Source organism: Cavia porcellus, unplaced genomic scaffold, assembly GCF_034190915.1.
Source record: "Cavia porcellus strain 051 isolate PalLab524CR breed Dunkin Hartley unplaced genomic scaffold, mCavPor4.1 scaffold_15, whole genome shotgun sequence".
NCBI classification, from domain to species: domain Eukaryota; kingdom Metazoa; phylum Chordata; class Mammalia; order Rodentia; family Caviidae; genus Cavia; species Cavia porcellus.
Genome location: NW_026947498.1, coordinates 54,913,458 through 55,201,815, shown reverse-complemented (window position 1 = coordinate 55,201,815; position 288,358 = coordinate 54,913,458). Strand labels below are relative to the sequence as shown.

Below are 288,358 nucleotides of genomic sequence, written 5' to 3'. Positions count from 1 at the left end.
TTTTCAAGAATTAAAAAAATAATCTATATCCCTGGTATTCGGGGTGATTCTAAAGCACACACAAGGTCAGAAACCAGAGCTGCTCATAGTTCCTCTGTAAGATGCCATTCCCGTGGTTACCAGAAAATAGACAGACTGCATTCATATTCTATCTCATACCACAGACCATGTCTGTGCCATGGAGCCATGGCACATGGATTTCCATATATATATATCCAGGTTATTCCTTTGGATCATAAACTTCACGTTTCTATAACATACTATTAAGGAGTATTTTTTAAGGCACATAATATCAGAACTGATAACAACTCATTACAATAATTTTGGCACATATATAGATCTTATCATCATCATTTAATGTATATTATTCAGATCAGTGTACATGAGAACATGTAGTAAAAACATATCCAGAACTTGACTCTTTCCTGTACCAAAATATCACCTATTCTACCAGCCTCCTGAAGTCTGTTATTATCTCTTGTCTGGATTATTACAGGAAGTTCTCAAGTAGTTTCTGTTTCCAACATTGCCTCTCTGCAATCTACTGTCACTACAGCTCCCAGAGCAATCCAATTAAAGTACAAGACAGATGATGTTATTCAGAAACCTCCTATGGTTCCTATTCACACTCAAGATGAAGAGCAAGTTCTTGGAGTGGCTTCAGGGCTTCACATCCTCTGCCCCTTTCCTCTCTTCTTATCTTTTCCTCCTCCTCCACTGCTACTCTTGACCTCGTTCGCTCCACTTCAGCTTCTGCAGCCACTTTTCTCTTTGTGAAACACTCCAGGCACAAGTCCTGCTCGGGACGTGGCTCTTGCTATTCTCTCCGCCTGGGATGTTTTCCTCCAGACAGCAAAGTGGCTTTCACCTCCCTCAAATTTTTGCTCAGTCATCACGTCACCTTGTTAGTGAGGCCTTCCTTGACCACATATTTCATATTGCACTTTTTATCAAATGCCTTTTGTATCTGTTAATATGATCATATGGCTTTTCTCTTTCATTTTGTTGTTATGGTACGGTGTTTTATGACACAAGCACTGAAAATTAGGTATAAAAGTAATGCTTAAACTTAATAAAAGTCCATTCATAATAAGATGACAGTAACATCATAATGAACTAGGGAAAGATGAAAACTTTCTCTCTAAGAACTGGCGCAAGACATATATATTGAATTTCACCACTTTCATTCAACATGGTGCAGGAAGTTTTAGCAAGAGCAATTAAGCAATAGAAAGACATAAAAGACATCTATATTAGAAAGAAGTCAAGTTGTCACCGCTTGCAAAGGACATGATTTTTGTATATAGAAAACCCCAATGATTCCAGAAAAGCCTATCAGAATTAATAAATTCAGAAAAATCACAGGCTACAGAATTAAGACACCAGAAATCAGCATGCTAATACTGTATTCTTTGAAATAGAAATCAGTAAAGTAATCTTATTTACAATAGCTACAAAAATAATGAAACATAAAGAAAGGAAAAAAAACCCTCTGCAATGAAAATTATAAAACATTGATGAAAGAAGTTTAACACACAAATAAAAATAGGAAAAATACTTCACATTCATGAATGAGAAGAATTGATAAAATTTGTAAAACGTGTCACTAGTGTATATTTGCAGTACATGTGATTACATTCATTGTGGGGAGGTCTCTGCTGCTTCCTACTCTTGGTCCTTTTCTCATTTGCAAAAGAGCTACTTCCTCTCAATTTGTTTGCTTTTCCATCCCTTTTCCCATCCTACCTCCATCTCCTTCCCTCTCCCATTAAAAAAAAAACAAAACACCCTACTTCCTTTTATCTATCTTTATTTTGCTTATATTTGGGGGAATCACATATAAGAGAAACCATGCAATATTTAAGCTTGTGTGTCTGATTTATTTCACTTAATATTATGATCTCAAGGTGCTTTCATTTTATTTTTTCAAATGTTCATTTTATCCCAAGTGATCTATAGATTCTATCAAAATACCAATGACATTCTTTACAGACCTAAACAAAAGTTCAAAAATGTTTAAGGAACTATAAAATATCCTTAATAGTCAATGAGATCTTGAGCTAAAAGAACAAAACTAGAGGCATTACAGTATCTGACATCAAAAGATACAGCAAAGTACAGTAAATTAGTCCTTAGTTCTTGTTATCTTCTAGCCTAAATGTCATTGCTTATTGTATTTTTTATTTCATCATTGAAATGCAGATCCAAAGGCAAATATTTTGGCTGTTTAGTTTCTTAGTGTATCTTCAAAGCCTAGTATACAGTAGGCACTCAATAAGTATGTCAAATAGAGAAAATAGGAAACTTGCCAACAATTGTATACTCTCAAATGACAGAGCTAATACGTCTCTTCTTACTCACTCTGTAAGAATCTTAATTCTATGCCTCGTGTCCTTTCATTATGTCACAAGGCATAAAGGGAAAAACAATTTTTTTCTATTATGCTTCAAATTAATTTCCATGGAAGCTCGTATAACCAATTGATGCTACTACTTGAAAGTGCTTTTCAATTTGGCTTTTAAGTAGTTTCTCAATCACCCAAGAAAGTCATAACGTCTTCATATTATCATCCCAGAGGCTGTAGATCCTCTCCCCAAAATAACATTGATTTGTATTATTGTCACCTGACCTGGCTCCAAATGGTTTGTGGCCCATTTGAGAATTCACAATATAGTTTCAAAAATGGGATAATATGCCACCACTGAGGGCAAAATAGTTCTTCATATATGAACAGATTTTTTAAAATACTGGAAGATAGTCTCTTTAATAAACACTGCTGGAAAATTTTGCTCTCCATATGCCGAAAACTAAAATTAGACCCATGCCTATCACCATATACTAAACTAAAGTGTAAATGGAGCAAAGATCTGAATATTAAAACAGAAACACTAAATCTGTTGGAAGACAAAGTAGGTAGAAACCATGAAGACATAGGGATAGGTAGAGAATTCATGAATAAGAATCAAACCACATGGGAAATACTTTAAAGAATCAATAACTGAGATCATGTCCTATTAAAGAGTTTTTGCATGTCGAAAGAAATCTCCAGCATAGTCAAAATTGGGAAATTTTGACACAAATAGGGAAAAAATCTTAGTGAACTGTCCCTTAGAAAAAGGACTTCTGTCTAGAACATATAAAGAATTTTTTTTAAAAAAACCAGATCCTTGAAATTCAAAGATCCAATCCAAAAATGGGCATCTGAGATGAATACACAACTCTCAGATGAAGAAATACAAATGGCAAATAAATACATGAAAAGATGTTCAGCATCATTGGTCATTAGAGAAATGCAAATTAAAGCCACACTGAGATTCTGTCTCACTCCAGAAAGAATGGCCAGGACAAAGAAAACTACCAACAACAAATGCTGGAGAGGCTGCGGGGAAAAAGGGCCTCCTCCACTGTTGGTAGAAATGCAGACTGATGCAACCACTGTGGAGGTCAGTCTGGAAGTTCCTCAAAAAGCTGGGATTGGAGATCCCATTTGACCCAGCGATTCCACTTCTGGGCATATTCCCAGAAGAACTGAAAACATCATACCACAGTGATGTATGTGCACCCATGTTTATAGCAGCATTATTTGTAATAGCAAGATCCTGGAAACAATCCAAGTGTCCATCAACTGAGAAATGGATAAAAGAGATGTATTATTTTTCTACAATGGAGTAATACTCAGCTATGAAGATTGATCACATTGAGATATTTATAGGTAAATGGATACAACTTGAGACTATACTCAGAAGCAAAATAAATAAAACTCACATGTATAAATACCATATAGCCTCCCTAATGTAAGAAGTGGTAAGAGTGCATAAGATACAAAATACTCAATAATGCAATGAAAGGTTAATAGTCTGCTTCAAGGGGGAAAATAATATCTCAGGGAAAATGAGGAAAAGGAAAAAGGAAGGGAAAAGAAAAGATATCTAAAGTTATATAAACACACTTAGGATAGCTAAGATGATTGTGCTACAAAGCTGTAAGTCCTTGGAACGAAAAGTTAACATTCATAGTATTGGAATAATTGTGCACATTATTGTACGGTGATCTGAGGAACTTCTAGAAGATCATTATGTAAAATAACAACCTTGCTTACGCTCCTACCACCTTCTCTGGGAGGTCTAAATCGTCAGTGTTTTGGGCTCTTTGCTATTGCTGTTTATTTGTCTTTTTTGTTTCACTTTTTTCTAGTAATTTGTTTTGTTTAGGTTTGTTTTTCCCTCTAATATAGAGAGAATAGGCATACACATGTAGAAGTTCTCCTAAACAGTTTATGACAATTGCTTGTATGATGCACGAAGAAATGAACAGCTACTTTGAAGAACAAGAGACACTAAGGTACCCACTGCTGATTCTGTCGTGCTGTGAAATCCAGCAATACTATTATTCTTTGTTCAGAGTGATTTTAATCTGTCTTGTATTGTTTAATTTCAACATACATGAAGGTTTGGACAGCTATTTTGAGGAGAACAAGATGGCAGCCTTTGTTGATTTTTCTATTGTCTGCCTTTGAAGGCCTATAATGCCTTCATTATTCTGTTTTGATCAGTGTAATACTATTATGTTTTGTGTGCATTCATTGCGTGTGCAGATATGGACAACTATTTAGAGGAAAACAAGAGACAGTGTGAGAGCCAGTGATGATTTCCTGTTGTCTCGCTTTGAAATCTGTGTTACTTATATTGTTTTCTTCTGATCTGCTTTGTTCTGTTTTGTTCTGTTTAGTTTTACCCTCTTTAAAATAAAATATAAACAAATTTAAAATATTTTTAAAAAATACTTAATGTAAACTATTGCATAAAACGTTAAAAGATAGTACATTGATTTTTTTCCCAAATGTGACAAAGATTAATACATTTAACTCTAAAAGCTCAAATTTCTGAAAAAGACATCAATCCTCCAAAGATGAGGAAGTTATCAAAAAATAATTTGCAAGGAAGAAAATACAACAATTCTGGCATCGCGGAGAAGTCTTCAGGGTCACAGGGAATAGAGGAAAAAAGCAACACAAACTAAAATAAAACAGAAACAAGTTCACACCTTAGGTACAGAGTGACAAATAAAAGGATTCTTTGTGCTGGTTTTTTGGTTTTTCTGTAAGTTTAAAATTAGTTCAAAAAGTTAAATAAAAGAATGGATGCTGTACTCAGTTTCACTGATCTCTTCACCCCTAAATCAATAGCATACTCTCTTCATTTCTAGCATTTCAATAAGCTTGATATATGATATCCACTTTTTTTCTTCTTTGTGATATACTTGACTACTTCTGACCCTTGGTGTTTCTCTATAAAATGTAAAATCAGCTTTTCAATTGCCACAAAATCACTAGTAGAATTTTCTAATAGAATTTCTGTGAATTTATAGGTCAGTGTGGGGAGAGCAACAAAAGGCCCTGTAACAACAAAGTTCAGGGCATGCATGCCTCCCTCTGAGAAAGTTCCGTGGGCTTCGTTTCAGGTCTTCCATGCTGAATAGAGCTAGATCTGAGGACAACTGGGGTGCCCTAGATTTACTGTCTAGTCTATCTGGTGTGTTGTTGGGAGCCGCAGCCCCGAGCCCGGTCGCCTCACTTGGCGGACGTGAGGCCTGTAGTAAAGAGTAAAGCCTGAGGTAGATTACCCCTCCCATCGAGCACGTTAGTTTCCTGCTTACCGCGTAAGCAACCCGCTCAACAATATAGTCTGCCTGGCAACTGATGATGTTAGCCAATCAGCTTGCCTTGCTTACTTTAACATGATTGGACACTGTATCCGTATATATACTGGTGCCACCCCTGGGGGGGAAGAAGAAGCCCGGAAGTAGAAGCCCAGAAGGAGCCGCGGGGAGCGGACCAAAGGAGGCTTCGGCTGGGAGCGATCCCAGGGCAGGCTGTACGGAGAAGAAAAATAAAAGAAAAGGTTGTCCACTGCCAGACTTTGTCGTGTGTCCTTCCTGCCGGCCAGGAGCGACATCGACATTTGGAGGCCCGCACGGGGACTGATCACCCCCGAGACGTGACAGCGGACAACGCTCCAGTACAGAGCTGCGAGACAGGTGAGTTGGGGATAAGCCTGGGCTCTGGGTGGCGCGCACCTACAGGGCTTTTAGACTCCCCTCAGGCTCACGCGTAAGTGGCAGATTCCTTGGGCCTCACGCGGTGAGTAACATATTAAAAGATGGGAAACATGCTAGGTAGCAACACTAAGAGCGAGGGTGGTTGTGGAGAAAGCTCTCAAGAGCTTACAAAAGTACGCAGGGTATTTGAGCAGGCCCAGTCGGGGAGCTCCCGAGAGGGGCCCGTCAAGGGGAACAAAGATGCTAAGGAGAAGGACGGGGCTCTAGCCTCGGAGTCGTCTGACTCCGAGGACGAGGGAAAGTTGAATGGCAAGGAGGCCAAAGAGACCAGCTGTCAGGAGCCTAAGTCGCTCGATAAGGAGTCGCAGGGTTCTTTCCCAGTAATTCAGGGTACCACAGAGCCATTTGTTGACTTTGTGGCCCGAATGCAAGATGCTGCCGATAAGATATTTTCTGATCCGGGAGTGGCTCGACCGCTGGTAAGGCAGCTGATTTTTGAGCAATGTACAAAGGAGTGCAAGGCAGCGATAGCTCCTCATAAAAACAAGGACCTCAACGCCTGGATTAGGATATGTAGAGAGATAGGGGGGCCGCTCTCCAACTCGGGAGTGGCTGCTCTCCTGGCCGCGGCTGTACAGCAGAGGGGACCTCGCGGGTTAGAAGGGGAATGTAAGGCTAAAGGGTGTTTTGCCTGCGGGGAGCCAGGACACATTAAACGTCATTGCCCAAACAATGCAGATGCTAGGCCTCGCCCTAGGAATGAAGAACCATATGTTTGTGGGCGATGCAAGAGGGGATCACACAAAGCTGAGGAGTGTAGGTCGGTCTTTGATGCTCAGGGCAACCGTATTTGTGGACGAGATGTTAGAGGGCCAAAAAACGGCCAGAGGGGGCCCCCTTCGCAGGCGGGCCCCCGCCCCAGAGACAGGACAGCTCAGGATGGCAGCCTTCAACAAGGGCCACCCCTGGGTCAGCAGGTGTGGACCTCAGTGTCGCCTCCAGACTTATATTAGTGCCTGATATGGGTGTTCGAGTGGTTGAAACCACCTTTAAGGGACCGTTACCCGAAAATTCCGTGGGTCTGGTGATCGGGAGATCCTCCACGGCCCTTCGGGGTCTCATAGTAGTCCCGGGGGTCATAGACTCAGACTACACAGGACACATTAAAATTATGGTTCAATCTCTTGTGGGTACTATGGTAATCAATAAAGGAGACAAGATAGCGCAGCTCTTGCTGCTCCCCAGTCTCCACAAGAGATTCCCCTCAAAGCAGAAAATTAGAGAAAGTCAAGGTTTCGGTTCCTCAGGGGAAGTCTTCGAGGGACTCCATATAATACTTGATAAAAGGCCCATGCTCTCACTTAAGGTCAATGGCAAGAATATAACAGGGCTCCTAGACACAGGAGCTGACCGTTCCATTATCTCTAGAAAGGATTGGCCCTCCAACTGGCCCACCAACACTGCAGATAACACGCTGCAGGGCCTGGGGATGGTGTCAGCTCCTCAGGTTAGTGCTTCAACCCTGTTCTGGTGCGATGAGGAGGGTCATCAGGGCCATTTCCAACCATTTGTGTTGCAGTTGCCAGTGTCTCTATGGGGAAGGGACATCCTCACTCAGATGGATGTCACGCTTACGTCAAACTGCTCCCCCCAGGCTAAGGATATACTCAGGAACCAGGGATATACCCCCGGCAAAGGCTTGGGCAATGCCCTACAGGGTCGGACATCCCCAATACCAGTAGAGAACAAAAAAGGTAGGCAAGGGCTGGGTTTTTCTTAGGGGCCGCTGAAGAAGCTCTCCTACCCACTTCGATCAAAATCACCTGGAGGTCAAATGATCCGGTTTGGGTACCTCAGTGGCCCCTGCCTAAGGAGAAGCTATTAGCCTTGTCAGAAATAGTCAGTACACAACTTAGATTAGGACACATTAAGCCGTCAACCTCCCCATGGAACACCCCCATTTTTATAATTAAGAAAAAGTCTGGCAAATGGAGGCTGCTCCATGATCTAAGGGCGGTCAACGCGCAGATGCAGTCCCTGGGGGCGGTCCAGAGGGGGCTGCCAGCTCTCTCAGCCATCCCTCAGTCCTGGCCAGTTTATGTTATAGATCTTAGAGACTGTTTCTTCTCAATCCCCCTGCATCCAGAGGACACTCATAGGTTCGCCTTTACTTTACCCACCATTAACCAAGAAAGCCCTGATCTCAGATACGAGTGGATAACGCTGCCCCAAGGTATGGCCAACAGTCCCACTATGTGTCAGATTTACCTTGATTCCCTACTGGCCCCCCTACGGAAATCCTTTCCCAAGATAAGATGTGTGCATTACATGGACGACCTTTTGCTCAGCGGCAGGGACCCAGACATGCTAAATAATATGCTTGGCCAGTTGGTCGAGGCCCTGAGACAAGCTAATCTGCATGTTGCCCCCGACAAGATTCAGGGAGGAGAAATGGTGACCTACTTAGGCGCGAGAATCTCCCCTATGCTAGTCTCTCCACAGAAGGTCACCATTAGGACGGATGGCGTTAGGACCCTAAATGACATACAAAAGCTATTGGGAGACATTAATTGGATTAGGCCATATTTACATATACCAAATTCAGATCTCAAACCCCTGTTCGACCTTCTAAAGGGAGACCCAGATATAGCCTCCCACAGGAGGCTCACTCCTGAGGCAAGAGCTGCCTTACAGAGAGTAGAAAAAGCCTTAGGTGGGGCTACCTTACACAGAATTGAACCAGGGCGACCCTTTGATGTCTGTTTGCTACAGACTAGTCTACAGCCCACAGCGGTGATTTGGCAGAAAGGACCATTACTGTGGATACACCCTAAGGTCTCACCTGCAAAAGTCATAGAGCATTACCCGGAGGCAGTCGCTTCATTGGCCCTTGAAGCGCATGATAGAGCTGTCCAACATTTTGGCTCAGGACCACAAGCCATCCGAGTACCCTATACCGCCAGCCAGATCAAGACCCTGGCTGCCTGCATAGATACATGGGCCATTCTGAGATGTGTTTTCCATGGGGATATAAACAATCAATACCCTAAAGACCCTATCTTGTCATTTGTCACTCAGCACCCTATAATTTTTCCAAAGGTTACTGCCTCTGAGCCATTAGTCCCAGCAACTACAATATACACAGATGGCTCCAAGACGGGGATAGGCGCCTATGTGATCCTAGGCAAGCCCCCGGTTACCATACAATTTGAACCTGATCAGCCTCAGGTGGTGGAACTGCAGATCGTTAAAATGATTCTTGAACGGTTCTCAGAAGCCATTAATATTGTCTCCGATTCTAGGTATGTGGTCAATGCTATGCAAGTGCTTGAGACTGCCGGTTTAATTAGATCCACTTCCACAGTGGCTGGGCTGTTCCTGTCTATCCAGACATTGCTTCAGAACAGACACCATAAGGTCTTCACCACCCACATAAGAGCACATACATCCCTGCCGGGGCCCATGGCACAGGGGAATGCGGCTGCTGATACTGCCACTCGCCCGTTATGGATTTTTACCTTACTAACACCAATCGAGCGAGCCCGTGCCTTCCATGATAAGTTTCATGTCAATGCCAGGACACTAACAAACCATTTCCATGTTTCCAGAGCAGATGCACGAGATATCGTGCGACTATGTGACTCCTGTGCCACATACAAACCTGCCATACCGATGGGAGTAAACCCTCGAGGTTTGATCCCTGGTGATGTTTGGCAGATGGACATCACACATATACAGGAGTTTGGGACTCTTAAATATGTTCATGTTTCCACAGACACCTGTTCTCACGTCATATTCGCAACAACAGAAACAGGTGAAAAAGTGTCTAATGTGATCAATCATTACCTGGCGGCTTGGGCCGCATGGGGCAAACCAAAAATATTAAAAACTGATAATGGACCAGCCTATATAGGCAAAGCCTTCAATGAGTTCTGCAAAATGATGGAGGTTCAATTAAAACATGGTATCCCATACAATCCCCAAGGTCAAGGAATCATTGAGAGGGCTCATAGAAGCCTCAAAGAAATTTTACAAAAACAAAAAGGGGGAGTAGGCCAAGGCCTGGCCCCAAAGGCACGATTATCCATGGCACTATTCACACACAATTTTTTAAATTTAAATAATGATAATTGCTCCCCAGCCGTGGAGCACTGCAACCCTTCCCCCAACCATAAAGGGTGGGTGAAGTGGAAAGATGTCCTGACAGGACAATGGATGGGCCCGGATCCAGTGGTCAGCTGGAACCGAGGCGCGGTTTGTGTTTTCCCACAGGAATCGGGACGAGAACCACTGTGGGTACCGGAGAGACTGACACGGGCGACAAAGCCCTCGACTGAAGATCAGACCTGCCCTACCGGAGATCCATCACAGACCAACCAACAAGATGAATAGAAATAGCGGTAGCCTGAAATGGACAGGAAGATCCTCAGGCATATGCATGGCTCGCTCGCCTAGCCTACGACCGAGTCTAGGGGCGGTGAGCTTCCCACACTCCTCCTCTAAAAAATTATGACATAGCTGGGTAGGAGAGTCAATGACGGGTAAGAGCGTACTCCCCCGGTGCGACTCAACCTAAGCCAGGCCCTACCCCATCCTGCACGTAAGCCGCTGGACTGTTAGATGCTGCCCAGGTCTAAATTTCTCTCCGAGGGGATTTCTTTACGGAGAGGAAATGAGTGCAAGCTTGTGTGCATCCAGGTTCCGTCCAGTTTGTGCCTGGCCCTAGAAAAAGGACAAGGGCCTCAGGGCCTTGGCAGACCATGGGACGGCCGACCAGGGTCTAAGCCAAGGACCTACGGTGGGCCTACGCATAGGGCATAAGCCTCTGCACCCAGTCCAGGAAGGGCTACGATGCGCACATTTATAAAAAAAAATAAAAAAGGGGGAGATGTTGGGAGCCGCAGCCCCGAGCCCGGTCGCCTCACTTGGCGGACGTGAGGCCTGTAGTAAAGAGTAAAGCCTGAGGTAGATTACCCCTCCCATCGAGCACGTTAGTTTCCTGCTTACCGCGTAAGCAACCCGCTCAACAATATAGTCTGCCTGGCAACTGATGATGTTAGCCAATCAGCTTGCCTTGCTTACTTTAACATGATTGGACACTGTATCCGTATATATACTGGTGCCACCCCTGGGGGGGAAGAAGAAGCCCGGAAGTAGAAGCCCAGAAGGAGCCGCGGGGAGCGGACCAAAGGAGGCTTCGGCTGGGAGCGATCCCAGGGCAGGCTGTACGGAGAAGGAAAATAAAAGAAAAGGTTGTCCACTGCCAGACTTTGTCGTGTGTCCTTCCTGCCGGCCAGGAGCGACATCGACAGTGTGTAGCTTATTTTTCTGTTTGGAATACTCTCTTCTGATAAAATTGTAATGGAAAATAAAACTCTCCCTTTCTTCCAAAGTAAGTCCCTTTCAGCAGGTATGTAGATTCTGGTTTAGAATAAATTCATGATTCAGCTTCTATCAGCTTAGAAGCAAAGGTTAAGAATTAACTCCAAAATAGTAGTCAATAGCAGAAAAGTAACTCAAAATAATTTAAATAGGAGGGAAAAATGGATTCACTCACATGTCTTAAACATCTGGACACCAGAATACAGGGACTCAAAGTTTATTTTAGGACCCTAGTATCAAAGTAAGTGAGCAGGGCTTACATTACTCACTTTGGCCCGCACCTTGGAGGGTGTGGGTAGCCTTGCCATCCATCTCTTTGATTGGGTGGATACTGTGGCAGGGAGAAGGACACAGAAAGTGCCACCACCAGCAAGAATAGCTTAAGTCACTAACGTGTGAAGCCTCATTTCATACCACCTGTAGTGGCATTAACCATCTGTACTGGTGAGAGCCAATGGGGTGACAAAATAAGGCAAAGAACAGCTTTTTTAAAGAACCTTTTACTAAATTCCATAGAGTCAAAAACCTATAGAAGGTCACAAATATGAAACATCGTCTGAAGTGTAACCACGATCTAAAATACTTTCTGTTTTATGAAATCCTATTAAGAAACCCTTTTCCTGTTTATGATCACTCCTGCTTTATTGAGATATAACTGATTAAAAAAATTGTACACACTTGAGGTATACAGTACAATGATAAGTACTGTGAAATGGTTACAAAACCAACTGAACACATTCATCCATTACCTCACATTGTTATAAACACTATTCTCTTAGTAATTTTCAAGCATACAACACAGTATTATTAACTCTAGTTACTGTACTGTGTAACAGATCTTCAGGACACATTCACTCTATAACCGAAAGCTTATCTGCTGCCCAACAATTCCTCATCCCTGCACCCCACTCTCACCCTGCAATCACATTCTACTCTCTGCTTCTGTGAACCTAACTTTTATATTCCACATATAAATATGATCATGCAGTATTTGTCTTTTGGTGTCTAGCTTATTTTATTTAGCCTGATATTCTCCAGTTTTTTCCGGATAATCACATGTTGCAGAGTTTCCTTCTTTTTCAAAGATGAAATTCTATTTTATATATCCATTGAGTGATTCATGCTTATTTCTGTAAATACTATTTCCTACAGATATGATCCCCATAAGACTTGGGCACTCTTCCACTGCTGGCAGAAGAGTGTATTCCTAACAGAATTTTCTAGTAAGCAGTCTACCAAACATTAGATGTCCTCAGTTTCCATTCCCCACTTCAGTGACTGCTACTCTGGTTACAGATAGTCTCCTGGGAAGCTTTGAAAAACCCTATGTGCAAACTATAGCACAGACCAAATGAATCAGAAGCCTTAAGATTGAAACCCAGATATCAGCATTTTTTAAGCCTCCCATATGATTCCAATGTGCAGGCAAATCTGGGTACCACTGATCCAACTGATGGCAGCATATGCAGACCTTTCCTAAACAAGTCTTATTTCACCACTGAAGTGTTAAAACACCAAGGAATGAGATTTAATTGTAACCTCAGGAAGAACTGACAAGAAAGTAGTTCTGCTCGTTTTTGTTGGATTTAGGCAATGAATCTGAAGGAAGCCATTGATGGTCAGACCCAATCACTTATGCAATCCAAGGGATATTTAAAATTTTTTAAATGGTCATGTCAAAATTGAAATTTTTGCCTTTATGCTGAAATTTGAAAATTAAGAAAATATTGTAGAGCACTACCAGTCAGTTGCCACTAAGAAGCAGCTGGGAATATATTTTCCACTTTGCATGGTTTGGGCCACTATTTAAGAGGATAGATATAAAAATATAATAATGCAGATTATGAGAAGGTAAATCACATCTCCCCAAGACTCAGCATGAGTGTTAAGGACAAAAGGGGGTGCAGACACATCTCAGGGCTCCGTTTCTCCACCAATTCAAACTTAAAACTTTGAAAGGGAATCGATTCAATTTAATTCAATAAGCACAAACAATAGCGTCTGTAAAGAACATTTCAATTTTCAAAGAATGTTTACATTCATTTTATGTATAGTTTTACTTGAAACTGGGTGAATAATGGTGTCTCCTGATTCTTAACATACATGTGAAATTAGAGCTTAGATAATCTTAAGAGATCTTAGTTCATTAAGTTCCAAAATCGAGACTTGAATATATGCTTTTTATTCTAACTCAAATCATAACACACTGCACTTCTCTCCAAAGAAGTAGAACAGCTTGAGAAGAAAGTTGAAAAGTTGTAGTGAACAATGCAGCTAGAACCCTCAAGGACTTGATGGATACTATTCTGTATGTGCACAAGCCACCTTTGGCCACTCCTAGAAATATTTCATAGCAGTTATAATTGCCTGGCCTCTGTAAAGCAGAGTCTCAAACTCAGAATTAATTTGGCTGAGTGCTAAATGACCTATGCTACCACAAATTTATACTGTACATATCCAAAATTTGTGAAAAAAATACCTTGCTCAATTGGAGTTTGCTTTGAAATTTATGCGGTACAAAATTATTTACTAAGCATATAGAAAAATGGAAGTTGCTGATGATTAAGAGAAAATCAGTTCTATCTCAAGGCTACATAGCTATCTTGATTGACTCTTCTAAAGTCTATTTTTTCTTACTGAAAATAAATAGCTTAACACTAGACTCAGATATGCATTGTACACGACCAATTAACTTTTTAAATGGTTACAATCATTCTTCCAATGTTTATGCAATGGGCTGTTTATTTTTTTTATGCCATGGTCTCTTGTATTAAACGTATATTTTTCTATTCTGCTGAATAAATTTTTTTACATTGAACTAAATGTAACAATTTTGTGAATTTTTAGGCACAGATTTTGACAAGATCCCCCTGTGGAGATTTGAGAAATTCTAGAATGCTCAAAATATTAAATGTTTCAAACCAGACACAGTGGTGCACACTTATAATCCTGGCACTCAGGAGGCCGACACAGAAAGGAGTTTGAGCCCAGTCTGGGAGACAAAGTGAGCTTAACTCCAGCCTGAATGTATAGCAAGATGCTGTCCCAAAAAGACCAAAAAAAAAAGCCCTCTTTCTCTTAAGACAGTGTATTGATATGTCTTGGGAGGTAAACAAATTAGTGTATTAATTTTAAAAATATTTTCAATAATAAAGGACTATATAAAATATTTAATAATACAATTTAATAATCATTGATTTATGTTAAAATATAAAGGGAGCTTTCTCTTTAATTTAATCTGGTTTATCTTAATTGGCCTATGGCAGTAAAGTTTTGCTGCAAAAAAAAATCACTTCAATAACTGTAATTACCAGAAGAAATAAATCTAAAAACATAAATATTAACTAAAATTGAACTTGAAATAATTGTTGAAATTCCAGAACTTAATTTATGCCAGAATTTAAAACATCATGAAACCAGAGGTTAAATATCAAGTGAAAAAAATCCTTAAAAAAACAGAAAAAAGACAAGCAAACAAAGGAAAAGATGTATAAAGTTTGAAACACAATAAAAATATCTATTAAAAAATGTTAACCCTTTCCAGTAAGCAAAAAAATTATAAAATTGTCATAATAGACAAGACTTCAGGCTGGTTGAAGAAATTCCCCTCCATCCATCTGCCCTGTGTTAAATCTTGCTTCCACCTCTCTGACCACAGGAAGTTCCGGACCTCACAGGTATCACAACTGTGTTCCAAAGGGAAGGAAGAAGGCCGTAATGTGCATAATAGCTGAGTTGGTGGCATTAAAGGGTTTTCTTAAAAGCCTCATATAAAGACTTCTGTTCCATACCTTGGCCAGAATTGCGACATGTCATCACCCCACTAAAGGAAGGCTGGAAAATGTAAAAGTTTGGGGAGCACATTGCTTCTCTAAATAAATCAAATGGAAAGAAGAAGGGTACGCTAGATACTAGATTGGTAAATAATAATCTTTTCAACAATACTTATATAAATGGAATATATTAGGACTATGCTAGATCCAACAGAGCAACGCTAGTGAGATCTCCAAGATTTACTGTCAAAAGAAAAAGCTGTAGGATGAAACCTATCATAAATTGCCATTTCTGCATTCACAGGCATATAGACACAAAGAAATCAGTCAACCAACATAGAGAGAAAGCTGGGAAGGATACACATAATAATCCTAAAATTGACTAGTAGTGGGCATAAGAATTTGGAGGTTGTATTGTTATTTATAAATTCAATATACGGTGGATAGGAAGTTGTCCAAATACTCTTTTTTAAAAATTTTATTTAAGGAGAAAAAGAAAAAAAAAAGGTACAAGTTATACAGAATTTCAGAAAAAATAAACAGTAGATCACTAGTTAATAGATTACATATTGTTATCTTAGAAATAGTTGTTCAAGTTACAAAATTAAAGCATATAAAGTGGACTTGGTGAGAATGCAAACAGTTTTGTTAAATGATCCAACAAAACTCAGTAATATGGTTATCTATCTTATACACTTAAATATATATGTAATTATATCCTTTAGAGCACTTTTCCTTTCTTTTGTACAATGACAATTACATATTTTGGGCTTTATTACTCCCACAGTTCTTATTACTTTTTTTTGAAGAGAGTAAAACCAAATGCGACTTAACAGAACAGATCACTGCCCTAGTCACTGAGAATGCCATCAGCAGAAAGCCTCCAATGCCATCCCTTCTGCAGCTGCTGTAGATAGCTTCTCACCCAAGGCCACACTCCTGCTGGTAGGACTGAGGGGTCCACATGCAATAACTGATCAAAGGAAGAGTAGCGGGCACAGACCCTGTATCAGGAACCTATCCAAGAGTCCCAGTTGTCAGTCTCAAGAATGTTGTGAGAAAAATAAAAAACAGAGACAAGTATCATATTCCAACAATGCCTGGGAAGTCAATGTCCCTGGATCCAACTTCCTCTTCTCTCAAAACAGCCACCATTTATTTGATCTACACCTGATAGGTGGGGCCAGTGAAGGATTATAATTCATCCAAAAACTCTGACTCTAGAGAGTGTAGATAATCTTATGTTTGACTTATTTTGATCTAAGTATAATCCTGTGATGATTTAAGAAGGCATAGATGATCTTATGCTTGGGAGAGTAAATGGGAAATTCCAGATGGATGGTATCAACAATCCCAATCCTTCCTTTCATCCCACAGGGAAATATGGAAAATCAGTCATTGTGAATTTGTGGTCCCCAACAACCCTGCAGACTGATCGTCGAGGACTGTCTTGGTTACTTTTCTCTGGCTACTGAGACAAACTATCTGACATCCAAAAGTGAAGCAAGGGAAGGTTTATTTCCTACAGTTCTTGCAGTTTTCAGGCCGTACTCAGCTAGCTCCAAGGCAGGATGGTACTGTGAGGCAGCCATCCACGGCCACTGCAAACAGCAAGCGTGAACAGAGCAAAAGAAAGACATGCCTTCTTCCCGCCTTTACACTGTATGTGGGTTCTGCCCCTGGGCGGGTACGGCACTCGCATCACCAATCCTAGCACCAGACAACAAACAATCACAAACATCAGACTCAGCTATGACCATAACTGCATGAGGCTTAGGGAGGCCATCTGAACTCAAACCATAGCAAAGACCCTCCTGCTCAAATGGCCATTTTATTCCAGAACTATGCAGTGAGTTCAGCTGAGGGGGTCCAGACTGCACTTCAGCCAACTTCTCCCTCTGCCCTCCTTCCTTCCCTTTTCTTCCACAGCTGTGGGAAATCTCCATAATAAACATTCTGTACACTAAACTCGGTCTCAGAATCTGCTTCTCACAGAATCCAGCCTGTGACCATGATCTATTATAAGGTGCTATGCTTACTCCTAAAAAGCTAAGTGTTTTGCAAAATCATGCACTAAAACAGGTTTATGGGGAAGAAATAAGGTAAAGGCAAACAATTCAAAAACTGTGCAATAGTGTGAGAACAACACCAATAAATCAAAAAACATGGAGATGAAATACTAACCAAGAGATATTACTGACCAAAGAACATTACATTTTGAAGGAGTCGTACTATGTTATTCCAAATTTGAGTCAAAATATCATTCTTCTACTTGGCCTTTTTGGACAGTAATGCCTCTAACTTAAATTGTTATTCTCTTCTTATTTAATGTAAATGGTAGGGTTACTGGCTGTCCATCACCCAAATTAGTCTTACCTATTGCATCTTACCTTTTGTATCTCATCTAAATTCCAAGTATTGCCAATATGATGATATTAAGAGGTGGGATATTTAAGAGGTGAATTAGGCCATAAAGGCTGCTACCTCAGCAATGAGATGAAGCCTTGTACAAAATGGGATTTTCAGAAACTCCTACTGATTTTCTCTTCTGGCACTTCTCATGTAAGGATTAAGTAAGAATGCCTTTAGCAGACCTACTGCCTGTGTAGTGGACTCTAATAGCCAGCCTCCAGAACTGTAAAAGATTAAAGTTTCGCTCTTTATGAAGTCTATAATTTTTTGTAAAAACTCAAGAACAGACCAAGATACCCACTTTTCCTATATTCTTCATTCACTTGGAGAATAACTTTATACTAGGCAGAGTGAAGATTCCATTCTACTTGGCTTTACCAAAATTTTCTCTGGCATCCCATATTTCAAAACACAATTAAAGACAATAGTAACCTCGCAGATAAAATCAAATAATGATTGTAAAATTGGCAAGATCAGTGAATTCCACTTTCTGTGATGCCCTAGTAATCATTAGATTGTACTCCTGAAATGCCAATCTCATCAAATATCTTCCTATGCTCTCAATGCTTCCTTCAGTAGTATTTTAACTATAGGACAAAAATATTTAATACAGTAGAACCATATCAAGAACCAACCAGATGTAGATAAGAAGACATGTGTGTCTGCTTTGGGGATGCATTTTAGTTGAAACAGTTCTGACAACCAAGCACAAAGGCAGGGGACAGCCTGCCACTTTTCTCTGACTTGAAGCGACTACAGTCAGTTTCAAAGAGGATCATGGTTAGGCTGTTCTACTCTAGTGAGCAGTTTATTAGTTTGAGATGCTGTGAGAATTGAGCTATGACTCTAGTGGAAATTTTGCATAAGATGAAGAACATTCTTGTCTAGTCTTGACAGCTAGAGGACATTCACCGTGAATATTTTTAAGTGGGTTGGGTTTAAGAGTCCTTAAGTGGATTGGGCTGCATGTTTTTGTAGGTGCTTACTTTTATCTACTTATACTTTAAATGTATTTTGCTCTGAGATAATTTTCATTTTCTGTGGGGAATAGATTTCTGTTTTAGATGATGAGCAAAGTTCTGCTTTAACACTAACAGTCTTATATGCACAGGTGTCACAAAAAGTCAGTTTACATGAAAAGCCACCACTGTGGGATGCTGTGAAGATTGAGAAACGTGTATAATTCTCAGCTCACACAGTCTGGTGAGTAGGGAATGAAACATTATTTTTTCCATAGCTGAAGTTAAATTCTAGTTCGAGGTGTGACAGTTAATCTTGATTGTCAGATTGGTTGGCTTAAAAGAGACCTAAGCGATTAGTAAAACATACTTCTGTGTATATCTTTGTAGATCAGGGAAGCATCACCTCAAGGACTGTATCCAAGTGCTGATCTCTTTTTCTCTGGCTCTTTGCATCTTTCTGTTTCTCTAATGCCACACCTTATGCCACAATGTTTCCACCTTGGAGCAGTTGACCATGAACCAAAACCTCTGAAACCATGATCCAAAACAAACCTCTGCTCCTTTAACTTGTGGGTGTCAAGGATTTTGTCCATGCAACAGCACACTGACCAATCCATGTGTTTACCATTCCCCTGCCAATGCAAATGTCATTCAGTTCAAGGACTCTTTTACCAATCTTAAATTTTTCACTTTCTAAGGAACTTATTAAGTACCAGTATATGGACTTTAGAACCTGGTACTAGTTGCTATATATCCAGATGATTTCTGTTGTGCTCAGGGGTAATTATCAAAATATACTTTTGAAATGTCAAAAAATAAAATGGCATAGGCAAAGACAGTCAGAATGAATGTAATAAATAATTAGTTCAACAGATACTGAAGTATGGTTCTCAACTGTGGATTCACCCAAACTTCAACTGCATCTTGTATTCCCATTGAGAAACCTCTTCAAATTTTTATGCCCTATCCAAGTAATTCTCCAATGCATTACTTACACTGTGCTACCCCTATCTGTCACTCGTGTCTATGGAGGCTCTTGCATCTAGCTGCTCCTTAAAACATTGTAACATCATGGGCTTTACATTTTCCTTGATTCTACTCAAGAATCTGAGGTTGGAATGAGTGTCAGAATTAAAAGCTCTTCAATTTCCCACTCTTATGAAGATTTAAATTGAATTCATACCATGTTAAAGAAAAGAGTTAGAAATAAAACAGTCAGAGTACAGATAACCTTCAGAATTACACCCCAGTTTACATTCAACTTCATCCTCCTTCCCCAGTTTAAAGGAGATACTGTGAGCTGATATGTCCTATTTATTCTCAAAGCTGTTGTTTAAGATCAAAGTTATTGTGGCCTCAGTCCTTTACATTTTTTATTCCTTGACTTTTCACAATTGAGAATAATTTTCTTTCTTTCTTTCTTTCTGTTTTTTTTTTTTTTTTTTTTTTTTTGGTACCAAAAATCAAACTCACAACCTTGCACTTGCCAGGCAGGTGCTTACACTGCTGAGCTAAATCCCCAGCTCCAAGAATAGTTTTCTACTATTTTTTCATATTTAGCAAAGCAACAAATATTGTTACTAAAGCAGAGAATATTCAAAGCATAATTAATCAGGACACGGTGTATTTCAATATTTATACCATGCCTCTACAGGCACTTAACTCATCTCCCAAGCCTGTGCACAAAACATCTCAAGTGCAAAATGTGTTTTCCTCCTAGAAAGCCCACCGAGGCTTTGAATCACTATGTGAAGAACTTTCTGTTATAGTGGTTTGAATGCTTTCCTTGTACAACTTCCACAGGTACAGATTCATTTTCTGAGAATATTAAACTAAAGAGAAAATACCCTCCAGGATCCGCCAGATGTCTTCTTTTGTTCCTTACCTAAAAGACATAACTGCATACCAGTATACAGAATGAAAAGTTGACTCTTTGGAAACACATTGTTTCCTGTAGCTCTCCTGCCATCCAAAATGTGACCAATCAGTTCTTAATCAGTGTTATGGTTTAGATCTATAATATCTCCTAAAATATCTCATGTATTCAGAGGTAAGGGTTTTGGAAGTTGACTGGATCATGGACCACTATAGTTATCAATGAATCCATCCCTAATTAATATGTTGTTAAGAGATGGAGACTGGTTGGAAGAGTGTGTCTTTGGGTGTGTGGCTTTAGATGGTGCATCTCCCTCTCTGGCTCTTCTCTATCTCTGCTTTCTGGCTTCCATGAGGTGAGCACATTTCCTCCAGCATGTCCTCCCATTACGCTATTTTGTTTTAGAACCAGGTTATCCTGAAACATGAGCCAAATTAAACATTTCTCCTTTAGATTGTGGGTGTTGAATTCTTTGTCCTGTCCTAGTGACAGTGAAACTTATTACTGCAGTCTGAGGTTTATCTTCCAAAGAGGGCATTTGGGGTCAATCGTATATGTGTGAGGGAAGTAGTGTATGGGTCAGCCCAATTCAAAACTGCATGAGATCTTAGTACAAATCTCTACAGGCTCCATGAGCCTTGCTTTGCTCAGGTATCCAGCCTGAGCTCACATCACACTTTCCTGTGCTTTCTCTGAATACACTGCCCATCTTAAATTTCTCTTTGTCATGCTTCCTCTTGAGATAGGGTGTTTGCTCTGTATCCAGGCTCAGAAATGATTTTTCTTTGTCCAAAATTGCTTTCCTTCAAATTTTGCTTCAAATGATACGTCCTTGAGGAAGTTTCCCCAGTTTCTGTCACAAAATCCTCTCTTTTTCCAGATTCACACTGATTTGCACTGCTTCGTATGAGCACCTATTTCTCCCATTCTATCCTTAGGGCTTACAGGCAGCTGGCAATTGATAGACAGTGCACAAATAGTTATAGGATGTATGATTGACATGACTGCGTGTCTGTATAGAGAGGGAGACCCAAGCTCTCTTCCTCAGTGTGTCCTCCACTCTCCTCTCTCTCTTATTTTATTCCTATGTATTTCTTTCTCCTCCTTAATTATAATGCCTGCTTCCAGCAAGCCTTAGAATCATATAGATGTGTAAATGTGTGCAGCTTTATTTTTCTTCCCTAAGGCCAATTACAGCTCTGGTGGTGATTATCCTGAGGAGCCACCCAGAATTTATTTAATGAACAACATGAGTCTTTAGAGAAATAATGTTTTCCAGAACTGGGGCCAAAGATTGCAAAGATGGCTTCAAAACCAAACAACTATAAAAGAAATAATCTCAAAACTCAAGTGACATTTTTTGCAAAAGCCACATTTTCTGCTTTGTGTTAAATACAACATATTTTATGAATGTAATAGCATACCAATTAATGAAGGCATGGCAATTTGTTGTCCTATGCAAGAATATAGCATTTAAGTTGACTAGATGTTTTCAGAAGTTTATAGTCATAGACTGTTCTCTCAATTATGTTCTCCCACCAAAATGTAGCTATCTTCAGATGAGACATCATTATAGATGCTTTGTTATGCATCTTTCCTTCATACGTAGCTTCCTAGTTAACAAAAACATTATGAAATATATTTTTATTTTTCATGAAAAATTAGATATATTACTTTGAATGCTTAAACCAGATTTAAACAGATTCTTGATTAAACTTTTATAAATAGTGATTTTTTTAGTATAATTTCTTATCAACAACATATTTGGAAGAGCTATTATCAGGGAATATTATTTGCTCTGACCAGTTGCCTCTTTAGAAATATATTATAGATTTTTTTTTGGCACAATTAATTTGACCACTAAAAAGAAACAAAACAAAAAATCATAACATTTAAAACTGTAAAAGGATGCCAACTTGAAATGAGTTTACTATATAATCTGTCCAAATTTTATTTCCCATAACTACAATTTAGATTGGCAAAGTAAGATACATTTATAGAAACCTGACTTAAAGCTAAAAAAATCATAGTTTATTTGAAGCTGAGCAAAAACAAAATATTCCATTCAGGATGTAGACATTTTTTTATAGAATATATGTAAGAACCCTTATACAAATATGGACATAGAAAACTCTCAATTCAGTTACCACAAAATGAATCATATAATCATCATCCAACTCATTAATCATTTAAACCTTTTTCCAGTACTCTTCATTTAGAGGGACAACTTTTTTTGATGGTGTCTATTTTGCTCAACAAAATATATAAAACATATAAAATGAAGTTGGTTCAGTGATTTTGTTCAGTTATAATTTAAGAAGGTTATTATTGCAAACAAAGTAGTTGTTCAATGTACGATTTCTGATAGATTTTCCTAAAGAACTCTCTAAGGGCCAATCGTGATCCAATCATAAATTTTGAGAATCTAAATCTCAAAATCTTTATTGCTTCCTAATTTAGTATGAGGTGGGTTAGGACAAGTGGTCTAAATTAAGACTAGAAATAGGAGAGGATGCGGGACAGTAAAAAACAATAGAAAATCTAGAAGATAAGCAAAATAGTTGCATAGAAAATCTAAATTGCTGTTATTTACTCACAAAATCTTTTTCAAAAGTATAAAATTTGTGCATTACTGTTAAATTTCCAACACAATTAACAAATGGTAGAGAGTTCAATGAGCTGTTTTGAGTGACAAATTAATATCTATACAAATGAATAGGCTTGTACATTGCCCTATGTTCTAATTAAAAGTTAGGAAAATTTCTCTTTCATAAGACAAAGTTGGTCATTAAAAATTGTTTGGTTCCAGTTTTGAAAGTTGTTTTATACTTTATATTCTTTTATATGTTTCAACAAACTAGTGTTGCCATCATAGCTAGTACATCTTGTATACTAACTGAATAGCAATTTAGCTAAGGTCATATCAAGAGAGACAAAGAGGTCATATGACTTGTTTGATCACAAAACACTGAAAACAAGTACTATAGAAAATCAAGTATTTTCTTCATGCTTGACAGCATGACCTTTTTTTTTTTTGGCTGAAGAAGTCATAAAGTAGACCAAACTAATGACGTTGTTCCTCAAAGAAAAAGAAGTCTCAAATCAAATCCAAATTATATAAATTTGGGTACAAAGTTATTTTCCACAATTCCATTATTTCCATCTGAATTGATTCCAAGTAGGATTCTTTCTCCTTCGGCTTTAATCATTAACCATTACTCATGGGAACAGATGACAACAGAAACATCTACTTCCCGATAAAACCCTTAAAAACTGAAATATAGAGGGAAACACATTCTTTTGCCCATAGAGCTCCTACTGAGCTTCCTAGACTGCAAGATAAACCTAGGATGTTCTCTCTACTACAACAGCAGAACAAATGATGAGGACAGGGACAGAAAGAGTGATTCGCAAATTTATTATTTAATTCATAAAGTATCAATCACAGATGTTTGAATATCAGACTCTGGAATAGACAGTAAGGAAATTATTAAGAATAGACATGGAACAAGCCCTTTTGGAGTTTATAAGTTGGTAGGAGTAATTAATAAAATAAATTACAAATATAGAAGTGCAACTCTGGACAAGGACTATGAACAGAGCACAAGGCCAGTCAGTTCAGGGTTTCCAAACAACTGTATTTTGAGCACTGATTCAGTAGGTGAGAATTAGACTGTCCTGCTCCTCTTAGGGCACAACTGAGACCTGGGAAAACTTGTTTGTTTTTTTTTAATGAAGGATTTGTGACTAAATAGAAGCAAAAACACATGGCAGTATAATTATGTATAGATTTGTGATTATCTGGAAGAACAAATTTTGGAATGAAAAAATATTAATTTTATTTTTGACTATTAATATTAACATAATTTAAAGTTTGAAATCAGATAGGGTACCATTATTTTGTTTCTTTTTTCAGGCTGTCTTTCACGTGGTACCTGTTTGTTCTTAAAGTTCTTCTGAGATAATTATATATGTGCTTATAATTGTAAGAAAAATATAGAAACCCACTATCTAATTTCTCTTATGGTAACCTCTATCAAAGCTACAGCAAAACATCATGATAGATACTGTGTTGATATTGACATCAGTACAGTCAAGCTCCACCGAATTTCCAAAATTATCTCTTACCTCCTTCTTAGTCCCCAGTATTGACTAACCTGCTCTTTATTTCTATAATTTTATCATTTCAAGAATGTTATATAAACAGAATCATGCTATGTAGTAAACTTCTGGATTTAAACTATAAAACTAAGCATAATTCTCTAAGATTGAATTCAAACTTGCATGTTTCAGTAGGTGGTTCCTTCTTATTATGCAGTAGGACCCCATAATGGGTTATGGAACAGTTTTTTTTAATTCTCTACATAAAATCATTGAAACTCATAAAGACACTTGGATTTTCCTAGGTTTTGGAGATTTGTGAATAATGTCATATAAAAATAATGCATAGGTCTCGGTAAATGTCTAAGTGATTGCTGAGTGATGTGGTAATTCTGCGTTTAGTTTTCAAAGAAATTCCCATTATTTCCTAGAGAGGTTGTACTATTTTACATTCCCATCAGCAATGCAGGAGCGATCGACTTTATCCATATCTTTACTAACATTTGATATTGTCACTTTTCCTCATGTTGGCCATCCCTATGCACATGCAGTGTCATCTCCCTGTGATTTTTAATTTGGATTTCCTTAATGTATAATAATGCTGAATACTTTTTCAGGTGCTTGTTTGCCATTTGTTTTTCCTGTGCAGTAAAATGATTTTCACCTCTTTTGTCCATTTTTCAATTGTGAATTTTGAGTTGTTTGAGAATTGTTGAATTTTGAGTTATTTGTATATTTTAGGTATTAGGGTTTTGTCAAGTACATATTTTGAAAATATTTCCTTTCTTCTGCAGCTCGTCTGGCATCCTCTCAGTAGACTTCACAGACTTCACAGACTCAATAGACTTCATAGTGTTGTTGATAAAAATTAATTTATCATTTTCCCGTGCAGAGATAGTACTCTTAGTACCAAATTTAGGAAATTTTCCATTGAACCTAAATAGCAAATATTTTTCCCTTGTGTATTTTTCTCATCATTTTATAGTTTTATATTTACCATTTAACTTTATGGTATAGTTGATAGTTTGAGTTAATTATCATATAACTTATTAATTTAGGTCAAGGTTTGCTTGGTTTTTCTAACCTATTGTCTTATTGACCCCACAGTTGTATCTAAAAGCCATGTTTCTTTAATTAAATTATTTTTACAACTTTGTCAAAAATCATTTGAGTATATTTTTATATTTTATTGTTTCTGGTATAGATGTTCATCTTTCTGCCAGTTTACAATCTTGATTACTTTACCTCTACAATATGTATTGATATAACGTAAACTAATTTTTGCATTTTTTCAAAATTGTTTTAGGACTACTTAGCTACTTTGTCTTTCATAAAATTTAGAGTATACTTGTTTTTAAAATAAAATCTTGCAGGCATTTTGGTATTCTTCATGGATATGAGTGTAGGAACCTTATTAATATATCATAAATAGAATTCAGCAATGTATTAAAAAATTACACATCACCACCAATTGTGGTTTATTCTAGGAATTCAAGGCTGGTCTAATATTTGAAATCATTATAGTTTATATATTAAAAGTCCTAAGACAAAAAATATACACATCATATCAACCCATGCAAAGAAAATAGTTGACAAAATTCAATACATATCAAAGATACGAATGGCTTTGAATTTATCCTTTTTGAGTTTGACCAGTTTCTTAAGCATGAAAATCTGTGTCCTCTGTCACATTTGAAAAATTTCTAGCTATTATTTCTTTAAATACTTTTCGTCTTTATTCTACTCTTCATTTCCTCTCCCTTGACAACACCAGTGAGATGTGTTAGCTCCTCTGTTATGATCTCACAGATCCCTGACTCTGTTCTTTTTTTTTTTTTTTCCAGTCAATATTCTCTTTTTTCTCATTGGGTAAGTTTTTTATTGTTAATCTTTCGGGTCACTAATCTTCTTTTCTTCTGCATACCACTGTTGGGCCTCTCCACTGAGATGTTTATTGCTATATATTTTTAGCTCTAAAGTTTCCCTTTAGCTCTTCTTTATATGTTTTGTTTGCTCAAGTTTTCTAGTGTGTTTCAAGCATATTCATAATTTTTCATATGATTATCTTACGTCATTAATATGTTTCTATTATCTTAATGTTGACATTTATTGTCCTTTTTTATTCGCTTGAAATCATCCTGGTGCTTGTTATGATGACGATTTTTTATTCAGACCAGGACACTTCTATATTATGCTACGAGACTGCATTTAATTTGCCTTCCATTTTAACTGCTTTCCTCTGGCTAAGCTCTGAAAAACATAAGCGGGACACCTTCCTGTGACAACTTAGGTGAAGGTAGAGGTTGAAATTCTCCATGCAGCCTTCGAGGGCTCTAAGAATGGGTGAGAAGTCCTTGTTACTCTTTGGTTGTGTGGGAGTTTCTGCTCCACAAGCAGCCTCCAGTGACACTAGGTGAGGATGGTCTCATCATTACTGGAAGCCTCTGAGCATCCAGTGGGCCTCCTCTGATCCCTGGCCAGAAGGTGTGGGAAGGAGCCATGCACGGTGACGGGTGGACGTTCAGGTTCACCCTTTGATCCCCACTGGCCTCACAGGGGTAGATGGTGGGAACCGGCGACTGGCTGGAGTAGTGGTGGGGTGAAAGTCTCACCTCACTACTTGGCCTTGGCAGATGCCATGGTGGGGATTAAGGAAGGTGTCATTATAGCTTAGCCAGTGTGGCTATTCAAGATCTCTCATTGACCTTGTTTGCCTGCGTGAAAGTACAGTAACTGTTCTCAATGGTGTTTGACTGAAGTAAAGAAGTTATTGTCTAAAATTTAGTTTTCTGTCCTGCTAGCCTTTCCCTTTCCTAGTTCTTGGATTAGAGGTAGTAGGAATTTTGTTTTGTTTTGTTTTGTATTGTTTTGTTTTTGTCTGTGCTTATTGGAATTTTCAGATTGCTGGCTTCTTAAGTTCCAAATATGGCTAGAAATGAAATGAAATGAAATAAACAAGGAACTCACCATGCTTTGCTGTTTCTAGAGTTTCTAGTTTCCTAGCTGGTCTTCTGTCCACTTTTCAAGTCTTCTTATACATAATGCCCAGTACTCTAATTGTATGTAGCAGAAAGAATAAGGCAGATAGTTTTACTGTCTTCCTAGAGGCTGAAGTCAGTTCTGACTGGTACATTTTTGTTCAATACATGCCATTTCCTCAAGGTCAGTAAATAAATGAATAAATATTTCAGAAACATGGACACACTCAAATTATATATCTAGAATCTAAATACTTTTTACTTTTGTCATTGCTGCTAGCAACAAAACCACCACCCTTCTCTCACCTGAATTAGTGTGATAATGTTATGATGGTTCCGTACATAAGCCAGTGAGACATGGTTACAACTTTAGGCTTATCACTATTGAAAATCCTTCCAGGATACCTATGACCTTCAAAAGAAAAAAAACAATCCACACAGCAGCTCCTTCTCCACATATCCATCTCTTTGACCTTATTTTCTGCTATTTTTCTTCCCACTCTCACTGACATAGCTGTATGGTTTTTCTCATGTCAGGTTCATCCCTGCCTCAGGACCTTGCATTTGCTTGTTTCTTTCTCTAGGTATCCACATGGGTATCTCCTTTACATCCTGCAGATAATTGCTCAAGTACTACCTTCTCAGGCTTTCTAACTCCCACATTTAACACTAAATGATCGGTCACACCCTATGCACTTCACAGCAACTTCCATTTCTCATGTATCATATAATTTATGCATTTATTTTGTTTATTTTATTCCTCTCTCCCTTAAAATATAAACTCCTGCTTATTTGGGTATAGTATGTTCTTTACTGTTTTATGACTGTTTTGACAACATCAAGAACAGTAAGTACTTATTGAATTTATAGCAAGGGCTTCAACATATATCCACTGAGTGAATAAATGGCTTAAATATCTTTAAATACCCAGGGTTCATTGAGGCAGAAATATTTCATGACGCACTAAGACGTCTAGTAAAACCAAGACTGGTGGGGTAAGATGAGCTGTACTACATGTTCCTTTGGAAGCAATTATGAATAGATTCTTTTAAAGTTACATTAGTACATTTGTTTAAAAGTTTCTCTTCCTGTTTCCTTCTACCTTTCCCATTATAGACTCACTACCAACTACATGGCTTTGGCAATAATCTTTAGATATTTAAAAAGTGGACTCTGATCAGAGTGAATGAGCATCAGGCTTTGCCTTTACAAAATTCTTGTAACCTCACAACTCTCTTGGAGAATGAGGCAGGAAAATCATAAAGTCAAGCCCAGCCTGGGCAACTTAAGTGTCGTCAGAAAAGAAAATATTTTTTTAAAAGTCTGAGGATGTAGGTGAGTGCAAAGGTCTTGAATTTAGTCCTCAGTATCATCATCAAGTAAACAAAGTACACTGTCAAAGGGAACTAGATTCTTGTATAGTATACTAAACAACTATGGAGAACTATAAAAAGTTTTATAGATTTAAAAATTGTGATGGTGATGAATGTGTCAATTTGTGCAAGAAACGCACAACTGAACTGGCTCAGCACAGCTCTGGGTGTGGAAGACCCATCATAGGGAAGAGTCTCCAGAATGCTATAACGTAGAAATTAAGAAGTTAGGCTGGCTTCTGCGTCTTTGGAGGAGCCCGAGTCTTCTCCTTCACCTTGGATGTTGTCTCCTGGCTTCAGGCACAGACTCCTCAGCTTCCTGATACCGCCCGGAAGGGACTTTGCTCCCTAAGAAGTTAATAATCTACAGAAAAAAAGAATCTACAGAATAGGTATCTAATAGTTTGAATTCACTCAGCTTCTACTTTTTTTGGTGGAAGAAGATACCAGAAATCGAACTCAGTATTTGTGCTTGCCAGGTAGGTGCTGTGCTCAGCTTCTAATTTTGAAATGAATGTGAATTTTATTATAGAACAAGCTGAAGAATACTTTACTTAGAGATCAACATGTCAGAAAAGTGAGAAAATCCTTTGCTTTGAAGCATACTCTGGAGGGAACCTGTAAGACCCCTTTAAGAGTTTTTGGAGGTGGAAATTCCGTGTATCAAACATTATGGCTCCACTGCCGTGCGTTTCTAAGCTCCCTTGGAAGTGTATAAAAACACAGGGGCAATGTCAGACCAACTACTGACAAGCTTGACAGATAAGGGACATAGCTCACAACTGGTATGGATTTGAGATTTTTGGTAAAAATTCTGCTTTGGTGCCATTCATAGAAAACTTCCCAAAATGCCATGTATATTCATCCTACTTGTTTAATCTCTCATTTTTTATGTAAAGTGATAAATACATCCTAAAGTTCAATAACAGGAAATTTTCAAAACACAACAAAAATGCTGAGAAAAATAACATTAGACATATTTTCTTCCCCAGAAAATTTCAATTGCATCCCACAGCTGTTCATAATTATGTTGTTTGGTGATCTTTCCCCTGTATCTCCAGATATATGAAAAAAAATAAACCATGATAAAATTTACTAAAGCCCAAAGAAACAAGGCATGATTTAATGTAGGCAATATTTAATTTTCAACAAGTGGGATCAATTTCAAATTTCACCCGAGCGTTTTGTTTTCTTCGTATTTGTTTCTCTTTTCCTTATGGGACACAAAGTGATTTTTCAGGAAGCCTCTATTTATGATTCATTGCACACCTCCAAAAGTAGGATGAAACAGGTTTGACTTTTGTTGGTGACACATAAGCAGGTGCTATTCGGCAAAAAGCACATACAAATAGTTAAATTTTCTCATTCTTCTACTTCAAGGAACATTATTTTCTAATTGACTAAGCTTTTAATTCCCATGATTAGAGTACAACATTACCTAAATTGAAAGGAAGTAGATTAAATAGCAGCATATCTGAACTAGATGAATTATCTGCTGATGAGAATAGAATGGCAAGCAATTACCATGCTTTTTTATCTTTATTCGACCAATTATCTTTACTTGTTTAATTATTTTAGACAGAAAATGAGGCCAATAAAATTTTCAAGACAGAAGTTTGCATCATTTTATTGCAGCTAATGATAAACATCTGCCTAGTAAAATAACTAGGAAGGAATACCTACATCTAAAAAGTCAGTTTTATAGTATCATTTTGCTAATATTAAATGTACTTTACTGCCAGAGGCATCTCAACCATGGTGAATCTGGGGCAATTATTAATCAAAAGGCATGAAAGGTTTATGCCCTATATTTTTGCTTTCCCCATTCACTGTGACTATTACAACACCCTGGGGCTATAAATTTCTGAGAAATGAAAGGCCAAGTTGCTCAGCTTCCATCAATGGAGAAGAATCTCCTCCCCCCAAGAATTGCCACTAGTGAAGGACCTGAGATGTCTTGGATATAATGTAACATTGCCCAAGAGGAGGGTCTGGACTGAATCCAGATCTTCTTGAAATCACTGCTGTGACTCTTTTTACATAACTCTAGTGAGTAAAACTATGCCTACTAGATCGTAGGCAGACAAGTTGTGGCAAAAATAAATGCATGTAGGAATTAATTTCTTTTCTTTGCACACTGTAATACTCAGTTTTCCCTTCTGCTATCTTCCAGTAAAGAAAGATTTATTTTACATAAATACTTCAGTATAAAACTGGAGTTTGGAAAACTGAGAAGTCTTAAGCAAGCATGTACTATGATTGATTTCTGTAAGGAAGATCCTATCTATATGGGAGGTGTTCCTAAGTATACTGGATGGTCTAAATGCTAAGCTTGGCATATAGCATGTACCAACTACATGATCTTGCATAAATACTAGCCTCTTTCACTTGTAATTTGTTTTATAATATTCCAGTACAAGAAAGTTTGTATTACTTCATTTGTGTTAAATTAATTCTGGCATCATGTTTTAATTTGTCAAATTTGCATGAGACTCAATTATGAGTGTTTTAAGAGACCCCTCCACCTCCCTGGAGGTAGTTTTTATGTTGACCAGAAAATAACCACTATCTTTTGTTGTTGAGCTGGGCCTCACCAGAGTCCTCTCCAAGGTTCTGTTGCAGAGGTTTTTGACAAAGCTCCCAAAACATTTGTGCTTAACAGCCTTGATGGACATTTCACAGCCAACAGGCCAGGTGAGGTACCAAGTGCAGATGGGGGGCACAAATCTCCCCCTGATAGATACCCACTGATACCCATGGTCTGCCAAAGGTTGAAAAATCGATGTGTTTGCTCTTTGGTCTTTCCCATCTCACCCTTTCACTTGTCTGTCCAGTTACTTTTTCAGCTCTCAGCACTAACTTATTTTTTCTTTGCTATGTACAATTCAACCTCCAAACAAACAACTGAAGACAAGGAGATGTTGTGGTAAGAGGGTTAGAGGGTTAGGAGGGACTTGAAATATTTATTTTCAGCTTTGAGAACTTAATGTTATAAGCAAGCCACAGAGAAAAAGGAATCCAAGATCATAAGAGAAGCTCTTGCCTGCAGTTTGGGATAAGTGAGTAGAAATATCTTCAATCCTACCCTAGTAGCAACAGCCAAATGCTTGTATTTTAATAAATTATGTAGGTATATAAAATTTTATTACTGCTGAGACCTCAACTGTAAAGTGCTTCTAGTTTAGGGTTTCAATAACGGAGTCCCACTGGCCATAAAGAGATTTTTCATTGCACCATGGTCTTTCCCGTGACTCAAAGCGTAAACTTAAAGGGACAGCCTGGATGCTGACTCATGCTACAGGTACCAAAGATTCTAATTAAGAAGGAAAAATGTTCACTGATTAATTTTAAATCAGAAATAAAAGTGGCTACTGGACCAGTTACTTATTTGAACAGACCACTAAATTCATTCCCTATATACTGTTCTCATAAGAGATTAAAAGAGGACATCGCTTGATGGTCATGAAGTTAGACCAAAGCAAATCCAGTGGATTTCTTAGGGTTACACATTTAGGAAAAGGAAAGGGCAACCCAGAACCTGGAGCTATGTCAGGAAAGAGAGTACTACTCCCTCACGCTCCCCACTTAGTCTCTGGTGCTCATCTACCTGCTTTCTGTACTTTACAGTTGTAGTCTTCACCCATCTAGAGTTGATGGGAGGCAAGAACTGAGTTGTATTTTGTTTTGTTTTGGGTTTTTTTCTGTGTGGCTAAGCAATTATGCCAATACCGCTTATTTTACTGTTGTAATGTCACTATTGATCTGCAGCACTGCCCCACTAACCAACACCACTCTAGGTCTCTTTTAGGCTCTCTCCACCCTCTGCCAATAGTGGGCGTCCTCCTACATCTAAGGTGAGAAGGCCCTGTCCCCCTAACTTTGTTCTTTTCCTTTAGGTCATTTTGGCTGCTCTTGGCTCTCTGTGCTTCCACATAAGTTTATTTCCTCAATTTTTTACAGTTCGGATAGAAAACATATAGAATCATGTTGAATAGAAGCAATGGTAATACACTTCTCCCTCATGCTGTTGATTTCATGTTCACATTTATGTGTGTAGTCAGTTTTGTTTTGTTTATGGTTTTGTAGTTTTGAGGAGTCACTTTTTGCTCTTAAGAAAGCTACTTTTTAGGAATTAGTTTCCTTAAAAGCTTTTGTTTTATTTGTTTTTGATGAATAAATGTTGATTTTTCTTAATTGCGTTTTTTATCTCTTCAGATCTTTAGTGTGGTCAAGCATTGGATACCTAAAGAATGCAAATTTTAGACTAGTTTTACTAGTATCCTTTTTGTGATTTGTTTCTTTCTGTTTTTTTTTTTTTTTAATCAGTACCGGGGATCGAACTCACAACCACCTGCTTGCAAGGCAGGTGCTTATGCCGCTGAGCTAAATCCCCAGCCCCTGAGCAAGATTTTTAAACAGTTGAGTCAAGATCTTTTATAGTTTTCAGTTTTCTGTATCTTCTTGATTTACTTTTGACAATTTTCTAGGAAAAGGTATTTTTTTAGGAATTTATCCGTTTCATCTACTCATGCATTTTTGCATGAAGTTGTTAATAATTTTCTTTCTTAATCTTTGTAGTATTTGCCAGCATGACTTTGACCCTTATCTTCAATATTATTTGTAGATGGCCTCTATTCTCCACTCATCTACCTAGACAACATTTCTCAACCTTGACATTTTGGGTCATGGGATTCTTGGTTGTGGTGGATTTCTGTGCACTGTAGAATGGGTAGCACCATTCCTGCCCCTTACATACTAGATGACCCTAATTCTTCTAACAGATTGTGTCTCTAAGAAGAAAATGTCTGCAGACATTGCTAATTTTCCCCTGGGAAGAGAGATGAGGCATGTAATGTGCCAAGGGGTGATGGCAGCTGCCCGAGTTTCCAACCACTGATCTAGAAGTTTGGCAATAGGACCAGTGTTATTGAAAAATTAACTTTAGCACTGTTAATTATGTCTATTTAATTAGTCATTACTTTTTGTATATTTTTATATGTTGCATTTTCGGTGCTTATTTCCTAACTTTCAATTAGAGACATTCCATGCAACTGTTAAAGTCTACCTGGTTCCCAAGTGTCATTTAACTATTACCTACAGGTAAATGGTATTGTACATTGGTTTTAAATTTAATTTTTAATTTATGGGTTAGTTAGAAACATGTTTTCAAGGTTCCAAATCTAATAGGTTTTTAAGGTTTTATTTACCTTTAAAAATTGAGTTCTGATTTAAGGACTGTGTCCACATGGTTCTGACTCTTTTATGAATATTGAGTCTAATTTATGATTTAGATCATGGTCAAGAATATTTGTAAATACCTGATGCATTCTTCGGAATAGTATCCACTTGTTTAATAATCTATTATCTCAGTTCTTTTCAAACATTTTTTGTATCATGCCATACTAGCTTACGTGGTGAAGCTCTTTGTGGTCACATCATCTGATCTATGAGGCTGAGGACTCCCACACCATTTTTATCTATCCCTGTGCTAAAGGGAATTAAACCTGAACTGACTTCTAACACTTTAACAGAACAGCAAGTTATAAGCTTTGCATTGAATCAAACAATCATTAATCATATTTTATGAATATTCTCAACACTTATTAATGTCCATCAGTATGTTAAATATAGATCTTGGACCCTTAATTCAGCTAGAGTAAAGTGTACAGGATGAGGAAGATGGGTGGATAAATTTCCCCAAGTATTTGTGTTTGATTTCCTCTCTCAGAAACTCTTGGTACTGACGACATTGTTTAACTGGTAACAGGATGAATTGAATGGCTCTGTGTGTCACATCAGATGTAAAAATGCTCAGCAGAGGGAGAGAAACTGTTTCTTTCAGTTGCTCTGTTTACAATATTCCTAAACTTATTTTATCCTTCCTTGCTTTCTTTTCTTCATCTGGGGAAAGATTCAATTTCCCATAAAGCACATGGCTGAATGAGGCCATGAAGTAGAATCATAAACAAAATCAAGGTGTTCCTATCCAGAGAAAGCAAGCAGGCCTTTCTGCTGGATTAGCCAATACACTAGGAGACTAACTAGTGCAGGGTAAGACACACAGAGATATCTGTGGGAACAGGGTCTTAGAGTGTCATTTTCAAAAACTCAGCTCCTCACATTTTATATAATTCTTACTTTCACATTTTATTGTCTCCTTTGCTTCTTATAATAACTCTATAAGGTAGATTAAAATGTACTATTCTTGATAAATTACAAATTATAGACTCCTAAGCTTTTCATTAAAACAAGACACTGAGAAGTTGTAACCATAAGCTTTAACTTTTATCACTGTGCCAATGAGAAAAAAGTGCCCATGAGTCTTTTCTGGGGTGACCTACTAATCTTCTAAGTATTTGCATGCTTTAAAAACATTGAGGTGTCAATTATAATAATAGTACCAGGTAAAATAAGACAACCAACCAGAACTGCAGATTGCCCTGGGTTATTTTTGCAAAGCATGGCAACAGTCTTTACAGTCTTCAAAGTTTTAGAAAAATCTTTTCTTCCAATAACACTTCCGGGCACAAATTTATATTCACAGGGAGCAGACCAAGCTGGCAACCGTTATGAATATTCACACAGCTCTCCTTGTCGCACAAGAAGCAAGATTGGTAGTCTTGTGAGTATTCTTAACTGATTACCTTATCAAGTCAGACTGTTTGCATTTGTTTTATGATGCAGAAAGCTCTCTAATAATTTCAGGACAGAGGACATCTCTTCATCTCTCTTATACTTCTTTTGTTAATTGTGAAGACTTTCATTTTCTTTAAGGCCACGTTCAGCAACTCCACTACTTAGCATAAAAAGTGGAAAGCAGGCCCAAGGCTACATTTTTATTTTGCAAAAATGGCATGAGGCATGAATGAGATTCTACTCATTAATACTGATAGAAGGTGCACAGAGCATTGATCTCCCACGTTCTGATTTTGCAAATGACGGAGGTGCTATTGTCACAAAAGTGGCAAGGTTGACACGAACATATAAAAAAGGCATCAACAAGCACAGGAAAAGTATCTCTTTCGAGGATGTGCAAGGTTTAGAATTTGGAGGGTGGCAGCCCTTTGTCACTCCTGGCAAAAGAGTAAGTTTCCCTTTTTCCTAAGAGTGCTACAAGATGCTGTGGCTCTTCCTCCTCCTCCACAGCTAACTTGTGTATAGAGTTGAACTCTGCAAGCCATACATCGAGCATCTTTATTGGAATCTTGTCTTCTAGGTTATACTGACATTGGATGAATTAGACAGAAATGATAGTAAGTTGATAACTAAATGTCCAGTAAGTGATATTGCCTTCAATAATTTGATGGCAAAATTTAGTGAGTGAATGAAGTCTAAGTAATTGAAGATATATTTATTTAAAATATTTATTTAAAATATCTGCAAACATCTTACTGAGATTTTCTTCTTCTTCTTCTTCTTCTTCTTCTTTTTTTTTTTTTTTTTTTTTTTTTTTTTTTTGGTCTTTTTCCTTTTTATCAGTAACGGGGATCAAACCCATGACTGCCTGCTTGCAAGGCAGGCGCTTATGCCGCTGAGCTAGAGATTTTCTTCTAAGAGATCTTCTTAAAGTGCAATTTTTTGTCCTTTGGATTTCTTCTGAATATGTAAATATATCATTAATTGTCTATACATTTAATTTTCATTGTTATGTATAATATATTCTAAATTTAATGGAAATTAAATATTTTATGCATCTGTGCTAATTTTTAATATTTATCTTACAGAAGATTGCTTTTATTTCTAAGAAAATTCGATATGTTATGAATTAGTTTTGGTCCATGTAAAACATCAATATCTCTCAATTCTGCCAGCTTCTAATTTTTGTGTGGCATCAAGTTAGTCATTAGCAATTTTGTTTTCTTTGTCAGTAGGACTAGGGTGGCATGTGATCAAGTCAGTTATGTAAGTGAGCATTTACTGTCATGTCTTTTGCTTAGCTAGTTCTTAATAAACATTAGTTATCATTGGTATCTCATTAGTTTAATTAGTGATGGAGTCTTTAGCCTTATTCTGTTCCTTCTTGTGTTTTTTCTTAGTTTCTGTTCTATGTAATTGTGTCTCGCCTTCCAAGAATTCTATCTTATGGTATCCTCTGATATTCTCTTGCCTTTTTCCCTCAATGATTACTGTCCAGGCTATTGCATATAGATGGGCTCCCAAAATGAATTTATATTATTGACTTGGGTGCTTACACTCCGGCCAGGAATCCCTGATTTTCTAGATAGTGGCAGCTTTGAGTAAGTGGGATGTTTCCCTAAGAAGTTAAAGCAGTGACAGTGTGCTCCTGTTTAATTCCTATTTTTTTACCCTCTTTAAAATTTTTATTTTTTGTTTTTTTCTGTCTTAATGTAAATTTCCTGTTCTGTTAATCAAATGAAGACAAAATCTCCTCTATCAGCAATAAGCCACCTAATAAATGATAAAGGGAAATGAATCATTGTTTCTTGAGATCTAAGTTGAACTTTTAGAGGCTTTAAGACATTCTCAGACAAGCTCAAGATTTTGGATTTCACCTGTTTTCTAGTCATAAGCTTTCTCTTTAGTTTCTTCTAAATTTTTTGTCATTTGAAATGGGAAGGTTGAAATGATACTCTTGCTGGAGCATGATCCCAGAAAACTGCCAAAGAAAAGTAAACATATTTCTTCAGTCACTAGATGATGGCCAGTAATCCATAGCTTATTAACATTATAAAGTTCTACCTTACTGAGTTACATTAAATTGAACTAAAAAGGGCCTGGGGATTTAGCTCAGTGGCATAAGCGCCTGCCTTGTAAGCAGGCAGTCAGGAGTTGGATCCCTGATACCGATAAAAACAAAAAAGGCAAAGAAAAAAAAATTGAACTAAAAATACATTGCAGAATTTCATTAAAGAGCTATGAGTATCTTGGACTTCTGATTTGGATCAAGATGAAATAACATCTTGGCCTTAATTATCCATTTGGATATATTCTCCTACCTAAAGCAGCTAACATGTATGAAGCAATGGAACTCAAGATGCTGAATACCAGACAGTGAAGGACATTGACCCCTAAAAGTAAGAAATAAACAAGACGAACCTTTCTACTGCTGTAGTGTATGTTCAGAGAATGTTGCCAAGCCTTGGCACAGGTAGAGTGAGCCCAAGTGTAGCCCCTGCTCTCCAGACCTGAAGAGATGGAGTTACAGATCAAGAGAGGCAAAGAAGACAGAGCAGTAAATAGGATTATGCTTGCGTGAGAGAGGGGACTGCGGGGACACACAGAGGGCACCCCTCAGGTATTCAGCTGAAGACTAGTCAGTGCAAGAAAGAAAACTACCCAAACATGGGGAAAGACTCCTCTGAAAAAGGTAGCGAAGTAGTATTGTAGTTCACACAGTGGTGAGCATCGTGCCACTTTCAACAGTCGGAACGGAAAATCTTGTAATTCATTGTTACTGGTGTTAAGTACCAATAAGGGTCTTGCCTCAATGGTAGGCTAAAAAAATTGAATTGTATTACATAACTGGACACTGTTAAAGGTCAAAATTTTTGTAGAAATATGCAAATATCAACCACCTAAAAAATAAAATTCACAAATTTAGTAGAATTAAAGAAGCAGGAAAATAAAACCCTTAATGTGGAAATCAATCAGTTGAAAATCAAAATGACAGAAATGATACAATGCATTATAACATCATTCAAACTGTTGGTATAACTGTATTTTATATGTTCAAGAAGTTAAGAGGACAGATTAAGAATGTTTTATAAAGACATAAACGAGAGGATAAAGGACTCAGATTGAATTTATAGACACTAAAACTAAATTATCTGAGACTTAAATAATACCTCATCTGAGACTACCATAGATTAGTCATTTTAGAAAAGAAAAAATGGTGAATTTGAACATACAGCTATATACAGTTAAAATAAAAAAGATGGAAATAAAATAGATTCTAGAAATGTGGGATAATTTGCAAGTCACTAAGTAAAAAGGAGGCAGGTTACAGAAAATACATGTTTTAAAATATTGTTTATTTTTTCTGTTAGACAAAATTGTAAACACAGATCCAATAAAATAACCAAAGTCCTAATTTAGGGTATGCAAAACACACAAACCCACACACACACTCACACACACCACAAAGCACATTACAATAAAATTTAAACTAGTGGTAAGGAAAATTTTAAAACAATTAGAGAAAAATAATACATGACATACAAAGGGGCACAGATAAGTTTGATAATGGATGTTTCATTGTGTTCAGAAATCACACAAATGCAGTAGCGTCTTTATATTACTCAAGAAGACATTATTGCATGCAAGTGAAACATGATCAACTCAATTCTGAACTTTTTTCAACCAATGAAAATGTCATTGGCAAGTGAAAACAACCTTTTGCAGATGCACAAAATCTGAGGGAATTCATCACCACTTGACCTGAACTACAATAAATATATTAAAGAAGTCCTTGAACCATAAAGATGATTCTAGACAGAAATTTCCACTTAAACAAAGCATTGTAGAGTTATAAAACTTCTACCTACACAGATGAGTATGAGGACACTTTTTAGTATTATTTTAATCTAGATATTTGATTACTTTCAGGAAACAATAACTATATGTAAAGTATAAAATCCACAGCAAAAAGAAATACAAACACAACATTTAAAGGTTTACATATCAAACTAATGTCATTTGAATATAGACTGTAATCATAGTAAAGATATATTTTGTAAACTTTCATCAGTCTTTCTTTCTGAAAGGCAAAAAATAATAGACTTTTAAAAAAATAAGTTTGGAAAGCAATTTTGGTGTATTTTTTAAGAATTTAAATTGCATGCATATTTTGGTATAACTCTTGATCTTCAGAAATTTATCCAAAGACACAATATGAGCACCTTTTAATACAGAAATTCATTTTTTGTCATTGAATCTTAAGAAGAAATCAGACAAATATACACATGGAGAATCATTCCCATTACAGCATATTTGTAAATAAAACAAATTGTAAATAAGTTTAATATCTTTCAACATTATTTAAATATATTCTGATTTAGTTAACAATGAAATGTCATCCAGACATTAAAACTATGACATATTTTGATATAGCTGAAGAAGTATAAATAATCACACAATATATTGTTAAAGAAAATTTAAATTATATGTATAAAGAAATGTATCATAGATCTGCCCAGTAAAATAACTACAAGTACTTTTAGATAGTAGTAGCTTGTAGTAACTATATCTGGGTATGGAATTTCTAAGTTCTCTTCAGTTGCAAAAAAAGCTGGATTAATTTTATAGTGATTTTAAAACTAGTTAAGCAATTTTCATTTGGATAAAATATTTCTTAAGAAAATTATGCCACTTCTCTTAATGTATTTTAGTAAATTCTACATCTTTCAATCAGAAATTTCTTATAATGATGATGTGTTTCCATCGGTAAATTAGGAAGGAATTTTTTAGAAATCATTGGTTTTATTTTTTCTTTCAATATATTGAATATATTATTACAGAATATATTACAGAACATATTATATAATATATTACAGAATATATTATTTTTTAAATTTATCTTTCTACTACATATTATTGTAAAGTTCTGATTTTTTTTATAAAGCTTAACTTGCAAATTGGATTTTATTTTGCATTTACTATTTTGGTGCTTTTTAGATGAATTCATTAAACTAATTTTAATGGCATTACTTTTAGTGTGTATGGATGCTGTCTTTCAATAAGAGGTCAGACACCATCACACCAACACATGATCAGATCATCATCCTGCCAGGTTATTCTGTGTCACGTGGGGACCTTACTTTTTCAGTAATAGTCTCTCATAACAGCATTATCACAGAGCTAGACCATAGTCCTGCTAGTCCATAGTTTCTCTCTTGGCACGAATCAGCCCAAAGAGTCTGATGGGGTCATCATGAATGCTTTCCTCTATCGCTTGGCTTTCCGGTGAGAAACTCTCTACCAAATTGGTTTTAGCCGTGTTGGCATTCACTGCATACAGCACCTCATCTCTGTCCTTGTCTGAAGATTGAGGATTCTGTTTCCTGGGTTTTCTGCGCTTCCCCTTGAAGCTATGATCAAGTGAGGCATAGCACATCTGCGCTTCCGCTGTGACCTGAAAGAAAGGTCTGTTAATTTTTCACTGTTGCCCTGTTCCATAACTTTGGTGACTTCTAGAAATTTCCATGGCTTATGAAAATTATAGAAATTGTTTTCTGGTTTCAGCTGTCTTGTTTCATCAAATTTGTCAGAAGGAAGATGAAATGCAAACTGATAATCAACTTAGGTCTATGGCACCTTACTACCCCAGGACTCAATTCACAGCGCTCAGCCATCAGAGGCTGCAGCAGCCATCATCTAAGGATCCCAAAAGACTGCTCAGGCTGGTACAGATATTGGCATAATCCATGTGGTGCTGGTTTTTCAGGCATGCAAGATACAAGAGTTACGGGGTCATGGATGCTTCTACCCTGATTTCAGAAGGTCTTGGTGAGAAGACGTTATGCCCCCGAGAGAGCAATCTGTGAAGCTGTGAGGGTGAGAGAAACGTCTTAGGCAACGAGCAAAATGACCCCAAGGCAGAAGTTCATGAAGTTTGCAATCAGTAACATCATAGGAGTGGGGTTGCCCAAGCCCTTGGAGCACATATCTCAGCACAGATTGCCCTTGGTGTTAGACGTGGGACTACAGAATTCAGTGTCTGCTCTGCTAGATTTTAGTCCTGCTCTTGCTCCGTTACATTCTATCCCCGTTTCTTATTTTTGGAAGGGGAATGCTTATGCTGTGCCACTGTGTGTTGACAGTCTTTAATTTTCTATTTGTTTTTTACAGGGACTCACAGCTAAGCATATGCTTTGAGTCTCAGAGGAAGCTTTGGACTAACATTTGGCAATGCTGGACCTGGTAAGACCTTAGCAACTCTTAGAGATGGGCTAAACATATTTTTTTTTATAAAGAGATAAATATGAGCCCTGAGGAGGTCAGGTTTGAAAGAGTGTAGTTTAGATAGAAAAATGTCCACCAAAAGCCTCGTTTGTTCAGAAATGGGGTTTGGGAGAGGTTACTGGATAATGGGGATGTTATCCTCACCTGTGGATTAATTCACTGATAAATCCAGAACAGAATGAATTGTCAGAAGGTGGGGCCAAGTTGGCAGAAGCAGGTTACTGGGGTTGTGACCTGGAAGCAATATCTCCCTGCTTGACTCCTCCCTTCCCTCTCTGGTTGTTGGATGCAATAAGAGAAACAGCTTTCCTCCGCCTGACCCTTCCTCAGGGCCCTTCCTGCCTTGAAGCCAGCCCACGATAGCCAAAATAAACTTCTCCTTTAAATTGTCAGTATTAGGCATTGTGTCTCAGTGATGAAAAACTGACAAGGGAAATTGCACATACCTTTGATCCCAGCACTCTGGGAGGCTAAGGCAAGAAAACCATAAATCTAAGTCCAACCTGATCAATTTAGCAACCTAATAAAATCCTGTCTCAAAATTTAAAAATAAAGATATCTTAAGTCGTAACTCAGTGAGAAGACCCTGGGTTCAGTCTCCTCTATTGCAAAACAAATTCATTGATTGACTGACAGATAGATAGATGGATGGATAGACAGACAGATAGGTAAGTTTTAGACTGACTCTAACTTTCCTCCATCTTTAACTTTACAAACAGACCAAAACAAACAAAGAAATGTTAGCCAAGTTTGAAAGACACTGAAACATAAAGGCTCTTTTTTATGGTTTGTCCAGGCTTTATTCTATCATTTTTCCTTTGATAAATTCTCCCCTTTGGTGAAGTCTTCTTATGTAGCCCTGGAAAGACTGGCAATTAATAGTGCTCTACCTGACACCCAGCAAAAAACATAAGCACGTGACATAAGCTGGACCAAGCACCAGCTGCCTCCCAACCCTCTGGAAACAGAAAGTGGCTCAGGGATGACCATGTGACTTCACCAGAGCCAATTAGATGACAGCTTTAGCATACATAATAAGTATGATGTGTATTGTTTTCAAGGACATAATAGGCATTTTTTTCCTGGAGTTGAAAAGAAAAATAATCAGGGGCTTCCCAAATCAATTACTAAACCTCACGGATAGTGCCTGGAGTCTGATACTAGAATATTGATACTAGAATATTAAGAATGAAGGCAGCAAATTCATGAGAAGAAATGGAGAGCATCTCCAGACTCAATCAGCTCAGAAACAAGGTGCACCCTTAGATTTCTGTTTCAGTTATGGGAGGAAATAGTTTTGCTTATTCTAAACTAGCTTAGATTTGGTTTCTGTGTGTATTAGAAAGCATTCCAAATAATAAACATCTGGCCAACCCTTGATCAACTTGATCAAATACTGCAGAATTAAAAGATGTGGGCTCTGAGGAAGGACCACAAGTCACACATTTAGGAGTCACTTGAGCTTTCTGTAGTGCTGTCATGGGACACACAGAGCCCGGAGGAAAAAGCAGTGTATCTATGGAAAGAAATGGAAGCCGCAGAGGTCAGTGAGAATCAGAAATCAGAGGGAAAAGTGGGTTGAAGGTAAAGGGTATTTTTATGTTTTGGATTAAAAAATTGAGCTTCATACATATAGCTCGGCAAATAGTAATGACTCACATAATGAAAAACAGAAAATAAAAAGAAATTCAACGATTGAAGGTATAGGATCCTGAAAAAATTAGGAGAAATTATTAAAAGTGTAAGCAAGTATTTGACTTTGGAAAAGAGAGAGGCTCTCTCTGAGGTAGAAAGAAAGAGATTGTTTAGATATTTGGATATAAAGATAAAAAGAGCAAGTTCACAACTAAGCTCTTGAATTTTGCATAGTAAGCCCTCTTGTGGACTTATTTTATTTCTAGGTTTCCTGATTAACTCTTCCTCATTGATAGTAGACTGAAAAACTGAAATTACAGTCTCTGAACCCTACACATCATTTTCAAAGACTAAAGAGATTATTTACTTTTTTAAACACTTTCACCCATAGCTTTGTGAGTAATATTATAGATTCCTTATGCTTTTGTGTTGGACCAAAGTTACTAAGTATTATAGCAACAAGGTGAGTAGATCATGATTATTCTAATAAAACTGAACTGAGCATATATAAAGAGATTACTTCTAATACATAAAATTAAATTTATAAGAAGAATGTAATAGAATGAAAACTAATTTTCTGAGTAGTATCAGATCTTTGAATATATAATTTATAAAAGAACAGGCTTAAAGACATTATAAGGCTTTGCATAATTTCCACTTGAGTAAAAACCAAATGCAGTTCCAAAAAAGCTGGTCTGTAAAATTTCTGTGTACTGAGTAGAAATTTTTATTCAGAATTGTCAGTTGCAGTTAAAGTGTTGTGAATCTCTGCAATTTACATGGTGTGGTTCTTTGTTAACTTTTTTTTTTTCAGAGAAGTTTTCCCTTTTTGCATGGGTTTAGCAAATCATAGTGTACCATGAAGATTTTCATATTTTTCATCTAAATATATTTTGCAATTAATTGAATATCAGGTGACATATTAGGTAAATTTATAGTTCTCTCAAACCTCTTTATATCTTGGTTTCTTAACAATTTCAAGAAATCTGATTTCTTAGAGGATTCATGTACAGAAAAATTTCAAAAGTATTTTAATGGGAAGTTTCCCAGACGTAACCCATTTCAGATGACAGAATGTTTTCTATGAGATCTAAGTTTGGGTTCTTTCCCCTTACTTAGTACTCCAGTGGTATAGACAAGATTTTTGTCTTTCATTCCATATCTAAAATGGGAAAAATAATGTTGCCTCCCTCACAGAAATATAAGGAGATAATGCTTGGGAAGCACCCAATATGAAGCTGACACTGACCAACTGCTTAAGAAATGCTGTCCCTAATACTATTGCTTAGCAGCAGTGAGCATATAATTAAGGGGCCCGCTTGGGAAAGAAGAAAGACTATTTCAACTCCGATTTATGGCATCCCAGGAGCACATGAGCCAGGAATTTTGAACTGTATTTAATGAAATAGCATTACGATCGATGAAGTTGAACTGATTATGGCAGGCAAAAGAGAAACTTTCCATTCTTGGGTTTTCATATTTCTGCTTAGTTGTTTGTCCTGCCTGTCCTCACAAAAGGTGCATGCATATTTCACAATTTTATATCACAAGAGCTCAGCTGTAGAACTTGTATTAAAATTTATATGCATTTGCCTTTTAGAATAGAGCTACGATATTTTATATTCAGTTACATTATAACAAATCTTTCTCCTTCTCCCTCTCTCTGTCTCTCAACCTGTTTGTGAGCGTTACACATGTCACATATTAAGAAAAAGCTTAATTGATTATTTAAGAATAACCAAGCTTTTGCCCTCAAATTTCTTGCCCTTTTATTGATATATAACTTTGACTCTACATGTAATTTGAGTTGTGTTTACTGCTCTTTGAAATTCCCTATAAAGATCAGGTCCTAGAACTTGACTTTTTTAGGCTACAATATTTCTAACAGTTTACTTCAAATGTATATCAAAATGTACCATTCCTACACTCTGGAAATATACCCATGTACTTCAACATAGACCGAATTGGAGCTTTGGTATAGAAATCGAAACTCACCTGTGTAGAGGAAGCGACTTCTTGCGCATTATTGACAGATCTTTCTGGTCGGGCTTTCATTTGTTCATAGCAGTCTTCATCTATTGGGTCTGGAGATTTGTAAACATTGTGATTTACAATGGAAAAGTAAAAAACTTAGGCATGTTCCAAATAATGTGTAGTTCTAAGAATCCCTTATGACCATGTAACTAATCTTTTTGGTAGAGAAATTGATGAGGTTATGGAAAAATGAACTGTTACCTTCAGATTTGACACTGAAATCTTTTGTTCCACGGGATTAATAAGACAAAAAGAAGACTTTAGAATAAAGACTAAAGCATACTAAGTTTTTTATGCTTTTACGGGGTATAATAGTCTCATTTTAAACTTCCATTTAGAGCCCCCGAGTTACATGATATCTGTGTTCTTTGCTTTAGGTATGATAGCAAACAGTGCGTGGTGACATAAAGCACAATGTTAATATAACAGTGGTAACAACTTCATAATTTCTATGACTAAAAAGTCTTACCTGGAGGCATTTAAAACTCAACATTCTAAGTTTCAAAATTAAGGTTTAGGTTACAACTTTAGTGTCATCAATCAGTAACAGAACAGACCACCTAGACGAATTCAAGAGTCTCAAGGTATAAAATAGTGGTCCCAGCATGTGGCGCATGTAGTCTAAGAGCCAGCAGGCCTGTACTCCTCTCATCCTGTGGGGATACGCTGTTTGAATCATCCACACTTTGCTCCCCCCAGATAGGTCCCTAGATAGGCTCAGCTAGGATGATTAGTAATCTGGAAAAAATGTGGATTCAATTTGACCTCAAAGAGAAAAATATATAACAATAAAAGATACTTAAAATATCTTTTAACTATTTCTGACAAGCAATTTTTCCTTTCTGGAAAGAGAAATTGCCAGTTTGGTGTCTCCCAAATCATGGTGTATAGAAAATCTGCATCAGAGACATCTGTTAAGTTTTATAAGTAGCAGGTTCCAAAACTCAATCTGGGTCTGACAACTCAGTATAATCTCATTATTAAGTGGCAAATTCTTAACCGCCATTTAGGACATGTTAACACAAAATCTGTTTCTTTGCTTAGTAGATTTTTAAACCTAAGCATTTGGCAAAGTAAAAGGTAGGTAGACTTAACATATGAAAATTACAGTTATGCTACACTTCGAGCTGCCAGACTACTTAATATAAACCTTCAATGTTATGGGTGAGCACCACAATCCTGCAAAGCAAAAAGAGAGCAAATGACTTTAACAGCATCACCCTGAGGAGATGCAGAGTTTAGAGGGAAGTTTAAAATGCAAGGAAAGATACAATTAAACAAAATATTGAAACCTGTAAACTCACCATAAAGCTATCTTTAGGAAGATTCTATACTGTTTAATATGCAGATATTCATATAAATTTAATACATTTCATAAAATCTCTGTGTTTGAGACATGGAACACAACAAACATTTGGACTCCAGATTCTCTGTTTATGAGTTAGGTAAAGGCTTGTAAGGCAGGAGGGATAGTAGTTTGTCTCATTGGGGATCAGACAAGTTTTTCCTGTTTTGAAGAATTTAAACTGCTTTGTTGTTTAGGTTGTTGGATGGCTCAAGGTATATGGAATGGTAGGAATTGAACAGTGTTTGTTATTTAAGAACAAAAAATGTGGATAAACCACTCAGTGATGATTCAGCTCTCCTTCTCCACTTGCCATCAATTCAGCCCCAGGTTCTCAGCTTAAAAAGATCCAATTAGAAACAGGAAACGAGGAAAAGTGCTCATTGTTTCTGACTGTTCACTGTGGATTTGCTTTTGTATATGGGACACAAAGCACTGTCTGTTGCCTCATTTTCTGTTCCAGAAATAGCTTTATTTCATAGAATTCTTTGTGTGTCAGAATTCACGGTCACAGACTCTTCCTGTGGTCTCACTCCTGCTAGAATGACATGAAGATAATATAGAAAAGCAGGATGCTGGTTTACACTAAACATCATAATGAGATTTACAATAGGCAGCTTTGGAAGTAAGTCTTAAATAATACACTAAGCATACTTGAATTTACGTTTGTTACATATTTAAATATGATTGTGCTTCAAAAAACATTACTTAAAATGGAATTATTTAGCTTACTGATGAATTTAACTTATGGGAAAATAAAACTTACCTAGGATTACATTATCTAAATTACCATAAATTGGTGTATCTTCAATATCATATTCATCAGCCCTGTAACCAAAAAAAAAAAAATTCACTTGATTAGAGTCTACTTTATACAGAGTTTATAAACTAATATTTAGCTAAATTCAGTACTGAGATCTGACCATTGCATGTTCTTTTTCAGTCACAGCCAAGCAAGGCAAATGTGTTCAAGTAAATGAATGCAGATGTATATGTGCATGTACATATGTGTGCATGCATGTGTGTAAATTTAAATAGCTGGGTTTGGGATCTTCTTTTAGGAAAAGATTTTAGCAAATGATTTTTCAGCTGATTGTGTGTCAGATTTTACTTGTAGTGTGTTTCATGAAGTTTTCTTTTTAATTTAATTGTCACAAAAATTCCAGCGGGGCAGCACTATGGCATCCCCATGTTACAAATAAGTAATATGAGGTTCACATAAGTGATATAATTCACAGAAGACCATAAGACTGGTGACACCAGTAGGATTACAATAGATTGTGCTTTTAACACTGCACCCCCTTCTTATGTACCCATGATATCATTCTAAACAGGCCCTTAAAATTGTGGTTACTAAGTACATATTGCTGACTCAAGTTGGCAGATGCATTAAAATAACTAATTGCCCGTTTCATTCAGATGCTGGGTTAGGTGTTTTAGATGTTATATGGAAACCCAGGAAAATATTCTACAAAAACAATTTTATTATATTTATAATATTTACAAAGAGGAAGCCTGAGATTCAGATAATTTTATTTTCCTTGGTCTCGTGTGTAACATCAGCAATAAATACCAGTTATGAGAACTTTCCTTCACATCAGTGCTCATTTCAATCCCCAGTACAATCTTATGAGATGCAAATATTTACCCCTATTATATGCATAAGGTATTTGCAGCTCACAGAGGTTAAATTATACAAAGACACATAATCAGTAACCAGCTTTGCTGGGGTTGAAAGGGAAGGATGGTCATAAAGCCCTGGCTCAGTCCACATCATACAGATGTTATACAGAAGCTGACACAACTTAAAGGGTTAGGGAAGAGCTGGAGATTATCCAAAGGCCATTACTTTATACCTCTCAAGCCAAGAGAACTGACAAGAATAAATGACTATTATTTCTTGCTGTTTGATTAAGCTTCCTTCTTGCCTTATTTGAGTAATACTCTTATTAGAATAGATATCAAACTACTGTCATCAGAATTTCTTCCCAGCAATGCCATCCTAATACTGTCAATGGTCCTAGTAACCAGCTTTGACAATGGCAGTCTGGGAACAGGGCACATTAGGTGCTGAGAGAGGCATTTCATAAAACAGTATCAATTAGTTTTACTTTGAGATTATGTCACCATGAGCCGGACAGAATTATATTGACAGATAAAAAAACTATTATCTCAAAGCATGATACCTATACTTCTTCTCATTCTTCTGAAAGAAGCTAGAACATATGTAAACAATAGATGTATATCCTTAAAAAATAACAGTTCAAAAGATGCCTGAATGAAATGCTTTGAAGGGTGCAGCTACTAACAGTTAGTGTGTATTTTGCTTATCAGATAACAGTGGAACTCATCTATAACGCTTATTTCCATCCAATAATTTAATATACCTTAATATTGGGATATGTAGTGGTGTGTGTTCATGGATTCTCTGGCTATGCAGAGAATATTATACCAAAGGTGAAGAATTTTTAATAAGGGAATCCATCCATTTTCCTAGCCCACATAGCAGATAAAACCAGCAAATGATAAATCATGTCTAAAAAATGAATATCATTTCACTCTCCATGAATGAAAATAAGATGTGATTTATAATACAGTGCCCTGTGTCTACAGGCAGGTCTCAAGTGATTAATCTCTCAAATAAACTATTATTCAGGAACAGTTGGATAATGAGCGAATTAAAAAATGCATTTTTACTTAGCAATGCCAACTAGTTCTAGTTTATTACAGATATGTAATAAACTTTAACTACAAACACTTGGCAGTGTTTTATGTGAAAGATGACTGTAATTTTTTTAAAATAAATTTATAAATAAACCCATAGCTGAGAGGCTAAAATCTTTGCAATTTGGGCCTGGCCAGACTATCACAGTGAGCATACCTAACGGGCTCCTCTCACCAATAAGAACATTTGTTCACACACCCAAATTTAAAAGCATAGTAACTGTATCTTTTATTATGATCCAAAGTATGTCCTTTGCTTAGATTTTATCTAGTTTCTCTTTTTAAATTTTAATTATATTTTTTGTTGTGAAACCTTTTCTTCAAATTCTTCATGATCTGTGTGGATTTAAATAACTCAATTTAATTTAAAAATAATAACTTCTTCCTGGTTTCCTTTGGACTTCAATTTTCTAAGTTTCAATTGTTTTATTGATAAATCAAGAATAAGAATATTAAACTTGATCTCTATTATTCTTTTTGGTTTCAAAATTATCAGTATAAATATTAGGTTCTAACAGTCAAATAAAAATGACATTTCTGCGAAATTAAATAAAGTTGGTTTAAAGAGTAGAAAGTTGTCAGACTGGGGAAGGAGCAAGCCTAGGAATCTATCAGAGATTGGTTTTGGCAAATGTTAACTTGATTTGCTCAACAGGCATCTCTTTAAATAGGCAAAGTTCTGTTTGAGCTCCGTCAATATAGAAATGTTACGTATAGCCATGAAAGATTATGAAATTATTTAGGGGATAAGTACAAGCAGAGAAAAATGTCACTAGAGCAGCCCTGAGCACTCTGATGCTGAAGGTTCTGGACCCTACAGAGGAAAAGGAACAGTAGAGAGAAAGAATAGTGAAAAGTAATGCTGAACGAGAGGAGGCAGTGTCCCCAGTAGACAGTGCCAGTGTGTTAAATGCTACAGATGGGCCCAGTTAAGTGGAACTAAGATTTGGCCTCATGGAAATCATTGGTGACTTGGACAGGAGCTGAGTCAGTGAGACAGAGAGGACTGAAGAAGACTGAATGGGTTCAAGACAGAACAGGAGAGGAAATGGAGCATTTCCTGTTATGATTATTTGTGTATTAAAACAAACAGGAAGCTGGAAAGCTTGGAGGTATTTTGGGATCATGTGAGACAGCGCCCACGTAGGAGTCTTCATGTCAGTGAAAAACACTGATGAGTTCTATTGGCCTAAGATGCTCAATCCTGAGAACAGTAGGTCAAGAGGACAGTTAGGGTTAGTTATATATAGGGCACTACTTATTTTTCGTCAGATCGGCCCCTTTGCAGATCTAGACATCCAAGAAATCATAGAAGAGAAGCTGAGCAGAGATAACCTTGTGTGACTGAAGAGCCTCTAGCGACCCCAAGAGCGGACCATGAGAAGCTGATGGGAAGGTGTACCAACTTTTCTGTGAGAGACTGAAGTCTGAGGAGCCAAGACAACTTAGAGGAAGCATAATTCAGAGCAGCCTTTCCAAGTTAGGGTGAACAAGCTGTACACATGCAGGACTTTTCTTAAATCTTAATTTTCATCCAGTTTGCATGGCAATCAAATAATTTCTGTAAATAAACTATAGCATCATTGATATTTTTAGATGCTAAAAATAAATTTCACTCATGTTTAATCTCTTTCCCAATACAAATATACCACTGCAAGAATCGGATTAAAATTCTAACGTGTCTTGATCCCCAGTCCCTGGCATTATCCTACATTATCTTCCTTCCACAAATCAAAAGACAAGATTGTGTAGAACTGTACTTTAGGTGAAAAATAAATTGGACCAAGGGTCCATACCATAAAATGCTGTCTATTTGTTAGATTTAGATGCTATGCTACTCCTAAATTGATTGTAATTCTGATCTACTAGTACAGGAAGGGCAGGGATTTGAAGAAGCAAGCAGATAAACATCACAGAGAAATTTCTCTCCTCCCCAGCATAGCTTCTCACCTAAACAGATGTTACAGAGAGCATGATGGAGAGCTCAGTGTGAAGGAAGTGCCTTTCTTCTTCCTGATTGTAAGCCATTTTGGAACTGAAGAGTGACCTGTAACTCTAGCTGCACCTTGAAAAGCTAGATTTGTTTTCCCTTGCTCTGTTTTAAAGCTCTAAATTTAATGGCTGAAAATGTTTCATGTTTGTTCCTGGAGATTCAGCGTCCCTCTGCAAAACTGATTTTGGTTTTCAAACCACATAATCAAAAGAAACAAAAAAGAAGTACATGCAAAATCTGTAAATATGACTTTTTATAGGTAATCTGTACTTAGATTCAAATGTTGCATAAATGAAGATCTACTATGGTAGACAGTAAATGAACTATTCTTCATAGAGTGGATGTTCACTTTTGGAATTGGCTGCCAGTAAGTTTATCTTAAAGTTGTTCAGTACAGCAGTATTGTTGTTGTTCTTCTTGGTGAGTAATATTTATTGAATGAATGTTGTAAAAGAACCAGCTTCTTTTCCACATTTTCCTTAAATGTGTATTTTGCTTATGTTAAGATGGATATTTCACCAATGTTTCCTGCCAGGTCTTCCCATTCTAATCCCAAATGATCAAATTGGTTTTTTTGCTAAATGATCTAATAACAAAACTGCATCTTAAGTATCCTTGAAATGACAAGTATCAAATTAATCATCAAAGACATTAATGTCTTGTGTTTATAGGACCTTGTCTTGTTTACTGTAACAAAAAAGCGATCTGCAAATCATTCTTGACATGAAAATTACCTTGTGCTAAAGCATCCCATGTTAATAGTGGCCCTAAAAATAAAAATTGTGTGTGTGACAGCCTGTAGCCCAGATCTGAATTGTGCCAGAAACTTTTCACATAGAGAACATTTTTTTAAAAAGACCTTTTAGAGTTGAGCATGGTGGCACACACCTGTAATGCTGGCACTCAGGAGGCTGAGGCAGGAGGCTCACTGAGTTAGAGGCCGGCCTGCATTATATAGTGAGTTCAAGGCCAGTCCGCACTACATAATGACTACATAATGTCTCTAAACAACAAAAGACATAAAAAGGCCTTTTAGAGGCCAAAAAGGCATAAAATTTTCCAATCCAATTAGAAAGCTCTGAGTGTTACAAAGATTGTTCTGCCCGTCATTTCACAAGATCTTAAAGGGTACTCTAGAAAATGCTCTTTATTTGGATTGCTTTTTACTCCTGAAATGTAATCTTCAATATAATGACACACATTTGAGTTAGAATATACTATCTAAAAAATGAAATTTCTTTGCCATGATTTAGTCCATAAACATTCTTTTAAAACAAGTCATACTACAACTCTGGATTTCCATTAATACATTACAGAGAACCAGTCATACAGAGAAACTATAACTTAACACTATTTTAGATTATAGACTTACTGCTTCTCCTCAGTTATTGACATTACCCCTGTAAACAACAGTAGTGAGCATATTTGTATGTATGTGTATATGTGCATTTGTGTATACGTATCTTAAATTTTATAAATATTGCCAGATTTCTCCCTACTCTGGATTCTAAAAGTACAGCAAAATTTTAGATAAAACTGGGCTGTACTCTTAAATTATACATGGGTCATAACCTGGGAAATTTGTTTATGGAATTTTGTGGATGCCAAGTTTAGTCTCATTCCATTCTTCTCCCAGCTCTTTAATTGGCTGAGGATATGTTAATAACTAGGTTAGATAATAATCTTATACATTCTAACTTTCCAATGCATATAGAATTAATCAAAAATACTCTTTATTTTATTGTAACTCAAGTACAACAGCCATGAACTAAATTTATAGATAATATAGCATTTGTTACTTTCTCTTAAGGTTGAGAGCCATAATACCTGCCTCCATTTCAACATACCTGGGAATGTAGTCATCAGAGTATCTGTACATTTTATCTGAAAGATATTCAAAACATATAAATTTTTAAAATCTTTGGCATTCTTTTGTTAAATCTCCTGCAGTATTCTGAAGGGAGCTAAGTACCAATGTAAGGAAACATATTTGATCACACTCCTCAGGTCACCACTGGTTGGACTACAGAAATTATGGTTTGGGCATGGTTTGAATGTACCCCAAGAGCTTATGAGTTAAAGGTTGGTCTGCAGGATGACAGCGTTGAGAGGTGCTATGGAACCATTAAGAGGGGTGCTTAGTGGGAAGTTCTGGGGTCATCCAGTACGTTGCCCTCAGAGGGAATAGGTATTTTCTCAGGGCACCCCTTTTCTGTCTCTGCTGTGCGGATGGAGATGTGACTGTATACTGCACCTTGTGCTCCTTCCATTGATATTTGCCATGAGGTGAGGCAGCCATGGGAGGTTTTCTTTAACTTATTGGCAAGACAAATTTCTGCCATTTAACAAGTGAGCTGCCTTAGGTATTTTGTCGTAGTAACACAAAGCTGACTAATATAAGAGATAAAATCCTCTCCTGTATTGGGAAAATCAGATTCTCTTGGTTTTTTGAGATGGAAATGAACAGCCTCAAAATTACATAGAACCCAGATGCACAAATCACGTTATTCACAAGAAACACAAGGCAGTGAAAGCCGGAACCGTTCTTCCTGCCTCCTTTATGGTTCCTGTTCAACGTGGAGTTTTGAGTTCCATGAACCATTCAACATTCTTCTGTTAGTTTCCCCCTTTGCCTATGTTGAATAGTCTTTTTCTCTTTATATATTAAAAGAAAATCTAAGAGACAGTCTCCAACTATCATCTATCATCTATCTATCATCTATCTATCTATCTATCTGTCATCTCTCCTCAAAGTGTCAACATCTTTTAGCCTCTGAGAAACAATATTAAGTAAGTAGCTAAGTAGAGGTAATAATCTTAGGGAGAAGAGACAGAGGCAAGATTGGAACTCAGTCTCTACAATTAGTCAAAATGTTAGCATGGTTTTAAAAAGAAACACTTCTCTTTGATTTGCAAAAGTCAGACTGACCAGGAATGTAATGTATAACAATAAAAAGTTAAGTCCAAATCTCATTATGTAACCTACCATTGAACCTTTTGATAGCTCAAATCTAAACTACTTCTAGTTAAATATATATCTGTAAGATTTTTGAAAAATACAGCTTTAAGAATTTTCTGAGGTCTAGGTAAAAACTCATAGTGAGTTATTGAGATAAATATTAAGGATATAATTTTGATTATTAAAATTAACATGCATAAATCTGTGCTATCTATTCATAAATAAATTTTCTTTGAGATTGAGTGTATATATGTAGCATGATATTTATTCTATTTGAATTCTTATTCAACTGGCTTTAAATAAAATTAAAGCCGTGCAGAAGATATTCTTTAGAAATCAAGACCGCTTTTAACAAAACTTCTGACAATGACCCAGAGATAATAATAACTGATCTTTCAATTTTAACATATGAAAAACACAATTTTGGAAAGAAATTAACAATAACATTTTAAAATAATTAAGTCGCAAAACAACTATAAAGATTAATTTTAGTTCAACTAAAAATATTTTTAGTTCAACTCCAGGGAGCTTAACTGCTAACTAAACATTAATGGGAAATTTATGTCACATGTCAACATGTCTAAAAGAATCCTGGGAATGAGGGAAGTTTTCATGGAATATAGTTATAGTAAGTCGTGGAAACAAAGTGATGTTAATTCTGTCAGAAATGCACTTGTTCTAGCCCACAGGAAATTATCTATCATGAACTGCATATAATAGTTATAGTTATTTTCTTTCTTTTTTAAAAATTGTGTTTAAAGAGAAAAAAGCAAAACAGAAAAAAGAGCAGTAATAATAAAGAATTTCAAAAAAAGTAAGAAATCACTAGCTGATAATTACATATTGTCATCTTAGAAATAGCTGTTCAAGTTACAAAATTAAAGCATACAAAGTGGACATTCAAACAGTGAGACTACAAACAGTTCTTCTCAACAATCCAGCAAAAACTTAGTGATATGGTTATCTATCTTACACACTTAAACATACATGCAGTTATATCCTTTAGAGCACTTTCTTTTCCTCTCTTTTTTAGAATAGCAATTACACATTTTGGGTTTTCTCACTCCTACAGTTCTTATCACTTTTTACACTAGAGACACCATTTGATATTTATAAATATGATTCTTATTTATTTCACTTATGAGGATAGTTTCAAGTTGCTTCCATTTACCTATGAAGGCCTTGAAATCATCCTTTTTATAGCTAAGTAATATTCCATTGTATAAAAATGTCACAGCTTTTTCATCCACTTTGCAATTAATGGGCATCTTGGTTGTCTCCAAGATTTAGCTATTACAAATTGTGCTGCTATGAACATAGGTGCACATGTGATAAGACCTTTACAGTTTTTCTGGGAAAATACCCAGGAAGAGAATAGCTGGGTTGAATGGAACTTCCAATCCTTCTCTTCTGAGAAATCTCCATAGTGATTTCCATAGTGGCTGCACCAGTCTACACTCCCACCAACAGTGGAGCAGTGTAAAATGTACAGTTATTTTCAACTACTTTCAAATCAGTCTTGCGCATATGCATGCACACAAAGGCTGGGAAAAACCTAAAGGATCTAAGAGGTGTTTCACAGTAGATACAAGTTAATGGGGTTCTGGAAAAATCAGAAGAACTGATAAATGTAAATATATAAGTATATGAAACATTAGTTAATGTAGACCAGAAAATTGTAAACTGAAAAATGAAGAATGATATAAAGTATATTTTATTTTTTTCTGTTTGGAAGAAGGAGATGTTTATACTCAGGCCATCATTACTCAGATTTGTTTGGAATTAAAGTGCATGCATAAGAAATTAGTCAAATGGTAGCGTGATGTATCCTGAATTAGGCATCAGAAAATACTGGATTTGTTTCTAGCTTTGCAATGCATTTGCAATGAAACATGAAAATTATTTAAAACTGTGATTATCAGTTTGTTTACAAATAAGAATAATAATATCATGAAGCAGATATAGAAAATAAATAATTTCTGCAAAACCAATTATAAAATGCCAAAGTTATTTATTGATAGTATACATTATGAATCCATATCACGTAACAAGCTATAATTTAGTTGTGCTCATTTTAGTTGGGAAGTTTCCTCATCAAATGAGTTAACTGAAAATAAGATGATATTATGATATCTTAAAGTTAAAATATTTGCATATAAATTTTGAGCTAGAATGGAATCACTAAAATGTAAACTCTGGTAATAGAATTTTTACCAGATGAGTGTTGGTTTGGGAAAAAAAGAATCTGAAAACAAAAATGTTAATGTCACTGTTTAATAAGAAATAGTACATGTGGATTAAAAATATTTCCCCAAACCAACTAATATTTTTGTAACATAATATAGACTTTTTTAAATAGAAGTGCTTGCATATAAACATCAGTACCTGGAAAGTATAGCCATGTATGTGTACAAAGAGGAGAAATGTAATTGATATATTATCAGCAAAAAAAGAAAAATAATATCAAAAAGCTTTGTAGGAAAAAGTACTAAAGCAATGATATAAAGGACACAATATAATGAGTATGTGCTTAGATGGGAGAAAGGGAGACTAACAAAGTGGGAAGGAAGAAATTAAGTAAGAGGCAAATGAAACTATATATCAAGACCAACTGTATTGATAAGATGCCCAAAAGAGGACTTAGAACATTCAAGGGTACCATATTCCTTCCTCTTTCTAGAATCTGCAGTATAATCTGGAGCTGGGGCAATCAGCTTGGGTGACTTTGGTTTCACAGCTCCTCCTCAGAAGATTAGCAGCAGATGAACACTTCAAATGAAAAGCAGTAATAACAAATCCTTAAATTAGAGTTAAGAATGAAGATCAACATGCCCCAGCTCCTGAAAAGAGCTTGCTCTGCCACGAGTGCCCTTCGGTTTATTTAAAAATTAATGACACAATTTAAATGGCTCCTAGTTGTTTCAAGGATATTTAGCAGAATTAAAAACTGTGCTTTGCTATAAAGCAGCTAAGCGTGCATGATTGCATGAGAGAAGAGCTAGATGAGTTTTCATAATCCTCTCCTGTGATTCAGATGCAAAACTGTGGTCAGGTGCACAGTCAGAGTGTGTTATAAAATGTTCTTGTTTTTATGCTTTCCTCTTTTGAGTGTTCACTTTTCTGCACACAATACACTACAACCAGGAATTTAAAAAGCACTTTGTTTAAACTCTGTAATGGAATCTTTCTGATTTATTTTCAATGTGAAATATGAAAAATGTGCCACAATTTTCTACTGAGTTAGAGATACACTGATAGGACTTTGATGTATGCACAAATCATACTTTTGTTTATCCTTCTCAAGACAAAGAGGATGAGTTGGATAAAGAATATGCTTTGGAGTTAAAGAAAAGCCAATGCATTACTCTGAGAAAAGGAAATATAATCCTCCTAAAGAACAGATATGGACAAAAATCACATAAAAATGAAAGATTTATTTTGAGAAGAAGACAGAACTTCAAATCTTCAACTGAGCTGCTACAGAAAAACATAAAAAAAAGGCTTATCTTGTCTATCTGATTGAATGTGTAGATACCGCTGCTGGGATGGAGATTTTCTTTTGTAAGCTATTTAATACAGCAGTAAAACTTACTCAAGACTGTTGGCCAAGGTGGAGTCACACCTTGCAACTTTCTTAGCTACAAAGAATAGTACAAAGATGCAAACATAAAAAGTTCCATGAGGCTAGATGCAGGAGTATTGCATTCACAGTCTGCCTGAAAGAAAAGCTGCCACGTGTGACAGAATCTTCTCCAGTCTCTGTGTGAGGAAGGCAGAGGCCAGTCTTCAGGGCACCAGGACTGCTTGCAGAAGGCATCTCTAACCTGTCTAGAATCTCTGGATGAAAAAGAAAGCACTATGTATGCCTATGAAATGGAAAGGACGGCAGATTATTATCCATCCTTGGGAAAAGCTGTCAGAAGTAGTTGGGCAGATAGGAAACTGTTGCAGAGAGAAAGGGTTGTACGAGAAAAAACGGGCATCAAGGAATGCTGCACCAAGGCTAGTCTTGGGTTGACCCACAGTCAAGTGCAAGGACCAGGGTTGTACATGTCAAATAAGGAGTGCGTGTGAATGCTGAAAGGAAATAATTTGTAGTTAGCTAATGTTAAGAACCAACTTCACAGAAAGCTCACTGACATGGCCCTGAATATGGCTTACATAAACACAGCAGCTACTGCTAAAGCTCAAGGTGCTGTAAGATTTGTTAAATAGTACTGAGGACAAGGGCAAGAAATGGAGTAGGAACTGAAGCAGGGCATAGGCATGGTAAGAGCAGGGGACAGAGGGCAGAACTAATAGTCACTGAAACAACCAGTGTCAAAGCACAGTAGGATGCCATGCAGCCATGGGAGGCCCTTCAGATTTGTGGAAAGAAGGTAGCAAGCACCAGGGCCACCAGTCATGGGATTGGGCTGTGCATGTCCTACCAAGTCCCCAGAACTGTGCTAAGAATATATATATACACACACATACATATCTTACTATGTTTTAGTATTCATTATGAGTGAACTACTACACAAAGCGGTTTATAGGACAGCAAAAATGATATGAAGGTAACAAATGAATACATAAACCACAATTTACCAAACTACCCAAAATGAGAATTGTAGGATCTGTTCATGTTGAATGGTAGAAGACTGGTGTAACCAAAGCTTTCTGGGGCAGAAGGAATGTGGTGGTAAAATTAGGCTGTCTGATTCTTGACATATTAATAAAAGGTGGTTCTTAACATTCATATTCACCATAATTCAATGCAAGTGCAGGGCTGAAAAGTGACTAACAAATGAGTCAAATTTCTTAGACTGAATTTTCTTTGGACAATTGGGCTCCAGTTAAACACATCAATGCACTTGTTACCTGATTGCACACAAAAAAAAAAATCTTAGAAGAATTACCACTGAATTCAAAGGAAAAGAAAGTGCTAGCTCAGATGATTCTTATCTTGCTTTTCACTTAAATTATTTTATTCCTGTAGCTCTAAACTCATCTTGTTTTGTTAAGATGATGATATAATCTACAATTATAAAATATCTTATGAGAAAGTTAAAAAACAATCAGTTTAAACTATCATATAAGGTAAAGTGCTACTCAGCTAATTTTTGTATAAAAAGGAGGAAATTTTGTAAAAGGCATCCAGTAATGGGTCATTTACAAAATTCGTTTTTTGTAAATATACTGTGTTTGATTTTAAAATAGTTACTGAAAACAATGCTTGCCTGATTTTTCACTTCAGCTGCAGAACTGATATAATAGAGATTCTAAAAGAATGTCGGGTTGCTGACTGAGAACATTCATTAGCAGAGTCAAAGTATTCATCATTCTGATAAGAGAACAGGAAACATGGGCCCTTTACCCGGACTTTGCTGCTGTTGATGGGTATCTAACCTCAGCTATGTCACTTCATTGTGCCTCTCACTCTTCTATCTATAAATTTGCATGATAACAATTACTTTCTCTCCATATTTTATATTGTCATCATCAACACTTACGAAGCTTCTACTATGGAGTCAAGGACATTTGCTGCAATCTGACCATTTTTCTAAATGCAATTCATGCAATTTTTCTTGAACACATGTTTAACTTAATTTTCTTAGCTAAGTTTTATTTCATTTCTCAAAAGAGAATGCCTATAACCTTTTCTTTTTCTGTTACTTTGTGACTGCATACTTATCCTGCTCCAAAGAGTTACTTGACTCTAGAATACTAAGACCCTTGCTCAGAAGTAATTGTGTTTAGCTGGGCAAGGGTAGCATAGTTCTCAAATCCCAGGAGGCTGAAGTGAAAGGCTCTCAAATTTGAGAACAGCCTGGACAACTTAGCAAAAGCTTATCTCAAAATACAATTCTATAAAGGGCTGAAAATACAGCTCAGTGAGAGTGTGCTGGTCTAGCATGTGTGAGGTCCTGAATTCAATCATCAGTACAGCAAAAAAGAAAGAAATAGTTGAGCTTTCGTCCTTACATCTACCTGTCCACCTGCTCAACTTGTATCTACTAAACACCCAGGATACAAAAGTGGTGCCAGTTGCTGAGTTTCATGCTATTTTCATCATGTCACATGCAGGTTAAGGCCACCTGCCTAAAACTGCTGTCCAGCCTATTGAAAGTGAAAAGTTGGCATGGTGGATCCTCTCGGCCTGGCCTCTTAAACTTTGGAGTGTTGAAAACAGATTCACGGTTCAGCGCATTGCTTTGTGAGTTCTATTCTGAGTCCACTCCAGCCTGGGGACCTGTGCAGGCCTTGAATGAATTTGAGAAGACTCAGAAGGTGTAAAAGTTTAAAAAGCTATTTTTCACTTTTTTCATCATGCATCAGAAAGGACTTTTGCAGCTATATGATTCATGGGCTGTTCTATCAGAGGAGGAGAAGCACATTTACCAGGATAATCCCTTCTGACCCTGTACCAAAGGCAGCTAAAGAGACAAAGCTAAATTTGGAGATTTTTTTTCACATATCTACTATGATCATATTTTTAACTTAAGAGAAAACTTAGGGTGAAAAACAATCAAATGGATTTTTTTACAGATAAAATATCTTACTAGACATTCATAAGCATGTTTCCTTCTGTCAGTTTTCTAGTCACTTCACAGTCTCCAATCAGATTCCATGTAGTTATTTGTCAAAATGTCTTACCTTGTCTCTGCTTCTCTACATGGTGGGAAATGTTGAAGATCAGCGATATAATTAGAGCCAAACCCAGCAAGACTAGAAGTCCCCAGAGGAAAAAAGGGCATTCGGTGCTTCCTGGCAACAAAAATGAATATACCAGTGATACAGTAGCCAGCTCCTCATTTGTTTTGGTCACGTTAGTCCCACAATTAAAATCATTGCATTTATTCATCATGAAAAACAAGTCCTATGCCAGGACATTAATCAACATTGACAAACAAAGACATCTTACAGATTTTAAAGTCAGGGTTGGTGATAAAGTCCTCGTGGGCATTTTGCATGGGCAAAATGAAACAAGTTTCCTAAATTCTTAGTGCAGATGAAAGGAAAGATATTTTTAGTCCATTAAAAGGTGAGAAGACCTGACTGATTAGCAAAACTGGCTCAAAATTAAGAATATCTTAACTAGTAAGATCATAGTCTACTGTACTTTTTCATTTTAGCTTTACCTCAGACTAAAATTTATGGGTGTTTTCATTATTCACAGAAAACCACTTGTTTCTTTCCAAAATCCCATCAGTATAAGATACCGTATGTTGGGATAATAATTCTAGAATCATAGTAACCTGGTTTTGTTAGCCCCATGACTGAACAATAGAGTTTATTATGCTTCATTTTCCCCTGCAAAGGCCTCATCTGTCATTCCATTCCTGAGCCATAAAGACAGTTCTGTGGGCTGTGGCTTGTCATTCAGTCTTGATAACTTATAGCTGTCTACTCACACAGAGTCCATCAAAAATGCGTACAAACTTCAGAAAAACAAGAATGGTATGATGTTTTCTCAACAGAAGGTGTTACTCTCACATTGGGGACCACTAGAAGATGTTGCATATCAGAAAATCCCCACACCAGTGACCCTTAGAGAAATTGAAAATGCATGGAGAGATCTCAGTGACTGAGGTCACCCAAACAGTAGTTGGCCATACTAATAAATGTCTGGCCACTAAAGACCACCACTTTGAGCACCTCTAGCCATGCAGAGGCCAAAGATGACAAGTTTTAATCTCATAATGTTTCAGAGAATTTAGTATGAAAGCATTTGTACAAGTTTCTCTTCTCCTGAAGTGTGTATGCATTTTTTTTGGGGGGGGGGAGATTAAGTGACAACTAAGATAGTTTGCTTGACTTGATATATCTTAATAGTCATATCCCTCTTTGACACACGTGATAAGCTGATCTCAGGAAAGTAATCGTATTGTATTTATTTATTCAACCAATATCAATTAGACATATCTTTTTAATCAAAAACTATGGAATCAAAGATCAAGATGGAACAAAATAAAACAGTCTTTACCCTCAAGAAACTCTGTTTTCATGGGGTCGTAAAAGTTAAATATATAATTAGAAGTACGATGTGAAGACAACCACCACCAAGATCACCAAGATCGTATTTCTTCATAGTTCTGACTCCTTGTGTATAAGAATGTCTAAAATCAAAGACCACTTTATGCTTTTTCAATTAAATTACAATACCAGTATATTAAATATAGTGAATAAAACATATACTCTCTTAATGAGGTGGGGGAGATTAGCTTTGCTTCTCTAGTCTGTTTTTAAAATATCAATCGAAAGCTCTCTAAACCAAAATATTATGCTGCCCTCCATTGCTTATTTTCTGTATCTCACATTTAGCATGTGAATCGTGACCATTTTCTTCAGCTTCTCATTGATACTTCTGTGTTGGTTTATCTGTTCTTGGAGTTCCTTGTGTATTTGAGCTGGGCTCACTGACTTTTAAATGACCATAGGCAGGCATATGAACCATTAAGTATAGAAAATGTGTATTGTGTGATTCTTACATAGCTGTGTATACACGAATGCATATAATTTGCATACTGCTGATTACATGTATACATTGCTTTAACTTGAACCAGTTTGAATCTCTTTTGATACCAAATTATCTACTGCTTATTATTTCCTCTTTAATTTAGTACTGTGTTGTTTTTAAATGTTCAAAATACATTAAAGTCTACTTAGAATAGTGTTGTTTATGCATTTTATTCTGTAAACCCATAGAGTGTAGGCTTCATAAGCTTTTTCAAGAATTAATTAATACATAGAAAATGTTAGTTGATAATGGTAGTGAAATGTGATGCATTGTTTTCATTAGGAGAATTTGAGGAGGTTTAAACAGTCCTTTGATCTCTGAAAATTAATTTGATTAAAAGCATTATTTGTACAGGGTAAATGGTCTCATGAACACAATCCCACAAAATATTTATAAAAATAGTATTATGTAATAACTATTAACTATATTAAATATACTAGAAATTCTGTGCATCACATGATACTGAATACATTTCTAAAATTATTTGTTTTTAAACACTTTAGCAGTTACTTATATGCAGTTTAAGTGCTAATAAGAGATAAAACATTTTTAAAATTCCAAATGCCAAAATATAAAGTAACATGCAATACAGCATGTTATATTTATCTACAAAAACGTAAGTGGTCATATTATACCAATTAGTCTTTTTTTAAAATTACTGAGTTTGGGAAATTTTTATCATGATAGTGTGTTATTTTTAGTGGCTGCCTAAAGTTCTATAGTATTGTTGACATGTAATTCACCTGTTTTGCTAGGAAGTACATGAAAATTTTTTAAAACATTTTTCTTATTCAAGATTATTCAAAAAATATCACTGGGCATTTTGTGCACAGGAGGAGTTCATCTGTATAAGAGGTTGCTGGCGATAGAATTGCTGGACCAAAGGATACGTTGGGAGGCTTTTACAGTTTCAGAGATTGCTCCTCAGTCACTCTCCTCATCCGTACACCCCCACCATGGATAACAGTCCTTTCTACAAAGCTGATGTGACTATATTGCACAAGAGGAGGCCAGAAAACTGTCTCAGTTGATAGATGAGCCTAAGTTCCACAGGGGTAAAGGGACGATTTCTATTTTTAAAGACCTTTGTTCTTTTCTTCTTTGCATATATGTTACTTAAATACCCCGAATGCAGGAGATGTAGTTTAGGCTGGTTTGTTGTTATTGTTGTTGTTTGCTTTTGTTTTCTGAGATTTGTAACAATTTGAAAAGCTTATACGTGACCAACAAAACCCATAAATATTGAAAAACCAAGAAACAAGATATGAATCTAAGCCGGGCGTGGTGGCTCACGCCTGTAATCGCAGTACTCGGGATGCTGAGATGGGAGGATCCTTGTGAGTTCGAGACCCACCTAGGCCAGAAAGTGAGCTCAAGGCCAGCTTGAACTAAATAGTGAGACCCCGTCTCAAAACACCCACACACACAAAAAGATATGAATCTATAAAAGGTACATAGGTAAGGCTATTTTATACTACTACCATAAAAGACATACAAATCTACTATAAAAAGTTGAAATTTATCAAAACATGTGCACACAAATACATATAGGTCACCTAGCCAGCCATTTATGGTCGAGAAAATGTAAACACAGTAAAGACACAACCTGAAATCGTAACTGTATAAAATTACCCATAGTAATGCTACCTGCCACTTCTTGCTATGGTGGTGAGTCTGGGTATTACAAGTGTCTTTTTCTTCTCGCTCTCTCACTTTTTTTTTTTTTAAACCAGGGATCAAACTCATGCCCTTAGGCTTGCCAGCCAGGTGCTTAGGCTGCTGAACTAAATTTCTGACCCAGCATGTGTCCTTTTCAAATGCTTAGTGATGCCTTTGTGAGTCCATCTCTTCAGTAAACTGCAAATAGCAATAAAAAGTGGTTCCTGCCTATTTTTCACCTTATGTAACTTGTAGGATATACAAAATATGTATTGACCAACTGTCTTATCATTAAGGCTTCTGATCAACAACAGGATATTAGTAGTTAGGTTTTGGTGAAAGTCAGAAATTAGTGCAGATTTGTGACTGGGGTTGGTGCTTCTATCTCCTAGTTTCTCAAGGATCCACCCTGCTTCGCAACTTATTTTCCTCTGTTTAGAACTTGTTATGGCCAGGAATACAGGATTGATTCTATTATGCCAACTAGACTATTACTTACTTTTCCCTCAATGTCTACAGTGTTCTTTTCCTATGAGCCAAGCAAGCTTCCATTTTTTTTTTTTTTGGTTGCCCAATATTTCATTGTTTGGACTTGCATTAACTTATTTAAGCAATAATGTATGAATAAGTACTAAGGTGTTTCTATTTTTTAGTTACTATAATCAATATAGTGATGAATGTCTTTCTAGTGGAAACTATATATGTAGACTTTTTTAAGATTAAATTTTTGAAGATGGATTGCTAGATGAAAGGATGCACATAACTTGCAGGACTTTCATACCTTGATAATCCAAGGTTTTGAAATAAAATAATACATACGTACTTCTCAGGAGAGTCTGGTTCTGCTTTTATTCATTCAGCTGACGCTGGTTTTATGTTTACTGCTGCTTCCACTAATCCACACTACATTAACCACTACTTCTTCCCCCCTAATGTCTTCTTGTGTACTACACCCAAATCCTCCAGTCCCCCACCGTCTCTGGAGAAAGTTGCCCATTTTTAAATCTGTCTTTAGCCTGTAGTACAGGTTTTTAAAGGAAAAAGTACCTGATCTTGTATCTACCCTGAACATAGAGGTCATCACACTTTTCTGTATTATTATTGTAAACTACCCCCAAAACGTTATTTCAATTTCCTACCTTGAGAAATCTTTCATAAGTCTTGAGACTTATCTTTCACAACCTTTCAGTCATATATCATTCTCCAATCATTCTGAAGAAAATATTTACCGTATCTTGTTTCTATGTATCCATATAGTTACCTCCTTGCCTGAAATGCCTTTCCGTCAACCATCTAAAAAATAACTAGATATCCTTCAGGAGAACTTTCTCTTTGAAGAGTTCCCTCAGTCCTGCGTGGAACCTCCCATCCTTTCCTTTCCATTTTAAAATTATCACAGCAGTCCTTTATATATAAACCTTTCCAACTAAACTCTGAACTTCCCAAAAGGCAAAAACTATCTTACTTATCTTTTCATTCATGCTTCAGTTTCTTTGTTTGTGAAAGATCATAATAGTAAATTCCTATTGCTATGAATATTAAGACATGTATTGAAATTTTTAGAATAATATTGTTCTCTACTAGAAGATTCAATAAATGTTAGCTATGCTGTGATCTTTATTTTAATATCTCACTGCCATGAGATTCCTACTTATTTCTACAACATATTTGTCACAAAGTCACTGCTTACTAATATGTGTCAGCATAGTAACTGAAGAATAGAATGAAAATGGTAGTGTAATGGCTAAAGGCCAACAAAGAGATTTTCATCAAGAATAGCATGTAGACACATTCACAACCACAAAGTCTAGATAGGTCCACGACCTAAAAGAAAGACAAATTGAAGATTCTGTGATTTTTGTTCCCAGCACTGTTAAGGAAAAAGTACCTGCCTTCCAATAGCTGGGAAATAAGTTCCTGGAAAAAGAGAGTAATTCATTAGAACTCTGTGACTGTGGCAAAAATGTCCATCAACAGTGCCATAATTCTGTTTGCTTTACTTGTAATCTATATTTTCCAAGAACTTATATTTATTGTTTCTTAGGAAATTTGAACCAAGGAACTTGGTGCTAATAACTAGCCATTTAGTTAGACTTAAGAAAATATTCACTGCTACAAATGTAAAACTTTATTTTCTTTTGGGGGTTCGATTTAGTGTTAGTAAAATTTTTGGGTAAAATAATTTGCAAACTATTACTAAGTTGCCCTTGTAACTAATTCTGCTTTAAAAAATAGTCTATCTAGATTTATCGCATCAAATCTCTATGCCATCTATATATGTTGGAATCGTGACAATTCACTAATCATGTACCAAAGGTTGTAAAACTGATTTTGGAAAGTAACTTTAACCTGTTTGAGTGAAGGTGAAGGATCTACTCTTGAATGGAAGTAGAAGAGGCTTTGATAACTTTAAATATATCCCAGGTATGTTTCCAGACTTTCTTAAGAAAATGTCAACACTATCCATCTGGCTAACCATTAAAATATATGATCTATCCTAAAATGACAAATGATAGTAAAACTTTAGGCTTTCATAAAATAAAGCCTAAAATTCTCATTATTCTTTTTGTTTTTACATATTTTATTATATTATTGTTAAGAAAAATAAAATAAATTCTGAGAAAAAGCAATGGCCAGAGAATATTCAAAATTAAATTTGTTACTTATAAGGATACTGTATTAATCCTTTCTCATCACTAGAACACAATACTCAAAGGAAGAAAGGCTTATTTTGGTTCACAGTTTTAATGGATTCAGTCCATGATCAGTTCCAAGGCAGAAACTGCAGAATGGAAGGCCCTGGAAGAGGAAAGCTGGCATGAGGAAGCAGAGACAGGAGAAAGAAGGAGTCCACATCAAGAATACACCCTTACAGGTCAAGGCCCCTGTGACCAGCCTCTGACCAGGCCAGAAGACTAGCCATGGAACCAGTGGCTTAAGCCACTGATACGGAGTGGCCCCATGATCAACCACCTTTCCAAAGCCCCACTTCTGAACACTAGACCTCTGAGAACATTTTAGATGATCTAAACCATGGCATGCTATGGATTGGAACATATTATTGGATATAATTTGGTGGCTCAAGTACAAGCACTTGTGATTTTCCTCAAGAATTGGTATATTTTTACTTTTATGTCCATGTGAGCATTCTAATTCATCATTTCTCTTTGACACACAGTTTTCCTCAAGCAAATCTCTAGAGCACTACTATACTCATTTTTATGGCTGTGACCTTTGATCCTTATTTTCCTCTCTACCTGATTTATTTGGTTCCCTTTTCTTCAATTGTGTGTATTTCTAATATGCCTCTATCTGGGGGAGGGTCAAATAAATGTAAGACTACAGTGACAAATCCCTAGTATTTACCATCATCAGGAGAACTTGTAAGATCAATCCTACTTAACGTTTCTTTTCTTTCCATTTCCCACAGTATCTACTATTTCGTATATACTCAAACAATTGTGATTTGGGTAAATAAAATATAGTCCCATATGAGAAGGCATACTTCACGAAGAATGCAGGAAGCTCTAATCTCATTTTTAAAATTACTCTAAGTCTAGCTATAAATCATTCTATCATTTGACTAAATTATATTTCAAATAGAAACTTTGCTTTCTCCTTTCCAATTAAGGGAATAATTGAAATAGTTATGTTACCCTATTAACTGTTACAAGAAGACAATTTTGCTCTCAGCTACAAAGACACAACAAAATCAGTACCATAGACTCATATCTTACACTGAAATCTCTAAGAAAAATTCTTCTAATGTTCATGAAATATGTTGACATTATTAAAGCAAGAATTTAAAACACATTGTACATTCCTTTAAGGTTGTGCTTTATCATTTACTAACACAATAAATTTGTTTCATATAAATAATTGGAGATCTTTTAAAACATAGTTGAATTTCAGTATGCAAGAGATGGTTTAGGCATGTGAAGGGGTAGCTTAGCATGGTGTTGAATTTCCCTCCAATTTTAAAAGTCTATAATTCCTAACATTTCTGTTTTCCTAGATTTTTTTATCTTTAGTAGTATGAACTGAATTCTAAGTTGGATTTTCATTCGGAAGCCTTGTATTTCATATTCCTGGTATCTTTCACACTCTTTTGATTGCCAACAATAGGTACCTCCACTCTGAAAAGCAAAACACATCAGAAGAGTAGATATTGGTGTAAATTTTCAACAGATCTTTGTAACGGTTCTCACATAAACAAACAGGCATGCACACAGAAATTTAACACCTCTCTTCACTTAGTAATTCTCTGAACACAGTATCAACTTGTCTTTATTCCTGTGGGTATCTGCTTAGTTCAGACGGTGCCTCTCAGAATACTGAATGCAGAAAGTACTTAAAAATTCTTGCCCAACAAGAGCAATCTTCAGGGTTTCTAGTCATTAATTACAATTACTTTCATTTATATAGCTTTTATCAATTCAAAATGAACTCCCACACAATTTTAATATAGCTATTTACACTATTAAAAGCCAAAGGTCTTGAGAAATTATTAGTAGGGAAATGACAGAAAAATCATGATTTAAGTTTCTGTCTAGTTTTCAACTGCCAGGGGTTAATCAGAGTAAGTGTAACTACCAGACCTCTGACTCCCTTAAAGCCAATAGTAATTGTCAGGCACTCTATTTGAAATCCATAATTATTTGTGCTCTGGCATGAAATCTAGCTAAGCAAATGTAGTATCTTTCTGCTGGCAGTTTTTAGTTATGCAAAAGACTTGAAAATTTTAAAAAACATGTATATGATGCTTTATTGTCTCTATTTCACACTGGTTTTTTTACTATGTGCATGAGTTTACAGGATTTAGTGTATAGTACATAGTTTCTCTAAATGGATTCTTTTGGTTTATAAACTCTACCAAGCAGTGAACATCTATCTCTTTGTATTCCACAAATGTTATATTTATTTTAGGGACCCAGAAATTGTAGAGAAAATGACTGACATTATGGTACCCATGGTTCTACTTATTTTGTTTTAACATGGTGGTAGTTTGATGCTGAAAAATGTACATTCTAATGATTTGAGGTCTGTGGGACACACCAGCTCCACTTCCAACCACTAATACCAGGCTGTATCGTCTCCATCAATGAAAGTCATTCAAATCATAGATATTAGCTCAAGAGAGTGTTTTCAAATCAATTTCAGGCTTTAAAATAAATAACATACTATTCTAATGTAAAATTTGAAATCCACCAACCTTAGCTAAACATACACTACAAACAGAGGTTTGTGATGTAGGCCTCCGAGTAGGCTGTGATGGGGAGAAGGAAAATACACCAGCTTTGGAAGCCTCTTGTCCAACATCAAGAGCAAGAGACTGAGAGTGGTCACTTACAGTTATGTGACTGGCTGTGTGCAAATCCCTGAACTTCACTAAGCAATTACAAAACCAGAGTTCCTATCATCGCCTGTATGACATCAAGGCCACCTCTTTCTAATACAGCAGGATACTTAGTAATAAATACTTACTAAATTTAATTTTTAAAAATTCAAAATATGAAAATGAGAGAGAGGCTATATTTTAAGATAGTTTGTTAAGATTTCTCCAGGCTACATTCCTTGTGAACTTCAGAAATCCTATGAGGGTGCAAGTGCTGCCCAAATTCCTGCATAGATGGACATCTCTTTATCTGGACTTGTCACTGCATTATAAGCAGTTGTGTGCTTGACTTTCCCATTAGACAAGCACCTTGGAAAGACTCAGAAGACAGGATAGTTGTGGGAACTTCCATTTCACAAGATACTCTGTGTCTTTTAATGTTTCTAGAAGCCCTGCTTTGGAAGCCTCTTGTCCAACATCATGAGCAAGAGACTGAGAGTGGTCACTTACTTTTATGTGACTGGCTGTGTGCAAATCCCTGAACTTCACTAAGCAATTACAAAACAGAGAAATCTGAGTTATGAATGCTGGAGACATTCATCATATCCCTTCTAAATTTAGGGTTAATTGGTTGTGGAAATGACTTCATGCCGTAGTTCACTGCCATTATTAGCCTTCTCACATTTTCCAAGTTCCGCAACATCATCCACTCAAGGAAATTTCACCTAATCATGGTATATCCGATGCTTGCAGTACACTAGCCAAACTGGAACATTCTTTTGATTCTTTGCTCACCTGTGAACTAGGAAAGCAAAAGAGAAGCAGGAAAGTCGTACGATAGCCTATGACCCCTGTGCGATTCATTGATTGTAAGACCCATCACACAAATACTGGAAAAGAAATTCTCAAAAAAATATAAAATATAGTATCATCACTCTGTAATTGCCCCCATATGAATTGATATTAAAAATTCTATGAGCAGAATAGTAGCAAAGGATATAATAAGACAATTCACAAATGATAGAATTATAAACACTTTAAAAACACATGAAAATTCTTCATGCTCAACCTCATTATCATCAAAGTAAAGGATATTAAACAAAGGTCTAGTATGTAACACAAAAATTTTAAATGAAGCTTGTCTGTTAAAGACAAGTATTGTTAAAAAGAGAGTAAATTGGCATCACCCTTGGAAAAGTAATTTGCAATAATGAGGCTTAAAATGCTCACAATCAGTAATTCTAATTCTAAATATCTTTCCTAATTATCCACCGAAGAGACTAAAAAACTGTTCATTTTTTATTAGAATATTTAAAAACAGGATACAATGTCAATGTCCAACTATAAACTATTGATTAAGTAAACAGTAATTAATGCAACCAGTGTCATTTTGTATTCATTTAAAATGATTAAATAAAAGTTACAATAAAAGAAAAATAGTTATTTTATTATATGAATGAAAAAAGCTGACACATGACTGATGCACAAATTAATATTTCATTTATGAAAATAAAACTATGTAGAATGTACAGAAATAATAATTGGAAGGCAATAAAACATATTTTGTGTTTTTGAAGTGATAGGAAATATGTAAGGTATTTTTCCTTTTATGTGTATTTCACGGTTCTTCTACTTTACCTAACATGTGTTTTTTTTCCTTACAATCAAAAGATATTTGTTAATGAAAGTCAAAGTACATGAACAATGTGAGAGGATTAAAGCATCAATGTGGACTCAACAGCAAATCGAAGTAGATCTAACCTCAAGATCCATTGGACAAGCAATTAAATTTTCACTAAACTTTTCAAAACTGTCATTTCTGAATGTTACAGTTGGACTGATTGGACTCATAGTTCCACAGAAAAGACATAAATCACCACTTATCCTTAAAACTTCGATCTTAAATGTCAGAACAAACTGAGAAGAATCTTGATTTTTAAAGTTAGAACGCATTTACTCCTATCCTGTTTTATATCTTAAAGTAAACTAAAAAGGGCTAAGCATGGTCAACAAAAGCTTCCTCAAAAATAACAAGTACTTTGCATGGCACGGCTATCAATGAACACTTACAGCTTTATGTTACAAAGCACAGTCCACCTTCTTTTGGCTTTGAAGAGAAAACAGTCAATTTGCTCCCAATAGAGAATTTAAAATACTAATTATACCGAAGGTTATTTCACATTTAAAAAATAATTATGCTAGCTAAGTTACTCTTCAAATATTAAGTGTCTTTTAGTTACAACTTAGAAATTGTTAAGTAAATTTTTAGGACATAGATTAAAACAAAAAATTAAAAATACCACTTACCTGACATGCTTCTTTTCTTCCCCCAGAAAGCTCCTTACGTAGCCATAAAGCAAATGGATGGATTAAAAATGCTCCCCAAAACCACCCACCCAACTAATGTTGCTCTGTTACATTAGAAGCAACATGACTCTAAAATTGGTCTTTATCAGTGCCCCGGGTTTCTTTGTTGTTTCTTAAAATCTTTTGTGTGTAATTTGTTCAGTTACAAACAGGAAATGTGGTGATGGGGGTTTCTAGAGCTGAGATCTGAAACCAGTAGACTTACATTGTTATATAGCGTGGGAAGAAAAATCTCCCATGCTTCTACTGATATTTGAATTTTTATCAATAACCGAGTGTATCTTAAAAATAAATAATTAAACTAGAAGGCATCATTTCTACCTCTGGAGACATGTCTTCTCACAGGTTAATTCATACGAAAATAAAATAAGGAATAAGAAATACAAAGTAAGCAACTCCTCACCATGCTCAGCTGTTATGTTTTCTTTAAGACACGATAGTAAGAAAAGAAAGAATATTTTTGAGCATTTATTATGGACCAGGTGTTTTCTGGACATTTGCCACAAGGAGACAAGATGTGTGCATGATTTCCTGCCAGCCCTCACCTGAGTCAGCTGGAGTCTACACTGGAGCCACCTGGGGAACAAGCTCCACCACCAACCCAGCTAGAATTTCTGAAATGATGACATACATAAGTATTCTCTAAAATGCCTCATTTAACATCCTGGGCCTACCGAATTAGAATATTTGAGTTGGATCCTTAGAATATGCATTTTAACAAGTTCCTTCTCTTTCAAAAATGTTTAATTGATGTAATCTTTGTACACATTTATGGGATACTGTGTAGTTCAGTACAGTTATGCAGTATGTAAAGAGTAGATCATAGTGTTTAGAATTTCCATCCCCTCTGACATTTATCATTTCTATGTTTTGGGAAACTTTGAATTCTTCTAGCTATTTTGAAATATATCATAAATTGGTAGAGACTGCACTTACCCTACTGTGCTATAGGACAGTAGAACTAATTTTCCCTATCTAAATGTATTTTGGTACCTGTTTCTAATCTCTTGCTATCCTTCTTCCCTGTGACCTCTCTTATCCTCTAGCAGCCACTATTGTTATCCCACTCCTATAAAATCAACTCATTCTACAAATGAGTGCGCATGCTTTTTCCGTGTCTGATTTATGTCACTTAGCATGAAGTCATTCAGTGGCATCTGCAATGCAGCAAATGACAGGATTCTGTTTTTTAATGGCTGAAAATTTTACCTTGAGAGTATATGCCATCTGTTCTTTATCCATTCACCTGCTAATGAACACTTTGATTCCGTACCCTGGATTATTTTAATATATGTGATGAGTATGATGCTTTGAGAAACTCACACATTCAAAATTGATCTCAATGTTTATAACTCCACAACCCCAAACTGTACCTACCACATTGTAAGTATATGAAACATTCTTACAATGAAAGATAAGATGATGGCATACTCTGCTTCATTGCAGGAAACAACTCTTTACTAATCAAAATGCAATCCGCTCTATTCTTTGGATGGAGTTAGTTATGTACTAATAGATTTTCTACTCCATTCACTTTCCCAAGAATATTTCCTATAAATCATCGAGTCAGTCTATAAACATGACTTAGACCACAAGATTTCCTAGTGTAATCTTTGAAAATCACCTTCAAATGCATTGAATAGAATGCTAGTCCTTTAAAAAGCATAAAAAATAAGTGCTTCTAAAATAAGCACATTTGGAAAACTCATGTCATTCTTACCGTGTACAAGCATATTTGTATATTAAAGTTTAGTTAAGTAGTAAAAAGAAAAACCAAATAATCTTTCTCTGAAACTTTTCTAAATTTATTTCTCCAGAGAACTCTTTGTCTAATAGCCATCCATTAGCAGGGCAACAGGTTCCATGAAGCTATCCTAGATGCCCACAGACCAAGCCTTTTTGGAAGGTGCAGTCTCACTTTCACACAGGGACCAGAGGACAACAAAGAATCAGAAGATTCCATCCTACGATCTACAGACTTCTAAAGAATTGAATCCCAGATATCCAGGGAGGGTGGGTATTGGAGACATCAGTACAAAAGGAGAACCCAGCATGGGGAGGCCACGAGGAATTCTGCTTTGGTCCTGCCAGTAGGTGACTTGCAGGTGGGCAAAAGCACCAGGCTCAGGATATATATATAAGCTCCATAAGAGATGGTGGCATTGGCTAAGTAGATGCCAATTTACTGCTGGCACATAGAGGTGACGTAGGAGAGGCTATAAATCTCAGGGTTTAGAAATTTAAAAGCAAACGCTCCATTGTCAAAGAACAAAACATTGCAGAGAATGAAGAAGGAAGATGCTCGTATCCTGGCTGATTCATCAAGTGCAACTCCAGAAACAAAAATAACATTAGGCAGCTGGCTTTGAATGCAGACAAGGCCAACTCAGCAGAAATGATGCAGGCAAAAACGTAGGAATTCTGTAGTAGCCCAGGCAGTGTAACTATCAGGACAGCTCAGCTAAAAGAAAGGCTCAGACCAAACCTACATAGTAAAGTGGTTGCTGAAAGGATTCCTTGCCTCATATTTATGAATTATCATACATAAGTCTGTAGAGAAATAGAACAGCAATATCGGAGGAGACAGTGTTTGCTTCCTAACATCCTATAAGAGGTATGTATATCCAAAACACGATTAAAGTCTCCAAAATAGTAAAAACTTGGGCTAAGAAATTTAACCTATTTCACAAATTCTAATTACGTATTTTTGTTAAGTGATCTATATTACAATGTTTCCTGTTCCATTGGTTTATATATTCAGGAAACATAATAAGATTGTCCAAGGTCACACAGACAGTCTGTGCCTGTGCATTAGATAGCTTCACAGATATTTGAAATTTGTCAGAAAAAAAGATAGCATTTCATCAAATGATAGATGGCTGAGCACATGGAGACAATATTGGAATATTAAAGAGCCTATGGATAATAACTGTTATGAAATATTAGTGAGTGCATTCAGAGATTTGAATCATGGCTTTATGAGCCATCTTCAAAAAATAAATATGAGCCCTTTGTAGTACTTTTTAATGAGATGGGTTATCAAATGAGGTAGAAGATAGCTACCAAGCAGAAATATCCTGACAGGTTTGAAGCAGTTGAAAAACAGAAAGTCAAGGGGTGTGGCTATAATGTGTAGTGATCAAGAAATGAGAATTGGAAAGCCCCCCACATTTACTCTTTATTGTCAAAAGAAAATGAGAAATGTATCCGCATGACAGCTGTCATTCAGTGTTCCAGACTTAGAAAAATGGGTCACTGAATGTAAAAAGGGGCCCTGTTTTCTAGCCTCCTTTTTCACTAGTCATCAATCATGTTATAACCGATCTTTATCAGTACAATATATTTATGTATATCTTATAAATATATACACACATCTGAAGTCCAAGGAATTTCAAACTATGAAGAGAATGTACTATGTTTATTATTTTTTTTGCTTAAACTGTTTATAGGAATATGTAGTGCTTTTATCAGACTAAAAGATGTTTAGGAGTAAAATACCTTTGTTTTATAGAAACAATGTAATTTTTCTTTATTTTGGTAAATCATTCTTTAATCATACTGAAGACAGTACAAAGTAAGGAAAAAACTAAGAGAAAGGAAGGAGAGCAATCTTGTTCTTCTGTCTTAGTTACTTTTTACTCATCGCTGAGACAAAATACCTGATGCCCAAGTTGGGAAAGGAAAGGTTTATTTCTTACAGTTTTTGGAGGTTTCAGTCCACACTCAGTTGGCTCCAAGACAGGCGGGCATGGCTGGACCGCCATTCATGGCGGCTGCCAACAGCAAGCTCAAATCAGCAAAGAGAAAGACATACCTTCTTCCTGCCATTACATCACATCCTTGCTCCACCCCTATGTGGGTGGAGCACTGACACCATCAATCCAAGCACTATACAATGAACCATTGCAAATGAAAAATGCAAACTCATGAGACCTGGGGGACACAAACATAAACCATGACATCTTCTAATTATGCTGTTTTAAAATGTGAAATTATTCAAAATTAGTTACAGAGTTACAATTGTTTCTGATTAGTTTGTGTTGAGGATTCATATTTTCAGTGTTTAAACAAAAAATCTCCAGAAATATAGTTAGTCAGACAAACAAGCAATAGGAATGCCATGTAGATTTGGCATAAGATTTATAGATCTTTGTACTACATTTAGTGTGCCTTTTGAACCATAATTCTTGAAAAATTAAACATTAAAGTAAAAGAGCAGGGCAGGGGATTTAGCTCAGTGGCATAAGCACCTTCCTAGAAAGCATGAGGTCTAAAGTTTGATTCCTGGTACCAAACAAACAAACAAAAGAGCAAATAATAAAAATTCAGAATCACTAGAGAGAAATATCTCACAACAGACATAATCTATTTCTTACCCGTAAGAGGTTCCCAAGATTTTTGGAAGACAGACATCAACCACTTACCTCATCACACTCATCATGTGATACTCCAGAAAGAGTTAAAGTTAAAACATCTGAGAACTTTGTTCTTATCTAAAGTATAACTGGCTCAAACATGTAAGATCAGCTTATTTGCTGTAGCTTTAGACAATAATTCATCAATTTAAAAACAAAGGCAATGTTTCAGTACATCTAAAGTGCTAGTTCTTTGAGATCCCCCCAACATTGAAATGAATGCAATATTACAAAAAAAAAGAAAAAAAAGAAAGAAAGAAAGAAAGGGGCTGGGGATTTAGCTCAGCGGCATAAGCGCCTGCCTTGCAAGCAGGCAGTCCTGAGTTCGATCCCTGGTACCGATAAAAATGAAAAAGACAAAAAAAAAAAAAGAACTGAATACAATATTGCTTAACAATGAAGAATGTACGTATGTGCCACGTAAGAAATGTGAGTGGGAAAAATCACAGCATTATAAGATAATTTTAACTCTAGGTAAATGTAATTGATGAGCTACTAGAATGATATGATTTCCTATGAAAATGTGAATTACCAAAAGTGATCCATACCTAAACAGGAAAGCTTTCATGGACTTAAGAATATAATAAAGACCCCAGGGATATAGCTCAGGGGTATAGCACCTGCCTAGCAAGCATGTGGTCATAAGTTTAAGTCCAGTATCAAACAAAAAACCATCATAAATTTATACCCACTAAAAAGTGCCAACTTGGTATTACTTGAAATGGTGCTACTGTTTCAGCATTGAACATAATGCTAATTTAGTATAAGAGGTTAGATATTAGGTAGATAGGTAAAAATTTAATTTTAGAGATAATAGTTTATATTTAAAAATAGCTATTTCATCATGTTAAGGAAATAGCTTTCAAATCCTCTAATTCTATTTTTAATATAAATTATACAAATGACTTGTTTTTAAAGTCAAAAGGAAGAAGTGTTCATGTAATGTGATATGAAAAGGTCATAGGATCTCCCTTTTTAGAAAGTACCTGTAAAACTGGGAGTTGAGGTTGGCTAAAATAGCTATCTAGAAATTGATCCAAAGCAAACAACTGGCTTGGAAATGCTTATTCTCTGAAAGTTGCAGCTTTAGGTAAGAATGCGGTGGTCTCTAACTGCCTGACTTGGCTGCCCTTGTCTTCCTTTCCCCCTTTATCCTTCACCTTTCATCCTTGGTAGTTTCACGCAGATAACAAAACTCTACACGCTGCTGGCTAAAAGTTGTACTTACAATTTAGAATGAATGGGAAAAGGCTGCAGTTTTTCAAGTTTGAAGTTGACAATTTGGGGATGAATGGACCCTTAAATATGAGTTTAATGGTGAGATACAGCAGGGCTGACCACTCTCCACGCATGCTTCCTACCTGCTAAACTGTATCCATCATGGGGAAAATCCTAGAAGGTCCATGAAAAGTGAAAACACAGGTAGACTTGAGAATTGGCTACAATTGTAAGTGTGCTCCTCACTTGACACATAGATCAAGAGAAAATGGTGAGTCAATCCAAAAGATTTGAGGTCTTTGCCTGTGTCATCAGTTGACCACTCAATTATGCAGGCAAACAGGTTGCCCTGAAGAAGGAGGACTAATAAAGTTTAAGAAGTGTGCAAGCAAGTTCACAAAAGTTACTCAAATAGTAACATGAAAACACAACGGAAAATATAGCCTCAGAGGGAAAAATAGCACACAGTGATGCAAAAATAGATTATCTAAAATGGTCATTAGCTCTTCTACATTAGATGACTCGCAAAGAAACTGAAGATTATGACCCACACTCAATAAAAACAAATAATCAGTATATAATCAGTATATACCAACTCTGAGGAACCCAGTGCTGGACCTTTTAATGTAACTTTATAAATGTTTTTAAAAGAATTAAAGGGAAATGTTCAAAGAACTAAGAGAAAAAATGAAATGAAGTAATAGAAAAATCTCAGCAGGAAAACAGCATTCTGCTGGTACAAATTTGCTATATTTCACTACAGTTAAGAAAATACTAGCTTTAAGTGAATCAATGAGAATTAAAGATGGATATAGCCTAATCCTTAGAAGAACTAATAAAAAATGTTTAAAAGTAGCCAAAATATTGGCAGAGGATTTAAGAAGCACATATTTAAAACAAAAGAAGATAGTAGTGGAGAAATAAACAACAACAACAACAAACAAGACATGGGATATACAGAAAAACATGTAATAAAAGAATAGATATAAATTCAACAATATCAGTAATTATATTAAATATGTATGGTTGACCACTAATCCAAAGGCAGAGGTTGGACGTATAAAAAGCAAGTTTTACTATTGTCTACAAAAATATATTGGCTGCTTTCCTGTCCCTGGGCCAAAATACCCAACACACACCATTTAAAGAAGGAGAGGGTTAGTTGGGCTCATGTTTTCCTGGTTCCAAGGAAGAATTAGTGTGGTAAAAGTGTAAGGCAAAAGAAAACTGCTCCCCACAGCTGCAGGGAGCTGGGAGAGAGGGGTCAGGGGAGGAACACGGCCTCCAAACCTCCATCTCCAGTTCCGTGTCTCCTCCAAGCAGGCCCCATCTCCTGCTAGCATGTAGGGCTAGCAGGAGCTCAATGAATTAATCCAGTGATGAATATAGCACTCCCATAATCCAATCACATTACCAAGGCCCCACCTCTGCACCCATGAGACTTTCTGGGGTACATTAAACCTAACCAACTCTAACAATAAACCATGACAAAAAGAGGCATTTTAAATTCACAGGCGCAAAGAGGTGAGGGTAACTTGTGGGAAAATGGATGCATCTTGAGAGTATAACCTTAAATGAAACGAATCAGACACACAAGCTTAAATGTTATATGGTTTCTTTTATATGATAAACCCAAAGTATAAACAAAGAGCAAAATGAAAGATAGGTAATAGAAAGTAGAAAGATCTTCTTCACAGGAGAAAGAGAATAAGAAATAGGGGTGGGAAAGGATAAGAGAAAGGAATTAAGATGTACATATACCAACTCTCCACAAGGAATGCAAACATTATGTACTATAGACACATACTAAAAGAATAAAACATAGAATGACAAAAATAAGAGTCAAAAAAGATATGCATGCTTACAACAGCAATAATAGATTGGAATAGCTATATTAATATGAGATAAATAGATTTCAAGACAAAGAATATTACTAGAAATGATTGTGTTGCTGACATTTCCTGATGATAAAAGATTCACTACATCAGAAAATGTCACAGTTATAAGTATATGTGTATATAATACTGAAGCACAAAAAGAAAAGAAACCCTAACAGAATTTAAGGAAGAATAGAAGAGGTAACAGACCTAAGTGGGGACTTAACAACTCTTGTCTCAACAGTCAATAGATGTAGAAAGAAAACCAGTAAGAATATACAAGTCTTGAACGATGTTGTTATCTGATAAGATATCATGATGACATTTAAAGTGTACTGCATATAGCAGAAGCAAAATCCATGTTATTTTCAAGCATATGTAAAAAATCTTCAAAGTTTATGATAGTCCACAAAGCAAGTACTGAACAATTAGAATGATTTAAATGATAGTTTTTAAAAAAATTCATAATGAAATTTAATTGGAAGTCAACAAAGAGAGGTACTTAGGGAATCTCCAAATATTTCAAAATTCAATGATAGTCTTCTAAATAACTGATAAATAGAAGAAAGAAATCATATGGAAAATTGAAAAATACTTTAAATGAAAATTGTAGTGCAACATCATCATAATTTATGAGATGCAACTAAAACAATGGTTAGAGGAAAATTCAGAGTATAAAATGCTTACACAGTAAAGGAAAAGAAGTCTAATTTTTACCTTGATAAATAAGAGAGAAGTAAAACTCAAAATAAAAAAGATCAGTGCAGAAAACAGTGGTGTAAAAAGAGAAAAACAATAGAAAAAACTGATAGAAATAAAAGGTTTTTGGTAAAAAATTAACAAAATTGATAAGCATTAAATACAAACTCTATTAGTGTAGGGAAATATGAACAACTTTATTCCTACAAAATTAATATTTTTTTATCAATACTGGGGACAAAATTAATATTTAGATGAAATAAATTTCAAAAAGACACAAATTAGCAAAATTGATTTAGAAGCCATCAAAAACTGAAATAGACATATGCAAAATAGAAAATTATTTGTCTAGTGGGAAGAAGACTAAGTGCTGGAGGAAAGGAAAATGAAGGCCAGGGGAAGGACCAGTGAGAAGGGTAAGGATGTGTTTCAGGCATACACCAACTCCCCGTGATGAATGTGACAATTATGCCCTGCAAATGTGTTAATATAATAAAAATGTAAAAATAAGCAATTGAGCTAATAGGGAAAAATAAAGGAAGGAGGAGATTTCTGCAAGTGACTTTATTTTGTGAAATTCTATATTATTTGGACCTTTCACAATGAGCAAATACTCCTGAATTATTCATATGATAATAAAAATGTGTATCTGTGCCATCTTCATTTGCAAGGAATTCAGTTTAATAATAAACTCAGAGGACACATTAAACTTCACCCAGCACTGAATTTATTTAATAAGAAAGCACACAGGAAATACCCCAGCATACACAGCAGCTTTATAGGACTGACCTTGTTCTCCCCTTTTCTATTGTAGTGTTCATAGAAAGACAGACATATCTTATAGAAAGACCTACGTATGATATTGATATAGATATAGATATATAGACAGACATATCTCATAGAACATGCACAAGCTTAAGAAATGAAGCTATGCACACAGCCTCAACTCAGGGAACCATCAGCTCTTCGGTTCCTAATTGATCACACTGTGCTCTCAGATGCATGTATCTAGTCCCAATTTCCTGGGGCAGCTCTTCCTTACTGAGCATCCACAGTGAGGTGCATGATGGCTACGCATGAGCCTGCTCTTTGGGCACATTCTCTTTTCATATATATCTACTGTCATTAAATTCTTTTCATTAATGTCACAGATGAGATTCAACATCTATGCAGTCCTCTGTCTTTCCCAAAATTAGCTGGAAGGATAAAGAAGCAGCTGTTACCTATCTTCTGAAAGTTGGACAGACATCACTCAATGTCTATTAACAGGTATGAGTTGAGGGTTAAACTTCTCCTTGTTCTGCTAATTTTACAATGAGTAGTAATTGATTTTGAAAAATGAAGCTATTCACAAAAACATAAATATAAACAAAATCAAAGGTTTTATTCAGTTGGAGAAATGAACAATTGGTGCAAATGCAAATATTCATCACATTTACCAAGGTTGAGCAGACAGAATTTCATTGGCATGCCACAATCTTTAAAAATGACATTTTAACTTTAATTACTTAATTTTAAAAATATTCAAAATTCCAAATAAAATTTAAAACTAAAGTACTGATGGGAACACGTCTCAGGTACATTTAACTTCCTGCTTTAGTTTGGCAGCCAGGAGCGTTCTCCAGGAAGAAGATTCTGAGATAGAGACAAGAACACAGGAGGTTTGATAAGCAGACTCAAAGGATCAACAACCAGTCAAGTAAAAGAAAGCAGGATGGGGCATTACAAGCAGTCAAACTGCAATGAAGTGTCAACAGAATCTTCAAACTCAAGTGTTAAAAAAACAAGATTATGCCTCTATGCTGTGGTTAAAATAGTTGATATGTAGCATATGCTTGTATGTATGCCCTTAGCAAATTATATATTTTCAGTAAGTTTAAAAACACCAAAACCATACCCTCCTTCTAGTATTTCATATTGCATATTAGCATCATGGTGCTAATGATTAGCATTAAGATATTCTGTCCTAAATAAATTTATTTAAACAAATCGATGCTTATTAGGTATATTTGGTCAAAAGACTCCTCTTACAGTTTCACTCATCCACATGAAATGGATTAGCTAGTGTTCTAATGTATAGTTTATCAGCTCATTCCCCATTTTTGTGATTATATTCTGCAACGGTGCTTCTAAATGTGTTCAGTTTTAGTTGAATTAAATAAAATACCATAATGTGGTTACTATTTTCTTATGCCAAAAATAGACTACTCAAGAAAACAAACTAGGCCAGAAATATTGACAGGTTGATCTGTTTTAGGATGTGGTCAAAATGCTGCAGAGAAAGATGTTGTAGAACTTTTGTAGTGTTGTTTGCTGGTCACAGCTAACATCCTGTGTCTCTACAATAGCTATTTTTGTCTGAAACCAATACCCCTTGACTGCCATGCCAGTTTACTTATTGCCAGTACAAAAACAGAAGCATGGTGTGGAAGTATGCAACTTCCTCCACTGAAGAAGGAGGTCTTCTATTTTGACACAGAAAGTGATAGTTATGGATACTTTAACAAAGTTCTGATTTACATTTGGTGTATAGTCTCATAGTCTGACATCTATAAGCATATCATGATTTGTCAAGTTGGGCATTGGTGCATCTTTTCCAAAGTTAGTCTAGCATGGATGTCTGCATATTGTCTTGCTTCAATTGACCTGTTCTTTTAACATGTGGTCCCTTTACACTTGTAATTATTCAGCATGTCTTCTGCAAAGTGACACAGCATTTTGTACAGACCTGTCAAATAAACACTGAACTTTTGATTAGTTCTCTATGTTCCACAGCACTGTATCATGTTCCACAGATAACAGCACTATCATCACTAGTTTAAAGAGAACCTAAAACCCCATCTTGCTACTTTGGCGAATGTCTCACTGGTTTTCTTCATACCCTGATTTTAGAGAACATGCAGTATCATTTCATTCACACCATCTCTCTACTGCCCCCTCCAGGCCAAGAATGTTATTTCTTGCCCAGATTACTACAAATAGCCTACTACTTCCACACTGACGGATTTCATGATCCTTTCCCACACCATCTCCAGAACAATATTTTAAAAATAAAATTAGATTGCCACTCATTTGCTCAATGTGGATTCTCCACGTGCTTATGTTGCACTAAGAATAAAATCTCAATTACTATTAGTCCTCCATGTGGCCTAAATCCTAGCTGTGTGTGATGGTGCACACCTGTAATCCCACCACTTAGAATGTTGCTGCAGGAGGATTACTGAGAGTTTGAGGCCAATCTGTGCTACCTAATGCATTCAGTACCAGCTTGCTACACAGCAAGCAAAAATGTTTTGTTTCAAGCAAAAATGTCCATACGGTGTGTGTCCTTCATGCTTTTCCAGTCCCAACATTTAACAATTTTCCTTGTGCTTTGCATACTAGAGAAAGACACAGTAAACAAATTGATATCAATTCTACCTGATCATCTTTTTTTTTTTTTTTGGCGGTACCGGGGATCAAACTCATGACCTTGTGCTTGCCAGGCAGGTGCCTATGCCACTGAGCTAAATCTCTAGCCCAATCATCCATTTTTGTAAGTAAAATTTTGTTGGAACAAAGACTCATTGATTAAGCTATGTATCATCTATGAGTGTTTAGTGCCACAATAGCAGAGTTGAATAGCTGTAACACAATACTTGGCCTGAAAAGACTAAATTATTACAATCAAGTCTTTAAGTAAAAGTTGGCCAACCACTCCTTTAGGTCATTACTAGCTTCCATTTCCCTTCTGTAATCAAGATAAACTCCTTATTGCCTCTGGCTTTGAACTTTGTTTTCCTATGTAATTGTATATGGGGTACTCTTTTCCTCAGGTACACTCTACTCTATCATAATCCCCCAACCCCGCTCCCTGGATAGCGTACTAAATTAGAAATTTTCTGGATTTTGTTTACTGTCTAATTTTTTCCATAAGACTCTAGGCTCCAAGAGTTTTCTTCAGCACTCCTTTCCTGATGCCTGGGAAGTGGCTGACACAGTAAATGCTTACCAAATACTTGTTTATTAAATAGAGGTTACAGCCACTTTCCTGAATGGCTTAGCTTAGTTTCATTGCCAAAATAATTTTTCCATAGGAAGTACAGTGCTTTCCATACAAAACAACCCAGAATGCATGAAAAAATAATCTTCACTGCAGCTCCTCGAGGTTGTCATGTTGCTCACTGTATTCCTTCCTTCCTTCATTCATTCATTCAATAAACTTTTATGGACAGCCAAGTCTGAAAAGCCCAGGGCAAGACATGATAACAAGACAGTCCTTTTGTAAGAAGTATGAGTAGGATTATCATAATGGGACCAAGAGATTTCAGAAGTCAAAAGGAAGCCATTCTGAGATTTCCCCTAACCTATCACCCTACTTGTTCATAACCACTATTTCAAAGATTCAGTAAGAATGTTGCCGCTAAACTTGGGGCTAACACAGGCAACATTTGTCTCATCAGTCCCAGTAGAAACTGCAGTGCAGATCAGCTAAGAATGTTTAGACAGACTGAACTGACATATCCTATAGAGAAAGATGTAGTAGCTGGTGTTTCTTCCAGTGATTAAGTAATTGGTCAGCTATTAATGGAAGAACAGTCTAGGATGGAGGCCTTTTTGGAGCTTCGTGACATTGGACTTGGGCATGGCTCAGTAGTGGAGAGCTTCAAACATTTGTATCATCAGGTTTTGTGGAGCTATACAAAATATCATCAGAGAGCTAAAAAGAGAAGGGTGCTAAAAAGTGACAAAAGAGTCCAGAATGGGTAGCACATATCTGTAATTCAAGCACTCTTGGGGGTTAAAGCAGAAGAATATCAAATTCAAGCCCAGGCTGGGCAATTAGTTACTTAGGGAGACTCCATCTCAAAATAAAAATTTTAACAAGGATTGGAGCTATAGCTCAGCTGGACAGCTCTGTTTTAATCTGAAGCAAAAGACAGCAGAAAGAGAGCAAAGAACTTTCCTGCCCTGCAGGTATGGCAATTACTCTATTCACTACTCTGAAACATTTAATAAATTCATAAATTATTTCATATCAAGAGCTATAGCTCTTTGGATCCTACCTTATTTGTCTTCATAGCATTCAAATTGCCTAACTCACAAGTTTTCCCAAGATATTCTCTAAAATATTTGTTGAACTGAATAACAGGTATAATGAAAGTATTTTTCCTGATGACCTCACATGCAGAGTGCAACAAAAACACTTGCATGGTTTTTACCACAATAAGAAGGTGTTTAATGTTGATAAATGCTACATTAGCAGGCTAATCCCATCTATTTTTGAAAATTTTATTCTTTGCATGTGTACACAAATTTGCAATGGTAGCATTTAGTGATGGGCCTAAGTGCACGATAAGACACTTAAATAATTGTCAGCTTGTTTGGAAATGGTAAAGATGAATTTCAAGATATTAAGTAAACTATTATGTCATTCACCTATCCTTGAAGTCAGTTTCTCTACAAGGCGCAATAGATTTCCTGTGGGAAACAACCAGTGTAACTGGAACACAACTGTGTCTCCTCTTCCCACCACTGAGCCTTAGCTTGCAGAATGTCCAACCAAGCTCTGTAGAGTCAGCAGTTTTTTAAAGTTGATCATATTTAAGCATCTACATTCCTAGAAAACATGGGGGAGGGAAAAAAAGCATATAAATATTTATGTATCCAGTTAGCATTTGTTTGGATCTCAATGAAATACTTTGGTACATTGGTAGAAGCCCTTTTAATTTAAGCCTATCCTCACTAAGAGTATTGAATTATGTAAGAGATCTTTGCCTGCTTTCTTTTAAGTACCTGCACCTCCCTTACTAATTTAAACTGACAGGTACTTAAGCATATCGCTCTTACTTGTTATTGTACCTCTTTTATCAGTAAAGTCTGCGTGAGAAGTATCAAACTGTTAGCAGTCAGTGACTATACAAAGAACTCGAGACTGGCCTGTTATTACGCAGTAAAAGGAAAATTGGGTAGACAGGATCACAGTGTAAGAGTATCATTGTGCTCAGAAATCCAAATCCTCATTTCATACCTAAAAGCTGCCAGATTGAAATACTTAAAACTTTCCAGGCAAAAGAAAAGGCTCATAAATCATTCTGAGAATGGTGACCAAGAATAAATATTGGTATTTTACAGCTCATTCAAGAACTGCCATATTTTTGAACATTGAATTAATTATGTCTAAAAGAAAAATGAGCAACTAGTTTTAGTCAGGTAAGGAAATGCAGATAAATTTTTTAAATCTTAAAAATAGAACTACTAGCTCAATGTCAACTGAGCAATCGTGTTGCTGAAAAGAAATCAACATTGTTTATAAATAAAGCACATAAACTCACTGTTCCCTGAAACCTCACATGGCAAAGATCTAATGTGTTTATTAGTTCTATTCATATTTTTAAAATCTGGGTTTGAAGGAAATGTCATAGAAATTGTGGTTAAAGGCTTTTAAATTGCATTATGTAAGCTTCTTTGTGCAGAGACCATTTCTTCTGCATTCTAGTGATTTTCTATAATGCCTGAAGGGTTCCACGAGCACAGGGCATGTTGAGTGTGTATTCAGTTACAGAATGGAATTAGCACTAAATCAAACTGGTAAACCCAGACAATCCTAAATCACACAGAGACTGGCTCATGTTTTGCCCTTGAACATGCTAAAGAACTTCATTTTGCCACGAACTTTAAAATATTTATCCCTCAGTTTATTTTCTCCATTTTTTCTCTGCACCTTTTCCTATTCCAAGTCCTCATCCATGAATTCACACTGTGTCTAGTAATCATATCTCCTCAAGCTTCTCTTTATTTTGATGGTTTCTCAGATTTTCTTTTGTTTTGATGATCTTGGTATTTTTGAAGAGTAATGTTTCAGTGTTTTGAAAAATGTGACTCACTAGGGATTTTCCCAGTGTATTTGTCATGAGTGGACAGTGATTTTGTTTGGGGAAACAGGATAGTAAAAGCCAAGTGTCATTCACTACAGATTATATCAAAGATATGTATGATGTATATAACTTACAAAGAACTCTGTCGTTAATACGCTCATTAACTGTGTTGATACTGATTTTGGTTACTGTGTTGATACTGATTTTGGCTTAAAGTAGTTTGTACCAGTATTTCTTACTCAAAATTTATTCTTTGTTCTCTTCCTAAACACATTGTTTTATTTGAGGCAGCAGCCTAACTGTGGAAGCAAGGGACTCATATTCCACCTTCTTAAAAGCACGGTATTTACACGAGTGATTTGAAATTCATCTGCATGGAATATTTTCTACTTTCCATAAAAAAATTGACTCTTCAATATTGATATAGAGGAAAGAAACTCCCAAACTACTAAATGTCAGGTAGGAGTTCATATTTTCTAAAAAATCAAAGAATGAATTTTAGGAACAACGGAGGTTAGGAGCAGAACATATGTACTGAAAGAAGGCTTCTGTCTGAGAGACAGAAGGTGTCCCAAGTGGGTTGCTGACAACCCCACCTTCTCTAGGAATTTTTATAGAGCAAAACCAAGAGATGAGGCTGGTCCAGGGGAGAAAAATGCTAACTCACAAGGCAGCTGGGCATGAGGTGGGACAAAACTATGGGCAACCAATAAGACTACAGGTGTAGTTGCTCAGGTAAAATTGATTAATTCAGGATCCAATAGAGAAATGAGTCAAATAGCAAGCAGGAACAGGGCTCTTGCCTATAGAGGGTTGCATTAGCGGCTTTTTCTGGCTTCCTCAAGGTGATCCATGATACCCATTTAGAATAACAATCCCTGATGTTTATCTTTAGGGTGCGGTACATTTGTTTGGCTTTTTGACTTTAGATCTGGCCTGCCGCAGGAGGTGTCTGTTCCCCTCCGTAGTTGGAGAGCATCTGGTCTTCTGCAGTGGCTCCTTCAAGAGCCCCATCCTGTCTGATTGCCTATAATATTTCTAATTAACTTATCTGCTTGTAACAATGTGGTATGTCTGAGTGTCCTTTCAAAATATTTTTGTAATGCCTTGTGTTTTCTAGGATTCGTGTCTTGGTGTTTCATAGGTATTGGATGTGGTTTTTCCCCTAAGGAGTTCAGGTAAAAAGAGTTGAGCTCTTTAAGTTTTTCAGAAACTTGTCTCCAGCATAGCGGAGTTGAGGAGGTGAGACCTTTAACAGACAGAGCCTAATGGGATATTATTAGGTTACTGGGAACCCTGTCCTTGGGAGCCATTGACATAGTTCTTGTGGGACTCTTGTTAGTTCTTTTAAGAATGAATTGCTATCAAAGCCTGAGCCTGACTCCTGAATTTCTCCCTAGCTTCCTTCATACCATATGGTCTCTGCATTTTGATCATGCTCTCACAGTGAAGCAGTTCACCATGATGTGATGTGATTCAAGCAGAGAGCCTATACAAGAGATAGCATCAGGCTGCTTGAATTTTCTGCCTCCAAAGCTGCAATCCAAATAAACTGCTTTTCTTGGCAAATTAGTCAGCCTCAGGCATTTTATTATAGTAACAGAAAACATACTCATATACTGTCTTGTTAATTTTGAAGGTTCTTAGTGATATTGCTTCAAACATTTCTTTTATTCTTTTCTCTTTCTTTTTCTGATTTTCCAGTTATATACATGACAGCATTTGAAATTGTCTTACGGTTCTTGGACACTTGCTTTCTTTTTATTTTTTATTCTCTTTATCTTTCAGTTTGAAAATTTTGTATTGATCTATCATCAAGCACACAGATTTTTTTCTTTGGCCATGGCATCTTTCCATAATTTCATGTTGATTTTTTTCTTAGAATTTTGATCTATTTCATTATTCATCTGTTCTTATATATAGTCTACTTTTCCCACTAAAGTTCTTTCATAACATATTAATCATAATTATATTAAATTTCTCTCGGTTAATTCCAATATCAATATCATATCTGAGTCTAATGTGATGATTTGTCTTTTAAAACATTTTTCTTGCCTTTTGTTATTCATTGTTGAGAGCTAGTTATCTTGTCTGGTAATAGAAACTCAGTCCAATAGGCGAAAGCAGAATTTCTGTTCAAGGAATTCGGCTCTCTTTAATGTTTGTTGCAACTACAAAAGACAGACACCAAGTTTCTTCAATGTCCTTATCTTTTGTCTCTCGTTTTCACTTTGGGCTTCTTGAATACTCTCCCTTAAAGATAGCTTACGTTTGCAAGTCTTTCAACTCTTATTCACTGATACAGCTTTTTACCAGAATTCTGTTGGTACATTAGGTTTATGTGGAAGAGAGCATATTTTCATCTTTCAATTAAGTCTCAGCCTTTAAGTTTGTATTTTTTGGCTGTGATTTTCACAAGTGATTCTTTTTGTATAGTTTTCTGTCATGCTCACATTTGGTGAGAAGATAGATGAGGCCGGAGTGAGAGAGAGAAATGCCTCTCTGCCATGGTTCTGAGAAAAGTCTCTCTCCATGAGAAGTGAGGCTTTGCTATGTGTAGGATCCAAGCAAAACATTTCAGTACAGTTACTATTCCCTTCTTCCTACCAGAATCATAAAGGGAATCTTTCTCAGTTTTCCATCACAAAAACTTGTAAGGTTTTTTTGGAGGTAATGCCCATAACAGAAGGGAACATCCCTAAAACTGAGGCCCCTAGAAGTGACTTTCACATTAGTCCACAGGCTGCCTTTTCAGATTCACCAAAATTGCCATTTATGTACTTCTGTCAATTGCTTCCTTCCATGATAAGCAAATCTCAGTGTAACTGTTTGGAATTGGCTGCCTCTTCAGATTTCAGAGTGATGTTTTTCCCTGTACATTCAGTTCTGATAAATCTATATTTCAGTTTGCCCAACTTTTTGTTGTAAGGACAAGAGTGATAACCTCCAGGTTCTTTAAATGTCCTAGCTAAAACTCCTGCTGGTTGCCTTTTGCAGATAAAAATTTTATACTCCAAGCTCAAAAATAATTGTGTTTTCCTCCTTAGCAATACATCAAATGCAACTGATTTAAATTTTTATCGCTAGCAATAAAAAGGTCATAGAGCCATTTTATATATCATGCTGCATGTCTTGAATCAATGGTACTTCTTTTACTTTGCTGAGAACGTCTAGTTTTATACCAATCAGCCACAAATCTTAAATGTACAAATGGCCATAAATCACACTAAACAGATCCATTAAATATGTGTATATATATCTTCCTTATGCAGCATCTTTTACTATTTTATTATGAAATATGTATCCCAAAGAACATATAAAATACACATATGACTTAGGAAATAATTATAAAATCAATACATACATGATTATACATATTAAGAAACACAGCATTGCCAGTCAAGAACTTCTAATATACTATTAAATAGTTAAGAAAATATTGTTTATCCTTCAGTTCAGAGGAAAATTTCTATAGTTTGTCCATTAAATAAAATAGTTAAGTACTGAAGTATATATATTTTTATTATGTTAAGGAAGTAATTTTAATTCTTATTTTCCTGAGTATTTTTTGGTCAGGAGTCTATGTTCAATTTTTTCAAGGACTTTCTGTAAATATGAATATTATCAGAAGATTTTTCCACTAGACCCACTGGTAGATGAATTAAATGAATTCTCTAATACTAAACAAACTGAGAATAAATTTCACATGGTCACAATATGCCACTTATTAATATGGATTCAGTTTGTCAATATTTTCCCAATTTTTGATTTATTCAAAATGTGTTAGCATATAATTTTCATTTTTGTGTGTTAGCTTCATGAAGTTTTACTATATGTGATCAAGTATAAAATATAGACATTAGAATTATATGAGCTTCATGAAAAGAATTTGTAAGGATACTTTTGTTTTGTTTTGTTTTTTTCCTTTTTTGTATGCCTGACAATTTCAATATGTAGCATTGTGATCACCTGGTCTTTGAAAGTTGGCTCATGCTTTCCTGTGGAAGTACCTTGTCCTCATGCTTACTTTTGAACTAGTTCTTAGGTAATTTCTCCATTTTGTTTTTTAAAAATGTTCTCTTTAAGCCTTCTTTCTTAGCAGGGACAATTCTGGAAAATTATAATTTCCTAAGAATGGATTCATATGATCCAGATTTTCAAATGTGTTTGCACAGGAGATCCCATGGGCCTGACTGGGCCAAGCCTAGCCACCTCCATTTAGCAATGAAAGCTGACAGCACTCAAGGTGAGTTCCAGCACACTTGCACTCACTTGGGCAGAGCTCTGGATCATTGCTCCAAGCAGTTAGGACCCCACTCAACGTCCTGAAACACCCAAGGGCCTGACTGGGACAAGCCTAACCACATCCATTCAGCCCAGGGAGCTGAGGGCTAGCAAGGTGAGTTCCAGTGTGCTTGTGCTCTAGGAAAGATTTGGACCATTGCTTCCAGCAGTTAGGACCCTGCCCAGCATCCTAGACCACCAGAGGATACACAGAAGATCCCTGACTAGGCCACATCCAGTGACCTCCAATCAGTCCTGGGGAGCTGGGGGTGCATGAGGTCATTTACAGCACACCCATAAGAAGCTTTGGAACATCACTTGAAATCCAGAAATATAGGAAAATGACAAAATGAAAGACCAAAATGCAATCTCAAACCTACAGCTCATCCCAAGCAAGCCAAGGAGCCATGTACATAGAAGAAAATACAAGCCATATACCTGAAATGCCTGAAATGATAACAAGGGAAATAAAGAAACAACTCTGGGAATCTATAAAAGAACTCAAATCAGAAATAATCTTCCAGGTAAAAGAAGAAATGATAAATGTAATGAAAGAAATGCTAAGCTCATCTGAAGAAGACATAGTTAAAAAATTAGAGGAATATTGCAAAAAGATGAAAACCCTGAATGAACAATATAAGAAAAAAATGCATGAAGCAGATTCAAAAAGATATACAAGAAACCAAAAATTCCACTGAAGGTTGGTAAAACCACCTCAATGATAGTGAAGATAAAATTTCAGACCTCAAAGACAAGATTGTAGCTAGTGAACAGGAAAGGAAATATATTTTAAAAATAAGAAGGATCAGGAAATAACAATTCAACAGCTGCTGCAAAATGATGCAAAGAAAAATAACATAAGGTTGATAGGGATAAATGAAAAAGAAAGGGATAACACAAATGATATCAAGAGGCTATTTACAGAAGTAATAGCTGAAAATTTTCCAAACATGCGAATGGAAACTAAGATATGGATCAGTGAAGCACATAGAAAAATAGCCGTAACCAGAATAAAACTACACCCAGACATATAATAGACAATATCACAGAAATCCAACATAACAACAAAACATTAAAAACTGTTACAGAGAAGAAACAGGTCACTTATAAAGGAAAACTTATCAGAATCACAGCATACTTCTCAACACAAACAATGAGAACAAGAAGAGCATGGAGGGAAATATTTCAGATCCTAAAGGAAAGTAACTTCCAGCCCACAATGACATACCCTGAAAAACTGTCCTTCAAAATGAATGGAGAAATAAGACACTTCCATGATAAAGAACAGCTGAAGAATATTATGATCACCAAACCAACTCTGCAAATACTGAAAGACATTCTAGATAGACATAGGAAAAAATGACTAAGCCAGGGAGACAATTAAACAGAGTGAAAAGATAAAGAAGCAACAGCAGAAAGGCAATATGTCAAAAATAAACCAGTATATATCAGTTATAACCATTAATGTAAATGTCCTCAATTCACCTGTTAAAAGAAAAAGACTAGCAAAATGAATCAAGAAACAGTATCCAACCATATGCTGTCTACAAGAAACCAATCTAACCCAAAGGGAAACTCATAGACTGAAAGTCAAAGGATGGAAACAATACTTCATGAAATAAGAAACCCTCCAAAAAGCAGGGGTAGCTATTCTGTTGCAGATAATGTGAACTTCAAACCAACAATGATCCAAGGAGATAAAGAAGGTCACTACATACTAGTTAGAGGAAAACTTCAAGAGGAAGAAATAACAATCTTAAATATATATGTACCAAGCTTACATATATATAAGTAACTATATACATAGTTATATATAACTATGTTATATATAACTCATCAAAGATGAGCCCAGGCCCAGATGGATTCACTGCAGAATTCTACAAGAAGTTCAAAGAAGACTTAATGCCAACACTCCTCAAACTCTTCAATGAAATTGAAAGGGAAGCAATTATTCCTAACTCATTTCTGGAAGCAAGTATTACTCTAGTACCAAAATCTGAGAAAGACCCAACTAAAAAAGAGAACTACAGGCCAATCTCCCTAATGAACATAGATGCAAAAATTCTCAATACAATATTGGCAAACAGAATGCAACAAATCATCAAGAAGATTACACACCATGACCAAGTGGTACTCACCCCAGGATGCAGGGATGGTTCAACATACATAAATCAATAAATGTAACCCACCATATCAATAGAGCCAAAAATAAGAATCACATGATCATTTCTATAGATGCAGAAAAAGCTTTTGATAAGGTCTAACACTTATTCAGGATAAGAACCTTAGAGAATAGGAATAGGTGGTCTATATCTCAATATGATAAAGGCCATCTATGACAAACCACAGTAGCATCATATTAAATGTCCAAAAACTGAAAGCCTTTACCCTAAAATCAGGCACAAGACAAAGATGTCCCTTATCACCATTCCTGTTCAATACAGTGCTGGACATACTAGCCAGAGCAGCTAGAGAGAAATAAAAGGAGTAAGGATAGGAAAAGAAGAAGTTAAATTATCATTATTTGCAGATGATATGATACTCTACATAGAAGCCTCCCAAAATTCCATTGAAAGACCACTAGATATAATACATAAATTTAGTAATGTAGCTGGATACAAAGTCAACACTCAAAAATCGATAGCATTCCTATACATTAACAACAAAATCACTGAGAGAGAAATAATAGAGGCCACACCTTTCACAATAGCATGCAAAAAAAAAGAAATAGTTAGGAATCAATCTAATGAAATATGTAAAATCTATTCAGGGAAAATTATAATATCCCAAAAAAAGAAATCGAAGAGGACCTCAGAAAATGCAAAGACAGCCCTTGTTCATGGATAGGAAGAATAAATATTGTGAAAATGACCATTTTCCCAAAATTTTTATACAGATTTAATTCAATCCCTATCAAAATACCACTAGTAGACCTCAGAGTCTAGAGAAATCACTCCTAAAATTCATCTGGAACCAGAAGAGACCTAGAATAGCAAAGGCAATTCTAAGCAACAAAGGCAAGGCAGGAGGCATCATAATCCCTGACTTGAAGTTATACGACAAAGCTACTGTAATAAAATCAACATCGTACTGGAATAAAAACATACCTGAAGACCAATGGAATAGATTAGAAGATACAACTACAACTACAAAGACACTCAGCCAACTTATCTTTGATAAAAGGGTCAAACAAGCCCATTGGAAGAAAGATAGTCTCTTTAACAAATGGTGCTGGAAGAATTGACTCTCCATATGCTGAAAACTAAAACTAGACCCATGCCTATCACCATGTACCAAATTAAATGGATCAAAGATCTAAATATTAAAATAGAAGCTCTAAATCTGTTGGAAAACAAAGTAGGTAAAAATCTTGAAGACACAGGGTTAGGTAGAGAATTCATGAACAAGAATCGAACTGCATGGGAAATACTTCCCAGAATCAATAACTGGGATTATGTCTTATTAAAGAGTTTCTGCATATTGAAAGAAATCTCCAGCATAGCGAAAAGAAAACCCACAAATTGGGTAAAAATCTTAGTGAACTGTCCCTCTGACAAAGAACTTCTGTCTAGAACGTATAAAGATTTTTTTTAAAAAAAATCAGACCCCAAAATTCAAAGACCCATTCCAAAAATGGGCATCTGAGACAAAAGCACAGTTCTCAGGTGAAGAAATACAAATGGCAAATAAACACATGAGAAAATGTTCAGCATCATTAATCATTAGAGAAATGCAAGTTAATACCACACTGAGATTCCATCTCATTGCAGGAATAATGACCAGGATAAAGAAAACTACCAACAACAAATGCTAGAGAGGCTGCAGGGAAAAAGAAAGTTTTCTACATTGTTGGTAGGAGTGTAAATTGGTGCAACCACTGTGGAGGTCAGTCTGGAGATTCCTGCAAAAGCTGGGATTGGAAGTCTCATTTGATCCAGCTATTCCACTTCTGAGCATATTTCCAGAAGAACTGAGAACATCATACCACAGTGATATATGTGCATCCATGTTTATAGCAGCACAATCTGTAATAGCCAGAACTTGGAAACAACGTAAGTGTCCATAAACTTAGGAATGGTTAAAAAAGATGTGTTATTTTTATACAGTGGAGTACTACTCAGCTATGAGGAATGATCACATTGAGATATTTATAAGTAAATGGACACAACTTGAGACCATATTCATAAGTGAAATAAATCAAACTCACACGTGTAAATACTGTATAGTCTCCCTGGTGTTTGAAATGGTAAGAGTACATAAGATTTTATGGTAGTCATGGTTCCCCATTACATTGCTTTGAAGTCTTATAATGTTTTTACTCATTGGTTGGGATGGTTTTATTCAGTTTTGTTTGATTTTATTATGTGTGATGGTATAAACCGTTACTTTGAAGAAAACAAGACATCATAATAGCTATTGCTGATTTAATATCATCTTGCTCTGAAGTCCTACCATGCTTTTGTTCTTCTGTTTTCATTGGTTCTACCATGTTGTGTCTTTTTGGATTTTAATGTGTGTGATAGTATAAAGAAATTTTTAAGGAAAATGAGACATTATAGTAGCCATTGTTTATTATCGGTTATTTGGTTTTGAATGTCCTGTAATGCTTTCATTCTCTTGAATTGTTTTATACTATTTTCTTATGTTTGATACTATTGTATATGAAGATATGCTCAACTATTTCAAAGGAAAGAGACGTTACAGAAGCTACTGGTGATATATCAGACTCTTGTTGTGAAGTGCTGTGTTGCTTGCATTGTTGTATTCTGATTTTCTTTGTTCTGTTCTCTTTTGTTTTATTCTCTTTAAAGTACAATAAAAATAAAAAACAACTTAAAAAGGAGAAAGAGCTTACTTAATAAATAACAGCTGAAATCTATCGAAGCCTAAGAAGAAATTCAGACTAACAGAAGTTCAAAGTGTGTCAAGTAAGATTATTCCAAAGAAGTCCACACTAAATATATAATAATCCAATATTCAGAATCTAAGAAAAATAACAAAAATTTAAATAGCAAGATTAAAGCAATTTATCATATATAAGGGTAGATCCATAAAACTATCAAAGGTTTTCTCAGCGGTAATCTTGTAGTCTAGAAAGTAGTGAGATGTAATCATAAGTACTGAGGAGGAAAACAAATGCTCACCAATAATACTTTACCAGAAAAGCCTTTTTTTCAGAAATTAGGAAAAGTAAAGAGTTTCCCAGACAAATAAAAGCTTAGGAAGGTGGTCACCGCTAGGCATGCGATATGAGAAATGTTAAAAAGAAATTCTTCAAACTGAAATAGAAGGATAGTAAAAATCAATACAAATGCATATGAAAGAATGAAACTTACTGGTAAGATAAATATATATACACAAAGATAGATATTGTAATAATGTAATAGTGTTCCATAAATCACTTTTAAATGCAATACAACTTTAAAGCACAAAGCTATAACAGTAAGTTATATATATTTGATAATGGATACGCAACATAAAATACTGCATTATGTGTGTGAAGAGGGGGAAAATGGTAAGGTTTTTAATGTGAGTAAAGTTAAGCTGTTATCAAGTTAAGATAGACTGTTATAAGAAGTTTTATGTATGCCTCATGGTAAACACCAAGAAAATATTTGTAAAAATCCACCAGGCAGGTGAAAGAGTCAAAGCACATTACTACAGAAAAACCAAAAAACTCATAAATAAAGGCAGCAAAAGAAAAGCAGGTCAAACGAATTTTGAGAGACACAAAAATTAACAAAATGGCAGTAAGTCTTAACTTCTCAATAATTGCTTTAAATGACTTTATATTAAAAATTTCATTCAAAAGGTTTAGATTTACTGAACAGGTTAAAAAACAAGATCCAACTATATGTGATCTCCAAGGGACTGACTTTAGGATGAAAAGTATGCAAAAGTTGAAAATGAAAAGGGTGAAAAGAAGTGGCCAAAAAAGAGCAACATGAATTGACTTATGTTAGAAGCAAATGTTAAGTCCAAAATTGTCAGAAGAGATAGAGGCATTATATAATGATAAGAGGAACAAGAAATAAAGAAGTCATTATACAATGATAAAAGGAATAAATGTGTATATGACCAATACCATAGCACCTGAATACACAGGCACTGACAAACCTGAAAGGGTAAATGAATAGCAACACACTAACAAAACACCAGGACTTCACTCGGAATGGTGCCAAGACCATCTTTTCTAAAATAAATGTTTTTTAATATTCAACAAAAAAGAAGAAATATTTAGAAAACATCTGGAAACCAATGAAAACATAACATTTCAAAACATATGTGATATAGCAAAAACAAGAGCAGGAAGAAAGTTTTTAGCTACAAATGTCTCAAAAAGCAATTGATTCAATATACAACTTCAAATAATCAAAAAAAGTTAAACCAACCAAGTCCAAAGTTAGAGGAAAAAATAACAATAGAAAAGAATTGAAAAAGGATAATAGGAATAGAAAAGCAATAAAACTAATCCTTATTTTTGAAAATTTAAATAGAAACTGATAAAATCTTAGCTAGACTAAGAAAGACAAAAGCAGCAGTGAAAGAGGAGATATTATAACAGTTGTTACAAAAATAAAAAGAACCATAAGAATACATTTTGAAAATTTATACATCAACAAAACAGCTAATTTAGAGCCAATAACCCCCTAGAAACATACAATCTACCAAAACTAAATCATAAACAAATAGAAAAATTGAACAGATAAATACAAAATAAGATTGAATTAGTACTCAAAAATATTCTTTGCATTCCAAAGATAAATGGTATATAATCTTGGTGTGTTGTTGGAATTGATTTATTAGTGCTATATTGAAGACTTTTCGATCTATCTTTATGAATGCTCATTTTTATCAGGTACTCGTCTTTAATATCAGTGTGATGTTAGCCTGATCATACTGATATTATGAGATTGAAAGTATTTCCTTTAGTATATTTTGAAGTTTTCAATAACTATTGATATTATATTTTATTTGAATATTTGATTAATTCAACCATAAATCATCTGGTCCTGAGCTGTTCTTTATTGGAAGATTTTTACTACTTCAATCTTGTTATTTCTCTGTTCAGCTATTTCTTCTCGACTTTATCTTGATAGGGTGTATGGTTCTAGGAATGTATTCACTTCTAAATTATCTAAATTGTTGTCATAAAATTTTTTATAATCGTACCTTGGGAGCTTTTGTGGTTTTTTATACATCAATTATAGTATCACCACTTTGATTTCTTGTTTAATCTGCTTGAGTGTTGTCTTTGTCTCTGGGTCCAGATCAGAGTTTGCCAATTTTGCATATTTTTGTCAAAAGTTCAATTCAACTTTGTTGTTTTTTATAGTTGTACCATTCATGATTTTATTACTGTTCAAATTATCTATTATTTCTTTCCTTCTATTAACTTTGGGTTACTTTGTTCTCCTTGTTCTAGTTTTTTGAGGTATAAAGTTAAGTTAAAAAAGCAAATATAACCTTAATAGACCCATAAAAGTCAACTGAAGTCCAATATCCATTCATAATAAAGTAGGCATAAAAGTAAATCTGTCAGTGTAAGAAAGGCCATTCGTGAAAGGTCAACAGCTAAAAAAAATTAATGTGAAAAACTGAGAGCTTTTCCTCTAAGACTCAGGAAAAAATTAGAATTCCACCCTCACCACTACTATTTCACGTGATTGGGAAGTGTTAGCAAGGTAAGAAAAAGAAATGCTTTACATCGAAATAAGAAAGAAATAAAATTATTTTCTTTTAAATCACATGTTCTTATATGTAGAAAACTATGAGGACTTCACACGTGTGTGCACACGCATACACACACACACATACACACACACACACACACACACACACACACACACACACTGATGATGTGGGAGACTGGGACAGGAAAACCGTAAGTTTGAGTGTTGCCTGGGCAACTTAAGAAGATCCTCTATCAAAATAAAAAATAAGAAGGACAAGAGATGTACCCTAGTGATAACATGGTCCTGGATTTGAGTCCAATACCAGAAAATATTGATTAAAAATAAATGAAGCACAAATAAATGAACAAGTAGCCTATGCTCATAGGTTAGGAAAATCCTATCACTGAGATATCAATATTACCTAAAGTGTAAAACAGATTGAACACAGTTCCTCTGATAATACCTGTGCCGTATTTCACACACACACACACACACACACACAAACACACACACACACACACACACATGCACACACCAGAAAAAGACCCTAAAACATGTGTGGAATCTCAAGTAGGTAACACAATGTGACAGAAATAAAGCAAAATTAGAAGTATCATTCTTCCTGATTTCAGATTATATATCAAAGCTTTTAAATAAAATTTATAGTCCTGATATAAAAGTATGGTACTGGCATAAAATTAGACCAATGAAGTAGGCTAGAGAGACCAGAAATATACCCAGGCTTATACTGGTAACTAGTTTTTAAAATGGAAATGAAGAATATACCCTGGGGAAAAGAAAGTCTCTTCAATTAATGGTGATGTGAAATCTGGATAGCCATATTCAAATGAATAAAATTTGCCCTTTATTTTATACTGTATACCAAATTGAATTCAAAATTGATTAAAGACCTACATGCAAAACCTGCAACTGTAAAAGTCATAAATGAAAAACTCTTTGACATTAGTCTTGGTAAAGATATTTGGTATATGACACTAAAATCCCAGGTAACAAAAACAATCAAATACAAAGACATAAAATTAAAGAGCTTCTACACAGCAAGAGAAAACACAAAATAAAATATAAAGTATGGATTGAGACAAAATACTCTCTTCTGAGTATATATCCAAAGGAAATGAAATTGGGACCTTGAAGAGAGATATCTGTGCTTCTGTTTTCACTGCAGCATTATTCACCTTAGCTAAGATATGGAAACAAGCTAGGTGTCCATCAGTGGTATAAAAAAAATTTACCTTAAGAGTATAAAAAGCCTTGCATGAAAAGCCCATGATTAGTATGTCTAGAAGCCCTAGCCAGAACAAGTGAGGCAACAGGAAAAATAAAAGGCATATAATCTGGAAAGAACAAATTAAAATTATATTCTTTTTTACTGACAATATGATATTTATGATGGAAAAATTAAAAAGGAGTGGAGGGAAGGGGAAAAATTAAAATGTGCTGTGGACATTCATCAGTTCCCACAATGAATGCAATCATTATGCACTACAACCATGTATATTAAAAGTAAAGAACAGAGAAAAGAAAACCTTAACAACTGAATAAAAAACCTGTTAGAATTAATAAACAAACTTAACAAGGCTGGAGGATACAAAATAAACATAGAAAAATCAATTTTGTTGCTGTAGAATAAAAATAAACTATCCCTGTTGGGTGCAGGCGCTCAACATACCATACCCCAACCGGGACTAAGGACCACGCCAGCTTCCGCAATGCGCTACGTTCCTCTTTAAATTAGCCAACCCGTGCGCACCCCGCGCTCTACTCCGTACTCTGTGGCAACTCCTGATTGGCCACAGCTGGATATAGTAGCCAGAGCCTGCATCCCATTCCCGCCCTGCTTCCTTGTGGCAGCCTGTGATTGGTCACGGCCAAATATATAAACCAGAGCCCGCGTAAATAAACTAGCAGTTAACTGTCGTCCACAAAAGCGTCTCCTGTCTCCTGTTTCATTGGAGCTGCGCCGGTCAATCCCAAAAGGAAATTTTGAAATCAGTTCCACTTATAATTGCAGCATATGGGATAAAATGTTTAGAACTTTGGTAAACAGGGTGATTTATATACAGAAAACTGTAAATCACTGATGAAAGAAATTAAAGAAGACACATATAAATGAAAATACTTTTTATTCAGAGGTCAGAAAACAAATATTATTGGCATCTCAATACTACTCAAAGTAATCCACAGATTCAGTGCCATTCCTATCAAAATCTTGTGGAAGACATCTTGATTCTTTTTTTTTACAGAGATAGAAAGAAAGCCTAAGATTTATGTGTAACCAACTACAAATGATCCTGAAGAGCCAAGGCAATCTGGAGAGAAAAAAGCTGTAAACACATCACACTCCTAAATAAAAACAGATTTCAAAGTTAGAGTACTGAGAACAATATAATACTATGCTGGTATAAATGCAGACATATAGAACAATGGAGAATAATACAGATTACAGTAATCTGTGCATTAGTGGTCAAATGACTTTTGACAAGGGTGTGAGGAATACAGTTAGGAAAGGATGGCCAACAAATAGCATTGCAAAAACTGGATAACACACGTGTAAACAAGTCAAATCAGATCTTTACTCCATGCACAAAAATCAACTTGAAATAAATTAAAGCTTATGAAATAAACTTTCAAATTTGTGAATTTAAAACAAAACTTATGAAATAAAAATGGGTAAAAATCTTAATGACATTGATCTTGGCAATGGTCTTTTGGATATGATGCAAAAGGTACAAGCAAAATAAAATCAAAATTAGACAAAAGAGACTACATCAAATTAAGTTTCAGTTCAGCAGAAGAAATACAGCAGAATGAAAGGCAACCTAAAGTAGGGAGAACATACTTGCAATCCCTAGGCCTTATAGATTTCAAGGGACTAAGATCCTAAATATTACAGGGAACTTCTATAACTCAATAGCACAAAACCACATAGCCCAATTTTTAAAAGGGCAAGGACTTCAACAGAAATTTCTTCAAAGAATACCTGCAATGGGCCAATAGATGGATGAAAATGTGCTCAGTGTCACTAGTCATTAGGGAACTGCCAATCAAAACCTTAACATGATATTACTTCACACCTGTTAGGATGGCTATTGCTGTAGTCAGGGATTGTGCAGAGAACAATTAAAAACAGGACATGGAGTTTATAATATTAGTTTTATGATGGTCACCCAGAGTTAACACAAGAAAATGCAGGAAATCTATTAGCAACACCAAAGACATAGAATATTTAGTCAAGTCAATATTTAGCCTAAATCGCACAGCAATGTCCCACATGAGTCCAGATGAAAGCCCAGAACTCATGACAATGCCTCCCACGAGTCCAGCTGGAGGTCCAGAGCCCACAGAAAGGACTCAAGCCAGTCTCTTTTATGGATCCGTGCCGGGAAGGCCCAAAGGTCAGTGGCGGAAGCCAGAAAGTCTATGCCAGCAGGGTGAAGGAGCTGTGCTAGTGGGATGAGGGTTTTACCCTAGAGCTGAGAAGTCACACCCACAACAAGACCAGGGCTGTCCTGAAAAGCGCCACAGCCATCCTCAGCGACACAGAGGCCCTGAGCTCCTCCGATGATAAGCACAGTCGGGTACATGCCAGGAAGCAGTGTGACCGGTCCTGGAGACCAAGCAGCACACGTCTTCCTCTCCAGAGCCAGGAAGCGATGCTCGATGTGAGGACCAGAAGTTCTCCAGAACCAACAGCTCAGACAGCAACTTGTAGGAGAATCCACAATGCTTCCATGCCTCAGTACATCAACGCCACAGCTTCTCCTCCACGTCTCTATTTATGCTGGCAACTTTCCTTAGGTGGAGCATCTACACTCACTGCCTGCCGATGTATTCCAGCTGGCATTAAGTTGACCACCAGTTCTTAATCCATACCAGCTATTAACCAAAAAATAAAAGATAAAAAGTATTGTTGAGAATGTGGCAAACAAGAACTCTTGGTCCCAGTTTGTAGACATTTAAAGTGGTGTGGTCACTGTGTCACATTAAAATTACTGTTACCATGTGACCTAACCATCTCACTTCTGGGTTTGTATTCAATGAGACTGAACTCAGGATTTCAAAGAAACACCTGCATTCCCATGCTCTTGCAGCATTATTCACAGTAGCCAAAATGTGGAGACAATGTACATATCTGTCAGGGAATGAACAGAAAGAAATCGTGGAATCTTCACCTTTACAAGGAAGGAAAATGGGTGATAGATGACACATTGCATGGACCTGGAGGCCATTATGCTCAGTGTATGAATTAGTCACAAAAGAACAAATATCACAAGATTCAGATTATAATAGGATACCTAAAATGATGAAATTCACAGAAACAGAAAAGCGAAAGGTGGTGGCCAGAATTGAGGGAGGGGAAAATGAGTTATAAAGTTATAAAGTTGCAGTTACACAATATGAGTAAGTTCTAGATATCCACTGTCCCACATTGTCCACACAGTTAGCAATCTGTAATATGTGCTTAAAACCTTAAAAGCCCTGTGGAGAACATACTGCTCTCTTACTACAATAAGAAAATTTTTTAATAAAAATTACAAATATCAAAAAGAATAAGCTTTACTTTAAGTGGACTATTAAGTAACTGATTAAATTATTAAAAATGTTAAATGTTACCTTTTAGCTGTCAGAAGCAGACTGTGGCTCTAGGATAGAAATGGTTTATATATCTAATTGATTTTTAAATCTCACGTGGAGTGATTGGCTCATGTAATTATTGCTCAGGGCTTTTTCACATAAGCACAGCATTTTACTTTCATTTGCATTTCCAGGAAGTAAATTTATACTCAGAGTTAAGAATACAAATCTTGTTCCTGCCGTTAGATGGACACTTTCTGCTTCTCCCTTTGGGCTTTGGGCTAGATCCAATGTGTGTGCCCTGGTCAGATTCACAGCAGGCACCTCAAAACACAGTAACATATCTATCACAACCCTGAGCAATTTCAGGTTGTTTGGAATTTCTGTTGTTTTAATTATGTTTCTTGATTTCACCTTTATGCTTCACACATAACCTGAAATTCAAATGAATTTTTAAAGGCAATGTATTTCATGATTACCACAACTGATAAACAGACACTGATTTGTAAGTTTACAACTTCATTTATAAAAATAAATCCTTGCTTGTGGAAGCTGATACAGTTATGTACAAATGCGTAGAATCACTAAGACATTAAATATGCTATCTTGCTCATTCTTTCCTTAGACCACCTCCGGCCACAAAAACCAATGAAATTTGCATAATCTGTGCTTGCATCTATTGCAAATATTTTATGTTAACTTATAGTAATAAAAGCATATATCTCCCTAGCCCAAAACACAGGAGTATTTACTGCATATAATCTGGATTTTTTTTTTTTTAGAAAGGCTGGTTAACATGAAGAAGACCATACTCTGATTATTTTTATGATTTTTGTGATACAACAATTTTTATGATACAACAAGCAGGCTGGGGATTTAGCATACGCACCTGCCTTGCAAGTGTGTGGTCGTGAGTTCGATCCCTGGTACCGATAAAAAAGAAAAAGATACAACAAAGATTTCTAAATACTCAAATAAGCATGAACATGAAATAGGAGTATTTACCATAATTGTTTCAGAGCTTGTATTTAACTTTTGGGCTCCTGTGAGTGTGTGTCTCAGCTATAGAAGCATGGAAAATGATGGAACGAACCCTTCCCAGCGTTGTGAATGGGCCGTGCTCTAACTCTTCAGTTCCCTTCCCTCATCAGCTTGTCTCCCTCTGACTGCAATAAACCACCAAATTCTCTACCATTCCGCCACGTACACCATGTTCTTCCTTGCTTTTTTGCATATCCTCTGACTGGAAAATCTGAGGTGCCACCCTCCCTCCTGATTGCCCAGGTGAGCAACCAAGACTCAGCTCTGCTGTTACCCTTCTGAAAATTCCTCCAAAGAATTTTAAGACAGGTCTGCACAAGTCGACCCCCGTGAATCCTTCTTAAAAAAACAATGAATCAAAATACGCCCTCAGCTGCCTTCGCTATCAGGCTCCCCCGCGTTTCTTTTTCTCTTGCTTTCTACAGTATCTTGTAAAACTCTTCATGAAGAAAATTCCCTCTGTCACCACCATGATAAAATTGGGTGATCAGAAGCCTAAGTGGAGGTGCCCACATCCGTGGGCTGATTTAAGTGTAGAGTAACTGAAGCAGAAAGCTTTCTTCCCTCCTACTCACAGAGACTATTTGCTGCAGAAAAGATTCCAAAACTAAAGTGCTAACTGAGACCAGCAAGTCTTGAGGAGCTCGCTCCACCCACACCTCAGCCCCAAGCTGCTCTGGTGAAAGGGCAGGATCTAAGCCAAACACGTGCACCAGAGGCCACCTGCTGTGTTTGCTCAGGGCAGCTGTGCTCCACGCAGAGCCTGGCTTGTCCCTGGCTGCCACGGCACAGCTCCCAAGACGTGCGTGGGGCGGGCACACCTCAAACCACAGTGGCTTGTGAGGCAGAGGCAGCTCCGTGCTCGGCGGCTTATCAGGATGGTGTGCTTTAGTCAAGAGGAGGATAGCGCTTTACTTTGTTGTCAGGACTATATTTATCTTTCCTAGACAACCCAAGTCTTTAAATACCTTGAGTTCATTTCAGTCTCCGCTTGATTGTTTTTGATTTTTCTTTCTGATGTCGTTTCATTGGATGGCAAATGATAGCGCTCCAGATAAGGCAGCTATTTTGAGAAGACATTACATAACTTCAGTGACCATGGACCCGCTGTTGGATCCATGGGCCAGCTGTTCTAAAAACCTTAGCATGTAACAATCTTCTTGTTGCTGACCTTGCTTTATACTAATAAGGTGAGATGATCCTTCATTATCATACAATCAACTATCAACCCTGAGTGTTCACATCACAAGGCAGTATGCTAAATACTGGGGACATCTAGGTAAGAACATGACTGTTGCTCTTGTGGTCTGTCAGAAAGCAGGCATAGAAAGTGAGAGACAGTTCAAAGTGCAATTAAATTAGTAAGTCTACGACACACACGTATGTAAGATATCATGCTAACTGCTGTTGGGAACAGGGTGACACTGAGAAAATGGTATTTGACAAAGGACTTGCAAATGAGCAGGTAGGGAATCAGGGAAGGACCTTCTGGGCTAAGGGACAAAGAAGAGAGGGATCCGGAAGTGTGGTGCATGAGTTTTATTATAATGGATGCTAAATCATTTGAGTTACTTCTTAAAATCCCTTATATAATTATTATTGTTGTTACCATTTACTGCACTCTGATAGAACTGTTTTCTGCACTTCTAGTATCTTTTATTTCTATTCAAGGCTTAATTTTATGTATTTTAGTGCTATGTTAGTATCTAAAAGTTTGTTGCTATTTTATCTTCTTGATTATAGTTTATGAATATAAATTATTTCTCTTTGGTTTAGTGTTATTGGTTTAAATTACACATTGTCTAATTTTTAAAGTTACTTTCATTACATAGAAGTAGTTGTGTAATAAAGTAGCTAAGTTTGCTGTGACTGGACCTCAGTTTTCTGCCTGGACCTTGAGAAGAACCAAAAAATGTCTCTACTCACAATGGCCTTAAAGGTAGAAATCAATGAAACTTTGATTGAGATAAGAACTAGGGAAATAGAAAAATGGGGAGATGTTTAAATGTGCACCCAACAGATCCAAAAGAGCTAACAACATTTATTTTCTTTTGGATAATGTGCTGAAAACCAGATTCCCCACTCTACCACTTCAAGAATTAGGAAATGTGAGACTGTGATTTTGAACCATAGCCAAAGAAAAACTTAACACTTCCTAAACTTCCAGTGAATTACATTCTTTCTCAAAGGGGAAAATGTTTCTTTAGTAGAACTGTTTCACCATAGCACCAAAGTTGGGAAAACAGGGAGGAAGTCAGTGGTTGCACTTTGTTCCTAAACAGTGAGCTCCTTTATCATTTTGGTTAAGGCCTACTATACATAGGTGTAGGCCAGGGAGAAGTGAGATATGCTCTGTATTATTAAACTAAGCCAGAAACTAGGCTTATTTTTAATTCCTGATTTTAAAAATACTGGCTAGGAGGACAAGGAGCAGCCAACAGAGGGAGTCAGAGAGCAACGGACAGGCCAGAAACAAGCATGTAGCTGGAGAAGCCGAAAAGGAGGCCAGCGCTTCATCAAAGAGCACACAGGAAAGACACAGAGAGGGCACCACATTGATAGGTCAGCACTGGGTGTAAACATGCTGGCCCCCTTGACGTGTTTCTGTATTGCCCTGCCATCCTACATAATCAACATGAAGAATTGTCCCCAACAGTGAAGAACTGCACCCAGACCCAAAACCCAACTCTCCAGGACTTGGTGTCCATGATGATTTGGATTGGGACATGATGAGACATTCGGAGTAAGCGGATTCTCTGTATGAGAGGAAGGTAAAATGCTATGTTCTGATAGAAGATTGTGACAAATTTATTTCCTAAAGATATATGGCATAACATTTGCTCTTCCTCTTACTTTTCTGTAATGCGACCTGTCATTCCCTATCATTTTTCCTGTTTGAATCTGGTCTGATCTAATGACTTCCTCCATAAGTAGAAGGTGGGACAAGTGGTACTGTGCATTTCTGAGCTTAAGATGCAAGAAACTTTGCAACTGTCATATGGATTCTTAGAATACTTACTCTTCTGCAACCCTTTTGGCAAATCTAGCTACCACACTGATGGAAGCCAAGCTCATGAAGAAGGCCATGTAGTGTTCCTGTCAACAGCTATGTTCTCCCTCCCAGCCAATTGCCAGAAAGATGAGTCATCCTTGAGAACAGAGACTAGTTTGGCTTTCACATGTCAATGTGTGACTGCAATTATATGAACAACCCCGAAAGAGGATCCTCTCATGAGCCCACCCAACATTATCAAACCCTTAGAGGGAAGAGTAATTGTATCTGGTATTCTTACATAACCAAAATGTAATATTGCTCTGTGACCTAACAGATGGGAAACTGTTAACAAGTTCCATTTACTTCTCCTTTTCCTTCCTGACATTATAGATGCCAAAAATAAAAATATGCATTCTGCTTTTATATTTTGTTTCCCAGAAGCTTAATTTCCGCCATTCAGAGATTACTTTCACTAAGGTTTCTATTTAATGTTACATTCTTGCTCAATTTCTGTCTTTAAGAACTCATTGAAAAAAGTATCTATTTTAATAAATTCGTGCATCGTGCAGCTTTGCAAAACTCCATAACTGAGCCCCAGCAACTCACTTTCCAATGGTAGAAGTGGAAAGGTTGAAGTATAACTAGCTGGAATCAAAGTGAATGTATCTTTAAATTTCCTGTCGTAAATGCTGGAGAGGCTGTGGGGAAAAAGGAACCCTCCTGCACTGTTGGTGTGTGTGTAGACTGGTGCAACCACTGTGGAGGTCAGTTTGGAGATTCCTCAAAAAGCTGGGATTGGAAGTCCCATTTTTCCAGCTATTCCACTTCTAGGCATATTCTCAAAAGAACTGAAAACATCATACCACAGTCATATTTGTGCACCCATGTTTATAGCAGCACAATTTGTAATCGCCAGATCTTGGAAACAACCTAAGTGTCCATCAACTGAGGAATGGATAAAAAAGTTGTGGTATTTTTATACAATGGAGTACTACTCAGCTATAAAGAATGATCACATTGAGGTATTTATAAATAAATGGGCACAGCTTGAGACCATACTCATAAGTGAACTACATCAAACTCACAGGTATAAATACTGAATAGCTTCCCTAGTGTAAGAAATGATAAGAATACATAAAAATATGTGGTAATAATGAGTCCCCATTACATTGCTTTGAAGCCTTATAATGTTTTCATTCATTAACTGGAATGGTTTTATTCTGGGTTGTTTGATTTTATTGTCAGCAATGGTTTGAATAGCTATTTTGAAGAAAACAAGATGTCATAATAGCTAGTGTGATTTAATATCATTTTGTTTTGAAGTCCCATCAAGCTTTTGTTTTTCTGTCTCCATCGGTTTTATCATGTTGTATCTTATTGGATTTCATTATATGTGATAGTATAAACAAAATTTTTTATAGACAAAGAGATAATACAGAAACCATTGTTCATTTTCTGTTAGTTGGTTCTAAATATCCTATAGTACTTTCATTCTCTTGAATGGCTTTACACTGTCATGTTGTGTTTGATGCTATAGTATACGAAGTTATACTCAAATATTTCAAGGAAAGAGACACTATGGTAACTACTATTAAGTCGGGTTATCTTGTGGTGAAAAATGTTGCTTAAATTGTTCTGTTCTGACCTGTGTTGTTATGTTGTTATGTCCTCTTTTATCTTAATCTCCTTCTTTATTTTTTAGTTTTATTTTTATTAAATAAAAAAAGCAATATTCACATAGTATAAAGAAGATTATATGAATCTATATAAAAATATCTACATTAATTTGGGAAAGATTTTTTCACATGAATAAATATTCATTACCAAAAAATTTAAATTCCTGTCATAAATAACAAAATGATAAAAAATAATTTTTATACATGCAAGAAAGTATCAGCTACTAGCATGAGAGAGAGAGAAACAGAGACATTCTTCATTAAACTTCTAGTCAGTCCACACAATCATGAGTGTTGGGTAAAGATTCAGTTGATTAATGTAATTTGATAACCTTAGGGTTAGGGTTAGGGTTAGGGTTAGGGTTAGATATAACACACACACCCAGTTTGAGAAGAAAGGAAGCTTTTTTAGTGATTATGTTGATAAATAAAATACTTTTCTCATATACTAAAAATTCATGCTGACAAAATATTCAATACCATGTAGTGAGTTACAAATAGAATGTTTAAACAAGAGACAGAAAATTTGGAGTTTGAGATATAAAGGCACTCATGAGAAATACAGCAAAACTTGGTGCCTCCACTTTCCAGGATGTTTCTGAGCGTATGATCTAAATCAAAGTACTGCTTTCTGTATAACCCATAAAGCAAACTAGAGTAGTTGTCTCACTGTTCTTAATTATATTTGAAAATCCCTTTTTTATTTTTATAGCAACAAGCATAAATTGGGCAATATTGAAATGTTTCCTCAAGAAGTGATTGGCATTTTTAAATAGTAAAGCATATAACTTTTGCACCTCATGCAGTCTGGGTAGATTTCGTGTAGGTTTCCATATCAGAGATATCTTTGAGACTGTTTCCTTATTTAAAATGAGGACAAGGTCACATTTAGTGTGAAAAATTAATTGAAATACATAACATGCTATAAGCCTTGAACACTGAACCCTTCTCGCCAAGCTAAATTAGATGTCTCTGCCTTCCTCACCACTCGGAAATCTGTGAGTTGCATGTCCTTACAAGCTCACATGTTTCTCGAGGGTTAGGGTTAGGGTTAGGGTTAGGGTTAGGGTTAGGGTTAGGGTTAGGGTTAGAGTTAGGGTTAGGGTTAGGGTTAGGAGCTCTGTCTTATTTACCATCCTATCCTCTGTGCCTAGACATACAATGATTAAGTTCTATCTGAAAATTTAGCTCACCTCTCTGGATTCATATATTGTTTACTGCCATGCATATTTTATGGACCTTCTCTACCATCATGGGATGTTCTACTCAGCAATATTGCTCTATATTAAACATAACCAGGCATGACTTTTGACTAAGAAAAGAGTTTTTGTTTTTTTTTTTAACAGAACCATTGCAAGAATTGCATTTTCTGTTTAAAAGGTGAGAAACTCTTCCTGGAATGCTGCATATCTATCTTAATGTGTCTTATTTAAATGCAACTGTACAACATACAAGTCCTAGCTGTTTACCATAAGAAACAATCAAGTTTTCATTTTATGGTGAGTAGAGAATATTTTGCAAGATCTTCTAGGTAAAGGTAAATTGAGAGAGTTGCAGATAATCCTCTACAGACTCTAGTTTACATAATTTTAAATCAAAAAGAAATTTGGTTTCAAGCTTTGAGGTGCTTCTTTTCTTAAAAACAGTAATTTGTTTATTTGTTTGTTTGGTTTTTATCTTCCTAATTGAAAATTGCCAAGATACCTTCCAACAGGGGAAAGATATCTAGTCAGGTAAAAGAGGTATCAAAGTATTTTCTAAAAGAGGAAGCATGCACTGAAATTCATATTCATGTGTCTTGTTAATATTGATTCCTTTTAAGATGTCAGAAAAAGCCTGCCCCACAGCTAGAAGGATGTGAAATCACTTGAAAGTAAGCTGAAATCTTCTTCATTTTCTGAGTACACTGCTTGCAGAAAAGAGCTCCTGCTCACCATTGTTTGTCATACTGTATTTCAGCGTAAGGCTTCCCTGGTTGAAATTTAGAAGATGCTACATATTCACCATAAGTATTTCATTAGTGTGTCTCCTAAGCATTAAAATAGCAATAAAAGCAACAAATGAAACATTTTTCTAGTTTATTTTCTCATCCCAAGAGCTGCTGTTCCCCTGTTGACATAAATCATCTGCTAGTTATACTGTCTTGCTGCACTCAAAACAAATCTTTACATATCTTTATTGAAGTGTCTTATTAAACTTTTATCAGAATACATTGTGAATGATTTTCCATTTTTACTTTGAGTTGCTTCCCTGGATGCTTCAACTGATAGATAACAACTGCTAATTTTTGATACAAGTCAATGCTGGGTTGGACTTTGTCCTCCTGCTCAAAAAATTAATATGTTGAACCTCTAATTCATTCTAACTATGAGAGTGGATCTGAAGACAGGAATTATAGAAAGATAGTTAAGGTAAAGTGAGATCACTAGTGAATATGACAGGCACCGTCATAAGAAGATAAAGTTAAGACATCTCACAAGGGGAGATGGTGGGAAGACAGAGACAGCCATCAACAAACCTTAAAAGACATCAGCCCTGCCACATCTCAATTTTTTACCCTCCAGAACTGTGAGATAATATTTTTCTTAAACCGCTTTGTCTGTGGCTCTTTGCTATAGCAGCCAGACAAAACTAATACAATTAGACAGAACAAAGGTGTCAATCAATAGAAACAGAAGCCATTTTTGACTCGGGATTGAGACCTAGAATGAAACTAAATATGTGAGACTGAATTCAAAGTAGAAACTCAAAACCTGGAAGCAGACTGAGAAAATAACCTTGTCAATATTTTCCCTTCTCATGTATGTGCTCTCAGTCCTCTCCTCGGGATGATGAGAAAGCTTTTTAAGAAAACCTGCCTGGCAGAAGTACAGGAGCAGACAGCTAAATGTGAAAAGTCTGGTTTTAATGAGATGAGCCTGATGTCTCAGATGGAAAGGAAACTTTCAGGTTAGTGCAAGAACAGCAGAAGAAAAAAATGAAGCACGGATCAGCCTAATGGTTGTTATTTCCAACACTGAAAAAGAAAGTTTGCTTTTAAAATATCCAAAGTAAGCCATATGCAGGCACATTAAAAAGAACAGAGAATTAAATATTTAGACTCTCCTGTTATCTGAAAGTAAATTGTTGAGTTTTTATCAACAGTTTCTGGAAAGAATGTGTTTGAGTATGAGGTTAGCATTTCTTTCTGAATTTGAGTGTAATTTGTTAACTTTCTCATACATCAAGACAATACGATGGCATAACATTTTGCAACCTTATTTTTTAAACTAAACTAACCACCTGGATTTGTATCTTCATCCTTAATATAGGCCAGTTCAACCACAACAACCATCAGCCAGTGCCTGGCTTATGGATATCTGATTTAGAAGGAGACAATAAGGCAAACATATAACTTAGTAATACATATAATAATAATATTTATTAAATGCTATGCAAAACTACAATATTTTTGCCCACATGGTCCATTTAATCATTATCAGAGCCTTTAAGCTATTTATGACTGTTTGGAAAATGAAATTAGAGACTGGTGAAGAGAAGTAAACTCTTATTTCATGGGTAGGCTAGCAGGAATAAAACTATCTTCTGAAACAGAATCAAAGTTATTTGCGATCTAAGGATACTGCAGAGACTTTAGAACTGCATTGAAAAGCATGTTATAATTCATCAGCAAAAATGATATGGAACTCCAAGGTTAACAAGGAAGGGAAAATCAAGGAAAATACCTTCTTGTTCTTTTAGACATAGAGGGATTTTTTTTGTGTGTGTGAATTTGGTATGCTGGAAGGTTTATAGGAAAGACGAATGTACAGAAATATTAGACAAGTGAAAAGTTTTGCACCTCCCTTCACTACTTCCGAAGTCTGAGTCTTTACATCAGTGCAAGTTATAAGACTGCAGAGTCACTGCAGGAGGTTCCTGGGTCCACCTGTACCCTGAATAAACAAAAAGCACACTTAAGTGTGTTGTGGCCTTGAAAATAAAAGACTTCCTCCCACAAGAAGTGTGATACAGCAAGAGCCACAGCTGCAGTTTGGGGAATCCTCTGGGTTCCTGGAGCCCACGAGGCTGAGCAGGAGGGGAGACTGTGCAGACCCAGCCTTGGGAGACGACACCTTTTGTGGGCTGACTTTGGTCCAAGAATGCATTGATGCCTACACAATATGTTAGGATGCTGCTGCTAGTCTTCTCTCCCTCTCCTTTTCCAAGCACAGACCTGCCTCCCAACGTCACAGCTCACGCAGACTTCCTTGTCTTCTCTGTTTCCTTTCTCCAACGTGTCCCCTAGCAAAAATCCCTGTGTGTTTAGCCCCAATCTTGGCAGCTGTGATTCAGAAGACCCGAACTACGGCAAAGTATTTCACTATTGTTGCTGGTAAAATAAACACAAATATCAGTGTTGCTGAAATCCTGATCACTTTTTAACGTATTTATTATGACATCTTGAGCTGCTGCTCTTAAAAAAAAAAACTCCTCCACCGTCCCCGTCATCCATATCGACTGCAGTTTTAATCGAGATTACTGATCATTCCTAGCATCTCCTGGGGGTGTATTCTTGTTCCTTTCTATTTCATCTTCCATATGTTAGAGCCAGAAAATGTCTTCCAAAAGGAAATTTAAAAAAAATTTAGTACCAAGGATGGAACCCAGGACCTCTACGCTGAACTACAATCCCAGCCCTTCTTGTCTTTTGAGACACGGTTTTGTTAAGTCACTAAAGCGTGCATGTTAGGTTTGAGCTTGTATCTTCCTGCTTTAGCTCCCAAAGTGCTGCAATTATAGACATGAGTCACCATGTGCGTCAATCTTAATGCACAAAATATTTCTAACTCTTCAAGTGAGTGCATATTATTTGGTAGGGGAGAATTATTAAGTAATTTATTTCTTCTCATAGATTATGGACCCTCTTTTTCCATTCCTGGATTAAATCTCAGGCAGTTTCTACAGTTTTCAGAGTATTCTTGGAATCATCCAGTAAGTAAACTCTGACTCAGACTGAAAAAAAATGGGTTCTGTCTAGTAGTGCTCTAACCAGTCATAATATGTGTAAGTGAAATGTTTTCCCTCCTACCGTCTGGACTGAAGCTAATTGGCATTTGCTCTGTGAGAAGGCTGCCTTCTATGCTAGTTCTTCACATCAGACTGTTCAAATCATCTTCAAGTCTCAGTGTCAATTCCCCAGGGAAAAATCTCCTGCATTTCTTCACCCTGACCCCTAACGAGTGGTAGATATGTGGTTCTGTGAATTGTATAATTTTAAATGTTTTTCTCTTCTCTTATACTATAAGCTCTTTTCACTCAAATGAAACTTTCAGATGTCTTAAGAGTAAATTTACATTTTTTGTGGTTGTACAATGCCTGACCCCTTAATAGTCACTCAATAATATTTTGATAAGTTAATATGAAAAAATTAAATGATACTGAAGAATATGACAGATATCATGAAGGTATACGAGAAGATAAAAAGGAATTCTTTAAAAAGAAACTATTGTAACATCTGTTTTTGTTTCTTCAAATCAGAACACTAAGGCCAGTCATAGACTTTTAAATGATATTTCTCCTCATGAATAGAGATCTGAAGAAAAGAATTTACCGCAAAAAGTCTATAACAGGAATAATAGGAGCAGTATAAGAAATGTCAGGCGAATTTCCCTGTTTCTCAGGAACAAATCCTGGATTTCAAGAATAAACCATTTCTCAAAAAAAAAAGAAAGAAAAAGAAAAATAAGAAAGGAATGTATATCACCTGTACTCTTTCTAGGAAAATGGAGAAGAACACAAAAGTTAAGAGCCAAGAAATGCAAATCTGGAACAAGCATTTTCCTCTGAGATAAGGTAAGTCATGAGACAGAATGTACTAGGTAGGAATATTCTCTTGCCTGGGTTGAGGATCTACAGTCTTCAAGAGGACACAAAAGTCTAGAATTGAATGGGAGATACCCTATGGTTAAATGCTGTGAAACAATTTTATGTTTTTCAAAATATCATGCAGGCGGATCCTTTAGTCAAAATTTACAGCTTTTTCACTGCTAGAATTTCTTCCAATGTTCCAAGCCTTGTTTTCACACTTCCTTTATACCAGGGTCTGTTCTCTTCACTTCTTGGATTCTGATTCTAGGACCAAGGGTCATGCTTAGAATTTGAACTTGCTGGCCATCGGTGTGCAGAGGAGGAGCTGGGCAGATCTGGGGTGCCCTCATCAGCCTCTCTGTGTGTCTGGAGGACTCTGGATATCTCTGCCCAGACTGTTGGAGTTCCCCCAGGCTCCCAGGTGCAGTGAAGGGGAGAGGTGGGTTCGAGGCTTCCACATCAGCCTCCCTATTCTGGTTACACTTAGAGAACTGCTGAGCTCCCGACAGGTGGGCGGGCCCACACTATCAGCCTAGCCCAGCCTGTTTAACTGCCGCGCCTGGCCATCGGTGTGCAGGGGAGGAGCTGGGCAGATCTGGGGTGCCCTCATCGGCCTCTCTGTGTGTCTGGAGGACTGTGGATATCTCTGCAAGCAGGGAGGGACCACAGGTTCCTGAGGCACTGTGGCCTGTGGTGAGTACCCTAACCCAGCTGCGATTGAAGAACTGTGGAGCCTCCAAGGGGCAGGTGGGCGCACAGTGTCCCTGAGGCCCAGCTTGTCTGGAACTGCGGAGTTCTGAGCAGGCAGAGAGGGCCACTGGTTCTGTAGGCCCAATGGCTTGGGGTAGCGCGGTGCCAGAGTCTCAGTAGCTCCAAACATAGAAGGGGATTTTCAACAGATCCTGAGGAAGCTTTCAAATAACACTTGAAACACAGAAATATAGGAAAATGACAAAACGAAAGACCAAATTACAACCTCAAACCTCCAGCCCATCTCAAGAAACCCTAGGAGCAATGTATATAGAAGAAAATATATCCCATCCACCTCATATATCGGACACAATAGCTACTGAAATTGACAAGCAACTCCAGGAAGCTTTAAAGAAATTCAAACTCGAAATAATCTCCCAGATAAAAGAAGAAATGATAAAAGAAATGAAAGAGATTATAAATATATCTAAAGAAAACACAGATAAAAAATTGGAGGAACTAAACAAAAAGATAGAATCCCTAGACGAGCAATATAAGAAACAAACAGAATACATAATGCAGATGCACAGAGATATACAGGAAATAAAAAACTCCACTGAAAGTTGTAAAAACCGCCTTAATGGAAGTGAAGATAGAATTTCAGACCTTGAAGACAGGATTGCAGCTAGTGAACAGGAAAGGAAAGATCTTTTGAAAATAACAAGGAATCAGGAAACAACAATTCAACAACTGCAAGATGATGCAAAGAAGAATAACATAAGAATGATAGGGATTAATGAAAGAGAGGGAGACAACATGAAGGATGTCAGGAGGATATTTAGAGAAGTAATAGCTGAAAATTTCCCAAGCATGAGATCAGAAACTGACATCAGGATCAGTGAAGCATATAGAACTCCAAATAGTCATAACCAAAATAAAACTACACCCAGACATATAATAATCACCATCCCAGAAATCCAACACAAGAATAGATTATTAAAAGCTGTCAGAGAGAAAAGACAGATCACTTATAAAGGAAAACCTATCAGAATCACAGCAGACTTCTCAGCACAAACGATAAAGTCAAGAAGAACATGGAGTGAAATATTCCAGATCCTAAAGCAAAATGATTTCCAACCAACACTGATTTATCCTGCAAAACTATCATTCAAAATAGATGGTGAAATACGATACTTCCATGACAAAGAACAGCTGAAGAACTTCATGAACACCAAACCAACCCTGCAAAAAATATTGAAAGACAGTTTAGATACACAAAGGAAAAAACCACTAAGCAAAGCAAATAATTAAACAGAACAGAAAGATAAAGATGCAACAGCAGAGAGATAACATTCCTACAATTAACCAGCATTTAACAGTAATAACCATTAATGTAAATGGTCTCAATGCACCAATCAAAAGAAACAGACTAGCAGAATGGATCAAGAAACAAAATCCAACCATATGCTGTTTACAGGAAACCCATCTAACCCAGAAGGATACTCACAGACTGAAAGTCAAAGGATGGAAAACAATTCTTCATGCAGCAGGAATCCAAAAAAAGGCAGGAGTAGCCATTCTGTTTGCAGACAATGTGAACTTTAAACCAACAATGACCATTAAGGACAAAGAAGGTCACTACATACTTGTAAGGGGAAAACTCCAAGAGGAAGAGATAACTATCTTAAATATATACGCACCAAACTCCAGAGCACCCAGTTATATAAAACAATTATTAACAGAAATGAAAACTCAAATTATCAGTAACACAATTGTAACAGGAGACCTTAATACACCACTGACACCAAGGGACAGATCAACCAGACAGGAAATGAGCAAAGAAATAACAGAACTGAATCACACCTGTGAACAAATGGGTTTGATAGACATATACAGAATGTTCCACCCAACAAGATCAGAATACACATTCTTCTCAGCAGTACATGGATCATTTTCTAAAATAGACCATATATTAGCTCACAGAACATATTTAAGCAAATGCAAAAGAGTTGAAATCATCCCTTGCATATTATCGGATCATAGCGCTCTGAAATTAGAAATTAATGATAAAAGATACTGCAAAAATTCTGCAAACACATGGAAACTGAATAACACACTCTTGAGCAATCAGTGGGTCACAGAAGAAATTAAAGAAGAAATTAAACAATACCTAAAAGAAAATGAAAATGCAGATACAACTTACCGGAATCTGTGGGATGCAATGAAAGCCATCCTGAGAGGAAAATTTATTGCACTGAGTTCCCACATCAGGAAAACAGAACGAATACAAATAAATAACTTGATGCTACATCTCAAACAGCTAGAAAAAGAAGAGCAAGTCAAGCCCAAAGCCAAAAGAAGAGAGGAAATTATAAAAATCAGAGCAGAAATCAATGCAATAGAGACTAAGAAAACAATCCAAAGAATCAACGAATCAAAGAGTTGGTTCTTTGAAAGAATAAATAAAATCGATAAGCCCCTAGCCAACCTTATTAAAAAAAGGGAAGAAAAAGCTCAAATTCATGCAATAAGAAATGAAAAAGGAGAAATCACTACAGACCCAATAGAAATACAGAGGATCATCAACACCTATTTCGAAAACCTCTACTCTCAAAAGTTTGATAACACAGAAGAAATAGACAGATTCTTAGAAGTATATGAAGCACCAAAGCTAGATCAAGAGGATGTAAAACTGTTGAATAACCCAATCTCTGCTAATGAAATTGAAAATGTAATTAAGTCCTTACCCACCAAGAAGAGCCCAGGCCCAGATGGATTCACTGCAGAATTCTACAAGAAATACAAAGAAGACCTAATGCCAACACTCCTCAAACTATTCAATGAAATTGAAAGGGAAGCAATCCTTCCTAAGTCATTCCTGGAAGCAAATATTACTCTAGTACCAAAACCTGAGAAAGACCCAACTATAAAAGAGAACTATAGACCAATCTCCCTAATGAACACAGATGCAAAAATCCTCAATAAAATATTGGCAAATAAGATCCAGCAAATCATCAAGAAGATTATACACCATGACCAAGTGGGATTCATCTCAGGAATGCAAGGATGGTTCAACATACACAAATCAATAAATGTAATCCACCATAGCAATAAAGCCAAAAATAAGAATCACATGATCATTTCTATAGATGCAGAAAAAGCCTTCGATAAGGTCCAACACTTATTCATGATAAGAACTTTACAGAAAATTGGAATAAATGGTCTTTACCTCAATATAATAAAGGCCATTTATGACAAACCAACAGCCAGCATCATACTAAAAGGCCAAAAATTGAAAGCCTTTACTTTAAAATCGGGCACAAGACAAGGATGTCCTTTATCACCACTCCTATTTAATATAGTACTGGAAGTACTAGCCAGAGCAATTAGGCAAGAAAGAGAAATAAAAGGGGTAAAGATAGGAAAATAAGAAGTTAAATTATCATTGTTTGCAGATGACATGATACTCTACATAGAAGACCCCCTAAACTCCATTGAAAGACTCTTAGATACAATAAATAAATTCAGTAATGTGGCTGGATACAAAATCAATACTCAGAAATCAATAGCATTCCTATACACAAACAACAAAATCACAGAGAGGGAAATAAGAGAAACTGGATTATTCACATTAGCAAGCAAAAAAATGAAATATTTAGGAATTACTCTTACAAAAGAAGTGAAAGACTTATACAGTGAAAATTATAATACACTGAAAAAGGAAATTGAAGATGATCTCAGAAAATGGAAAGACATCCCTTGCTCATGGATAGGAAGAACAAACATTGTGAAAATGGCCATTCTCCCAAAACTGTTATACAGATTCAATGCAATCCCAATAGAAATACCATCAACATACCTTATAGATCTAGAGAAATCACTCCTAAATTTCATCTGGAACCAGAAGAGACCTAGAATCGCAAAGGCAATTCTAAGCAGCAAAGACAAAACAGGAGGCATCACAATCCCTGACTTGAAGTTATACTACAAAGCAACAGTAGTAAAATCAACATGGTATTGGAATCAAAACAGAACCGAAGATCAATGGAATAGATTAGAAGATACAACCACAACTACAAACACACTCAACCACCTTATCTTTGATAAAGGAGCCAAGCAGGTTCACTGGAAGAACGACAGTCTCTTTAATAAATGGTGCTGGAAAAACTGGCTCTCCATTTGCCGAAAACTAAAGCTAGACCCATGTCTATCACCATGTACTAAATTAAAATCTAAATGGGTCAAAGATCTGAATATTAAAACAGAAACACTAAATCTATTGGAAGACAAATTAGGTAGAAACCTTGGAGACATAGGAGTAGGTAAAGAATTCATGAACAGGACTCAAACCGCACAAGAAATACTCCCCAGAATCAATAACTGGGACCACTTCTTATTACAAAGTTTCTGCATGTCAAAAGAAATCTCCAGCATAGTGAAAAGAAAACCCACAAACTGGGAAAAGATTTTAGTGAACTCTCTCTCAGACAAGGGCCTCTTGTCTAAAACATATAAAGAATTAAAGAAACTCAGACCTCCAAAATTCAAAGATCCAATCCAAAAATGGGCATCTGAGATGAATACGCAATTCTCAGATGAAGAAATGCAAATGGCAAATAAATACATGAAAAAATGCTCATCATCATTGGTCATTAGAGAAATGCAAATTAAAACCACACTGAGATACCATCTCACTCCTGAAAGAATGGCCAGGATCAAGAAAACCAACAACAAATGCTGGAGAGGCTGTGGGGAAAAAGGAACTCTCCTGCACTGCTGGTGGGAGTATAGACTGGTACAGCCTTTGTGGAGATCTGTCTGGAGATTTCTCAAAAAGTTGGGATTGGAAATCCCATTTATTCCAGCTATTCCACTTCTAGGCATATTCCCAGAAGAACTGAAAGCATCATACCACAGTGATATATGTGCACCTATGTTTATAGCAGCACAATTTGTAATCGCCAGATCTTGGAAACAACCCAAGTGTCCATCAACTGAGGAATGGATAAAAAAGTTGTGGTATTTCTATACAATGGAGTATTATTCAGCTATAAAGAAGGATCACATTGAGATATTTATCAATAAATGGGCGCAGCTTGAGACCATACTCATAAGTGAAATAAATCAATCTCGCATGTGTGAATACCGAATAGTTTCCCTAATGTAAGTAATGATTCAAATATATAAAAATATGTGGTAATCATGATTCCCCATTAGGTGGCCTTGAAGCCTTATAAAGTTTTCACTCATTAATTAGAAAGGCTTTATTCTGGGCTTCTTGATATGGAAATATTTGAAGCTAGAGTATATGAAGTTTTATCCAAATATTTCAAGGAAAAAGACAGACACTATGGTAACTACTATTAAGTCGGGTTATATGGCAGTGAAGTACTACGTTGCTGAAGCAGTCATGCTTTGACCTGTATTGTTATATTGTTATGTCCTGTTTTATCTCAATCTCCCCCTTATTCTTTTAAAAAAAATTTAGTCATTTCTTATATTTGTCTTAATTAAAGAAAAAATTTTAAAAATTAGGATATATAAATAGTAACCCTTTTTGATTTTCTATTAACTTGTTTTGAAGTCCTGTAATACTCCCACGATCTTGTTTTGACTGATTAGACTCTGTTCCATTCTGTATGATAGTATCAAGTTTGAGGATCTAGGCAACTACTTTGAAGGCAATAAGATTCACTAAGATGCCCATTCTGGTTTGACTATTGTCTTCTTTGGAAGTCCTGTAATGTTTACAATGCCTAAGTTTTATTGGTCTTGTTCTCTACTGTTTTGTCCAACTTTATAATATCTAATGAGATAGACAATTCTTTTTAAGGAAACAAGAGACAACGTTGATAACCATTGTTGATTACCTTGTACTCTGTTCTACACCAGGTGCTATGTCTATCCTTGGTTTTGACTGACAGCTCTGTTTTGCCATATTTGACAGTATTCTCTCCCCCCCAAAAAAGTAATAAGCACTAAGGAGTAATAAAATCCAAAATGTGTAAATTTTGTTGTAAAAAAGAGAGGGAAAAAAAAAAAGAAAAAGAGCTCTAACGGATATAACAGCAAGTGTGTTTGGGGTGTTAAATAGCTGACTATATCAATGTTTTTGGATCATTGAACACAGCTGTTTGTAGTCTCCCTGTTTGAATGTCCACCTTGTATTCTTTGATACTGTGATTTGAGCAACTATTTTCAAGATGATAATATGTAATCTATTAGCAGGTGATTCCTTACTGTTATGTTTTTTTTTTTTTGTAGTTCTGTATTACGTGTACCCTTACACCGCTTTGTTTTGTTTTGTGTTTTTCTCTTTTTCCTCTTAAATAAAAAAAAAAAGAATTTGAACTTAATGAAAAAAAAAAAAACACTCTCCAAAAGCAAAGTTTATAGTCAGCAGTTGAACCACATATTGTCCAGACCTCTAACGTTAGCACTGGACTTCCAGGCTGGACTCCACAAAGAACAGTTGTTGGGGTTCTATGCCAAAAAGAATGACAGCCCCAAAATATACTGGGCCCTTGGCAATTTGTGTAATTTATCATATTATTTTGCTGGCAGAAAAATAAAGTGAATGACAACTCAAAGGAACAAAAATTGGAGGCTGTCAAGACTAGGGAAAGTTCAGATATCATAGAGCTATGTGCCAAATTTGATGCCAAAGGGAATGCCGAGGTCACATCCCAGATGTCTTGCCTGGTGTCAGACAACTTCAGTAAGAGCCAATGGTTTAAACTGTTCCTTAATTCTGTGCCAGAAATGTTAACTCCAGAGAAGAAAGGTGGCAGTAAAAGGGAGAGATCTTTAGAACAGAGCTAACTACCAGATTCTAATTCACTGACACACTCCAAGGTTTGAGCATGTGACGATAGATCATGGTCTTTCTATGTGATAACACAGAACTGAAGCCTCATTCCCAGCTCAGGGCTTTTGGCCATGGCTCAGCATGAAAGAGACAGAATGCTAACAATGGAGACTGATTGGAGGGGAATGTGTCAGTGAGTGTAACACCCTGGAGGAGTACGCTGGAAGGAGAAGAACTGTGAAAAATTGAATATTGAAATGTGCAGTTGTCAGAGTTTGTTTCTCCAAACCCTGGATGCTCCTGCTTAGCTTTATAATAAATATCAATTACCCAGTAGGAGAGAAGAGAATCAGTGTTCATCACCAGACATCTGGTTTTGAAAACAGCTTTGCCAAGAAGAACACAACCTGTAAATCTAAATCTGCAACCTTTATTCTCCAGTTAAGAAGCAGCTTTGTACCCAGCAAAACATTCACTTTGCTATTTTATGTTTATATTTACACTATTGCGGAAAACATTTTGCCTGTATAGTCTGCCTGATTTCAATCGTTACGGCCAATGGCCCACTGAACAGGGAGCAACATCTCATCTCACCTTTGAGATTTCATTTATGTTTGCAGAAGTGAGACAACACCACACAAAACATAATGCAGTGGAGCAGAGAGACCAGGTCCTGCTGTAGCTCTGCCTACAAGATTATTCACTGTGACCTTAGTGAGCCGCAGTGATCATCACCTTAGGTAAGGCTTAGGCTGGTGACTGGAGAAAGATGACTTAGAATTAGATGATCTCCAACACCTGGAAACTCTTAATACCTGATGGTGAACTCAGGCTGACACCTGAGATGACTTGTGAGCCTCCTCTTCAAGTTTTCATTACCCTAGGATGTGTGCATTGTTAAAGGATAGCACATTGCAAAGTAATTTTGGAAATTTGCCCATATAGACTTTGCGGGAGGGTACACAGGACTTTGAATTTCTTCATTTCTATGGGAAAAAAATAAAATTTTAAGACTATTTTTTAAAAATGGGCTGGGGATTGGCTCAGCAATGTAAGTGCCTGCCTGATGAGAGTGAGGTTGTACATTCAATACCAGGTACAAAAGAAAAAAAAATTACCAAAATAATAGAAGACTCTGCCTCTCCTCTTTCTCAGGATATCCCACTGAGCAAGAAACCCTGAATGTTCCCAAGTCACCCACTCCATAGTCCTAACAGGGTGATGGATCCAAGAACTCTGTTGAGAGCTGTACAGAATTCTGTTTTGAGCAGTGTGTGGATATTTCAGCAAAGCTGTACTTTTCAGTGAAAATTATACAGAAACATACTTGCTACCTATTTACTGTGTTTTGCTGACTGTTGAAATCTCATCATTCTATCTTGCAAATGAACTATGCTGCAACGGTTAGCCATTACTTTTAAACCTTTGAAGTAGAAACTCCATGGAAGATAACCATAGCCGGCCTCTGGTTTTCTTTTTTAATGTTATGTAAAGTAATGTTATGCTGCTCTTCCAGTTATCTGTTTCTGTGTAAGAATCCACTCCAAAACCTGACTTTAAACAACAGTGTTTATTATTTCCCACAATTCTGGGACAGCTTCTCTCCTGGTCTCCCCCTGACTCTTACAATGCTACATTCAGAGGAAACAGTGCCTGGCTGAAAGATCCAGGAGACTTTCACTCAGATGCCTGGAAGGTGGTCCTGGAGGGGTCTCTGTTTAGCGTCTCATCTTCCTGTAGGCTACATTAGGATTCTTACATAGTAGTTTTTTTTTTAATTTTTGATTTAAATAAAGACTAAATAAAACAGAAAATAGGTAGAAATAATACATACATTCAGAGAAAAAAAACAGTAAGAAATCACTAGTTGATGTTTACATATTGTCGTTTTACAAATAGTTGTTCAAGGCACAAAAATGGAACATGTAAAGTGGGAATTCAAACAGCAAGACTGCAAAGAGTTCTGTTCAACTGTCCAACAAAAACTTAGTAACATGGTTGTCAATCCTATACACTTAAACATACATGCAGTTATCCACATCATCATTTATGTTTAGATTAAGCAAACTAAAGCAGGATAAAATTATCCTGAACAAAGAATAACAGTATTGTTGGATTTCACATCATGACACTTCGTGATCAGCACTGGGTAATGTAATGTCTTTTTTTAAAATTTAATTTAAAGAAAGACTAAACAAAACAGAAAATGGGTAGAAATAATACACAATTTCAAAGAAAAAATGAACAGTAAGAAATCATTAGTTGATGATTACAGATTGTCTTCTTACAAATAGTTATTCAAGATACTAAAGTGGAGCATATAGAGTGGGAATTTAAACAGTGAGACTGCAACCAGTTCTGTTCAACTATCCAGCAAAAATTTAGAAATATGCTTATCAAAAATACACTTAAACATACATGCAGTTATCCATATCTTGAATTATATTGAGATTGAACAAACCCAAGCAGGCTAATATCACTCTGAACAAAGAATAATACTATTGCTGGGTGTCACATTATGACACTCCAGGATCAGCAATGGGTACTTTAGTATCTCTTTTCCTTCAAAGTATCTGTTCATTTCATCATGTGTCATAAGATCAGTTCTCATAAACTACTTATAGGTTCTACACATGCATGAATCTTAACATGTATTCCTATTCTTTCTATATTAGAGGGAGAAACAAAACAAAGCAAGGCAAAACAAAACATATTCCTATAAACACATGAAATGAAATAAACATATAAAATTGTTGTACAAAGAGTTCTACCATAGTTCCTGTGTTATCTCTTGTTATCTCCAATAGAATTGACTATATCATCAGACATAGTATAATTGGATATTATATTATGCATAACAGTGCATAACTTATTAATAAAAACACAACTTTGCATATAGTATAGAACTTCAAAAACTGGCAGTTATCAAACCAGAATGTATATCATAGAGTCTTGTAATCTTCAGTGTAGTTGCCTATACTCTCAGACTTGATACTATCAATCATATCAGTTTTGAATAAAATCTGCTCTGCCTCATTTCTGTTATGCTCTTTTTTTGCCATCAATTGTCTGCTTATCTTCTTCATTATGTTTTCTGTTCCATGCATTAAGGCCTCTCTGCCACTGTTCCTGGAATCCTAGTACTTTTTTCTCTCTCTAGAATGCCCTGCAGTATTCTCTGTAGAGTTGGATTGGTGGTTGCGAATTTCCCAAGTTCCTCTTTGTCTTGGAAGCATCTTATTTCTCCATTAATTTCTAGAGATAGTTTAGCAGTTATATAAATCTGGGATGGGGGTTATTTTCTTCAGGGCTTGGAATATTTCACTCCAGGCTCTTCTTGACTTGATGGTTTGTGTTGAGAAGTCTGCTGTTATTCTGATGGGACTTACTCTATAGGTTATCTGTGTCTTGTCTCTAACAGCTTTTAATATTCTGTTCTTATATTGAATTTCTGAGATCTTGATTATTATATGCCTGGGTGTAGTTCTGTTTTGGTTGTAGGTGGCTGGAGTTCTGTATGCCTCATATATCAGAATATCATTTCCTTTTCCTATGTTTGGGAAGTTTTCCTTAATTATTTCTGTGAATAACCTTTGTAGCTCCTTTGTTTGTACCCCTGCTTCTTCATTCACATTCTTTATTCTCAAGTTATAGATCCTCTTGTCTTCTTCTAGCCTTTGTATTGTTACTGCTTGTTTCCTTGCTATTTTTAAAAAGTTTTCCCTTTCATACTCCCACATTGCGAACTTGTTCTCCAGTTTGGATAATCCTTAGTTTCTTTCAAGCTGATTTGCCATCTTTCCATAGAGTTTTTAATTTCCTGGTGATCTCTTTGAATAAGCTTCATGTATTCTATATTTTGTTTATATTCTTCATCAAATGGTTCTCTCCTTTGTTTGAGTTCCTCCCTTCTTCCATCTGTGACTGCTTGAGGGATGCTTAGTATCTCTTTTATTAATTTTCTTATATCTTGCTTTATTTGGCTAAATATCTCACTTTTGAACTCGTCTATGAGGTCCCAAATATATCTCTTTATGTCCACTGGTGCCGTTTCTGATATTGCATGTTTGCTGTTCTCATTCTCCTTTGTATTTACCTGTCCTGGGTCAATGTTCTCAGGGTTGGGACCTGGGGACTTTTTGTTGTTGCTTCCTCTTCCCATCTTATTTGTTTCTTCCAGGAAGCCCCAGTTTCTTTCTTTGTTCATTACAATTCTTCTGAAGCACCCTGGCTAGATGACCCTTCACACTGCTGTGTGCTAGTGAGTTGCAGATAGGGACATCACATGCTGGCCCCTCCCCCTCCGGATCAGTCAAGCTGCTGTGGCCTGCACTGTATTACTTTGCACTGGCTCCCTTTCAGATCAGTGGCAGCAGCGGGGGCAGGGGTGGGGGCAGGGGCGAGGGCGGCAAGGGTGGGGACAGGGGTGGGGGCAGAGGAGAGGGACGCAGAGTCGTTCCTCTCCTCCAGCCTCCAGTGGGCCCACGGCAACAGGTCTCGCCAGTGGTCCAGAGGGAATGGAGGTGGCGGTGCAGGAATCAGTCAAACTGCTGTGGCCTACACTGTCAGTCAAACTTCTGGGGTTTCACTGGGTTAGTGTCTATATAATATCAGAACAGCACTTCATGGTGATGAAATGGAAGCTTCGCTTCTAATAGTCTATCTTCAAAAGTTGTGCAATTTAATTTACCTCTACTCTTTGGTCAAAGTCAGTCACAAGGCCAGAACAGATCCAGAATTCTGACTAGGTTCAGGATCCATCTCCTGATAGGAAAAGCAGCAGAGGTAAAGGGCACACATGTAGAAACTGGAGGACTGGCTGTAGTCATCTAACATAGATGCCTCTTACATTAGGAAAAGTCAAATGTTTTCACTGCAAAAAAATAGAATGAGTTAATAATTATAAACAAATAAAAAATTTCCCTAGTTCTACTATACAAGAGAATTCTATTAACACTAGTAATCTAATAAAAATATAATAACAGTATAATAATACTATAATTATAAGAATAATAATAAAATAATAATACTGTATATACTCCCAGAATATTTGAAGTATCTTTAAACCTGAACAAACATGTAGATAGATAGATAGATAGATAGATACATGATTCTGTGCATAACCCAATATTGCCTAAGCATTTTTTCTCATAATATAGCTGCTTGATAATGCATACATCGAATGTGCCATATTTTGACTATTTGATTTTATAACTAGTATAATAATAGTGTAAAAATCTTGATACAAATTCTTGTGCCTATCTCTGATTATTTTAGATTTAAGCCCATAAAATAGAATTGCTGAGTCAAAAGAAATCTATATTTCAAAACCCCAAGATATTATGCCAAATGGCCACACATAAAAAAGTTATCTGTTTTTTTCTCACATGGGAAATATAATAAATCAGTTTTCTCCTTTTCCTTAGCCCTGGTGAATATGAAAGGTGAAAACTGACATTTTTATTTATCTTAATTTGCATATCATTGCCAATGATGTTGCTATTCCTTTCATTTTCATCAACCGTCTGTGTTCTGTCGCTCATTCCGTGTTTCCCTTTCTTCTGGAAATATGCACGGTAGAAAATGGGGGGAAATATCCATGGAAAGCTTTTTTCTTAAAGGCCACTCAGTTAGGTTGTCTCTTTTTCATGTTGACAAGTAGTAAACATAAAGGTTAAGGCCTTAAAATGGCAACAAAAATTATGCCTCACTAGACAGAAAGACCAGAAATGGTAGGTCAGTAAGAAAGGGAAGAGAGAGGGGGGAAAGGAGCAAAAGAAGAAGGAAGAGAAGCAGGAGGAGGAGGTTAGGAAGAGGAGAAGAACAGGGGGAGAAGGGAGGGGGAGGGGAGAAATAGAGCACAAACTGAGAAGAAAGAAGAAGAAAAAAGAAAGAAAGGAGACGTGTGCTGAAGACAACAGACGGATAAAGGTGGGAGTGAAAATCAAGTTTATCATCACACAGATTAGAAAGTCTTGGGAGCTAATGTTGACTGGAGACCTATAAAGGATCTGGAAGGGAAAACACACAGTCTGGGGACCAAAAAGATTGGGCAACCCATTCCTGCATCAGGAGACTTCAGGGTTGACCCTTTGCAACTCAAGTTCAAAGTTTGTCTGTGATACAAATGGAAAAAGGTCCAAATTACTTATTGTGTAACTCAACAGCATGAGACATCCTATGTTGGACTGCAAGTGGATGCAGAAGAGAACTAAAAAGAGAAAATAAATTCTTAGATAAACATTCACTTGCCTTGTGTCAAACACTGTGGAGATGCTGGAGAGATACAGAAGAATTGAGAAATGATTCTTGCTCCCAAACAACTTTAATCTAGAGATAGTACCAGACATCAGGAAAAATAAACAATCAGGCAGGGAAGATACACATGCTGGTGCCTGACCATGAAGGTTGTGTGTGCCCACAATAAAAATTCAAACTCCATAAATTTTAAATTGTGTGGCATGAAGCTTGTCTCACTGTAAAGCATGGAGGAGCTGATGTGACTCTTTCAATAAATAATTCAACAAGTGCCCCGTCTTCTAGAACCACCCACTTCCATTTGCTTTCACATCAGGCCCCATATCAAGGAGATTCCATTCTCGGTCACATGCTTTGCCAGAACTCATCTTTCTCAGGGCAGCTGATCCCTGATGCTGCCCAGTTCAGACTTCCTCTTCTCTTATGGTGCCTTATCTGGGTTCTTAGCGCTGTGTTGTGTTAGAAGACCTCAAACAAGACATCACAGTTCTCAAACTTGGAGTTCAAAGTATCATGTTAGTACTAAAACTCTGATTCTAAGGATTGTAAAAGTTTGAACTTCAAGGTGACTGTTTTAAAATTTTCATCCCTTTCTTCTTGGAACCTCTTTGGCCATTTTATAGACACTTTCACAAAAGCTTCATATGCCAGGCATCACAAGAACAGAGTAAATCAAAATGTATTCTAACCAGGTATGGTGGGGCACACCTGGAGTCTCAGCACTGTGGGAGGTTGAAGCAGGAGGATAACAAATTCAAGCAGAGGCTGGACAATTTAACAACTAGTGAGATACTGTCTCAAAGTAAACATAAAAATAAATGTAACTTAGTGGCAAGGCCTTTTTTTAATCTCTACTACTGCCAAAAAAAAAAAAAATCAGATATTTTCCAATCCCATTTTCTATATGTATGGATTCAAAGAAAGTTGATTTGCCAATTAGGTCAGATTCAATGACTATGACAAGAACGAGCCAGTGTGTAGAATCAAAAACACTATCAACAGGAAACTTTGTAAGTGAACAAATACACGAAGAGCAACAATCAAAAATCTGGGCTCTGAAAGACATATTTATTAATAATGTATGTGCTTACTCTAAATGCCTTGCCCAGATACTATGTAGTATAATAATAATTGTCATATATATGTATATATTTATAAAAGCTCTATCTTTCATTGCTATGTATCAGTGGCATATATATAGTCTCCCAGGTTGTCCTGGATAAATTCAGCTCTTTTCTTACAGGTTTAATGAATCAAAGGGCAGGCAGCTCCTACACTGCCTGAGTTATGATGAACACCATTCATCCCTCCCCCAGACCACTTGACAGATGAATGGAAGCTTTTTCAGAAGTCACTGACTTGACAAATGGCTGAGAGTCCACTCATAAGAGTATGGCAAAAGTGATGCTACCAAAAGAATTTCAGTAGCCTGCTGCATTTTATCCCCTGTTCTTGGCCATGGACCAGTTTCAAAGGTTTGTCTTTTCTCACAGAAACTCCTATCAGTCTCTGGTTGAATCGATCCTCTTCCTGAGTCAGAACCCTGGATTCCTTCTTTTAATCCATGTGCAGACAGACAGAAAGACAGGTGTGGAGGAAGCACTGAGCTAAGGGTGAGTGCCATGATGCATGATCATTGGGTGAATCTGTTAATGCAGATTTCATGTTCCCTTTATTTTGTTTAGTTTTATTTTATTTATTGATTGGTTGGTTGATTGATACTGGAACTCCAACTCAGAACCTCACGCTTTCCAGGCAGGCCCTGTGCTGCTGAGCTATCTCCCTGGCCCTGATGACCGCTTTAACCTCCTTCAGTGAAATGGGGAAATCCATGTGCTTGTGGCTCCTCTGGCTTCCACCACTTTCATTCATTCTTTTAGGGTTTTTTTTTCTCTATTTTCTCATACTGCAAACACTTTTCTGTCACTAGCTTCCTTTTGACGTCCTTTTAATCATTCTCCACCTAGTGTTTCTATTTCCCGTCTCTGCTTTTATCACCAGTTAATAGTGAAATCTATTAGCCGAGCAATACCACAATTAGCTCTACCTGAATACTGCTGAGAACATAACTCTTACCTTTATTAGACATTTTCTGAATTCTACAAAGCAAGAACAATGGATGAATCAATTCCTTCAGCCACTCTGGGGCACTCTTTTTGGCCACTGGAATGTAATTTTAACAGATTTGCACCTGACTGAAACCTTGGAGAGTAAGAACCTTTATGTTTCATAGCTAATTAAAAGCATCAACTCATCAAGTTTTATAGGCCCATTTCTCCACCTGTCTGATGGTGTTGAACTCTGCAGTCTTAATCGGGTTTTATACAGCCCTTGAGCAGATTCCATCATTAATGTTAAGGGGCATTTTTTTCTCTCTTCAAGAGAATCCACGAGGCTAATCTCTTATTCAGGAGTGGCCCAGCCTCTCATTTGAATGAGAATACACATTCAGCCTCTCACACTTTTATTTAGCAACTCTTTGATTCAGCATGGATTATCTAAAGCAGAAACAAGATTAATTTTTGTTGAATATCAAAAATGATCAGCATTTCAATGCCTCATAATAGAGTAACTGCAGTCTAGCCAAGAACAACTTGGAAACTTTTTTCTTGGTCTCTTTAAGAAATTAAGCCTATATGTAAAGATATGGACAACTATTTCAAAGAGAACGAGAAACATTATGGCAGCCATTGTTGACTTCCCCATTGTCTTGAAGACTTAAAAAGCCTCCATCATCCTGTTCTGATTAGTTTAGTACTTTAATGTTCAGTATGCATTCACTGTGTGTGAAGATGTGGACAACTGTTTGGAAGAAAACAAGAGACAATATGATAGACAGTGAAGATCTCCAGTGGTCTTGCTTTGAAATCAGTGTTTCTTAAAATTGTTTTCTTATGATCTGTTTTGTTCTGTTTAATTTTACCCTCTTTAAAATAAAAAAAGAAATTAAGCTTAAATATCCAAATGTAGTTTATAAACTGTACATGTACAATAGCACATTATGTTCACTATAAAACATGTACAAAAATAGAAAATATTAAAGAATGAAAAATAAAAATAGAAGCCTGACATTTACTTTTCATAACCCAAGGGATTGTCTTGTACACCTTTAGAGTTCTATATTTCATATTGAAGATCTCTGCTCCCACATGTAAGGGAACTCCCGTCTTCCATTCTCCTTGTATAAGATTTTTGAACCTTTGCCAGAAATGATGAAATGGAACTTCTAGAAAAATAGTGACTGATCCCAAAATATGTCCTTATATCAAAAGCAGAGACTCCCAAGGGTGGGAGTGCTGGCAAGATGCAGGTATGTGATCTGTAATGATTTAAAAGCAATGATAAAACTGAGTAAAAGTTAATCTGATTTTTATTATCACTATGCAAGGTGATTCTAAATAATATCAATGGTGAAGTATTCCTTTCCTTCCAGATATATTTATTAATCTAAGTTCTATACAAGTGTCATTATTACCATTGAGTTTTTATATAGATTATTAATACATATCTGTTACTTATCCTTGCATAACCACTGGATTCCACATGAAAGTTAATTCAGAAAATTTCTAGTTTATAAACATAAAAAGTACTTACCTACTCAGTATCAGCTACACAGCTTTATTTGTAAAGAAAATTCCTAGAAATTTAGAATCTTCAAGTGTGCTTCTCAAATGTATTCTTGCATGTATTTAAGCAGTACATTATAATGTTAGTTCAGTGATTACAAAAACAAATAGAGCTTAAATTATATCAGTTTGATTATTCTGTGCAATTATATGCATTTGTTTAAAATTAAACTTGAAATAATGCAAATAAAAAGGTACAATATTTGCATTTAGTAAATACTGTGTCATTGTATTTGGTAAGTTTAGTCCACGTGTATTTGATATGTATTCCAATGATATTATTAAAACTGAATTTTGTCCTTTTTGATGGATAATTTTTTGCTTTACAACTAGAGAATGAATCATGAATAATGATCTTTATTAATTATTGCATAATTATTACTGAGAAGAATTTTGTCATTTACAAGATAGAGGTGTTAAAAATTACCTCTTTTCAGTTTCAGATATGGGACTATGTCCCTACCAAAGCATTGTGGGGAGGCAGTGGTCACCATTCCTGTGGTTCAGGCTCAATTTAACCAAGGGCATCCTTGTGGAATCCTGTTCTCTCTCTTTGCCATTTCAACAGATGAACTACTGAATGCAATTTAGTTCATATTTCTATATCTATGTCCTTCTAGGCATCACTTTCTAGATTCTTATCTTCTTTTCCTGATTCACTGAAAATAAAATGTTCCTGTTTTTCTAATAGACAAGAACACCTTTTGGTAGATTTGCCTGTGTGCTGATTCCTCTCAGTTTTGTATTTCTGATCTTCACTTTTTCCTCAGCCTCAAATTTATATACTCAACTCTTTAGGCTACAGCTCCATCCGCATGTGTAAATGGCATACTAAATTGACCATGATCAAATACAATTTAGCATTTCCTCTGCATCTTCTGTGCCTTCAGGGAACTTCCTTTAAGTAAATAATATTGCTCTTCAGTATGTGGTTCAGAACAAAACCAAGGTTCACTTTCTCCTCAGTCAATCTTATGGTGGCTTGACCTGTGCTGTATAATCCAGATTCAACAGTCCTCACTTCTGAAACGCTCATGCAAGATAAGAACCCTGAAAAGGTCTGCCGCTGCCTCCTGATTTCCTTATTGCCTGCTTCACACTGCCATAGTGAACTTACAAAACATAAGTTGTTGCATGTCATGTCTGAACAAAACACTTAGTTTCCCGTGAAAGGAACAACAAAGCGTAAAGCTTTTCACTGGTTTATAAACCCCGTAATCTTGTCCTGGTGGTATTTGGTATTTCTGACCTTTTTTCTGGTTCCTCTACCCGCTAATCACTTCCATCCACACCCTCTCTGTTGATGCTCCTTCACTGCCAGTTAGCGAGCGCTCTTTGGCTTAACTCAGGCAGAAGCTGTGAATGTGCAAAGTGCTCTCAGCCTACTACCAAACTCCACTGAAGAACGAAGAACAGTGGATGCTGTCAACTGGGACAGTTGGCCACCAGCTTCTGCCACTGCCATTCTTGTCAGCTTCTGCTCTCCACATGTGAGACTTTGTTGGGAGACTCTGTGATCTCTACCACTGCCAGCTGCCTCTGTGGGACACCAGCACATGCTAGGCTGTGATGATCAGCTCTGCAGGTCGCTGGTCTCTGCTGCCGCCAGCCACTGTCATTTGGTGTTGGTTTGTGCCCAAAACTGTTGGGAGACACTGCCAGGTGCCGGTCCTCACTAGTTGTTGGTCTCTGGATCTCTTTAGAGCTGACAACTTCTAGTATTTCTTGCCCTTGCTTTTGAGTCCACTACTTTGTCCACACGACTCTAATTGGTGCAAGGGCAGGCCTGTGATTAGGCCAGAGGGCAGTGATGTCTGGGATAGCAGCAGCTGGCCTGGGGGTAAGTCAGTGAGGTGCCACACAAGCTGTTTGGTTGGTAACTATTGTATTTCTTGGGGAAATGACAGGGCTGAAACCAGGGTACCTTCAGAAGGGATAGCTGTGTTCATTAGAGTTCCATTTTATTGAGGCTTGGGGTATTAATGGACTCAAATCCCTTCTGCCTTGACATGAGCTACATTGGAGTAACTCTTCTTCAGGCAGCAGTAGCAGCATTTGAAGTGCTAGGAGTAAGACAGGAGCACCACAGCTGACAACCAAGCTGCCCTTCTGTCTGAGCAGCCTGAGGAAGGTGGCCACTAACCCACCGAGGCAAGCCATGGAGGGATGCAAGGGCTAGTAAGGGAAAGTGAGATCTGAGGCTACAAGGGATAGCCAAACTGGGGCCTCTTCAACCCGCATGGAGAACAAGAGAAGAGTCAGGTGCTTCCTCTCTGTCTCACTTTAATACACCCACAATCTCCCTGCCTTGGACACTTCACACTTATTCTACACTTAGTCTGGAATATTCGTCCTACATTTTCTTACAACTAACCTCCCCACTTCTCTAGGTCATTGCTGCCTTTTCTGAGATGCATTTCCTGAAGACTCTTACATGCAATAGTACAACAGCACCACCTATTGTCTTGCTTTAATTTATTTTTCTTTAGAAAATTATTCAATATTTGATATATATTATAGATTTGTCCATTGTGTCTAATTACCTCCCACTTTAAAATGCAATCTGAACAAGGCAAGGATCTTCTGTCCACTGATGATTCACCAGAGATAGAATCGGTGTGGAAAAGCTCTACAAACAGTAATTGATTTAACAAGTGAATTAATCTACCAACTTCTATAGCAAATTGAAATCTGTGCTCTTTCTTATTTTGCATTTCTCATCTCTTTTATTAACTTTTATCTAGTAATTGAGAAGGCAGCTTTTCCTTTTTGCTGGTATCCTTGCATCTCATTATAAATTTGCCTGAAAGACAAGTAGAAGAAATAGAGCTATTTGTTGGAGGTCATCTCTGGAAAGGAACCAAATGCCTGGCCACAGAAGTAGTGTAGCCTTCTCCAGCTTTGACTGCCTCCAGAACTGGTCACCCAACAGCCTTTCTCTTATCCTTCATCTTGCCTTTCTTGATTTATTCATGATGGCTATTTGCACATCCTAGACAATGAATAGAATACTTTTTCTTTTTGTGGTTTTATAGCAGTCTTCAATCTCTCATTCACTATTCCAAAATTTAAGAGTCAGAAAACTGAGAATATTTTCCCTAGGTCTGATGCTAACTGATTTGGTAGAAAACTTGTGAAATTTTTCATAATGATTGTTACTCCATGTTACTACTGATACATTTTGCAGTGCACATACGAATGTGTTTGATGACACAGTGTTTCTCTAGATCTCCTTGGTGGCATAACATAAAATACACAATTTGCACTGCTTTGCTTTCTAAAACCTGCAATCTTCTGAGTTCTGAAACATCTGGATCCAGAAATCTCTAATTATGGATTGTGGAAACCTACTTGCTTTCCTGTCTGGCAAGAGAAATCAAAGACCCACAACTTACAAATGAAAGACAAAAGAGAGTCTTTTCTAAGGAAAAAAAAATGCACTTCCAAAATGAAAAGCCAAGGCTCCAAAGAGAACAGCCTTGCCTGCCTGAGTCTGTCCCTCCACTCAGTGTCTGGGCTGAGGGTGTGATCCTTGCCACCCAAGACCATGAAGTGACAGGATCAAAAGCTAAGTTGAGTATGATGGAAAAAAGGAAAAGATAAGCCTATTAATAAGCTCATTGACCCCTAAAAGGAAAAGATAAAGATATTAATAAATGCATTGACCCCCAAAAGAACCCTGGCATGTACCACGCTTCTTCTTAAGCAAATAATAAACTTCCTTAAAAGTTTTTCAGCCAGTGTCAGGCAGCTTTTCTGTTAATTTTTCTACAACCAAGTACAGAGGGACAATAAAATGGAATCTGGACATATGTTACATAGAAGCTTCACTCAGCAAATCACAAAGCAGCCACTTCTTGATGGAGTGTCAGACAAGAGACTTTCAGTATGCAGCAGGCAAACAAAGGCCCAGGTGCTTGCATTACCAAGTTGTCCAGAGGAGAATGGGGAACAGAAAGGTGGTAGAGTCCAGGTGGTCCAATTGTTGTTTATCATGAACACATTAAATTTTACCATGTTCATAGGTGGTACCCCAGTTGACCTAGTACTTGAAAATTTGTTCAACGTGTGTGTGTATGTGTGTGTGTGTGTGTGTGTGTGTGTGTGTGTGTGTGTGTGTGATACATTAAGGAAGCACAGATCAATACTGTAGTGTATTAATATATCCTTGCCTAGCTAGTCCTTGCAAACTTCTTTAACTTCTTGGTGAGTTTGCTCTTCAGGAACTCTCTCCTCTTCTCCAAGCAGCTTTAAAGAGATCAGTACAGAATACATGCTGTCTTGAGACTATCCATGTTCTTTTCTCTTTTCCCCCACAAACACACTAGAGCTCAGATATCTCAGCTTCCTTCCATTTTTCTTCCCAGCTCCAGGACACTGATTCATGTAGTTAAGTCTATGTTTCGCCACCTCACCTTCATCTTGGCCAGATAATGATCCAGGGTGTATTCGGTCTTCCTTAGACTCCTTGCTGGATAACAAGAACACAGAAGCTCTCCGGGTCTAGGTAATTGACAGAAAAGTGGGAAAATGAGAGGTTCACTCTTGCTATGTCCTCAGTCCTAAATCCTAAATTCCCTCTGTGCCATCCCTAGATTTCAAGCTCCATATAGACCACCCATGCCCAGTCTTCTGCCTGCGGCTTCCTCCACATGATGTTGTGAGTCAGATGCCCCATGGCTCTCCATCCTTAGTACGTCTACTTTTCTCTAGTTCAGGTTTATATTACCCTCATGCTGAGCCGTAATTCTCAGAGATCCCTTACAAGTTCTCACTTCCATTAAGGATTCCACTGAAGGATTTGGGGTGTCTGCCCCTTCTTTTTATTCCTTCACCTCGTGCCGCAATATGCCAGTCCTTGTTCTCCAGTTGTGCTGCCCTGCTAATGGCATTCATCTCTTTCCCAATCTAGCCCTCTGTGTTAGTGTAGGGGGAGAAAGGGGGAAGCAAAGAGATGAATTTTTCATCAATTTGAAGAAATTAAAACTCAAATCCCAAGCCTTGCCATTGCATGGGTTTTCCTTATATCCCTGCAAATTCATTTAATAACTTTTATATTTCTTCTGGCAAAAGACTCTGAAAATTGAATTATCTTCAGGCAACACAAAGTGTAGCTCCATCACAGAATTTCACAGGAATGAAAGATGGCCAGGAGTGGGCCTCCCCTCTCAAAATCCAGGGGTTCTGATGTCTGATTCTCACATGCCCACACAGCATGGTACTCACTAATTGTTCTTGGGGCCATGGCTATGGTTCATGGGTTGTCCACCAGGGAAACACATGCCACTGCCAGTGCAGTGTGATAGATTGGTCACTGCCACTGCTCCACCTGGCCTGAGAAGGAGAAGGCTGGGAACCCAAGCCTTCTTAAGCAAATAATAAACTTCCTTAGAAGTTTAAAGATAAAGATTATAATAAAACTATGCTGCCAACCAGAAAACCTAATCGTTACCATCTTGATTCTTGGATAATAAAGACAAATTTTACATCTCTCTGTGTTTCTGTCTTTGGTATTATTTCCTCTAGCTTGGAATCCCACTAGCCAGAAGTGTTCAGTTTCTCAGTGATGACATCTCAGTATGTTTGGGAAGGCTGAGAAGTTAGGAAAGATACAAAAAGAATGGGAAAAATAGACTGACAGCCCTCCAACCCCACTTCTCTCATTAACAAAATGCCATATATCTATTGGTTGGCATGAGGTACAGAGAGATAAAATAATATATTCTATGGCTTCACCAGTTAGAACAGGGCCTCCAAGTCAAGTAAATAAGATGTTCCAGGGTGTAGGCAGGCAATGGTAGCTTTAAAAGAATTAACTCCCAGGTTTTCAACCTGTATTTGCACTCTTTCCTAAACTTAAGTGTTTGAGATGTGTTTTGATGACAATTACTTCTTTCACCATTGCTTTTCTCCCAGATTACACACATAAACACACACACAAGCACACGCACATGCACACATACACACAAGCACACACACACACACAGCTCTTATTTGTTATTGAATCTTATCACAGTTTATCATCCTGCAGAAAGCCAAACCAAGGAATGATTTGAAATATTGTTGCTAAAGTTTAATGTTGAGTGTATGGATGATCCCTGAATGGGTTAAAAAAAAACAAGCTGGAAAGTTTTCAGGGTCTGACTATCACATTAAAAGAGAATATTACCCAAGTGTCAATTCTTTGACTATCAAAAATTTTAATAATAAATTTTGGTGTGGTTATTAATGGTTCAAGAAAAATTCAGTAATTATTTTCTCTATCTACTTAATTATAAGGAGTAGGTATCTCAAAGCTGACAACTATAAAAAAGTAGGAGTATTTTAAAATTTAGCTCATCTAGTAAACTGTGTATTCAAATTTCTTACGATAGATTAAAAAAATTCCATCTCTCTCATAAGTGATATATTTCAGGTTGGGGATATAGCTCAGTGGTAGATCACTTCCCTAGCATTTGTGAGGCCTTGGCTTAAATCTCTAGCACTAACAAAATTAAATGTGTCACTAAAACACACAGAGTTTATTAATTACTTAACAAAATGTGTTATAAATGTTCTGTTCAGTTGTATGCTATGAATCATCATAATTATAGCAGCTAGGGTGAGACTCTTAAAATATAATGAAGTATAGCAATTTCCTGTTCAAATTACTCTACGGCCTCTAATGTATGAAAATAAAATCTCTAGGGTTTATCAACACTGTCCAAATCCTACATCCTCTGATCATCTCCTTGGTTTCTGACCTCATTTTTGTGTTTGTTCATTCCATCCTGGCCACATTTGTGTCTTCTACGTTATATCCTTTGCCACCCCAGAACTTCCTACTCCACGTTTCCCACACAGTGAGTGACCCATTTCCCACACACAAGGCCATTCTTCAATATGCTTTCAGAGAAGGTGTCCTATAATGCTATCTTTCCTGTTTGCATTCACTTTTTTCCCTTAATGCCTTTCAGTGTTGATTTAATAATATATACTTATTTGTTTATTAAAGTGCTAACTTGGAACATGTAATCCCTGAAAGATAAGACCTGGTCTGATTTTTACATAATTAAGTCCCTAGTGCATACAATAGTGCCTAAAACTGTGGAGGAGCTATAATGAACAAATGAATTATTTTAATATCAAGCCCAATTCTGAGTCCAAATTAGCTTCTTTTTAAAAAAATATTCTATCCTTCTTGTTTTGCATCAATCCTGGTCGTTAATAAATAGACTTTTTTTTTTTTACCAGGGGTCCCTGAACACGTTCTCAAGGTGTCTGTAGGAGAAATTACTGTTCATCAGAGAGCATGAGAAAGAAAAACCAAAAGATGAATGTAGACTCTAGGGTTATCAATGGCATGAGCAGAACTCAAAATTTATAACTCTTGTTGACATTGTTAGTTGCTCACTTAGTTGGCAATTTTCCATTTCTCGGTATTAACAGAAACCTGATTTCATTCAAGGTAGTATGGTTTCCAGTCCTGAAGGTAAATTGTTGTTTAAACCAAAAATGGAGCTCCTTCTTCTCTTTGCCATTGTCTTTCCTGGACATCTTTCATGGATGGAGTTGCATGAGACAGAGGGTCACCCAAATCAGGTCAGAGGAAAACTCTGCTTAAAACTTCTGGGAAAGACATTGCTGACTAACTTTAAAAAAAAGAGAAAAATTATTCATTATCTTTGTTTCTTGAGCTATTGGTATGATGATATCTGGAGCTCTCCATAGCTACAAAATTAGTTCAATCATCTTGTGAGCTGTTAGGCAAAACTTTAAAGATGAGGAAACAGTAACTAGAAAAGAATATAGGTTTGTATTCATATTATCCCATCCATGGAAATCTCTGGAGTTGCCTAACCGTATTTCTTTAAAAATAAATAGTAGGGATTCTTATATTCATTCATTTAAAAAAACATTTATTAAGTCTCATGTACAATGGGCTTTGGGATGCATTTGTGGCCCAATAGAGACAGGTTACTTTTATTCTAATTCCAAGTCTTCCCGTTGAAATTTTTATTATTTTGTGATGGACAAAATTAGTCAAGGTTGGTGTCACATTTTTTTGTGCAGATGAAAACTGAAGCCCTTACACCACACATTTTCTATCTTACACCCACTATAACAGTGAACAAATGCCCATAATGAGAGATGTCTTCAAATCTGGCAAATCCTGGAAAGTAGCTACAAGAGGCTGCTGATAAGAAAGGAGAGGGGAGAGAGAAAAAGGCAAGAAGACTTTCCAATGCAGAGGACCAGAGCAAATGCGGTCTTGAGACACACCCTGGAGACTGTCGCTGGCTCTATCTGAAGGCTGATTCCTCCCAAACTGCCTTAGGTATAAAACACTATCAGAATGTTTGTTGGCAGAAGGCAGAGAATGCCCTTAGGACACACCATGAGGGATTAAAAGTACCAGGCTTCTCACCACAGCAGCCTCCTGCCAACCTTGCTGGTGAGTCTGGTGCTTAGCTGTCTTCCTTGTCATCTTTGTGTGTCAGGACAAAGTGAGAACTAAAATGGGACCTAGGCTCATTGCTTATAATATGAGGAAAATTTGAAATGAAATTAGAAGGCATTTAGGCAAATGTAGGTACTAACTTGTCAGAGAGTTCAGGGTTTCAGTCTGACTCACTCTCAGGATCAAACGTTCTGATTATATTTCTTTGTACAACAGTTCTTCTGTAGGATTTGGATAATTTCCCCAAGCAGTAACTCTGGACCTGGAATGGGACCTTGGGCTGATGTCAAAGGAGAGTCCTCTAAGCTGTACTAACTTGTGGCTTCTTGCGAAACACAACCTGCAACAGAGAACAGGATCTTTTATCCTTGAAGAGCGGACATTAACAAGAAAGTAACAGGTTCAAAGGCAAGTGGCAATTCTATCCAGTGTCCCCCAGATGGGTCATTAAGTGATTCCTCTCTAGGGAATCATGTCCCAGGATAAGGACATCAACTCTTTTCTCTCAAGATTCTTATAAGTTAATGTGGGATTGGCTTATTTATCTTCAAGATTTAGTGAAAAATACTTTTATCTAATGATGAGTATCTCCAATGTTCTTTATTCCTGGTCTTATATAGCCCAATATGACATTATGTTTTATTCATGGTACTGTTTAAGTTGAAATGTATTCCTGTCATTATTCTGAACTTCTAACTTTATGGGAAAATATGATAGCAATAATCTATAGGGGGGAGAAAGACATACCCAATATGTTAACGACCACTTTATCCTTATTATAAAAATGCCTAAAACACTCTGAACAAAAGAGAACAAAGCAAAACTTTCAGAAACCTATACATTATTCAGTAATGTTTGCTAAATTACTAACCTTGGATGAGTTTAGGAAGGTAGACCATCATGAAGGAAAACAGTAAGAAAAGCAAACTAAAGCTTCACTGTGTGGATATTTGTCTGCATGTCCATGTTTGTGTTAGTTGCCCATCATCTTTATTAAGTGCTAAATACTTTCCACACAAGCTTTAAGTGTTCCCCTTCAGATACTCTGAGCAGCGTACTTCCCCTCTTGTGACACTTAAATAGTGATTCTCAACCAGAGAATCTGAAGAGACCCAGACACATTTTCAGTTGTCATACCTGGGGGTGCAGATACCACAATGATTCTGTCATTGAGTGAGTATAGATAGACAACACAAGCTCAAAATAGCCTACAACACACAGAAGAGACCTCACAGCAGAGAATCATGTCACACAAAATGTCAGTAGAGCTATGGATAAGAAACTCTTCGCTAGAATCTGTGTTTCTGTCATACATAAAGGACCCTATTTCTCATTCAGAATCAAGAGTGGGTATGGGAATTAGCAAAGGTAAAAAATATATATTATCTGTCTAAGGACCTCTATCTTTAGGCCAACTTAAATTTATCAACATAAATATATTTCTATTTTCTAATTTTTACAAGAGCTACTTGTGCCTAAATCAAGGTAGCATGGTAAAGGAGAATCTTGAACTCTCCTAGTAACTGATATTAATATTTTTCCCTCCCATACTAGCAATTAGGAGAATAATTCTTACATATGCTGTAATTGACCAATCGATAGGTGTCTGGTAATATTTTGAGTGTCAGAGTTCCAGTTCTGTGGAAACCATAAAACTGATCCTAAGAGACTAATATTTTAGCTACAAGTATATTTTATAGGCCTGTATGCAGTGTTTTTACTTGTGCACTCTTTGGACATCTGAAGGCAGATTATTCTGTATCTTTATGCAACAGAAACATAATGGGGACCATAACAGAGACCAACGATAATCTAGTGAACAACCACCAGGGCCTTATTTTTTAGCTGTCATATATACTATTTTTGCCATATCAAGCATTGTTTCAGTTAAATAAGTCTTTTCTTAGTTAGGTTGAGGTAAGATTAAAGAAATAAAAGTAGGTAAAAAAAGAGGCAAGGAAAATAATAACTTTAAAAAAGTTGTACTTTTAAAAACATTGCAGACTGAAACTTCCAAGACACAGTCACAATTACCCAAGGCTATGCATACTGGCATCTCCTAAATTAATATGCACTTCTTTTCTTCCAGACCCATCACACCCAAAGTTCCTTTAGGATACTGTAAACACATGGAATTGTTTAGATGAGAAAGTAAAGAGCAGACAGCTGATCCTAAAATAAAAGAAGTGGCTGGAAAAATTCAAAGAATGTTTAAATTATCCATAAAAAGAAAAATTGGGCTCATACATGTAAGATGGGCTCTTATCCCTCTGGGAGTGAGTCACCTTTTCCACAGGTTTCTACAACCTCAAGAGAAATATACATGGTCCCAGTTCTAGGTGAAATTGCCTATCTCTGAAGGGCTCACACTCTGTTTCTTTATGTCTTGGTTACTCTTCTCTCATTGCTTAGACAAAATACTTGATGCCCAAAATGAAGGAAGGAAAGGTTTATTTAGCTTACAGTTTTTGGAGGTTTCAGTCCACAGTTAGTTGGCTTCTAGGCAGGATGGCATGGCTAAAGGGAAGCCATTTAAGGAGCCACAAGCAACAAGAGCAAACAGGGTTTAAAAAGGGAAAAACATGCCTCCTTCCCTCCCCTATATTGTATGCTGACCACCAGCCCCTGGATTTGTACAGCAATCACACCACCAATCCCAATGCTAGACAGCAAACCAATCACAAATTCTAAATTTAGCCATTTCCATGACTGCATGAGGTCTTGGGGGGACACCCAGACACAAACCATAACACTTTGAGTGTGTGCTTTTAAAATTGTGCCTAATAAATAGTCCTGAAAATTCTGTAATGGGTGTTGTTGAACCACCAAATGAATTCTATAGGTAGAGTGGATTTAGTTTTGCCATCTCTGCCTTAAGATAGCTTGGATCCTGTCTACTGGCAAGATGTGAGAGATTTTTATTTTTCCTTATGGGCATCCCAGAAGGAAATATTATAGCTCACCTATATGAGAAAAAATATGTTTGACACAGCCATGGATATAAGCCCTTAGGGTATACACTGGAGGTAGAAGGGAAGCTCTTAATTATGAGTAGAAGCTCCTGTAAGACTCTGAATAGATAGAAAAGACAACAGGAAAATAGTTCTACCACTCCATAGTGACTATCTTTGCTTAAGCAATGGAGCAAATTTGCGCAAATAATGGTATAATTTGAGGAAACCTAAAATAACCCCTTGTCTCCAAGTACCCTTGTCTTTTTCACATAACTACTAACATTAGATTAAAGGTGTTTGAAAGGTGAAGATGATCAAAAATCTCTGAGCCTTCATACATACATCCATAGGAAGAGTCCCACTTTGAAACTTTCTCAACAGCGTGGTTGTATAATGAAAAGAATAATAGAAACTAAATTTTTAAAAAAGTATCAGGTTTATTTGTCTGTTGGCATCGCCTCTGGAGCTCAGCCTCACAGTGGGAAGGTAGGGAGAGAGCAGAGGAAGAGTGTTCTGTGTTTGACATATTTCTCGGACACGGTGTCATAGCTGAGGAGGAAGGGATTTTCCCAAATAACAGAGGGATGAGGGTATGTTTGAAAGGGTCAAAAAGGTTTGAGAGAATAAGAATGAGAATTGTGAAAAGGACCTGAAATGGAATGTACTTCAACAAAAAGGGTAAGTTTCCCCTCCCCACAGACAGAGAGTTGATTCTTATCAAGAAAAGTTACTGTGCACCTGCTTGGCAAGTGCGAGGTCCTGAGTTCTATTTCTGATACCAAAAAAAAAAAAGTTATTGTGAATGAGACTCAGTGACCTCACTAATTATGGAAAGAAGAAACTTTCTGAGAAAAGAAACTTGTGGACCTCATTTCTAACAGCTGCCAGTATTCAACAGGCAAGCAAAAGCCTTCTGCAAAGGAAGGGCTAAATGCAACAGTTAATCATATGCTTATCTTACATTGGCCAAAAGTCCTAGAATTTAAGATAAATAAGAAGAACAGATGATTAATCAATTCAATGGACAGTAACACTTTGACTGCTTTTAGTTGTGTAAAAGTCCATAGCTCCAGAGAAAAATGCATATTGGTAAGTTATATCGGATATGATTTTCTGTAATTAGAATTGTTATCCTCAAAAGTAAAGTTGAAACCATCATCCCTGATCATTTAATATATCTGTTTAAATTGCATAAAAACACACATATAATTTAGGAAGACATTTAAAAAGGATTTACTGATGTGAAAATATTTTTAAAATATTTAACCAACAGATTTTTCTTCCTAGTAGTAATCCTACTTTTCCTGCCATTTTCTCAGTCTACAGAATTATTTTTAGACGTCAGTGTAAAAGCTGACTCTTTTGAATATCTAAATATAAAATAGTGTTTAAAAATCAGGACTCTTCCCTTAAAGATACTGAAAGGGGCTAAATTAGCTTAGTTGATAGGCAAAGGACAGAAACCTAACCTTAAAATAGAGAAACAGATTCTAAGGTTTCAAAGGATGTTCTTAAGCAAAACATTTTCGATTAATATTTTTTTAAAAAATACAATACATTAGACCTCTGTTTTTCTCCTATAAAATGGACTATGCCTTCATCTTAAAATGAGTAATTATCATTTTTCCAGTGGGTGGGCCACTGCTTTTCTCCTATAAACCAAAACCAAACAATATATACATTCACAAATTTCACAGAGTTCCACGCCAAAAAAAAAAATACATAAATATTACTAGTTCCAGACTATAAAGTTCCTTTTGAAGGTAGTGTGTACTCTGAATTATACACAATAAGCTTTTTTATGCCTCTCCAAAGAAATCAGAAGGTTTTTGAAAGAGAACATTAGAAAAAATTTTCCTTCATAAAGACAACTGATCTTGAGTCTTATCAAAAGCCAACCTCTGGTCTGCCATGGGAAAGCCAGGTATTATTCATATAGTTTGAGAGATTCTTCTTTCAATTGTGTGATCTGGACATCAGAAGTGTCATCTTCTTAACCCTAATCTTAACCTTGACTCAGTAGAACCACAGGTCAACAACCTTGCACTGGGTAGAACTGAAGAATAGGTTAGAGTCTGTGAAGGCTGTTCTTAAGGAGAGAGAAGTTGTGAGAGTTCTGGTTGTGTATTACTCTCAAATCTTTTATGATGCTTTCTCTTCTCATTTTGCGCTGTGTTTCTGATCTTCCATCTAATGGCCATGCTTCATGAATTCCTTACTTTTGAGTCTGTAGTATTATCAGTAGAGAATTCAGCTATTATCAGATAATTTTTTTTCAACCACTCAAACAGAAGAACAGAGGTCCAATTGCTATTGCTAAAATATTTCATATCAGAGAATTTTTGATTCTCCAAAAGAATAAAAAGAGATTTAGTTCTGTGGAGATGGAATTTATTTAGTGCATTTCCATCCCTGAAGCCACATTTATGTCCTTCTCACAGGCAAAATACATTCATATTTCTTTCATCTCAAAACCTCCAAAATTGTCTTAACTTGTTCCAGTTTCAACTCAAAATTCTAGCCCAAAGTTTCATCTAAATATCATCTAAGTCAGGTATGAGTGATAAGGTACAATTAATTGTGAGACATTTCTCTCCAGCTGTAAACCTGTGGAACTAAAGTTTATGTGTATGTTGCAAAAATACAATGAAAGGATAGAAATGAGATAAATATACACATTCCGAAGAAAGAACTGGAAAATAAGAAACTTGTAACAGATTCCAAGTAATTTCAAAACCGTAACGCTAGAATGTCTTCTTTGGCCCTTTGCTTAAATATTGCCTCAGCCAACTATCTAATTTCATCACCTGAAAATTCTACAAAACACTGGGACACAAACATAGCTGAATCAAGTATTTTGCCAGTTGTTCTTTTTTTCCTGCAAAAAGGATGTTTTTTCTCCATTGCTCAATAACATGTTCCTCATCTTTGTCTAAGACCTCATAAGAGTAACATTTACCATGCATGGTTCTATTAACATGCTTTTCAGAATTACTTAGGTGTATTCTCAAGTGATAGAAGTTTTCATTTTGGGTTTGGATTTCAACATATGAATTTGTGGAAGGGATATCACAGTCAGTCCATTTTGAGACAAAAGCTGTAATAATTCAAAAGAATGCATGACCAAGAAATATCATAAGTTAAAAAAAACCAAACAAACAAAACTGAAATCGGCCAAAGAAAAATGACTTAGTACATATAGGGACTCATCTATTTGAAGGACAAGGGATTTTTCATTGAAACTGAAGAGATGACTGGAAATGACACATTTCCAAGGGCTATAGGAAAAGAACTTCAAATGAAAGATCTACATCTAGAGAAACCATCTGTCTAGAATGAAGGGGAAATGGGGCTATTTTTCAGATAAGGTACACTAAAAGAGTATGAGAACCAGAACTACCCTAAAGAAAGATCTTCAAGCAGAAAAGAGGTTAAATAAATAAATAAATGAAGGAACTTTAAATATCAGGAAAAAAGTGGAAAAAGTAAAAACAGTTGACAAATAACACAGATTAACCTCCCTATAAATCATGTTTAGTGAATAAACAAAAGATACACCATCTGATTTAACAATTACATTTTATAAAAGAGAAGATAAAGAGATCTGACTATACGCAGGTAAGATTTCTCATCTCACTGAAAGTGGTAAAACATTGATATCAGAAGACTGATAAATCATTCATATATAAATACACACACACATCAAGCAATTAATAAAATAAAACCATAGAAAGTAATTTACAAGTCCAGGATGGCCGGGGTAGCAGTTGGTTCTGGAGCTCAGCTCTTGTCCTCGGAGCAGTGACTCAGGGAAGTGCTGCTGCTCACGGGCTCAGTAAGGCATGCACTGTGTACTGTGATGCCTGCACTCCAGAGGGAGAAGGACCAGCAGGAAGTGTTTAGCCTGCAGTTATGAATGGCACAAAAGCCATAAATTATTTGATCTCTAGACAAAAACAAATTTTCATTTTGATTGTGAAAACAGCAAGTTTAAGATCTTTGAATGCAAATTATTTTCTGACAAAAGTTCTGATAATAAATATAAAGACAACCTTTTTTTGCGTTTTTTCACATTTGCAAGAAACATTATCCTGATCCTCAAGATGAGGTTCCAGATGAGATGACCCAGTTTGTATCTATGAAGGCTGGTTCAATTACAGAAGGCATCTTGGTGCCATTCCCCTCAGTGTGGGAATTTCCAAGAAATGCTGTGTCAAATGTGTGTTAAATGTTGCTCTTTCTTTGAGCTTATGCTGCACAATTAGCAGTGACCAAAATATCTGCTAACGATGATGGACTGGTGCTGAAAGTTGATGAAATAGGTGATGGAAAGTTATTTATGCTGAAAACACAAATCAAGATAGCATCCTCCAAAAGAATGTTCTAGAACACAGAAAGGATACTGATAAGGAAATTAAAGCAGAGCAAGTACCAGCTCAAGTTCTTAATCTGATCTGCAGACAGTGATTAAGAATCAAAAGCTGGAGCACAGCATCATAATCTAGCTACAAATTTCAGGAGCTCACAGCTAAACAATTTGTGACAGAGGATATTGCCACCTATTGGCCTATTTAATTGGTGTAGCAAGTTATGCACCCACCAAGACTATGAAAATACGTGGAGAGCTAGGTGTCCTACTCCTGACAGATAAATATGACACCATTTTGGTTTAGGTGCATAAAGGCAAGATCCAGGAGGTAGCTGAGAAGCAGGACCCTTTGATGGATATCCTTGACAGCATGCAGAGAGGTCAGCAAGTAGAGCTCATTTGTGAACAAGATGACTCCAAGACTGGACTTAAAGACTAGCTGCAGAGATTTGTTAATAAAGTCACAATTGTTAAGAGGAAGAACATTGAGCAGTTCTTTTAAGATTTTAAGTCAAAAAAAAGAAGAATGAATGGGATGTACTATTTTTGCAGCTAAGTGAAGTAGGGAGCTTTCTCACTCAGACCAATGAAAGTCTCTCTTACTCTTCCATGATTAAAAGAGTTTTATCTCGCATTGGGTCCTTCTACCATCCTCCCATGTGGAGAGAGGCCTCCTTCTCTGGGTCTCCTGCTTCTTTCTTTCTCCTTCACTACCGTAGCCACAGTGATGATGCTGATCTTGCAGCCAGCATCTTTCTTTAACTTAGCTATATGTAGCACATTCCACAGACTTAGCTCTCCTGCGCCAGAGTTTTCTGTTCATAAGCTTTAAGAAATCTGATTTTGTTTTGAGGAAGGTAGTTGCTTTCTTATAAAATGATTTTGTCCTTTAACTTCTGAATACATGTCTTTTGCTACAGAGCTGTTGTCTTCCAGGACCTCTTTAAGTGTCAAAGAAGGCTCACTTCTTATCAGCCAGAGCTCTTCATGTCCCCACCCCATTATCTTGTGCCTTTTGTCTGCCTCCACAGCCTCCACAGCCTGGCCTGCCTTTTTCCCACCTGACTGTTGTCTAGATTTGGTCCTGGTTTACTAGAGTTTAAGAATTTGGAGTAGCCAAGACTGATGGTTTTACGATCTGAATGTCTGTCGCAGAAAGGGAGATTGATAATAGGGTTGAGGAAGCAAAGCTTTGTTACAAATTTTACTAATAAAGTGAAATTTTTATTCACAAATTTACTGGCACTCAAATATTAGAATTTTAGTACTGTCACATTTATAGAGCTTCCTGGGAGTTATGGTTTGGATCTCGCTGTCTTCCAAAAACATAAGTAGTTGTAGGGCTTTTGTGGAGGTAGCTGATCTAGAGTATGTGATGATGAGATTAGGGGGGGTGTGGCTAGCAATATTAGTTTATTGATTGGTTTGGCATAGTTTTGGCTAGGATTAAGGATGTGAGTATTATGCCTACTGTAGCATGGATAGTTTGCATGTAGGGACAGAAAAAGTCTTGTCTCACATGTTGTTTTTGTTATCTTTTCCCTACCATGAACTGTTTTTGTGAAGCCACGGATTATGGATTAAAACCCCCCAAAACAATGAGCTAAATAAATCTTTAAAAAAATCTTTAAGAATCAAACATTTTGTCTCCACAATGAGAAAAATAACTAAGACAGAATTTGGGAAGTGGGATCACCAAGGAAGTGGGATCACTACTGTGACTATATTTGACTATGTGGTTCAGGAGCCTTTGGGACTGGCTTAAAGAAAGAGTTTGGGAAGGTTTGGAGAAGGTGGCTAAAAAAGTAGAGCTGGAATTCCTTAGCTGTTCTGTATGGGATACTCTGTTGACAGCTCAGAAGAACAGAAAACTGATAAAGACCAGGCTCAAGAAGATTCTGCCGGGAAGAAGGACTGCATTGACTTCTGGATTCCAGATGATGTGTGTTATGGCTTTTCGGAACATTTGTCTGTATTGCTTGTGTCCAGAGACTTTGCCTGAGACTGAGATTAAAGGTGGTGGACTAATGAATCTTGTAGAAGAAATTTCAAGGCAATCAAATGGTGAGGCAGTGGCATGGATACTATAAGGAACTTTTAGCCAGCTCTGTGTTGAGAATCAAGAGCAAAGAGCCCAGCAGAATTAGCTAAAACACTGTGAGTTTGACCAGAAAGGACGCTCCTAGAAAGCTGTGGACTACAAAGATTAACCAGATCAGGACTTGATTGATAAGAAGGAACAAGAGAATAGAAAAAATGGCCTGTGAGCATCTGAAGAAGCAGCAGGACTCCATTCCTTTCAGCCTCAGACTACCAAAGTGAAAGACTTTGCTTTAAGAAGAAAGCCCACAATCACTATGTTCCAGAATGACTGTGGCTGGGAAAATTGTTTCTTGGGATTTGATTCATAGATACTTGACCCCTACAATCAAGAGACAAAGAAGCCTGGTTACTGCTCCAGCTGATGGCATACCTTGGCATTATCCACACAGTGCTGGTCTTAGGTGCATGCAGAATGCAAGAATTGTGGGATCAGGAAGGCTTCTACCCCAGTTTCAGAAGAAGCTTGGAAGTTAGGCAGTGTGTCTCTGATAAGGTAGTGTGTGAAGCTGTGAGTGTGAAGCTGAAGGTGCAGTGGAGACCTCAGAAGTTTAGAAAAGTCTGGAATGTGCATCATCTGAGGAAAACTGCAAGAAGGGAATAAAATGGGCCCCAGAAAGAATCCATGGGAGGTACAACCACCAGCAATGCCTTAAGATTGGAGCCACCCAAGCTTTTTGAGTTCATATCTTGCCACAGCTTACCTTGGATGCTGCACATGGAACTACAGGGTCCTATTGGATTTGGGACTTATTTGATTCCACTGTTTTATATCTCGCTATTTATACCTTTTAAAATGTTAATGTTTATCTTGTGTCATTATACGTTAGAAGTGTTTAACTTTCTTTTCATTTGTATAAGGACTGGTAGTTAAGAATTAGCTTTAAATCTCAGAAGAGAATTTAGACTTAGACTTTTCAGCAATATTGAACATGTTAAGAGGTTGAGAACTCTCAGATAGAGTGCCAAATGCCTTTTATATGAAGGAATTTACATGAGTTTTGGGGGGTCCAGAGATGGAATATAAGAGTTTGGATCTAGATGGCCCACCTATGCAGTCATAAGGCTTTTTCAGAGGTGACTGAATCTAGAGTGTGTGGTGCTGGGATTAAGGCTGTGAGATTTGTAAATCAGTCCCTTGATTGCATTGACATATTTTTAGCTAGGAGTAAGATTGTGAGTGCTACACTGGCCCCAGGGTGGGGAGCCTGCATAAAGCCTATGGGACAGAAAGTTCAACCTTGAACTGCTCCCCTCTGTGAAGCCACTCTGCCTTGGAGTTAGGCAATTATGGATTAAAACCTCTACAAACTGTGAGCTATAAAGATTTCCTCCTTTAATTTTGGATGTCAGGTATTTTGTCTCAGCAATGAGAAAAGTAAGTAAGACATTATGAAAGTCTGTCAGTACACCATCCCCTTTTTATGACCTACAAAATGACCACTTAATCACCCCTGTGAAATCTTGGTAGTTTACAAAGAGCTCTGAATTTCACATGTTATCAGGGAGATTCATAAACATATTTAAAGTGGGCCTATTTTGATGTTGTTCTGATGTGAAAATGTTGTTAGAACCAATAAATTATCTTTCCCCTTGAATCTGTGCTGATGACAAAAGATACTGACTTAGCTATTTGTCATTATCACAGAGCAGTGACTAGCCTGCTTTGGAAGAGATAAACTCTATAGAAGATTCCAAACAAGGCTCTGGGATTCATAAATGATGAGTTTTTATATATAAATCTAACATCTATAGTCATTTTTGATGACTGAGATTATCTGAAGATACTCATGGAATGTTATTTGAAACTCTGCTTTTTAGGGTAAGCCCCTTCAGTTGTTAGCAAATCTCTTTCAAACCCTTCAATCTGTCTAGAAAATACTTTATGGTAAATATAAAGCCATCTGTTCTTTCTCAAAGAAACCTCAGTCATCTGTAAAGTAGGAATAATAGTAATACAGACTTCATAGGGCTGTTAAAAATGAAATGGATTAATGGACAAGAATTGTAAGTATGTGTAAGGTATCAAATAATATTAGTTTTAATTGCTATGTAATTGAAATATATTTTATACAGATCTTCCAAAGTATTAATTAAAGGCCCAGTAACTAGTGAGTGCTCATTGGTATTATTTATCTCTAAAGCTGACATTTCAAACACGTTGCTGTGTCATTGGTGTTAATCTTTTCTTTCTTGTCTATACCAAATCACTTTTCTACTGCAAACAGCCACGAATCTGACAGAATAAGGCGTTCATCACAAGTAAAGAGGCCTTGGGGCTGGGGATTTGGCTCAGCGGCATAAGCGCCTGCCTTGCAAGCAGGCAGTCGTGGGTTCGATCCCCAGTACCAATAGAAAGGAAAAAGACAAAAAAAAAAAAAAAAAAAAAAAAAAAAAAAAACCCCAAAAAATAAAGAACAAGTAAAGCGGCCTAGGAAGAGAGAAGGTAGGGAGCTGTGCCAACAATCTGTCTGTTCATCATCCCCCAAGTGATAAAGAAGACATTTGTGAAGCATTAACTTACGGGCCTAGAATTCTACATTGCATCACCCATAAATCTAAGCTCCCCTCAAGTAGGACTGATACCTGAGTGTGAAAGCTGAAGAATAATGGTGCTATTTATCTGCTTCAGCCCGTGTATGGCAGTCATCCGAGGATTAACACTGACAGTGAAGACGACTGAAGAAGCAGTGACCACTCTGAATCAGTTCTAGGTATTCTCATGACAATCTCTGATGTATAACTCACATGGGAAATTCTTTGGTCACAGTTTGTTTTAGTGGCTGTATGTGGTTTTAAAGGATGATATTTCTTTTTTTCTCCTGAGGGAAGCAACTGTGATTAGCAGGAGTTTTTTTTAATTCCTCACTGGAAACTAGTTTCTTTATCTTTCTATCTCCAAATATTTAATATTCTATGGTAGTTTAAATTTAAGTTCTATAGCATTAGAGGAAAATCAGAATTGAGAGTTAGTGTTGATTAAAATGAATTTTTTCTTATTTTAAACTTCCTAAGGGGATTGAGATGTTGTTGTTTAATCACTTGTTCTTCTAAGAAGGAACAATTTAGATCCTAATGATGTTAAAAATATAAAAAACAAAATTAAACCAGCAAAAACCATCTAATGTAACTCAGATAAAAGAGTATGCACCAAATCACCTATTAAAGAAATGCCTCAGTAGAGAAAATATTATTTCCTTGAAAAAACAAGATCAACCACAGCATATAACAAATACTTTCCTGATGTTCTGATTATAAAGGAGGCTAAACAGTCAGTGATGACACAAGGACTCTAAAACAAGAAATCTGGAAATATGCCTAATTTTTGCTATATTCAACAGCAACCATCTAGGAGACTTCTATAAGAGGTTCCACCCCGATAGGGATGAAAAACTCTAGTACAAACTCGTCATAAACTTGACTTTCCACAAGCAAGTGTATATAGATGGTTTGCCACCCCTTGATCCACCGTTTTAGGTACAATGGATGGAAGAAGCAACAGAGTAAAGCTTGCTTTTCTACAACTATAGAAAATCTATGTGGAGAACTATAATCAGCCAAAGGCAGTAAGTGAAAGTTGATAATCAAAAGCAAGTTCAGATATTGCTCTTATATCTGAACTTTTTAAATGCTATTGGAAAAATTGGCTTTCCACATGCCAAAGACTAAAATTAGACCCATGTCTATCACCATGCACTAAACAAAATCCAAAATGGATCAAGGATCCAAATATTAAAACAGAAGCCCTAAATATGCTGAAAGACAAGGTAGGTAGGAATCTTGGGGAATTCTCTGGTAGGCAGAGAATTCATGAACAAAACGCAAGCCACATGGGAAATACTTCAAAGAGTCAATAACTGGGATCTCATATTACTAAAAAGTTTTTGAACCTCAAAAGAAATCACCCACAATGTGGAAAGAAAACTCATAGAATGGGAAAGAATTTCAGCCAACAGTCACTCAGAGAAAGGACTTATATTGAAAACATACAAAGAATTGAAAAACATCAAACTCACCAAATTCAAAGACCCTCTCCAAAAATGGGCATCTGAGATGAACACACATTCCTCAGGTCAAAATATACAAATGGCAAATAAATACATAAAGAAATGCCCACAATCACTGGGCATTTGAGAAATAAAAATTAAAACAACATTGAGATTTCATCTCCCCCCGAAAGAATAGCTGCCATCAAGCAATTAAATGATAACAAATGCTGGCGAGGCTGCAGGATCAAAGGAACACTTCTCCACTGTTAGTGGGAGTATAGACTGCTGCAACCACTATGGAAATCAGTATGGAGATCTCTCAACAAACTGGGATTGGAAGTTCCATTTAATCCAGCTATTCTCCTCTTGGGTATTTTTTCCAGAAAAATTGAAAATCAGCAATTTTATGTCTATAAATCTCTTGAGGAAACAAGAGATTTGTACAAGAGTTTTAAAATATTAACAAGACTGCTCCTTATTATTACTTAAAATAGTAAAAATATAAATGCATGTATACATTAATAAATTATCTAGGTAAAATAATAACAGATATAAAATTGAGTATCATGCAACCACTACAAATAAAGATTGATATTAAATTATTTTACACCAACCTTGGTATCTTTGGGTTACAGAATTTGTGGTGATTATAAATTTAGCTCTTTCATTATCTGTTTGTGAAATTTTCTAAAGTGGTTCATCTCAAAATCACTTTAATGAACTGCTGTGAGGATGAGAAACAATTTAAATTGGGCAGCTTTCTAGTGCCTCTGACATATCTGTCGTATTCTTATCAAAGATGGTGTTGTAGGCATTTGGGCCCAATTTCAAGAGATAATTGAATCTCAGGCTTATGCTTCGAATATTAGTGTTTCTATTATTCCTTTAAAATATTTTCCAAAGTATTTATGAAGAGTTTCCATTTTGTTGTGAAAATTGAAATAGTCCTTGTGACTTTTGTTTCACAGAAAACGAAAATTCTTAACTCTTAGATATTTCAGGCATTTTGCAATCAGGTTTTAAGTAAGCAAACAAGAAAGATGACCGTGTGCCTTAATGACTCAGAACTAAATGCTTCCTTTAATCTTTTTTTTTTTCATGTTCCTCTACTCAGAAATCACCACCAAAAAGCTTCCACAGCCAATGCGAGGATGAAAAAACATCTAAATGTTATAAAAAGCCTTTGAAAGTTATTGGCAGTTTGTCTTAAAATTCTAATTATGAATGTTAAGGCTGAGTATGGTGGCATATGTTGGTTATTCCAGTATGCTGGAAGCCTAAGGCAAAAAGGTTACAGGTTTGAATCCACCTAGACAACTTAGTGAGAACCTGTCACAAAAGTATGGAGGGGCACAGGGGATGTGGTTGAACGGAAAGTGCTAGATTTCAATCCCCATTACAAGAAAGGAAAGGAGGACAGGAAGGAAGAAGGAAGGAAGGAAGGAAGGAAGGAAGGAAGGAAGGAAGGGAGAGAGAGAGAGAGAGAGAGAGAGAGAGAGAGAGAGAGAGAGAGAGAGAGAAAGAAAAGAAAGAAAGAGAAAGAGAAGAATGAGTTTAAGAAATTATAGATTTCTGTGTAATATGTGAAACATATAAAGAAATGAGTTATCTTTTTATATGATATTATAAAATACTAGCAGGTCATGGAACACCCTTATCTTGCCTTGACCTAATTTTATTCAATATCTAAAGACAAATTAAGGAGGAACATTATTTCTGTAGCTATTAAGGATTATTAAGAAGGGTTGATTGTGTTTCTTGATAAAATTTCCAAATAATTTGTCTTCCCCACCAGCTCTCTGTTTCATACAGTTACCTCCTTTTCTTTCTCATAACACCTGTCTAGCCTTCTCTTAACTTGCCTTCCACTTGAAACTTTTTTTTTCTCTGAGATTTCCATCAAAAGAGGTCAGATAAACACGGTAGTGTAGCATAACTATCAGTCAGCCATCATGTTTGCACCAGTCTCCGCCCTCTCTACAACCTAAAAACAGTCTGGTATTGACATTTTTTACTTCAATAAAACATGCTGACTTCTAAAGAAGAACTAGAGCCACCTCCCCAAAACAAATTGAAATAAAAGCATGTAAATATACCATCTTTCCAGAAAATCACCATGATATTTTTAAATGCATCTTCCCAATGTAGTACACATATACACAAAAGCTTTTAAGCTTGTGTCATAATGAAACGGTTTTCTAATGTATTACTTTTTAACTTAATGTCCAATCAATTTTTTTTCATATTGTTCAAAACAATGTGACTTTATTTTTCCATTGGAATTTAACAAAATATTTCTTTAGAGGGACTACGTACAATCCTGTTTTAGTCAATAGGACCCAGATGAGAACAAGTTAATGACAACTCAGTTCACAAAACAAAAAAGTACAAATCAGACAAATGTTAAAAGGGGGTGGGCATGGTGTCACAGAGAGAAATACCATGAAGTTAAACCAGAAGATGGAGAAGTTTCCCAAGAAAGTAACTTGACCTAGTAACAAGGATGTAGATACTCCAATGTCTAGATGTACCTAGAGACGTTACCTGCTCATAATGGAGGTCTCTTCACATAGCTAGTCTGCCAGGTATTCATACCTAGTTTAATACCATGCTTTACAACTTCTGTTAGCCATCTGAATGTGCACAGGTTTGCTTTGTGGCTTTCAATCAAGAGAAGCCTTGTTTATCTAACAGGTGTTTTCTAGGCTACCAGTCTGTGATAAAAATGACTTGTACAGTGGAGACTATTTTTCTGTTCGTTTTGCCATTTCGTAGCTGTATGCTTCAGTCACTGCAGGCAAATTTGCCTATGTTCTAACTCTTGCTATTCAAGAGACCTTGGGCAAAGTATCTGTACCTCTCTAAGCTTTTTTCCTAATCTTTAAAATGGGGGTATATATTCTCCCTCTATAAATCTGTTACAAGGATCAAATAAGAAAATTCATGTGATGTCTGGGTAACATTATTTATATATTCTACTGAACATGGTTAAGAGAGAAGTAGAAACTTGGTATCTCATGCAGCTTCCTCATATTCCTAAGTGCTCAGATGTTTCCTGTCATCAGTGTGGTGTTCAGATTGTTACTAGCAGTTCTGAAATGTGGGTGTCACCTAACGTCTTTTGTCACACTATAGATCACCCTTTTGCCTGAAGGTTTCCCTTTCTTGTCTACTGCTCCATGTTATTACGCCTTCTGTCTGCACACTTTCAACTCATTCTTTTCATCTCACACCAGCCAACCACCTCAGGATAAAGCACTATTTTTCAAATCAAGAAATTCTCAGAATCTTCCTCCAAAAGCCATCTTCTGTGCTATGTATCTCCTTTGTTCTCTCCATTATCTACCAGTAGAATCTAGACCTATTCTTTTTCTTTTCCGTTTCTGTTTTGTAGGGTATCCTGTTTACATGATGTATTTTCTTCTGTCTACTGAATGTTCATGTTTGATCTGATATTTAGGCAGAAAAGATAAATGAAAAAAGTGTAATATTCAGCACAGAAGAACATTCTGGCTCTCAGTTGTACTGGAAAGCCCAGTCTGGGGAGTATATTTTACAATTCAAGCTGTTAAGAGTAAATGTTTTCTTGTTTTGATGTAGGAACTTAGGAGAGCACAAAAATGGTTTTTAAAAAATGTGTTTTTTTTTTGATTAATGGGAAACATGGGACTTAAAGAATTGTTTTCCTATTACTGGCTGTGTGACTATTTCTGAGGTAGAATCCAAACTACTGAGTATTTGAGCCATGGTTTCCTGTCTACAATGAATAAACAAACCTTCCAAGATGGCAGAAATTCCATGGGAACTACAATAGTTGTGAACGTGACTTTCAAAGGTCAAAAGTTTTGGAAAACTTGATTATTGCGAGTCTCTCTATTACAAACATCACAGATATTTGGTAAACAAAAACATTATCATTAAATTTATTTTATTCCTGTTGTGAACCATCTCTAGGAAATTTTAAAATTTACTCCTTTTATTTCATTCTTGAAGATAAGAATGAATAATATTTGACACTTTCATTCCATCAGTGGATGGAAGAGAGTTTTATCTAATATTTCCTTTGAATCTTTCAAGCCATAACATTAGTACTTCTGACCCTGTGCCTCTACCGATTAGTTCTGGACCCAGGAAGCAGCTGATGGGCACAGTTGCTAAGAATTGTAGGGTAATCTGTAAAACTGGCACCTTATGGACATGTACTCACCTGCAGATGCTTTTGTGATAACACTAGAATGCCGTACAAAAAGCGTGGGCTTTGACGTTAAACCAACCTAGGTTCTTAGATAATCTTCATTTTAGTTTTCTTTATTTAAGATGTGAATAGTAATTCTTACCTTGCAGAATGTTTTTAAGACTAATTAAGGCAAATAAGTTATATAACAGGAGATGAAAAACTATTTCCTTTCTTCTGTCTGCGTGTCCTCTCTTCTCTCTTCAGGCTGTTGCTTTGTTGGCTCAAGCTAAGTTCACAGCCATCTTGCTCTAGGTCATGGAAGCACTAAATTCAAATGTTTGAGGGTTCCACTTGGGAGAATTCTGCTCTACAATATGATTTCCTTCACATGATGCTAATTGCCTGGTCATGGATACATAAAAAAGTGAATTCAAATCTGTGTCGTGACAAATGCATATGCATTAAGTATGCACCTAATTATCATAGAACGGCAATTACAATTTTTCCCAGAAAGAAATGCTTCTGATTTACATATGTGTGGCTGATGCATAAAATAGAATTTATAAATCACTATGTCATCACCACACAAAAAAATACCCTCTAGCCATATTAAAAAGAGACTGTGACAAGGGGCCTATCAAACTGAATGCAAAGGCCATAAAACATCATTTCATTTGACGTAAAACTGATATATTATGTGATAATGCTTCAAGTAGAACCCAAGACCCCATTCATCACACAGGCTGCTCCATGCTAGGTTCTGAGCCGTGTGTTAATGAAACCGTCACACTCCACTCACACTGCAGATTGCAGTCCCTAATCAGCACTGGGGACCTACACACCAGAAAATGTTCCTGTTGAAAATATGATTCTTTCACTAATGAAGTTTTCTGGGAGAAAGTTATACCAGCACAGAGGTCACACGGCCTCTTTGGGGAGACAATGTCCTCCATGGTTCTCCATAAGGGAAGAATGTCAGACTCATCAGGCTAGTTTATAAAAAAGTGCAGGGACATGGGCCTCATTTCAGGGAAGGGAAAAAGACCCAGGAATCTTCAGTTTTAAAAAGATCGCTATATCACACACCTGAAATTTCTAAAATGATGGCAACTGAAGTAAAGAAACAACTTAGTGCTTGTGCTGTTTGATTTACTTAGCATGACTGTGTCTGGTGGTCTGACCATATATTTAGAGGATAACAATTTGCGTTACGTAACTATCATTGATTTCATCTTGTTTTTGAACTCCAATTTTGTTCCCATTGTTTCATTTTATTGTTTTGTTTTATTCTTTTTAAAATAAAAAAAATTTAAAAAGGTCTCTAGTTAAGTCTGATTTTCTCTGTGGTTTAGCTTTTCTAGTCAAGATTATTGTCTCAGGACCCACGACATCAGAATCAGCTGGGAGTGTATTAGAACTGCAGAATCTCAGACCTCAGTGCATACATGCAGAATCAGAATCTGAATTTTAGCAGGATCCCCAGTAATAAAATCTGAGCAGCTGCCTTGACCCCATATTAACATCTCTTGGGAAGATTTTAAAGCCTAGTGCCCAGCTGGTATTTTACCAATTATATCCAAATCTCCAGAGGTGGAACCCAAGCATCAGTTTTTTGTGTTCTTTTCTAATATCCCCTTGTGTTTCTAGCATGTAGTCAAACCTGAGACCCACTACCTGAGTGTCATTTACAGTCTACACCTGAAGCTTCTGCTGGAGTTTCATGATGGGAGTATCACAATCAATGGCTTAAAGCAAACACTTCAAACAATAGCAGAAAGAAGATAATCATGTCTATTGTGTTCCTCCTTCATGTCAGGTGCTATGATTTGGGATGTTGAGTGGTTCTAAAATGTCTGTATGTAAAGATTTAGTCTTTATTGTAACAATATTGGGTGGTGCTATGAATTTTTATGAGGTAGTGACTTAAGGGAATCTTTAGGGCATGTCCCCAAAGGAGATTGTGTCACCTCAGTCTTTCGTTTTTCTACTTCTTGACTGGAGATATGACTATCCTGATCCTACATGCACACTCACTATAATATGCATCCACTGCTCTTACCAAAATTGAGCCAGGTTTATTAGTAGAAAAATAGAGTTGTTTAGATCCAACCAACATGGTAGCAGTATTGTGTGGCAATTTGTCTTTGGATCTTTGCTCCATTTGAGTAATGCAGCCTCAGGGTGATCAGAGTGCTATGTGAATTTAGTGCTCATTTTTTATTGCCATATAAAATATTGAGCCCATTAAACTTTTATTTTTATTTTGAGACAAGGTCTTGCTAAAGTTGCTAAGTTGCTCAGGTGGGGCTCCAACTTGGGATCCTCCAGTCTCAATCTCCCAGATTGCTGTGATAACAGGTATGGCCCACCACGTCCAGTTTAGTGTTCACTTTTAAAGTAACTGGAGATATAACTAAAACACAAACTACACATAAAGTATATAATTTCATAAGTTTTGATATATGCATGCATTCATGAAACTATCACCACAACCAAGACAATGAAGGTATTTCTCACTTATCCCAAAATTATTCTTTGTGTTTCTTTGCAATAACTCATTCTTCCCTGTCCAGGAACCCTTTTCGTTCTTGGGCAACCACTGATCGCTCTGTTAATACAGATAGGCTTGCATTTTCTAGAATTTTATACAAATCCAACCATAGAGTTTATACTTTTTATCCTTCTTCAAATCAACATAACTGAGATTCATCCAAATTGTTACATGTAGGAAACGTTCTTTTTTATTGTTTGTACACTTACATACGGAAAAAGGTTTAGTGTATCCAGTCTAAGAATGGTAAATAATCCTTTCAAGTATATTTATGTACAAGATTTTATGGCCATAGGTTTTATCTCTTTAAATAAAAACCTTAAGAGAAAAGGTTGTGTCATATGGAAGATGTGAAGAAAATTCTCAAACTGTTATCTTACTTTAAGAAATGTGAAGAGGTATTCCAATCTTGGGTAATGATCATATTGCATCAGCAGCCATCAACATTAAGACCTTGCAACAGCAAAAAGGTCACAACTCAGATTAAAACTAAACTCAATCATTAGCATTTTTAGCAATAAAGTATTTAAATTTAAGGTATATACATTCCATACTTAAATTAGTGCAAATGTAGCTTTTATATATTCTGGGTATAAGCAGATATAGAACACTATGGCAGCAATGACTCAATTAGAATACACTTACGAAAAATATACTGGATTATCAGGATTAAATATCATATTTCCATATTAATTGATTCACAGGGCTGAATGGAAGAAGCTTTTGGGGTGCTGAATTAGATATTTGACTTGGTTATAAATGACAGCAATAGAAAGGTCATACTTCATGAGTTTATTGATCAGCCAGATGACCAGTATGACTCAGACTTGAAATCATTCACATGTCCGTGACAGGTATGTACCATATCCCATATCCCTGCGATAATTATGGACGTAATCTCTTTTTCTTCTGTCAGTTTTTAATGGGGCTTTACTACTACATGTGCCCAAATTGAGTCACACTATAACTCCCTGGAAATTAGTCTTTTTTATCACTAATGTAGCTATGTCAAACTTATTTAATGCTTAATAAAATTTTCCATACTTTAATCTGAACATTTCCATATTTGTGCATTAAAGATATTTCCCTTCAAAATAAAAAATAGTGATTCTGCTTGTTTGGTTGTGTGTTGTTTAGTAATCAGAACTGGCAATTCTGGTCTTTGAGAATTTCAGTTCATTGTTACTTAATATAACTTAATATATTTATATTTAAATGTGATTTTACTCTGCTTTATATTTACATTTTGTGTGCTGTTCCTCTTATTTCTTGGCTCTTTTGGTTTAATCAAATAGTTTCATCACTGTATTTTTCTAGTCACTTGATACTAGTATGTTCTCTTTTAGTAGTTTCAGGCAGTTTCTTTACAGTGTTTGTGGGGGTGTCTATTTAGTAAATAATTTTAGTACATAAGGAATGCAAAAACTACACTATTTTAACTTATTTTTAACTCCTATATCTTTTATTGTATGTATAATTTCAACATTTATTTTAAATCTTTTAAGAGACTGTTTTAAACATTCTGTATTAATATAGAAAGCTTTTTCCTTTGGGTGCTCTTTATTCTTCTTGCACTAATACACTTCATTTGAGACCATTTTTCTTCTGCTGAAGAATTTCCAAGTATTTTTTAATGTGAGTCTAGGGGCAATAAGTTCCATTTACATTTGTCTGACAGGCACTGATTCACACTTGGTTTTCTGGGATAAATTTACTGGAAATAGAATTCTTAATTGGTAGTTATTATCTTCTAGCATTTAAATACACAATGACATTATCTTTTGGCTTTTTTCTTGTGAAAAATCAGCTTCAAGTTTTACGTAGCTCCTTTAGAGCCTGGAAAACTTTATGATGCCTCATTTTCCCAGCAGTTTCTCTAGGACATGTTGGGGTAAACTGCTGATTAACAGTCACTTCTTTAAATGCAACTTGTTTGAATAGCTTCTGCAGATATTTTGTCAGTTTTTTAAAAAAAAAATCTTAGTATATGTTCACATAAAACTCTGACCTTTTGCTTTCCTTTTTGTGAGTTCACTTATGTGTGCTAATATTTTCACTTTTATATATTACTGCATGATCCATTTTTTAAGCATCAGTTTCAATATATTTTGCTAATATTTTCCTATTTACTTATCCTTTCACTAATATACTGTTAAATTCATCTAGTGTAATTAGTATTACTGTACTTAAATTTTTTAAAAAAATTAGTTTAATATGTCACATCTAGAGTTAATACCCTATTTAGAACATCTCTTGTGATTTTGTTATCTATTGTTTCTGTTTTCAGTAATTTTAGTCTCACTTATTATTTACTTGGTAAGGCTTTTTAATTAATACCATATATCATGCATATGAAATGTAGAAACCTCTGGCTTATGTTTAGCTATCTCCAGTGACATTTGCCTTTACTCAGTAGACTGGCCTTTGGCTGGCTTGTCCTTAGCTCAGGAAATACCAGGTTCTCCGTGGAATATCTGCCATTTGTTAGTCCTGCATTCCAAATTTATCTCCAGAACCATGATAATGCCCAAATCTCAGCTTAGATTTTCAGCCCTAGTAAATCTTTTCTGTTTGACTTCCAATTTGGCTGGCACATGGACAGTTTAGAAAAATGCATGAAGAATGTTAGTCCCACTTCTCTGTGGTTGTCTCTGGAACAACAATATCTTAGGTTCAGGGTTACCATCCTAGTCATGAGCCCTCATTTTTTGTTCCCTTTGTAATAACAATATTTACTTATATAATATGTAGTTTATTTCTATTATTCATGCCCTGAGTTTTAAATGTACAAATGTCTTGAGAAAAGAAACAAAGTAACCTTAAGTATAAAGTTCTTCTCAGTGCACACACAATCTTTATCAAGTTTGGCTTCAAAACACATGCTTATCTTAGTTATTTTTTAATAGTTAAATCAGATGTTTTGGTTTGTCTCAATTAAAGGATTACTACTATACCCAGGTTTGTCACAAAACATAGAAGCAGAAAATTTCAAATGTATTTTTCTTTTTTAGAATTTATTGATCACTTATAAAACCCTAGATTTTAACTGTTTACAAATTTAAAATACCATGTATACACCATGAATGTCAGTATTTATTAAATATTTTATATGGTCTTCTACAGACAACAATAAAAAATAATTCTCTACATGACACTTGTGTTTCAAGTCATAGCCCTTGCCTAAAATGGTTAGTCTGTATTGTTATGTAAGCTTCATTAAATCCCAAAGCTCACTCTTATTCAACAAATATTTATTGAATACCTATTAAATGCCAGTGTTTTAGGCAACAGATACCAGTGAATGAGACAGGCAAGATTCCTCTTGACATGTATCTTACATTATGAGAAAGATGATAAAAAAAATCAACCAAATTTTAAATAACAGGAAAATAGTACCTATGACATGGAAGGTGAAATTTGACAGGAGAACCGAAGAAAGAAAGTGTGAAACATAAAGTATAATAGGTGCTCCAGGTGGAAAGCATGTAATGTAGGATCTTAAAATGATCGAGAGAAGAAAGATCTATCTTCATGTTCCCATTTTCTATACGGGATTCTACTTGTCCCATTCTGCATTGACCGAACTCCTATTTACTTGTTGCTTGTGACTCACTGGGTATGGAATTATGTTGAGTTATCTTTACAAGTTAAGATGTTTGTTTTTCAGTTAGACTCAACTCCTTCAGGTCAGGGAATATGAGCTATGTTTCTTAGTGTACACAAAGACAAAAGCAGTATTCTCAGAAGCAAGTATTACATAAACTTTCATTCATGAGCAAGTTCATAAATCTGATAAAGTGATCCACAATGTTGTCATAATTTCAAAGAGTATGCAAAAGGTAGAATTAGAAAAAGAATAATGAGTCTTGCTTTAACAAGTATATGCAATAAATCTTTCTAAATTTCTATTTTAGGTTTTTTTGTACTGATGTTACTGTATTGATAATTTTTTTAAACAATCTACAATTCTTAACTGAAATGGAAACACTTCATCTTTAGTTGTTGATGCATGGCTTTCATCACAGGCCTTTGAAATTAAAATAAAAATTTTCTTGGATTAAAATAATGCTGAACTTTATAAATCTATCTTGAAATTAGTCCTTCATTTTGTCATAAAACAGTTTCAAGAAAAAAAAAAAAACAATGGCTCCCACACTACTATGCTAGTTTCCTATACAAACCGCTATTTTCTTTGAGCTGAAAAAGCACTCTGACAGAGAGATTGATTATCATTAATACACTGCAGGTGTATTGTACTGTTGAAATCATAGAAATGGTTATATAATTTCCTGGTTTTAAAAAATGATACAGCCTTGGGAAGGAAGAGGTTCTAAACCAGCAGCAACATGCTTGAAATTGAAAGGTAAAAACATCTATCTGGTCTTTTTCTTTCAAAATGTTCATTAAAAACCTTAATGTAAGAATGCTGTAAATTGTGCCGGGAATTTAGATCAGCGGTGTGAGCATCTGCCTGGCAAGTACGAGGACGTGAATTTGATCACCAGTGCCAAAAACAAACAATAAAAAAGAAAAAAATTAATGCTGTAAGTTTGGCTTTATTCTAGCTATAATGCTTCTTCATTATAAAAATATTTGAGTCTTGTTTTGCTTTTGTCTTTACCCAAAGACACAACTGAAGAATTTTCAAGTAGTCAGTTTTATCCTTTTTTTTTTTGAAAAGACAATAGGGGGGTATGAAGAGAATATACTAATTGAACATCAGGACTCTAGTTTAAAATCACCACCACTTAATAATTATATGATCTGAGTAAATCACATCTTTTATATCTCTGTCTCCCAAATAGAGCTACGTCTTTCCTAGAAACCTTCAAAACCTTTACGATCATTAGTTGTTCCATACTGCCAAGCAATACTCATGATTAAAGATTATGTAGTTCAAATATATTAACTGATCAAATGTATGTGTGACATCTTTTAAGCTTACTGTCAAATACTCTAGGGCCTTGTGAAACCAGAAGTATGGCTATATATTCTGTTCTTCCTTATTTGAATAAGGGAAGCTGGAAATAAAAAATATTTTCAAGGATTTTTATCAACAAGAAGTAAACTTACACACATTGGATGATGAATGAGAAGTTTGAAATTTATTTTTATTTTTTGAAGGGGAGAGGGGAAGACTGAGGGCTGGGGTTTGAACCCAAACCTTATACTGGTGGCAAGTGCTCTATCACTGTGCTTTGGGAAAGAAGTGTGCTGTATCGATGCTGACTTACCCTCATTTGCTACTCTGGGAAAGAATAATAAATGTTTATTCCAGTAACCATCAGGCAAACCATTTTTTCTCTACTTTCCAGAAAGGGGACAGGCCAAGAAAAGTGAAACTAATTTGTTTATGATCACACAATATGCTAGATATGGAATTCAAAAATTCAAAACTAGATCTATCTGAGAAAGCCATTTTAACTAGTGGTTTCTAAAATTTAATGTTCATCGGAATACCTATGGCACTGGCTCCAAAGGCAACTTTCCATAAGGCCTCCTGGAACACACATTTTTATAAACGCATCATGTAACCATGAAAGTGGTCCAGGATCTTATACTTAAGAAAGAAGCCTGTGAGCTCTACTGAGAAACAACTTCTAATCTACACCTCCAGGTACTGAAAGTTTCCTACTCAAGACAATCAGAAAACACGTATCTTCATGACTAATTAGTATTTGTCACTTTTAATCTTGCTAAAAACCATTTTATCTGAGAGGCATATAGTTATTGTGTTTAAGAGCATTGTTAAATTTCAATCTGGTTAAAAAAAAAGAAGAAAGAAGAAAGAAGAAAGAAGAGGAAGAGGAAGAGGAAGAAGAAGAAGAAGAAGAAGAAGAAGAAGAAGAAGAAGAAGAAGAAGAAGAAAGAAAGAAAGAAAGAAAGAAAGAAAGAAAGAAAGAAAGAAAGAAAAGAAAAGAAAAACAGCACTTTTCCTGAACTAACCAGAAGATAAAATGCATCATCCAAACAGGGATACTCTAGAGTGAAAGGTACTTTGCATAATTACATCAAGACAACAGACACTAATTTGAATCATTTCAAGCAAATCATAGAAAGGAAAAGTCAATCAAACTTCTTCCTTGTGTCCTACCATTATTATGCATTTGTATATACTCATTACCACCTACTTAATACAAAACAAACACCGGGTTTACCATATGCTTAATTGGAATCCCGTTATCTTCTGCTCCTGCAGAACTAGATAAGAATACTGTCCTATTATGTTCTCACTAACCACTAACTATTGTGTTAAGTCTAGCCTCTTCCTTGGAGCTAAGCCTGGCAGATCAGCACTTTACAGAAACTTGCAAAGACACATATGACTTGGTATAGCCACCAACTAGCCACATGACTTAGGCCACGACATATTTGTAAAATGAGAGGACACATTAGAAGATCATGAAGGGGTCAGACGAGCTTTGGCATTCTATGATTCCAAGACATCCTTAGTATTTAATATGGCTACATGACTCACTTCGTCTTGGTACTCTTTCAAATTGCTCTTTCTTTTCTCAGAACAGAAGAAAAAAATTTAAGCACAATTAAACAGAAATACACATTTGAAGTACAGATTTAAAGTAGTTTCTGGTTTATCTAAGATGAAATACACAGATAAAATATTCACTAAATTAAGAGATATTTATTCTTTCCACATGAGAATGAAATTCTCATGTTAAAAAGATGAACTAAGAAATGAGTTGTAAACAAGAACTAAGTTTTACAAAGTAACCTCCTACATGATCACGACCTTCATGTGCCAGACACAGTAACCATACTGAAGACCCTGTAAGTTATTAGGTCTGGAATTTAGATATATTCTTGGCATTTTACATACTAGGTGATTAACATTTTTTGGATATTTTCTGTCATATTATCCAGCTTATTATCATTTTAGAAAAAAAATCTTTAGTAAATAACTACAGAAATAAAAGTTTTAAAATAGAGACTTAAAGTAACTTCAAAATACAATTACCCTGAAATACGTAATAAAACATTTTCTGTGTCAGAAAAAAATTATTTCACTAGGTAACTGAATTACTTTAATACAACCCTTAGAGCACTTACACAATACCATTTCCAAAATAATTTTTGACCTCTAAAAATTAAAGTTCTCAGTGACAAGCTTACATACACAATTGTAATGTGTATAAACTTTGTCACAAGAAGAAACTACATACAATTTTTCCTTTGCAAGAAAATGAAAGTAAAATTAGAAACTTTTAAAGCAGAAAAAAAATCTCTTCAAAATGCAAATTGATTAAGGCTCAAAGAACATGTTTATAAATAAACATACAATTTTAACTATTTACCTCAGCAAATAACTTGTATATAGAGCGTCTCTCATTTCTATTACCTCCTGACTTCTGATTCTGGGAGTGTGTATTCTGCACCTACTATGTAAGATGTTGGGAACATAAATGTCTTGTACTATGATAAAAGACATTTAAGAACCAACTTTTGAGGGAAAGACAAGTCTTATTCCTTTTCCTAATTTATATGGTATAAATACTTCGCCTATACCAGATTTCAAGTCACCAATAATTTGATAAGTGGCTTGCAAACTTCCTTAACCAATCATTCTTCCTGAGCCGTTATTACAAGCCAGCTCTGACACACTGCTAAGTGGTCTCCATCATCAAGTAATTCATTAATTTATGTATGAGCATGTATTTTAGAGGACAGAAAATACAGAAGATGAAATACAATTTAAGTAATTCAACTATATTTTAATGACTAATTTTAAAAGTTGAAAGGAACATTAAAATATGTGGATTTTTTCTACTTCTCTACACTTTCAGATTTTCTCCTAAATTTATTTCAAAAAATTAAAATGCACTATACCGAGAGAAATGAAAAGGTGAGTAGAATAAGGAAGAAAAACAGGGGAAAAAAAAGAAATCTACAGAGGAAAAAAGCTCACTAAGAGCAAATACACTGTAATTATTAAAATTGTATCTTCTTAAGCCCCTTCAGTTTAACTCATACAAGTCCCTTAGACCTGTCTTCTGTCTTGACCTATTTGGCTGCCACTTGATACAATTAGCTTCTTTACCACAATACTGAAGAGCATACTGCTTTACACTCCTCACACAACCAGCTCATAAGAAGAGGCAAAAATACATGCTGGGATCTGACAACTACACTTGCTTCGCAGAGCTGTTCACTTTGAGTCAGTCCTTGGGCAACTGTTGGCTGGTGTGATCAGGGAGTTCTTCTGGTAGCAAAACATGGAGTCTACAGGTTGGGCATGTCCCTTGTTGCATCAACCATGGCCTAATGCACTGGGAGGAAAGAGAGTCAAGTTAGTTTCTCACACTTAGCCAGCAGCAGCAGCAGTCTCTCTGTGTATCAAGGTTAGCAACCAACATGGTACCTTCTCTGTGGTGTGCTGAGCATTATAATTGATAATGTTAAAACTGTATGTTAGTTTATTCTTTTAAGTTTCACCCTTTAATTCCAGTTTTCAGGAGGTACAGCAATTCTTCCTCAGAAGAAAATTGGGCAAACTTGCTATAGTCTCTGTCTGGTTTATTTTATTATATATTGCCTTCATTAGTAAGCCAGAACAACTCAGAATTCAACATACAAAGGTTACCAATACCTTGCAGAAAACGTTTACGGTGCTCTGAATTTAAAACACCTGGATGACACATAAACTCAAACTGTCATCTATAATAAAAATGGGAGAGATATTTGATTATAAACTAGCCACTTGCTAAGTCATTTTTCTGAGTACTAACTCTTCAAAAACAAACTGTTTTAATGTGTATAAATAATAGAAAGCAGGTCAAATGAGTTTAAGAATAGGCACTATATATGAAGCCCACTAACTTGAACCCTAAAAAGGAACCTAAGTGAATTATGTGCTCTCTGTTCAATGGGTAGTGACACAGAATAAAGAGTCTTATTAAACATTTATAAACTGTTGAGACTTTAAAAACTTCAAATGAGAAAGCCAAGCTGCTGTCTTTCTTGGAGATCTTTAAAATTAGACATTTTATGTATATGTCTACACATCAAAGCAGATATAATAAATCATTCTTTACTGTACATCATATCTTTGAAATGATGATTTACAAAAATAGGTAAAATGATTTGACTATTGTTCACTTTCCTGAGATTTTCTGTGGAACATTATCGTTTCCTGTGTCAAAATATATCTCTCCACCATGGACTTGGGTCATATATTGTATTGTCAATAGAAATTACACAGCATCAATACTAGGAATCAATCCACATAAATGCTAAGAATAAAGAAGGATATATCTGCCTTGCATTTTCCTAACATTAAAATTTAATCCTGAGCAAATACAGGAGCTTGGGCAGACTGCTAAGATAAGTCTCATGCATTACCATACAAGGAAATCATCATTACGTATAGATAAAGGACACTATGTAGAAGCTATAACAAGTTAAGGTAAAGTGGCATTACTGCAATGCTAGTTCTGCTACTAAACCGTTACGTCAGTCAATCAACACTTCCCCAGGTCTTTTCAAGGAAACTGCCTACTGTATACTCTTTAAATCTCAATAACGCCCCCTTTTACTGTAAGGTATATATAAATCTAAGAAATAACAGTACAAGCACTGCTACATAATGGGGAAAATTTTTAAATGTTTGTATGATATCTAAAAGTGAAGCACAGAGTTACACAGAGTGGAATCTGTGACATGCCATTGAATAATGATGCATGTCTGATTTTCAGTAAGGTATTTAGCTGGTTAATGATAAAATATTCATAGGACAAATTTGAAGAGTTACCTGTGAGTGGAATTTGTGAGCACAAGGCAAAACTGAGAGGTTTTCTGGAGACAAATTCTCATGACAGATCACACAAGGCTCTTCTTCTTCCTCTTCATCCTAGAGAGAATCATACATGTTAAATGTAGTCTATTTGCCCCTCTCAAATTGAAATGTATTCAGAGTCAACAGTTTTACCACGATATTGGCTCCTTCCCACGTGGCAGAACCTTGAGAACTGAGAGGCCTCCAGGTTGATTTGGGGGACTCAGGAGCACTGGGCTGTGATGAAGAATGGCTAGGTGAAACACAATTATCATTTGGCACTGATTTTTCTTGACTCTGAAAATAAAAACATTATATTCAGTTTTCAGAATGAGTTTAAAACAGAATAAACTGATATAATTGTATACAATGAGGTGCTGTAAGAATTAACAAAAAATTAAAATTAAAAATAAGACTTAGTTCCATGAGATATCTTGAAACAAAATGTTGGCAGTAGTTAGACCCAAGTAAGACAAAAATAATTTCATGTGTTTTTTAAACTAAAATAAATACTATTGGAAAAATGTCATTTAAAATCATTAAAAATAAACCAGAGAAAACTTCAAGGTAACAAGTTATTTATTTATTGGATATAGATTTGTAATACATAATAATTACATTCATCTAGGGGAATCAGTACTTATAACTATTTCACTTAATCACTTTTTTTTTTTTTTTTTTTTTTTTTTGGTTCCAGGGATCAAAATCACAACCTCACGCTTACCAGCCAAGTGCCTGAGCTGCTGGGCTAAATCCCCAGCGTCTTACACATTTTACGTCCCTTCTCCTTTCCTGCCCACCCCTCTCCTCACACTATCAGACCTCCTTCCTATCTGCACAAAGACTACTCCTGTTTTACAATCACCTGTCTTTTATTTTGTTTTTCAATTATTTGTATTTTGGTTCCTCAAGAGAAATCATGTAATGTTTAACTATCTGTGTCTGATTTGTTTCACTTAGCAGTATGGACTTAAGATGTATTCATTTTCCTACAAATGACTCAAATGTATCCTATTCAGCCATAAATGGGGTGGGGGTCAATTCTATTCTATGTATTTCAAAAAGACTTTCATATCATTTGTCAAGGTGAAGTTGAAATTATTCACTGTTAATCAATGATCTAATATGATTAGAGGTTATTGATTTTCTTAACATGTTATATATATAATGAAACCATGTAACTAAAAAGTGGAGCTAATACAGTTTTTTGTTGTGATTTTTTACCTGAGATTTCTTGGGCTCAATAAATTGCGAAATCTTGTAAATAATTTCATCACATGTCAGTCCAGATAAAGACTTCCCATGAGCTTCCTTCAATTTTCGTAAGAAATCTGTGAGCTCCTTTCTGGAAGAGATCAGGAAAAAGATGTGCTCATTTTCCCTATTGCCTTATGGAGGCACCCTCCAAATGAGATACAAAATCTTATCACACAATAGGTATATAACATGTCAACAGAGGAGACTCTAGGCCTTTCATCTAAAAATGTTTACAGGTCCATCTGCATTATCTGAAATCAAAATTAAAATTACTAATTGGGTTAATAATGATGCTTAAACATATTCATGAGTGATAAAATTAAATATCTTTCTTTTTACCAAAAGAGAGAGTTTGATTTTGAGAACTCACTATATAAATACTGAGTTTACTTATTTTTGCCTAGAAGTGAAGATGAACATATTTCTTTTTTAATGATTTTGATACTGGTTTCTTCTTTTTCAGAGTTGACAGTTTTTGGTAAAACTTATAGAAAACGAAGAGTAAATAAAAACACAAAGCAAAGATTAGACACTTCATTATATGATAAGCACCTACAATGATTTTAATAAACATGTGCACTCTCAATTTCCAAAGTCCACTGAACTAGAGCCTGCATCTACGTTTTTGATAGGATGGAGGAAGAGATATTTTCCCATACCAAATGAAGTGTCATGTCATTAGCCTTTGCCTATCTGTTCAAAAAAATTTTAGAAAAGATTTGTTTTTTCATTTTCATTTGATTACTATGAAATTTACTGAACCACAATCTAATTCTTTTTTTTTTTTTTTTTTTTTTTTTTTTTTTTTGGCTTTTTCGTTTTTATCGGTACCGGGGATCGAACTCACGACTGCCTGCTTCCAAGGCAGGTGCTTATGCCGCTGAGCTAAACCTCCAGCCCCCACAATCTAATTCTTATAGCAGCAGTAAAGACATACACAGTCTAATCCTAACAGCAATTCTTTATTATATATACTGTTGCTATTAGGATTAGGTCTTCAAATGAAAATACTAGTGAAAATAAGAATTATTCCTTTGTATACAAAAGTAGAGATTAAAGAAAAACAAAAACAAAAAACTTTATTTGTATAGCAGTAAAATTAAGTATCTTTCTACCAAAATCAGACTCTGAAAAATATGGTTAATTTATGGTTTCTTGCATTTAACTGTGTACTTTAAAAAAGAAATTATAAGGAACCTCAGTAAGATTAAGGAATAGAAAACAAAAACCTGATATTTTTAGTTCATGTAGCATAGAATCAATTTAAAATTTACTCTGGAAATAAGTTATTAAAGTAGCTAATGGCAATAAAATTGAGTAAATCCATAACTATTTGTACTTTTAGTAAGAGGACAAACCTAAATTTAAAAAGTTATTTTTTTCATGATTTAAAACTAACAATAGTAGTTAAAAAATTTACCATTTGTATAGAATATTATTACTTCCTGGTAAATTCTATTTTCCTTACCAAGACCACAATAATATTTGTACATTTTTCTTACGCTATGCTTCTCTGAAATGTTTCATTGCCGTAATTATTGCAATGGAACCTCTGTCATACGATTTATAACGTGTTAGGTACCTGGTCTGTTGTGGAAAAGCAGTTTTTAGCTTGTCTGTAATCCTCTCCCAATTCATCATGGAAAGATCAGTTCCCAGACCTGTACTAAGAGGCACGGTCTCTCCCACAGGTGTTGGCAAAGTCCAGGCTATGCCAGTCATCTGAAAGGTGGAGAGAAATGTAACTCGTAAGTTTCAACTATAAGCAATGTACTATGCCATTGTAACATTCCCATACCTCAGAAAACGAGACGAATGAAGAAGAACAATATAGACAATCCCATTTCCTTTTCTAGGTTTGTTTATTCCCCTTAACTAATGCAATAATATTTTTAATTTGTTGTGATTATTTTATTGTAAAAGTAAGGTATATTGCACAGTAATTACAAACACATAAAGAAATACATAAATTGTGCATATTGCTGTATTTTTTATAGTAGTGAAAAGCTCAATCTGAGCTTCATAAATAAGGGGATGACTATATAAATTATGGTACATCTAAGAAGTTGTTTAAAATAGACATGCACACCCATCTGGGTATCATCTGTTCACAAAAATGTTTGGATGTGAAAGGTATAGTACTTATGACTTATGTAATATCAAAAGTTTTAAGTGTATATATGAAAATGGTGTGCAAGTTATATGACAAATTTTTAAAGAATGGTTTCTTCTAGAGATTCAATTACAGGGCAATTCTGCCTTATAACATATATTGCTGTATTTGCATTTTTTCATAATTGTCATATATACTTTTATAATTAGAAAAATATTAACATTACAATTTTCAATAACTAAACATAAAAATGCTATTAAAATTGGTCTACCACATGTCTCCTGAATGTTACAGACATAATAAGGAAGTTGAAGTGACACATCTGTGCTACGAAACCAGGGAAATTTTCCCCATATTTTATAGCAATTCCTTCTTAAGGCCTTTAAGATTCTAAGTAATTAAGTAATTAATATCAATAAGTGAAGTAAGTAATTAATATCAATATGTGAATTTTTTAGAGTGTTAATCTGAATACTAACGTAATTCTATGTGTAACATCTTTTACCTAAAGCTCTATGGGTTATGAAAAATTAACAAATTTAATAGTCAATAAAATGACTTGCACAAAGCCTTGTAAGACAGAGCTTCAAAATATTTCCTAGAAATCAGATTTGCCTCAGTAGCAAAGTTTTCCTCTATTGTAAGAAAATAATTTTATTAGAAAGTGAAAGTATTTTAATGTTTTCAATATAATTTCTTTTTAAAACCAAATGACATGAGAAACACTGCAATACAGTAATAAAAAAATGTAGTATATTTTTAAGATGTTGAGGCTTATAAATGTTTGTTTATAGATAGGCAGCTTCTATGAAAATAGAGTCCACCTGCCTCTCTCTAGTGCATATCTGAAAAAGAGATATATGTAATTAACTGCCTAAAATGCAACTATAAGAATGTCAAGATTAGGTTTTTGTTTTCACTGATTATATCTAACATCATTCTTTTTTTTTTCAGTACCAGGAATTGAACTCAGGAGGACTTTGTGCTTGCCAGGTAAGCGCTTATGCCAATGAGCTATGTATCTCCAGACCCCTTTTAACAATATGCTTACAAAAGAAAATTTCTCTTATAATAAAAAAGTTTATCTTGTCCTGAACTAAAAATAATAATTCTAGTCATTGTAAATTTCTTTATTCCTTCTTCAGGCTTAGATAAGACTTGTCTGGCTATTTGTAGCTAGGAACATTTATAATTTTAGGATTTATGTTCCAAAGTGATTCTACTTATATTGTTCATATAGTTGAAAGACAATGTGTCCTACTCTGTATGTGTGTGTATGTAAATAAATTTTTTTCTTTAACTTTGTGGCATAATTTAGTTTCTTGTAACTTGATTTTTTTTTCGTTTTTTTTTTTTTTTTTTTTTTGTACTAGGAATTGAACTCACGACCTAGCACTTGCTAGGCAAGTGCTTAATGCCACAGAGCTAAATCCCCAGCAATTCTTGTAACTTGGATTTTTTTCTTTTCAGTCTACCTAACAACTACACTAAAAAAAAAACTATTAAAAATATCAACCTGTTACATAAGTAAAATTAACTGTAAAGACCTAATATAAACATCTATTTCTGCATCCAAAAATTAGTATTAGTTAATAAAGAAGTAATATATAGTACACTGTGAATATTTTCTTCCATAGATAATGTTCAATTCTCAATCAGTTATCATCACCACCACCAAGATCACAATCATATAAAACAATCAGAACGAAGGTATTGTATTAGGAGCCCAGAGTAGCGCTAGAGAATTAGTTCTTTTCTGTTCTACCAAGAAAAGATCTTACCAGGGGAGGTCTAGGTTGGCCTGTTGTAGAGATGACTGCAGGGCAAATTGCAGGCATTTGAGGAACAGTAAGTATGGGTCTAAAGAATGAGTCTTTCACAATTGGTCTTCCCAAATACTGCTGCATCTATAATCAGGAAGGTAAAACATAAAAATAAACAAGAAATTCATAAACATTTGTATATTCATACATGCAATGACTGAAATTTATATAGCAATATAAGAGGTAAAACAGTGATTTGGAATCCATATACGAAGCTCAATTGAAGCAGTGTGTGATGGTTTGGATATTAAACAATGCCCATGTACTGAGGCCTGGCCCCCAGCCTGTGGTGGTATTGAAAGGTAACAGAACCTTTCAGGATGGTACCTAGTAGAAAGAGCTTAGTCACTAGGGCAATATCCTTGAAATGGATATTGAGACTGTTGACTCCTTCTCTCTCTTTGCTTTTCAGCTACAATAAGGTAAGCAACCTCCTGACCAAGGATGGGCTGTTTTGACACAAGCCCAAAAGCAACAGAGTCAAGTGACCACAGACACAAACCAAAATAAACCTTTTTACTTTCAAGTTATTTATCTCGGGTATTTTGCCACAGTGCCAGAAAGCTTACTAACAATATGTCAGAACATTAAATATATGAATATCTGAAAAACAAAGGGCAGTGAAATATTTTGATAAAAGCACTGAAAAGCAGAAAAAGAGAACTGGATTTTATTTTCACTTTCTCTCTACTTTGCTATGTAGCCTTAGATGGCAAATCCCTAGTCTATAAAATGACTGAATTGGGTTGGGTGATATTTAACACCCCTCTCCCACAGATATAATAATACTATGCTAAGAAAATTCTTACTGACTTCCATAGATACTGTTCAATTCTCATTCAGTTATTATCACCACCATCAAGATCACAATCATATAAAACAATCAAAACAAAGGTATTATACCATGTTGGTAGGTAATATTGATACTCAGAAATTTCATAAAAAGTCTCTAAGCTATTCTTAAAAATATTGAATTCTCTATTATGCATTGAAGGTACTACTTAGTGGAATCAATTTTATGTTTAGATTCAAGAAGAACAGAAAAATGAAGCAGGGTAGACCGTGAGAGATAAATTCTCCTGCAATGACTCATAGATATGTTTGTGGGTATTGCTGTACTTCCTAGGGGTTTGTGGAAATCTGAACCTTCTTATAAACTGTCACACCCTGTTGACTAAACAAAAGAAACACATTTATTAAGCATTTACCATGTGAAGGACTACCATCAAGATAAAGCACTTGGCAGAAGTTCAATACCATTTTTTTATTAAAAAAAATAACAACAACATTAGTATGGATCTAAGTATTGATCCTAAAACTGGTAGGTGAAAATGGAGAACTTTGTAATGAATAGACTGAATCAGCATTTGATTCTTAATATCACTAAAGGACAAACACTACATGTCTTAAAGCTAGGAAAAGATATTTTGAGAACACTAAGGAAATATATTCAAAATAGATATTAGATATTAAAGTTATGTATAATTTTCTTAGATAACATAATAGCGGTGCGACTGTGTTCAGAAAGAGTTTCTCATCTTTTAAGATATAACCTAGTGCCAGGGACTTAGCTCAATGGCACAAACGCCTGCCTGGCAAGCAAGAGGTGGTGAGTTCAATCCCTGTTATCAAAAAAAATGGATGAGATCATGATGTATTGGGTTTGCTTTAACATATTCCAGTGGAGAAGAAAATGGGATGATATAAAACAAGATGGTCAAAATACTAATGTGTTGCAGCTGGGTCTTGAGTTTGCAGAGGTTCATTACACTATTTTCCTTTTTTTTTTTTTTTTTGTACTGGGAATTAAACTCATGACCTAGCACTTTCCAAGCAGGTGACTATGACCATTACATCATTTTTATGTATGTTTTAAATTTTCATAATATAAAGCTTTTAAAGAATAAATGGCGGTTACTGAGCCAACAGTTCTATTATCTTTGACAATCGGTATTATCTAACACTTCTTTGAGAATTAAATAGTCAGAGTACAAGAATCAAGATTTAATAAAATCCACAAAAGTACTGAATTAACCTTGGAGAAGTCCACATTATCCCTGACCTCTCAGGTTAGGTCTCTGTACATTCATTATATTATAAACCATTCTATAGAACACTTGAGCCTCTGAGTCACATGGAACTTTAGTGAACAGATCACCTGTAATAATATTCTAATTAGAAGATGGTAAACTAAAGTCCAAGACAGTTGATTTTCCTAAGACCAGCATATTTCTGCACAGAAGCAGGACCTAACATAAGTCCTCTCGTGTATTCCCATGGTATAACACCACTTCAGTTTATAGCAAGTAACACTGTAACATTTCTAGCATTTGTTCTCCCTAACTATTCAATTCTTGCTCAATGGTCACTGGTGCTTATACTTTAGTACTACTAAAGTTTGGTCAAGATCAGCAGAGACTCAGTAGGAAGCACAAAAGATACATATATCTATATCTATATCTATCTATCTATTGATAGATACATATATCCCTCCAACTGAGGCTTATGAATGTTCACAGAGCCTAAATGCCTGTGGGTTTTGCCCTTAACTAAATCTAGGTAAACAATATAAGTTAAAGTAACCTCCAGTGGTATAAAGGCATAAAGGGCCTTGAGGTCAAGGTTTGACTCCATTTTTTAAATTGTAGATGCCTTTGAAATACACACAGTGTAACTCCAAACAATTCACATAATTTTTAAATTCTTTGTTACACTCAACCAAAAGTAGAAATAACATTTTCAGAGTTCTACTATAATCATGAGTGCTAATACCAAAACTTATCTGCTCCCAAATATCTTACACCTTCCTTTTCCAACATTCAGATCTGACATGGTAAAAAAAAAAAAAAAATAACACCTAATGATACCATTTAAAAATTCTTTTGGAAACTTGTGTTAAGTTACCTGGGTTAAGATATTATGTTTCCCATAAGGGTAATAAACAATATACATGAGAGACCACTATACCTGACTAAATCCACTGGTCTTTAATAAAGATTAGAGAAGGGGAATAAGTGGAAGCTGTCCTTGCTGTTGAAAATAGACTAGATTTAAAGGAAAAAGGAAAGTGTAAGGGTGAAGTGGAGAGGAAATCTTCAGGAAGTGCCTCCTAGGGTGCTAAGCTGCACTGCTTCAGTTACATAGTGGTACTAAGAGCACAGTGGGAATTTTGAGCATTCAGCAGTTAACTTCTATAATATAGATGGGATTAAGAAAATAAATGAGGAATCCTACTCTTTAGATATCAAATGCATCACTAAAACCCAGTGACAGAAGCTATTGTATCAGTCGCAGTTGATTCAGCCACTAATCATATTACCTGATGACTACCACCTGCCAATTATATTAGCAAGTAAAGATATGATTGCAACTGGTACTCACAACATGTGCCTATTCTATTTAGAATACAGGTGAAACACACCATATATTCAGTATTTTAAAACCTTACCATTTTACTAAAATGCAGATGGCAATTTTCTAAACTGTCAGGTTTCTTACCAATATCTCAGGACTGGGCGGTGGTGGAGGAAGCTGGACTGGAGGCAAGCTACTCAAGGGAAATCCTTGCTTCACCTTGTTGATTTGTTCATTGTACTGTGTCTGGAAGAAGAAGAGAAAAGAATATCTTAGAGCATAATCAACTTTAAACAGTACACAGGAATACTTTATTTGTTTGAAACAACACAACACAGAAGAGTGGCACTCGACCTACTGAGACAGATCACTATCCACACATGGAAATATCTGTATTTTTTAGAAGCGTTTGTTGATCAACAAGAAATAATGACACATAATTCACAGTTCTTTATGATAAAAACTCCTGAAAGTCTAACACCACATTTTCAACATTTTTGGCACTGTGCCCATCTCACTTTACTGTGCTATTTAATCAACAACACACAAGAGCTAGAAAACAAAGTCCTATAAAACAAAACATTTAGAAAATTTCCCACAGAAGACACATGTTTGGAAGAAATAAGGATAAAGAACAAGGACAGTTCTTCTGAGACTCACACTTAAATAAGTACCAGAAATCTTAAGCAACACTAAAGACTGAGTAAAGAAGGGGCTGGGAAAAAAAGTCAAAACCATCAAGAAAGAAGCAAGACAAGTCTGCAGTACTTTGGAACAGTCTTTACCACAGACCATTGCATTTCTGCATATGGTATTATGAAGTCATACAACACTTAAAATTACGTAGTAACATTATATATCAAAAGATTCTAAAGTCAAGTAAATAAATAACCAGAGGGTCACTTCTTTCGATTACCTTCAGTATGGTTCTTACTCAACTGAACCAATAATTATGAATTACTCTGCATTATGGAATAATTACATAAAAAGTTAAGGCTGAAAATTAGTAGAAGACTAATTGATCTTTCTTTTTAATTCTGTAAACACATTATTATTCAGACTAGATATGACATTTTTTATCATGGTGGAGTTAGCTTTGGAATTCTAGAAAACTAGATGAAGCACAATTCTTGAGTTCACCACTTAATGGACAACGGATCTAAACAGTCACATGTGTGAACCTAGGATGCCATCTACATCAACTACCTGAAAGTAATTTCAAATTAGAGGCATAAACTTTGATAACTAGAATGAATAAAACATGTTCTTCCCTAAGTTTTCCTGATTGCTTTTAACGTTAGATGTCTACTTTAATTAAATAGAACCCATAACATTCAGCTTATTTGCTCTAAATATACTTAAAGACTTACCCTGAGGAATGCAATCTTGTTTCTAACATCTGCCACAATAGCATTCCAACTATCTACTGCAGCCTTTAACTGAAGTGACTCCAGGTTGCTAGTGTATGAAAAGGAGATACAAAATAAGCTTTTCTTCTCATAATATACTTATGTTTCCAAAATTTTCCATTATTTTCCCTAACACACATATAAATAAAACAATAAAGTTACCGCTATCACCAACAATAAACTCAAATAGAGTCAAAGATACATAGCAGGGCTCGTTAATAAAAATAATAAAAACTCCAGGAATCCATAAAGACTCTTTTTTCAAGAAAAAAAATACAATTTGGGCTTCCATAATACCAAGGTTTTTTTCTATCTTCATATATATATAAAACATTTTCACATATATTTATAATAACATTTTATATATATTTATTACATCTTCATAATATATATAGCTATCTGTCTGGAATATCTATCTCAAAAAAAAGAGGGAAGCAGAGAAAGGCAAACAGGAAAAATCCGTTAGACATCCAATGCAGGGGTAGTCTAAAAAATGTTAACCTATCTTGGATGTAGTTCTTGAATTACATTTATATTAACTCTGACATAAAAGAGCCACAGTTGGCCTATCTGGTTTCACTGTGATTTGTTTAAAGATACTGCCTCTGAAAAATCAAACTAGAAACAAGTACCTCCTTTGTGAGGCCAAATGAGACAAAACACTCCCTTTGTACGGCGACATATAAACTGTATAAACACAGCAGCCTCATCCAACATATAATCACATCCAATACCTAATCAATGTATGAACAACTTTGAGGTCTTTAGGATCTATCATTTTTAGAAGAGACTTTACGTGGTCAAAAGCTCTTTTCAAAAGTCTGTTGTAACACTGTCATATCTGTATAACCCAGCTCAAGAATTTTAAAAGACCAGAACAAGTTATTTAAAATCATCTCATAAAAAGAAACTTAATATTTTACTTTTAAACTGTTCCCTTTCTCTTTCTAGCAAGAAAGATTTTCATCACAACAGCACTTAACTTCGATGTGTATCTATATATGCTATGAATCTTGTTTAAACATCATTCTGATTCATCAGAATTAAAAGAATAATCATTAAAATGACCATCATTATGAAAATGGATGCCTTGATCCCAGAGATTCAAATTTGTTTTTAATTTTGAAGTAGAGCCCATTAGATTACAAATGTATGGAAAATTTCATACAACTTGTTCAAAATTTGAAAATTATTCATATAGCATAGTAGGAAACTCCCTTTAACATGTTATTATAGGTAATAATAATGATTTTTCCCTCAGTGTTTCACAAAAGTAATTAAATCAAGCATTAGAAGGAAAAACAATTAGAAAGATATTTCCAGTAAGAATTCCCCTTTGTTTCTAAATATATGGTCTCTGTGCATGTTGCTACCTGAGACTTCTGATATATTTCACTGTGGAAGGAGGGAAAGTCTTTCAGGAGCTATTGTTATACTCACTTTCTCAGCACTTCATCAGAAGGAAAAAGGTACAAACGCCAAAGTGACTAAAGTAACTTCTGACATATTAAAAAAACAAAAAGGGACCACATTGCGCCATATATAAAATGCATCGTGGGATATGTTTAGCCTTGTTGGTATTTGCGAATCTCAAGATCAGTATGTATTAAGCAGGTGGGAAAAATTACCTTGCTGCCATGTGAGTCACCCTAGCAAGCTGACTGAGACATTCTTTTTCAGTTTGTTCTAGATGAAGCAATCCAAAATCTCTACGACACTGTAAGAAATACACCTGTAGATTTTTAAGAAAAGCAAGTTAAAGGTATCCTTGGCAGTGAACATTTTCTTCCCAAGTATATTTTAAGTTTTATACGTCAAATGTATTTTAGTTATTTTTCAGTCTGTCCCAACAAAACTTTGAATTTGGACCATTAAAAATACATTATGAAAGCTTTTCAATCATATAATTTTAATTCTCATATTCAGTGATCACTGGATTAGTAAACATTCCAGAATATTGTTTTTCAAACTTGTACACATACTGCAATCATATTAAAAAGGGAAAAAATGATGACTTATAATTCAATTGACAATGGGTATAGCCTGTGCATTAAAATTTAATACTGGTAGCTTTCAGGAGCTATTAAACTAATATGTAGCAAAGTTTGAGAACATACTAAAAAAGTCCTGGTATCTATTGTTTTCTCTTGATGAATAAGTCAGAAATTCAGAACACATAGAAAGATATAGTACAGTCCAAATAGGTCTTAGAAATTATTTGGTCTAATATTCATTTCTCCCCATATCAAGAATCCTTTCCAAATCATTACTGATGTACAACTATTTTTCCTCTTTGGGGAGTGGCTGAAGCTGGAGATTAATCACACGTGACAGGCTAAGGCAAGGCAGCCCTGAGAATACATTGAGTCCGAAGCAAACCATGTAAACAAGCAGCTCTAGCTCCCAGAATGAAGGTGAGCCAGGCAAGTGAGTTGCTAGGCAGAGTGTGTAAAGCCTCGAGTGGTACTTTTTCTCCTATCAGGAAAGACGGCTCTACCTGACCTCAGCTTTCTGAGTTCCAATTCTTGTCTTTATTTCTTCATCTTCCACTGCCTTCCCCCCAGGAATTTTAAGAGCTGTGGTAGGCAAGGCAGACCTGGTTTCTTTTTTATTACTAATCACTCAATCACTAAAAGTTGTATTACCAGACAGCATTAAATGTTAGAAAATTCTCTAAACTTAATAATGAAGCAGAAAGATGCTTGAACAAAAAAATCAATAAAAACAAAGAATACAAAGGATTTTTTTAAGGCAATGAGGGTATTTCTTTAGTTAAAGCTAGTACTTCAAAATTATTTCCATGGATATTTCATTCAGATATTAGTCACTGGTTATTGAATTCTGTAATTCAACTATTTTTCTAAAGAACAAAATCTAACAGTGACATAGGTGAAAAAAGTTTATAATGCTTTTAATATCACAGATTCTTCAAAAACATTAATTATATTTTATATCAAGTTTGTTATCTATAAATATAATACATTACACAAAATACAGATCACATTCTTTTGGGAAACCCCATCTGTGTGGTGCTCTACACTAACTTAGAAAAAAATCAGGTTACTTTCTACAGGCCTGAAAACTGTTTTGTTTTTCACATTGCGTTATATGATGAATATGTATTATTGGAAGATCTAATATAGAAAATAGCAGAGAAAGGAAATACTATACAGAAATGAAAATTTGGCTTAGTGACCTTGCTTTAAGAGAATTTTTTCAAGGTGTCTACATTTGTTTGACATACTGCAACAACCAGTTGGAGTCATTGAAGGAAAGTGATGTAAGGTCATAAACACTGAAGCATTTATATATAATATGCTAACAAATTAAAAAAAAGCACAAGAGTCTGAGTTCTTGGCTTGCTTTGAGATGTTTAATTTTTATTAAACACCAAGTTTTTCCCCCCAATTCTTTAATATGATACTAGTATAAAACTAAAACTTCTTTCCTTAATCTCAACCACAACTTATTTTTATACCTCAGCTGTTATAGCTCTGCTGGTTTCTGCATTCAGTTTGTTCAAGTAGGTTTTAACTGTGCTTTCCAGATTATGCTTCTCCATTTCCCACTGAGATCTGAAATATATTATCATTAAAGAGTAAGCAACATTATTTTTCATCTTATTATGAAGAAATAGATACTTACCAGATACCAAAATGGCTGGTGCCTTAATCTGAACTTTGTAGCTTCCAGGAAATACATTTATGTTGTTCATAAGCTACCTAGTCCATGGTATTTTGATATAACAGCCCAAACTAAGACAGAAGTTACTTGCCTATCCCTCAGTTTCACCTAATGTAAAAGTGCAGAATGTTGTATTATCTTTAAAAAGAGTTGTGAAAATTCATTCAGACAATATAAAACTCTTTTCCTTGATATCTAAATAGGAAATGAATGTTAGCTATTACCTTTTAAAATAGATTTTACATTAAGTTTCTGTATGCCTTTTTGCATCACAACCACCACCACCACAAAGGTTTTCATTATCTTTGTTATAGAGTCAAACATTAAAATATTTTTTATTGGTTATGTCAGTGTTCCCATTTTAAATCTCAGAACAAGAGCCAAATCCTACAGCTTGAGAGGGAAAGAGAGAGTGACAGTGGCTAAGGACATGGTTTATACAGGAAATAATGAAAAGTGGTGCCTATTAACAAGAGGTTTTTTCTCTGCATAACCTTTCTCAGCTTCCTGCACTCGAATCCCAGAATTCACTAGCATATAAGCCAAATTCTGTCTTTAACGACAACAAATAACTGAACATACATTATAATAAAGAATATAATAAAAATCATTTTCAATGTTGTATTATTAGAAATAGCCAGATGTTTGAGGAACTAATACTGGCAAGAAGCTTGACTATAATATATGATAAATACTATTCAGGCTTAAATCTATTAAGGAGGAACAAAATCATAAAATACCCCAAGATATATATTAACACAAGAGGAATTATTATGCCACTGAATGTTGTATAAAATTTGCATGAAATAAACTGGACTTCATCAAAAAAACTGTGCTTTAAAAGACCATCAAGAAAATGAAAGCACAACTCACATATAATGGAAAAATATAAAAGGAAAAGAATATTAAAAAAGCACTTACAAATGATGTATAAATAATGTTCATAAGTTTACTCATGACAGACAAAAAAGCATGAAAAAGTTAAATGTCTGTCAAACTAATAAAAAGATGAAACATAACAGAAAACAAGAATGAGTGCTAATATATGTCACAACATACAGGGTAAAAAATCTATTCTAAAAATAAGTAGTCCTGATAACTGCATACCCGTGTAGATATACAATGAAGTACACACATCACCAAGGTGAATTTTCTGCTATATGAGTTAGATCTCAAAAAAACTGTTAAAAAAATTACCCACAGCAAACAACAGGTAAATAAGAATAAAATCCAGTTTCAGAAAGTAGTCATACCTAGTTGTGCTGACTGGGGTAAAGAAACAAGAACTCTCAAGTTCTGGTCGCCGACAATAGTTTGCTGTGTGACTATAATTCTGCTGTTTTAATTTCTGAGCAACTTTCAGGGCCAGAACTAAAGTGAGCATACCTCTCAATTTCGCAGGGACACTTTCACTTTACACCTATTACCCAGTGTAATTATTGTTACTGCTCAATACCATCTTCAAAAGTGGCGCGTTAGGATAATAAATTGCATGGCTTCCTTGACCAGTGAAATACAAACTCTACCATTTACCCACCAATAAAGAAGCTAAGTTTGTACCTTTTCATGGAAAGCTGTTCTTTAAGGTTCTTAATTTCATTATCTTTAGCATGGACTTGACGCTGTAATCTATGGAAATGAGAAAACTGGTCACAGAATGTTAGAAACACATTTCCAATTAACACAGAATAGTCCTATCTGTAATTGCGGATGGGACCAACTATCTTTAATTTGGAAAACAAATCATGGACAAAGAGTAATTTGATTCCCATACTTGTTCCCTTTGATATTTACCTATTTCTTATGTTTCATTTACTGACTACCCAAAGAAAGGAAAACTAAATTTCAACTCAGTAAATTAAAAGCCCAAGAAAAATATTATCATATTGAGTCCCAATGACTTGAAAAACTGATTTCAGTTTTTTTCTCCTTTAGTTTATCTACTATAAAAATGAAATGGTATTGAGAACTTTAATGTCCATAAAGAGATATTATATGTCAAGTCATGCAAAGAAGTATCAAAGCCTACAGGTCTGAAAGGAACTAGACCTCAAAGATAAAAGTGATGCTGTGTGTAAATAATAATATTAATTAAAATATAAACCAACTTTTTTCTGGTACCAGGGCCTCACACATTAGGTAGGCAAGTGTTCCCATACCATATGAAGAACTTAATATCAAAATTATATTTCTCATCCAATCTGATAAGCTGAGACTGCGGGACACATAGGAATTTTAGTTAATACAAAACTACTAAGTGGAGAATTCTAGAAATAAACAATTCATAAGCTTTATATTATACAGCATTCTGAGTAGCATGATGAAATCCTGTGCTTTCCTGCTCTGTCCTGTGTGGGACATGGGCAAATCACCCCTTTTTCTAGGGTATCCACACTGTGTATACTATTCACTCATTAGTTATTTCACAGCTAACTAAGTTATCTGATCTACTGCTCTTGTGTCACAAGACTTGTCTTCAAGTAACCCTTATTTTACCTAATAGTGACCCCACGATATCATAGTAGTCATGCTAGAAGTTATACTGAAGTATAACTATCACCTATCATTGTTCTATTTTATTAATTGTTACTATTAATATCTTACTGTTCCTAATTTATAAATTGAATTTTATCACATGTATATATGTGTAAGAAAAATCAGCACCTAAAGGGTTCAGTTGCTGAGGGTCTTGGGACCTTTGAGTATGGAGGACTACTATATTTCTCTCTTTTTACTTTCAAGATTTTTGTCTTTTATTTTTAGAAATCTAATTATAATGTATATTGGCAAGACTCTTTAGTTTTTATAAGTTAGGGTTCAACTAGTCTCTTAAATTTGTAAATTTATGTATTTTATCAAACCTGTACAATTTTTAGTCATTCTTTTGAACACTTATTTTGAGTGTATATCCTTTCTTTTCATTCTTCTCCTAGAAGTCTAAGAACATTAGCTCTTTTGTTATTGTCCCATATGTACTTGTGATCTGTCTTTTCCATTCAATCTGTTATCTCTTTGATCTTCAGATTAAGTAAATTCTATACATTGGTCCCTAAATTCACTGATTTAATCTTGTCATCTCTACATCCAATAGTTTTAAATTTTAGGTATTCTATTTGTTAGTTTTATAGCTTCCATTCTTTATTACAATTTACTACTATAACCTAAAATTTTATAGATTTTCATTTTCTCAAATAAATTCAACTTTATTGAAGCATTTTTGTGATGCTGCAGTACAATCTGTCAAATAATTCATTCAAGTAAAATGTTCTGAATCATTTTAACGTTATTTGTTAGTCTTCATATTTTCTTGGCTTTTGGTATGATGAGTATTTTCTACTATAACCTACATATTTTGGATGACCCTGGGTTCTATTTAATTTTCCTATTTTAAACTGAGAATGCTGCTGTGGTACAATGTAAAAGTCCAGTGGGTATGTGATTTCACCTTTACACTTGGCTCTATGAATAACATCCTAGCAAAAGTGAGCTCTGAATCATAGTACAGGGAGCTACAGTGTGGAAGTTCCAACGAAAGTGTGACACTAACTCAGAGTGCCTTCTGCTTATAAGCAGAGTATAAGATCAACTGCCTGCTAGGGTCTGCTGACACCAGAAAAGAAAGCAAAGGACTGTTCCCTTGTTCTTATTAACTCGGAGTGGAGGCAGATGCTCCTTGTTTTGCCCCTCTGGCATCATCCAAGGAAAGAGGAAAATGGGAAGCCAGTTAGTCCCAGGGCAAAGACTTAGCTCTCCATGAGGGGCAGATGGTAGGCATGAAGTCTAGTATTGATTAGTTCTGTATTGATTAGTTCTGCCTGGCACTGACGTGTTAAGTCTTACTGATGCAGGATAGAAGCAGTGGCTCAGTTGCTAGCAAGACCATACTAGCACAGGAATGACCAACCGCTGCCTGGGTTCAAGACTATGAACCAAAATAGTAACAGTAATAATAATAATGACAATATTATTATTGCCTTCTTGATCCTGCTGAAAACGTATCACTCACCAGGGGACTAAATTATTGCCTCCTATTTCTGTCAGGTGTGTGAATAGATCATACACTTCCTAGGGACACTATAGGGCCCACTGAGGTTTGGCTAGAGTAGGGTGAGTACTGTCAAAAAGGTTTTCTATTGTTAACTTTCCTTTTCTTGATCCTTTGGCTAGAGAGAACATCTTGGATTATTTTTCCCTTGTTTAGAGGCTTCCTCAGGACCCTGTTTGGGATACATATTTGAGGCAATAAAGAAACTTACTGCCATTTCATTCCTCAAATTTCATTGTTTAATATATCATGTTTTCTTCTCCATTTCAGTGCCCAAACTCACTGACAAAAACTCAATATTTAGGCCCTGATGTAGCATTATATGTCAAGACTGGTAGGTCATTCTTCTACCTTTTACAGTGTTCCTGTGTTTATTTATGGTACCATGTCTAGGATGTTAAAGTTGTAAGAACAGGAGCTGTGAATAACGAGAATACTACATCTTGGTAAAACCAACAGTCCCCTTGCTATATGTAATTTTAATTCCCATAGGTTAATCTATTATTATGGCTAGGGTCCAAAATGTCACTCAAAAGACTTATGGTATTAAAGGCTTCATACATATTTGTGACTGTTCACTACTGAATGCTCCTGTGTGAAAATGTATATATTCCTTAACAAAGTCTGTATGGGGCCTTAAGCATATCAGGGTACATAAGCCTGCTCTCAGGATTGAGGAGGGATATCTTCAGATGGCAAAGGAGAAAGGCAGCTCATTCACAATCACAGAATTTACTTTTTTGATCTCTAATGCTATATATTTCTAGATTAATTGACATATATCAGGCTATAGAGAAAGTTTTGAATCCAAATACAGATAAGCATCATAGTTTGCTCATTTCCTCATGTCTTCATTTCCTTCTGACCTCAGGGGATCTAACTACAGCAGGAGCAATTCTAAAGGTATCTTCAACTGAATTACATTGCCGAGACTGTGGCATATAGTATTTTGTAAAAATCTTTTCATGTTTGACATATATGCAAGAAAATTTACGACATAAGTGGCTTCCAAATATTTGTCCAATTTTGTGTGATATATCTAATATAATTGAACTCTAATCTACAACATTCTCTAGTTTTTACCTATTCTTCCTATTAGTATTCTAGAAACTGCAGTGGATTTTAAGTGAAATTTCATGGATATATGATAGCACTGTTTATTAACATGTGTTACAAAACTACACTCTATAGCAAATCATTCCTGTAAGGAAGTGATTAGCATAAAAGGAATAAAGCAGGTCACTCATTTCTCTCTGTGAAGTTAGTCACAATTTCTCGTTTTTGGCATTTAATACTGAAAGTGGTAAGAGAGAATGAAATCAATGGAGATGGAAAGAATCTCCCTGAACTGATATGTTTTCTGTCTCGCAGGGTTAGAACATGGCTTTTGGCTGATCAATATAAAAAAAGCATTTAACTAATACCATGGGTGTCTTTGACAAATGTACTTATATGCTGTGAAGAAACAGACAAACATTGATTCTATTTTTGCAAATTAACAGTCATGACCTAAAAGTTAATTATCCTTTTCATGTAATTCTATTACCTTCACACTTGTTCAGGCGATACACGAAAAGCCTGATATATAGAGACAGTGAGCAGCTGAGTACTTCTCAGTGCACGAGGTAAGGCAAAAATAGGGATGGTCTACAAGCAAGTGAAAATGCTCTGGAATTTCCACTGTGGCGTTGCACTGCCACCTAGTGGCTACACAGGGATGATCTTTTACACATAATAGACAAGGCCAATCCAGAACTGCCCCTTTTTCAAAAATTTTATACTTACTTGGAAACTTTATTGATTCCAAAAGCCACTTGCTGGTTAAGAGATGCTATTACTTTTTCTTTCTTTTTAATTTGCATTTGATTTTCTTGCCACCGAAATGTCGCAGTTTTCAACTGCTTTTTGAAATTCTGACCAACATAAAATATTTCAGTTATTTCTGTTCAAGTCGGGACAGAAACTAAAACAAACAACAAACAAACTGGGTTCCTTTAAAAATGAAAATATTAAATTTAATATTTGATATACTTCTTACTTCCACGATATCTAATGGCAAAAGTACTTACCTCACACTGATAGTGAAGTTTATAAAGCTGCTGTTGATGAGCAAGCCTTTCCTTTTCAGTTTCTTGATAGTCTGCTGCTACCTTACCGGCTGAGCCCTATTAAGCAAATAAAACATGCATGTCTCATTGTGCTCCTAAAAACACTAATATATAGTTATTGTAGAGGCTTTAAAGCTAACTCCTACTAATAGCTACTATTTCCTAATTAGATAAGCCCACTTTCCCCCGATTACAGCATTCACCAAGCAACACCTTAAATTCTTTGTTCCTGGTGCTAAAACTAGGTAACACTACTTGCGTGCTTCCTCTTTTTAAGTATTTTCTTTGTAATGATTTTATTATAAGAAGTGTATAAGACAGCATTCATTATTCAAATCTGAAAATGTTAAAACAAGTAAGTAATTCGCCCAAGGTCACACAAATAGTAACTCAAGCAGTCTCAATTGCATGTATTTGATCACTGCACTGAATATTTAACTTTGCTATTAAACTTTTCCAGTAGATTGCAAATAACTGAAAATAGGCATCATGTCTTAGCATAGCTCTTGATACCAGGTAGGTATTAAATGTTTTAAAGTAAATAAATATTTGAAATTACCTGTGACATTTTAATTCTAATTTTCAGTTCTTACCATTCTCCTGGATATTGAATAATAATCAGTGGTCATAATTTCAGTCAAATTGTACATATGCTACAATTACATGAATGTTGTACTGTCAATCATGGACATACTTTTACTAACTGTGCTCTTTAGACAGTGAACATCTCTATATAATATACACCATTATATTTAAATCCAAAGCAGGCTACCATTGAATTCTCATGATTCAGTTAAATGAGTTTTATTATTCTCATTTGCTTTATTTAATTAAATGCTGTCATAAATTTATTATTCATATACCTTTTTACATATAGGTACATCATTTCAAGCAATGACTACCACAAAAAGAGCCAGGAAAAACTGTCATATATTAACATTTCATAGACTTTTCAAAATAACCAGATTTAATAAAAATAAATGTTTTATAAAACTATTTTTCTCATGATATTTTATCAACTATAGGATATGATAGTTTTTTTTGTTTTGTCTTGTTTTGTTTTTTCTTGTGGTGCTCAAAAATCTTTTACAAAGAATGAATTTGTAATCATTTTTGCCCAGTAGTTAAAAACCAAAAAATAGTGTGAAAAGCAATGTAAAAACTGTATAGTCTCTAAGATTTTTTGTCATCCTTCAACAATCCTTTCTGCCTTTTCTATCAACAAAAGCATAAACCACTGAACTTTTCAAAAATTATGTTAAGCCTCTGAGAAAAAGGTAGCAACTATCTCTGAAGAGAAAGGCAAGTGTGTGTGCTCTTCAGTCATGCTTACCTGTTCTATCATGTCCAGAATATGCAGTTCATCAAGGCTGTAGAACTTGTCTTCAGTTGCAGAATCTTCCTGAATATCACTTGCATCATCCTTCATAAATCTACCCACTGTGTGTGGATTTGTTTGTTCTTTCTTCAACTGCTCTTCCTTTTCTCTGATATAGGAACTACAGTGGTGACATGATTGATGTGATATTTTTTATACAGTGCTTTTAGCTTAAGTTATTGCTTTACAAAGTAGTACTGTATTAGTCTCATAAGATGCTCAGCATTAGAAGGGTCCTTGGTCAAAGAAACTGTCCACTGAAACTGTCCAAAGAAACTGTCCTTTGTTTTGAGCATTCAAAATGAATAGTAGCAAATTTCATACAGCACTTGATAGAGCTATTTAACTGTCTATCCCAGTGCGTTCAAGAATTGAGACCACAGAGCTCATTTTTCAAATTGAAACTATTAACATCAGTTACTTTGAGGAACAATATTTTGAGAAATACTGCCACTCATTTTCACCTCATTATTTACACACACACACACACACACACACACACACACACACACACTCCATATTCTTGCTGGGTAAGTTTAATTAGAATTAGTGTATTGGTCTAATATAAATTTAAATAGAATGTTGTACATAAAAATATAAAGTAGATTGTAAAATGAAGGCTTCTTCTGTAACAAGACTTAAAAAACTACAGTAACAACAGATTTCACTAGATGCCATTAAAAATACTGTATATAAAATGGCAATCAAACAATTTTTATACTTAGGTCTAAACTTTAAAAGCATGCTAACACCCTTTTAGTTGGCCTATAATATAACTAAATTTCTGATCTCACTGAATGGTGACAAAAATCAGTATTTTTATATATATAATATGATATAAATAACTTTTATTACTGGAAACTCTAGGATACACTTACTTTTCAGGACACTGACATCTAAAACACTGATAGCTAATGTCTGGGGAGTACTTCATAAAACACTATAAATAGCCACTATTGTTCAGATATTATAGAATGATCTAGCAATTTGTAAAGTTTAATGAAATCAACTCTTTGTAAATCACTGGTTCTCAGATTCAATTACTTTTCTAAATTACCTAAGGAGCCTTAACAAAAGTAAACATTTCGAGGCATCTTTCTACAAGTGAAAACGTATAGATGAATTTGTACTTTTGAAAAGTTATCCCAAGTTATTCTTAAAATTTTAAGTACAATAATAGCAAGTAGGATAATACATGAAAATGTTTGTATTTCAAGAGATATAAACTGAAGCATGAAAATATAAAATTACAAGTAAGTTTGGAGCTAAAAATACTTAGAGAACAAAATATCACAGAAATATAAAACAAATGTGCAATGCAGTAATAATCATTAAATTGGAATGATAAGCATATACACTATTGTCCTTAATTGTGCATGTATTTGAAAATTCTCACTTAAAGACAAAGCTTACTAGCTGATTTGATCATCTTCCAAATTTGGATGTATAATGTAAGAAAAATAATGAATGACATTGATTCAGTATTACTATTTTATGGCATGTAGAGATAGCCAAATGGGAGAAAAACTACTGCTCCAATGACTCAAACTTTTGTCAAGGAAAGTGAAAACACATTTGGATTGATTTACCATTTTATGTATTGTCTACCACAAGTGGTAGCCTTAAAGTTAACATAATATGTTCTTGCTGTCATTTTAAAGACAGCCTAATTTATGTTCTTAAAATTCTCTAAAGTTACTAACACTGAGTTACTAACTTCTGATGAGAACGATACCTTCATTAGATTGTGTGCTGTTTTCACTGTTTAAAATGCTGTCATTGGTTATATGGCTAGACAATACATCTCACAGTGATCTTTTGACATTAAAACATTTCTATTAAATATTCAACATTAACTTTCAAGAAATGAGATTTAAAAACTCTAACCTCTTCCATAAAGGAATTTCTAGGAAATAATAACAAACTATACTTTAAAGTTAAGTTTCTGTCTAGATTTGGCTAACATAATGTAGACTATAAAAGAACTTGACTTAGTCCTTAAAGGAAGCCTTGAGCATTAGATAACTTGAATATCTGCATAAGTTTAAAAAACCAGTAAAAGACTATTCTCTCAAAAGAAATAGTTTAACTTTTTGCAATGTTCTATAAAACTGTAGCAACTTATTGACAAAGAACTATTTTTCTTAGTGAGAATACTTCCCAAAAGACTATACTATAGGAAAGCATACATTAAAATACTAAAAAAACCATAACAATTAAATTAATACTTACACTTTTTCTTCTTTTGAGTCCTTACTCTGAAAAATAGCATCAAGAATTAATAATCTATGTTAACTATATTAACACAACATAGTGGTACATCTGTATTTATCTGTCAATGTTTACAAAACATTTTTATCACAATCAAATAAATATCTTTCATATTATATTATGTATTTACTTACTTACCTTTAATTATGAGCAGAAAACTGAAATAAGGATTCGATGAGGTATCTATATGGTGTGTGATGAAGTGCGGTTGTGGTGTTTCCATTCCTATTTATTATATTACCCTTTTAAAAATGGAATTTGTGAACTACAAATTAATTTTATAATCTACTTCTAAGTAATTGCACGTAACTTGAAAATCACTGATTTGAGATAATAAAGATGGATACTGAGTTAAGTTTTTACATACTGATAATATTTGGAACAGAGTATATATATCTCCCACTTATTCCTACACTAACTAGAAAAATGTTTAGAAACTCATATAAAGGAAAATTGGATTGAAACATTAAGAATTGTACATATTGGAAGGAGGTCTTCAAAATTCCTAAATTTTATGTTCATTAAAGTAAAACTACAGAAAGGTAGTATCAATGACAAAGCACATTAAATAACGTACTAATTTTTACCATTTCTTGGTTACAAGAAACTTCAGGGTTTATTCTACAGGGAAAAAAATCACTATAAATACAAACAATGTTTTTCTAGATTATTATGTTTCAGGTTACTGCCATGTTCAATGCTCAGGACCAATTTGATTTTATGATTTAGAATTACCAACTCTTACTCTGGTTCCAGTGTACTTAAATATCTGAGTTGAAAAGACATTTGAGTGTTTACAGTGAACATATTTTGTAGATAATGATTATTTCTCAAACTGTATTAGTTCTTCCCATGATAACTTCATGTCAGTCCATAGGAACCTCTCTGAAAAGCATCTCTGCAAGCTCTTCATTGTTGAGATGGCACCCAAATTGAAGGTCTGGATTTGTTTCCTTTTGTTTCTTTTCTTTTCCCTAACATTTCATCACAAGAACCTTTTATTCTTTTGCCCATTCTAACCCTGGGTGGAAGACAGAAGGATCTAATTAACCCCCATTTAGGCTACGTATAGTTTGGACATATTAGAAGCTAAATAAATACTAAATATCTTACTAAAGAAGGGAAACATGTAGATATATAGTCCCTATACATATGATTTAAAAGCTGTCTATACTTCTATTTTCTATATACATTTTACTTTTTTTCATATTCTTCCAGATTCTTGATAGGTATTTTTAAGGACTATTGTTAGGTAGATATGTTACAAAAAATAATTAATAGGGTACACAATGGAAAAAAATCTCAGAATGTTAAAGAAACAAAAAGCTCCTATTTTAATATTAGTACATATAGATTTTTCAGTGGTGTTTACACTGATTTTTTTATTTAAAGAAAGACTAAACAAAACAGTAAATGGGTAGATATAATACATACATTCAAAGAAAAAGAAACAGTAATAAATCAGTAGTTGATATTTACATATTGTCCTCTTACAAATAATTGTTCAAGATACAAAAGTGGAACATATAAGTGGGAATTCAACAGCGAGATTGCAAATAGTTCTATTCAACTATCCAGCAAAAACTTAGTAATATCGTTATCTATCCTATACACTTAAGCATATATGCAGATCCATATCTTCATTTATATTAAGATTAAACAACAGAAGCAGACTAAAATCATTCTGGACAAAGAATAATAGTACTGCCGGATTTCACATCATGACACTCTGGGATCAGCACTGGGTACTACAGTGTCTTTCTTCATTCAAAGTGTTTGTGCATTTCATCATGTGTTGTAAGATCAGTTCTTGTAAACTGTTCGTAGGTTCTATGCATGCATGAGTCTTAACATGTATTTGTATCCTTGATATTACAGGGGGAAATAAAACCAAGTAGGACAGAACAGAACATATTCCTATAGATACATAAAATGAAAAAGACATGTAAAACCGCTGTACAAGGAGTTATACCATGGTTTCTGTGTTATTTCTTGTTATCTTCAATAGAAGTGGCTATATCATCAGATATAGTATAATTGAATATATCAGTATATAACAGTATTGATAGAAGCACTACTTTGTAGATAGTGTTAAACTGCAAAAAACAGGTACAGTAAACAAACCAGAATGGGTATTGTAGTGAATCTTGTCATTTTTAATATAGTTGTCTATACTCTCAAACTTGATACTATCAATTATAACAGTTTTGAATAAAATCTATCAATAACAAACACCAATCAAACAAACCAGATTTAACTAAGATCAGTCATGATATAACAGTATAGGTTAAACAGGTCTCCAGATTAAGTTAATAGGAAATTAAAGATGATTGCTGTGCTATATTCTGACATTTTTAGGATGGCTGTCTGTGCCCTCAGATCTAGTGCTTGTAGACAAACTGGTACAGAATAAGTTCTATCTAAGCAGAGTGGTGCGGGTAATATGGGTTTTGATTCCTGATACACTATTAATAATTTATCTTCTGCTGTCTTTTTAAAGACTATTTCTCCCCTTTCACTCCCCCAGGGAATACTGTACATTTTTTGGTCTCACCAACACCCTCAGTTTTAAATTGGGGGGGGGGCAACCTGCTATTTACCTAAGTGGTTCCAAACCTTCTCCCTCCTGGACTTGATCTCTAGTTGTATTCCTTTACCTATTAAAGCCTGTCTTTCCCACCTATCCTCAATTACTAGTCTAGTTGCCCCTATCACTCTCTGGTTCCCTGTCACATACAGCATTGTTTTCTCATATTTGATTTTCTGTCCATAAACCCTTTTTCAGGTTAATTATATTTCCTATAAAGAGCATCTTGGTGGACCCTACCTCCTGATCTACTCTGCCTGTGATTCTCTTTTTTTAAAAAAATTTAGTGTATCAAGGCCATCTATATTAGAGATTATAGCCAATCTTGTCTGCCTCATTTCTGTTGTGCTCTTTTTCTGCCATTAGTTGTCTGTCTTCTTCATTTCACTTTCTGCTCCATTCATTGAGGCCTCTCTGCCACTGTTCCTGGAATCCTGGTACTTTTCTTTCTCTTTACAATGTCCTGCAGTATTCTCTGTAGAGTTGGATTGGAGGCCGTGAATTCCCCTAGTTCCTCCTTGTCTTAGAAGCATCTTGTTTCTCCACAAATTTCTAGAGATAGTTTTGCTTAATCTGGGCTGGAGGTTATTTTCTTTCAAGGCTTGGAATACTTCACTCCAGGCTCGTTTTGATTTGATAGTTTGTGTTGATAAGTCTGCTGTAATTCTCATAAGCTTTCCCTTGTAAGTAATTTGTTTCTTGTCTCTGGCAGCTTTTAATATTCTGTTTTTATATTGGATTTCTGTGATCTTATTATTTGCCTGGGTATAGATCTGTTTTGGTTGTAGGTGGCTGGAGTTCTGTATGCTTCATACATTTGAGTATCACTTCCTTTTCCTATGTTTGGGGTGTTTTCCTTACTTCTGTGAATAGCCTTTGTAGTTCCTTTGTTTGTACCCCTACTTGTTCATTCACATTCTTTTTTCTTAAGTTGTAGATCCTCTTGTCATCTTCTAGCCTTTGTATTGTTACTGCTTGTTTTCTTGTTATTTTTAAGAAATTTTTCCTTTCATGATTCCACAATGCAAACCTGTCCTCCAGTTTGGATAATCCACCCTTAAGTTTCTTCCAAGCAGTTTTGCCAGCTTTCAATGGAGTTTTAGTTTCCTGGTAATCTCTTTGAACCTGCTTCATGTACTCTATGTTTTCTTTATATTCTTCATCAAACAATTCTCCCCTTTTGTTGTGTTCCTCCATTCTTCCATTTGTGTCTTCTTGAGAGGTGCTTAGCATTTCTTTTATTAATCTATTTATATCATGCTTTACTTGGTTAAATATTTCACTTTTGAACTTGTCTATGAGGTCCTGAATATATCTTTTTATGTCCACTGGTGGCATGTCTGGTATTGCATGTTGCTGTCCTCAGTCTCCTCTGTATTTACCTTTCCTGGATCAATATTCTCAGGGTTGGGGGCTGGGAACTTTTTCTTGTTGCTTCCTCTTCTCATATTTTTTGTTTCGTCCATACATGTGTATATAGAAGGCCTCAGTTTCTTTCTTTGTTGGTTATGATTCTTCTTCTGAAGCACGCTAGTTAGATGGCCCTGCCCACTGCAGGGTGCTGTTGAGGTGCAAACAAGGGCAGGGTATGCTAGCCCCTCCCCCTCCAGGTTAGTCAACCTGTTGAAGCCTTCACTGCTTAGTATATGCCACCAGGTGTAGGAAATTGGTTTGGGATAACCTATTGGATCTCAGCCAGGGGTGTGACCCAGGCCAAGCACTCCCCACCAATCCCGTTCAGGAAGGGAGCAAACTGAAGTCACTGCTGCCCCTTGTTCTTGCCAGTTGCCTGGTCCCAAAATGTCCTCTGTTGGAGCCCCCTTCTTTGTGGGATGCTTTTATTCTCATCATTCACTGCAGGTTGACGCAGGGTCCCTGCCAGCTCAGCCCTCCATTCAGCTCGCCAACCCCCAATCTCAGTGTGACTGCACATCCAGTGAGTTGAAGCAGCATTATTTTGGATGGCTCCATAGGGCGCTGCAGCAAGGGCATCACTGAGCCTTTCACTGTTCCCAACAGTAGCACTGGGACTGTATGTTTGATTGGTTCTTCCCATCTTAGTTTCTTTCTGGATCGAGAATATTCATCTCCTCTGTTTGGGACTCCCCAGGCTGTGTTATTTTGAAATCTAAGTTGACTATCTCAGGGAGCCTCTGTAGCCTGCTGTTATCTATCCTCCATCTTTACTGGAACTCGTTTACACTTATTTTTAGCTGTGCCGTTATCTGTTTAATTTCAATTTGATAGTTCCATTTAATTAAAGTTGAGAATTTAGACATAACTGTATTTTAATCTTTTGAACGCAAGGAAGAGATGCTTTATATCCTTGAACTTTCCTTTCTAATTGAAAGTCATGAATTTACTTGTCAAATTGTAGTATTCAGACCTGGAACTTACTAGTATTTTGCAAAAATATAAAAGTCACTAATTTTGATGAACTATATTATGTTTTTATCTGATAATAACTGTTTAAAAGAAAAATTCCCATGTCTTTAAATATAAAATGTAATTTTCAAATAAGTTTTGACTGAAATAAGGTATAATAAATGATTAGGAAAAAATGATGACAGATTTTTATCAGATTAGACAATAAGTTATTTTGATCTCACTAAGTATTTTGCAAATTCGATTTTATTGTTTCATTAATGCTTAACATTTGTACACTCTTCCAAATGACTAATAATGTGGTCGTATCAAATTATAGGTGGGAAAACTACAATCAATTAGTTTATAATAAGAGATCTTAATTTTATATAATCTTGATTTACTTATAACATTTAAATATGTTTGACTAAAAATTTAACATTTTTTCTATACAAAGTTTGCATAGTGTAACGATTAGCCATAGGCTTGATTAAAAAAATAGTTTGTCGCTTATATTTCTTAAAGCAGCTAAGAGACTTTTTGATAAGGTTATGCTCTCAATAATGATTTGTTCATTTTGCAGCTGGCAAATACTAAGAAATAACTGATGAAAGAAGCATTTTTTGTCCATTTTTGAGTACATTAGTATATTGCTGGAAGACTTTCAGAAATGAAAAAAATCAAGATTTATTAAGGTATTAAAAAATGTTTCTCAATATGGAAATCTGACAAAAAATCTGTTATTAAAACAATGAGCAGGCATTTAAAAAATTACAATAGTATAGAAAAATTAATGAAATTTCTAAGTGACTAATTCAGTATACATATTTATATATTCAAATGTATAAATTAGGAATTAGAGACCTGCATATTTAAACCACTCTAGATGGCTTGCAGTACTCATGAGGCTAAGGCAGGAGGATTGTGGCAATATTGAAACCAGTTCAAAATCCGCATAGTAAGACCATGTCTCAAAAAGACAAAAAAAAAAAAAATCTATATACCACAGTCATATATTCATTTAAGCTATTCAATCTTTTTTACTTTGTGTCTTTCTGGAGAAATTTAAATTCTAACAATGAGTACATAATTAAACTCAAATGTTATAATCAGATATTCTTCTATTATAATATTTATATGTACTCTTACCTTTTTAGTCTTCATTTTTTTCTTTTTCTTCGGCTTACTTTTTGCCTAATAGATAAGAAAGAAATCATATGTTAATATACAATTCAAGCTATATAATGAGTGGTTTGTAAAGTGTTTTTCCTAAAGACTAATATCTTTTGTCTTCTGGAACTATAGGTCATATATCTTTCTAGATTTTATGAAAAAATTAATTTTTATTTTTTATCTTAGTTTTCTGCCTTTGAAAAATCAGACATATAAAGAACCAGCAATACTATCAATAAGTAGGCTAAGGAAAAATGTTGAAGAGTATTTACTTACACACATGCACATGAGTAACAAAAGGAGGTGGGAAGTTTTGAAAGAACAACATTTTCATGTCCACCATGAAAGATTAAGCTCAAGAAGAAATGAGGGCCTTTATAGTAACTGTTGCCACTTACGGGTAACAAATGTGGAGATTTCATCCTAAATGATTTAATTCTACCTCTATGCAAGTGGCACTGAAATTTCCCAGTTTTCTCTTTTCCTCTCCTCTATTCCTTACTATACTTTCTTTCTACTACCCTCCCACATCTACTTCTATTAGGATGAAGAAATAGTCTCAGAAACTCAGCATAATGCCTGGTTCATAGTAAGTGTTCAATGCATGTTGGTGAGAGAAATGGTTACAGAAGGAAAGACTATGGAAGAAAATAGTAAAGAAAGAAATATTCTAATTCGAGTTCTGGGGAAAGCCCATAATAAGGATTATATAAAATCATCTGAGATGCTTTAATGCAACAACTAAAGGCCCAGAGTAAGTTTTTAAAATTCAACTATTAATGAAAGCTTATACTTCTTGGAGATCTTTAATAGATTCTGTTGAAGATTCACTGGGTATAGAGGCTCCATCTTTATTCATTTCTGCTAACTGTATTTCAGAGTTTGATTTCACATTTATATTGTATTCCATAAGTGGTGGACTTAGGTCTTCTTCCTCATTCTGTAACTCTTCTAGTTCAATACCTAAACATTAAAGACAAAATACTGAAAATCTGGATGCAAGAAATTTCAAGACTATTATCATAATTATAAATGTTTGCATATATATATATATATATATATATATATATATATATATATAATTTTACTGTTTCCAATTTGTAGATGAAAACACGGTAGCCATTTATCAATGGCCAAATAACAGGTAAATAGAGTATTCTGGAACTAATCAACATGAACCAAAACACTATGTTGTTATTAGATACTCTAGAATTTATATAGATTCTAAATACTAGGCTTTTGAGTCTTGACATTAATTATGTAATGAGCTATATTTTAGCACATAAATATAAAAAAAATCAGGAAAAGCCAAATTAACTTTCTTTCTTTTTTGCTTAAGAAAATCACCAGCTCTCAATTACATGACTTCTTGGACACTATATTCTTTGATAATGCCCCAGAGACTCAGTTTCAAAATTTCATCATGAGTGGTCCAACATTTAACTACAAACAAACTCATGGTGCTGTTTCCTTAACAATAATTTTAATTGTGGATTGTAAATTACCTTTAAAAAAGCACATTGGTGGAAATTAAATATCCCTATTTGGTGGTATACACCAGGAGTCCCAGCTACTAGGAAGGCTAAAGCATGAGACCCTCTCAAGCTCAAGAGTCTAAGGCTAGCCTGGGCATCATAGTGAGACCCTATCTCAATCAATCAGCAAATCCATCATTGGAAATTTAAAAAAAACAGCAACTCATATCTAGCAAAAATGTATAGCTATAAACAACATATTGCTAGACATATAAAGCTTTCCATGCTAAATAGGACATATGAACAGGTAAAGAAAGCAGGTAGGCATTTTTACCTGCTAAAGTGGCCTTTTAGTAAAACGTTAGATCATCATCCATAGGTAAACCTGGGTCATGTATGTACTAAATACTATGTTATTCTATTAATATCTTAAGTAGACTCTAGACAGTAGACACTCTAGCACTCAGACAGCATCTAAATAGTATGATGTTTTAAAGTTTTGACACTGACCCTATTAACTGTAACTATTATTATCTGGGGATATAAATTTGAAATATAAAGAAAGGGAAGAGCTAAATGACCAAGGCAAAGTAAGTTTATATAGATTCATACCAGTAGTAATTTGACCAAGCTTTTAACAAAAAGGTTAAAATTTATTATACAGTTTATCTGACCAAGTGTAAATCTCAATCAATATCCCTTAGGAATCCCAAGTTACAAAATGACTTAAGTATTTTGTTATTAAATGTACTTACGTTGACTGCCTGTTATTGACTGTAGAGCAATTCCTATGGTATACAAAGAAAAAGTTTAGATGTACAATTACAAATTCAACCAATAAATGTCTGATATGGTTTAAGAAAAGCCATATTTTTACCCAGCACCAATATATTTTATATTTAACTATAAACATAACAAATTTAACTCATCTGTTATAACATAAATATTACAAGTTGTTGTAGCTTGTATCTAGACATCCCACCAAAGCCTCATGAAGTAATGAAGGATGCTTCTCAGAGACGGCTGAATTTAGAGTGCATGGTACTGGAAGCAAGGGTGCACGATTACTAATCAGTCCACTAATTGATCTGGCACTCAACATAAGCTGTGTAGCCTAGAAAGACAATAAACGGGCAAAAAGAAGCTACCATTGTGGTTTGGGGCTTGTTAACTGCTTTACTGCCTTCTCCCTGTCACGAACTGTTACTCCTCGGTGATGTCCCTTTGCCATGCCACCTTACACTTGGAACTAAGAAATGAAACCTCTACAAACTGTGAGCCAAGATAAACCTTTCTTCCTTGAACAATGGGCTTTGAGTTATTTCAGCAATGAGAAAAATAACTAACACACAAGCCCCCATAGTAAAAGAAAACAGACAAAAGTTTAATAGCTCAAGACAGGCATGGTGACTTATGCCTACAACTCTAGCACTGGCTAAGGCATGAGAACATCTGGAAAATTTAGTGAGAATGTGTTTAAAAATAAATAAATAAATAAATAAACACACAGAGTACCTGTATTTCATGGTTTTAGGCATCCCTACTTTTGGAGAAGTGATACAACTTTTACATTTAAAAATCTTTTAACAATTATTCTACAAAAATACAAATGTCTCAGTAGGATAAAAGAAATTCTCTTGAATGCATTTTGTCTATGAATTTCTCCTACTTTAGCATAACTGATGATAAAATTTTTAGTTCTTTGCATCATAATGTATTTTTGTTTGTATATCTTTGTTCTTGTTTTTTTATGAAGCATCTTTATTCATCTTCTTCACCTAGCTGAACTCTACATTTCATTAAGAAATGTGCTTTCATTAAATGTACAGTATTTTCCTTAAATACTATATTTTCGAGAAAGCTTTTTCAGATTTCCTTAAGTTAGGATTTCCAAAGTATTCTAGAAACATCTCTAGCACTATTACTTATACTTACCTTCTTGATAATCTAACCTCCCCCAATAAAGGAATTCACTGAATTCTCTGCCAATTACATTGTGCATGGCACAGGTACAGGACCAGACAATAATGGCTTACTGGCTGAAGTACAGAATTATTTCATACCTTGTTGATAGCAGGATAGCATTCTTTGGATGATTTCTGGTACTGGTATGCCTAGGTAGATGGATAGCTGATGGTAATCAAGGGAAATATTCTCAATGGGATTCTCCTTCACTTTGTCAATATCTTCTTGCTTCATCCCAAGACGCAGAAGAATATCTGAAACTTTTTTCCAAATTGAATTGAATTGTAACTCTGTGAGACCATTCATCAAAATCTCACTAAGGAGGATATCCCTGTATTTGCACAGTCTCAGAATGTCTGCAGACTTAGAGAGGTCAGAAGATGGTGGTTCCATATTCCAGCCTTTTTTGGGTGCAGGGAATACATTCAAATGTTTTATGAGAGCTAATAGGAGGCATAAGTCAAACTGTTTGGACTGTGGTAATTCCTTGTTTGGGGGATAAAGCAGATGCCATGATCCACCCAAAGGGTGATCGGTCCAAAGGTGGTTGTAGTAGGATTCCAGTACATTCTTGTGGATGAGTAGTTCTTTTTTCAAAAGAGGGGGTGGCATAGCCTCATCAAATATTTGCCGGACAATATCAGTACCAGAAATAATAATTATATGAAGCAGATGATAGAAATAATTATAATCAAGTTTGAAGATAGGCATTTCATCTGAAAATGAATTTTGAGAAGTCAAGATATTCCACATTAATGCTCTTTTTCTATGTGGTTTTACATTCTAAGATTCTGTAGGACAGGAATTATTCCAAAACAATGAAGTATAGGATAGTGCTTTGCCACACCTACTCCTCAATAAGCATGCTGTTTTCTGCCTGTCTGCTAAGATATCTAAACCAAAACAGTATATTCCTAAGCAAAAGTACCACAGAGACTATTTTCCATCAGAATCCTTTCAACCACCCAAGGTTCTGTTCAAGTAGATGAGCTTGGCAACCCAAATGACATCAAAGTCTAAGCCAAAATTTCAAGAATGGTAACTGCCAATGTTTTATTATAGTTTACTTTAAACAACTGCATTTTATCTTAATCAGTATTATCCAACAGATTTTTCTGTGACAAAGTTGTTTTATATTTGCATTGTCCATTACTCACTGAATACTGGAAATGTTGCTTGTCTGACTGATGAGCTGTATGTTAAATTTTACTTCATTTAAATTAATTTCAATTTGAATGGTCACATATATTTAGTGGCTACCATATGTCAAAACAATGTAAAATGATCTAATGCCTTGCCACTCAAAGTGCGGTCTTTAGACCAACAGGATCAGCATCCCCTTTGGAACTGTTAGGAATATCAGGTCCCACTCCAGACTTACTGAATTTGCACCTACATGCTAACAAAATAGACAGATGATTCAATACACATTCAGAGTTTGAGAAGCACTGATTTAATACAATCCCTTACTGCTTCAGATGAATTTAATGATTAAGTAGGTATTTAATCAATGAAATGGAATAAGGCACGATATTAAACTATTTGATATTCTCCTCAACACCAAAGTACTTCCAGAAGAGGAAAGTGGACTGAGGAGAAATAGATACTAATAAGAATTTTTATATGGTGGTATCTGGTATTTGTATGGGTATCAAAATACATTTATAGCATGCAATTTTTACTATTTTACCCTTTATTATCTTGTGTTTAGAGATTTTTTGATTGATATTTTTGCTTAGTATACTGGCTATAACATTGTGGAGGTGAACAAAACTAAAAACCAAATGATTCAATGGGCTCTCTCTAGTTTACCAAATATAGAGCTGGCATAAGGGATAGCCATTCTCCCTAGCAAGGAATGCCACCAAACTATTCTTCCATAAGAACAAGGTCTGTAATGTCTCCAAGTGTAGGATACAGCATTTCCTAGCACTTCTAAGTAGTTGGCACATAAGTTTAGACCACTTGGTTTCAAACTTCAAATGTTCATTTTTGGCATATTAGGGTACTCAATGCTTGCTCTATTGAAAAGGAATGCAACAAGGGCAGCGAGACTGAAGGAAACCTCTGACGGGGCATACCTTACTATGTAGTCACACCCATGCAGCAGACCTAAAGTACCTCCACATAGTTTGCAAAAGGAATATGAGATCCACACACTTGTCTGCAAGATCAAGCCTATGCCAAAGTGTTGCTTAGTGGTGTAAGTTTTAAGTTCAGTGCATGACAAACAGTAGGTGATAAAAGGATTGTTAACAGCCTGGCACTTTACAAGCAAAGTAAAACACGTTAACATAATTGTCAACAGGACTCATACAAAAATAAAATAATACCTTTTGTATTAAATTTTAAACTGATCTTCGGTCTTATATCAGTATCAGCTGTTTTCAGAGACATCAACTTCTTATAACTGCAAGTGGGAAAAAAGTTAAGAGTGAACTAATGCCAAAAATAAGTAAAGATTTGTAGTACAAACATGGCTAACTCAATATTTTTTTCCTAGTGGGAATAATTCAAGACCAAAGAAGAAAAATGAAAGAACAAATATAAAAATACCAACAATGACAACCCCATATTGTTATTTTTCCTGCAATAAAGATTTAAGGATTACTACTATGTTTCATATAGAAAGAATCACATGACAAGCTTAGTTAAAAGGCTGCGTGGTAGCAGAACAGAAGCAACAACAAAAATAATGATTTGTATTATTTAAAAAAATACAAAAAGTAGCAAACCCGGAACTCTTTTCCCCTCTTTTGCCTCACAAATTTTTGGCCATAATTATTCTAAGAAGACACAATTTAATACGGAATGATTTTTAAAAACAAAGAAACTGATATAATAGCAATAAAAACAATTAGAAAACAGAGAGGAAATAAATAGCAAATTTTACTAAGTAGACTATAACTAGGTAAACCTTACCATTAAATGGATGAAAAAAATGCTTTGTGGCTTGGCTTTGAAATCACCTCTCATACAGAAGACAAAAGAAAATAAAAACATAACTACACTAGGATGGAAGCTTAATGAGGACAGGAATTTTGGTGTTGGCTGTAGTTATTTGTTATTATTAACTGATCTTATCTCCATCACCACTATAACACTGCCAATCTCCACCAGCATCGGGCATAACAAATTTTAACAATATAATTTTAACAATTGGCTAAGACAGTAAGTAAAAGAAATTTTCCTAGAGTGCTGATAAAAAGTATACATTGGTAAAGCAACTGTAGAAAACTGGCAAAACCTAGTAAAACTGAAAATAAGTTGATTAACAATTTCAATTCTAGGTATAAATGCTGAAAAATGTCTCCTTTTAGTACTATCGTTAAAGACTACTGTTAGAAATAAACTAAAAAGCAGATTAAAAAAACAAGGCAGTAGATTTAAATCTAACCACGTAAATAATAGAAAAGTTATATGGAATAAAATCCTCCATTTAAAGGCAAAGATTATCAAGTTAGATATAAGAAAAAGCAAGATATATGCTATCTACAAAAACTACTCTTTAAATACACTAAGTCGAAGTATGCAAAAGAGTAAACAGTTTAAATGATAACCAGAAATATGTTGATTTTAAAAATGTAAACTGCAGGGGCTGGGGATTTAGCTCAGCAGCATAAGTGCCTGCCTTGCAAGCAGGCGGTCGTGAGTTCGATCACTAGTACCAATAAAAAGAAAAAAAAAATGTAAACTGCAGTGACTATATTAGTATCAGAGAGAATCTGAAAGTATGAAGAAATACAAATGACCAAAAAGTATACGAAAGAATGTTCAACATCTCTAATCATTAGAGAAATACAAATTTAAACAATGCTGAATTCTGTTCTACTCCAGAAACAATGGCTATCATCAAGAAATCAAATATTAACAAATACTGGCAAGGTTGTGGAAAAAAAAATGAATCCGCTATATTGTTGGTGGGGACATAACTAGTATGACAACTATGGAAATCAGTATGGAGATTTATAAAAATACTACAAATTCTATTTGACCCAGCAATTCCCATCACAGTATCTTCCCATGAGTATTAAAGACATATTACAGTAATACATATATGTCCATGTTTATAGCCACACAATTCACTAAAAGGTAAATCTTAAAAGCAGCTTATATGCCTAGCAACAGACAAATGGATAAAGAAAATGTTCTATTTATATACAACTGAGTACTATTTTTCCATAAAGAAAAAGAAATCATTTGTAGGAATGAATCATGTACAAATGAATCATTTGTAGGAAATGGGTATACCTTGAGACTTAATGCTAAGTGAAATAAATCAGATACAAGCTTAAATATCACATGCTTCTCTCATATGCAAAATGCAAAATATAAATTAAGAGCAAAGTAAAAGGTAACAGGAAATAGAGAGACAAATCTTTTGCAAATGGGAATGGAACCAAGAGATGGACAGAAGGGAAAGGAGAGGGCACAAGAGGATGAAAAAAGAATTGAGATGTATTATGTACAAGTACCAACTCCCCATGAGAAATGTGATTCTTATTACAGCAAATATGTACCAACAAAAAAATAAAAACTCAAGAAAAAAATAAACTAGTTAAAATGTAAAATGCAGCTGCTACATTAATATCAGAGAGACTTGACAGAGGAATATTACTAAGGAAAATAAGAATATTATATAAAGATATAAGGGTCAATTCACCAAGAAAATATAACCCTAAATGTATGTAGAAGCTACTAAAACAGTTGCAAAATACACAAACAGGTAACAGACAAACACAAAATAGATTGTGCACCAGATTTTAACATTTTCCTCTCAGTAACTGAAAGAAAAATTAAACAGAAAATTAGTATTGATATAGGACACTGAAACAAGATTACAAACTAACTTCTGCAATATATATGGACACTTCAAACAAAAGTAGAATAAGATGTTTTTCAAAAATCATCAAAATATAAAATATTATGCATCACATAGCAAAATGACAAATTATAAAGGATTATAGTACTTGAAAAAGATATTGTGTAATCACAGGAATTAAATTAGGGATAAATATCTGAGAAGACAGCTGAAATGTTCGTAAACATTTCACAATTCAGCAACACAATTCCAAGTAACCCTGGGTACGTACACACACACACACACACACACACACACACACACACACAGACACCTAGATAGGAAAACACTTTCAATGTAATAAAAAAATATTTACATATAGCAAAATGTATGGGATATATTTAAAACAACAGCTTATGGGAAAACAGTTTGTAAAGAACAGACTTCAAACCAATAGTAAAAGCTTTCATCTTCATACAAACAAATTAAATGCAAAGCAAGTAGAAACAAATAAATAACAAAGAGCAGAAATCAATGGAATTACAAATGAAAAATCAGTGAAATTTTAAAAGCTGATTCTTTAGTAAGAGCAGCAAAACTGAATAAATCTCTGATAAGAATGGAAAAAGGAAAAAGAGCAATACAAATTCCAAGTACCAGGAATAAACATGGTGATGTCATGCAAATCTAAGGATTGTTTGGCTGAAGAAGTCAGAAAATTGAAGTTGGAGACATATGACCACTGAAGAGATGGGAGAATCCTACAAGGGAAAGACAGACAAGAAATCTCTAAATTCTTTCAAGCTCCATTTCTTGTCAGAACACCTGTACCACAAAACTGTGAAATAGATTAAAAATAGGTAGCTAGATTGAGGCTAGAGCTACTATCTCCTAAAAACAGAATTGACAACTCACATTCAACCAGGTTAACTACTGATTAAAACAAAAGTAAATTATACATTCCATTGGAGAATAATGAAATTTATAATCTCTACAATTACTGTATATTTATGGGTACGAACTATGTGTCAGGCATGATGATACATGCAAAATAAAGCGCTTGTTCTCATGAAGATTATAGAAAATGAAAAAGCCAAGGTACAATAAAGTTAGTAAATTTTAACCTGAAAGAATATATGATAAAAACATCTACTTTCATTAAGGAAGGCTTTTCAGATGCTTTAACTAGTTAAACGCAAAGGAGCAGACTGATTCATGCAAGGCCTGTAAAACAGAACAGTTTTACTTTTGGTTAAGAATCCGGACATTTTATGAGATGACACAATGAAGAAATTAAAGAAGCTTAGTATAGATAGTGTAGACTATATAACTAAAAGAAGCTTGGCATGTGGTAAAAGCAAGAGATGACACTATTAAATTCAGTGGGTTTCAAGATAACTGAAGATTGACAGCACGGAATCTTGGTTTTAAGAGCAGCGTGAAACTTACGAAAGACTTTCAAGCACAAAAGTGATATATTTTAATTTTTATTTAAGAAAAGTCCTGCTGACAGCTATGTTAGTGAAAGACTAGTGAAATGCAAGGCTACAGACATGTAAGAGTTATAGGGCAATGTTGCAAAGAAGATCAAGGGTTCAGTTTTAGACATGCTGAATTATTTCATAAAGATAAAGGTAGAAATATTCAGGATGCAGAAAGATGCACAGGTCAAAGCTTTAACAGAGAGATCTGTGCTACATTCAGATTTTGACTCCATTAAGGGAAAACTGAGGTCTTAGCTATACATGCATTATCCTTGTGTAGACAGAAAATTATACATATTTATACTTTAAACAGAAGGAAAAAATCAGTGGTTTAAAATAACTTCTTATATCAAAACTTCTAATTTTAATTATAACACTACATCTCCCTGACTTCCCAGCTTAAAATCTGTCTCTGTGTGTGTGTGTTATTTACCACTAAAGTTTTCTCATCTAAGAAACAGAAAGATTCCCATTGTGAGGCAAGTTTAGAGGCCCGAATAAAATTTGAAGGATAAGACAAAGTCTTCGTGAAAACCTAACTTAAACAACAACTTTAAGACAAGTATGTTTTGTTTTTAACAAAGGACCTTTTACATGTAAGAGAAAAATACTCACCTTTTTTTGTCCTTTGCTTTAAAATACAAATGTTTAAACTAGTCGGAATAGAGAGAGGAAAAAATGGCAGGAGATTCAGTATGATTTTTCATACTGAAATCTAAACATCTAATACTTCCATACAATTTAGCAGTGTTCTAAGAACAACTAAAATATATATATATATATATATATATATATATATATATATATATCCATGAAATAGTAACACAATATTTTATTTCAAGCTTACCTTGCTCCTAAATTTTCAATGGCTACATATTCATCCTTTCTCACAACTTCAAACTGCAAGTGATGAAAAAAAGCCCTAAAGTAAATTTCCAAGATTCTTTAATGTGATCTTTTAGTCTTTACATTTAAAAAGAGACAATAATAAATCCATAGTGAATATAAAACAAAACAGAATGGTTAGCAACATATAATCTTTTTAAAAATAACAAAGCAAAGTACCTTTAAAACACTGTTCTACTTTACAGTACAATAAGATTTAAATACCACAATTTGAAATACAAAAATAGAATTAAAGATTAAGTAAAATTCATTTCTACTTGTAAGTCTGGCTTATAGTAATCTGAAAATTCAACATGATACTTCATTAATTATAATCTATAGATATACTCATAGGAAGATATTTATAGACTAAAATAGTTTCAGAACTTCTAAAATTACTTTTAATGTTATGTGGCACAGAAATAAATAATCCTTGGCTCATGATAATCTTATCGGTAAATTCAGGTCAAATTTAATTATTTCTCTATGTCACTATTCTTAAATTTTCTTATTCTTAAAGATCACTTTTCATTAATCATAGGAATAGAAAGATCAGAGGAGCTAATCTACCTCAAGGAATATATGGCTAGGATCTTATTATTAATCTTTTCAAATCTGTTTCAAGACAAAAATTCTACTCCAGTGAAGGTAAACAAGAAAAGTAAGAAAAAGATACTTACCAAAATTTTAACAATTCCAGGTATATCGCATTGTAGCATCCTTACCATGTCACCTGTGCATTCTTCCTTCAAACACTTTTTGCCACTAAAACTCTAAAGTTATTAATAGAAAAACAATAAAAAGATAATTCACTAAAGTACAAATTTGAGTGCACATAGTTAGAGCAGATGCTGCTATACGGCAAAATGAAAGCTATTGCTAAACATGTGAGTTAGCTGTTCATAGGTTGTCCATGTCCTATATCAATGACTGTCTTCTCTGATCATTTCTAGTTCAAAATCTTTAAGGAGCTATATTACAGGCTAAAATATATTTGCTGCTCCATGAAAAACAACTTTATGTAGATGTACTAATTAAGCAAACATTTAAAAATATTGAAACTGGATACTTGAGGATTCCAGAGAATAAGTGAGGATTCTAGAGAAAAAGAGAAGTCTTTTCTCTGGTTCTGACTTTGCTATTTCGTTTGGTTAAGTTATTTGTGTTTCTTTTATTTCTCCTTCTAACGATGACTGACATTCACTGCCATGACAATGAAAGAAACTATAAAGTATTTCATGGTATTTTAAAAAATGATAATGCCTGTTGTTTTTACAGTTTGCAGTGCTAGCTTATGTGCTTTATCTGTTTATACTTAACAATAAATCTACAAAAGTTTATCTTATCCTCACTTTAGAACAGAAAAAGTTACACTTAGTTACAAGTTAAATTACAAGTTAAATGTAATAAAATTAGTAAGTGGCTTCTACCAACTCTGCATCCAATGATCTTTCTATTATATCACAATGGCTTTATAAAGTTTTTCTGTTTTTTCACAGAGCAAACCTTATAGGACCAAAAGTAACAGACTCAATTTATCATAATTAGCTCACTAAAGATTAATGAATATAGAATGAATTTTGGGTTTCCACTTCACTTCAGTGGTAAATAACTTACAATATAAATAAATCCAAATACGGAAATGAAAGTTTTTCCTTATTCTCACTGTTAAAATAAAAATTATTCTTAAAATTATGCAATTAACCTTTTTGTATGGTTATTAAGCAATTCTACTTTTTGGTTGTATATCCTTCATGGGCATATATGCAACACTATTTCTATCCTTGAGGATTAACTTCTAGAGGGAAGAGAACAAATTGACACAAATCACTAAGAAAAGCAACTAGCAAAACACCCTCTGTAAAGAGCTGTTTAGTAAATGATAATGATGAATGAGTATGGGAGTATGGTGCTTACATTAGAGAGAATAAAGAAAGAAAAAAGGAGAAGGAAAACAAAATGGGAACAGAAAAAATGAAAAAGAAGATGGCATAAAGAAAAGAGAAGAAGAAATGCTATAGTAAAGTTTGAGAAAGAAAAACAAATATAATACCTGATCATTTTCACCTGGATATTTTAAATTCTTGAATTTTTTCCAACAAATTTTGTGGAAATAAACACAGCAACTTTTACTGCACATTAACTGAAAAAAACCCTTTGAGGGAGGAAAGTAAGATGTTGATAATGAAAATAGCAAAGTAGATACAGAAAATATTACTTCACCTCATTTCTAAAACTGTAACTGAAAAGTTTTACACAGAATTCAAAATTTACCAGCAGAGATTAAGATCACCAAAGAACTTTACATCTTTAAAAACTGAAAAATTATGACAGTTTTAAAAAAGCATTGATTTTACTACAAAATAGTAGAAACTAAACCAATGTTATCTATAGAGGAATATATGTGTACTCCTCTTCACCTTCATTTTTACGTTCCTCTTTTCCGCCAGTTCCACTCCACAGCATTACTCTTTGAATTTGCTGTCATCCATCACCCACAGCTCTTATTTGTTCATTTGGTAACAGCACCTGAGTACTGTGTTACCTCAGGAGATGGACTTTTTGTATTTCCTATTCTAAACATCCTGGGAAACATACCGATTTCCTTTTAATAGGAATTCTGCTTAGATTATAAAACTCTACCTGCCTAGGACTCTATGCTGCAACTGTTTATTGGACTGGATCCCTGCATTGGCTTAGGACCACATTAGTAGGTCATCTAAACCAAACAGAAGTGCCTGGCCCTGATCACTGTACCTCACACGGTCAACGTACTGGTCTTCCATCCTAATGAACAGATCTTGGCTGTGTCTCTCTCCATCTTTCCTAACTACTGTACTACATTAGGCCTTGCAACTGAGGTTTCAATTATCTTTTAAAGTGAGGTCTAATTTTTACTGATGTCCACATCTTATTCCACCTTGTGATTTCACAGTCTTGTTCTAACTGATTCAGAGAAATTTATTAGAAGTGCTCTAATTGTTGGATTTCTTTATATCAAAACTCTCTCTCTCTCAACCACTCTCTCACAAAGACTCATGGAAGAGATAATACTCAGATAATTACTGAGGAGCACAATCTCTGTTCTTAAAGAAATGCTACTATTCTCAACCTCTAATATTTCTAACTATAAACAAATTTTAGATTACTTTTGCTGTATAATAATAGGTATAATAGTTATAAATTTCAAAGTACATACTATAAAAACCTTCTAAAACCAATTCATTCTTTTATTGACTCAGAATATATCTCAGAGATAGTCAAAAAACTTCCCAATTGTAGAGCCACTATAATTAAATTAACTACTTTTAATTTGATAATTACATTTAAAAAATAATTAACTGGTAATTATACTACCTTATAATTTGTGTTCTTTAAAATATCCGCTTCACAAGATCGCTCACAATCTAGGTAACTACAAATGGTCTGTTTCATTATATTACTTTCAGTTGTCTTGATAAAATTATTGAGGAGATCCTAAATTTTAAAAGAAAAAGAATTTTCATGAATTAGTAAAAATTAAAATAATATTTCTAATGTTTATTGTAAGTAGTATGTCCATACAATGTCCCTTTTTGAAGAATCTGTATACATATTTTTTAAAAGACAGTAATAGAATAAATACATTTCCCTCATTCAAAGTAATTAATATATAGCAAGTCTCTAAACTAGAAATACTAAATTTCTGACTGAATGATACAAAATAAAGAAAAGAGAGATGCATATGTTTGAAACTGTATTTCACCATCTTAACCTATACCATAACACTTGGGCATGTTCCTATTAAGAATTACTTGACACAAACACACACACACACACACACACACACACACACACACACACACACCAGAATCAGCTTCTAGGATACTACATTGGTATCTACAGTGGTATAACACATCATTCAGTATTGCAAATTGTTATTTGCAATAACAGGCAAAGGTACAGTATAGAAATACATTTCCTTTATTAATTTTTAAAAAATGTTTCATTAATATACATTTGCAGTACATAATGTTTACCTAATTTGTGTGGAGTTGGTGCATGTACATAATACATTGTAATTTTTTATCAGCCCCTATCTCTTCCTTTTCCCCCTCCCTTCATCTCTTGAACTACTTCCAATGCCAATAATTACAACTTGAAACATAATTTCACATTTAAAATGCTGATTAAATATTAGTGAAACACCGGTGTTTAGGCAGCATCTTTAATATTTATTCTTAGGTCACACTGAATTTCTGATAGAATTATTTTTAGTATTTTAAATGCATATGGCATGACAAATAATCATCTATAGATTATTTCATACATATCAGTACACACAGAAAAAGTTGAGAAAATCTATCAGAAGGCTGAACAAATAAAAAGATTAAAAATACAAAAGAAATAACACTAAAGAATCAGTCCAGTATGCAAAGAATCTGACAATAAGCACTGAAAAAAGAAAAGAAGAAATTAAGAAGTAGTAAGCACATAAATCAAGAAATTATATCAGAATAGAGAACAAGTTCTGAACATTGTTGGTACAAAGAATTTGCCTTTAAAACTCGTAGAACAAAAGTAGAAAACAAATCACATGTAAAGTTTTGAAAATCAGAGTAACATCAGATTTCCTTAAAATAGTAAACACTGAGACAAAGGATAACAGAAAATACTTTTAGAAATTATTGTCAACTCACAATGCGCAGGCAAAATATAGATGAAATGTGACAAAAGTAAATGACTTTAAGCTTGCAAAAGAATTTACATCCCAAACAAGCACTCTTTTATGGGAAGCTGCTCAAGTAGTTGCACCACTAAAACAAGAGAGCTAACCTAAAGAGAGGAAAATTTGAATTCTAAGAAATACAGAGTTCTACATAATAGAAAAGTAATGAGCACTTTCATGGTGAGGTCAATTTAATAAGAATTTAACCTACTGATAAAATATGAGAGTAACTGTGTGTGTGTGTGTGTGTGTGTGTGTGTGTGTGTGGGCGCATAGGTATATAAAAGTGTATGTGTATTAAATGGAAAGTCCAGATAATACCTGAAGTGAAAAAAATCTTAGAATACCAGTTTTTTTGAAAAATAGGTAAATAAACAAAAAAAGATGTTTTAGAAGAATTGGATTTACTTCTAGGTATTAGAGATGACAGAGAAGAAACTTAATTTTTAAGACCTTTAAAAATGCTTTTTTCTTTTTTCTTTTTTAAGCCTGGTGTGGTGGCACACACCTGTAATCCCAGCAATTGGCAGACTAAAGCAAGAGAATCCTTGTGAGTTCTAGACCAGCCTGGCTACAAAGTGACCTCAAGGCCAGCTTGAACTGTACGTTGAGACGTTGTCTCAAAAAAGCCAAAAGAAATGCTTTTTCTTTTTTTTCTGGCAAACTTCATACTTTGCAAAATAAACATTCATTGCAAGAGCTAAGAAAAGAGAAGAGTATTTTACCAGGAAGGCAGGCAGGGATAGAAGTTCAATACCTAAAAAGCTATAATAAGTCAAAGTTAAAAGTCATATGATTATCTCAACAATATCAAAAACAATCTGTACAGTTTATTTATTATAGTCTACTGCATCAAATTATTTTACCATAATTGGAATTTGTTAATTTCTCTTTTAGTTTTGTCAATTTTGTCGTACAAGTTGAGGACCTGTTATGAGAACTACATAAATTTTGAGTTGTCATAGACCAGAATAAATAAATTTTGCATTTTTATGAAATATTCTTTTTTATTTTGAGGAATGGTTTGGGGTAAAAGTCAGTTAAAATATGAATATACTTATATACTTAAGTCAGTTTAAATATAAAATATAAATATAAAAAGATTTTATCCAAACATTAACTTTAAACAACCTGATATAGCTATGTTCATATTAATTAAACTTACATAGCTTTGAAAAAAATTACCCAAAAGATAAAGAACACCAAAAAGTATGGGGAAATGACACTCATATTTTCTTAATATAAACCGGTACAATTTTTCTGAGGGACCATGTAGAAATATAAGTAGGTAAACACCCATTTCAAAATTCCACCCTTATAAATTCATTTTAATGGAATGATGTGAAAAATATGCAAAGATCACTTAATCAATTAAAGAATAAAAAACTAATATTTAAGATAAACTAAATATTCAACTGGAAAGACTGCGTTAAAGTATAGTTATATGAGGTACTATGTAAAAATAATGTTCTATAATAATCTAATTACTGGCAATTAAAACTACTATATATTTCCAGACCACAAATGCAAATATTTAGCATTAAATCAATTTAGAAAAATACAAGGTATTGAGTTTTTGTACCTGTAAGTTTGTGTGGGAAGACACAAATGAAAATGTTAGCCAGGACTGGTGACACATGCCTATAATCCCAGCACTCTAGAAGGCTGAGGCAGGAGAACAGAAAGTTCAAAACCAGCCTGAACAGCTAAGCAAGACTGTGTCTTAAAATAAAAAATTTTTTTAAAAAAGGCTGGGGATGTAGCTCTGTGCAAATGCCCTGGCTTCAATACCAGTGCCACAAAAAAAGAAAGAAAGAAAAAGGAAGCCAAGGTAAAGAAAAAGAGAATAGAATAGAATAGAATAGAAAAGAGAATAGAATAGAATAGAATAGAAAAGAAATAAACATAAAAAGAAAAGTAAAAAGAAAAAGGCTAATAATTGCTTCTCCATTTGAACAAATATGTATAAATTTTACTTTTATCTTTGGGCATCGTTTGCCAAATTTTATGAACAAAGCATTGACTGTTTACAAGTTAATATAATAATGGTAAATATAAGTTTAAAAATCACTATTACATTTGACCCTAACCATATAAAGTACCAGACTAGCATGGATATTAATCATTTCATCTTGCTTACTACAACACTTTTCTTACGTGTTGAATCATACATTGCACCCTAGGTAATAAAAGCTCAAGTGTTTTTCTATGAAAAGCAAATTTCCAATAACAGAAAGTGCTTCGTCCAGAATATTATGTAGTTGGCTTAAATGATACTTTATCAAAGATGATTCTGATAGGTTACAGATAAAGTTATTTCTTACTTTAAAAGTTGTTGGTAAGTCTTCATCTTCTGTAGGATCTATGTCAAACCAATGATCATTTATATCTCCTATTTCTTGTAAACTTTTATGAAATTCTAGCAGCCCTCCATTATATCTGTAAGGCATTTTAAAATACAGTTAGACTGAAGGGTACTCTAACAATGTACACTTTACCAATGAAGTAACAAGTAACCCCTTTTGTGTTAAGTAGAGTGGTGATAACCTCTGGCATGCCATACAAATATAAATACTAGAACTGTCACCTATGGTAGATTGAGATGACATATAGATGGAAGGCAGGCAATAAATTATGTAGTAACTCAATGCTAAATAAAACGGGGGCCACTTTAATGAAAGGATTGGTAGAATTAGTTGGCTTTTGTTAACTGTCTTGGAGGTGTTGAAGAAAGAGAATGAGAGTTACATGTCAACCAACTATTGATTCAGGTCACACTGTGAAAACAAGATGTAATCATAAAGCCTCATTAAGTAGAGTCTATGTGAAAATATCATCAGAAATGCATGTATCAGAAGATGCTTTTCTTCTTCATCATCTTTCAATGTCCTGTTACTGCCTTCAGAAAAGTATGTCTAAGTTCAGATAAAGGAGAGTCCAAGTAAGAAAACAAAGTCTCTGCCTAGGAAAAAAAATTGTTCGCTGTAAGATTTGCAGAGCCTACTTGTATATACATAGGCAGAAACACGCATCAGAATATTAAAAGTATAAATCAATGGGCAAAAACAAAGTTGAATAATGAAGTGTATATTAATAGGAAACAATTTTCACAGAATTCAAGATACACATTCCTAAAAAAGAGACCAAATGAAGCCAGTCTTACCACACTGCCAAAAATACTACTAAAATTTTGGATAAAGATGTGGCATTTTTATACAAAGGAATACTATTAGCTATAAAGAAGGATAAACTCAAGGCTTTTATAGGTAAATGGATGCATAAGTGCAATAAATCAGACTCACATATGTAAACATCGTATTATCTCCCTAGCATAAAAAACTGAAAGAGTAAATAAGAAGCAAAATCTACAATAGATATCGTGAAAGGGAAAGAAACTGTTCAAGAGGAAAGAACAACTAGAATGGGGGAAAGGAGAAAGGAAGGGAAAAGAATATATATATATATATATATATATATATAAGATAGTTAAGATAATTATACTACTAACTTATCTTCTTTGAAAAGAATGCTTTGTGCTTATGTTGATCAATTTTGTTTTGTTTTGTTTTTTGATACTGGGAATTGACCTCAGGACCTCACACTTGCCAGGCATGTGCTGTGTTGCCTAGCTATATCCCTAGCCCAATTTGTACTGAGGATTGAACTCAAGACCTCAAGCTTGCCAGATAGGTGCTTGTGCCACTGAGCTAAACCCCCAGCATGTTTTATCAATTTTGTATACCTGTAACTTCTAATCTGATGAACCACTTTGAAGGTAACAATAGGCAATATATTTACCATTGTTGATTTCCTATTAATCTTGTTATGAAATTCTCTACTATTGTTCTTACTCTTTAAATAATAATAATAATAATGGTCCATACTAATTGGGGTAGAAATGCTTGGGGTAGTAATTTCTTGGCAGAGTAAAAATGAGTCAGAAGACTCACAAAAGTAAGATTTTAGAATGAACTTACTGCATAATGACATAGAAATTGGCCTGCAAAGCGGCTCAGGAATAAGAGGAAAGGGGTAGTATGCATGAGGCCCATAGTTCAATCCCCAGCACCACAAAGAACAAACAACATAGAGCTCATCACTAGACAATGTAGACAATGTTCCTGGGAAGGCTCACAGAACTCTTCATTTGCTAGAACAATAAGAAATACAGAGCAATAATACCAATGGCTGAGAATCTCAGTAATGGGTTGTCTTCTAGAGGACAGGGATGCTATCATACAACTGTGTTTTCTAGTGTCAGTGATCTAGAAAATTAATTCTTTCCCATGCCTATACATAAACAGATAAACATAAAAGTTTACATAAAAACCATAAATAGTTGTAAGAAAGGACAGCAGTAAACAACCTTTGTCCTGTCTCATGCTATGTTAATTCTCCTACTCTCTCACAATACAGACTGAAGAAATTCTGATTATTTAGCATTTTGTAAAGCATGTTAGCCCACTAAATGTGTGGCTTCATATTAATCAGACCTAGCAAATGGGAAGACTTTTAAGTATCTTTGTGGAAAAAAAAAAAAAAAAAAGAAAGGCATGCCACAGACACAGGAGATAAACAAACAAAAAAACTATCATACAGGTGACATTTTTAGGTATAATTTGGCGCAGCAGTAACAATTTATAGGGATTTGCTCAAGTAAACACTGATTCATTCTGTAAATCTCACTAAACCACTATTTCTTGAGGGAGAGTTCTGATTTTTAAAGTTAGGCCAGAGCTCTAATAAAGGCTTATATTGTTCACTGTATATTCCCTCATAGATCTTTAGCATTTACATTTCATAACTGAGTATTTTATGAATGATTACTTTATTAAAGTCTATATCCTTCACCATACAATGTGCTACATGAGGATAAGAACTATTCCCCCATCACCTAGCACAGTTTCTGGACTGTGATACATGGTTAGCAAATAAAATCAATGATAATGCTACAAAGACTAAGGATTTCCATTTAGGAAGTAAACAGATAATCTATGTAACTGTACAGTTTCACTTTCTTAAAATACAAAATAACCAATATTCCTCAGACTCAGCATTTGGACCCTTTCAGCCCTTTATAAACAAATTTAAACCTTAAAACTCTATCCTAAGACACTGGTGATAATATTAAAAATTATAACCATCATTCATTTATTAAGTACTACTTATTTTATGTTCCAGTTACTGTTAACCACCTATAAGGGGTAAAATACTATTGGTACCATTCTAGAGATTAAAAACATAAAGGTTAACAACATGAATTTTCATAGGTGAAGTGGAAGATAATGTATATGGACCCAGGTCTGTCAGACTCCAAAGCCCATGGTCATAATGTCAATGCTAGGATGCCTCGTATTGCCACAGTCTTTTAAGTTTTCTATTTAGTATTTTTAAGTGTATTAAAGAAATTATCTATAGGAAAAGATAAAAAAGAACAAAACAATGTACAAGCATAAATATCATGATCCCTTGTATACTATTAAATTTTATTCTCACTTTACAATGCTGAAAGTTGACACTAAAGATCTACCTAATTAAATGAAACCCTTACTTCTTTTGAGCACATCGAAGTAAGCCACGTCCAAAATAGACTAAAGACATAAAGTTTTCACAAATTTCATTTTCTTGGATCACCATCTTCATCACCAGAAATTTATTCTCTGCTTCTGTATAATCCTGCAATAACATAAACAATAACATAAACTGGGTTGATATGAAAAACATTTATTTCTTTTACAATAAAAAACTGTTTCCCAAACTGGAGAAATAAAGACAACTTTAAGAGTGATTTTTTCACATCTCTTAGTACTTCTGTATGCAATCACAAAGATAGATAATCTACTTAGTACCTAAAATATCTATCTATAAACAGAAGTGCAACATCAGCATTCAAAGTGAAAAATTATTGTAATTTTTATATATAAAAGAGACAAATATTACTTGCCAAAATAGGGGCTTTGTGAATGTCTAGAGCACAATTCTTTGTAATTCTTTATAATTTCTTCTAATTGCACCACAGGTTTTCCTAATTTTTCAAATAGGAAATAAACAACTTCCTTTAAATTTTTGGCATTATAGGTTGAATCCAGGACCTTTACATAGTAAAGTGTAACAACATTTCCAGTATTTTTTAAAATTTGGAGACAGGGTCACATTATGTTGGTAAGTTTTAGAAGTTGGGCCCAAACTTGAGAGCCCCCTGCCTCAGTCTTCCAGAGTGCTGGCATCATAAAGTGTGTACCACTGATTCCAGCTGAGAAATGCCTTCTTGACTGAAGACATAGTTTCTTTGGGGGAAGCACATCTTTATCATAAGCAATGCAGAAATAAAACTCCATATCAATTGTAATAGATGCTTCAGTCATAATGAAATAGGAATAATGGCATTGGTTTCTCTGGAAAAAAATTAAAATGCTGGATGACCCTGTTTAAAAATATTTTCAAGTACATCACATTAAATAATAAATTGTATTGCATGAAATTACTTAAGACAGAAATGTTTTCATTTTCACTGTTATTAACTCTACTTTGTAACAAGTCACAATCATATATTTAATTTATAAAACCAAGTAAAGGGTACAGATTTGGAAGCAGAAAGAGCAAAGAAATGTCAAGGTTACAAAGAAAAGAAAGAAACACAAATATCAGAAAAAGAAACAAGCCAGGCATGGTGGCACATGCCTATAATCCCAGTACTTGGGAGGCTCAGGGAGGAGGATTGCTGCAAGTTCAAGACCAGCCTGGGCTACAAAGTGAGCTCAAGGGCAGGCAGAACTACAGAGCAAAGTCATGTCTAAAAGACACACACACATGCAAAAAAAAAAAAAAGATAAAATTGAAACTTTAGACATTTTCTACCTAGTTATCGGACTTTTATATGCACCTCACTTTTTTTTAAAGATATTATTCATGTTTTGTAAAAGGATACGATTAAGAGAGAGATTAATCTACATCAGAAAATAAATTGAGACAAAGTTTTATAGATCATTTTGTATTTTACACATATAATAAGCATTTAGAAAATGAAAAAGATGTTTGAAATAATGTTAAAATAACTGAATCTGTAACTTAACATCAAGATCTTCCTATGTATTTTTATTTTATTGTATTCATTTATTTTTGGTACCAGGGATTGAACTCATGACCTTGCACTTGCCAGGCAGATGCTTATGCCACTGAGCTAAACCTCTGGCCCATATTTTACAATGTCATTTTAAAGTTTTTTTTTTTTTTTTTTTTTTTGGTACTAGGGATCAAACTCATGACCTCACACTTGATGGGCAGGAGCTGTGCCGCTAAGCTGTATCCCTGCCTGTATTTTTAGTTTAATAATATAATATTTGACATAATTACAATGCAAATACATGATAGAAAATTCCATGAATGGACTCAATGTTCTAGAATTTTTATTTTAAATCATTATTTTAACCTGCTAAAATGAAGTCAATGTATGTATACAGATTTATAATGGGCCCCACACAAATACATACATACTTCTTTCTTCCCTCTTTCTGTGAGTGCTACTCCATACAAAAACAGTAATGTCAAATAATAACCAATATCAATTTGGTGTGCCTACAAAGAAAGAAAAATGTTAGATATACATAAAAGGAGCTACTTTTCAGTATAGCAAGCTTAATTAAATATCTTAGGTCTATTAAATAATTATATAGTAAAAATTATCATTATATTACCTATCATTTAGTATTTACTATAAATAATATTATGTATTCGATAATTTGATCCAAGAAGAGGGATTTGGTTTAAAGAAAATGAAAACAACTGAAATGAAAGCAAAATTTTGTTACATTAAACCTTCCAAAAATTGTCTCATTATATAGTATTTTAAGTTTGAGGAATACTTTCGATAATACATCAACAGAAAAATATCTACCACCTACCTTAAAAAATGCAATGATCTGTTATATCAAAATTCATTACTCTTCTCATATGGGTTTTGTCACAACAACATAAACATAAAACTTATCACTCTTACAATGAAAAATTAGAATGCATAGCTATTTCCATCACCTAAGTCTAAAGTATGCAAAATTAGAGATGGAAACATATTAAAGATTAAGAAAGATGGGGAGGGAGAGGAACAGTGGGTGTGACTACAAAGATATTTGGAAACTTGGATTTCAGAAATTTTCCACTATTAACTAGCCAATGAAGATAGTTCACTGTGCTACTTTGCAAACAACATGATTTATGTTAGTCACGGGAAATTCTATTGGGAATCTGAAATTTTAGCACATAGCAGGCAAAGAGTTTCTCTGAGATTCTGTTTTTCTAGCAAATCCTAATTTCTTTTGCTAATTCTATACTTACAGAAGATTCTGGCCATATTTTGTCATATGATCTATTTTCACTGAGATTGCTCCATATCATAAACAAGATTTTTCCAAAAGTACATAAGGATAGTAAATAGGCTATAAGCTTTCTATGTGTATTCATCTAACTGTATTCTTGCACGGAGAATACTTCTTATCACTAACAGTATACATTTCTGAGACAACACACTAGAGTTAGAAGTTGGGCTTCAAACTTAGTGGAGATAGATGTATGCTTCTTTTTTTTTTTTTTCCTCAGTGGACTAAATTTACAGATAAAAACTCCCTGTAGTGTCTAACTGGTTTTAACGTTGATATTCCCATATGTGCAGAGGCAGTATGATGTCATAGTTCATAGGCTGGACTCTGAAGCCAGGACTATTATTGGTGGTATACTCGCTCCATTACCTGCTACCAGGTAAATTTAGCAAATTATTTAACCTACATGTATCAATTTCCTAACGTATTAAATGAAAAAATAAGATTCAGTAGTCATGAAAAGTAAATGAGTCAATCTTTATAAGCACTTAGAAAAGTGGATATCACATAGTAAGCACTACCCAAGTATGAATTATGATTTTGTAACTTTGTAAAAAGCCAGATTCATATAACATAGTCCATGGCTTATACAATTCTAAATAACGCCATTTTTTTTTCAGAAGGTATAGAATTATAGCAATGCTATGAAAAGGCAAAAAAGTTCTGGAAATGTAAAGATGTAAGTAGAACATTTGTAACCTAGAGCCCTTATCCTTTCTTCCTACCTTATCCCAGATAGCAGAGCTTATTCCATGTACTAGAACCAAATGCTAACACAAATGTCATTGTCATCTACGTCTCAGCCCCAAAATCCCACTATTGTGTCCTGCAAGGCGGTCTTAAATGGAATTCAGGGAGAGAATAATCATGAGGATAAAGCACCAAGCAGGCTGCTTCAATCATAACTCCAATTCAGCCCACAAATGGTACTAAGATGGTAAGCTCTTCCATTTCCTAGTTTAAGATTATCTTTGAAGTAATGACTACTAAGTATAGAAAGGCTAAGCAATGGGTATTTGTTAATGTTTATTTTATACTGATTTATTTCACGATTGGAAATCTAGTCAGAAATAAATATAGGTATGCAGCATCCAAGAAGTTCTGGGGATAGTAAGCCTTAAACTTCTTTTTCTTTGTTTCATTTTTCGAATCCATCCAGAATCTCCACTGGAGCATCACATATCAATGTTTAGAACTCTAGTCCTGAGGGCACTAAAGAATTAGTTTTAATTACTTCTTTGTACACCATTATCTTATGGAATTTAATATTTTAGGCTTTAAGGTATCTGCATAGTTCTTTTTGAACATAACCCTAATTATTCTTCTATGCACATGTAATAGTTATTCTACTGATCTAACTATACAAAAAACTTTTTCTGTAGAACATGGTAGGGCATGCCTGTAATCCCAGCACTCAGGAGACTGACACAAGAGGATCACTGAGTTTGAGGCCAACCTGGACTACAAAGTGAGCTCAAGGCCAGCCTGAAATGCAGTGAAACCCTGTCTCAAAAAGTAAAAATAAAAAAATAAAAAAAAATTTAAAAAAAGAATTTTTTATTTACTTTATTGTACTGCCTTACTAGTTGTAATTTTTTTCTTCTTGCAGTACTGGAGATTGATTGCACAATCTAATGTATGCTAGGCAAATGGTCTACCATCCTTATCTCTCTCTCTCTCTCTCTCTCTCTCTCTCTCTCTCTCTCTCTGTCTCTCTCTCTCTTCCTCCCTCCCTCCATCCGTCTTTCTGTCTCTGTCTCTGTCTTTCTCTTTCTCTCTCTCTCTTATCTTGAGATAGACTCTTGCTAAATCCCAGGCTTGCTTGGGATCTGTGATCCTCCTGCTTCACCCCACTGAATAGCATGGATTAAAGGGTTTGAGTACCACACCCAACAGTGTTCTAATATTTTTCATAATTTTCTCCCTCAGATTGTTCCATTTATTTCTAAACTATTATTTGATCTTAGATAAATGTATTTTAAAAATTTTGTCTATGACAGATGTTCTGATTTTTTTCAAACATAGAAATATCAGAATAGAAGCTGATTAATAATTAGGAGAAATGGGAAGTTTTTTTCTTTATTATGTTGACAAATAAAAATTGTATATATTTACCACCTACATGTTTTGAAATCTGTGTACATTGTAGAATGATTAAATCAAGCCAATTAATGCATGTACTACATCATATAGCTATCATTTTTTTCTGTGGGGGAAAAATTACCCTCCTATCTAATTAGAATTCTGCATCCTTGGATTCAGATCTCAAACTCTACCTACCTCCCAGTTCCTTGTGACCACCAGTCTATATTTTACTTGTAAGAGTTCAATATTTTTAGATGAAATGTAATGCAGTATCTGTTTTTGTGCCTGGCTTATTTTTTGAAGTTCTTGAATCTCCATTTCTAAGTCAGAAACTCCATTTTTATAATTCAAGTTTCTTTATGATAGAAAAATCTGGTAAAGGGGACTACAATAAGTTCATTGAAGACATATAGTTGCATAAGAAAGTATAATGTACACTATAAAAAGTGTCAGGCAATAAATTTATATGTACTCTTCATTAAAGATAGGAAATACACAAATACCTCAAAATAAGCACACATTGCCACTGTCTTACTGAAAAATGCTACACAGGTCCATTACATAAAGCTTTCATAGAGAAAACACCTACAGTATAATTAGTAGCTTGAATGTTTCTAAGAGCTGTTTCCAGTTGTGTTATCAAAAAACGTAAAGTTAAAGCAGGAACGATTTCTTCCTCATTTTGGCTACTGGCTGCAACTTCTCTCTGTGGAAAAAAATTTAGTTAAAAATTTCTATACGTTACAACAAATGTCTACATATATTTATATTATACACATTAATGCATGCTCATTGTAGAACATTTAGAAAAGACAGATAAAAAAGATTTTCAAAAATCCACAACAGCCAGATGCATTGTTCTCATATTTTTCTAAAGTAGCATGATGAATCTCTTTGTGACTATTTCTTCAATGCACAAACAGCATTCAATAATAATAGTGGAAAACTTTCCAAACATATGAGAAAAATTAAACACAAAGATAAGAAAAGCATATAGAACTTTAACTAGCCATGATTTTTAAAAAACCCTCTTCATGACACATCATAGTCAAAATACCAGTTCAGCCTAGGGACAGAATCCGAAAAGCTATCACTGAAAAGCAACAAACCACTAATAAGATAAATCCATTAGAGTTACAGCAGACTTCTCAACACAGACTTTAAAGGTCAGAAGAGTTTGGAGAAAAGTGTTACACATCTTAGAAGAGAAAGCTTTTAACTTAGACTTATATGTCCTGCGAAAGCATCTTTCAAAAATGATGGAAAAATAAGCTATTTCTATGATAAAGAATACCTAGAGAAATTCATAACTATGAAACTTGCTTTAGAAAAAATAATCTCAAGATTGTCTCTCTATCTCTATCATTTTTGTTTTTTGGTATGGGGGATTGAATTCACAACCTTGCACTTGCCAGGCAGGTACTTGTGCCACTGAGCTAAATTCCCAGTTCAAGATCATCTTAATTGGCACAGAAATATACTTTTACAAAGTCCAACATCTAGTCAAAATAAAAACGTTGAAGAAATTAGGTTAAGAAGAACCTTATCTCTATCTGATAAAAGTCATTTATAAAGTATCTACTGCCATAATCATAATAAAGGGGGATTACTGAAAGCTTTTCATCTAAAATCAAGAACAAGAAGACAAGGATGCCCACCATCATCATCACTTTGGTCAATATAGTTCTTGAACCATTAGCCAGAAAAATCAAGAAATCAGGCGAGACAAAAAAATAAAAAGCATAAACAGTGCATAACTCAAAAGATATATTATGACAGTACCTGCATAGTCTGGAAGGAAAAATCTTCTTGTAAGAACTTTTTAATGTGAGGAACCACTCCTTTTGGTAGAGTATTGATTGCATTTAATAATTTCTTCACCTCTAATAGTAGGTTAACAGGGACAAGATCAGTAGGTATGTCCTTCTTCTGTTTGTCCTATAAAACATTCACCCATTAAAAAGTTAGTTTTATACATACCCTCATTTCTTCTACTACTAAAATTAGAAAAGTACTAAAAAAAGAACAAAGTTCCAACTGTACATGGGTCATTATGATAGAATCACAAAATATCAGTAAGAATGAAAAATTCTCTCTGTTCTCAAGAAATGTACATTATATGGATTATTCTATACAGTATGTTGCTTTTTACATTGACTCAGCTAATAAACCTATTAGAAATATGAAAATGAATATAGTTATGACTTTAGCAAAAAATATAATCTTTTCAATTGTCAATAGTAATAATAATCTTGCAAATTCAAAAATATATTTTTATAGATTTAATATGGTCAGTGCTAATGGTTAGTTAATAACTGTATGGGTAAGTCCTGCTGAACTGTCCATTAACATTAATTGTGAAGAACTGGTTGGAGAGATAAATGGAAAAAGAGCTTAGAACAAATAGATGACAACCTTCCTTCAACAGGTTGTATCTCAACAAGACACTTTGGGAATATGATTAAAAATAAAAAAATAGTTTAAGTTACAAAAATGTCCACTTGTGGATGAATCTGACTGTCAGATTTCCAACAGATCTAAAACTACCCAGGAAAGTGACTGGGTACCAATAAAGTCTGCTCAGGACTAATGCCTACCCTTTGCCCCTAGAAGGTTTGAACCTTACATTAATATTCATCCATTTCTATCAACATCTACCAACTACTACTGACATTGTATAGCATTCAAGGCATGAAGATTATATCTAACAATTTTTAAAATGTTAAGTTTACTAAATCTTTATGAAAAGCATATAGATAGGTATTCAACATACTACTTGTGCAATTTTTTTGTGGTCTTGAAATTTTTCCAAAAAGTTGTAATAAAATTTCATGAATTAGAAAGATCCTCAAAAAGAATAAGCATTCTACAGTTAGTGGAAAATCATGTAATACTAGTTATCAAATTTTTACATAAGCAAAATTTCAGGATTAATCTATCTCAACAGGAAATAGTACAAACTTCATGCTTGCTACTTACATCATATTACAGTTGTAAGTAGAATATTATTTTATTTATTAATGAGCATTGAACCCAGAGCCTTATACATTCTAAACAACTGCTCTGTCATTGAAGTACATCATAGCCTTCCCACTTTTTTCTTTTCTTGCATTTATTTATTTATTTTTATTTTTTGACAAGAGTCTCATTAAATTGTCCAAACTGCCAGGACCTTGCAATTCTCTTGACTGAGAAGCATGGGTTACAGGCATGTGCCAATGTGTTTGGTTTCAATTTTAAATTATGAAAGTTAGCTGTCAAAATATTTTTTGGATATACATAATGATCACATAAAATCTGACCGAAAAATTTTTGTTCTTCACCTGTTTTTACAAATTTGATTTAACATTTACACCATACTCAGAGCATACACTTCCCTGGCTTTTTATATTCCTAATTCTCTATCTAGAAATGTCTTTTCAGGATCTAGTAATCCTGGTTCTTCCTTCCACCCAACTGTACAACCCTATGTACATCTTTGTTACACTTTTCACAGTAATAAGTTCATGTAGGTCAACAATATGATGACTTTATTTTTATCCTACGTTAGTGACAACTTTGTGAAATGTTTAAGTGGACATCAATTACTATATAAAACTCTGTGGAAAAAACTATGTGAAGATACAGATTGCACTAACAAAATGACTGCTCATCAATATTTCATTGAATATGACATAGGAGATTCACAAAAAATTTTATTTTACCATTAACCATCTGGTAACAAAAGTTTATATTAATGTGTAATTCAGTTATTCCCTTTTATTCGCTTTACTATGCTAACAGTAAAGATAATAAAAATACAAAAATTAACTTCAGAAACAACTCAGTGAACTTTCCTAACCAGTATGGTTCTTTATGTATATGCTTTCTCTCCTGTGTGTGTGTTTGGAGTTTCATTTTGAATTTTCCCTTCAAAAGACAAGTGAGAGTGCCAGGAATGTTACTCAGTGGTAGAGCCCTTGCATGAGCTGATCACCAGCACTGCAAAAAAGGAAGAAAATAAAAGATTTCTTAAAACTGATTTTTGCCATCAGTCAGGCAAATCAATTCTATTTTCTATTCATTTTAACTTTCAGTAAGAGGAGAGAAATGCAGTTTAGAATGATAACCTTATAGAGTATCAATCATTCAAGAAAGATTTAATTATGATGATTTTACTTATTAAAGCAGGAAATGAACTCATTCAAAAACTTTTAACATAACTGAACTGATTAAAATCTCATCATATTTGCTATTATTAATAAAATTAAATTTCTCTTACCAGTTGAATGGTTGATTTTTCTGCTTTATTCTCAGTTTCCTCTTCAATCTGCTCCTCCACAGCAGGATCCCTATTTCAAATGAAAAAAAAAAATTATTAAAAGCATCTCTTCACAAAGATTATAAATGGTAATAGGAAAGAATCTGTAAGTGAAAGCTAAGGGCTACCACACTTGCAATTCTAGCACTTGGAAGTCAAGGTAAGAGAATCTGCAATTTGAGGCCAGACAGGACTGCAGAACTAGACCCTGTCACAAACAAAGGAATCTTAACTGAATTTATGTCTGAAACTTTAAGTGTGTATCAATGGTAGTATCTGTTCAGGGACTTTAGTTAAAAAAAGAAAATTATGTTAAATACCTACTGGACTAGGGTAGAGAAAATAGCAAGTTGATAAAAACACAAAAAATGCATAGCTTTTTAAAAGACAGGGTCTCATTATGTAACAGGGCTGCGAACTTACTATATAGCCCAGGGTAGCCTCAAACTCGCAATAGTCTCCTACTTCAGCTTACTGAGTACTGGGACTACAGGCATATGTCACCATGCCCAGCAAATCTATTCTTAACAAACACATTATGGATAAAAAATACTGGAGAAAAATGACTTTATTATATACAGGTAAAGACAGTCCTTGAAAAGGTCAATGTTTTGTGACTAATCTATCTTATCTACATCAAAGGTTAAGCAAAAGACCCATTTTATATAGATCATTTTAGGGATCATTTTGTTTAGGGATTTAAAATTGTCCAGCTTTCCAAAGCAATTTTTAAAATTGATGTACAGTTTTTAGAATGTATTAACTGTTTGAGTAACCAGGAACAGATTGAGGCTTTTTTCACATTGATTCAAAAATGTGAACAAAGGCAGTACTATATAATGAAATAAAAATTTTATGATTAAGTTTCCTTTTTACTGTCATATAGAAACTATAATACAGCATTATTTTATAGTCTAATAATTCTGTATAATAGCACATAAAAAGCTAAAACATGTCAACTGATTTATTCAGAACTGTACTTTACAAATACTATATTTAGATATTCATGTAACAGATAATCATTAACCATCTATTATGTATATATTAGCTGATTTTCTCAAGGCAAACTGAGAAAGATAAATGTTTTTCACATTTTCAGAATCCCAGTAAAAGTTTCAAAGAAAGATGATTTATATACACACAAAAATTTATAGAATGACTTTTGGTGATTTTAAAGTGTAATTATAAAGACAAAGTGTTCATTAATCCATTGTCTTTCTCCACTTGTAAGCTTCATTTCAAAAAGAAATGAGGAACATGCTTGTGTTATCAAGAAAAAAAATACTGCAGTAATTCCTGAAGCCTTTCAAAGTTAGTGTAAACTGTTTCCAAATGCATACTCTACTTACTAGTTCCATTTCATGATTTATTCCTTAACTCGTTTTCATTTCCAGATGTATATTAAAATCAGTTGTGAAGCTGATATTCAAATTGCAAATTGAGAGCTTCTCAACCAAGTATCTAGATTCCAGAACAAATTTTCATGTGTAACCCTAACTTCTGTCTTTTCACAAATTAAAGCTACCTCCTCAACAAGACAGTCAAAATCTTCCCCAAGAATTATTTTTCTTGCTGTTTCATCTTGCTTCCACACTCATCAAAATGTTTCTCATTCTTTAAATACCAGCATAAATATCACATTGTGAAAATTCAATCTCCAACATGTAACTACTGGTTCTTTCTATATGTAGCCATAACCTGTCTTTATACTTACTTTACTGATGTACTTATTTTCCCATTAAATTATAAACTCTAAATTTACAAATTTTGTCTTTGTTTTTATTCCTTAAGTATCAGAAATCAGTAAATTCTTGTGAAATATGGATCTTATAGCTTACTATATGAGACCACTCAAGGTGGAAGATCTCTGATACTAATTTATTGTTCAATATTATTGGGAAATGTACAAGCAGGCTGAACTTGTCCTAGCTAGAGGGCATAGCCTGCCATCTGGCCTACTCCCAAATAAAACCATTCATTAAAATCTTCTGTTACTTAAATTAACCTCTATAAAATGATGAGTACCTACTTCGCAGAATTGCTATGAAATTTATATGAATACTTCTAAAAGCATTAAAAACAATACCCCATACATAGTAAGTCCATGTAAGTACTTGTTAAAGCATTTCAGCAAGAATGTCCCAAGTACAAGATGTGGCACATTTTTCAATTCTTAGTTCTTACCCAGGATTATGGTGGCAAACCTATGGCATGCTGTGCCAGAGCCAGGTATTCATTAATGAAAGTTCTAAAAAGATTGTTATAACTGCTGAGGGTATAATTCCTAGAGAACTTTCATCAAATTAGATCTTAGCCAGTCTACATCTAATCAAAGATGTTAAACTGTCCTGAATCATCTGGGTATCTTAATCACATAAGTTTCCTAAGGTATTGTGGAAGTCAAGGGTCAAGTCTTCAGAGTATAACAAATCCAATTGGTTTGTGTCAACTCATCCCTTACCTCACAAAAAATTCTTCTGGAAGAGAATCCATGTTGTGTAAAGTTCCTTTACAAAAGTCTTCTTCCAATGCTTGCAAACTGACTTTTACTACTGCTAATTAAAGCTGTAAGGAAAGTAATGTTTTTAACAGGCGTGTATGAGCTTTGCTTTATTATCATTATAAAAATAGTACATAATCATTTTTTTTAAAACTGAAGAATGTTACTTCATCAAATATAATCACTGCCTATATTTTAATACTTATTTTCTCCAGGAATAGGTATATTTTTATCAATTTCTATTTAAATAGAAAATATTCTACTCTACCTTTTCACCATTTAATATATCAAAAGTATCTTTCACATTGTTTTACTCTAATAAGCATCCCTACTAGATGTACAACAGTCACTGGGATTCTTGGAACATTTTCTTAGAGATATTTCCCCATTTTCCATTACAATTAATTTCACAATAAACACTATTGTGAATAATCTTTTTCTATACTTAGGACTATTTTCTCACGATAAATACTTCGGTCACAGGGCAATACAGGAAGCCACTGACCTCTAGGGCACACAGCAAGTAACCACAGGCCTAGACTACTGCCAGCCCCACCCAGCTATATGATTTGTTACCACTTGGCATGGGTAGCACAGTGAATAGATTGAAGGACTAGATCCTGCATAAGGCCAATCCCCAGATAGGAGGTAAGCTAGGTGGACCAGCAACCTAAGAAAGTATAGACCTAGGCTGCAGCTTTAGGGAGTCCAGTGACACGCTTCCAAATTGACTGCTTGAGACAGCCACGAGACCTTCACAGAAAGGATGAAGGTTAGACATACACCCTGAGAAGTTTAAGCACAAAATGAAAAATGAAAAAAGCCCTGCCTTCTTTATTGAGAAAGCAGGCACAGTGTATGGTGACATGAAGGCCAATAGTCTACTTGAACACCCACTCTGTGGCCTACATCCAGCAGAGACTAGAGGGTTAACTGTTTTTCTTACCCACCAAAGTGATTTTGGACAGTAACTAGCATCCAGGTAAACAAACATGGACTCTGCATGGCACCTTATCAATCCACAGGTTGTGAAGCTGGGTGGAGAAAATTGTGATTTGCTGAATTACAAGGGTGCACATTCTGGAAAGAAATCACTCATTGAAAAACACCAGAATTTTCTTCAATCATTATTTACTGTTTTTTTCTTTCCTTTTGGTGGGGGGGTGTGTGCATGTGTTTTCTCTCATTTTTTTTAGTCACTTTTTAAAAAGTACTCCCTTTTAACTTTTCCCTTATCTTTACTGTATTTTGCTGTTTTCTTTCCCATTGTCATTCTTTTCTGTGACTGTTTTCCAATACTATTTCTTTTTACTCAATAGCCTCTATCTCACTTTTCCCTCTTCCTTCTCATCTCCCCTTTTTTTTCAGTTCTTTTGCATTCTTTAGATGCCCATCCCCTCTATTCTTACTGTGAAGGACTATGAATTTTTAGATAGTTAACTCTATGCTATTATCGATGAATACTGTAGTATAGGAGAGGTAAAGAAGTAAAGTTGTTTCATTAAATAGAGATTTGCTTTAGGTTAGTATTTGGTTTTAGTGTTAACACTGTAATTATAGATCTCTTTTCTATAGTTGAGGATGGTACGTTACTGGTTCTTAGGGTTATGTTAATATCCACTTGTTCTTTGATGCTATTATTATGGCTGATTTTATTACTATAACCAAGGTGAAGTAGGTGTTGCTACTAATTGATTTAATCTGGATGTCAATATCTGGACTGCCTTTGTATAATTAGTAACAATATACCCATCCCCAAAGACCTAGGTACCGGAACAAACACTATGCAGTCTCCCATCCTAAATAAATGTAAGTGGTTAGATCCTGGTACAGAGGCAAAGGGTACTAGTTAGTAATGCCCACAGGGCATCTCTGAAAGCAGACTTTAATTACAGATAACTTCATACCAGCAACGTAGCTTTCCATTATAATCAACTCAAATAATAAACAAAAGATGACAGTATAGAAGACAAGGCAACAAAATACCTCCAAAGACCCCAAGTCTTTCAAAGCTAACCCATGGGGAAATACAAGAAAGGCAATCGAAAAACCAGAAGCAATTACTCACAAAAATTTACAGGAGGGTTGAGGATATAGCTCAGTGGCACAAGTGACTGCCTGGCAAATACAAGGTCCTGAGTTTGATTTCTTGTACAAAAAAAAAAAAAAAAAAAAAGATGGGGGGACAAATCAACAAGGCAATGAGCAAGCTTAGACAAGATATACCTAAACATGTAATGGGCCTAGAAAGCAAAATGATCACAAATATACATAAGACACTAATAAAAAGCTAACTAAGCTAAACAAAATGATATAAAACATGAATGAGTAGCAAAGAAAAGAATTAAAGGAACACAAAAGGTACCAACAGAAATCCTGATTATTCTACTGAAAGTATGCACAGAAGTTGCACAATGTCAGGACAGAATGTCAAAGCCGGAAGACAGAACTGTTGTCAGTAATCAACTCATGAGAGATGTCTTAAAAACAAGAGAACATGAAAATGAATTCAACACTTGCTACGTTACACAAAGTCAAAAATTGGAAGAAAAAATTAAAAATACCACAAATGGCATATAAAATCTGTTTACTGAAATATTGGAGAACTTTCCAAATACAGAGTACAGATAAGTGAGACATTTAAAACTGAAATAAAATACATATAAAAAACACCTCTAGATTATACATCATAGTCAAAATTCTAGAAGTCCAACACAAGGACAGAATCCTAAAAACTTTCACTGAACAGCAATGAATTATAATGGCAAATGCATTGGAGTTACAGCAGACAGCGCTTAAAAGACAAAAGAGGTTAGCGGAGGATAAGCCCCAAAATAAAATAACTTCTAACTCATACTTTTATGTCCTGAAAAACTATCTTCCGAAATTGGAGAAATAATTTGCATGATAAAGAACAGCTAAAGTAATTCATGACCACGTAACCTGCATATAAAAAATTCTTAATAATATCCTAGGAGACTTGAAGCCAATAATACCAAAAAGCCTAACAGTATATCATGGAGGTATGCAGGGTTTGCACTTAAGCAACAGGTGGTGATTGTGGTGGGGATTTGGCAACAGGAAAATAATGTGATGACAGGAATAAGTCAATACTTTTCAGTGATAGCTCTCAATGTGAATGAATAGTCTTGATTCTCAATCAAAATAATACCATTCCCAAATAGCACCCAGAAAAATTACTTTGGAGTTAACCAAACCAAAGAAGTGAAATATCTGTTAAAACAAAACAAAACAAAACAAAAAAAAAAAACCGCAGTACTCTGAAAATCAAAGAGAACATCAGAAAATGTAAGGATATCTCGTTCCTGGATAGGTACAATCAATATTATCAAAGTGCCCATTTCCAAAATGTTATACAGATATAGTAAGATCCCAAACAACAGAATGACAGCATTCAACTGAAATTTTCTTTTTCCCTTTTTCCCAAAAAAGTTAATGGCATCATACTACAGTGATATACCCATATCCATGTTTACAGCAGCACAATTCACAAAAGTTGAATCTTGAAAGAGGCTGGTATGGCAATAAACAGAGAAATGGAAAAAGAAAATGTGCCATTTATATATAATGGAGGATGACTCTATCAAAAAGGGTAAACTCGTTACAGGAAATGGATACACCTTGAGACCATCATGTTAAATGAAAAACATCAGATACACATGCTTGAATAGTGAATGGTTTCTTTTATGTGAGAAACCACATTTAAAAATAAAAAGCAAAATAAAAGATAGCTAACAGGATTTACATAAATAGATACTCCTCAAATGCAAAGTGTATCAAGACATGGAGGGTAAGGATATAAGGATGAAAAAAGTATTTAAAACTGTTATGTACATGTATCAACTCCCCACATAGAATGCAATCATTGTATATTGCAAATATATACTAATAAAAAGTTTAAAATGACAAGTAAATGTCAGAAGTACAGTTTTGGTCCTTTTTGGTACATACTACTAAATGGCTTCCCAAAAGGTCTTTATTGTTACTTTCTATATGGGTCTATGAATACAAAATGAACACAATCTTAATAGTACTAATTATTTTATTTCCCTTAATCTAATACATTGCCACTTTGCCCCCAAAATTATGATTATATGGCTCCATAAAATAGGAAGCATCAGATGTGAAGAGCTTTTGCACACTTTGGCTCAAGTATCAATGGATCTTACAAATGCTTCCTGAAAAGAACAGGAAAAAAAAAATACTAAGGTAACACCAAAGAAACAAAGAGACTAGGGCATCTTTAATATGTATTTATTTTTTATAGCTCTATATTTCAAGTATAACTCTTCTAAAAGTAGTCTTATTTGATTAGCACTCCAGATCATAGACTCAATGATTTCTGCTAAGCTGGCTTTCCTTCCTGATTCGCCCCTATAAATTCTGGAATTGTAAGAACAAGCATATACAAAACTATTAATAAACTCTGGGCAAAGGAGAAATGATGAAGAAATAAAAAGAGATCAAAGGCATAAATAAAACAGATCTACATGGCCTGGCTGCCAACTATATAAAACTGCGTAACACTTTTCATTTGCAGCCACTAAAAATTTTCTTTATTTCTATTTATTTCAGTAATTAGGTAGCCAGTAGTTGGTATCTTTTTGTTTTGGAGGTAGTGGTGGTGGTACCAGGTATTGAACCCAGGGCTTTCACACTGAGCTACATCCTTGGCTTTTTTTTTTTTTTTTTTTTTTTTGTAACAGGACTTTGCTAAGTTGTTAAGTTGTCTAGGTTAGACTCAAATGTGGTCCTCCTGCCTCAGCCTCCTAGGCTATTGGGATTCCAGATTTCTACGCCATTCTCCAGTCCCAAATGGCATATTTAAAACACATTCAAATAAGATTCAGATTTTGCAGGTTCATTTCAAAAAGGCAATTCAACATAGCTAATTCAAAGTCAAGAAAATGTATTCCATAAAATCAACTAACAGCTTAGACATTACTTCATAACCACATCATGCAAAGGTAGCCTTTCTCTAAAGAAAACAATCCTCATTCCCAGAATATAAAAGCTGAGACATAGAGACTTCCCCCTCTCATAAGGTCTTCTTTGATCAATAACAGCTTGCATGGATTACAACAAAGCTGAAAGAGGAGGGAAACATTCTGGCTACAAGGTAGAGGACAGAAGACCTCCACTCCGCTATTCAGTAGTCAACTTAAAAAAATAAGTAAAAATAAACCAAACCAAAAAAAAGTGAAAATAAACCAAAAAATACATAGATTCAAAACTAACAGAGTTAAGAAAGGAAATGACTTTGTTTTTCAACTTGAGGTGAATCTGTATAACAAAAGGGATCCCAGGAGAAGATCATCAATTTCATCATTTCCTAGGAGCTGAGCAAGTATGTGGGGCAAAAACTGCCAACAGTGGCAGTGGAAGCATTCTACAACCTGTATTGAGGAGGAAGACCTAAGCACTTAGGAATGAAAATGAAGTTCTGAGCCTGAAATGTTTCTATTGTGTTTGTTAAATAATTCAAGGGTTCTTAATGTAGGAGGAAGAGGAAACCTTTAAAATTAGACTTAACATAGCAGTACAAGTGACTCCCTTAATATATTCATTTTAATAGATTTCCACTGTTACCTAGAAACAAAATGTACTCTGCTTTCCCAGAACTGAAAGTGCTTTTCTTGGTTCATCTATAGGCAATTCATGGCTGATTTATAGTATACTTTCATTCATCAACCAAATTTTTTATTTCCAAGCTACTTTTTACTCGTAGAGAAATAAGGCATAGCCGTATCTTGACAAAAACTTTTCTTTTGTACAGGGGATCAAACCAAGACCTCGTGTTTGCCAGGCAAGCACTTGTGCCATTAAGCTAAATCCTCGACCCTAAAACACCCTTTGCTCCCCCTAAATTCTCTGATCACACATTTTCCTTATTCATTGCAATTTATGCAAATTTTTAAGTTGAAAAATTGGTTTGCATTTTTAAAGCTGTTGTGTACATCAAAGTAGTCACAGTTCCTATTTGTAGTTTACTATTCATTTTAAACTGAATTGAGTTGAAAAACTTAATTGCCATGGAGCAGATCGTCCTGGAGAAAGAAAAATAAAATGATTATAAAATGCAGCATACTAAGAATTTTACCAGCAAATTCACATTTCAATGAGCAGGGATATATCTGATCAATTTTTATCCTTGTTAGCCATAAAACTTACAGATTATACAATGCCAGGAAGAAAATAATAGTATGAAAACTATAAAAAGATGGAATTTACATTTTTCACAATCCTATTATCTCAAAAACAAACTATTTGATGTTTTTCAGAAGAGGATTTTAGTTACTGACTTTTTAAATGCAAAATAAATCCAGGTTTTGCACAATTAGCACTATTGACATGAGGCTGGAAAAATCTTTGACACAAGTTTTCCTATATATTTTTAGAATGTTCAGCAGTGTCACTGATTTCCCCTCTCAGTCCTATTATGGCTACTAAAGACATTTGATACTTGTTATCCTGTGGGACACACAAATGCCTGAGTTGAAAACAACTGACTTGAGTTGAAAAGCTTAATTGCCATGGAGCAGACTGTTGTGGAGAAAGAAAAATGAAATGATTATAAAATACAGCATATTATAAACAACAAAATGTTTTATTTACAAAAATTGAAGTGACATACATTTAGATTTCTTTTAATGGTAAAAGTTAAGCTGTATATAACTGGTAAAGGGTGTAGAATATTTGAAGTTAGTCTAAAAGAATGTATTATTCTAAAATATATAACCCTGCTTTGAAACACACTAGCTATTACACCCTAAGTAAAATTAGTAAATATTCTCCACATATTTTATTAGAAAATAGGGATAACAGTTATCCCTAATTTTAGGGTGGAGTATTATATGTTCCTATCCTCAACATCTTCATTATCATCCTGCAACTGAGTTTACAGCAAAATTAGCTCAATTCTATAATCCTCTACTGTGATAGGGAAATGCTATTGTACAGATAAGATTTTTTTAAATGGGGTAAAGAATTACTTTCAAATATATGACACATAATACAAATGGCAGTTTAGTGTGCATTGTTGAAGACCCTGTGCTTTTCCATCAGCACGTCTTGTCAGTCTCTAAACTACAGCATATGCCCATCATATGAAATGTGCATCACCACAGATAAAAATTTTCATTGCCTTTCAGTCCTTTTAAAGTTTTGCCAGTATAGACAATACTGCATTAAAGAATCCATTCATTTATTCGCTCATTATGGTGCTAGAGAATAATGTAGCCTTTGCACTGAGCTTTCTTTTTCTTTTTGGGTTTTTTTGAGACACGATCTCACTGTGTAGTCTAGTCTACCCTTTGCCTTCTGTGAGTTTTAGTCACCATACTCAGCTGAAAAATCTTGAACATGTAACTTGATTATGGTATCTACTTTTAAAAGATTTACTATAACAACATTAAATTACACATACTCAAGTTCATGAGTCTGCAAACAAGTAGATTTTGATGCTGCTAATTATTACCTGTGTTGGACTTTACATAAAGAATTTTTAAAAATTTTATTAGATATGTAAGATGTTATGGTCACTCCAAGCATTGAAGAAAATACTATGATTATTTAAGAAAGTATAGACTCAATATTTGGGATAGGAATGTTTTTGGTATCAGCAACTGAACTCAGGACCTCACAAATGCAAGGTAGGTGCTTTGCCACTGAGCTATATCCCTGGCCCACCATGAGTTTCTTGCAACCAAAATTTGCTATATATCTGATTATGTCTGATATACAAATTGTAACAGTTACTATTGGTTTTTACAATGACAAGTTGGCTTTATCATTGAAGAGAGTCAAGTAACACCGACTCGATGTCTTATGAAACAGAAATTTTATTTCTCACTGTTCTGGATGCAGGAAGTCCAAAATCAAAATGACAGCATCGTCAGTCCTGCTGAAGGTCTTTTCCAGGGTTCCAAAGTGATGACTTTGGATTTCTTGCTGTGTTCCCATTTGTTGGAAAGTGAGAAGAAAATTCTCTTGGGTCTCTGTTACATTCATATCCATGAGGACTACATTCCCATAACCTAATTTACCTGGGGGATATTTACCATCACATTGGTAGTTAAAATTTCAACATATGAATTTGAGAGAGTGACAAATTCAATCCATAGCATGGGTGTTCTATGCTTCTACTACTCTCAAAGTCTTTATTTTTCATGTTAATAAGCTCCAAGTGGATTAAAAACATCGCCATCAGGTTAGACAAAAGTATCAAAAAAAATGCACAATTACTTTGCATTAGTAGTGTTAAGGAAAACAAAATATACTGATTATTTGGTTTTCTAATCTTCTCTTTTTTCCCATTTTTGTATTCATGTAACTTCCTAATAAGGACACAAAATAAATTTACCTAGACCAAAGTGGCCAAAATATTATTTGCCCCCAGCAGATAAATGTAATTTGATTACGTAAACTCCAGGATTGATAGTGATACTTAGAAAAATCTCTACAAAACTTATCAGAAATTTTGATCATTGATAATCTGAAGTTTTTTTAAAAAAATTCTTATTACTATTAGTGTATCAAGGCCATCTAATTCGTATTACTACTTTTTTTAAAAAAAATATTATTATTATCTGTCCAATAGCATTTAAAAGAGAATAAAACCAAATGAGAGAAAACAAAATGGGGTCAGTCAAAACAAAAAGATGAATATAGTACATGACTTAAAACCAAAATACAAGGTGATCAGCAATGGTTACCATGTCTTTTGTTATCTTTAATAGAATTGTCCATATCATCAGGCATAATAAAATTGAACAGTACAGAACAAAATCAATAAAAACAAAACATTGGAGACATTATAGGACTCCAAAAGAAGACAATAGTCAACCCAGAATGGGTATCATAGTGAATTTTATTGTCTTCAGAGTAGCTGCCTATACCCTCAGCCTTGATACCATCAAACAAAACAGATTCGAATAAAACCAGTCAAAACAAGACAGTGATCAAACAAAACAGATTCAAATAAAATCAGTCAAAACAAGACAGTGAAAGCAATACGGGGCTTTAAATTAAATTAATAGGAAACCAAAAATGGTTACCATAATACATTCTGCTATCTTTGGAACAGCTGTCCATGCCATCAAATCTAGTACAAGCAGACAATTGGAACAAAATATAACCAAAGAGTGATGAAAACTAATATGGGTTTCAAATCATGATACCTGATTAACAATGTCCACTGCCTTCCCTTTTTAGACAATTCCTCCCCTTTCACTTTCACAGGGTACACTGTACATTTTGTATCCCACTAACTCCTTTAGTTTTTAGATGAGAGGCAGCCCACTATTTACCTAAATGAGTCTGAACCTTTTTACCTCTGAGCATGACCTCAAGTTGTATACATTTATCTACAAGAGCCTCAAGGTTTTCCTTTCTTATAGCTGAGTAGTTCTCTATGGTATAAAAGTGTATGTCTTTCCAACCACTCTGCAGCTGATGGGCAAACTATCTCCTTTTATCTGGTTCCCTGTCACATAAAGCATTATTTCCTCATCTTTCAGTCCATAAACCCTCTTTCAATTAATTTCTTATAAGAGCATCTTGATGGATCCTATCACCTGATCCAGTTTCTTTTTATTATTGTATCAAGGCCATCTATGTTAATGATGATGGCCAACCGTCTCTGCTTCATCTCTGCCATGCTGCTTTTCTGCCGTTGGCTGTCTACATTTCCCCTTCATTCCTCTGTCTGCCTCATTCGGTGAGCCCCCTCTGCTGCTGTTCCTGAAACCATGGTCTTTTTTTCTCTCTCGCTAGACTGTTCTTCAGTATTTTTTGTAGGGTTGGATTGGTGGTCATGAACTTCCCCAGTTCCTCTTTGTCATGGAAGCATCTTGTTTCTCCATTAATTTTGAGAGAGAGTTTTGCATGGTACATCAATATGGGTTGGTTATTTTCTTTTAGGGCTTAGAATACTTTACTCCAAGCTTTTCTTGACTTGATGGCTTGTGTTGCTAAGTCTGTCATGATTCTGATGGGTTTTCCTTCATAGGTGATGTTTCTTTTCTCTGACAGCTTTTAATATTCTGTTCTTAAGTTGAATTTCTGGGATCTTGATTATTATGTCTGGGTGTAGATATATTTTAGTTATAACTGGCTGGAGTTCTATATGCCTCATATATCTGAGTATCATTTCCTTTTCCTGTATTTGGGAAGTTTTAATTATTTCTGTAAATAGCCTTTTGTATCTCATTTGTGTTTACCCCTGCTTCTACAATCACATTTTTTATTAAGCTATATAGATCCTCTTGTCATCTTCTAGCCTTTGTATGTTACTTCCTGGTTTCATGTTATTTAAGAGATCTTTCCTTTTGCAATCACACATTGCAAACCTGTCAAGGTTTGACAGTCTATCTTTAGTTTCTTTCAAGCAGATCTGCCAGCTTTCATTTTCTGGTAATCACTTTGAATCTGTTTCACGTATTCTAAATTTTTTTTTATATTCTTTATCAAAACTTTCCCTACTTTTTCTATGCTCCTCTATTCTTCCATGTGTGTCTTGAGAAGTGCTTAGCATTTCTTTTATTACTTTTTTTGTATCTTCCTTTACTTGTACTGCTTGGGTTGGAGGCTGGGAACTGCCTTTTTTCTTACTCTTGTGATGTTCTTGGTTTCTTCCATACAAGTGGGTAGTCAGGTCCATGGTATTCCTATACTGGTTATAATTACTCTGAAGCGCGCTGGCTTGGGATTGTTTTCTCCAATCTGCTAGTAACTACTAGAGTATAAAGAGGGGCGGGGCATGCTGGCCCCTCCATTTTGAGCTGGTCAACCACTGGGAGTCTTCCCCACATTAGTGTGTACCACGTGGTTGGGGCTGGTTAGGGATAGCTTTATGGAAACCTTGTCCTTGGCTACAAGATCGCACACAGGGGCAGCACTCAGTCCAAGGAATTCTCACCAATCTGTTCTGTACTAGGAGTGGCTGAATGAAGCTAGCTGTAGTTCTAGTTCCGGGCTTATCCTACCCAACTCCAAAATGGCACCCAGCCAATTGCCCACTCTTGTAGGAGGACTGATTCCCCCATACTCACTACTAGCCAGAGCAGTTCTCTGGTCTGCTGCTCCCCTCAGCAACCGCGTCCTCCTGCCAAGGCCCTCAGGCTTGCCAACCGCCAATTTAATAGTGAATGTGCGGCTCTGAATGCCAGTGGTGCTTTGCACACAGTGGGACCAGCTCCTGTGAGAGTGCATCTGGCTACCACCTTCTGTCCAAGTTTTTCTTTTTTTTTCACTTTAATTTCTTCCTGGGTCGAGAGGATCCATTTCTTTCCTTCTGGTCTTCTCCAGAATGCTATATTACAGCATCTGGGCTGTTTCTCTTAGAGAGGCTTTTTACTTTGCTGTTTATTGTTGCGCCATTTTTCCAGCTTCCAATGAAGTCTTGCACTTTGTAACAATCATTGTTGGTACTATCTAATATCGTAAGCCTTGAAATGAATACCATTAATTCCTTGTTATGTTACAAATCCGCCAGTATCTGCGTAAAGTAAAACTAGTACAGAAGCAAGTTTTTAATTCTAGTTAGCCAGTTACTTCTGAACTTACACAGGCAAATTTAATCTGCCTTAATTTGTTTTGAATATTGCATACACCTGCAATATGTATTAATAGCTTATAATTTTCCTGAAAAAAAAAAAAGAAGTACATTCAGGTATTAAACTAACCATTACTTTTCATACTCATGAGTAAGGAACCACTGGAAGAAGTATATGCTAACCCTAGGCACATTTCCCAAAAAGGGCTATGTTTGGCAATTTAAAAATATCACATTGCCATTACAATTAGAAAATAGTAATAAAAGAAATGGTTATGATAAAATATTACACAACTAGAGTGGACAACTCTTTTTTTCTGTATTGGTTCTTCCATTACCAACAACAAAGCCTACAGCATCCACTTTCAATTTATTTTATTTTACCCACCCTTGTATGAAAAATGGCTGCTCACTGTTATCTTAGACATACATTTGTAAGAAGGTGAGAAGCCAGGTTAAGCTTGTGGGTATGAAATTTTCTTTTAACAGAAAACTAACAAAGTGCATTAACTTTGGTTTTACTGAACATAAGATTTTCATTAAGCTTCTATGTGTCAGGCACTAGGCAAAGTACCTATGTACAATAAATAATATTACTGTGACATATCTCTGAAAGATAAATATTACTACAAACCATTTAAAACAGGGCTGAGAATGTTAGCCAGAATACTAGCCTACCATGAAGTCATAAGCTTGATCCTAGAAACAGGATCAAACAGACACACACACACACACAATTATAGAAACACACACACACACACACAATTATAGAAACACACACACACACACAATTATAAAGCTGAGACTGAAGAGATTTCTCATTACTTACTGATAAAATCAGTGAGAGCAGGAATTCATACCCCCAAATTTCAATAACTACAAAACGATATTCTTTCCTTCTCATTACTTGTAGTGGTATATTTGACTTTACTTAAGCATGGTGCCTAAGTATGAACTGGAATAGATGATATGCACAGACACAATCAGAAACAACACTACTTACAGAGTGCTCTTGATAGGCAAATTATGCTGCAAATATAATTAATCATATGTCAGCATTTTATAATAAATTAGAATATTAGTTTTTGCTAGGTTTTTTCAATTAAATAATTTAGAGTCATATGTCGTACTAAAATGAGTAATTCATCCTTATCCAAATGATCTCTCAAGATTAAAAACTTTTGGAAGTCTAAAGTTTTCTGATCACATACTCCTAAAACAGCAAAATATTTGAGAATACACTGGAAATACACGAGCATCATTCATTTATTAGCTATATTCAAGTATTACTACAATCAAACAAAAAATGAGATAAAATGTAAAAGTTTTAGTATTTGTTTCCATACCTCAACAAACATTCCACATATCCTCCAACGTGTGCATACACCACTCTGGACAACTCTGTCATAGAAAACAGCTTCACACTTAACACTGGAAACAGATTTCTATCCATTCCAAAAACTTGATAGTATCTATTTTTTGAAAGACCACAAATTTTAAAAGCTATTACAAAGGACCTTGCTCTATTATTCAACAACATGGAGTAGGCAGGTCTTCAACAAATAGTAATTACAATCAAATGTATGCCACTTCATCTTCTCTGGAAAAAATTCAAAACAATGGGTAACTTGAGTTAACATTTTGACTCTGAAACATTAAATTGTATGAGAAAATGGAGACAAAAGTCATTTATCCAAAATATTCTCAATTTGTACTTTTAGAGGTGAATTCAGTGAAATGCATGGAAAGGAAAATTACTTGAAAAGTGAGAAACTGAATTTTATGGTTTGATAAATCATTTAGTTGAGAAAAGAAACAGGAAAAATAATCCAGACTTGTGCGCCATCTTTAATGAAAGAGCTATCTTACAAATGCGTACCCTCATCACTGCATTGTGTGCAAACATTAAAGTGTACTTAAATGAAATTAGATGGTATAGGTCAATCATTAGACACAGGCTCATGATACAATAAAGTGACCTGACAAACAAAAAATGTGTACGTGTGCTGCAGACATCACACAACATATTAATTTTTTATATTCATATGTTGAAAAGTAGTAATAGTAAATACATAAACCTGTAACATTATCAAATATGAAATTTGTATAACTGTGCTATGCTTTCATGAGATGCTGCCAGTATCTCTTTTTACCACATCACAATCATGTGCCTAATGCAATGCGTGATGACATCACAATGGCTAGGATGTAACTGGGTAACAGGACTATATTTAGGCCAGTTATAATCTTATAGGACCGCCACCACCATACATATGCAATTTGTCACTGATCAAAATGTTGCATGGCATATGACTGTAATTGTAAATGGAGATTTATTTCTTTAGGTTTTTTGACTTTGTGATGAACACTTTTTTAAAAAATGAAGTTTATACTAATTATACTGTTTTTTACTATATAAAGTAGAAACTTATTAGTTTATTAATTACCTGCTTATTAGTATGTGAATAGTTGTAGCGACAGTGCAGAAACATCTAAATGACCCATATCTAGCACTCTGCCAATTTTCTAATATGGATTTTTGGCATTAAATTTTTGGTACGTGAAACAATGACATATAGAATGTACTTGCTGAACTCTGACTTTAGAGTTGGCTTATATATCCAGCAGAAAATGAGTTCTATAAAGTCAGGAAATTGTTTAAATTTGTGTGTTGGGGATTTTTATGTATGTGTATGCAGTGCCTGGACATAACCTAAGCATTCAACATTAAAGAACGATGTCACTCATTCTTCTACATAACTCAAGACCTCTGAAGGCATAAAGTGTTCAAATGCAAATTAAGGTTGCCTTCACTGTTGGACACAGTGGCCCAAGCAAATAATCCAAGGTGATTGTAAGGCTAAAGCAGGAAGACTGCAAATTCAAGTGCAATCTGGGCAAGATCCTGCCTCAAAGTATGATTTTAAAAGGATTAGGGGTGTGGTCCCATGATATGAGTGCTTCCTAGCATGTACAATCACCTGGGTTCTATCTGGGAAACAAAACACTTTTTTTGATAACCTAGCATCATCTTTTAGAAGTCAAAAGCTAATTCATATCTTCTTTAGAAAGAGCACCAAAAGGTCAAGATAGTGTTGAAGTTCAGCCTGGGCTACACAGTGAGTCATGGTCAGCCTAACTACACAGCAAAATCCTGTCTCAAAACACAAAACAAATTACAAAAAGGGATTTTATGTTACTTCTTGAAAAAAAAAAAAGAAATTAATATTTAACACTTTAAAATAATCTGTTTCTATAGCATTTTATATGTCTCTTAATAACGCCTATGTTGGTTTCCCAAAACACTCTAACCTCTGTGACATTCAGAAAATATTTCACGAAAGAATATTAGAATTTTAAATAATTTAAAATTTATTTACTGGTTAAATTATTGTACATATTTTTAAAGATGAAATGCTGATTCTCACTTTACTGTCTTAAAACTTTTGACATAAAATATGTATTTTTTTATAAAAATATAGCATGGAAATGTAATAAGCTTTCACAGTCTACAAAAGAATGAAAACAAAAATGTGTACCATGTCAAAAATGTGATGTCAAAAATAAAATACGTGATTCTGACATCAAAAACACCCAAAAATTAACAAAATGCAAGTTGGTTCTTGAAAAGCTGTCAGTCTCTAGACAGCCCTAAGGGGGAGAAAAAAGAAGAAAAATAACTTTAGAGTTAAAAAGGAATTTAAAACTCAAAGAATTAGTGGAATACTAAATACAACTTTGTATCAATAAAATTTTAAATCTAGAGTAACAGCATATTAAATTTTTTTCAAAATTAACTATAGAAAAAGTTATCAGAACTATACAAACATTAGAAATTTCAGAATTTGTTAAAGATCTACCACTGAATAAGCTATTAACTTTGTAAACCACTTGATTCCACCTACTAGATCAGATTATTCCTGATTCTCATTATGTTATGAGTAAAAATATAAACTTCTAAAATTCATTTTTCAAAAGTAACATATAAATCAAATTTCAAATGAGAATGAAGAAAAAAATTACTGAAAATTCTTAAGAACTGAGGTAGAAAATCTTGAATAAACTATTGGCAGATCAAAACCTACAGCTTAGCAGATACAGGTCTTATTACTACAGCCTGTGTTGTGGCACTGAACAAATTATTTCATCTTTCTCCTTCATGGTTTTCTCATTTGTAAAATGGTTATCATACTATCTATATCAGGGGATTGTTGTAAAGACTAAGTAGATGGCAAAGAGACTTTGTAACTGTGCTTCGCACATTAGCAAATGCTCAGTAACTGTAAGCTATTATCATCATCCCAAGAACAAAAAACCCAACATGTCTCACTGCATTATTTTAAAGGGGAAATAAAGTGTATGCGAACATACAATACTTTTTAGCAGTGGTTAAAATAATGGAGCATGGTGATGCAAGCTTCCAATTCCAGCACTGAGGTGGCTAAAGCAGGAGGATCCTACAAGTTTGAGGCCAGCTTGTACTACTGAGCAAGACCCCATCTCAAAAATAATTAAGTAAACAGGAATCTTCTAAACATCATAAAGAATGTTAGAAGCCAACTAAGTGTTAAAACACAAAAGAATTAAAATGTTATATATGTGTGCCAACTCCCAATATTTGAAAGAATCGTTATGTACTACAAATACATACTAATAAAAATTCTTTAAAACACTGGTCATTATCATTAATTTATTAAAGATGTTCAAAGTTTGTATGATTTTCCACATTGAGATTTCCATATTCCATTCCACTAGTGTAATAAAGACAGCTAATACTGAAAGAGATAAAACTATTATTTGCAGATGATATATAAACAGAAAGTCTAGAGGAATAAATAAACCTCTTGCAGAGTTTTGGCAAACAGCCTGGATTAAAGGTCACCAAAAGGTGATGGTGGTGGTGGTGGTGCAAACCTGTAATCCCAGAACACAAGAAATTGAGGCAGAAGGATTCTGCGAGTTCCATCCATGGCAGACTGGCTACAAAGTAAGTTCAAAGCTAGCCCGAACTGCATAGTGAAATCCTGTCTCAAGAAAGAAAAAAAAAAAAAAAAAAAAAAAAAAAAGTACCGAAAGTCACTATCTTTAATAACAAAATCTGACAGAAAAAAAAAAACCTCTTATGTAATAATGTAATAAAAAGTATTTTATGTCCGGGCTGGGGATTTAGCTCAGCGGCATAAGCTCCTGCCTTGCAAGCAGGCAGTCATGGGTTCGATCCTCGGTACCGATAAAAAGGAAAAAGACAAAAAAAAAAAAGTATATTATGTCTAGGAACAAACTTAATGAGAATGGTATAAAACTGTCAAACTATAAAATGTCCTGGAACATAAAATACTGTAAATATCACCTACCTCAGCATCTTATCTTAATCATACAAACTAGAAATGCAGAATCTCTTCTAGACTCATTCCTTACTTCATTCCTCCTCCTCACAGCCACTGTCAGCATGAGCTCACCTGACCTCATAAACTTTCTCAAAACTTTTCATTCTTTTTCAAATACTTAATTCTCCTAAATATCCTTCACAGACTCCAGCAAATGAATCTCCCTACTTCTACTCTTATCTCTCAAGAGTAATTAGTCTAATCACACCTGTACAATCAGGCCCCAGTTCAAACACACATCAGCACTACACCCCAGCTCAAAGCTAATCAAATCTTCAGGGATCTGGCCTCAGCCTCATCTTCAATATCTCTTCTCTCTTTTGCGGAACTATGAGGATGGTTATGTTTCTCAAATTAGGACATAGTAAGTATCACTGACTAAAGAAGCCAGAGCCTCTGACAGCCACAAAAGGTACATTTTACCATATATCAATTCTAGGTGAAAACTCTTTATTAAAGACACATTAAATAAAGAAAAAATGCTAAATTTCTGACTGCTTAAATTGCTAGACTCCAAAGAAAGATGGCACAGATGGCAGTTCTGAGCTAGGTGCTCAAAATGAAGATAATGCTGCACTTATCAAAATAGGTGAAAAGTTCAACACTACCAAATTACCACTTATCAACAATTGTAATTAGTAGTTATGTCAGAAAACTGTTACTTTTTTTCTTTTGCAGTAGTAAACAATAAATCCATGGTCTTCACACTGAGCTACATTCATTAGCTCATTTTTGTTTTGAAGGGGATCTCATTGGGCTTGAACTTGGAATGCTTCTTCCTCATCTCTAGAGCGCTGCCATCACATGCCTAGGCTACCACATCTCATTTCTGCCTGGATTGATTTCGTGTGATGGTTCATGTGGTTCCTTCTTGTTTCTGGCATACTGTCATACTCTCACTTTTAGGGCTTCGGTGGGTCCTTGTTATCCTAAAAAACTCTTCCCCTAGAGTATGGCTATTTTTCTCAACTCCTGAAAATATTTCAAATATTATTCTCAATTGAGAAGATGTATCCTGATGTTCCCATTTCCCTTCTTGATCTCCAACATTACTTTAGAAAAACTATTTTTTCTTCATATCATTTTCTTATTTACTTATAATTTCCCACTAGCATATTCTATACCAAATGGGATTCATTGAACCGCCAGTATCTAGAACAATGCCAAAAACTTTTCTCACTTACTGAATGCTATGAGAAAGACACAATTTTTAGATTTTACTTTATGAGACTATAACACTGAGAACTTCCCAAGATTTACAAATAACAGTTCTTTTGCTACAAAGGATATTAATGAATCTTTCTGCCTACATGTAGTCTTTTTACTATTTTATCTTCGATAGTTAGTACACCATGGATAGATGAATACACTAGGCACCCCCAAATTTTTACATCAATGTTTAAACTGGTTAAATTATTTTCAGTTAATTTTAAATTGATTTTAAAAATAAACCCAACCTTTAAAAAGTAGCGATGCAAAAATCACGTTCCTAGAATCGACAAAACGTGATTTGTAAATGACGTCAGTAAATGGACTTACACGCTATTTTTACAAATTTCCACAACTTGGTTTCTAAACCTTTATTCACCACCACATATTAAGCAAAAAGCTCACATTCAGCTACGAACTCACTTCACTATTTACACATGCATATGATTTTGGACCAAGAAACCAAACTAGTGCCATTTTCGTACCATCGGAATTTATAAACCAATCACAGCAGACCCAGACACCGTCGCTTACAGACGCTGCCTCTAAGGAGAACGCCCTCGGACCAGTACCGGGCCAGAAGCCGCCCTGGATAGCTTCTCCAGTAAAGTCTGACACGCTACTCAAAGGACAAGACTAACTCGCCCGACTCCAAACTACCACAGGTTTCCTTCGAGAAACACCCACGCGTGGGCACCAGAGGCGCGCGTAGCCCACAGGCCCCGCCCATGCCGCCTCAAAATCCAGCACCAAAATTCTCCTCCCAGAAGTCCTCACCGGGTCTAGACTAACAGGAAGTGCCCGCTTCTCTGGTAAAGGGTGACGCACAAAGGAAACCTAGCCCTCCGCGCGAGGGCCAGGCAGAAACCCGGCACAGCCCACGGACGAACATCGGCCCTTCCGCGCCTCAACCTCTTTCCCAGGTTGAGCCGCAATCGCGTTTCTCGCGAGACTCTGGTCTGCCTTTGCGGATCCCAGACCTAAACCTCGCAGCCTCTCAGCTCGCGGGGGAGGAGCGACACCGCTCCCGCCCGCTTCACGAACCCACGGAGCACCTCAACCCCCGCCCCACTCCGCAGGTCCGCCGTAGCAAACGCACAGGCGGTCTAGATACTTCCGGAACCCTACCGGAACCGGAAGTTGAAGGAGTTGTAGAAGGGGTGGGGTTGAAAAATCAAAAAAGCGCGGCGAAAGCTGGAGGCCAGGGCCGGAGCAGGGGCGGTGGTCCCTAGACGGGGCGGGCGCCTGTCCCCATGGACTCCACCGCCTGCTTGAAGTCTTTACTCGTAACCATCAGTCAGTACAAAGCCGTTAAGTCAGAGGCGAACGCCACTCAGCTTTTGCGGCACTTGGAGGTGAGGGGTTTCGGGATTCGGGACGAAGCGGGCCTTTCCCCTCTGTAATCGGTTCCCTGCGAGGCCGAGGAGCGGCGCCGCAGCCCGGGGAAGAAAGGGCAGCTCCTCGCCCGCTCCTCTGTCCCCTTCTGCGGGTGAAGACTAAGTGCGTTCAGCTGGCGGCGCGAGGGCAATCGGAGGCCTGGAGACCACAGAGGGAGTGTGGGATCCAGGCGGGGAAAGCTGGGCTTTCTTTCCGATAGGTGAACAAAGCTCGGAGCCGCTGTTTTCTCTTTGATTCTTGCTTTATGTTTGTATTTTGTTCTTTGGAAATCCAAGCCTTACCAGTTTTTTATACGATGTTTGCGCGACCGAGGTAGGGAAGAGTTAGCTTAAAACTTTTGCTCTTACTAGTTCATAATTTCAGTTTTTATTGGAACTAGCGTTGAACAGGAAGATGACATTTCAACTTCCATTGGATTAAGAGCAGCACCCTTGTTAAGGACTACTAAATCCTTTTTGTTCTCCAAAACATTGCTCACGTAGTTTAATACTGATTTACTTACATTTTTTTCTCTTAATCCTGACGGTTTTGTGTAAATTGTTGTTTCAGTCGAAATCTGCTTTTCATTTGTTATGTGTTCATGGAATTCAAAAATAACGTTAACCTCAGTTTAAGTTAAAAATTTAAGCACATTTAAAATTCATTTTAATTCATTGTCGCAGCTTTCCCTTTGTTAGTATAAAACTGAACAGAATTTTAAAATATATTACATTTGTCATATTGTATAATGAAATGCAAATGGAATATTAGCAGAATACTTTCATCATATGCAGTATTAGTATCAGCCTTTAGAGAAAATACTGTGTAATAAACATGTCCTTCGCTTGTTTATTGCTATTTCTCACAACGTTCGGTATTCATTTGCTAAATACTGTCTTTTTTTCATTCATTACCCCCAGAAAGACCCTGCAAACATAATAGTAAATCCTTAAGCTACTTTTCAATTAGGATAGAATATTTGGGACTGCAGGAGCCAAAAGCTTTAAGAATAAAGCATTTTAGAACTATTAATCTGAAACATAAACAAGTATCTTACAGATTTGAGTTCAGTGCTATTGTGAGGAAACGCAAAAGAAATTGGGGAATAAAAAGTCCAATCCAGTTGGACAAGGTGACGCATGTTTGTAATCCCAGCACTAGGGAGGCTGAGGCAGGAGAATGACCCTGAGTTCGAGGCCAGGCTGGGCAACACAGTGATACCCTGTCTCAAAAAAAAACAGTCAGAACCTTGAATGCTGTATTTCTAAACTTTCTGAAGTGTTTCAGAAAAGACTTTTACTATTAATGCTAAGATATAAAGAACACTGGCTTGAAGTTACTACTCCTAAGGACATCATGTTTTGTAATTTGGAGTATATGCAGAGTGCATAAACCACTAAATCTGAAGCAAAGAGCCTGGCAGCTTTTTTATTTAACATAACTATCTGGTGTAGAATCTTGATAACAGAACACTTCCAGGCCCCTTGTGATTTTTTCACTCTCCCAGAAAGTTCAGTGAGGAAACTTAACATAGGTATTTTTTTCAGTATGATCTATGAAATTCATTCAAGTCATACATGTACCAGTACTTCATTCTTTGTTATTTCATACAATTCCATCGTATAATTTACCATAGTTTATGTATAGTCTACTATGCCGTGTTTACATATAGGTAGATATGATGTAGGGGAAATAAATGTAACATCCAGACTGCCAAATGTCCTGATATACGGAGTTTGTGTTCCTCAGAATTGAAGAAGGGAAAGAGTAGAAAAATTTACTAGGAAATAAAAAATAAGTCTGAGACATAGGAGGGACCCTGAGTAGATTGCTGTGGACCCCATTTTTATAGAACAAAATCACGAGTGAGTACAAAAGGAAAAAACTGATCAACCAGTAAGATACAAGTGTAGCCATTTAGGTGATACTGATCCAGTGGAGAAGCAGATCAGGTAGCAAGTACACCTGGAAAGAACAAAGGCTTTCCTAGGAAGAGGTGAATCAGGGTTTTGGCTACCCACCAGGGTGAATGATGTTAGTATTTATTTATTATTTATCTCAGGCATATAAACCTGGTCATTTTGTCTGTATCTTGACACCTGGCCTTCAACAGATGCACCTTTGGCCACAGTTGTAATGTGTTTTCACCTCTCTTGAGTTTCTTGAAGGCCTAGCTTGACTGCCTGCCTGTAATATTTTTATTTGGCTTAGCTATCTGGTAGACAGACAGATTGGACATTTCTGGCTCTGAATGGAGTGATGAATATAATTTACAAACATTCATAATTTTTGATGGGTATATGCGGCACTTGGAGGTGAGGGGTTTCGGGATTCGGGACGAAATGGGCCTTTCCCCTCTGTAATCGGTTCCCGGCGAAGCCGAGGAGCGGCGCCGCTGCCCAGGAAAGAAAGGGCAGCTCCTAGCCCGCTCCGCTGTCCCCTTCTGCGGGTAAAGACTAAGTCTGCGTTCAGCTGGCGGCTGAATTTCTCTTACATACCTAGGAGAAAAATCATGGTCATAAAATACATAAATATATTCAGTTTTAGTTCAAACAGCTAAATTTTCCAAAACATTATAGTATTTTACCAGAAGATAATAGTTTATGAGATTTACCATCACTAATCCAATTCTTGGTGTTTTCACAGTTCTTAGTTTTTGCCATTTTGTGGAGCAATATTTGTACTTTTGATGGTGAGTGTCTTTGTGCAAACTTGTAAGAGCAACTTCTGAGGATGCAGAAATGAGTGTCATGTGAAAGGGATTATGCATTCTTCTGACATTCTGAGCCTTACATTGTCCTTGTAGACTTGTAAAACTTGAGGTTTATCTTTTTTATTGATAGCTGTTTCTTGATGGTTTTTACACCACTAATCTTGTGACTAGTGATTAAAAACATAGATTCAAGAACAAAGCTCATGGGTGTGAATATCAGTTGTTCCCTTGTGTCAACAGTACATTCCTCAATATACTTATCTGCAAAATAAAATTAATACCATCTGCCTTATAGAGTAATGAAGAAGAAAAGAGTTAGTATATCTAAATTACCTAATTCAATACCAGGGCCAGAATAAGTGCCATGTAAGTATTAGTTAAATTTTTACCTTGTATTCAGTAATTGTTACCTGTCGGACTATTGCGATTTAGGGCTAGTCCTGAGTGGAATCACATTTAAAACAGAAAATATCTTAATTTTCTGGAGAGTATATTTCCCAATAAATGCAAGAACTGTTCATTCAGAAGGTTCTCTACCCTAAAATAATTACTGTCAGTATTGTAACTTACAGACTTTTCCTTTAGTAATGTTAAAATACTCCTTGAGAGCAAATAATATAAAATTTATCAACAAAGCTTTAGACAAACTGATGTGGGTGAGATAATAAAAGACTCAAAAAAGAAAGATTATAAGGATGCTAAAGAAGTCTCCTTAAGTCTGATCTTTTGAAATATATAGGACAGATTTAGTCTAATTCTAAATTAACTAATGGCAAAATATCTATTGAAAAGATGCTTGTTTGTAGTACATTTGTAAAGCATTTTGAAATTTTTGCTTTCTGCCAACTGATTCTGGCTTTTAATCCCAACTTTATACCCTCATTTTATCTATCTCCCAGGTATAAGAAAGGAGTAAAAATACAATAAACAAAAATAAAAACTTTGAATGCCTATTTCTGCTACTTTAAAATTCTCTTTCAACTTTTCTTCTCTAGGATCTCTTAACATTAGAGCTCAGCTCTTATTTCTGAAAAGGAGCAGTTGTATAAGTAGCCTTGTGTTTATTTTCTATTCTCTTTCCATCAAAGTAGGTGGAACTCGTGAACTGTAATTTATTTACAAAATAAATATTGGTAATAAGGTGCAGGATTTTAGCCTGCTTCATGGCCTGTTTAGTGTGGAAGATAAATACTGCTTGATAGTGAAAAGTTTGTCAACCCGTGACTAGAAGCATAAACTAGTTGTAAGGTAGCTTAGGGGAATGTCTCCTGGACAAAATGAATTGAAACTGAAGTCTAAAACATTACTTCAGCTAGTGAAGCAGGGGTTAGAGAAAGCAAGTGTGAATCGTCTATGTTGTGAAAGAAAATGACAATGGCACTTGGAAAAACTTAAGTTTTTCATTTGCTTGCAATTTCATAGGTGATTTCTGGACAAAAGCTGACACGACTGTTTACATCAAATCAGATATTACCAAGTAAATGCCTGAGTTGCCTGGTAGAGCTACTTGAAGACCCAAACATAAGTGCTTCACTGATTTTAAGTGTTATCAATTTGCTGTCTCAACTAGGTAATGCATTTAGTTTCTCTTTTTCAGTATTTGGAAAATGTATGAATTTAATACGTTTTAAAAGTACAGATTTAGTTATCTCTTGGAGAACAATTCAGACTCAAATATTTCTTCATTGCAAAACCTTTCAGAGTTACTATGTTGTGAATCTCTTGAAGGCAGGATATACTTTTTTTTTTTTTTTTTTTCCCTTAAAGTAGACCAAGAAATTAAGCATATCTAAGTGTTTTCTGTTCTACAGAGAAAAATGCACTTTGGTAAATGCTGGGCTACTTTTGAATTGAAAAAAAAAAACAACTTATCTATACATAATGCCAATCAAATAAAACAACTGACACTTGTAGTTATAAAGAATCACTTTTCTGTGCTAGATTACACTGAATTCAGAACTAGGAATAAAAATACTGTTGTTGTTTTTTCTGTTATTTCCCTTTGTTTGGTTTTGAAATAAATGTTTATCTAATGATCATATACTCCATCCCCCTTTTATGAATAGGCTGGGAAATTGGGGTATGTTTTCTGTGTGTGAATATATAATTAAGATATATGTAGTATAAAAACTCCAGTAATCCACAGTATACATTGTCCATTGAGCAGTAGAATTTTCTTCAGTGATAGAAATGTTCTAGATCAGTGATCAATAGAGTTGCTATTTGCCACATAGAGCTTTTAAGTTTGAAGTGTAGGTTGTAAAGGAAGGAACTGAATCTTTAATTAATCTAACTTTAAATAGCCATATGTAGTGTTGTGGTTTACCAAAATAGCACAAATATAGAGTATAAAATGTGATAAGTCCCTACTTATTACCACCTTCTGTCTTCATCGTTTCTGCCTTTGAGAATAAAATATCACTTAATACTTGATATTTTTTTCTTTCCAGATCTTTTTCTATGTTACAACACATGATCTTAGATCATTCATTGGTTGTTTTTAATTCAAATGCTGTCGAGGAACACTAGATGTTTCTTCTGATATCAGTGTCTTTTTTAGTAGCTGCCTAGTACTATTTTTACACAGTATTAAAATTGATTCAGATATTGTCTTCATGATGGGCAATGATGTTTTCTTTTCTTGTTATGGTTTTTGTTTTTGTTTAATGGGATCTCACTGTGTCACTAGGCTATCTTAAATTTACTTGCTTCCCCTGTCAGTCTCCTGAGTGATTGATATTATAGATGCATGATAGCAAGTCTGGCTGACTTTTGTTCTTTGTGAAGTTTATGCTGTTAGACTCCATAGTGCAGTTAACATTATTATGGAATTTTGCCTAAATATTGGTGTATTTCTGTGTTGGACAGATTCCCCCCCAAATTTTCAAGTTCTATTAAAATTTGATAACCATTATGTGCACTAAATTGCTTTCTTTAAAGGCTCTACTACTATCTACTATTAAATTTCTGCCAGTGTTTTTATAAGAAAATGCAACTCATTTTCAACATTTAAATATAGTAGAAAAAATGTAAGTGATAATCTATTTTTAAATTGTATTTGTTCATAAATAGATTTTATACTTAAGAGGCTTTTAAAAGAAAACTTGAAGTGATAATATTTTAATTAAAAATTTTCTACAAATATGTAAACCTAGTTTTTTTTTATATTCCTCTCCATAGAAAAAAACATTTGAATTTCTCAATTGGAAGACTGATAAATAACTGTTTCATACTGTATTTTCTTTAATGACAAGATTATATAGAATGAATTCTAAATTATTTTCCTTTATTCATGAAGACCATATCTAAAATAATGTATTTTATGTGATTATATGTTAATTTACAGCTGTAGACAATGAAATCAGAGACTGTCTTCAGAATACATACAACCTGAACAGTGTGGTGGCAGGAGTGATCTGTCGCAGCAGTGCGTGCCATGGCGATTCAGTGCTTTTGCAGGTATATGGACCCATACAGGATCTTCTTACTTAACAACTGTTCTTTAGTCTCAGGTCAAAATTTAAGGTCTTTTATAAACTACTAAGTTATAATGTGTGTGAAAATAAAAGCAAGATTAAACAGAATCCTTATCTTTGAGGGTTAGTTGAATACAAATGTACTACTATGTAAATGTTTCTTAGAGAAGGGACTCTTAATAGGTCTGGCACCATTATTGAACAGAAGCATTTCTGCATTACAACTGCTTTGACTTATAAACACATATCTACATTTTGAAAGGTAAGCTCTTCATATTAAAATTACCACTCGAATTGGCATCTCGTGTCTATTGAGGAAACAGTCTACAAAAATTCAACTTAATTTTATAATATTTAGCATAGTATCAAAGCTCTTAAAGTTGCTACCTTTTATTGAGTCTAAATGGAAGTTTTGCACAGTGGCAGGGTCATAACCAATGAGGTTTATCCGAGGTGTGATTATTGTTAATTGAATCTAAAATGGAATCAATTGAAAGAAAGAAAAATGTCTCCAGTTAAACTGATACACAGTTTTAGAGATGATACTTGTGAAGTATCTCAAAATTAATTGATGCACCGTGTGTATTTCAGTTTGCATTGAAACTTGAAATTTAAGGCAAGTATGTGAACAAAGTTTATGATTATGTTAGTCAGATTTGTCTTAAATATCTGATGCAGTTCCTTTAGAAAGAGAAAAGGATTATTTAGGTCACAGTTTAAGAAATTCAAGGGCATAGCATCTGCGTCTTGGTTCCTTAAACCTGCAGCCATATCATGGCAGATAGCAATGATGGAAGCTATGTGCTGATCATTGAGCTATCTGTGATCCTGGTTGAACCAGGAACACAGAGCAAGAGTAGGGCCAGGCTTGCTTCTTTTATAACCTCCTCACAAGTACTATCAAAGATACCACATGAGAAGTGCTTAATGTTCCTAACAACCTGAAGACATTCACCCAGGCCACACCTGCAAAAAGGTCCACCAAGTCTCAGCCAGACTACTATGGGGATCAAATCTTTAATTACAGTGAACACTTGGGGACACAAACCACACCAATCAAATGTTCTGTTTGAGAAAGTGTGTGAAAATGTGTGAAATGAGACGTGAATCATAAGGTTCTTGCATGTATTTGAAAAGGAAAAAATAAAAAAGAATAATAAAATTTTGTTCTAACCTTTACCTCCTAAAATGAGACATACTCAAAATATGAATCAGACACACAAGTTAAATATTACCTGGTTTCTTATATGAGAATATAAATAATATAAGATAGATATAAATAATATAAATATATAAATAATATAAGGATATAAATAATATAAGATAGATAATGGGAAATACAACCTTTTACAAGTTGAAAGGAGAACAACAGATGGAGAGGAAAGGAAAGCAAAGGGAATGGAAAAATAAGGAATTTTTAAAAATGGAAACAGCTTTGGAAATGGGGAAGGGGACCAAGAGATAGAAGGAGCAGGAAAGGAGGAGGGGAGGGGGATGAGAAAAGCAGCAGGTGTTGTATACATGTAGCAGTTGCCCACAATAAATATAATCCTGTACTGCAAACATGTACTAATAAAAAATAAAGAATATTTGTAATTGGCTGTTCTTATATGTTTTTGTATGTTTTTATTGATACCCATATTCTTATTCTTAGTGTATTCAACTTCTACAGAAGTTAACATACAATGTCAAAATTTTCCATTCTGGTGCCAATATAAATGAATTAATTACATTCCTGATAGATCACATGTGAGTATGCAACTAAATATGTAACCAAATAATATATTGATATATTTTTATGCTAGGATTATATATCAACGTTCCTACTTTTTCTGACATTTTTTAACTGAGTAGGACTAATTTATATTTGTTCTTAAATTATCCTAGTAATAAATTTTGAAAATGAACTTTAATTTTACAACTGATATTTAGAAGTGGTTAAACTGGTTTTAGCAGAAAAAATAATAAAAGTGAATGTTGATGTTTATAGTTAATCTTGGTTTGAATAATATAATAATGTTTGCTTTGACAATTATTTCTAAATTTTTATGATGCAAGTGAGTAGGATACTTTGGTTCCAAGCATGAAATAATTGTTAGTACTATTTAGAACTTGACTGTCTCCACGTTAGAATTTTTTGCAGGGAGAAAGGAGTTTAGATGTATAATTTGCTATATCATTTTGACTAATTTTTTTTATAATTTCTCTTTAACAAAATCATAATATAAAACAACAGTCAATCTTCTGAAGATGAGTTAACAATGCCTTGTCTAGGATTATTGGCAAATCTTTGTCGGCAAAATCTTTCTGTTCAAACACATATAAAGACTTTGGTAAGCAGTTTATTATTATTATTATTATTATTAATGGATTTTGTTTTATGGTAAGTTCTGTGCTTGGGGAAATTTTACCAAATCTTTTTCTCTGAAAAGCATTTAATTTAAAACCATCCAGCTGATTCATAACATCTAATAAAGAGTCAAAGTAACCTGCCAATTTTGTGAAACATTCTTTCATGTATCTTAGCCTGAAGACTGTAAGTTAAAGCTTAATACAAATATTGACACCTGAGAGGTTTTTTTTTTTTTTTCTCTCTTAGCATCCCTTAATTTGTCACACTGAGTAACTCAAAGAGTGGTGATTTCTTGCATGCCCATAGAAGGCAGGTGTCTCCCTGACTGTCCCATTTACTTTCGTCTTGTGGTCCCATAATATTAATGGTGACTCTTCCAGGAAGATTAATAAGTGCCTACTGCCACTAAGGCGCTTAAATGAACTTAACCACTTTCAGAAATATTAAATCAACAATGCACTTATTGTTTAAATTGCTTTAAACACATTCAAGTGCTGAGTTTTTTGAGGCTCATCTTGAAGGAGGAGCTTATGTTGAGCCATGAAAGTGTTTAAAAAGGTTTATAGAAAAGAAAACTTTGTGTATGTACATGTATTTTAATTTCTGAATTGAAAATGCCTATTAAACATATAATAAATATTTACTTACAATTTCACATAAAATGTTTTTTACTAAGGTGATATTATCTAGCTATATTAATCAGCCATGTATCAGAGTCCTTATGTCACCCACACTATGAATGCTCTTAAGTTCAAGTAATAATCTGCAAAGGTTACAAAGTTAACTACTCCCTCAAAATGTATAACACGTGGCAGATTCTCTAATTTGCTACGTTTTCTTTTTTTTTCACCATAATGAAGAGAGTTCTTCATTATAGTTCCTTTAAAATGCTAAACAGCTTTGTTTGCAGTGTTTAACGTATTCTTTTTTTTTTTTCCTTTCTGCGTGTATCCCTTTTCAACTATTAAAATTGACGTTCAGATTTAGCATCTATAAATTATATATTTTAAGGCAACAAAACCTAGAAATTTGTTTCTCATCCATTTTGGGCACCTTTACCAATTTTTTTTCTCTACATCTTTGTTTCTAACAAATAATTGTTGACCTTACATTTATATCTTTTTGTCCCTTTAGACTATGTAGATTTTAAAAATCAGTCATTTCTTGAAAGCATATATAATGTTTAATAAAGTTTGCCCACTCTGTGTAACATAGGGTTTCAAACTGTTTGTTTTGTAGCTGATAATTTTTAATCTCATTTATTTTTAAACTTTTTTCCCTCAGAATAATGTGAAAACCTTTTATCGAACTCTTATAGCCTTCCTAGCCCATAGCAGTTTAACTGTGGTTGTGTTTGCACTTTCAATACTGTCCAGTTTGACGTTAAATGAAGAAGTAGGGGAAAAGGTAAGTTATGAGTTCTGTTATTTATAAAGTTAATTCTGAAGTTTATAGTCTCTGATAATTTAAACATCATTGGGAGTTTTTTCACATTTTAGGATGGGGTCAGCATAATTTTTTGTGTATGTAATACACCTTTTCTAATTGTTTTAAAGCTATTCCATGCACGAAACATTCATCAGACTTTTCAACTAATATTTAATATTCTCATAAATGGTGATGGTACTCTGACACGAAAATATTCAGTTGACTTACTGATGGATCTCCTTAAGAATCCTAAAATTGCTGATTATCTTACCAGGTATGTCTCACATTAGTAAATATAAGGACTTGTTTTTTTATAAACTAGTATGTGTTTTTGATAAATAAAATTACCTTAGGATTCTACAATTTTCACAGTAGATTTAATTGAAATACTATGTACTTACATTCTTTTGGTTTCCTGAACCGAAATATAAAAGTTGGAAAGTATGTGTTTGTGCCCTTGTTCATGGTTTACATCAGTAGTGTTGTGTCAGTCTCTAAATTACACACACTCTAACTAGGTTTAGTGGTACACTGATGGAATCTGCTACTTGGGAGGATGAAGTGGAAGGATTTTGAATTCAAACCACCCAGGGCACACAGTCCAGCCTGGCCAACATAGTAAGACCCTATCTCAAAAAATACAGACATCCATTTTAAAACCAATTTTAAATCTTGAGCAATTTTAAATCTTGCTTAACGAATATCTTTATTATAGGAACATTCATGTCAGTAAGTCTATGACTGTAAATTTTTGTAAATTTTTCTTAATGATATGTTTCCTTTGGTACATGCCTCTTTCATGTCACAATAAAAAGAAAATGCATATTTATGTCTCTGCTGTCTCAGTGTTTCATCTGATCATTTATATTTCAAGATTAGGTAGCAACTTTTCCAGAGCTCAGCATCTGAAGTTAAATTTTTCCAGTGCCTAAGCTTTACTGGAAAAATTAAGAAACTTTTGAAATTGCTTTAAAGAGTTAAATTGATCATTTATAAGTAAAAAGTGTATTATTCTCCTGCTTTGTCAGACACTGAAAGAATGGAGTTAACAGCAACATGATATAAAGATATTTCCTGATCTCTAAGAATCATAGAATTAAGTTTTTTTTGGTTTTGTTTTGTTTTGTTTTGTTTTTTTAGTACCAAGGATTGAACTCATGCTTTCAAGGCAAACGCTTGAGCCACTGAGCTAAATCCTGGCCAAGAATTAAGATTATTAATAATAAAAAAATCCCTAAACACTAGGGTAAAACCGGCTACCATATTGGGTAACTGATATTTTATAAAACCAAGAAGTATTTGCTTCGGTGAGAAATCCTTTTTCTTTCAGAGGTTTCCTCATTTTAATTGCCCTTTCTTTAAGAGTTGCCCAGTACCATGAGTATGTTGTGGCTAAGACAGTGCTTATTTAATAGCCTTGTGGCAACCTGCAAAACCTGGAGTTTTGAAATTTTTCTGGAAAGTGTCTAGAAGGTTCTACTAAGAGTAGAACCTAAATTCTGAATCTATTTCAGAGTCAAATTTAGTCTGAGTTCCTAATTAAAGTTGAATAAAACAAAACAGGTTAATTTGTGTCAACTTCCTAGCCAACTTCCTTTTCCATTTCCTATAATGACTCAAATATTTATTGTTTTTCCCTTGCTGTCTTTCATGCAGATGACTGGATATCTGTACTTTACACATAGGAAAAAACAAAATGTAGTCCCATCTGATTAGGCCACCATCATGTCTGTGTCCCTGAGAAAATTTGTTTTTATACCATTTTTTTCTGTTTCATTCATAAGCATCTTATTACTGTATGCAGTGTCTTGTTCTGTTCTACCGTCAGCACTTTTTGATTCCTTCAGTGCTCTCCATTCAGTCGACTGTCCCTCTTTTACTTATATGTACAACTTTTAAATTTTCTTTCAATTACATACTTCTTTTATTTTGTTTAGGGTTCAAAACATAACCAAATTTTCTTCCAAAGTCTGAACCCTTGAACCCCTGAGCCTTGTTTCTTCAAACTTACATTCCTTTGTCTTATCTTGTAAAAAGGACATCCAACTTACTATGAATGCTATTTTCTCTAGACTATTTCCTCTGAAAAGCTAAAATCCTTCCTTCATTTGTGTAATTTCTCTTTAAGGTTCAAGTATGGGAATCCTCCCCTAATGACATTTAAGCTGCAGAGTCTAGGTTCAATATCTGTTCTTTGTTTTGTTCATCCCATGTGTTCCTCCCTTACAGTATTGTACTTTGCATCATCTTTCATTATCGTATTTTGTGTTTCTGCCTCCATCCTTAGACTATGAGCTCTCAGAGAGTATCATTCTCCAAATGTAGAATACACGTGATATAGAACATAATTTTAGTAGTACTCTTACAGTTGTGTAATACGGTTCCTGCCCCTTATTTCTGTGTTTAAAGAGCCTAATTCAATGTTTGGGATATTTAGGTACTATATAGGTAAGTAACTGTATGATATGTTGTGATACTCCTTTCTCTTTAGAATTTTTACAGAGTGAACAAAGTTTTTTAAGGCATAAGACAGTTGAGTTACTACAACTTTCAGTGTTTTGTTTATTGCCACATGAGTCATTATATTTTAGTAAATGAAAAGGCCAATTTATGTATTGCTAGTACCAAGTCTAGATTTTAAGCAGAGATGATCCCTAACATGAATTAATGATTTTTTAACTTTACAGTAGTATAGAAGCTATATATATATCAGTAATAACTCCTTCAGATTTTGAAATTTGATCTTTTTCTAGGCTAGTAATATGTAAGATCATACAGTGTTGATACTTGGCAGTGACTGTAAGCTACAGCTTTTCATTTGATCACAAGAGTATCTGTGCTTTTAGTATGCTGTGTTGTTAAACTCCTGCTATTTGTTAGAACAGGTTGTACCATAATGACTGTTTGAAATAACAGTGTTTTCACCCTCAGTTGCATTTATGGAGTCATAACTAACTACATAAGTCAAATATTATGTTTGACTTCACAAACACTGTGTTCCATATTAGAAGCTCAAATGAGTACATAAAATGTTTAACTTGTGAATTGTTTTGATGTATCAGTTTCATAATTATCATTTGATGTATACTTTTAAACTTAGGTATGAACATTTTTCTTCATGTCTTAATCAAGTATTAAGTCTTCTTAATGGGAAGGATCCTGATTCTTCTTCAAAGGTATGTAAAAACAGCATCTTTTTAAAAAAACTACTAGGTGCAGAAAAATCTTACGTGCACTAATCTCTGAATACTTACGAACTGTACAGTTTTAAAGTGTTTGGTCATTTTTTAAAGCAAAACATGCTTGTGTTTTTTAAAAAACTAAGTACATGCTAGAAAAATACATTTGTTGAAGTTGCCTTTCCCCTTTTGTTCTTGTAGTCCCACTAATCAGGTAAGCACCATTAGCAAATGTTTTATAATCTGAAAATATATCTCACTTTTGAAAAATAATATTAAAGGACAAATTAGAAATTATTTTCAATTTTTGTTTTAGGATATTTTCTTTACAAATGTGTGGCATTTCTTCATATGCTTATATGTCAAGGTTCAGTGAAACTGATGTTTAATGAAGACTTTATGTTGCACAGGTTTTAGAATTACTTCTTGCCTTCTGTTCAGTGACTCAGCTGCGCCATGTGATCACGCAAATGATGTTTGAACAGTCTCCATCTGGCAGCACTGCTTTGGGAAGCCGTTCTAAGTGCCTAGAGCCTACTGCCTGTCTGCTTCGGTGGTTAAACCTACCTTTGGATGGATCAGAACAGTGTTCTGTTTTAGCTTTGGAGTTATTCAAGGAAATATTCGAGGTAAGGGAATGATATACAAATGGACTTTATATGTTTATTCTTGATTAATTTGTTTTCAAATATATTTCATAGTAAACTTCTAATTTTTTATTTTTTATATGCTTTAAAAACACACTGTCTTCTTAATGGTTGATCTCATGAAATTCCTTGCCGTTCATTGAATCAACTGATCAGTTTTTTTCTACCAAAGTTTTGTGTGTGTGTGTGTGAGCACGTGTGAGCATATGTGCCTGTGTATATACATGTTCATGCATGTGAATAGCTTATACATATTAAAGAAAAGACATTAGCAAGATTTATGTGTATTGTGTGACAATACTTAGAATAAAATATTCTGTCTCTCCATGGCAGTAGATGTTGCTCGGTGTGTTTAATTAGCTATTGAGTGCATTGAAAGGACTGTTAGTGTCACATTAATAGAAGTGGGATATGCCAGACAATATGTGAGGCACTGAAAACAGAAAATCAATGTTAGTTTGTAGATTTTTCTGTCTGGACAATTTAGCATTCTGTCAGTTTTTATATTCAGTCGTTGTCTTAAAATATTTATCTTTTAATAACTGATCTTACGAACTTCTCCAGGATGCCATCGATACTTCTAATTTGTCCTTGCCTGACCGATTTGTGACCCTTCTGCTGCCTACAATCCTTGATCAGCTTCAGTTTACAGAACAGAATCTGGATGAGACTTTAATAAGGAAAAAATGTCAGAGGATGGTTAAAGCCCTTGAAGTTTTATTAAATATCCTTTACTGTCATAAAGATGAAAACTGTGAACTTTCTCCTACTATTAGATTTACTGCATTTTGTCTGTGTTTTTGTCACTCTCATGCTCATATCTAGTCAGAATTTAAACAAGTAAAATATTTAATGAAGAATCTCTAAAAGTAATCCAGACTTTTTGTCCTGTGTAAAACCTTTAAGCTAAATACATTTTAAGAAATACTCTTTCAAATTGATTGGAACACTTTTTATCACATTTTGAGATTTGGAGATGTATTCCAAAATGATTTTCTATTACTCATCATTCACTTTCATGTTTGATGCTAATTTCTGCCCTGGGATGATTAGTCTTGCCAGTTTTCAGTCTTGCCAGTTTTTGATGGAGTGTGTCCATAGATTAAAAAAAAAATACTGATAAAGCTGTTATAATTATAGGCCAGTTTTTTATTTTAGGTTTTTTTTTTTCCCTTCCAAATTTTCATTCTAAGTACCTGTTGACCAATGGTGATTACGTTCACTGTAGAGAGTTGGTGCATATGCATAATGGGTCCTAATTCTTTCTCTATTGCCTTCCCTTCCCTTCTCCCTCCCTCCATGTCTTCATCCCTTCCCATTTGCAAAAGATTCATCTGTTTCTTATTATCTTTTATTTCTTATCTTTTAGGTTTCTCATAAGAGAAACAATGAGTTATATTAACCTTATGTGTCTGATTTATTTCACTTAACATATGGTTGTAAGGCCGGGGATATAGCTCAGTGGCACTGCGCCTGCCTGGCAAGCACAAGGTCCTGAGTTTGATTCCTGGTACCAAAAAAAAAAAAAAAAAATTATGATCTTAAGGTATATCCATTTCCTACAAGTGATTCAGGTTTATGTGTACAGCAAAGTGGTACTATACTATGCAAGTTTGAGTTTTAATAAATAAAAGCTGCCACAAATGTTTTAGTAAAATTTTCACACTTGCTTGTAAAATAGAAAAGTGTATCAACACGTTTGTTACAAAAAAGAAAACCTTAAATTCAATTACATTCTCTACTTTTTGTATGCTGAGTCCTCTTAGTTTTATACCTTGATATTTGACTGCTTATCAAATTTGATTCTTGATTCATGTTGATGTGAAAATTTTGTCACAGTACTCATCATTTGTTTGCTGCTTACCGTACAAACTAGAACTTGTCAGTGTTAATTTCTGATGACCTACTACTCTTTCCAGCCAAAAAAATTTCTTTGGTACTTGTTATTTTTGGTTGGTATTTCTTGTACTTCCCAAAGCCAATTAATGACAAATACTGAGATAAAAAGTCTTTCAAAAAACCAGGTGTGGTGGCATGCATATCCTCCCAGCACTCAGGAACCAGAGGCAAGAGTATTGCTACAAGTTTGAGGGTACCCTAGACTATGTAGTGAGTACACCACCACCCTGAACTACATGTTAGACGTTGTCTCAAAAGGATGGATGAACAGAAGAGAGTTTCAAGTTCAAATTTTTTAATATTTCATTATTTGTCATCTGAGTCTTTATCCCCTCTCTTCATGAATAAAGGAGCCACTATATTTCAACCAGATCTCTCTGATTTATCTGAAAAATTTCATTGTATCTCAGGAACAAGAATATGTCCAACTTTGTTCTGCTCTAGAGCAAACTCCACCTCCTTTCTGGGCTGCCATTCCTTAATTTTTCTCTGCCTTTAAGTTACAACATTAACTCTCAGTGTTGGCTTAGTATTGAAATCACCTGGACAACAACTAAAAAAATAAAGAGATAGAAATATTCCTAAGCTTCTAATGCCATTGCAGTCATTTGAAACCTTTAGATTAGTGGAGGGTACCTGTGTTTTCTTTTTGTTTGTGATTCTGATGTGCTACCAAAGTCAGGAATTACTGCTGTAGAGACATTCAATTACTGTCCTCAACTTCAGTGATATTTGTACTTGGTATTGTCAGGCCTTCTCTAGTAATGGTGTCATAATTTGGATCTCAGTAATTCACTATAATTCACAATGTACACAAAATGAGAAAATAACTTCCCTTAGTTACACAAATATTACTGAAATATTGTTGTTGCTGCCAACAAAAAAATGAGCATCATATGGAAAAGAATCTTTTCTCTTTGAGTTTTACCCTTGAGTCAGAAACATCTGTATGTTCATCTGAGTCACTTTAGTACTCTGAGTTCCAGCTTTCTAGCCCATCATTGAGCAAGGATAACAGCAGTTATACCAGATTATAGTGATAATTTCTGTGAAAATATACTGAATGTTAAAAAATACAGAAATACAAAATGTTTTGAGAGTACTTTGTTTCTTAACAAAAAGTATCTCTTTGTGGAGATGATACTCTGAAAATGCACATTGCGAAAATTCTGACTACTATTAAGTGTACCACTCTGATAGAGCAACAGTTTACACATGGCAAGATTGATCTGGGATTTGGAACAAAGGTAGCAGATTCTGAATTATGGTGAGTATATGAAGTCCAAAGTGCAAAATAGTTGATAGCAGAAGAATATCACAAGATGATTCTTTAAGAATCATCCTTTGATGTTTGCTTTTAACTCAGACTGTGGCAGAGAATTAAACTATTACCATAATGAAATTTTTTGTTAAAAATTGAAAAGTCCCTTCAAATTATTTATTGCATGCTTCTAGAAAAGGCACTGGCATCTGTGGTTTGTGTTCATTGATTATGGGTGTGTGTGTGTGTGTGTGTGTGTGTGTGTGTGTGTGTGTTCCATGTTTGATGATCTCTGTGTATGTATGAAGTTTATTCCAGGGTCCTGATCATTGTTTTCTGGACTTTATTTTTGACATTTAATTTTTAAAAAATCTTTTTCTTCACTTTAAATTTTTAATGAAAAGCATGAAGAAACAGGAATGGCTTTATCACAAGAAAATCAGACACTGCTGAGATTTCTTAATGACAGAAAACTCTTATGTGAGGCATTACAGTTTAAAAATAGATAGTAATGAGTTGTTTTTAATTTTCCTTCCCCCTCATAAACTCAGTCCATCTAATAAATATTGGGGACCTGCTAAGTGCTAGACACTATAATTTGTTCATTTCCATACGTGACATCATTTTCACTAATTTATCTTCAAGAACAAGTATTCTTTACTTTTTATGTTCCTTTCAGATAAAAACTGAAAATGTGGCCTAGTGTAATGTATTGAACTACATATTAAGTGCTGTTTATTACCTAAGGCTGCCCTTTGTTGAAAATTTCAGTGTTATAGCTGTGAATTAAATGGATCATATTCCATTATTACTTACTTGAAGCAGAAAGTTGAAGCATGTGGATAGTAAGAGTAGAAAAAGAATCACTGATTAAACCTATACTGTTAATGCCACCTTTTTCTCAGTGGTGTTGACCACTGCTATTTTACTTTTCAGCAGAAATAGTATGTTATATGTGTAAGTTTTAAAAGCAAAGTTTTTTTTATTTTCTTTAGAATTATGGACAGAAATAAGCTCTAAGAAGTTTTTGAGAAATCTAATTTAAATATGACTTACTTTTAAAGCAAACTTGCTGCTGACGTAATTTTGAAAACTCTTGATTTAATGAACAAACTTAAACAGTTGGTTCCTGGTATGGAAGTAAGTTTCTACAAAATCCTTCAGGTGAGTCTTAAGTTTTTCAAATATTGGATATATTGATGTATAAGTGATTTCTAAAGAATATTTGTTTTAGTATTCTAAATCTTTAGATTATATTTATTTAAGATTTGGCCATTAGAAGACAGTGTGAAGTTAATTCTCTTTAATAATTACAATCGTTTCATAGTACCATTATTTCAAGTTTCACAGAAGTTGAAAACTAAGTCCTCTTCATTCTCATGTGCTAAGCGTTTATAATAATGTGTTCTCAGCCTTTCCTTTCTCTGTCATACTTACAGGTTTCTCTTTTTGTTGTTGGTCTATGAAGAAAGATGATATTTGTTTTAATTTGTGTTATTAGTGAGGTAGTGTCAAAGGAATAGGAAATACTTGGAAGAAAAGGACTTGATTGTGAATGATAAATTAGAGGAGGTACTATATTCAAAAAGTAGATAACTTACAGATTTCAGTGGTAATACTAGGTAAGAGCTTTACATGTTATCAAAAGTCAAAATTACCACAGTTTTAGTTTGAAGATCTAATAGATTTTTATTTATATTTGACAATATCTGAGTTTATTCAAACAGAATGAACATTCTTTGAGCAGAGGGAGGTTGACTTTATAGAAAGAAGAACTGAAGAAACCAGAAATAGGGAACAAAGGAGAATAGTTGTTTCAGTTAAAGCAGACTGGACTTTCTTTTTATGCTGCTACTGTTTTTATTTGGTGGTTTGTAGAAAACTATACCAATTTAAAGTTCAGAGTGATTGCATGACACTCAGCCAAATGACTCCATGCGGGTTTGATCTGGTCTTCTGAGGCTTAGTGCAGGATTTAGTAAAGTATATTTTAGTATCTGTAGCAGAAAACAAAAATTAACACAGTTTAATGTTTGTACTACTATTAGTGCAAGCTTGAGCAGTTATTATGTCTGTCTATACTTCATTTTACTGCATGGAAAATTAGAATAACTCGAGGAATTAGAATGGGTTTCATAGAGATACAGAATGAAAGCCTGCTCTTAGCATAGTTCTGTGGCATTGAATTATTCATGAGCATCTACAAGGCATTTAACATTTTATTTATAAATGATTGATACTAATCTTTATTAATACTCTTTTAGAGACAAATCAAAATATTTTGTCAGTTTTTAGACATTTTTCATAATGCATGATTCAGGGTTTATGGTACTAATGTAAAATATTTACTGATATGAAGGCCTTTGAGTACATGTCTTTAGTCATTTATATTTTGCAACTTTTAGTTTAAAACTTAGCCATTTTTATTTTATAATGGTAATTAAAACCCTTCTGAACATTAGTCAATTGTGAGTATTTTTAATTCATCAAAATATTTAAAGTATAATTTTCCTAGGGACAATTACAATATTTAAAACTTTTGCCAAATTTTTAAGTTAATATTAATTGCATGACAGTGTAAATAGCTCTAACCAGGTAAAAAGTCTTAATACATAGTTAGACATTAGATGATACATAGACATTAAATGATAGAAACGTCTTAGAATTGCTGTCCTTATTCTAAAGATCTGACATTGTTTATTCTTTCTGTCTCTTCATTTTCTGTTTCTTGATTTGTTTAGGATCCACGTTTAATTACTCCTTTGGCTTTTGCTTTAACATCAGATAACAGAGAACAAGTACAGTCTGGATTGGGAATATTATTGGAAGCCGCTCCCCTGCCAGATTTTCCTGCTTTAGTGTGAGTAGTAGTCTGTTGTAATGTATCTGTGTTTGACTACTCCACTATATTTCTTGAATATAGATAGATCAGTAAATTAGTCAATTGGAAATTTCATTGTATCAATGACCTTTCAAATGATTAAAATTTTATTTCTTCAGGTAAAAACAGAAGTATACTGAAGGAAAAGTTAAGTCCTGGTGATGAAATGTCTTATTCAAGTACTAACCTTGTTTCTTACCATTTCTTTTTTGATGTAGTAGGTTCTGGGTACTCTTAAGATTACATCCTACCAGTTTATTTCCTTTATAGAAAGAACAAGCATCACTTTGTGGTCTGGATCATTTGCCCAAGAAACAGCTATGAAAACTGCATGACTGAAAGTTAGTTAGCCTAGGGGAGTGAAAGGCTCCTATTACGATTTATTATAAAATGTCGCTCCAAATTCTTGTGTGTGTAGATCACGGTGGGGAGTATGCTCATCAATGGTGTATTCACTGCCAAATCCTACCTGTGCTCCTAGGAAGTGGGCCTGTTGAAAAGAGGTGGATCACTGAGGGTGTGGTTTGACAGGGCTCACATCCTCCTTTGCTCTTCCTCTCTGTGCTTCTTGACTACCATGCAGTGCGCCACTGTCCTCTGCCCAGATCATTCCACCATGCCCTTCCGCCTCGGAACCAGCTGAAGATGGACTGCAACTTCTAAAATCTTAACCACACCTTTCCTTTAATTTGTGGGTGTTGGGTATTTTGTCCCAGTGACAAAAAAGTAACTAAGATAAGTTCTTAAAGTAAACGCCTTTGCCTCAGAAAATGGAATACAGGAGGTAGTGCCCAATTAAATTCAATAGTGCTTGAAAAATTTTTGAAAAACTTTCAAATTTGGAAGGAAGCCCTCTATAAACAGTTACCAAAATGTCTACTACAGTTCTACTTTAGTACATTTTTAAAACTTTAAATGGCTTATTATATAGATAGGTTTCTAAAAATCGTCTGGATAATTTGAAACAATTGGTAAAATGTAAAACATTCCCTATATGCCAAAGGTCCAAAAGTGGGACAAGGACAAACATTCATTTTATAATGAATATTTTTTTAGCAACAACGACAAAAAAAAATTAGACAAATAGGAACTATCTTCTGTGACAAATTAGAAATAGTGTATGAATGAAGGTGTACCTTTTTTGGTGGCTTGTATACCTCAGTTGTGTTCATCTGAACTTGGGACATTCAGCAGCAAAGCTTCAAGTACACTGTGCTTGAAATTTCATCCTCTGCCTGTGTAAGAGACCATGCCGCCATCACTATGTCTTGTAGATAATTTTCATAAGGGTACATGTTTATTATACTATCCTTATTTGACATTATCTTAGGCAATTTAATAAGTTGAATTTATTGGATAAATGCATAGGTACATTTTTGGCCAGTTTTATTTATTTAACAAACATTTTTTGAGAACCAATTATGACTATATGTAGGCATTTTGTCTATGGCAGTAAATTAGACCAATTGCATGCTGTCAGTTGGATTTGCATGCTAGTCAGGACATAAATTCTAAAGTAAGATTCATATTTTGCTTATCACTGTGAAGAGCAAAAGGGATTAATGTTAGTACTACATATGGCATTAGTGAAGGCCTCTCCGAGGAGATGAATTTGATCTAAGAACCAATGATAAGAATAAAATAATCTGTGATGGTAAAGGAACAGCGTAAAGGTCCCAACACAAGAATAAATTGAACTTTCGAAAGGGCAGAGTGGAAGTCAGGGAGATGAGAATATAGTTGAGAAGGTGAATTTGAGAAAGGACATGAAGACCCAATGGTTTCACCCGTGGCAGGAGGCTTGCTCTGAACAGTTCCAGAAACTTTGTACTTGCCACACATAAGCCATTTTCACAGACTAGTTCGGTGGTGCCTCCAAACCAAAAATAGGATTGCCATTACAAAGACTTATAAGTAGGAAAGGGAATCCTCTGAGAAGTTCAAGATAACCTAGTTCAAGACCATTTTTGAAAATTTCTATTCCAAAAAAAAAACAAGACCATTCTGAGAGTTGCTAACTGACTTTTGCTCCACTAACGAGGTATTTTTTCTTTGTTTCTGATTTTCATTCAGACTTGGAGAAAGTATAGCAGCCAACAATGCATATAGACAACAGGAAACAGAACATATGCCCAGGAGACTGCCTTTGCAATCATTAAATCACAGCTTCCCAACAACACTGAAGTGTTTAACTCCTCCCCTGTTGAAAGATAATGTCCCTGGATTGAACATTGAGGAATTAATAGAAAAGCTTCAGTCTGGGATGATGGTAAGTAATAAATAGCAATTAGAAATAGAATTAGAATGGTATCTACTAACAGATGTTGGTTCTGATTGTATCATTTATGTAAATAAATTAAAATATCACAGAGATTTTATCTTTTGATAGAAAAAGTATTCTGAAAAATTTAGAAAGAAAGGGAGAAAATACAGTCATAAGATTCAAATATTTTAACACAGCTATAATTCCTTTACTTATCCCCTTTCTGGCCACCTAGCTTAAAAGGAACTTTTTTAAGTTGCCATCTTAAGTATATGGAATCTTACTCAGATTTTTTCTGCATTGGCCAGATTACAGAAATTGTGAGTCATGTGATGTAGCAGGTTTTTTTCCTTTGTTGTTCATCATTATTTTTTAATGATTTTGTTACATTTTATCATTTTTTCAAGTGCTACCATTCATTGATATTTTTTTCATCTCCAATAAATCCTAGGTAAAGGATCAGATTAACGATGGGAGATTATCTGACATAATGGATGTGTACGAGATGAAACTATCCACATTAGCCGTGAGTACATGTTTAAGTACATGTAATAAGCTTTCAAATGTTTTCCTAAAACTACGAAAATTAATTGTATATTTTCTTATAGTCCAAAGAAAGCAGGTTACAAGATCTCTTGGAGGCAAAAGCTCTAGCTCTCGCACAGGCTGATCGACTGATTGCTCAATATCGCTGTCAGAGAACTCAAGCTGAGACAGAGGTGGGTACAGCTGACATCTAATGAACGGAGAATGTAATTGATGGAATAAAACAAAGGAAAATATTAGTTATATATTTATTGTTCTAATTGAACTAAATTGTCCTGAACATATGACACATCTCCATCTTTTGAAATTCTGTTTCCTTTAATTTTCATACATCATTCGTTGTCTTCTGACTTTTTTTTTCCAATTGATACTCTTTTTCTGTATCATTAGTGGTCTGCGCTTCAGTGTTGGAGGTCATTAGGATTATGCTCTTAAACTCTTTTCCTTTACTTACTTGTTTGTTCCTTTATATATTTGTTTTATGGTTTTGACCATTGCTAAAATTTTAATGTTTCCAATTTTCTGTCAAGCACAGATCTATTTCCTAAGCACTGAATTTCTCCTGTATCGGTATGTTTTTGTATATAAGTACTTCAAATTCAGTGTAACCTGTATAGTGAGGAATCACTGTTAGCTTTTAAAAACTTACTAAGTATTTGCTGTACTATAGTTCAGTTTTATAAATAAGAAACATGAAAATTACACAGCTCTTCTCAAGCAGTATTCACCAAGTCCACTTGATTCTGCCTCTACCTATTATTATTTCCTGTCTTGTCTTGTTCCTACCACTATTCGCTATAGGTCAAGTTTTCTTTTTCCATATGACTCCCAGCAGAGCCTCTAATTAGTCTTGCTATGTTTAGTCTAGTACTATGTGCTCAGGTATCCTTGGCACTTCTGCCAAGACTGTTTTATGTTTTTGCTTCTAGTATCTCTCACCCTTTAACCTTACGGATTGCTCGAGTGATAAGCTGATTCCCTTCCCTCTTGTGCTACACATCTTTATAGTACCCACCGTTGCTTTCAGAATATAATTAAAATTCCTTAATGTGACACACACAGATTTTAATTGCTTCTTAAACCACATCTAGCATTTATGCACATGCACTGCAACCAACTCTATCAGACTACTTGACATTTTTTAGAACTCGGTATACTGTTTCCTTGTTTTTATACTTTCTATTTCATGTCTGAGACATCTTTTTATCTTTTTCCTTTTTTTCAGTCTTCAGATTTAATTTTAAATACCTCCATTTTCTGAAAGCCACTCTTGTATTTGACCACTTTTCCTCTATGTATCTACTCTGTACTTACAACTTTATAATGTTTCATATACCATGTGAAAATCATTGTTACCCCTCACTTCATTTGTGATATGAGAGAGACTGTATCTCAGGACTTTGAATATCCTTTATATATAGAAGGTGCTTGGTAAGTTTGTCTTTGTGCTATGTACATATATATATACATGATGTATATCTTATAGGTAAGAGTTTGCTTCAACAATAGGAAATTTTAGTATGTACAAAGGAAAATCTTTACAACTTGATTTCATTTATAATGAATTATAACATGTAACATATGAAAGAAGCATTAAATCATTGACAAGTAAAATACTTTTAAAATGTTCAAAATATATATATTTTGAAAAATACAGTGAAATACCACCTTTTATTTTCTTATTTTAAATAGGAAATTTATCGTAGCATAATTTTGTCTTAGCATAAATTCCAAGAAAAAAAGTGACGTTAATTAATTCTCAGCACTTAGAACGTTCCTATATTCTTTGTATTTTAGATATGTCTTGATTTTATTAGAGATTTTAGTGTTTTACACATATTACTGGAAAAGTTCTTGTAAAATACACTAAATAATTGGTAGTATTTTATAGTCCATATCAAAAACAAAGTAGTTCTTAGGTTTTTATCTGTCACTTAAGTTATATTTTTAAGACTAATGAGGTAGAACCACCCTCTTTTTATAATTACCTTTTGCTTCCCTAATGTTGCATGTCACTAAATTACAATGGTATTCCCTGCTTATTCTGACTTAACTCTTTAAATTAAGTAACTATGATATAGTTAAGATCTTATTTTTGATTCTTATCTGAAATGAAAAAACTGGTATGTACAAATTTAGTGGTTTAATGTTAATGTCAAGATCCCAAAACTGTACCCTTTTAAAATATATCAAGTTTATTTTTCTGTTACAAGTAATGTTCATTTTATTAGTCTGGTCATATATTGTCAGAACAATATATTAAATAAAACTTAGTAAAATACTGTTTGAACATACCTAATCTAAAATCTTGAAATTCAAAATACCTTAGCATCCAAGTTTTTGAGCATAGACATAATGCCACAAGGGGAAAATTCCATATCATGAAACTTTTCCTCACATAATTAGTAAAAATATCTTCTAGAGTTATTCATGTGTATATAAATTATATATAAAACAAATAAATTTCATCTTTAGGATCTTACTTCAAAAAAGTTTATTATATATATGCAGATATCCCCAAGGTCTAAGGAATCTGGAGTCAAAAATACTTCTACTCCTATTCATTTGAGATAAGAGATATTGTGTCTCTTATCAGATTTCTGAGTAGTAGTTAGGTAAATATATATAACTAAAAGAATTTTCCCCAACTCAATTGCTTACCTATTAAATATTAGATATGTTCATATTACATTTGTGCATTAGTTAACTGGAAGTATATTCTGAGAAGTGTGTCGTTAAGCAATTTCATTCTGGGGCAAACTATATATAAGCTTATGGCTATGGTGTAGCAAGACAGCATCATTTTACAGAACCACCATTATGTATGTGATCTGTTAAATGTTATATGATATATAAGTATATATAATTGATAATGAAAAAGTACTGTTTTCTTTTAAGGCACGAACACTTGCTAGTATGTTGAGAGAAGTTGAAAGAAAAAATGAAGAGCTTGGTGTGTTGCTAAAGTCACAACAGCTTGAGTCAGAAAGAGCTCAGAGTGACATTGAGCATCTCTTTCAACATAATAGGAAGTTAGAGTCTGTGGCAGCAGAGCACGAAATACTGACAAAATCCTACATGGAACTTCTTCAGAGGTAAATTAAAAGTTTCAGTGTAAGGGTAGAACCTGGACTGAACACACTATATTTCCTTTCTGTGACTCTAAACTCCTTTTTGTAAGTATGTCATACATTCTGAAAACACCATAAAAGAAGTAATTAGCAAGATACTGATTGCTTCCTTAAACTCCTTAGCAAAGTTGCAAATAGCATACAGGACTCTTTCTTTCAAATTGACTTCTTCATTCATTGATTAACCATAGTCTGAGATTTTGTCTGTTTTGATCATTGACAAATCTTTGTGGCTTAGAACAGTTCTTGATACATTCATAGTTAGGCACTCTTAATTGTCAAATAAACTTGATTGTCATAAGTAGCATTAGGTTAAACATAATACAATTGTGCATTTCTGCAGGGCAAACAATGGATATTGGCAGTTTCATTCAGTCTAATAGAGAAACATGCTTAACTTATTCTTTTAGTGTCATTAAATGTAGTTTATTTGAATTAGTACATCTGTAGAATAAATTCTTATAAGTGAATCACTAGGTTAAAATGTGTATATAATATATTTGAAATTTTGATATTTTCAGATTTCCCTCCAAAAAAGTTGATCAATTCTTATGTCTACTAGCAGAGTTTGATAATTTTTTTGATAATTTTTTCCTCCCTTATCAAATGGTTTTGCCTTTTGGCTAGTTTTAAAATTTCTAATTACAAGGAAGACTATATACAAAACAAACAAACAAACAAAAAAAAAAAACCCAGCACTTGGGAGGTGAGGTGAGGATTGCTTCAAGTTCAAGGTCAGCCTGAGCTGCATAGCAAGACCCTGTCTCAAACACACACACACACACACACACACACACACACACACACACAGATATAGAAATTTAGAATCCTAAACTTTTTAAAAGATAGCTGTATATATTTACATCAGTTTGTATAATGCAATATCATCTTCTAAGCTAAAACATTAAAACTGAGACTAATAACCGACGTATTTCTATTATTAATTTTAACCACATCAGCCAAAACATATCTTCACTGACTTTTAATTGATTGAATTCTGCCTGTGTCTTGCTTGTTTATAACATTCCCCTCTTAAAAGTATTGTTTTACGTATAATTTCAGTATCTGGGTTGCTGAGGCAGGAGAATTTTTAATTTAAGCCCAGCCTCTGCTATTTAGCAACATTCCAAATTCAAAAAAAAAAAATAAAAGAACACTATTCCATTTTTGCAACCTATGTTTTCTACCATCAAGATACCAACTTGTTTCCTTGTCTTTTCAGAAATGAAGCAACTGAAAAGAAGAATAAAGACCTACAGATCACATGTGACTCTTTGAATAAACAAATTGAAACAGTGAAAAAATTGAATGAATCACTCAAGCAACAAAATGAAAAGTAAAATCTCTGATTCTATAATTATTTAGTATTTTTTTAAATAAAATATTAGTAAAATTAGGAGTATCACTTTAAATACAAAATATTGATCAGTTTTACAGGTAATTATGGTTTACAATTTTTTCCTTAATTGTTAGAGACAAAAAGACATAATGTGGTACACTGGTTTTTCTTTTATAATTTCAGATCTATTGCCCAATTAATAGAGAAAGAAGAACAGAGAAAAGAAGTCCAGAACCAATTAGTTGACAGAGAATGTAAATTAGCAAGTAAGTAGTTTCTTATTTAAGACAGTCTCTATTTTTTGCATGTTTTATGTTAGAATAATATCAAAATTTGAATGATTTATTTCACCTTTTCATTATATTTTACTTGCCATGTAAGTCATACCCTAAACAACTTTCCTTTTTTTCTGTAACATTTCACTAGGCAATTTTCTTAATAGGCATATGTATTTTCTAAATATGAACTAGAAGACCATTTTACAGCATTTCACGTCAAAATCCACTAGGGAGCGCTCTAACAATACTTTTTTAGTACTGTTGTCTGAGATAACAAACCACACCAGTCAAGTCAAACAAGGATTGCTAGTAACTTCAGCAGCTAAATCCAAATGCAACATAAAACAGGAATAAAATATCCCACTAAAGAAGTATCATACTCTTCACATGTTCTCAATTTAAATGTATAATCATTTTAAGAGAAGTCATTGCATAAAAGAGACAAGGCATAAGCAATTAGCAAAGGCAAAGCATAGGGGCTGGGGATTTAGCTCAGCGGCATAAGCGCCTGCCTTGCAAGCAGGTAGTCGTGAGTTCGATCCCTGGTACCGATAAAAAAACAAAAAAAAGACCACAAAAAAAAAACAAAAAAAAGGCAAAGCATAAAATTGAAGGATGATAATTTTCATTACCTAAGCAAGTCATGATCCAGAATCAAGTTAAAATATTTTAGATGTGCCGTGAAACAAGCAAACTCCTACCTTCTTGCAGGGCCTTCAAGATGATGTAGGGGAAATGGTAAATGTCAAATATGCTGAGTTTGTGTTCTCTGAAGTTAATGAATTCTAAGGATCAGAGGTTGAGTAGGAAAATTTATTGGGAAAAAGAATGGGGAATAGGAGTAGCTCTTGAGAGACAGGAGGGTCCCAAATGGCTGCCTACAAAGCGGTTTTCTTCAGTTGATCAAGTAGGAAAAGCAAAGTAATTTTGGGAATCTGGTTTTAAGAAATGCCCTTTAAAAATAAAATGCTTTTGAGGAACATAACAGCAGGTGGCACTGCTGGGTAACTTTTAGTCAATGGTTTCTTAATGCTGTCTCTGTACATGACCCATTAAAAACATTTTTGTTCTAGTTCACTTGCCTTCAAGCACAGAGAACTACCTATATAATCTTTCAGTGCTCACTCTCCTTTTCCCTTCTAACCCCAGTTGCTCTTTCCTTTAATATCTACTGCATTTAGACAGGAAGGGGGAAAAGACGGGTAGAATTGTCATTTTCTATAGAATCCAGTTAAACCTTGGGTTATGAACATAATTTTTTCTGCATACATACTCGTAATCAAAAGCACTTCATATCAAAACAAATTTCCCCATAAAAATAATGGAAAGTCAGATGATTCGTTCCACAACCCAAATATATTCATATGAAGAGAATTACAATAATATAATACAAAATAATAAAATGCAAACTATAAAGAAAAATGAACCTGCACTTACCTTTACAAACCTTTGTGGCTGGGAGATAAGAGAGGAGCATTATTGTATAGGATGACTTACACTGTGATTAATGGAATCGCTGTTGTTTATTAGCTCAGTGGAGTTTTTTGTGTGTATATGTGCAGCTGTAACAAAGAACCTATCACATGATACTCGCTTTTGCCTCCTTTTGAGAATTTCACAGAAATGTGACATTGCATTGTCATTAAACAGATTCAATATTATTAAACTGCCTTATTTGTGTGATGCTTTTCTACAAAATTTTATACTATTTCCCAATTTTACAAATCTCCCTAATCTCATTTGCAGTGAGAGATTCCTCCTTTTTTCTCCTCTGCAGATAAGATGTCTTGCTGTTGGGAGAAGATCACCCATAATACTGCAGAGAGAGGAAGAACCATTGGTTCATTTGTGATCATGTGACATTTAGCATCATGTGCTACTCCTATTGCAAGACATTGCTAGTTTTCAAGTGTAAATTTATTAGAAATGTTTGTCTTGCAGAACACTCCAGAACAAGTTACTTTAAGGGAAGTTTCATGTTTTCATTCAGCAAATTCTATACAACTTGTATTTCTAGCAAGTATTTCTTTAGTCTTTCTCATCTCTTTTCAGGATGTCAGTTTAGACCACTGAATACATAACCGATTGTTTGTTTGTTTAAAGATTTTCATCAAAAAGCAAAAGTACAAGAAGAAAAGATTAAAGTCTTACTAAAGGAAGGGGAAGACAAGGAAGAAACCATTGATATCCTTAGAAAGGAATTAAGTAGAACTGAACAGATGAGGAAGGAACTGAGCATTAAGGTAAGACTACTCAGTTTTCATTTGCATTAGAATGGAAATACTATTCAGTAGCCAGGAATAGAGTCCTAGCACTCTGGGAGGCTGAGGCAGGAGGATGGCAAGTTCAAACCCAACCTAGGCAGTTTAGAAATTTATAGGCAGGGATGTGGCTCAATGCAAAGACCCTATTATATTCAATCCTCACTACCCCTACCATCCTCTTCAGCCTATCCCCCAAACAACATTATTTGGGGAAAAGGGTAAGTTTGGATAAAGTATTGTTCTGTGGCTTTAGTATTTTGTTTAAAACACATTAGTTCTTGAAATGTTTCAACTGTCATTTGCTATGAGAGCTCTCTTACAATGTGAAAACCCTACATTTATAAAAATCATTAAACATTTATTAAATGTATACTGCATACCAGTGCTTAGAGCTTTCAAATGTGCAAAAACCTGCAGAAGGGGGTTTCCAGTACTTGGTATTGCATTTATATATCTATATATAGGTATATAGTTATATAATAGTACCTGAATACTAGTAACTTACAAATGAGGAAATGGAGTCTGAGATTACAAAAGCATAGTAATAGAAAAATATTCTGAATCTAAGTCCAGTTTTGTTTTTATATTATTATAATTGCATAATTTGAATAATAGCTATATATTGTGCTTTCTGGCCTATTTAGTAACCAGGAAGATGAGAAGAGATTGAGTGTAGAAGACTGAGGTATTAAAGGCCATGAGTACCAAGAAAAGGATAAAATTTAGTGCCACCACAGTTACAGTTTTGGGGCATCTGCTTCAATGTGGTTATCTTTTTAGTAATCCTCAACAATATTATGTATAGTATTTTCTTCAAAATGTTAGCTATTAGCATTGAAAGTACAAGTTAAAAATATCTTCCCAATTTTATTTCTATACCTAACTACCGCTAAGCTCAAACTTACCATATAATTTAATTAACTTAAATATGATGCATATTTACAGTGTCTTAAAATGTTTGTCTTAAAAATAAAGGATATAAGAATCTTAAAGTAGCTGTGAGAAAAAGCATACTAAGTTACCTATCTTCTCAATTTTTTATCCCCCTATTCCTAATTCCCTAGGCTTCGTCCTTAGAGGTTCAGAAGGCCCAATTAGAAGGTCGTTTGGAAGAGAAAGAATCTTTGGTGAAACTTCAGCAAGAGGAGTTGAATAAACACTCTCACATGATAGCAATGATCCACAGTTTAAGTGGTGGAAAAATAAGTCCAGAAACTGTGAATCTTAGTATATAAACATTATGACATTTTGTAAATTGTGATCTAGAGATATTTTTGATGTATTTATGTGTTTGAGGGGGGTGGCTAAAGGAAGTAATCTGTGACTTCAAACCAAGTGGAAATTATTATTTAATTATTAATTTAGTAAAGATCCTAATTTGATGCATGTTTTATTTGGTCATTTGAATAGAAATTCTTTTCAAAGTTTCACTTTCTATTTTAGCTTTTATTGCTTGAAGATTTCTTTGGGTCTTGCATTAGATTATCCTTCCTAAGAAATCTGTATTGTCTTTTTAAAGTTCTATTCTCTTTTGCATATCTAATTTATTCTCATATGTAATTATAATTATGGGTTGAAAAACAAGAAAGCCATTTCTTGATATGACAGTATGTTTTGATAAATGCATCATTAAGTAAATATACTTAAATTAAGAGGACTAGACATCATTACTGGATAATATCTTGTACAACCACCAAGGTAAATGGGCTGTATTAGTAGCTGTAATGGCATTGCATAGAACACATGACAGTTTTAGTTTTAAAATTACAATGTCTTGATACAGCAATCTTAAAGATCAGTAAATTAAAAACATAACTATTAGAGATGATACTAGAGAATTTTATCTGTAAAATAGCATAAAAGAAAGTATCAGTGAACATAAAATGAAGTAAGATACAAGTTCTAAACTTGAAAAAAATGTAGTGAATAATTATCACAATGTACTAAAGTTAGGAGAGAGCTGCTCTTTTCCAAAGATGATGATGTCTCATAAAAAAATACTTGTAGAATTACTTGTAAGATATCTTCAGTTTGTATTTTCTGTTTTTAAAATGCTATTTGTCATACCCATATCACTTCCAATTATGAATTTATTGTTATGACTATTAGATAGGATAATTTGGATTCTACCCTTGCTCTATAGTTAGCACTACAATATACATTTAATTTATAGTGTTCATTTGGGCCATTTGATTTTAAAACATAGTTTAAATATTCATGTATTTCTTTTGAACAAGTGAGTTATTCAGTACAAAAGTACATTTAAATTGATCTAAATGTGCTTCAGAACATTTTTATGTCAATTATTCTGATTGATTTTATTGGTATGTTATTGCAGTCTATGCTGTTCTGCATCTGTTTGACTTAGGTGAGTTTAAATTCTGATTTTAAACTATAGTATATCTGAGTTTATGTTTAGAAGTTAAAGCAAAATGTATTTTGTTAATTGCATTAAGGAATACAAAGCTAAATCTTACATATTTATGTACCTTTTGTTCAATTCTGAAATGCTTTAGAAGTTTTCTACAAAGTAGAACATTTTAAATTACTACTTTAGAGGTAAATTCGGTTTCTTCAAATTTCATGCATTTTAAATTACTATGAAAAAAATCATTAAATGGATAGCTATAATTCGAGCAAAATGTCCTGTAAAGTGAAAAGAACAAAACATTAATTGAGTGAATGAATTTAAAACTCCAGAGAAAAGCACTGTTTCAACAATTTAAGCATCTCTTGACATTGAATCTGGTCTAGTGTGATCCAGTAGAATTCCCTGCGATGATAACGGTGTTCTGTAGCCAGGCTGACCTATATACCACAGGACAGTGATGGCAAAACACTTAGGAGACAAGTACCCAAACTGCAGCCCAAGCCCTATTTACTTATCACAAAGGGCCAGTACTGCAATTAAACCTGAATACTAAGGATTTGGTTTAGATAAAAGAACTCGTACATTAGCATCTTTTATCTTAAAATCAAAGAACGTATATGCCGTAGGTTCACCACCACTGCCATAAGACATTAGCCATATGTAACTATTGAGCATTTGATTTTAATTAATTTTAATTTAACATCTTAGTGGACAATGCAGATCTAACCTGTTTTTGTAAGAATTCATTCATTATGAATTTATTGCCTTACTTGTGATTTTTGTTTTATTTTCTGAGCAAAGATCTTACTATGTAGGCTAAGCTGGCCTTGAATTTAACTCCAAGTGCGGGAGTTACAGGCTTGTGCCACATACGTAACACAATTTTCATAGTCTCACTTTTTCTATGATTTTTTCCCCCACCATTTCAGTTACGGTCAATCATGATAACTCATAGTTCCATTTACTGTTTATACTTCTAACTTGAACAAATGAAGACTTTTTTTTTTAAAGTTGGCTGATTTAAAAGTTTTTAGTAACTGGGCACAGTGATACCTATAATTAAGATACTGAGCTAGGAAAACTGCAAGTTGAAGGCCTACTTAGGCAACTTAGCAAGATCCTGTTTCAAAAATTAGAGTGGCATAGCAAATACCAAAACTTAAAGGGTCTGAGGGTATGACTCAGTGGTAGAGCACTTGCATGACATGCAAAAGACTCCAGGTTTATTCTCCAGTATTGCAAAAATAAAGTTTATAGTAAAGTTTATTCAATGCCAAAACAAAAACAGTAAGAATGTAATACTGTGTTTTATAGTGATATTACCAGATTAGTGTTTGGGAGGAGTCTATCTGTATGCCATAAAGATTAATTACCTTAAAAATATAAAGAGATTGTGTTTTGTGTTAGAACTGTTATATTAGTTAGGCCTCATGAGACATAAGGTCTCTATCTGTCTTTTTGAGATAGGGCATCACTATGCAGTTCAGGCTGGCCTTGAGTTCATTTGAGGTCCATGTCATAACTATTCAGTCCTGCAATTGTAGCACTAAAGCAGCCACAAAAGATACTTAAAATATTCAAGGCTGTTTTCCAATAAAAGCGTTATAAACAAAAACAAAGATTTACTATTGAATATTAAATCTGCTTACTAAGAAATATACTTATTTATTTCATAAGCTTTGTCTCAAAAATTATTTTATTTGATCATAACATAGGTACTTTTATGTTTTCTCTTGGCCTGTTCTTTTACTCTTTACATTTAACTTTTATGTTTATATATAAAATATATGAGTTGTAGTTGTTTAATTAGGTATTCCTTTTAATCTATTTTGACAAAATAAGTACTATTACCATTATACTCTTACTATACCACTTAATGTGAGATGTATAAAAGCATATCAGACCATTTATCTTCTCATTCTTAATGCTGTAGTTGATATATGTATTACATCTGTATGCTTAACTAATCCCCAAAGCAACATAATTTTTTTCTTTAAACAGTTACTTATAAAAAGTTTGACTCTCAAAATCATCATGTATTTACCTATTTGTATGCAGTAATACAAAATAATGTATTTACTATAGCATAACCTTTTTATATTTGAAAGTAATAAATGACTTGTAGGCAGATACTGCAAGTACTTGTTTCTTTCCCAACCTTCATTTGTGAGGTTAAGCATCTGTTCATAATTCTTGCCTGAATCAGTTGTTACTCTGATGTTTTATCAAGTGATTCTTTTAACTTATGATGATAAAAAAATTGAACATTTTTGTACCATAATGTACCAGAAATAGCAGTCTTAAACTATATAATTTATCCTACCATTAGGCAAATTAAAATATAGTACACTTACAGTTTTACAGTTTCTTGGGTGGGGGTGCACTCTTAGACGCCAAGAATTTGAGATTTTCTTTTCACAGTAAAATAGTAGCTTTTTTTTTAAACTATGCTGAATCTATATATGTATGTGTGTATTTACACACACAGATAGGCATATCTCCCTCTTAAACTACACTTGTCTTTTGGACATTATTTTCCTTCCCAAACTTTTAATTTGAGAATTACTCATTTAAGTCATGAATTTCTCAGTCATTCTTGCTTTAGCTCTCTCTTTGATGACCATTAAATATTAAATGTGTTATTACCAACAAGTATTGCATTAAGAAAATAATTATGCGTTTCAGCCTTCATGGAGTTTATATTCAAGGTAATTTTTAAAAAATAAAATGATGTTTTATTTGATTTTCTTAGAAGTCTGATAAATACATTACAGTTTAGATCTAAAAATGTCCCTTAAAGCCTCAAGTGTTTGAAACACATGATCAAAGCATTACAACTGACCTGCTGTTAGGTAGGATTCAATCAGAAGAAGTGGGTCACTGTGGCTGTGGCTTAAAAAGAGATACTTTGCTTCTTGGCTCCTCCTCAGCTCTGCTTCCTGGTTCCTTAAGGTGAGCAGCTTTTCTTCTGCCATGCAGTTCTGCCTTGGAGCCAACTTACTGTGGACTGAAATGTGAACCAAAATAAATCTCTCCTTAAGCTGTGGTATCCAGTATTGTCTCAGTGCCAAGAAAGTGACTAAGGTGTACTTGGAAGTGTATGCCTCTGAAGTTCATAAATTAAGAGGAAACATGAAATTTACAATCATGGGTTCATTTTCAATGTGCAAATCACTTTGAAATCATATGATCCTTATTCTGTTTAGCATTTTGTGTCTAATTGTCTTTCAAAGACTGTAAGACCTACTTTGGTTATACTTACGTACATCTAAATGTTTCTTTAATTATATCATTAAGTTGTGGTGCCCTTGTTCTCAG

At 34.9% G+C, this 288,358-nt stretch overlaps 3 protein-coding genes and 2 pseudogenes across 9 annotated transcripts; 3 read left to right on the top strand and 2 right to left on the bottom strand.

The window, feature by feature from the left end:
* Nucleotides 1–38,885: 38,885 nt before the first annotated feature.
* Nucleotides 38,886–72,554, bottom strand: LOC100729996 (T-cell receptor-associated transmembrane adapter 1). 2 transcript variants are annotated; one of them, XM_023564842.2, is made up of 6 exons: nucleotides 72,327–72,551; nucleotides 61,162–61,272; nucleotides 53,414–53,450; nucleotides 47,616–47,677; nucleotides 45,466–45,554; nucleotides 38,886–41,005 (listed from the first exon to the last, which is right to left on the bottom strand). In XM_023564842.2, the coding sequence occupies exons 1-6, from the start codon at nucleotides 72,331–72,333 to the stop codon at nucleotides 40,748–40,750; spliced, it is 564 nt and encodes a 187-aa protein (XP_023420610.2). In that variant the 5' UTR covers nucleotides 72,334–72,551; the 3' UTR covers nucleotides 38,886–40,747. The 2 variants fall into 2 exon arrangements, with proteins under 2 accessions (XP_023420610.2, XP_063080989.1); XM_063224919.1 differs by lacking the exon at nucleotides 53,414–53,450 and having other exon boundaries at nucleotides 72,327–72,554.
* A 60,076-nt stretch (nucleotides 72,555–132,630) lies between these two features.
* On the top strand, nucleotides 132,631–149,271 carry LOC101788465 (putative E3 ubiquitin-protein ligase UBR7; annotated as a pseudogene).
* A 17,344-nt stretch (nucleotides 149,272–166,615) lies between these two features.
* On the bottom strand, nucleotides 166,616–252,589 carry Dzip3 (DAZ interacting zinc finger protein 3). 5 transcript variants are annotated; one of them, XR_010039415.1, is made up of 33 exons: nucleotides 252,412–252,589; nucleotides 233,425–233,528; nucleotides 230,925–230,994; nucleotides 228,446–228,601; nucleotides 227,253–227,369; nucleotides 223,701–223,781; nucleotides 221,758–221,882; nucleotides 218,531–218,645; nucleotides 214,856–214,975; nucleotides 213,552–213,653; nucleotides 212,179–212,271; nucleotides 211,461–211,513; nucleotides 206,662–206,738; nucleotides 204,427–205,044; nucleotides 203,119–203,151; nucleotides 201,682–201,851; nucleotides 200,865–200,909; nucleotides 194,726–194,751; nucleotides 192,449–192,614; nucleotides 191,077–191,172; nucleotides 190,793–190,920; nucleotides 186,523–186,591; nucleotides 184,757–184,853; nucleotides 182,907–183,010; nucleotides 181,240–181,327; nucleotides 180,014–180,115; nucleotides 176,474–176,599; nucleotides 174,162–174,301; nucleotides 172,547–172,667; nucleotides 171,476–171,619; nucleotides 171,299–171,397; nucleotides 170,138–170,205; nucleotides 166,616–169,817 (listed from the first exon to the last, which is right to left on the bottom strand). XR_010039415.1 is itself a non-coding variant. In XM_063224912.1 (32 exons), the coding sequence occupies exons 2-32, from the start codon at nucleotides 233,454–233,456 to the stop codon at nucleotides 169,707–169,709; spliced, it is 3,624 nt and encodes a 1,207-aa protein (XP_063080982.1). In that variant the 5' UTR covers nucleotides 233,457–233,528; nucleotides 252,412–252,589; the 3' UTR covers nucleotides 166,616–169,706. The 5 variants fall into 5 exon arrangements, 4 of the variants coding, with proteins under 4 accessions (XP_063080982.1, XP_063080984.1, XP_063080983.1 ...); XM_063224912.1 differs by lacking the exon at nucleotides 170,138–170,205; XM_063224914.1 differs by lacking the exon at nucleotides 170,138–170,205 and having other exon boundaries at nucleotides 204,427–204,588; nucleotides 252,412–252,587.
* A 135-nt stretch (nucleotides 252,590–252,724) lies between these two features.
* Cip2a (cellular inhibitor of PP2A) lies at nucleotides 252,725–287,692 on the top strand. Of its 2 annotated transcripts, XM_063224917.1 has the most exons (21): nucleotides 252,725–252,989; nucleotides 257,147–257,294; nucleotides 259,071–259,183; nucleotides 260,855–260,949; nucleotides 261,437–261,533; nucleotides 262,838–262,960; nucleotides 263,110–263,255; nucleotides 266,082–266,157; nucleotides 266,571–266,789; nucleotides 267,372–267,531; nucleotides 269,832–269,973; nucleotides 271,032–271,131; nucleotides 272,709–272,827; nucleotides 274,922–275,117; nucleotides 275,563–275,637; nucleotides 275,720–275,830; nucleotides 278,556–278,752; nucleotides 280,011–280,124; nucleotides 280,311–280,393; nucleotides 282,509–282,648; nucleotides 283,734–287,692. In XM_063224917.1, exons 1-21 carry the CDS (start codon nucleotides 252,888–252,890, stop codon nucleotides 283,902–283,904), a joined length of 2,727 nt encoding a protein of 908 aa, XP_063080987.1. In that variant the 5' UTR covers nucleotides 252,725–252,887; the 3' UTR covers nucleotides 283,905–287,692. The 2 variants fall into 2 exon arrangements, with proteins under 2 accessions (XP_063080987.1, XP_063080988.1); XM_063224918.1 differs by lacking the exon at nucleotides 283,734–287,692 and having other exon boundaries at nucleotides 282,183–282,528.
* LOC111756646 (U4 spliceosomal RNA) lies at nucleotides 259,609–259,758 on the top strand (annotated as a pseudogene).
* Nucleotides 287,693–288,358: the final 666 nt, after the last annotated feature.

Bases quoted from the DNA above. Each gene is read 5' to 3' on its own strand.
- LOC100729996 (XM_023564842.2), bottom strand. The intron at 53,451-61,161 runs GTAAGACATTTT...AATATCTTTCAG, and splicing joins TGTAGAGAAGCAGAGACAAG to ATAAAATGTACAGATACTCT. The intron at 41,006-45,465 runs GTGAGTTTCGAT...CCTTTCTTTCAG, and splicing joins AAGTCGCTTCCTCTACACAG to GTCACAGCGGAAGCGCAGAT.
- Dzip3 (XM_063224912.1), bottom strand. From the start codon at position 233,456: ATGGATTCTCTTCCAGAAGAATTTTTTGTGAG. The intron at 228,602-230,924 runs GTAAGAGAAATT...AATGTTTTATAG, and splicing joins AAAAATCAACCATTCAACTG to GACAAACAGAAGAAGGACAT. The intron at 227,370-228,445 runs GTACTGTCATAA...TTTTTTCCACAG, and splicing joins TTTCCTTCCAGACTATGCAG to AGAGAAGTTGCAGCCAGTAG.
- Cip2a (XM_063224917.1), top strand. From the start codon at position 252,888: ATGGACTCCACCGCCTGCTTGAAGTCTTTACTCGTAACCATCAGTCAG. The intron at 266,158-266,570 runs GTATGTAAAAAC...TATGTTGCACAG, and splicing joins ATCCTGATTCTTCTTCAAAG to GTTTTAGAATTACTTCTTGC. The intron at 280,125-280,310 runs GTAAAATCTCTG...TTATAATTTCAG, and splicing joins CTCAAGCAACAAAATGAAAA to ATCTATTGCCCAATTAATAG.